General features: G+C 38.6%; 1 protein-coding gene and 1 pseudogene across 2 annotated transcripts; both read left to right on the top strand.

Annotated features, from left to right (window-relative positions):
* The first annotated feature begins 71,903 nt into the window (after positions 1–71,903).
* Positions 71,904–247,662, top strand: TBL1XR1 (TBL1X/Y related 1). Of its 2 annotated transcripts, none has more exons than XM_060099147.1 (16): positions 71,904–71,982; positions 157,638–157,712; positions 205,787–205,889; positions 218,251–218,396; positions 220,523–220,745; positions 221,462–221,594; positions 221,972–222,113; positions 224,990–225,053; positions 225,148–225,245; positions 226,479–226,539; positions 237,725–237,846; positions 237,990–238,064; positions 241,584–241,711; positions 242,303–242,468; positions 245,454–245,555; positions 246,427–247,662. In XM_060099147.1, exons 3-16 carry the CDS (start codon positions 205,832–205,834, stop codon positions 246,451–246,453), a joined length of 1,545 nt encoding a protein of 514 aa, XP_059955130.1. In that variant the 5' UTR covers positions 71,904–71,982; positions 157,638–157,712; positions 205,787–205,831; the 3' UTR covers positions 246,454–247,662. The 2 variants fall into 2 exon arrangements, with proteins under 2 accessions (XP_059955130.1, XP_059955131.1); XM_060099148.1 differs by lacking the exon at positions 71,904–71,982 and adding an exon at positions 87,498–87,516.
* On the top strand, positions 184,492–185,009 carry LOC132491194 (translationally-controlled tumor protein-like; annotated as a pseudogene).
* Positions 247,663–288,358: the final 40,696 nt, after the last annotated feature.

Raw genomic sequence — 288,358 nt, 5'->3', positions numbered from 1 at the left:
CATGCCGCGGAGCGGCTGGGCCCGTGAGCCATGGCCGCTGGGCCTGTGCGTCCGGAGCCTGTGCTCCGCAGCGGTAGAGGCCACAACAGTGAGAGGCCCGCGTACCGCAAAAAAAAAAAAAAAAAAAAAAAGAGGAGGTAGGTGAGAACCAAAGCAATTATACGGAGGCCAAGCATGTGTTTGTAGCTGTGGGCAGGCTCAGTCAAGTGGGATGTTCACCCCACCCCAGCAAGCGGGAGCTGCGGAAGCAGTGCTGTGGGACCCGCTCAGGGAAGAGGCAGGCCCGGTTCTTCCTTGGAGGCTCTAATTCCCTTTCCTTTCTGAGCAGGAGGGCTGCTCTGTGGCCACAGTAACCTTTCCCTCCACTTCCTCTTTTTTTTTTTTTCTGTTCCTTAACTTCATTTTTGTTGCCCTCTCCACTCATTCTCTTGATTTCCTCTTCCACGCTCCCCCTAATTTAGATGTAAGGGTTATTATTGTCTGTGTGCTGGGAGGTGGGGGGAGCTGGGAGGGACCAGGATCAAAAGTGTGTCAGCTCTTCATAGAGAAGGAAACAATTTCAGTTCCTTTCATTTCATGCCGTAAGATCTACATGGATGTGAACACAGTGGGGAAGGGAAAAATAATGTTCCACCACTTTTTTCCCCACTCTGTACTAACTGACATTGATGCCAGTGTTGGAAGTGGCTTTCGATATCATTGAGTTTTTGCGATTTTCAAGCTTTTGAAATTGAGAACTCTTTCAAATCAATTTATCAGGAACAAAGAACAGTAGCATTATTTTTAGTGTATAGATGTTACCACTGTGTTCAGTATTCAGGACCCAGGAGAGGTAACAGAAAATACTTTATTCCTTTCTCCTCACTGCCCCTGCATGCCAGTTCTCTGGGGCTGGTGTTCCCTGTCCTTTGGATGCAATTCAGTGCCAGCCTTTTCTGGTCATTCTCAGACTTAACCAAGAAAATAAGAAAGTCCTTTGCTCACTGTCCTCCTCCAGACAATTTCAGTTCAGTTATTAATCGGATGACTCCAGTGTAACCAAAACTCTGAGCTCCTTTCCAAGTTTATGCTTCTCCACTCCCCAGTGAAGACGGCTTTAAGCTGGGTCTGGCAAAGGGGCTTTGGGCTGGCTGATTCTTTAGCTTCCCACCTTCTTGTTCCACCTGCTTTGCCCCAGCTAATTAATGGAGTTTCTGACACCTCCAGAATTAAAGGGTCAGGAGAAAGAGGGGAGGCAAAGAGGCAAGGAAATTCTCGCTCATGTCATGGGTGACACAGATGTTCACTGGGTCTATTAACTGTTTAAAGTTGACTCTTTCCTCGGGTGTTGTTATAGTTCTTGGAAGATTCTCTCTCTATGATGGACTTAACACTTGCTGTTCCTGTGACAAAGGTAAGTGAATGTCTTCAAACTGGTTTCTAATGAGTCTTTCATCAGTCCCTACCTCCAGCCTTTTCTACTGAGGTCTCCTTCTCACCCTAGGGGGCTCTCTTAGGTGGAATCTAAGGCAACCCCAAGCTAGTTCTTTCTCTTTCCGAGCCTGCATCTGGTCCACAAGAAGCATGCACCTTTGGCCTTTCACTCAAAGGGAGTGCAGTTACTTCCTAAACCACAGTCTGCCATTCCAGGTGGAAGCCAGCCACTGGCTCTAGATCTCTCAAAGTGAAGTCAGATGCAGGTCCACAGGGTCTCTTCAAACTGCAGGGGGCACAAATCAAGTAGTCCAGGTGTCCTCCCTGAAGCCCTGCTCACGGGTCATGGGGTGAGTGAAAAGCACCTTCTTTCCCCTCTCCATGGGTAAAGGGTACTAACAGCATACTGACAACACTCTCTAAAGGAATCTTCCAATTCCCATCCATTCCTGATCTCTTCAAACTTAATCCTTTTTGATTCCAAAGTGGGTGAGGGGTTAAGATTGCAAAACTAGTTTCAACATCTCTTTGTTGGTTCTACATAGTGATCCGGTTTCTCCTATGATACAGTTTAAGTTCACATTTATAACATTTGAACTAAGATGCTATTTAAATGAACTCAGAAATTTGAAAACAAGAGTTAAGAATGGTCAAAGGTCAGCCTCCACCTCCATGAACTCAAGTAAACATTTGCAGAACCTTAGAAATGCATGCATGAAGCCATCCCCGCTGATAAACACTGGTCTGTCCCAGCTCTTCCTATTAGAAAGGAGGAAACTAAGGCCTACATGCGTTAAGAGATTACCATATGACCCAGCAATCCCACTACTTGGCATATACCCTGAGAAAACCATAATTCAAAAAGAGTCATGTACCAAAATGTTCATTGCAGCTCTATTTACAATAGCCAGGAGATGGAAACAACCTAAGTGTCCATCATTGGATGAATGGATAAAGAAGATGTGGCACATATATACAATGGAATATTACTCAGCCATAAAAAGAAACGAAATTGAGCTATTTGTAATGAGGTGGATGGACCTAGAGACTGTCATACAGAGTGAAGTAAGTCAGAAAGAGAAAGACAAATACCGTATGCTAACACATATATATGGAATTTAAGAAAAAAAATGTCATGAAGAACCTAGGGGTAAGACAGGAATAAAGATGCAGACCTACTAGAGAATGGACTTGAGGATATGGGGAGGGGGAAGGGTAAGCTGTGTCAAAGTAAGAGAGTGGCATGGACATATATACACTACCAAATGTAAAATAGATAGCTAGTGGGAAGCAGCTGCATGGCACAGGGAGATCAGCTCGGTGCTTTCTTACCACCTGGAGGTGTGGGATAGGGAGGGTGGGAGGGAGGAAGACGCAAGAGGGAAGGGATATGGGAACAGATGTATATGTATAGCTGATTCACTTTGTTATAAAGCAGAAACTAACACACCATTGTAAAGCAATTATACTCCAATAAAGATGTAAAAAAAAAAAAGATTTGCTCAGGATCACATAAGTACAGGCAGCAAAATGATAACCAAATCACAGTCCTTCCACCGACTCCAGTAAGTTTATCACCATGCAGTCTTGGCCAACTTCTCTGACTCTCGAGAAACAGGAAACTTGCATGGGTTGGGCAGCCTCTGTGGCTGTACAGTCAGAAGCCTGGCCTCAAATCCTGCCTCCTCACACACACCCCCTGAGTGAATCTGAGCAAACCTCTTGTCCTCTCTAAGCCTCAGGTTACTGTCTGTAAAACGACATTGATAACAGTAGGAAGAAAATCATGGGTAATTTATAGGAAAGTGCTTTCCAAACTGCTATACCTTGGGCAAATGTTATTTTCCATTATTATTATGATATGGGGGGAGGCGTGGTGACAGTTTGTTCAGGATAACCTTAGTCTTAAGATTATTATGAGATTTATTATAAGATCACTAATGTGTCATGGTGTTTGGTCATAAGAAATGCATGACCTAAACAAGTTTCAACATTTTTCATATAACTTTTCTGCAACTATAAGGCTATTACTCAGCCTATTAGAAATAAACATTTTAAAGAGTGGTACACATGTTATACTAATGGTACAGTGTTAAAGAGCAGAAAAGGACACATACATTTTGTCTATATCCAAGAGCTATAAAAACAGCTAGATAGGGCTTCCCTGGTGGCACAGTGGTTGAGAGTCCGCCTGCCGATGCAGGGGACGCGGGTTCGTGCCCTGGTCCGGGAAGATCCCACATGGTGCGGAGCGGCTGGGCCCGTGAGCCGTGGCCGCTGGGCCTGCGTGTCCGGAGCCTGTGCTCCGCAGCGGGAGAGGCCACAGCAGGGGGAGGCCCGCGTACCGCAAAAAAAAAAAAAAAAAAAAAACAGCTAGATAAACAAACGGAGACTAGAAAGTAGCATTGAACTAAGGCACAGGCGTTACCACAGGCCTGGCAAAACAGTGTCCAGAGCAAAAGGACTTTCACCCCCAAAGACTGTGGAAGAGGAAATGGCCTTTCTCCAAGGAAGCATTCGATAAGGGACCACGAGGCCCCCATTTCAACACCACGTGGTGCCTGAGAGCCTTTCTAACATGCAGAGGACAAATACACACCAGGTGTTTCCCCCAACAGGAGTGACTGGACCTAATTAAAGTCAAAAACACAGAGAATGTCAGGGGATGTCAAGGAGCATCTTACAGAGACTCACAGAAAAGGTTGCCGGCGTTGGAGGGCTCCTCCTGTAGGAAACTCTGCCCTGTATACTTGCTTGACCTCCTGGGATTGCAAAATATATGCCATGCTCTTCTCTGACCTATGAGCCCTTAAGAAAGAGGGAAATGGGGCAGGAGAGGAGTACTTAATAAGGGGAAAACTTTAATCTTCATTGTCATCGTTTTCTGAGAGAAGTGAGAGAGATCAAAGGAAAGGGTTTCAATTAGACTGGAAAACTCTAGTAGTTACCATCCAAATTCAGCCTTCCTGGGCTTCCCTGGTGGCGCAGTGGTTGAGAGTCCGCCTGCCGATGCAGGGGACGCGGGTTCGTGCCCCGGTCTGGGAAGATCCTACATGCCGCGGAGCGGCTGGGCCCGTGAGCCATGGCCGCTGGGCCTGTGCGTCCGGAGCCTGTGCTCCGCAACGGGAGAGGCCACAACAGTGGGAGGCCCACATACCGCAAAAAAAAAAAAAAAAAAAAATTCAAATTCAGCCTTCCTGTAAGACATTATATGGCCAAGCTTACATTTGTTTTTATTTGCATTTATTAAAAGCAAGAAAAGCAAGTTTGGAATTAACCGTGTGTAAGTAAAAGCACTGAGCTCAGTAATCAGTATGTGGGTGACTAATGCCTGGGTGGGATTGGTGCAATGTGACATAGGTAAACCAAGTGTCAGTTAACTTGCCAACAGGCTGCCCAGATCCATTTATTTCTGCTATTTCATTTTGCATATTTTCTCAGCATAATCATACATGTACGTAATAAATCACTTAAGTATTTTCTTCTACAGTTTAAAAGAACGTGTTCAATGGGAGGCACATTGACTTTTATTTTTTATTAAAAAGTTGTTTTCGGGCTTCCCTGGTGGCACAGTGGTTAGGAATCCGCCTGCCAGTGCAGGGGACATGGGTTCGAGCCCTGGTCCAGGAAGATCCCACATGCCGCACAGCAACTAAGCCCATGTGCCACAACTACTGAGCCTGCGCTCTAGAGCCCGTGTCCCACAACTACTGAAGCCTGCATGCCTAGAGCCTGTGCTCTGCAACAAGAGAAACCACCGCGATGAGGAGCCCCCGCTCGCGGCAACTAGAGAAGAAGCCCATGCACAGCAACGGAGACCCAACGCAGCCAAAAATAATAATTAATTAATTAATTTTTTTAAAAAAAGGTCATTTTCCCTTTAGCTCTAGGTTAAAGAGGCTCTGAGGACCATCACTCTACTAGTCTATGAGTCTAATCATTCTACTGTGAAAGGCCAAACTGGGCTCAGCCCTGAAGAGATACTGTGCAATTTATTCAAGACATTTGGGAGACTCTTGGGCATCCAGGCAAGATATGACTGAGTGTGGTTAAATGGGGAATGGGGAGAGCAATGAACATTCTGGAATGTGACCCTAAGATTAAAATCTCTTAAGATATGGGCCTCCCTGGTGGCGCAGTGGTTGAGAGTCCGCCTGCCGATGCAGGGGATACGGGTTCGTGCCCCGGTCTGGGAGGATCCCACATGCCGCAGAGCGGCTGGGCCCGTGAGCCATGGCCGCTGAGCCTGCGCGTCCGGAGCCTGTGCTCCACAATGGGAGAGGCCACAACAGTGAGAGGCCCGCGTACCGCAAAAAAAAAAAAAAAAAAAATCTCTTAAGATAACATCTGTGTTCAGTCAGCATTCATTTGCCAAGCTGGGGGCCAGCTCCGGATGCCCTCTGGATTTTTCAGACTTACTGAGCCACCATCTCTCTTCTGTGACTATGAGCCTCTCCACTGGGGAAATAGGGCCTTAACAATTTAGGTTCCCAGAGGAAGAAGCCTAATTCCTGGAATGTAACAGCGGTCCAACACTATTGAACTGTCATCAAACATCAAGCAAATCATCAAACCCTAAATGTATTTTTCATCTAACCATTCTCCTTCAGTTGCTTCTTTCTCCCACAGGGACTGGTGCTATACAGGCAGGAACTAGTGAGTGAATGAATGAATAAATGGATGTGTTAATAAATGCATATTGTCTCATTATATATAAAAGCATTTGTAGAGCTTGTGAATGTAATAGTGTTTTTTTCCCACTGTTATTTTCTCGAATATGGTGCCATTATTCATTATGATAAATGCACATTTATATAAGACTTTGTGCTATTTGCAAAATGCTTTCACATGCATCATCTTATTTAATTCTCACAGCAGTGCTGCAAAGTAGATATTATTATCCTCCACGTTAGATAAGAGGTGATTTATCCAAAGTACACTAAGTACAGAGCTGGACTTGAACCCAAGTTTTGCCACATATACTTAGCAGTCTTTCCTGGGTTGAAGGGTGAGTAGAAAGGCAAAGGTTATAAGCATTTTAAACAGGTGCTTGTTTCTGAAGATTTACTGGTGTGTAGTGTCCAGATAGAGGAAGTGGCATCTCTAAACGGCTGACAAGCTCTCCCACCAGTCACCTGGCTTGCCACTGGCTACATCTGCTTCTAAATGCATAGCTGGTCTTATGCCAGCTCACTCAATAGGACTTACAACATTTGATTATAGCTACTTGATACTAAAATAACTAGTGAAAAGAGGGAAAATTCAGACAACTAACCAGTTATTATTTTGTCTACACAATGACAAACAACCTCTGGGGTAGATTTTTGTCTTTGAGTTGAGTTGCTAAATTCATGGAGATACCACAATTATTTCCTCTCCAGTTAAATGTCAGCCCACAACAAGGAAGCCAGCAGGCTTGAACAGCAGGAGTCAATATTAAAAAAAAAAAAATTAGGCTTCAAAATGTGGCCTGCTTCCTAAGGCCCCTGGTGCCCTTTTCTGTGCTAATGATCTGTGTTGTTGGCATTGCAGCTGCAGACACACTTTATATCCTAGAGCTGAAAGGACCTTAGAAATCATTTAGTGTAGCAGTTTTCAAACTTTGGAAAAATGGTACTGAACAATTTATTTAAATGAACTCTAATATAGAAGCCCGATGAGCAAAGCAAATCCATGCAGATTTGCTTTGGTTGAAAAGGAGATTGTGATTAAGCCTGAGGGGGCCTTCCCAACAGGGCTCTAAAAATGGGGTAACCTATCGTTTTGCATGTGAGGAAATGAGACCCGGAAAGCAAAATGACTAAGGTCAAGAACCAGGAAATCCACTTAGTGGTTCTGCTACTTTTAGAATGTCTACGTTCCTCGTCTCAGTTTAGCTTTCATTTCTGCCTGGATTCCAGCCTCCTTTCATATCCCATCCTAAGTCCATAGACTTACACCTGCTTACCGCATCCAGAGCCACACTAGCATTCTAACCACTGCTTGGAGAACATCATATTTCCCAAATGTACCTGGTCAAGAATTCACAGAAGCCCTTGTTAAAAATGCAGATCCTTAGATTCCCTTCTTTGCAAATTCTGATTCAGTTGGTTTGGGATGAAACCCAGGTGATTAGTGAAGTTTCGGAAACCCTTGCTGGATAGAATGGGCCAAGGATGTCCTCTCACGGGGGCAGTAAAGAGTAAACCTAGGGACTTCCCTGGTGGTCCAGTGGCTAAGTCTCCGCACTCCCAATGCAGGGGGCCTGGGTTCGATCCCTGGTCAGGGAACTAGATCCCACATGCTGCAACTAAAATTCCCTCATGCCGCAACAAAGATCCCGCATGCCACAACTAAGACCCAGCAGAGCCAAATAAATAAATATTAAAAAAAAAAAAAAGAGTAAACCTATGTGGGCCATTCATCACCTATGCCAGAGAAGATCTCAATATTGTCAGGAAAGTTTTCTCTTTTCATCATAATCAAGGAATGTCAGTTCTCTGGCATAACGGAAAAACTTCAACCAAAAATTAAATTTCCATTCACTTTTGAGGCCACGAGGTTTTGAAGGTGCATTGATCTGTAATGTCATGTTTGACTAGCTGGGTAGGAAAGCACAGCCCACGACGTGATCTCTGCTCCCTCGCCGACTGTCAGCTTTTGCTCAGGCACTCCCATGCAACTTGCTCTTTGCCCACAGGGCCTCCTTCAGGTCCTTGTTTCCTTCCCTAACCATGGGTATGCTTCATACAATGTGCTGTTCCTCTCCAAATGGCCTGGACTCCAGGATCAGCTAGACCCACTTACTTATCCGCTCTAGACTTGCCAGCACATCCGTGTAACTATATGTGGAACGCACAGGTCTGCTCCCGGGAAGTATCCCAGCCCTCTACTCTGCTGGTACCACCCTTTCTTTTAACATTTACACTTATCCTCCCCACTTGTATATGAGATTTACCCCCCTTCCATTTTGTCTCAAAAAAAATTAAATATTTATCTTTCAAAATCTAGAGATTGTCTCCAGACAATCTCATGGTTTGTCTCATGACTTCCTTTCCAAAAGCTACGTAGCTGTAACCTGTCTCTCCACTTACTTGACTCCAAACCCCTCTGCCTTGGTCTCTGATTTCTTTTCTGCGGATCTTAGAACTAGAGGATCACTCTTTTCCTTTGGAATAATGCTGCTGTTGGTGATGCTGGCCTCAAAGGAAGGGGTCACCCAGAACACTGGGCTTCTCAGCACCTCATCATCCCTTAATTCCCTACATCACTATTAACACAGGCTACTATGTAAATAGACTGTATGAAGATCAGGGGATAATTAGAGGAAATAGATTTACAACTGGATGCCAAATATAAAAGTTGAAGGAAAGGGGATTTCAAACACAGGATAGGGGTTTCCTCATGGACAGATTCCGGTTCCTAGCCTTGGTTCTATCTCTCTTGAGGTCTTCAAAGAGAGCCCCTCCATGATCCTTCACTGTATGAATAAGAACCCTCCATGCCACAGATTAATTATATTTACCCTAGAGTATGTCTCAACCACACCCACGTTGCTCCCCAGCACACACACACACACACACACACACACACACACATGCATGCATGTACACAGCCTACATGCATGTACCTCAGGACAGTCCATAGGATACATGGTCTGTAGCAGCACTCTGAGAGTATCACCCACACTGGAGAGCAGGGGATATGAAGACAGTTTGGGGCAGATTCCAGACTTCCATATCCTATCTATTTCAGGGTCACTCTGCAAGTATAAGGTGAAGCTCCTTATTCTCTATCTCTATCTCTACTCCTGTTTGTCTCTGGGCCACTTTATTTGTGTATTTATTTTTACTGAGGTATATAGTTGATGTGCAATATTATATAAGTTTCAGGTGTACAACATAGTGATTCATAATTTTTTAAATCTCTGGGTCACTTTTAAAATATGCACACATGCACATACATGCACGCACTCTCAAGAAGAAACAAAAAGTCCCTTTCCTAAAGCCATCCTAACCTGCAAAATTTTCCCAGCCCAAGAGAAAAATACCCTTTTATACAATTATGCAGGGGAATTAGTGATCCCTTTAGCCCAATGTCCTTGTTGCAATCCATGCCTTCTTACCCACAGCAATCAGGCTGAGTGGATTGCTCACATAGCATTTTGGCGGCACCACAAAAATGGGATAAAGCCAGTCCTGTGCTTTGTGTATCTGGTTATGATTTTATACTCTCCCAAACACTGTGAGGTAGGTGGAGCAGATAAGGCATATTGCTAGTTATCTTTCGATGTCCACCCTCTCCTTCCATAGTAATAGAGTTTTACCTGTACACATAGCTACTTAGCTAAAGACCACTACCTTACCAAACCATTCCTGAAGCTAGAAGCAGTCATGTGACCACTGGTTCTGGCCAATGGAATGTGAGAAAGTGCTTTGTGCCATTTTTCTCAGTTTGCCCTGAAAAAGATTGATGTATGTTTCTGACCCTCTACTTCCTTCCTGATGGCTAAAGCATGGCTAGAACAAAAGCAGGCACCTTAAACCCAAAGGTGGACTACCTGTCTCTGGGCTTCTGCAGAGAAAGAGAGAAGCATCTACTTTGTGTAAGCCAACGTATGTTGGGTACCGTTTGTTACAGAAGCTTAGGTGGAGCCCTGTCGAGTACAGTGGCCATCCTCATAGATGACAAGTTTCTTGAAGGAAACATAATCAGTAAGAAGCAGGGCTGAGCCTTGCATCTAATGTTCTAACTATACAGCTCTCCTCATCCATCCTAAAGATGTCTTTGTCAGAACTTGAATACTTTATAAGAGAGTAGAGATATCACAATATGAAATGTGACATTTTATTTCATGTCCTTTTGTAGTTTCCTTCTTTAGAATAGTTACTAATTTCACTTCTGTTAAGGTAATGCTGTCTGTCCAATGATCATCAGCATCTACCACAACAGCAGCCTTCACTTAGCTTGGGAGCTTAAGAGCATAACACATTTTCTGGAAGCAATGATTTCTTTCTCTTCAGTAGGTTCAGAAGGGAATTTATAGTCCTGAAACTTAAAGGCAGAAATCTTTTAGAACCAACAAGGATAAAAGGGGCTTTACAAATAAGTAGAGGAAATGAGGGTCCAGATAATGAGAGCTCATTCTTATTGACTCAGTGAATGTAACTCCCTCTCTGAATCCTTCTCCAACAGTCCTGCTAAGCCCCGCAAGTGAATAAAAGTGAAATGACCTTATCATTGCCAACAAAAAAAACACTGGGTGGCAGAAATTTAATTTTAAATCACCATTCCTCATCCTTACCAGGAAGAATAAATCACCATTTGACAACCTAAGCTAACTCCATCCAAAGAATGGATGTTATTAACCCTATTTTTGGATTTACTTTAATAACGAATAATAGCAAACTCGTAGCATTTACTGTGTTCCAACACCATTCTGTGTGATTTTTACATATTAACTCTTCTAAAATTCTTACAACTATATGAATTAGGTACAATTGTTTTTTCCGTGTTACAGGCAAGGAAACTAAAGGCATAAATATATTTTACATGCTTGTTAGTAGACTAAATATATTTTAGTATGCATGAAAAATGCCACCGTCTAGAGATCTTTTTGCTGGTGGTATGCTGAATGATAATTAATGAAGTGTAAACATTCACATTTCACTCATCATTTCCCTCCCACCTGAAACTATACTCCACTGAAACTAACCTGCTTCCTCAGCAGGTAAAAATAAATTATCCAACTCTACTGGGCTTGTACCTAAAAGTCACATTATTTTCAGTTGTATCAAGTGTTCTGTTCAGGAAAGTGGTATGTTCATGTTTTATGAAGCACATCTCTGTGTTGAAAATTTTCATCATCTTGTTCATCTGTTTATTATCACTCCACAGTTTTTTTTTCCTTAAAACATCTGGTTTATTGCCATATAAATTTCCATAAGGACTGGAATACTAAGATTCATCCTTGTTTTAGAAAAAAGTGAATACTTATCTTTCAAAATATGTACTTAATGAGAATTAATAATTAACAAAGAACCCACAAAATTTGCATTGGATTTTGATCATTTCAGTTATGAGCCAGCTCTTCAAGTGGAATTTATTTATAACTCCCTGTTTTCTTAGAATAATTCCAAAGATTTTACAACTTTTTAGTGTCAAGACAATATTATCATGTTGTATTATCACATTGTTTTACAGTATCCAATTCTGCCATGCAAATGTTGAAATAGTGTTGTTGCTTGACAATTCAAAGTTGGACAGTCCAAATTGCTTTTCTTCCTTAAATAATACTAATTTTCCTCTATGTGGCAAAAATTCATAATTTTCTCCATTCTCACCTTTTTCTATTTGGGACAACAAAGTGATTGACTAATAAAAGCAAAAACTAACAAAATTTCTTAACACATAGAAGTGGCCATGTGTTCTGACCAATGAGGTATAAGTGGATGTCACTGGGTGAGACTTTTAAGAATCCTCTTTAAAAGCAGTCCAGGGCTTCCCTGGTGGCGCAGTGGTTGGGAGTCCGCCTGCCGATGCAGGGGACACGGGTTCGTGCCCCGATCCCGGAGGATCCCGCATGCCGCGGGGCGGCTGGGCCCGCGAGCCATGGCCGCGGAGCCTGTGTGTCCGGAGCCTGTGCTCCGCGGCGGGAGAGGCCACGGCAGTGAGAGGCCCGCGTACAGCAAAAAAAAAAAAAAAAAAAAAAAAAGCAGTCCAGACTCAGCTAAAAATATTTTCCCTTGCCCTTTCCTTCTTCCTTCCTGGAGAGTAGCTGTGATGCCAGGAGTTATGCCATAAGTTTGGGCTCATGAGGTAACAAGCATCCATTAAGGATAGCTGAATGAAAGCACAGAAGGAACCTAGATTGTACTGGTAGCAGGGAGCCACCATACCAGCCCTGTACTGTCTAGCTCCAGACATCACATAATGTGAAGAAAATAAAAGCCTTCATTTGTTTAAGCTTCTGTTTTTCTGGTTTCCATTACTCGCAGCCAAGTACAGTTTCTGACTTCTAAGTGATCAGAAGAGAGCAGCAGAGGATGTAAAGGTTTTCAACATCTCGAAGCTTAAAAATTGGGATAGGTCTACAAAGCATGGTTAAACATTCTGTTATACAGCCATTAGGTATTTTCAAATAATATTTGAAATCAAATCATCTGTTGGTGATTCAGATCAATCATTTGAAAATATGATCCAGTTATTAAGATGAAAATACTAATGCAACCATCCAGTCTCCATTTATTTCAGTAAAATAAGTTTGGACATAAAAAAGAAGACATGCACTATGATTTTCTTTTTCCTGTGGAAATTGACAAGAAGTACAAAAAGTCTGTGGATTTTCAGCATGAAGAATTCTTGTGCTCAGGAATATCTGTAGTATTGTCACACAAGTAAATGGACTTTTAGCTTTAACAATGGAAGCAATAGAAATCTCTAAATTATAGAATTGAAAAAAGTATGAAAAGTACTAATAATAATGAGTTTTTCCTATATGTATGTGACGATAGTGATAATCGCTACTATTGTTTTTTTCAGAGTACAACAACATTTAATGGTCAGAAACAGTTGTACAGTGTTACAGTCACAGAAGCTGTGCTGGATGACAGGAGCTGGCATATGGCTGGGCCCATGTCCTCATCCCTGTGGCCTGAGGGGAGACCACCATCTAATATGCCCCAGCTTCCACTACTCTTCAGAGGAGGAGTGTAAGCCCCACATGCAAGAAGAACCCCTTGCCCCCAGTGTCAAATGGGATGTGAGAGTTATGATTAAGGGGAAACCCTGTGTAAGGTGTTAATGGGGTTCAAAGGGGTAGGGATTACCCCTGTTCTCCACTTCCCAAAGGTGCTCACTTTTCCAGTTTCTTCATCCATTCATCAATGTTGGCAAAGTTCCCCCCAACTATGGACAGGTTTTCACACATCGTTATCTGCACCTGGGTCAAGAGGGTAACATTGTCCTTGAGGGAACAAGCAATCATCTGCTGTGTGGTATCCAAGTGTGTCAGAAGCTGACCAAACTGCATGGTTTGTTCATGCAATATAGCTACTATTTTTAATGGGCCGAGTTCTGTAGTAGGTCTTGGGACTTAGAAGCAGGCCTTTTGACTAACCTCAAAATCTAGGTTTTATTTCTCTAAATCATTAGAGCAGAAGGATCCTATGCCTGAAGAAGAGAGGTGTTCAGTGGATTTATTGATGGATTGCCAAGTTTATTCTTCTTTTGTAGAAAAGAATAAAGTAGAGGTTTGGAGAGGCATTTTATGTGATTAAAAATTCTCTCAGTGGTTGCTCCTAACCACAAGTGTATTCCTTTTCTATTGCTGTACAATAAATTATCACACACTAGTGACTTACGCAATACCCACTGTCACCGCACACGTTCGGTAGGTCAGAAGCCCAGTAAGCCATACTGGGTTATCAGCTCAGGCTCTCACAAGGTTGAAATCAAAGTCTCCGTCAAGCCACAGTCTCATCTGGAGCTTGGGACCCTCTTCCAAGCTCACTTGGATTGTCGGTAAAATCCAGCTCTTTGCAGTGTAGGTCCCCATGACTTGCTGGCTGTCAACCAGGGTCTTCAGGTTCTAGCCATGTGCCTCCTTCTCTCACAACCTGGCAGTTGGCTTGTCCTCAAACCGGCAGGAAAACGTTTTACTAATGCTTTACCTTCTTGTAAGGAACTCATTTGATAAGTCAGGCCCACCCGGTATAATCTCCCTTGTGAATAACTCAATGTCAGTTAGTAACCTAATCATAGGAGTGATATCCCATCATATTCACTGCTCCTATCCACACTCCGAGGGAGGGAATTTTAGAAGGTATGTGCACCAGGGGACAGAATCTTGGGGTCATCTCAGAATCCTTTCTGTCACAACAACCTAGAGCATTTTGTTGCTTAGAGAAGTGGTTATAATGCTTTGGGTTTTTTTTTAATTTATTATTTAATTTATTTATTTTTGGCTGCATTGGGTCTCTGTTGCTGTGCGCGGGTTTTCTCTCGTTGTGGCGAGTGGGGGCTACTCTTTGTGGTGGTGCATGAGCTTCTCATTGTTGTGGCTTCTCTTGTGGACAAGAAACCTTTCAGGAAACGAGAATGTGTGGCTGCTTATTCAATGTGGTCAGGTTAAAAGGCAACGAGAATCCATGGCAGCAGTGGAGAGAGTTACTTATATTATTATCACTTGGTCATGTGGAATGAGGAGCCGATCAATGCAAAACTTTCAGGGACCAAATAGTTGCAGTTTTGTTAGGGTAGAAAGGCATGTGGAAGAAAAGACTGAAGATAAGTCTAGATGCTTCTAATTATTATGGGAACAAAAAGGAAGTGTGATGGTTAATTTTATGTGTCAGGTAGGCTAGGTCATGGTACCCAGATATTTGGTCAATGTATGCATACATAACCACACACACACACACACACACACACACACACACAATCCTATTGCTTCTGTTTCTCTGGAGAACTCTGACTAATACAAATAGACTTAAAGTTTACCATGACCTGGATCAAGTTACAATGATAAAGCTACATATGCCCTAAAAAAATGCCTTATGTGGCCACAGTGCTGTTACAACTGAAAACGTAACACACAGTGTTATCCTATGGATTGTTGGATTACATCAGCTGGTTTCATAGTCTCATTCCTTCTCTTATATGAAAATGAAGCTATTGTTTAGGGAAGAGTGATATCACCCCACAGACCCCTAACAATTAGAATGAGACATACGGGAAGAGTCTGGTGGTTCACTGTACTCTAAGTTGACTAGTTTCACTGAGCATTCCCGTGCCAGCTGAAGCAGCCCTTCCTGAACTATCTGATGAGGATGCCCCTGTCTTTCATGAATTCCATGTATGTAATGGCCTAGACAGAGGCAATTCCTTTGTAAGGGAAATCTACTTCTCCTCATTCTCCTCCCCTGAAAATACTCATTGCCTACAGACTTATAATTAGAAATTTCCAGGGGCCAATTACAAAGTCAAACCAGGAAGGAAAAAGCATACATACATGAATGTATACGTGCATGCACACACACAAGTAAGCAAGATTTTGCTAATATATAACAGCAAAAATCTGAGGAATATATGTGGGAATGGGTTTTCAGCATGCTCGATGTAGATAGATTTTCCAGTGATGGCAGAACAATATCTTCCATTTCACATGCCCCTCTTTGACTCTTCTCCCATCAAGACTTTAGGTCTCTTTTCCTTCCTCTTGAATTTGAGTGGGCTTGTGGCAGAAGTGAAATTTTGTAAAGTTGTGTGACTTCGAGGCTGCATTATAAAAGGCAGTGGTTTCCACCTGGCTTTCTTTGGAATGCTCACCCTTAGGATCTAGACACCATGCTGTGTGGTAGGCCAAGCAACCACATGAGGAAGTCACATGCAGGGCTCTGGACCCATGGCCTCAGCTGAAATCCCGGGCAAAGTCTTGCATCAGTCACCCAACAGGTGAGTTAGTAGGCCTTTACTCAGCTCCCCACCACACTCCAGCTTCCAAATCTCTCCAGCTGAGGCCTCCAACATCATGGAGCAAAGCTGTCTTCACTATACCCTTTCTGAATTCCTGACTCTCAGAATCCATGAGCTTAACAAAAAAAAGTTTTATGGCACTGACTTTGGGATAGCTTGTTATACAGCATTGGTAGCTTAGACAGTATTTAGGCCAGTGAATGTAAATTAGATTGGTCTGAGTTATTGAAAAGAATGCACTTACTACAGATTCTGGAGTCAATATGCGAAGTCAAATATTTAGAAAGCCCAGAGATAAACCCACACACATATGGTCACCTTATTTTTCATAAAGGAGGCAAGGATATACAGTGGAGAAAAGGCAGCCTCTTCTATAAGTGGTGCTGGGAAAACTGGACAGCTACATGTAAAAGAATGAAATGAGAACACTACCTAACACCATACACAAAAATAAACTGAAAACGGATAAAAGACCTAAACGCAAGGCCAGACACTATAAAACTGTTAGAGGAAAACATAGGCAGAACACTCTTTGACATAAATCACAGCAAGGTCTTTTTTGACCCACCTCCTAGAGAAATGGAAATAAAAACATAAATAAACAAATGGTACATAATGAAACTTCAAAGCTTTTGCACAGCAAAGGAAACCATAAGACGAAAAGACAACCCTCAGAATGGGAGAAAATATTTGCAAATGAAGCAACTGACAAAAGGTTAACCTCCAAAATTTACAAGCAGCTCATGCAGCTAAATATCAAAAAAAAAAACCCAATCCAAAAATGAGCAGAAGATCTAAATAGACATTTCTCCAAAGAAGATATACAGATTGCCAACAAATACATGCAAGAATGCTCAACATCATTAATCATTAGAGAAATGCAAATCAAAACTACAATGAGGTATCACCTCACACCAGTCAGAATGGCCATCATCAAAAAATCTACAAACAGTTAATGCTGGAGAGGGTGTGGAGAAAAGGGAACCCTCTTGCACTGTTGGTGGGAATGTAAATTGATACAGTCACTATGGAGAACAGTATGGAAGTTCCTTAAAAAACTCAAAATAGAACTACCATATGACCCAGCAATCCAACTACTGGGCATATACCCTGAGAAAACCATAATTCAACAAGAGTCATGTACCACAATGTTCATTGAAACACTACTTACAATAGCCAGGACATGGAAGCAACCTAAGTGTCCAATGACAGATGAATGGATAAAGAAGATGTGCCACATATATACAATGGAATATTACTCAGCCATAAAAAGAAACGAAACTGAGTTATTTGTAGTGAGGTGGATGGACCTAGAGTCTGTCATACAGAGTGAACTAAGTCAGAAAGAGAAAAACAAATATCGTATGCTAACACATATATATGGAATCTAAAAAAAAAAAAAAAAGGTTCTGAAGAACCTAAGGGCAGGACAGGAATAAAGACGCAGATGTAGAGAATGGACTTGAGGACACGGGGAGGGGGAAGGGTAAGCTGGGACAAAGTGAGAGAGTGGCATGTATATATATATATATACACTACCAAATGTAAAACCGATAACTAGTGGGAAGCAGCCGCATAGCACAGGGAGATCAGCTTGGTGCTTTGCGACCACCTAGAGGGGTGGGATAGGGAGGGTGGGATGGAGGGAGACGCAAGAGGGAAGAGATAGGGGGATATATATATATGTATAGCTGATTCACTTTGTTATAAAGCAGAAACTAACACACCAATGTAAAGCAATTATACTCCAATAAAGATGTTTAAAAAAATTGTATAACAAAGTTTTTAAATTTTTTTAAAAGAAAAAAATAGAAAAGACCCTAGATGAGATCATGTGTAAGTGATGTATAACTCTTTCTTCTGGCCTTTCCCAATGGGATTTGCAACCATTTTGCAAGGATGACTGTGTACTACTAGAGAAAGGAAAACACTTTGGGGGATTACTGCATTGACTCTGAGTTACAATTAATCCATGGGAACCTAGGCTTGAACTATTAGCCACTATTCAGAATGTGAGCTAATGGGGCCAGGTGACATGTGAACTGTGTGGACCTACTCAGTCTTAAAGTGGACCCAGTGCTTCCACAAAACCATCTTGTTGATATTTTCCCAGTTCTCAAAATAGAGTTTGAATAAAAATACTCAGTAACTGGCAAAATCCCCATATTGGCTATTGATCCCTAGAATAAATGCTTAAATTATTGTAGAAATGATCAAATGTAAGTCCCTAGAGCTACCTGCCTTCCCAAAATGTTAAAGCAAATGCAGAACCATATTCCTGTCATAATCATGGAGACTTAAAAGACTTAAGAGATGCACAGCTGGTGATTATTATCATATTCTCATCTAATTTACCTATCTGACCATTGCAGAAGAGAGACAGGTCTTGCAGAATGACAAAGGATTATTTTACACTTAATTGGACTGTCACGTCATAAGGATGCTTAGTAGAGAAAATGAATCCAGCCCCTGCATTGTAGCTAGACTGTACCTTTTGGTCTGGACAATGCCTTTTTCTCTGTCCCAATAAATGAGAACACTGGATGTGGTTTGTTTCCACCTGGCAGGGACATATGCACACCTTCACTGGCTTCACTGCCAAAGAACAATAGGAACTCACTGACTGTGCTATAATTTAGTCCACAGAACATCATAGTGGTCTATAAACCAACGACTTTATGCTAGTGCAACCCAGTGCACAGGAAGAGTATGTACCCAGGTATGTTCATAAACATATACATATCAAAAGAAAAAAGATATGAAAAATAGAGACCTGTCAGTTGAGTGAAATTTCTGAAGACCATTGTTCTCAGACTTCTCAAAATGTCTCCTCCAGCATGAAAAAAAAAGTATTACACTATACATCCCCTGTCATAAGAGAGGCAAACAATGCTTGCTCAATTTTCGTAGTTTGTAGAAAATATATGTGACATTTGGCTATGCTTCTCCAAATAATTAACAGGTCACAGAAAGTCGTCTAGCTTTCAGTGTGCGCAAAGCAATAGAAGACTCTCTAGAAGATCTAGATGACAGTGCATAACTTCAAATTTCAAAGTACAGTATCTTTTTCAGTAAGTAGCTATGGTGTTCTCCGTTCGAGAAAGTCTTGCCTTGCTGCTGGATCCTGGCAGAGACTGAATGTCGAGAGCAGTACACCATGTGGCTATGGAAATTAACCATCCCACCATGAAGTGTATTTTATCTCATCTACTGAGCCATAAAGTCAGATATTCCTTGCAGCATCCATCATCCCTGGGAAATCATTTATATTTGAATTGGTTCAAGCAGGTCCTAAAAACACAAGTTGCAAAAGCAGATGACTCATACTCTGAGTGCATCTACTCCTGCCATGCTGCATTTGTTCTCTCAAACCACACCTCTAGCCTCATAAGAGATCTCTAGGACCAGGTGACTGAGAAAAAAATATTCCAGTTTACTGTTAGTTCCGCTGGAAATGACAATACTAAGAAGCACCCTCTAGGAACCTCGATGTTAGAGAAGAATTCTTTTGGTCCATGTCACATAGCAGTATTTCTTTGTCCCTTTTAATGCAGCTCAATCACCCCACCTATAGAAGTGGACTGCTACATCATGTAAATCCCACTCAGGGGTAACCTGACAGTTTGTGTAGAAAAATAAATATTCCCAATGGGCAGAGCTTCAAACAGGACATCTCATGATCCATTTATCTGGAAAGCAAGATAAGCTACAGGTCTCTGTTAATTTATAGGCAATAGCTAATATTTTCATTGGATAGTCAGGGATGTGGGAGGAATAAGATTGGAGGATTGGTGGTAAGGAAGACTAGAGCAAAGACCAATCTAGACTTTTAAACTCTTCTAGAGTTTTTTTAAAATAAATTATTTATTTATTTATTTATTTATTTATTTATTTATTTATTTAATGGCCGTGTTGGGTCTTCGTTGCTGCGCGCAGGCTTCCTCTAGTTGGGGCGAGCAGGGGCTACTCTTCGTTGCGGTGCATGGGCTTCTCATCATGGTGGCTTCTCTTGTTGCGGAGCACCAGCTCTAGGGTGAGTGGGCTTCAGTAGTTGTGGTCCGTGGGCTCAGTAGTTGTGGCTTGCAGGCTCCAGAGCTCAGGCTCAGTAGTTGTGGCACATGAGCTTAGTTGCTATGTGGCATGTGGGATCTTCCCAGACCAGGGATCGAACCCGTGTCCCCTGTATTGGCAGGCAGATCCTTAACCACTGTGCCACCAGGGAAGCCCCTTTTCTAGAGTTTGAGAACATTTGTGTCCCATGTGAATACGGAAAAAGACTGACACTATATAGAGCTTCAGTAGATGATTGGACAAGGTGACATACCATGTGGATTTGTTAACCTCTTTCCACAGTCACCCAGTAATTATTAAATGGTCTCATGAAAAAAAAAGTGATCATGGTTTCAGACAGAGTATGCATGGGCTTAACAACCTAGACTTCTTCTCCCCCAGATGTCTGGGTAATACTTCTGCTGAGTGTCCAGTCTGAAAGCAACAGTGAACAAACATGAGTCCTGCCATATGGTACCATACCCCAGAAGGAATAACCAGCCACCTGATGGCAGGTTAATTACATAGGGCTTCTTCCAACATGATGAGTGTTGGAATCTGTGCTCTATGAAATTGATATGTTCTAGACATGGATTTATCTATCTTGCCTACCAAGTTTCTGCGAGCAACGTCACCTGTGGACTCACCAAATGCCTCACTGGCTGTCACTGTAATTCACATAACATTGGTTCGACTAGAGATCTTATTTTACAGCAAAATGATTAGGACAACAGATTGATGCATTTAGGAGGCATTAAGATTTCTAACTAGAAGCTGTTGGCTGTATAAAGAAGTGAAATGACTTATTGAAGATTTAGTTTTGGTACCTACTGGAAGATACCTTATGAAATTAGGATGACATCTTGTAGAATACAGCCTATGCTATAAAATAGCATCCAATACACAGCGTTTTTTCAGCCATGCTGGAACATATGAGCTTTGGAACCAAGAAATGAAATGGGAGTGGCACTTCTCACTATTCCCTTAATGGCTCACTAATGTAAATTTTACTTCACATCCTTGCCACTTTCAACTGCTTTGGTTTAAGGATCTTGGTACTCAAAGGAGGAATACTTCCACCACGAGCACAACAGTGTCTCAAAGCACTTGACAGAGCAGACAAGGGGATTACTATGTTGGCTTTGGGATTGAGCATGATTAAAAAGGAATAATTACTGTTAAGCAATGTAAATATAGAAGAATATTTCTTTAACACAAGAATTCCAATAGGGTATTCCTCAGTATTTCCATGTCTACTAGTGAATACTAATGGGAAACTATAGCAACCTCATACAGTCAGAACCACGAGGGCTCAACTCCCAAAAAATGGAAGTTAGGGAGTTGGTAAATAATAGATAAAGAAATCCAGTTAACTGAGCCACTACTGACCTAAAGATAAGAGTAATATGGAATGGTTAGTTGTTGATGAAGAAAGTTATCCACATCAACTAAAGAACATTTGCAGAAAATGTAACTAATTTTCTGTTTTACCCTTGCTTTATTTAGTATGTTTTGATACTATTTACTTTATAATTTAGTCCACATATTAAAAAAACCAAGGTAGGATCGAGGAAACATAATCATCACTACATACATTAGACCTAGAAAAGATTGTATTAAAAGATTGTACTAAATAAAAAAAGATTATACTAAATAGTCTCCGCATCTGGGGAGAGAATGAGTTTATTTGTATCAGAGATAGTCACCTTATTAGGTGGGAATATAGTTTTTGTTGCTATTGTTGTTTTATGTTTAGAAAACGGATGTATGTCCAGATAAGGGGTGATGTCTCTCTCTTGCGGCTGCTCAAAATATTTTAAATACTCTTCTTGCTTTTGTTTCCTATTTTGTACATCGTGTTTTCCCCAGGTGGAATCCCCCAAACTACATCTTTACAGACTCTCTTACAAATAGTGCAAACAGCTTTCTGATTTCAGCCATGAGGGAAAATAGGATCTGCATGAGTCATTCATTTTTTGGTGGTGTGAATGGCACCAGAGGTAGAGGGAGGGATGGAGGCTTCCTCTCTAACCCATGACATATGGTTTTGGAGTTAGTGCCAGTGGCAGATCTGTGGAGTGGTTCTAGAGTCTGTGGTGGTGAAAAATGACAGCTCCCTCCTTAGTGCAGTTCTGTGTGTGCCTCAGGGTGTCGTTCCTGAAAGCTTTATCTGCCCTCCAACTCTCCCATTGATCCTGTATAGGGGATCATATAGTGTGCCATTTGAACTAAGACACATTTGGGAATAAAAGGGGATGCTATTGATAATGTCAAGGATAAACTAGAACTGTACTGAACAGATGGGACACATAGTAACTCTAATACTGTGATTTACTTAATACCTTTTGCTGCTTAAATTAGAATAGGCTTACTTGTTTTTTACTAAGAACGCTAACCAAAATACCATTATAATTTTAGGATTATAAAATTAGTTAACAATATAAGTAGACCCTTTGTACTATATGGTGCCTGTAACACAGGGGAGAATATTCTATTCTACAATTCTATTATAAAGAAAATTCAGATTAATTCAAATTCATAGAATCTATTATATCAATATTAGTTGACTTAATGTAGCCATATGCTTATTGCCTAAAGAGCCATGACTGACAATGATGTTACATGTGGTTAATGAAGCCTAGGGAATGGAAACAAAATACAGTCGCCCTTTGGTGTCTGCAAGGGATTGGTTCCAGGGACCCCCACAGGTACCAAATCCACAGATGCTCACGACCCTTATATAAAGTGGCTTAGGGTTTGCATATCACCTATGGCACGTCCTCCCATATACTTTAAATCATGGCTGGGTTACTTATTATAATACTTAATACAACGTAAGTACTGTGTAAATAGTTGTGTGCACACGGCTAATTCAATTTTTGCTTTTTGGAACTTCCCGGAAATTTTTTCCAAATATTTTCAATCCACGGTTGGTTGAATCCCCAGATGCCGAATCCAGGGATACAAAGAAATACAAAGGGCCAACTATATCTTGTCATGATGTTTTTATTATAAATAGTGATTCACTGACATACAAGAGAGTCAAGGTTGTTAAATGCACTATTACTAGGACAGAACATATACTTTAAAAACTCTAAGAAATTTAAGATTATACTTTAAGAAATCTTTAATGCATATAGCTATATGCATTTTGTTCCATGCTATAAATGTTTGCACTAAATGCTACTAAGGCCAGAAACCCAGGAAGAAACAAATACAGTCTCATTCATCATTCCAGTGTCTTCATTCAAACAGGTGGATCACTAAGTGAACAGTTACTGGCACTTTACTGATTCACTCAGCAATTCATATAGGCATTGGGTTGGTAGCTAAGAATACAGTGATGAGCAAAAAAGACGTGATCCGGGGGGCAGGCGTCTAGTAGTCTCAAAAAGGAAATGCAGTCATCAAACTGTACTACAAATAAATATGTGGTTACAAACCGTAGTGAGCACTATGCAGGAAATGCATATAGTATTCTGGGCCATAAGTTATGCAGTGAGTCAGGGGAGATTTATTGGATCAGGTGGAATTTGAAGGGACACCTGAAAATGACAAAACAATAACTAAGGGTGGGAGTTAGTGTAGGAGAAGAGGCTGTTCTAGACATAGAGAAAAGCGTGTAAAGGTCTATGAAGCAAAACTGGGCATGAATTTCAGTTCAAAGCACTGGAAGGAGACCTGTACAACTGGAGCTGACAGCAAGGAGAGTGAGACCACCATGGACTGTTGGAGGTAGCTCGCACTGCCCCAAGGCCCTGTGGACATGCATGGGAAGGAGGCCTTGCTGAGTCCTCTCCCCAACTCTGGAGAGCTGGCAGGTCAGTAACAACTTGCAACAGAATAACAAGAACAGAAATTGGGTTCTTAGACGATAGCTAGTGCAGAAAATCTACCTGAAACTGTAAAAAGCTAGGATATCAAGAGAGAAACCCAAGCCAAAGTCCTTGTGGGAAAGCCAAAAATTAGGAGTCCAGACACCAAATCATCAGCACCAAAGACAAGGGGGATGTTGAAAGAAAGACATCAGATTGAACACATACATTCACCTATCCTTTCTCTCCCAAATTCCATATAGCCTACCAAAAATTTTTTTTCAATTTTTACATGTAAAGAATAATTGTGCTGAAAAACAAACAAACAAAAAATGTACCATCACCTGACCAGAAATTTGAGGAAGAAACAAAGTGGATGGGAAATTGAAAGGAAATAAGAGACAACAAAATAAGAACACATAAAAACCCCACCCAGCCTAAAACACAAACAGGTGAAAAGTACTTGAGTAAATTCATATTTTATAAGCAAAAATTGTTTATAATCAAAATTACCATTGAAAGGGGCTATATTTTTACTGCACCCTTTTACATATTTATAATGTAGTGCATTATGCGTGTATTAGTTGAATAGTTTCAGGAGGCCAGGGTCTGCTAGCAGGGTAGGACACCTGGGCAAACAGCCCTGGGCAATTGATCTCCAATTCATCCATTCTTACAGTAAGCGCTCAGGAATGTGCCAGGGTGGTCATGAGTTAGTTTGCATCTGGTGAACATTAGAAACATAATCAAAATCTCCAGAACAGTTAAGAGTGATCAAGAGTGAGTAAAAACCTCTGAGCAATAGCAAGAAAGACTTCTTCAGAACACTTGAGTTCTCTCTGTCAACAGATGATGCTACCAGGCAAGAAACCCTTGTGGGAGATGACAGCCAGGTAAATTTCCCCTCCAACAGTGAGATTGCGATTGTGCCTTCTGCCCCGCAGAGCTGTCTGGATACAGCAGCTTACATCTTTTCTATTTCCATTTAAGGAAATTGTATTATATACCTGAAACTTTACTCTCTTCCAGTCAACACAAGCATCCTTATAAAAACTGTACAGCTACCTATTTCTTAAAAAGTGAATAAATAAGGGCTTCCCTGGTGGCGCAGTGGTTGAGGATCTGCCTACCGATGCAGGGGACACGGGTTTGTGCCCCGGTCCGGGAGGATCCCACATGCCGTGGAGCGGCTAAGCCCGTGAGCCATGGCCGCTGAGCCTGCTCGTCCGGAGCCTGTGCTCTGCAGCAGGAGAGGCCACAACAGTGAAAGGCCCGCGTACCGCAAAAAAAAAAAAAAAAAAAAAAGAACAAATAAAAATTATCCTTGAAAAGCCCTTGAGAAAAGGCCACATTTCAGACAATCAAAGTATCTCTTAAGCATCCAGCACAAGTGATTTTCCTAAACATTGGAAAAAACTAATATTTCTTTGGTTAAACACCTGAAAAAATGCTTGGCTTACGTTTAGAAACCATGCTATAAGGTACAAAGCTATATCTTTAATCATCGTTGTCATACTAAATGTGGTGAATGCTCTTACTACAAGAGGCACACGGATGCTAAGTGTGATGGGAAGAACAGCAGATTTACACCTCCCACCTGAGACTTGCTCCTTCTGGGACAAAACTGATTGAACAGAATGACAGGCAAAGTCATCTGCCATATTTAAACTTTCATTTTTCCTTACGTTTCCCCTATAATGCAATTGAATTATGGAAAATTAAGTGTGAATATAACATAACTCTACCATAAAAATAAGAGCCATTTCAGATATACTCTAAGGTTAAAGGCAACAAAAAGGAAAAGTAGAGTAGCCTTGGCACAGTTGTCAGAGTAATTCATTAAACTGTGATCTTTGGATAAGCTACATAAGTCAGAGCTTTTTCTCTTCCCCTGAAAGTAGTAAAGGGTAGCTACTGCTGTTTCCCCCCCAAAGCAAATAATCTGCTTGCAGTGTGAGTGTGATGAGTTTTTGAACTGGAGAAAGAAGAGCAGTGAGGTAACTACAAACCTCCATATTGATAGGAGAGAAAAGAAAAAAGCAAAGAAAAGAAATAAATCAGGCACTTGTATCCAGGGCAATTTTTAAGATATTGTTTTCTAAGGTGGGTTTTCTGACACAAGAAAATCTAATTGGGACCAGAAAAGCAGTGAAGAATGCCAGATAATTTAAGATCCAAAAGAATGATAGGGAACCCTGCCACCATATCCAAAATCAAGCTGTTCACAGACTTTTACCTAGTTACATGTCCTATTCAACCCCTAAAGAGCATTGAGAATCACTAAACATTTGTGAAAACAATTAGCAAAAATCAACCTAAGAAAAATTACTAATCAAACAAATAAGCAATCTTGTAAGTGAAAATATGTCTTTAGCAATGTTCCAGATATCTATTGCTGCATAACAAATCACCAACCTTGTAGCTAAACAGAACTATTTTACCATATTTCACCATTTTGGAGTCAAGGAATTGGATAGGTCTCAGTTGGGTGATTTTTCTATTTTATGCCATTGACTGAGGTCTCTTGGTTATACACAGCTGACAGATAAACTCATCTAGAGTTTGCAAGACAGACTGATTCACATGCTTGCTGCCTTGGTGGGGAAGCCTACAAGAATGGACTTAGTTGGAACTGCCAACCAGAGCACCTGTAAGTTGCCTCTAAACATGACAGTCTCAGGGTAGTCAAACTTCTTACCTGGTGGCTGGCTTCCCCAGAGCAAAGATTCCAAGAAACCCGAGTCGAAGCTGCAAGGAGTCTTAGGACCTAGTCTTGGAAATTCAAGAGTATCACTTCTGCCCATATTCTAATGATCAAGAAAAACTAGGGCAAAGCCTGACTCAAAGGTAGAGAATTAGATTCTCTCTCTCACTGGGAGGAATAGCAAAAATATTGTGATCACGTTGAATCTACCACAGATAGACAGTTTCCACTTATGAACATGATGGAATAACTAGTACCAGTAAACAACTAGAAAACTCCTGCAGTAAACAACTAGAAAACTGGGAAAATGTATGAAACAGCTGTTTTCAGGTATTGGACAAAAAGCATGAAAGAGTATGATCTCTGAGAAAAGAGAAATAAATGAAGTGACCTCAACTGTCACCTGGCTTGCTGCCTAGAGGCACTTCCCAGAAATCAGTTTGTGGAGAGAAAACCTTAGCAGAGCACAGTGATGTTGATGAGCTGAGTACACAGAGATTGAATTGCGGGAAGGCCAAGGTGACTGAAAATTGCAGAGCAAAGTACAAAAGAAAGGAGGAAACAATGCAGACAAATAGTCCCAGAAATATGCTTAAGGGCCCATTGAAACATTGGCTGAATCCTAACTTCAGAGGATAGGAATCCACCATAATGAACAAACTAAAATTATGAGAAAAGTACAACAACAGTAGGATAAACAACTACTGAGTGAGTACAAAGCAGAAAGGTCTTTGACCAGTTGCAAAAGAAAAATTTTAAGTACCCAAAGCAGTTGGTAGAGGTCCCTGGGAGGCCATGCCTTATGAGTAGGGTTAAATTAGCCTTACAGCAGTGGTTCTCAACTGGGGGTGATTTTGCCTGCCAGGGGACATTTAGTAATATATAGAGATAGTTTTGATTGTTAAACCATTGGGAGAGCTTGCATCCAGTGGAGAGAGGCCAAGGGTGCTACTAAAAATGATACAATGCACAGGACAATCTTATTAAAAAAGAAAAAAAAAAAGAACTATCTGTTTCCAAATGCCAATAGTCTTGATACTGAGAAACCCTGATTAGAGTAAGACTACTTTAGACCTGAACTAACAAAGTTTTAAAACAAGCTTCAAATTGGTGAAGCTGATATGGCATTAAATACTAATTGCAATATCAATTCTACCAATCAGAAAAAAGATCTCTAGAGTCTTTAAATGAAACAACGAAATTAAAGAAAAACAAGAAAATTCAGCCTATTTTTAAATGTAATCACAATGTCCAAATTCAACTAAAAATTTTCTAAACATGTAAGAAGCAAGAAAATGTAACCCATACAAATAGGAGGGGAATAGAGTCACTAGAAATGACAGACCCAGAAATTACAGAGATGATGGACAGAGAATTTAATGCAGATATTATAAATATCATAAATATTTTCAAGGACTTTAAGGAAAATATTAACATAATGAAGAGAGAAATGGAAACTATGAAAGAGAACGGAACTGAACTTCTGGGCAAAAATATATGTGACGGCCGGTAATGACCCTGAGCACCAAGGAGGGACGCCCAACGTAATGCCGCACGGGCTGAAAGAGCAGTCCCGCGGGAGAGTCGTGGAGGGGACAACCCAGCACCCACAGAGGACAGCTTCCTGCTGGGAGGACGGCAGTGAACCATCTACCTGGAGAAGAGTGATCCACCAGACAGTGAATGATGGGACCTCCATTTTCTTCAATAAATGATTTGGCAACTGTGGTCTGTGATGTATTTAAGAGGTAAAACAGTTCAGACTCATCACCAGTTCCTTTGTCACCTTGAAATCAATGGTCGGGCTGAGGGCGGATGGCAATTTCAAGTTGCCCAAGGGATGAATAATATGCACACTTCAGGGCTTCCCTGGTGGTGAGTGGTTAAGAATCTGCCTGCCGGGCTTCCCTGGTGGCGCAGTGGTTGAGTCCGCCTGCCGGTGCGGGGGACGCGGGTTCGTGCCCCGGTCCGGGAGGATCCCACATGCCGCGAAGCGGCTGGGCCCGTGAGCCGTGGCCACTGGGCCTGCGCGTTCGGAGCCTGTGCTCCGCAGTGGGAGAGGCCACAGCAGTGAGAGGCCCGCGTACCACAAAAAAAAAAAAAAAAAAGAATCTGCCTGCCAACGCAGGGGATATGGGTTCCAGCCCTGGTCCAGGAAGATCCCACATGCCGTGGACCAGCTAAGCCTGTGTGCCACAACTACTGAGCCAGCGCTCTAGAGCCCACGAGCCGCAACTACTGAGCCCACATGCCACAGCTACTGAAGCCCACGTGCCTAGAGCCCGTGCTCCATGATAAGAGAAGCCACCACAATGAGAAGCCTGTGCACTGCAATGAAGAGTAGCTCACCGCAACTAGAGAAAGCCCGCGCACAGCAACGAAGACCCAATGCAGCCAAAAATTAATTAATTAATTAATTTTAAAAATGCACACTTCACACCAAAAAAAAGTGAAAGTGCCACTGGATGAGCTTTTAAGATTAGAAACTGCAGAAGAAATTATACCTAAAAACTACAAAATATTCTTGAGACAAATTAAAGAGGACTTAAGTAAATGGAGAGATATAATGTGTTCATGGATTGATTCAAATTACAGAAAAGTCTATGCAATCTAAACATATTTATAGCTGGAGGAAGAAAATCGGTGGTTGCATGTGAACTGGAAGTAGTGGGAAGAAGGGATTTCAAAGGTGCACAAGGAATCCTTTATGAGTGATAGATATACTGACTTTCTTGATAGTGGTAATGGTTTCATGACTGTATACTTGTTGCAAAACTTATCAAACTGTACTCATAAGTATAGGCAGATTATTGAATGTTAATTATACCACAATTAAGACTATTAAAAATAAATTTTTAAAAATTTGGCCAAACCTTTTTTTCCACATTTGATGAAAACTATAAACCCTTATATCCAAAAAGCTCAATAAACACCAAACAGAATGACATACAGAAAATCACATCAAGTGTTTTACACATGGAAATACACCACTCAGGTCCACCTTCAAGGAAAGATTTGTTGTGCCAACTGTGAGAGTGCTGTCAGCAAACAGCATTTAGCTTTCAGCCCCTTCAGGGATTGCTTCAGCTGCAGAGAGCTGCCTCACCCCAGGTTACGTCCTTCAGCTGGAGGCCCATGTTTGATGATTGACCTAGGCGGAGGTGTCCAGAGCTCCTGGTGAGGAAAGCTGGGCATTCATCATAGCCTGATGTCCCTCTCTACCCAATTCCTACTTAACCTGCCATCCTTCCACAGGTGTGGAGCCCATGGGCACTCCCTCATAAACAGTCTGAATCCTAAAGGCTACCTCAGAATCTGCTTCCCAGAGAATCCAACCTGAAATGTCAAGGCACATCATAATCAAATGGCTATAATCCAAAGGTAAAGAAAAATTCCTAAAAGCAAACAGATAAAAGACACATTACATACATAATTTTTAAAAGTCTACTGACTTCTCACTAAAAAAAAATGCAAGCCATACAACTATCAAATCATTATGTTGTATACCTGAAACTAATATGTCAATTATATATTTTAAAAAAATGCCAGCCAGAAGACAAGGGAGCAACACCCTTAAAGTATTTAAAGAAAAAAAACTGTTCAAACTAAAATTCTATATGCAATGAAAATATCCTTCCAAAATTAAGGCAAAATAAAGACTTATTCAGAAAAACAGAAGATGAGGTACACCAGCAGACCTACACTGCAAAAAAAAAAAAAAAAAAAAAGACAAAAGAAGTTCTTTAAGTGGAAACAAGATAATACCAGATGGAAAGGCTTGAAGCGTGGGAGAAATGATAAATAAGAGGATAGATACTATGTAAAACTCTTGTTTTCTTCTTGTTTCTAGTTTATTTCTGTGATAACTGATTATTTAAAGGAAAAAGAATAACATTGTACTCTGGGTTTAAAACATGTAGAATGTTTGACAACAATAGCACAAAGGACAGGAGAGAAGCAATAGAAGTGTATGGTTATAAGATTTGTGTAATATGTGGCAGCCAGCTTCCAAGATGCCTCTCAGTTGTCTTCACCTTCTGATATTCATGTGATTGTGTGGCACCCTCTCACTCTGAACCAAGTGACCTGGGTGACCAATAATTTTGTGTCACTTTTGAAGTTAAATGATGGAAGGCATTGTGGTTTCCAGCTTGTTATACTTGTTCTGAGGGAAGGTTTCCCATAACATGGGACACTCAGTCAGCCATGTAGAGTAACCCCTCTGGAAAACAACTAAGTCTGCCCACAATGATCAACATCATCCTGCCAGCTATGTGAGTGAGTCACCATGGAAGCATCTTCTCCAGCCCTGAAACAGCCTTCAGAGACTGAGATGATATTTTGATTGCAGCCTCAGGAGAGGCCCCAAGGCAGAAATGCTCAGTTAAGTCACTTGCAGTTTCCTGACCCACAGAAACTGTGAGAGATTTTTCTTTTAATGTCTATTGTTGTTTTTAAGCTACAAAAATTCCCACTCATTTTATAAGTATTATGCTGATATCAAAACAAGATAAGAATATCACTCAAGGACTTCCCTGGTGGTGCAGTGGTTAAGGATCCAGCTGCCAATGCAGGGGACACAGGTTCCTATGCAATCTGTAACAAATTACCAATGGCATTTTTACAGAACTAGAACAAAAAATCTTAAAATTTGTATGGAGACACAAAGACCCCGAATAGCCAAAGCAGTCTTGAGGGAAAAAAAACGGAGCTGGAGGAATCAGACTCTCTGACTTCAGACTATACTACAAAGCGACAGTAATCAAGACAATATGGTACTGGCACAAAAACAGAAACATAGATCAATGGAACAAGATAGAAAGCACAGAGATAAACTCACGCACCTATGGTCAACTAATCTATGACAAAGGAAGCAAGGATATACAATGGAGAAAAGACAGTCTCTTCAATAAGTGGTGCTGGGAAAACTGGACAGCTATATGTAAAAGAATGAAATTAGAACACTCCCTAACACCATACAAAAAAATAAACTCAAAATGGATTAGAAACCTAAATGTAAGACCGGACACTATAAAACTCTTAGAGGAAAACACAGGAAGAACACTCTTGGACATAAATCACAGCAAGATCTTTTTTGATCCACCTCCTAGAGTAATGGAAATAAAAACAGAAATAAACACATGGGACCTAATGAAACTTTAAAGCTTTTGCACAGCAAAGGAAACCATAAACAAGATGAAAAGATAACCCTCAGAATTGGAGAAAATATTTGCAAACGAATCAACAGACAAAGGATTAATCTCCAAAATATATAAACAGCTCATGCAGCTCAATATTAAAAAAACAAAGAACCCAATCCAAAAATGGGCAGAAGACCTAAATAGACATTTCTCCAAAGAAGACATACAGATGGCCAAGAAGCACATGAAAAGCTGCTCCACATCACTAATTATTAGAGAAATGCAAATCAAAACTACAATGAGGTATCACCTCACACCTGTTAGAATGGGCATCATCAGAAAATCTGCAAACAACAGATGCTGGAGAAGGTGTGGAGAAAAGGGAACCCTCTTGCACTGTTAGTGGGAATGTAAATTGATACAGCCACCATGGAGAACAGTATGGAGGATCCTTAAAAAACTAAAAATAGAACTACCATATGACCCAGCAATCCCACTACTGGGCATATACCCAGAGAAAACCACAATTCAAAAAGACACATGCACCCCAATGTTCATTGCAGCACTATTTACAATAGCTAGATCATGGAAGCAACCTACATGTCCATAGACAGACGAATGGATAAAGAAGATGGTACATATATACAATGGAATATTACTCAGCCATAAAAAGGAACGAAATTGGGTCATTTGTTGAGACATGGGTGGATCTAGAGACTGTCATACAGAGTGAAGTAAGTCAGAAAGAGAAAAACAAATATAGTATATTAACGAATATATGTGGAACCTAGAATAATGGCACATACACATATGAACCAGTTTGCAAGGCAGAAATTGAGACACAGATGTAGAGAACAAATTTATGGACACCAAGGGGGGAAAGTGGCGGGGTGGTGGTGGTGGTGGTGTTGTGATGAATTGGGCGGTTGGGATTGACATGTATACACTGATGTGTATAAAATTGATGACTAATAAGAACCTGCTGTATAAAAAAATAAATAAAATAAAATTCAAAAATTCAAAAAAAAAAAAGAATCCACCTGCCAATGCAGGGGACATGGGTTCGATCCCTGGTCTGAGAAGATCCCACATGCTGAGAAGCAACTAAGCCTGTGCGCCACAACTACTGAGCCTGACCTCTAGAGCCCGCATGCCACAACTACTGAAACCCTCGCGCCTACAACCTGTGCTCCGCAACAAGAGAAGCCAGCACAGTGAGAAGCCTGTGCACCACAACGAAGACTAGCCCCTGCTTGCCACAACTAGAGGAAGCCCGTGCGCAGCAACGAAGATCCAATGCAGCCAATTTAAATAAATTAATTAATTAAAAAAAAAAGAATACCACTCAAAAAGAAAACAGACCGATATCCCTCATGAACATAGATACAAAACTCATAAAGAAGTACATTTCATAATTGCAAAGAAATACATGTGGAGTTTGTACCATGAATATGTTTAACAATTGAATATGTGATTACAAAATATCTGAGAAAAGCTGTATGATCATACCAATATATGCAAAAAAGAATTTGATAAAATCTAATACCTATTCATGATTTTAAAATAATAATTCAATAAACTAGAATTTAGAAGTTTAGAGAGAAGGAAACTTCCTCAATTTGCTAAGGATATTTATAAAAAGCTGCAGGCAGCATTATACTTAGTGACAAAAGATTTAATGTTGGGCGTCCCTGGTGGCACAGTGGTTAAGAATCTGCCTGCCAATGCAGGGACACGGGTTCGAGCCCTGGTCCGGGAAGATCCCACATGCCGTGGAACAACTAAGTCCGTGCACCACAACTACTGAGCCTGCACTCTAGAGCCCGTGAGCCACAACTACTGAGCCCACGTGCCACAACTACTGAAGCCTGCACACCTAGAGCCCATGCTCCACAACAAGAGAAGCCACTGCAATGAGAAGCCTACTCACCACAATGACGAGTAGCCCCTGCTCACCACAACTAGAGAAAGCCCACGCACAGCAACAAAGACCCGATGCAGCCATATGAAGGACTTGTGACCAGAAGGTCTACAAGTCAATAAGAAGACAAATGATTCCATTTAAAAATAGGTAAAAGGTATCCCAAGGAAGATATGTGAATGGCCCCAAAGTCCATGGAAAGATGCACAACACCATTACATATTAGGGAAATGCATATTAAATCCATAATTAAATACTACTATATACCCATTAGAAGGGCTAAAATGTAAGCCTGACAATAACAAATGTTGATGAGGGTATAGAGCAAATGGAACGCTCATACATTGCTGGTAAGAATGTAAAATAGTACATTTACTTCAGGGTACCATTTGGCAGGTTCTGATGAAGTTAATCATATATTTATCATAAACCACTCCTTGGTATTTACCTAAGAGACATAAAAGCATATGTCCACACAAAGACTTGCAAGTGAATGTTCATAGTAGCTTCATAGCCTCAAACAGGAAAGAACCCAAATGCCCATCAACTGGTAAGGCAATTAAACAAATTGTAACACACCCAAATAATGGAATACTACTCAAAAATAAAAAGAACAAACTATAGCCATATGTAACAACATGAATGAATCACACAAACATTATGGCTAACAGAAAAACTAAGTATAAAAGACCATATATTATATGATTCTATTTATGTGAAATTATAGAATATGCAAAACTAATCTACGGTGATAAATTTCAGACCAATGGTTGCCTGGTGTGAGGAAAATGGGGGGAGTATTGACAGCTCCAAGGCACAAGGAAATTTGGAGGTGATGAAAATGTTCTATATCTTGATTGTAATAGTATATATTCAATACACATGAGTATATGCATTTGTCAAAATCCATCTAACTACCCAAAATATGACTATTTTGTTGTATGTACATTATACCTCTAAATAAAATTCATTTTTAAAAAATAAAATCTGTATTTATAAATGAAAAAGCGTGTCTCTGAAATTAAGTTCAAAACGTGGGATAAATATGTAATATACTCAATTGAAGATCAAATCAGTGAGCTAAAATATCAAAAGCCATGTTTCTTAACCCAAAAGGACATGGCAATATTACGTATTATAGAATAGTTTGATATTTCAGATAATTAAAAAGTTCTAGCAATCATTAACAGGAGTTATATAAAGAGGAAATAGGAAGAATGGGGAATTTTCTAGAAGAAAAATACAATTTCCCAGAGCTGAAGAAAGTCAAAGGGCTTCACACTATGAGTACCACTGGCTGCAGAAAAATCAGGACAAATGAAAAAAAAATTGTTTTAATACCAACACAAATACTGGTAAAATTTTAGTATTCTCAGGAAAACAAGAAAATTCTAAAAATTTTAAATACAGAACAATCTACAAAGGAACAAGGATTGACTGGAATCAGATTTTTACATTGGAAACACCTATTGTTAGAAGGAAATATAGCACTGGCTTTCATATTCCGAGAAAAAAAGTGATGTATAGTCTAAACTTTTGAAGCAAGTCAAGCTAGCATTTACTTCTGAGGGTAGAATAAAGATATTTTCAGACGCACAAGAACTCAGAAAATTCATCCTCCTGAGACTTTTCCTGAAATACCTTGGATCTTTTCACTTCTTTCCATCTCAGCTTGGCTTACTTCTACCTCCTCTCTCTGCCTCTTGCCTTGCCCCATCCCATACCTGTTTCTTTTTGCAACTGGCGTGATGTTTAAAAGGCAGATCTCATCATTTACTCCTATCGTAAAGCCCTTCACTGAATTTCTTCTCCACACTCATCTCCAGCCACTTTCCTTTCCTTCCAGCTACTCCAGGTCTCCTGAGAGTCCTGCCTTCTCTCCCGTTTCTCCCTGGGCTAAAGTCTTGGGTCTCTAGAATGTACCATGTTCCTTCTGATTGCCTCTACTGAGAATGCTCTTCCCCTGGCTCATTCCTCATCTTCCTTCAGGTCTTTCTTAGTCTTGATATCATTTACTTAGAAAAGTGTTCCGTGGGGCCCCACTCCCATCCCTGTTCTTCCATCAGATTAGGTTTGACTCCTTCGTTATTGACCCTAACAGCACCTGTAATTTTACTTATAATTACAGTCATTGTATTATACAGCCATAACTTTGTATAATTATTTGTATAATTATTTTGTATAATCTGTATAATTATTTAATGTCTTTTTTTCCTAATAGACAGTCTCATTCCACCCACAGCTCGGTGAGTGAGAATGCTGTCTGTCCCTAATATTTGTTCTTCACTTCCCTAGTAACAGACAAGATTTTCCAGTCTCCCCTGGCTGTGTGGCTAAGTTCTGGCTACTGGGTATAAGCACAACTTGTGGGTTGTGCTCTTAAAGGAAACAGGTTTGATCGTCATGCCCTCATTTCACCTTTCTGCTTGCTCGTAAGCCATCATAAATCTTACTACAGTCAAAACCTTAGGGACAGAGGAACAATAAGGCACAAACAAGTATCCCTGACTCCAAGAGGGCCACCTCATACCAGTCCTGGAATAATGTTCTTAAAATGTCACATGAATGAAAAAAGAAAGATACTCCAGATTCAATTGTCAGACCCCAGCCTCCTTCCTGAGAAATCCTTCCGCCAAAGAAACAACTCTAAAATTGCCTCTTGTTTCACTTATGATTTCTTATATGCTTTTTCCTTTCACTCACAGGTGCCATAAATATTTATTATATTCAATGATCTACTTATATAATCTTTCAATTTTTTATTATCCAGTTATCTAGATGCCCTCTATAAGACCCACTGCTTCCACATTATCGATCTTAAATTATAATGGGGAAAGAAGATGTAACTGCAAAATACCTTCTTACGAGTTGTATTTGGAGTCCTAAAAGTGTCCTCACCTCAAGGAGAGATAGGATATCCATGCCGAAATAAGCAAAATTCAAGTCCATGTAGAAAGGTCTTATTGTATCTTGAGTTTCAAGGGCCATTGGCAAGGACAGCTCACACAGATGTGGCAGTCAGTTGTATAGGGGTAAATATCTGTGGACAACTGCAGTAGCCTCTTAATTGATCTACCTGCTTCCACTATGAACCCCTCAAATCTGTCTGCCAAAACAATCTGTCTACAATGAAAATCTGATATGTCACTCTCCCTGCTCAAAATCCTTCTTTGGATTTCCATTGGTCTTGGGATAAACACCAAAATCCCCACTGTGGCTTGCGAGCCTCTTCAGGATCCCCTGCTATGTTCTTCTCATGCCTCCCTCTCCCCTGCTCTCTGAGTGACAGCCACATTTGCCTTTCTTCAGTTCACTCCAAAGCCCTGCCTCCTTCCTTCTACTCTGGACATTCCTTTTGCTTGAAATATTCTTTCCCCCATCATGCCTCCCTCGACTTATTTAACTACTACTCAAATGTCACATTTTGGGGGAAGCAAACCTTGCCTGAATCTTCAGGCTTACATTCCCCATTCTATACATGTATACTCATCTACTTTTTCATAGAACTTATACAGTTGTAATTAATTTATCTATGTGTAAGTGTATTTGGCTTTTTGTTTCTCTGTTTGGTCGTGCCACGTGGCTTGCAGGATCCTAGTTCCCCGATCAGGGATCAGACCTGTGTCTCCTGCAATGGAAGCACAGAGTCCTAACCACTGGATGGCCAGGGAATTCCCTTAATTTTTATTTTTATTGAAATATAGTTGATTTACAATGCTATGTTAGTTTCAGATGCACAAATAAACATATTTGATTCAAGTATCTCTCCTTTATTGGCTACAAGATTCATGAGAGCAAGTACCATGTCTATTTGGCACACGGTTATATCTCATGACTTTTGAGGGGACTTAATAAATATTGGTTGAATAAAATGAATGAATGAATAGGATATGATTTGTAGGTAAGGGTAAAAGTCACTCCTGCCTGTCTTTTCTAACAGCTTGCTATTAGGGCCTGGAATTCTTTTTATTGCTTTAATCTAGCATGGATTAAGGGTTTATAGGATTTGATTGTTGAGCCTTAAATATATGCTTATCAGGCTCTATTTCTATCTATAACTACCAACCAGAAGCAGTGTGAAAGAACAATGCCCCTGTGGAAACGCCTACTGTGTACATAATGTTCTGGGGTTGCAAACTCAAGTGTGGAAAGGGGAGAGAGAGGCTTGCTGGAGGGGAGGTAGCATGGTGTGGTACTTAGGAGCTCAGACTTTCCAGCCCGAGTCTCTGGTTTTGAATCTCTGTCCCATCAGTTATGAGCTATTACTCATAGGCAGTTTTCTGTCCTCTCTGTGCCTCAGTTTTCTCATCTATAAAATGGAACTAAATATTGTGTGCCTCATAGGATTAAAAGGATTCAGTGAGTTAGTATTAATAAAGCACTTAGAAGAAGCAGGACAGAGGACAAGTGTTTGTATATGTGTTTGTAAGTAAAACATGTTACATGGGAGATACTGCTCCCAGATAGGTAAAAACAAGTCACTAGTCACAACAGTCAAGTATAAATAAATGCAACTTCAGAGGATATAGATCAGGTCTACCCCCTTCTCACCACCCTCAGCACACTGCTTTGGGTTAAGGAATTGTGCCCCTCAGGCATTTCTTGCTGTATACAGTTGTCATATATAAACAGGGAGCTATTTCACCACAGCCAGTCTTAGCAAGGTCCAAGTGCAAGGCCTGAGGTGATTCATTTTACTAAACAGAGGTGGGAGAGAAGTAGTTCATTTAAACTAGCGAATATTTACTGAGAATGGTGGAGGCTGGCCAGCTGTGCCCCTTTACGCATGCTCTCGGCCTCCTTGGTGCATGGCTAGTCTGCACGGTGCAGGCCCACTGCACCTAGAAAGTGACCGTGAAGAGGTCTCCTCAGTAGACTGTGGGCTGAGTGAGGGGCGGCACTTTTGCACCCTGGCAATAAAAGCAGGTGTTCCACTCTCCTGTACCCGCTCTCTGGGGATGTGCTGGAGTACTCAGACTTCCTGCGTGGGCCAGAGCACCGACCCTAATTCCAATCCAAGGTTTCTATTTGTGATGGGAGTTTAAATTGGAGCCTTAGTTATTTCAATGGGAGCTCATTACCGAGAAGCTTGATGAATGGCTTTATATTTAAAACTAGCCTTGCTATTGAAGCTATAGATTGCTATTAGACTGTTATGTGAGCAAAAAATAAACTTTTATTGTTTATTTTATTTATAAACCACTGAGACTTGGGGGCCGTTTGTTACAGCAGTTAGCCTACTCTGACCAACACCCAAAGACTGGGCCAGGCACTCTGATTATGTAACTCAATTTCGATTGAGATTTCCCCGTCCATTGTAATCCAGATATGCTGTTCAAGTGTATACAGTTGTCATATATAAACAGGGAGCTATTTCACCACAGCCCATCTTAGCAAGGTCCAAGTGCAAGGCCTGAGATGATTCATTTTAATAAACAGAGGTGGGAGAGAAGTAGTTCATTTATTTATTTTTTAATTTTTTTACGGTACGCGGGCCTCTCACTGTCGTGGCCTCTCCCGTTGCGGAGCACAGGCTCCGGACGCGCAGGCCAAGCCGCTCCGCGGCATGTGGGATCTTCCCGGACCGGGGCACGAACCCGTGTCCCTTGCATCGGCAGGCAGACTCTCAACCACTGCGCCACCAGGAAAGCCCGAGACGTAGTTCATTTAAACCAGCGAATATTTACTGAGAATGGTGGAGGCCTTCTTCCCTTGGGAATGGTGGGAACGGCCTTCCCCAAGATTACTGTAATGTCTGTGAAGTTGAATTGTTTTGCTCATCTCTGGCACTGATCTGTTGGTTCTGCAGAATTAGAAGACCGTACTCATGCTATTTCTCAAGCGCTTTCTTTATCCCCAGCAGCATCAACTAAATATGAAATGCAACCTTGGCTCAACTTCCACCTCCCTCCCCCTGCCAATTCCACGCTCACAGTACTTTTGTCATTCGGTTGACTTTACTGAAGGTGGGAGTACAGTGAGACAGGGCAGGCATTCACCTTGCACCTTCCACGGAAACTCAAAGAGAACAGCGGGCCTTCTTTCCTCAGTCTTTCAACGCTACTCCACCCCATAAAACTACAAGACAATCTTCCACCTCACTGCAATCCTTTTTTCTTCTCAACCCTCTGCCTTAGCCTGCCCCTAATTTGAGAACATCACATTTTTCTCCCCTGCGTATGTACTTCAGCAGTTTTGATTTAATGAAATTCACTTCTAAACCTTAACTTATTCCAGGCCCATCTTTGTGATGCCAAACCCATTAAGGTCATCTTCAGTGCAAAAGGGTGCTCCGTGTTTCAGGATCCTTTCACAGGGACACAAAAAATACACAATCGCTCCTACAGGAGATTTATAGTCTCGCGGAAAAGATAAGACAAATATACAAATGATTATAAATCAGAATATAATATTACACCTCACCAACCAGGCTACTTCGTTCACACCCCACAGGATTCTGGGGGAAAGGAGCAAATCTGGCATGGTTCCTCTCCACACTGTCACTAACAAACATCTCTCAGCTTTCGGGGAATTAAAATTTGTTTTCCCTCACGAAAGGGGAAAGACCTTTGGTCTACAGCTTTTTAGCTTCATGACAGTCTTCTCTCTCCTGTGGAGACAGAATTAAATCCTAACTCTCTGTGCTAACCCCTCAAATAGTAAATGGAGGCTACAAAGACGATTCTAATTCAAGGTTTCTTTTTGTTGTGTGAGCTTAAATTGGAGTCCTGGGGTTATTTTAATGATACTTTGTTGCTGAAGAATATTATGAACGGTTTTATATTTGATACTAGTCTTGTTATTGAAGCTATAGATAAATGACTCTCAGTAATAGTAAGCTTTGGTGCTTCAGTTCTGGGATATTACATTTTAAATAAAGTACAATGCAGAAAACAACTCAGCACCTTAAAGGTCTTCTGGAATAGTTTGATTTCATCATATTACTGATTCTGAGCCAAATGGTTTATTGTATCAAATGATATAAATAGGAGTGCAGAAGAAAATACTGAGTGATTATAATCATCCATTACAGGGCTGATGTTTGATAGAAAGCATTAATTCATTTTCATTGTTAAGTGTCCACTGAAAATGCTATCGTATCATAGTAGTATGAAATAGGTACTATCATAGTAGTATGATCCCTGAATAAAAGGCTGGTATTATTATTAGAATCTCATGGCTAAACCTGTCTTAACTGATAAAATAACAAAACTTTGTTCACTTAAGATAATACATTTTTAGGTCTCAAAACACTTGTTTTCTCTTTTGTTCTTTAAACATTAATAGATATAATTTTCATTTTACTATAGTCTTAAGGAAAAGTCAAATTCCATTAACTATTTACTTTTAAAATATAACATAGACTCTAAGTTTCTTCTCTGAATCACTGGCTTTATTCCTTTTATGCAGGAGATGTAAAACTTAATGAGAAATTGAGGTGAGTTAGAAATATTTTGTCTACATTTATTTAAGAATGAAAAATGAGGGAATTCCCTGGCAGTCCAGTGGTTAGGACTCCACATTCCCACTGCCAAGGGCCCAGGTTCGATCTCTGGTTGGGGAACTAAAGTCCCACAAGATGCAAGATGTAGCCAAAAAAAAAAAAAAAAAAAGAATGAAAAATGAAAATACTACATATGATTTCTAAGCCTTCCATATTAGCCCCATTGAATTGATATTCAAAAACAGGTCTTAGATGAACCCTGTGTTCTAAATTATTATTGGTCAACTGGCTGTACCTTTGAATCAGTATATTATGTTTTACTCTCCCAGAAACAGGCTGAATCTCAATAAAACTTTTATGTTAGCATGTTCCCCACAGAGATAGAGAGTTGGACCTGCCAACTGCGTGTATATTTATCTAGGATCTATAAGTCTATCTGAAATAAAATCATAGATTTTCAGAACCTCAAGTGACTTTGGACTCTTCAATTAGAATCTAAACAGCCCACTTGCCATTTGTCAGATGGCATCTGTTTGAACACCAAGAAAAATCTTAATTAGGCTTGGAAAAATAATAAAATCTTATTTTTCAAAATCAACATTTAAATAAATTGAATAAGAAGTGAGCTAATAAGGAGTAACAGAAGTGAGATTGGTTTTAATTTGCTTTTAAAAAATGACTCAAGAGCTTTGCTTATTTTAACTAACTTAAGCTTAACCTTGTGCTGTTACACACAAAACTCTTGGGCTGCAGTGAAAACTGCGTGGGGCCTGGGGTGATGAGAAGGGGGGCAAAAAGGATGAAGGAGAGAGGCCCTGAGAGATGATAACCCGGTCTAGTGGGTCCCAACCTGCAATGCATCAGAAGCTCTTAGGGAGTTTTTGAAAATGCAGATTCCCAAGTCTTGCCCTAGAGATCTAGATTCAGTAGTTATAAGTCAAGACCCAGAAATATACGTTAAATTTCTCAGGTATTTCAGGTGATCAGTTGACCTGTTGCATCTCATTTTAGTCTAGCTTCCCATTTTCGAGTATCTGAACGTGGCTTCCACAAGATTAACGAGTAATTAGAATTGAGATTTAAATCCAACTATCCATATCCCATGGATAATAAGTAATTATTCTAATCAGTAACCAGAATTGAGATTGGAATTCATATCCTATACATTCCCATATCCATGTTCCTTTCATATTACTGTGTTTGAGGAAGAGAAGAATGAAGGAACTATGGGCTGAACGCTGAGAATCAAAGGCCTGGCTACATGCTTTTTACCTTAGATAGTCCTGGTATCTGTTCAGATGAATTTGATTCAGCAGTTCCACTTAGACTAATTATGATAGTGGAAAATTAGAAACAACTTAATTGACCAACTATAAGATATTTGATACATAAATTATAGTAGATAGTTATGGTACAAGGGAAAATCTGTGGCCTTTAACAAAGGTGGTGTAGACATATACTTTGGACATGGAAATATATTCACAATATATATATATACACAGAAAAAAATTCTGAAGGATATACCTCAAAGTGTTAGTGGTTTTCTTAGTGAGTGGTTTTCTCACACAGTAGTAGTAAGATCATGGACATTTTTTCAAAAGTTTGCTAACCACATGTCACATATTTTGACAAGAATCACATATTGGTTGTAATCAACATATATGCACAAAACACTCACATACAAATCCAGAGGTTGTATGGCTTTGGAGGCAACATGTTATAGTTCAATGATTCTGTTGAACCAAAGTTCAGACCAGCTAGAGTAAAAATGAGAAGGTTGCAGGTTTTTTCCTTGAGACACTTTTCTCTGGGCTCTTTTTTTGTGTGTCCTATAAAACTGAAATAAAATTATGCATAATGTATATATTTAAATAAACTATTTGTTGATGGTCTGTGTTTGTGTTTAAGACTCTTCCATAGTTCCTAGCATATAAATGTTAGCATCACAATAAATGTTCATTTCCCTTTCCCTTAGGGATTTGATTGGTAGTTTAGAAGAGGCTATAATAATACATGTATAGCAGGTTTTTTATAGCAGGAAAGGAGTTAGATTCTGTAATTGACCTAATATTAGATCTACAGTTACACACCAAAGACCTTGCCTTCTACTGTGTTTATTAATAATTTAGCTATAGTGGTGTACAAAGGAAGTGGTGTGTATTTACAGAGAAAATATTGAAACCTCAGTTGAAGGTAAGGTTATATGGTCTGGCAATAAAAATGTGTGCATGTGTAATATATTACTACCTTTCCGTGTTGACTGCAGCTCTAGTGAGTCAAAGGTGGTTATTTCCTCTACAAGACAGGGTTGTTATGGAAAGAGCATTAGCTGATTTCATGATTCTAATCTTGTCTCTGCTACTGACTAGTGTGATCTTGGGTAACAGATAAATTAAGTTCAGGGTTCCAAACAAATCTGACACCCTCTATAGAATGTGCCCGACTTAAATGTGTCTATCTACACAATTGTAAGTATATGTTTATGTATGTGATATGTATCCATAAGCTATATATACAAAGTTATTATAATATAGTCTTAAGCTAAGAATTTCAGAGTCCATAAACTAGACTTATCACTCTTTTATAGACCATCTAAAAATAGATATCTTTTGTTAAGTCAGATGCCCTGGAACATTAAAAATTAAGCATTAAAAATAGAGGGATGGGGCTTCCCTGGTGGCGCAGTGGTTGAGAGTCCATCTGCCGATGCAGGGGACACGGGTTTGTGCCCCGGTCCGGGAAGATCCCACGTGCCGCGGAGCGGCTGGGCCCGTGAGCCATGGCCGCTGAGCCTGCGCGTCCGGAGCCTCGGGAGAGGCCACAACAGTGAGAGGCCCGCGTACCGCCAAAAAAAAAAAAAAAAAAAAAAAAAAACCCAGGGATGACAGCACAAGGTACTTTTCATAATCCCTGCTTCTTACTGCCTTAGGACTTTTCTGTTAGTTTTCTAGTGGTGAGTACATCATGCTGAGGCACAAGGCAAATGGCTGGCCTGGGAATATGATTTGGTTATGTTGGCTCCGTGTTTTGAGAGCATAGCTCTATATATCCTTAAGGTATCTGGTGTATTCCAGGCTCATGGTCCCAATAGTGGTAATAACTATTATTCATTCAGTGCTATTGTTTGTAAAAAATATTTTACATGCATTAACTCATTTACTCTTAATTTTATTGATGAGGAAATGAGGCACTGAAAGGTTAATTAACTTGCCTAAGTTTACTCAGCTAGTGAGAGGCAGAGCCAGGACTCAGACTTAAAATATTGATGCTAGAATCATACCCTTAATTCTCTGCACAGCCTCCTTGATAGGATGACTGCCAAGTTCCCTGAGGAGAGAGGCTAGGACTCTTGCATTTTTATTTTATTCACAGAATCTGGTTCTGGGTACGTATTAAATAAATATACCTAAATAATGAATAAATGATATTGGTATTCTTCAAATCAGTTGCAAGGTATTTTGCAAATGATTTGTTTTGAACGATAAAGTACCAAAACTTTGAAGTGTCAACTTAAAAAAAAAAAATAGAGCAGAATCAAGGTTGACTGGGAAGTGGTATCATTCTTTACTGATCTGCCTTTTTAAAAATTATTTATTTATTTAGTTAGTTATTTATTTGGCTGCGTTGGGTCTTTGTGGCATGTGAGCTCTTTCGTTGTGGTAAGCAGACTCTTCGTTGCGGTGCACAGGCTTCTCTCTAGTGTGTGACGTGCAGGCTCACTAGTTGCAGCATACGGGCTTAGTTGCCCTGCAGCATGTAGGATCTTAGTTCCCTGGCCAGGGATTGAACCCACGTCCCCTGCATTGGAAGGTAGATTCTTAACCACTGGACCACCAGGGAACTCCCTGATCTGACTTTTGATATTGTAATAAACAAGCTCAAATATCTCAGTGACCTAACTGCCTTTTGATATTATAATAAACTAGCCCAAATATCTCAGTGACCTAACACATTACAACATGTCCACTGTAGGCTGAGCAAGTTGCAGGGCATCTGTTCTCCATAGAATGCCTCAGTACACAGGCTGCTTCCATGTGCCCCACCATGCCAATGTAGGGCTCAGAAAAGAAGCTGCAAGTTCAAGCAGTATGCACCTCAGCCTGAAATGACATGTAAATGACCTGTCACTTCCACTCAGAACTTATTGGCCAAAACTAGTTACACAACCCCAACTAATCACATAGGATCTGATCAGTGTGTCTTCTGTGTTCCAAGCAGAGAACTGGATATAGGTAAGCCCTAGGAATGTCTTCCATAGAGAGAAAGGAGTGGGCATTTAGTAGGTGCTGGAATTTCTTATAACATTAGAAAGATCTGTTAAAATGTGCCTTACTGACCAGTTTTGCCTTAGGGGTAGGAGAGAAATAAGAAGTGTGATGGATTAAAAAGGCACAGGGAGGGACTTCCCTGGTGGCACAGTGGTTAAGAGCCTGCCTGCCAATGCAGGGGACACGGGTTCGAGCCCTGGTCCGGAAGATCCCATATGCCGCAGAGCAACTAAGCCCGTGCGCCACAACTACTGAGCCTGTGCTCTAGAGCCCCCAGCCTGCGCGCCTAGAGGTGGTGCTCCACAGCAAGAGAAGCCACCGCAATGAGAAGCCCGCGCACCGCAACGAAGAGTAGCCCTCACTCTCCGCAACTAGGGAAGGCCGGTGCACAGCAACAAAGACCCAACTCAGCCAAAAATTAATTAATTAATTAATTAATTTAAAAAGTTATTTTAAAAAGGCACAGGGAGAGGATGTTATCATGTCTCCTTTCTGCGCAGGAGTTGGAGAATTTGTACAGTTTGTCATATGCACATACAGAATGAAGAAAATTACCTAACCATATACAAACAAAACATTTTCAATGAGTTAGAGAGCTAAATGTTAAAAAAAAAATCTATAAACATATTTGCAAACATATAGGAGAGTGTCTTTACTTCCTTAGGCTAGAGAAGCCCATCTTAAGGAAGACAGTATAAAACCTATGGAGGAAAAAGACTGATTTTTAACTACAGGAAAACTAAAACTTCTCTTTGACAAAAGACGCTGCAAACCAAGTTGAAAGAAAGTCGACATAGTAGGAGAATATATTTTCAACCAGTCCAACAGGAAAAAGAATTAACAATCAAAATATAAAAGGAATACTAAACATAAAAAAACCCAAAAAACAAAAACAAAACAATGCATTGAAGAGGAAATGCCAGGTACCAATAATCTTTCGAAAAGATGCTTTCCTCACTAATAATCAAGAAAAAGCAAATTAAAACAGCAATGAGATACTTTTAACTCATGAGATTGGCAAAAATCAACATGATTAATAAGAGTCTCGGAAACATTGATAGAGTTATACCTTCCTTTATAATGTTAATGGGAATATAGATGGTGATACCTTTCTGAAGGCTATTTGGCAGTAGTTATTACAATACACATTCTGTTCAACCCAGCAATTCCACCTCTAGAATTTTATCCTACAGAAATTTGTATGTATGCAAAAATGCATGGGCAAGACATTTGTTAAAACATTATGCAGAGTAGGAAAAAAAAGAAAACAACTTAAATGTTCAACAATATTGGAGCATGAAGTAAATTATAGTGTATCTATGTCATAGACTATTACACTTCACAGTAAAAAGAGTAAGAGGAAAGTAATTAGAAACAGCAGGAAAAATAAAAGCAAAACTCCATAATAAAAGGTGTGATGTTAGTTTTTTTTTAATACAGCATGATTTTGAGCAATTAGTAGACTGGAATAGGGAGAATTCATTGTAATATTGACTATCAAGAGTGTGTGACGTTGGAATGGCAGAGGAAATACATCACATTGTTTATCTCTGCAGTGCACAATATTTACAGTCATGATAATGTAAGTGCTGTTTATTACTTTTCATCTTTTAGAATTAACCTAGAAAGCAAAAGACTTAATTAAGGTTATTAAAGATTCAAAAAGTTACCAAAAATTGTTACCAACCATAACAATGTTACAACAAAAGTTAACACTGGCATAATATGGTTGGTGGAAGGGGCAAGGAAGCATGATGGCAAGGGTCAGTGTGCTAACATCCCCCTTTTTAAAAAAATTTTTATTGGAGTATAGTTGATTTACAATGTTGTGTTAGTTTCAGGTGTACAGCAAAGTGAATCAGTTATATATATATACATATAACTGATATATATATATCCATTCTTTTTCAGATTCTTTTCCTATATAGGTTATTAAGTTGGTAACATCCTTATCTCTCAGAGGAGGGAGAAACACTGTCAGGGTGAGTTTTGCTTGGCCTGAATAGTTTCAAATTTTTGTAGTGTGAATATACTCATACATTCTTTGTGCACTTAATAAATTTAAATTTTTAATTCAATTTTATAAGAAAAAGAAAACAAAGTGTGAGAATAATTTTTTGAAAGCCCTCAAAGATCTAATTTAAATATCTAGATAGATCTGTGAGTATATTTTTTATCCAATTATCTGGGAAAATCTTTTTATTTTCCACTTTAGTGTGCAGAGTAGAATCATTCTTACAATTCAATACATTTTTTAAGTGTTTCCTAGTATATTCATAGAAGGAATTCAAAGTGTTCCTCTTTAATTTTCCCTTTCAGGTCAATGTGTATTAAATAACATATTTGAAATTTCTATTAATATTATAGTAATATAATACCAAATGAGAAAAATAGAGCAGAAACATCACCCTAAGATGATTTTAAAAGCATTTAATTATCCAATATAATTATTTCTTAAGCCCCAATTATAATACACTATTACGTTACTGAAATGCCAGCTGTCTTGGGTCATAGACAAAAGTGGTGGTATTAAGAAAAATGTACTCCTGGTCAACATCTGTTTACTGTTTAAAAACACCTTGCTTTCCTCCAATTTCCTGAGCTATGTAGCTTCCACTGTCATGTTAAAATGAACGGGGAAGTTGAGGCATAAAAGTGTGTTACTAAGAGCTATTTCTACTCTGACTTATTATTTGTTCCCTCTGTATCTTCCCTAATCAGCAGGATGGTGCCTGCCATATCCTTACACAAAGCATCAAAGAGCTTCTGCCTCCTAGAGTCTGGAGGCTGCTGGGACTCTGCTGACTTCAGAGTCTTGAGCCCCAGGGGGGTGAGATGACAAAGGCTGCCCATCACCATCAACAGAGGAAAAAGCCAATGATGGCTGCCTTCTCCCTTCTGCCTTCCAAATCTCTCACCAATGCATCTGATTGGCAGAGCCCAAATGGTATCTGAAACCCTGCTGGCAATGAAATATGAGAAATGCTGTTTTCAGGTTTCTAGACACTGCAAAACAGGAGAGATATGCATGTAAAGGGGCCAGATACTCATGGACAATATCTGACCCATTTGTGTATTACCACATTAATATGAGTAGCCATGTTTGAGTAGAAGAAGCATTAAATGTGTATAGAGAAGACTGATTACTGGTTGGAGAGAGTTGGACAGGAGGAAGGAAAAGGAGAGAAAGCTAGACCTAAAGATGGAATGGGGGGCTCCCCTGGTGGAGCAGTGGTTAAGAATCCACCTGCCAATGCAGGTGACACGGGTTCGAGCCCTGGTCCGGGAAGATCCCACATGCCGCAGAGCAACTAAGCCCGCGAGCCACAACTACTGAGCCTGAGCTCTGGAGCCCACAAGCCACAACTACTGAGCCCACGTGCCGCATCTACTAAAGCCCGCGTGCTCCAGAGCCTGTGCTCCGCAACAAGAGAAACCACGGCAATGAGAAGCCTGCTCACCACAACGAAGAGTAGCCCCTGCTCGCCGCAACTAGAAAGCCTGCATGCAGCAACGAAGACCCAACACAGCCAAAAATAATAAATAAATAAAAATAAATAAATTTATATTTAAAAAAAAAGATGGAATGGGTTAAAGTGATGTTTGCTAGAGATCTGCAGTGGTCCTTAACCAGGAAAGTTACATCATGAAAGCAGTCCTTTAGGGCGGTGATACTGCTGATATGCTAGAGAGGACTTTGTGTGTGTGTGTGTGTGTGGTGTGTGGGAGTGGAAAGAAAGGAAGGAGGGAGAAACTTGAAGTCAGGAAACCTTATTTGTCCTAAGGGGCACTTTGAAGAATCCACAAGTGAGAATACAGAGGCTACAGATTAGGATAAAAGTGGCAAGAATGGAGGCAAAAGGGCACATGTGCGAGACATGGTCCCTGTATCCAGAAAGAGAACCTTGTCCCCAAGAATATTCTAGTGTCCAGCAGCAGCAGCCCACCACGTGACTGGTCTATGCCTCCAACACCTGTCTCCTGGGGGACGGCCAGCCCGCAGCAACCTAACAGCCTCAGCAACCAGTGGATCAGCAGTCATCTTTTTCTAAGAAAGAATCCAGCTTTGCTTCTGCATTTTTATCTCCTTTTCGAATGCCTTTGGAGTAATTACACTAAATATAGAAATGAGGCAAGATGAGCTGAGGAGTTCCATCGTGTTCCCTCCCTCTCCCATCGCCTAAGGGAGAACTTGCCTCAAATCCATCATTCTTACAACTCATGAACTGTGCTTTCTACTCCAACCCCACTGGAACACTGCTTCTATCAGGCCGACCTGATCTGACCATTCCTTTATTCAGTCACGCACACGCGCTTCAGTCAGCAACTATTCATCGAGTAGCTACTCTGTGTCGGCCCTGCTGAGGATTTAAAAGTTAAAATAACAACAACAATAAAAATTCTTGCATTATGGAGCATACATCCTAGTAGCGAGAGGCAAACAAGAAGTATAGAGTATGTTAGAACCTAAGTGCAAAGAAGAGAAGTAGTGCAATGCCCACCATTATAGAATTCTTTTTTTTTTTTTTTTTGCTGCTGCCTTTCTAAACCCAGACTACTTTTCAAGATTCAAAGTAAATTTTCTTTCTACTCTGTGCCTTGCCTAACCCTTTCAGCCCACAACAGCCTCATCTTGTTCAATGCTTCTTATCATCTGCTCAAGTCTTTGGGTACTATTCATGCACACAACACTCCTCACTTTTGAAAGACATGTTCTAGGAAGAGATGTGGTTGCATGTAAACATAGGAGCTTGAGACTTTTTCTTTTAAATGTTCAGTGTGATCGCATGACTTCTGCAGAAAGATGATACTGTTTTATAAGAGACTAATTGATGCATCTGAAATAATGAAGCAAAACTTGGAAGAAAAAGACATACTGACCTGTGTCGGAAATTGGAGGTTAGGCAATAAAAGGGAGGGGTGGGGTCCAGGCTGGACTGGAATAGATTTACAAGAAATGAAGAGGTCTTTGTAGTGAAGCCATGGGACAGCAGAAGAAAAAGGGTAGAAGGAATTTTTCTGGCGTAGAACATTTTGAGAGGAACGCTATAAGAGAAATATGTAAGAGAAAAAATATGAGGACATGGAAAAAGAATAGGTAGGGACTTCCCTGGTGGTCCAGTGGTAAAGAATCCGCCTTACAATGCAGGGGATGCGGGTTCAATCCCTGGTGAGGGAACTAAGATCCCACATGCCGTGGGGCAACTAAGCCAGCGTGCCATGACTACTGAGCTCTCAAGCCTCAACTAGAGCCCGCGTGCTGCAAACTACAGAGCCCACGCACTCTGGAACCCACGCGCCACAACTAGAGAGAGAAAACCCTCATGCCACAGCTAGAAGTCCAAGCGTCACAGTGAAAGATCCTGCATGCTGCAACTAAGACCCGACGCAACCAAAAATAAATAAATAAAATAAATAAATAATAAATAAATCGTAAACAGAAAAAAAGAAAAAGAATAGGTGGAGCAGCATCTGAAGGAAAAATATGTGTTAATACAACTCTGTTCATGATAATGTCCTAAGAAGTTGAATGTTTATAACCAGAGCAAGGCTAATCAGAGATATCCTCTGGACCCATAATCTTCAAGTTTGTCTGATAAGAAAAGTCCTCTGCATGTTTTTCCAGATTATAAATTCCTAACTCTATCCCTAGATCAAATGAATTAGACTCTTTTAGGGAAATCACAAGGAATGTACATTTCTGTTTATTTTTATTTATTTATTTATTTATTTATTTATGGCTACATTGGGTCTTCGTCGTGCATGGGCTTTCTCTAGTTGCGGCGAGCGCGGGCTCCTCTTCGTTGTGGTGCGTGGGCTTCTCACTGCGGTGACTTCTCTTGTTGCGTAGCACAGGCTCTAGGCGCTCAAGCTTCAGTAGTTGTGGCGCACGGGCTTAGTTGCTCCATGGCATGTGGGATCTTCCTGGACCAGGGCTCGAACCTGTGTCCCCTGCATTGGCAGGTGGATTCCTGATCACTGCACCACCAGAGAAATCACTCTGTTTCTGTTTAATATGTATTCTAAGTGATTCATTTGATTTGGTAAGTTTGGAAAACATGGCTTGGCAAAGCCCGTGGCAGTGGGTATCAGATTTTACTATCTACAATATTTTTTGTTTGTCATTAGCTTTGAGAAGAACCATAACTAACAATGGCCTAGGCCTAGGATAACTCTGGCAAAGCTGGTATGCCAACTCTCTGCCAGTTTATACTGGAAAGCTGTGGTAGATACTGTTGATTGGCTGACCAAGAGTCGTTCTCAACTGCCCTGCCATTTTCACTATAAAGTCCAGAAAAGCAATGCACTTTCCCATGTACCCTTGCTACTAGGCAGGTCCATGTGGCTCATATTGGCCAATTAGATATAAGTTGAGGTTTCCTGGGGGCTTCTGAAAATGCTTTTGTTTTCTTGGTATAACAGGCAGACATGAGGTACCACCCCACACTTTCTTCCTGGTCAAATCCAGGTATGATGCCTCTGTAGCCATAGGAGCCATTTTGGGATTGAAAGGAATGAGCAGGAAGGACAAGAGAGACAATGACCCTAACATTGTGGGTCCAGATTGCTTGTCGTGGTAAAGAAGGAGGGGCGGAGAGAATTGCTATTTCTAAAAGCCATTTTTTGTTTGTTTGTTTTTTTTGTTTGTTTGTTTTTTGCAGTATGTGGGCCTCTCACTGCTGTGGCCTCTCCCGTTGTGGAGCACAGACTCCGGATGCGCAGGCTCAGCGGCCACGGCTCACGGGCCCAGCCACCCGCGGCACGTGGGATCCTCCCGGACCGGGTCACGAACCCGTGGCCTCTGCATCGGCAGGCGGATTCCCAACCACTGCGCCACCAGGGAAGCCCCGGGAAGCCCCTCTAAAAGCCATTTTAAAAGCTGGTTTTCTGTTGCTTGCAACTGAAAACATTCCTAACTAAATCAAAGGAGAAGTGGGGTAAGCCCAGGCCTGAGGCAAGAAAAGACCCCCTCATCTTTAGAAACACACGTGCATGAAAGGGTGGGCTCACCTTCTCATTAGGGGATAGATGAGGACAAGAGTACAAGGATTGAACCCTAGAATCTGAGTCTGAGGGAGAGTTCTAGAAGGGAATAGAACAGAGAAAGTTGATACGTCATGCTTGGGCTATCCTAATAATAGGATATTTGCCCAGGATTAGGCAAAACTAATTTGCCTTAAAAGGATATGTTGTAACTTCACATTCCCTCAACAAAATGCAAAATTGGCACAAGCAATGTACAGAGAGTAGTAAAAGGGGATTCAGCTATTAGGGCATCTGTCTCGTGCTAAAAACAATGCATCTGATCAATTGGTAACTTGTTTTTTCTGACAATTTCATCTGGTAAAGGGTAAAGGACACAACCAGAAGAACTGCTACTTTGTATTTAATTCTAACCAAAAAAAAAAAAAAGAGAAAGAGAGAGAACTGTTTGTGGAATGGATATGGAGTCTGAGGAGAAAGCACACAGGTCACCTTAGATGGTATGATACCCAGCAATGTCAAAAGTGCTCTTAGCCACCAGGAAATTAGATTTTAGGAAGTAGAAAGGAAAGATGAGTCAGATTCAATGCCTAAAACTCTGAAGGAAAGATTATTTTGAAAGTCTTTCAAAAATGAAAATTTTGGGCTTCCCTGGTGGCGCAGTGGTTGAGAGTCTGCCTGCCGATGCAGGGGACACGGGTTCGTGCCCTGGTCCGGGAAGATCCCACGTGCCGAGGAGCGGCTGGGCCCGTGAGCCATGGCCGTTCAGCCTGCGCGTCTGGAGCCTGTGCTCCGCAACGGGAGAGGCCACAACAGTGAGAGGCCCGCGTATCGCAAAAAAAAAAAAAAAAAAAAAAAATGAAATTTTCAAGTCAACAAATATTTAATGATCACCAGCAACATGGGACAATCTGTACCAGGAGCTATAAAATTCTTACTCTCAAGGAATTAATTGGCGGTGGAGGGAGGAAAAGGAGACAAGCACTCAAATGCACAGCTACCATTTACTGAACATCTACTGTGAAAAACAATATGATTAAAAATTTATATATAATATGTAAAATATTTACAAATGCTTTGCAAGATAGATATTATCCTCAGTTAACAAAGAGACTAAATGTTTAGAATGGTTGAATAAATTGCTCAAAGCCTCACAGCTCATGAGGAAATGAGCCCAGCCCCCCTCCTCTTGCATTTATTGGATCAGCTTGATCCCAGGGGCCTCGTAAAGCAAAAGGAGCAAAAGGACACTCTTTTCCCTTCTACTTTCTCCCATGTATCTTCAAGAACACCAAGAGTTCACTGGCATGGATTTGGCCCTTAAAAGTAGAAGCTTTTAGCAATTGACTGTAAAGGAATAAAATTAGTTCCATCTTTGAAACTGGAATATCTGCTAAACCCCTTGTGGGAGAATTCATTCCTTGAGCAAAGACTTACCATTATCAATCCTTCTATATTGAAAATCTTTCTCCTGAACTCTCAGGAGCATAGGTAAATCAGCACTTAAAAAACAACTGCTTAATGACAGAATATGTAAAAAAGATTTAGCATTCTAAGAGAAGTTATATATTAAAAAAAATAAATCGACTCTTTAATGTTGAAAATAACATATTGTGCAATGTGTTCAGAAGCCTAAAATGTTAAGATGTGGATAAAATTATAAGAGTTTTACTCTAAACATTTAATGAATTATATAATAAATCATCGTTGACTAAATAAAACTGAAGACTTGACCAGTTGTATGTTGATCAAATTTGGCATATACATGTATCTTTTTTTTTAATGTGAGTAAAACAAGCTAAACACTCACTTTCTTCATTTTAGCAGTTAATTCTTGACTGAATTATTGAAAAGTTAAATTTACACTCCTATTATTTAGCTATGGAAATTCAACTTACATGTTTTAATTAAAAAAAAATAAGAAAGCTAATGAGGCCACTAGATGTGAGAAGTCTAGGAATTATGTCTTCAGAGGTTCACTGACTCTGCTTAAGAGGACAGCAACAAGAGGAAGGTTCAGCCAAAGAACTTCACTGAAGTGAAAGAGCCACACAACTAACCACACCCCCTATTTCCTGTATATTCCCGGAAGGGGAAAATATCCAATAAACTGAACATGGAGATTACATTATAACACTTTTAGTGTACACAACACCAGCTTTCCTGATAGTTGGGGGAAAGTTGTCCACGTTTTTCTTTTAGTAGCCAAAAAGGACTATGTTTAGAAGTAAATAATGATGCAATTTGGTCCATTCACATCTCTCTATATGTAGAGAAATTAGAGAAAATCATTTAGCACATTTAATCAGTTATTTGCTTTGTACAGAGACATACATGTATAGAATTGTCAAAATCCCCTCATTGTTAGGTAAGGCCTGGAATAAAATGGCAAAATTGGGGCTTAGCATCCAACCTGCTCCCTCTGGCCACACCCTGGGCCCTGGCCAGTGGTAGGTCCCAGTGGAGGAAGGTGTATCTAGTTCTAATTGGTCCACCCAGAAGAGATACAAAGACCTGGGTTTGCTGGCTGAGGCCCTCGATGGCCCTGGTCTCATGAGTAAGAAGGACAAAGGAAGTAACCCAGAAAGAGACTTTCTCATGCGGGCATAGGAATAACTGTATCAACTGGCCCTCCTGAGCTCTGTGCATTCTGGACAGCACGGATCTGAGGCTGCAGAGTATAGGGCCACATACTTGGTGCTTTGCTAGAGGGAGTGGGATGGACCTATTCCTGCACAAAACATGCAATTCTTTGCCAGAAGGTGTTTATATGACTGGCCTGGCTCTCAAAGAATATCACCTTATTTGTCTGCTGAAAACCATAGACCCCTGGCCAATACTACTTTATGGCTCTAATGGGAAAAATACTCAATAACTTCCCACCTCCTCATAGTTGTTTTCTTCCCCCTTGACCCTAAGTACTCCTTGACCTAGAATCCCAGGGTGTTAGAAATTGAGAATCCTTTGAGACCAAACCCGGCCACCTCTTGCTTTCTGCATGATAGAACTGAAGCCACTTTGCCCTTTCTGCCCCCACTTAATTCTTCTGATATCCGCTCATATTTTATATCATTCACAGCTTTTGGAAAATATGAGTTAAAAAATTTGCTTACTGCAAATCTTGCTCTGCCTAGTCTCAACCCAAAACTAAGGAGTATGAGAAGAGCAAGAAAGAACATGAGAAACCTACATGTTTTGAAAATTTAAAGCATCGGTGACATTCATTATATTATTTGTATGCCATACAAACCTTTTATTTCCTTAGTTAAAAACTTCTTTGAGAGTAGGGGCTGTGTCTTTTACATGATCTTTTAATATATATGGATTCTAGCACAGCATCATGAATGCCTAGGAGTATAATAAGTGTTATTTGTTGACGATGAGCCACTCTATCCCCTGGCCTCCTAGGAGGGTCCCACATAATCATCCCAGACAGACAAGAATCCATCCTGCTTTGAAAGACCTACAGGGAGTGAGAATCTAAACCTTCTTCCATAACTCATTTCAGTGTCTAATAAAGCTTAGTGTCTGCTGGAAGATTCTTCCCAAGAAGGTGGCATTTGGGAATGTTGCAGAGTAAAAGCTGAACTTCTTCTAAGGCCTTGGAGCCAGTCACTTGAATGACTAAGAACTATCCTGGGGGAATGGGTGGGTGCTGGTGGGGAAGGTAGTCATATGAGGAAGAAAAAAGGCAGAGATTAGGTTTCTTTGCAGCTCAGAGGAAGTGGCATTATTCACACTTGCTAGTAGAACTGCCCAGTGTTAAGGATTTGGGATGGGTAGAAGTCAGGAAGCTGTGGAGCTGGGGAGAGCTCTATGATGGAGGAAGGCGAGTCTGCCACTGGCTACCCAGCTGTTTACATCCCTCCCTGGAGCTGACTATGATGATAAAATTGCCATTAGTATTCCCCATTAATATTCCATGGTCATCAGTGTTAATTCCTGTTAACAGGAAAGGAATACGCATACCCTAGCCATGCTACAAATGAGATGAATGCTTCCTTTGCAGTGTGTGTGTGTGTGTGCACACACACATGTGCAGATGAAAGGATTTGTGGAGGTGCAGACCTGGAGTGACAGGAGGTGAATAAAAGAAGGATTAGAAGGACGCTAGCAACCTCTCAGGCCAAAGCAGACTCAAGCAAGTGGTCCAAATCAGGGCTGAAAATCAAAGCAGATGCCCAAAGGAACTGCAAATTCAGTGGAAGCCTAGGACAGGAAGTGGGAGGGCAGACTTGGAGGCAGAATAAGGATTGAAGTGAGGAAGTGCAGGTCAGAGAAAGTAGGCCTGCTGAGATATCTGGCACTGGAAGGGATGAAACAGAACTGAGCCTCCAGGAAAATGGGTTGAAAGATGGAGTTGAGAAGTAAGTTTCAGCCCAATGGTTGGGATACATGGCAGGGCTTCCATCCACCCTGTGCCCGTGTCCTGGGCTAGTGGAAGGGCTCAGGAGTGCTGTGAACAGAGGACCTAGGCTGAAGGAAGGCATGTTGGTGGCCAGGCCTCCCTGCCAGGGGCCTGGGATGAAATGCAACCAGATGAAGTAGGTGCCACTGGTTAGATCTGAGAAAGTATTTGGACCGGGAAAAACCAAGACAGTTTTCAAATTCTGTTGTGCCCTGATTGTCTGGAAGAGAGAACAAGGCCTGCATCTAGCTAGAAGCTTGTTTTGCGGTAGCTGAGACCAGGCAAGGTTGGGGCACACAAGGCCTGTGGAGGGAACTGGTACCTCAACGACAACCAAGTAATCAGTCACTTAGAATCTTAGTCAGTTTGGGTGAAAAGCGCCCTGGTCCACCGTGCCTTAGACAGTCCTTCTCAGGGTCCCCACAAACAGAGAAGGCAGCTGATTGGAGAACAGTAGGAAGCAGTGGAATTAAAACCCTAGGATAACACAAGAAGCCCTAAGTGGTATTAAGAGCTTGGAGAGGAAGTGTGGGTGGAAGGGTAAGTCATAACTAGTGGCTTGTAAGCCTTCTAAGGACTGTCAACCCCTTGGAACAGAACAAAAGCTCCATTCACTTGTTCCAGCCCCTGTTTCTTGTTAGCTCCCACAAGTCATTTTCCATAGCCCTGCAGGAACCTGATGTTAGTTTGCTCAAATTGTAAATGATTTATTTTATGAATGCTGAATAACAGGACCATGGTTAAAGGAAATAATCTTCACATATAAGAATCCCTGATCTGCTCCCTAAACACTTCTTTTCTTCCCTCCCTTGTGTGTGTGTGTGTGTGTGTGTGTGTGTGTGTGTGTGTGTGGTGTGTTGATTGGAACATCTGTTCTAGATATCAGCATCATCTTTAAAGCACACATTTTGAGGAGCTTTCACGTCAAAAACTTGAATTCAAGTCCAAAACTGGCCAGAGCCCTAAATACCATTCCTGCTTTTCTTGGCACTTTCCAATTTCTTTGGCAAATATCTGTGAAAAATAATGGAATACCATTTATTAAACATTTTGGTTATAGTGGGCCTTTTGTACATTTTTGCTTATGTGTTATTATGTACCTCTTTTACATTAAATCAAGCGGGAGCATTTAACATATTTACCAAATGCAAACCCGATCTGAGACAATACTGGGATTTCTATAACACTTTATTAGCTCAAATATTTCCTCTATAAATCAGGGATATATTTATACCTATATATTATATGCTTTAGAAAACAATGTTTTACCACAAACTGATCTAGGCTTAAGAAATTGTGAGGGTGTGGGTATGGATCTTACTTATTACTATTATCCTGATCTCATATTTTTAAAAGATTAGAGAGAAAGGAATCCTTTTTCTATATTTTGGGTGCATTTTGTAATCCTCTTATTTAAGCACTTCTCAAAGTTCTCATCCTGCTACCCTTAATGGTAGAATGTGTGCCCCTGTAGGCTGACTGGGGTGAAGGATGGGGTTGGGGGAATCTGAGGGGGGGCCCTACATTTGCTGCCCACAGATCAAAAGGTCTTTAGAATGTCTTTTATTTGAAAACTCCATAATATCTCTTGGTTATGCTATAAAAATACACCCCCACACACAATACACCCATGAATAAACCAACCCTTCAGAACAGTATACTCTGTTTATCTAAAAGCATTGTTTCTTATGTTCCTACTAATTTATCAGATGGAATAGTTTGGCATCATGCTTATGCATAGGTTTGGTTTTCTTTTGTTTTGTTCCTAGTCAATTTTGTAAGTGGTAAACTTGTACACAGCGTTCTAAAAGACTCCAAATGAAAAGCTGATCTACTGTTCATATAGACGTATATAATAATAACAGCTCACCTTGAGTGCTTTCTCTGTGCCTTGTACATTAATAAATAAAACAAGCATAATCTTTGCCATTAAGAAGTTCATGGTTTAGGGAACCCTCCTACACTGTTGGTGGGAATATAAATTGGTACAGCTGCTATGGAGAACAGTACGGAGTCTCCTTAAAAACAACTAAAAATAGAGCTACCATATGACCCAGCAATCCCACTCCTAGGCATATATCCAGAGAAAACCATAATTCAAAAAGATACATGCACCCTGATGTTCACTGCAGCACATTTACAATAGCCAGGACATGGAAGCAACCTAAATGTCCATTGACAGAGGAATGGATAAAGAAGATGTGGTAGATATAGAAAATGAAATATTATTCAGCCATAAAAAATGAAAGTGACATTTGCAGAGATGTGGATGGACCTAGGGGCTGTCATACAGAGTGAAGTAAGAAAGAGAAAAACAAATATCGTATAATATTGCTTATATGTGAAATCTAGAAAAATGGTGGAGATGAACTTATTTGCAAAGCAGAAATAGAGGCACAGATATAGAGAACAAATTTATGGTTACCAAGGTGGGAAGGAGGGAGTGGGATGAATTGGGAGATTGGGACTGACATATGTACACTACTATGTATAAAATAGATAATTAATGAGAACCTACTGTATAGCACAGGGAACTCTACTCAGTGCTCTGTGGTGACCTAAATGTGAAGGAAATCGGAAAAAGCGTGGATATATGTATATGTATGACTGATTCACTTTGCTGTACAGTAAGAAACTAACATAACGTGAAGCAACTATACTCCAATAAAAATTAATAAAAAAAAGTTCATGGTCCAGTGGACGAGACAGACTGTAAATCAAATAATTAGACAAATGCACATGAAATGGCCACTGTGATAAGCACTGTGAAGGAGCAGAGACCTGTTATAAAGAGATCATATGAATAATGGGGACATTTGACCTTGTCAGCGGTCAGGAAAGTCTTCCCGAGGAAGTGATGCTTGAATTGAGACCAGGGGGTAGGAGTGAAAGTGCGGGGTTAACTAGGAAGAGGGAGGGTGCGGAGGTTAGCACGGGGAGAGCAGGTGGTCCACGCAGCTGTTACTGCAATGGCAAAGGCTTTGTGGTGGGAGGGAGCACAGTCCATGCACTGAACTGGAAAAACTCAGTGTGACCGCAACACAGCCCGGGGCAGAGGGGCACATGCAGGTGGGGCTTCAGAGAAGTTTGGGCATTAGAGGTTTTCAGCTGCTTCATGCAAACGTTTTGGAGGAAAGCCGGAAAGGAAGCAAAGACTAGGAGGTTATTGCAGATGAGAGCCACTGCTCCTTGGTCTAAGTATCAAATATATAGAGATATATATAATTCATAGGATATAAAGGGATCTCTAAGATAAAATGTATTTCAAAGCTTCCAAGTATTAATTTACCTAGACTACTCCAAGTAGATAATTATTTGTAATTTTAAACCTCCACAGAACATTTTCCTAAAATTTACTGTGGGGCAGTTCTCTTATTGCTGTTTCTTGGTTGATAGGCAGTCTAGTCGGCCTGCCTTGGTCAACACAGGAACCGTTGTCAGGGAGATTGCAATGGGCCACCCAGGCAAGGGGAAATGTAATGACTTCAGTAAGTGCTTCCTAGTGTTCCCTTTAAGCAGGTCCCAGGCAGGATTTGTGAACTAGGGGAAATTGTTTCTAAGACCTTTCTGCCCCAGCCAGTGGCCACTTTCAGACCTCTAAGCCATGGTGGACCAAAGCTTCTCAACTGGATGTTTCTCTTGAACCCTTCCCTGTCTCATTTTTTTCTTCCCAAACTTCATGTTCCTACTGAAAACTTTTCTGTCCTTTGCCCCATATCAATAACCTTTCCCTGTATTCCATTATACATAGTCTCTCTGACACTTTAAATTCATGTGAAGTGTATTGGAACATTCTAATAATTATTTGGATGCCATGATCTCCTGTAAATTTTTAGGTTAAAAAAAAAAGCATTATAAGTTCCCTCCCCTTTTCCCACCTCCCTGCCTTAAAACTATGCCTTTGTGTTAAGAATAGCTTTAGTAAATAGCAGTTCAAATTCAAGGTGGGAAGAGAAGGACTGTTTTGTGTCTAGCTATGAGACAGATAATTTGGGGCAGATGGTAGGACAATGAGCTGCCCCTCTAATAGCAAAATATGTAAAGCTGCTTTTTTTTTTTTTTTACCACTGAGCTTCCTTATTGCATATCTGGGCTCTTCAAAGGAGACATTATGAATGAAAGTCAAGTTTACTTAAAGGTACAGTTTCTTCCTGCTGAGGTCAGGCTCTTCTCAAAGACATTGGGACATTCCATTTTTGGGTACTGAGAGAAAAATTTGCTACTCCACTTTCCCTGAAATAGAGTAATACTGAGTATCATTGCTCTGCAATATTGTCTTGGGCATCAGTTCCCAAATGGAATGTGGCATGAAACATAAGTCTTGCAGAGTTGCTCATGTGTGCAACTGTGCATGGTATGATAATCCCCAGAGCAAACTTTCGGGTTGCCAAAAAGAGTTAATCCTGTAGCACCCCAGTGGAACATACCTCACTCAGATTTCAAGATGCATCACCAGGGTCAGAACATTACGCCCTTTTCCTCATCACAGTGATCCTCCAACTCCTTGGAGGGCCCTAGTTGGAGGTAAATGGCCAGTTTTGGAGAGGAGGGCAGGGTCCGACTCAGGTAAAATGGTGAGGTTTACCACTGATTTCTTTAGATCGGGAGTTGGCAAACTATAACCCGCAGACCAAATCCAGCAGCAGCCTGGAGCTAGGAATGGTTTATACTTTTTAAAAGGTTGGAGGTATAAAAACAAACAAACAAAACAAAGAAGAACATGGCCCGCAAAGCCTAAAATAGTTACTATCTAGCCCTTTACAGTAAAAGTTTACCCCCCAGCTTCCGAGCCCGCCATGTCCCTTTCTCTGCCCTCACCCCTCTGTAGCTCCTCTCTGACTCCTCGTTAGAAGGAAGCCTGGCCCAGCTCTCAGCTCCAGGGGTACTTACTCAAGAGAGCTAATCCTCCTGCCCAAAGGCAAACCCATTGACCTGGCCGCCTTTTCCCAGCTGGAGGGAGGACTGCAGTCTGCTTCTACTCCTCCTTTCCTCCTGCCCCCTTCCCCTGGCTTCCACCTCGTGCTATGGTCTGGAGCTACCCTTCCTCAGGCTGTGGGTGCCCCAGTTCTCAATGCCTGGGGCCAAGGGTTTCTGCCAGCCAGGAGCTTCTGGAGACCGAGGGTCTCATGCATCCCCCGCTAGAGTAGTGAAGAGGTCTGCTCCTTGAGACTTCCTTGGGTTCTAACACCTGCAGTCCTAAGAGAGGCCTCCCAGGACCTCCAGGCTGGCTTGTGACCCAGAATGCTCTCTGGCTGCAGCAGTTCCGTCCCCACCCCCGCCCCTGCCAGGCTGAGATCTGCTTGCTGTGTGGAGTAGTGGTTAAGGATATGAACTCACCTGCCTAGATGAAAATCCAGCTCTGACATTTATAGCTAGGGAACCTCAGGCAAGTCACTTAACCAGCCTGTGATTTGGTTTCCTCATCTGTGGACGGGGGATAATAATAGTTCCTCATTCACCTGGCGGTGGCGAGGATTAAATGTTAATCTGCATCAAATGGTTTTGAACAAAAGGCCTAACACATGGTAAGTACTCAATAACATGCTCGCTCTTACTACTATTTGATGTTCTGAGGTTAGCTGCGTCATGAGCTGGTCTTGGCCCAGGTCTCTACTTCCTCTGGCTGTTGTTCAAAGTGACTTCTGCTCTCAAGGTTAGTCAGGCCACCCTCGGGGGGGGGGGGGGGGGTAGGCAAGCCTTCCAAACAGGTGAAATGTGTTTAAGAGGCTTCCCATAGCTCTTATTCTTTATACCTTTTATTATGCAGAATAATGACTAAAAATACCTTGCTTTTGAAAGGAGATCGTGATCTGCTTTCACAAACATTATTTCGTCAGAGGCATGCGACAGCCCTGTGAAATAGCTGGCACATGGTAGTCACCGATAGACGTTGACTGAGTGATGGAGATGGGTTGTGAGCTTGCCAGTTACCAGGGTGATGTGGCGTGGCCATGCAGAACTGGCCACTTTGGAGCAATCTTGTTAATGTGCTCCCTACTTTATTCACGAGGAAGCTGAGTTTCTGAGCTGCCTGTTGCTTTGTCTAAGATTACACACAACTCGGATAGAGCTGCATCTAGAACCCAGTTCCTCTGACCTCTACACTAGCCCTGTGGTTGTTATACCTATCCCTAAATGTGTCTACAATCAAGTTAATTTTATTTGATTCAGTAATAACCTGGGTACTGGCCTACACAGTCTTTACTTTGTGTTGCTCAAGGAAGATCACAACATCAAAAGCTGTAGAAGGGGAGGGAGGTCCTGTGCCCCACGAGGAGTTCTCTGAGTCTCTGCAAAGGACAGTGACTTTCAAGTGTCGGAAGGAAGTGAGCACAGGTGCTCAGTGACTTCCCCTCTCTTATTGGAGGGGACTTGCCACGGGACACATAATTTCTCTCGCCCTTTGCCCCTGGGAGAGCAGTTTCCCCTGTGGGGAAGGGCTGTGACTATTCAGTTCTGTTTGTGGCTGGGTGGGATAAGTTTAGGGGAAGGGAAGTATTAGGAAGCCCATTTAGTTGTATATCTAAGCTTTGATCTCCAAAAAGTAGAAAAATAAAAGATCAAGAATGAAAATAAAGACATTTTACCAAATTTGAACACAATTTACCAAATGCGTTCCACAGAATGCTAGCTTTGCAAGATTTTGAAAGGTACGTCTTTAAAAAGGGGATTCAAAGGGTTTATAAGATTTTCATACTGCAAGGTTTCTCAGTCTTTAACATGCTAACGAACGTTGCAAATCTCTAGAAGGTGGATTTAACATGTGAGATATCCCAGACTTCTTTAATGTTGAACCTTTTACTCCCCAAAGTGCAGGCTATATGCCCATGATGAGTGGAACACAATTTAAGAAATCTTAACATAAGGGCATTTGGCGTATTCTTATAAAGTGAAGTCTGCTCACTTTCTAGTGGCCATAATAAGGGTGTGTGTGTGTGTGTGTGTGTGTGTGTGTGTTCAGAACTGCAGAGCCAGCCACAGACATGAGAATGTGCAGTTAATTTCTGTAAGAACTGTAGTCCCATCAGAGAAGAAAAAAACACAAACAATTCAGAATAAAATGAAATAATTTATAAATTGGTTGAATTCATCTATGTGTGTCAGCAATCTAGCAGTAGGGGTACAAATACCAATCACTTGGAAGAAGTAGGTTCAGCCAGAATCTGTGAGCAGGAACGGTGGCAAGACCACTACCCACCTGAAGGCAAGAATTTGGGGTTCCCTTTGGCAGCATTAAGGAAGGTTCAGTATGTCTTATCAGCTGTGAGAAATACTACTCCGATGTCTGCATCTCCAGCCAGACCTCTCAGGACAATTAGCCACTTACCCTAACTCACCTGGGCCAGTAGAATTTTTTATTTAAAGCATGTTTCTTTTAGCCTCAGTAAAGCATAAAGTTAAATAAAGAGATAAGTATATCAATACTTACTTAAAGCTTATGTACTTAAACTTTTTAAGTCTACTAAAGTAAATTTTTTATTCTATGCTTAGAAATAACCTGTGCATATTTGTATTTGATGTTTTAAACATTTGTAATGTTTAAGATAATTTGATGTTTTAGAATGCCTGACAGGTTGTCCTTGTGGTGCCAATTTAAACCATTTATGTGAGCTCTGTAATTGATTTAGATTTGTGATTTCCAGTGAAAAGATATGAGAATTTTATTAAATCTGTATTTTTGTTATATTCAAAAGAACTTAAGATTCATCATATTTTATAATTAGTTTATCATATTTATGAGCATTACTTGTGATTCTTTTGTTTGTTGAGCAATGAAGTATTTTATCATTTATTTTATTTTATTTATTTATATTTTTTGTCTGCATTGGGTCTTTGTTGCTGTGCGCCAGCTTTCTCTAGGTACCACGAACGGGGGCTACTCTTTGTTGCAGTGCGTGGGCTTCTCACTGCAGTGGCTTCTCTTGTGGCTCGTGGGCTGTAGAGCACAGGCTCCATAGTTGTGGTGCACGGGCTTAGTTGCTCCACGGCATGTGGGATCTTCCTGGACCAGGGATCGAATCCATGTTCCCTGCATTGGCAGGTGGCTTCTTAACCACTGCGCCACCAGGGAAGTCCAATGAAGTATTTTAAAAAGAAGATTGAATACATTAAATGTACAAATGAACTTTAATAATTCAAAGGAATTTAATTAACCAGATTGTAAGCATTCACTTAAAAGAGAGATATGGAGCTTGAAACCTTAAAGGAAAACTAGGTTTTCAAATTTGTAATAAATAAAACTGAATTACAACATATTGCCTTCTTTGCCCACAAAACCTGTCTTCGAGAACACGCCACACCCAAATTGCCATGTGGGAGCACTGGAGGCGGTGAGAGGTAGGGAGTGAGTAGGGCAAAGGTCTTCCTTGTGTAATCGTTTCTTCCTTGTGTAGATGCACTAATACCTCAGAGTGCAAGTGACTGAATGCAGCTGGTTGATTATAACCACTGCATTCAATAAGCATTTTTTGAGATTCTGATCTAGCAGATGTGGGTCATATAAATGAGATTAAGATGTGGTTCTTCCCCTGAAGCAGTTTCTCCTTTTCTCTACTTTGCATTTCTCTCCTCCGTTCATGGAAGGACTTTGCAGCAAACACTTGCACTTTCTTGCCTTGACCTGCTTAGTTGCACTCAGTGGGAAAGCAGACAAGGCTCTCAGACAGCCTCAAGTGCAAATTCTTGTTTTGCCATTTGCCATGTGAACTTAGATAAGCTATTTGGTCTTGTTACTTTAGTTCCTCATGAGTCAAACTGAGATAACAGTATTATTTACCTCTACAGGTTTTTGAGAAAATTAGGGACAGCAAAGATAAAAGTGCTTGGTAACAAGCAACAAGCTTCAATAACTGGTAGCCATTAATATGACCTATGGTTTTTTTCCATCAATGTCCTTGCACAGATAGAATGTCACCTTATATCCATCTGTGATAAAATATGTTTAGGCTTCTGAGCCCATCAAGAGCAGGGGAGACATTTTGGGCAGGAGACAGCTGAAGGTGATAGGGAACTCTTCTTTACCTACACTCACTCTCTAGCCACTTGTATCCAGATCTGTGATTTCAAATATCCTTACTTAACTGCTGAGTCCCAACGTTATATTTTCAGCTCTGGTACCTCCTCTGAACACTAGATATGTATATCTGGCTCCCTATTTGACATCTTCACAGGGATGTCTGATTGTCACATCAAATTCTAAAACAAAACTCTCGATTTTTCCCTCATAAACTTTCTCCTCTCCCAGACTCTCCCATCTTGATAAATGGACATTCCATTCTTCTACTTGCTTGGTCTAAAATCTCAGAATCACCTTTGAGTCTTGTGTTTCTCTCGCATGCCACAAATATATTTCCTGATCCTTGTTTAAAATGTACACAGAGTTTAGCTTCTTTTAACCAGCTCTTGCCACCATCCTCCATGCTGCCAACCTCTCATTGGGATTTCTGCACTAGCCCCTAACTGGTTGTCCCCTTTCCACTGTTGCACTATTGCACTTAACACTCTGCATAGTAGAACAGAAGTCGCGTCAAGTCACTTCTCCACTCGAAACCTTTCAATGGCTTTCCATCTCATGAAAAGAAAAAGGCCTTCACATGTGGTCCCTGGCTCCCTCTCCCACCACTCCTTGGCTGACTTTGTGCCAGTCAACTGGCATCATTTTTATTCCTAGAATACAGCACGCTTGCTTTTGCCTCTGTTCTTTTGTATTTGACATTCCCTCTGCCTTCTTCTGATATTTGCCACTCATCCCCCAACTTCATTTCGTTTCCTGCTCACAGGTCACCTTAACTGAGCAGCCTCTTCTAAAAGCCCTGTCTAAACTAACATATGCTCCCAACCCTCTCCCCACCTTATTTTACTTAAGCTTGGTACCTGTTATTTTCCTGACTTACTAGCAGCTAGGTATGGTCATATGCCCAAGTTCTGGCCAGTTAAGTACGAGTAGATGTGATAAGAACAACTGCCAGGACAAGTCCTGAAAGAGAAGACAGAAGTCCTCTATTTCTCCTTCTTTCTGGCCCGGTGGCTGGAATTTGAATGTGATTGTGGGAGCTAGAAAAGCCACCTTAGACCACTAGGTAGGAGATACGTGTCGAGCTAGTAGAACAATCTGGGTCCTTGATACCTTATCCGTTCTGGAATGCTTACATTTGAATGGCCATGTTAGAGAATAAGCTTTTATTTTGTTTAAGCCATTTTTTATATTGTCTTTGTTACAGAAGTCAAACGATAGCCTAATGCAGACATATTTTTTGAAAGTCTGTCTGTCCTCCTAACCCCCACCTGACTGGACTAGACCATAAATTCCATGCGAGTAGGGACTGTGTTTGGTTTACTGTAAACAGCTTCTTGAACAGTATGCTAAGCATTCAGGAAGTTTGTTGAATGAATTAACAGCAAAACCATCAACATAATGTGAGGCCTTGAGCACTGCCTGAGGAAGAACATGGCTGGTCAGTATAAGTAAGTGATTGGTACAGCAGTACGCTCTGTGTGTGGCTGGTTTTCTATTCTGACTAATCACAAAGGCAGGATACAACCTGCTATTTCCATTATCTGAGAGGCATAAATACTTGCAAGATGGTTGTGTGTTGCTTTTGTAATTTAAATGAAGACTCCCAAGTAAAGTTCATTGTTGTAATGAAATAGGGTCACAGAGTCATGGAAAACTGTGACAAGGTTCACGCTGATGAGGAAAGGTCACACATCGCATGCTAAGCACAGATGGAGAAAAGGAGCTTGTGTGCTGAGATCGAGATGTGTGGCTGAGATGTGTATCAGTGTGGATGGCAAAAGCTGATGGCTGGAAGAACCACAAAGAACTGCACAAACGGAGTCAAAATGAAACAGAAACATGTCACAGGGTGCCAGCAAGAAGCTTGGGGGTAAATGCTGCAGACATAAAGCCACTGATTTCATGGGTGAGTAACAATACGAAAAAGAGTTACAGTGCCAAGATAATATTTTTGGTATCAAATACCATTTTCATGCTATTAAGTTTGTTTTGAATATTTGAATTACATAGATCAGCTAATATATACAACTTAAAACATCATGGTGACATTAAAAATATAGTAATGAGATCCTGAGGTCTGGGATTAAACCACCTTAATTTTAAAGTGTTCTATTTCCTAAGTGATAAAAGTTGCAAAGGTATAGGCTATCTTGCCATACCACATAACCTGGGTGTAATATTACTGAAATAAAACAAGTCAAGATTTGTTTAGTCATTTTATAATACACATGTAACTTCTGGTAACAGTTACTGGTAAGAAGTTTCTCTTCCTTGAGAAGTTAGCTAGAAAGAAGAGAACTTTCTTCATAATGTGCCTCTTTGCTTTAAAATTTCTTAGTAACAGTAATTTCTCCTTTCTAGAAACATATTAACATTTATATTCAAAACATAAGGACGGCTTTTAGATTAGGACAAAGTACTGGAAATTGGTTGTTACCTCACTCTTGTGCCTAATTATTGCTTGCATTTTGGTGAGACCTCTGATCTGGTATACTGGATGTGTTGGAATGACTAGTGGGTGGAGTAACAATACATGCGACCTTTGTATGGTGGCTCTTTTATCTGAGTATTTCATGTTGAAGCCACAATGTCTTATCAGATAGGTTCTGGAATATAGAAATCCAAGTGATCAAAATATGGCCTCCTTTAAAACCCCTTCGCTGAGAGAATCAAGGCTTTTCCACATTTGGTACTGTTTTTGTCCAAAGGGTGCTTCAAGTCTGTCTTCAGTGAACATAGTGGAGGAAGTTCACTTTACTGGAACAAGCTTATGGCACAGGTCCCCTTAGGTGACTTTTATTATGATATTCAAATAAAGTCAATTATGCACAGAAATACCTTGTAAACAAATGCATGGATTATTATTATCATTGTGATAATAACGATTTAGGAATTTCTGTTAGGAAAGGAGGCAGCTTGGTGTAGGGTATAAGAATTTCAGGCTAGAAGCCCGGGACCCCATGAACCTGAGGGAGGGAATGAGGTCATTTTGAAGGAAGATAAGTCTGAGGTCCCAGGTTTGGAGATGACCCTATTAAGGAACGGTGTAGTTGGGAAGTCCTCATTCACTGGATGAGTGGTTTGATTTTATAGTAGCTGCTGCCTGGACAGGACCCACGCACAGTGGTGGCACAATGTGAAACTTCAAAAACAAGCTAGGCCAGTAGATATGTTTCATTGGGTGGCTCAGATAATGAACCCTAGCTGTATTGAGATAGCTTAATAATTGAAGAGAGGATTATGCTTAGTGACATACATACATATGTTACTAAAAATATTGGAAAAAAAAGAAGATATATTCTCAGTGCTTCTGGAAAGCATCTTTGCAAAGGTACTAGTTCTCTAGTAAATAAGCCTAAGCTTTAGAATCTTACTGCAGTGCAAAACTAGCTCTCTTTGTGCTGTTTCCCTGTACACTCAACACAAGTGTTTTGGAAACCTGCAGTTATCTGAATTCCCATCAGGTGACATTGTTAAATCTAACATTCCCTCTTTCATATATGAAAATAGCTCTAAGGACAAACCACCGAGATGCTTTGAACTCTCTTTCTGGTGGTTCAGAGGGAGTTTCCAATCTCACTCCTTTTCCTCTGATGATTTTCCTGCCCCTCCTGCCCCGCTCCCCGCCCCACCACCACAAAGGTCTGGAAAGGCCGTCAGCTGCTCCTCCTGACCCTCCTCCAAGAGCTCATCAGGGGCAAGAGCCTTTGACCTTGGCCAAAAAAAGCACCTGTCTCATCACTGAGCTTATTAGGCCACCCGGAGTCCAGACGTGTAAAAGTTACTTCTAATGAACTTTTTTTTTTGGTGTGAAAATTTAGGTCTCTAATATTGAGAGGAAAAGGCTATTGCTTCAAAATAATGACTACACCGATTTCCAAATATTGTTATAAAAGTACGAAAGTAAGAAAGCAGAACCCCTTACCTAAAAAGGCTGCAAAAAATGTTATTTTACTTTGAAAACAGCAATAACTGAAAATAACAACAAAAAGGTTTCTCCGAGGCCAAATCTTAAAATTAAAAGGGTAAGCTGCTTTCTTTACCCTAGGCTTATACAAAGGTCTGAGAAGGCTCCAAGATCTGCTTTTTGAGGACCTTAGATGAACACATTTGTTTCAAAAACTGTGAGGTGCCTTCCTTTTTAAAAACAACCCGCTGCACTCATCATATTGTCACATTATCACTCATCTAAGTTGTACTCTATAAACCGCCTTGATGTGCTACACACATGCAAGAAGTACACAAAGTGGATATACTTCTACTGTCTTTGCTGCTGTAGAGGTATACATGTTTAGTAAACATTTAGTTACATTATTTTTGTGAAACGCGAACTGATCGACCAAACCTTTCAAACAGACCCACCAGACGATAAATACCACCATATGTTTAATTCACAGTACATTTGGGCATAAACACTTCAATTACAGCTTTGTGTTTAGTATCAAAACCCTTTTCTTGTGAGTGTGTTTTCTCCACAGATCCCGTGCTCTGGATTACATTTTGAATATCGCTTATTACAGATAAAGCACCTTTCCAGGTACACTTCCGAGAAACATATGTATTTACGCACACAAAGGTGTGTGCAGATCTTTTCACAAACGTCCATATGATGCTTGCGCCGCGCTCCCCTCACATGCTCACCGCGTGCGTGTGGCCCACCGGCCACGCCGCGCAGCCCGGGTGCCCGATGGGCCAGGCCGTCCCCGAACACGCGGGAGCCCCGCCGGCCTACCCAGAAAAGCTAACCAGCGTTTCCCAACCGAGGCGACACAAGCCTTCCCGCCCCCACCGGGCCGGGGACCGCGCAGCCAACACCCAGGCTGCCCCGCACCCGGCCGCGCAAGGCGGTGGGGGCGGGGCGGCCGGGGGCCGGGCAACACCTCTGAGCGCCTGCGGGTCTGTCTTTCTTTTTAAAAGCCTGCGCCGCGCCCACCCAGCCCCCAGCGCCGCCGCGGCGGGCGGGAGGGAGAGGAGCGGGGCCGGCAGTGCCCCCCCATCCCCCCGCCGCGCCGCCGCCACCTCCTCCCCGCGTCCGCGGCGCCCCTCCCCCGCCGGCCCCTCCCCCGCGCACCCGCCCGCCCGCCCGGCGCAGGCCGCTTGGGTTTGTTTTGCTGCGCGGCCGCCGCCGCCGCCGCCGCCGCGGGCCTCGCGAGCTCATTTGTGCCTGGCTGGTCCCCATTCCTCTCTCCCCAGTGTTGAGTGTCTGAGCCGTTGGCTGCTCCGAACCGTTTGGCTCTTTCCCTTAGTAACAGCTTTTACCTTCTGCCTCAATTCCTCTCCCCGCTCGCGCCCTTCCCCCGCGCGCCGCCTCCCCCCGCCGCCGGCCGCGTGCGCCCCCGCCCCTCCCCCCGCGGCGGGAGCACCTCCGCTCGCCACCTGGGGACCCGCGCCGCGCTCCCCGCCCCCGCCCGCCCGGCGCCCATCCCCCGCGCCCTCCGCTCGCCGGGGTTATAATTGCCTCTCACCCCCCGGAGGGGTTATTTTGGGGGTGGTTGGAGGTGGCGGCGGCGGCGAGGAGGGGAATTTCCTTGTGTCTCCATTCCCGGGAGGGGGGAGCGGCGTCGGAGACCACGGTTTCCAGGTAAGCGCCGGGGGCCGGACCCCGGGGTGGGGGCGGCCGCGGGCCCGGGCGGGGGGCGCGGGCGGAGGCGGCCGGGGGGCGCCGGGCCGCCGGGGGGGGATGGGCGCAAGTGGAACATGCATTTTTCAACTTGGCCCTTCGGGGAGCTGGGGGTTTGGCGGGGGAGGGGAGGGAAGGCATTTAGGGTGCCCCATCCCCCCTTTTTGCTCTCAGGCTTCTTTGAAATGCTCACGTGCCTGCCCACCCCCTACCCTTTCCTGGGGGATCCTCACCCTTATTATGTTGTCCCCGAAAATGTGCACCTCGGCCTTCTCCCCCCTTCCACCCTTCGTGCATTTACACCCCCATTGTGTGTGTGTGTGTGTGTGTGTGTGTATGTATGTGCGGGAGGCTTTCAGGAAAGAATTTGCAGCAAATTGAATCAAGGAGCCATCATGAGGCCGACTCCTTTATAGCCTATTTTTAGCAGGGGAGAGGGATCTCTTCGGTGCACGTTATTTTGTTAAACCTCAGGCAGCAATGGAAATCCGCTCCCCTCCCGCGGCGCGGCCCCGGGCCCGGCGCGGCGACCCTGGCCGGCGTGCTGGGGCTGCGGGCGGCTGTTGGGGCCGCGCGTCCCGGGCGGGGGCGGGGGCGCGGGCGGGGGAGGGGCGCGCGGCCGAGCTCCGGGACGTGTTTATTTGTAACTTAGTGCTTTTTATCGTCTTGAGGAGGTATTTGATAGAGCCTCTTTGAAGTTGGGTTCAGAAGTGTAGAATTGGCAAAGTTATTGCCAGCTTCCTGGTAAGTTTTGGGTGGCTCAGAGTCACATTATCTTCTGACAGTGTAAAGGCCACGTTGTGAGAGTGGTTTATCGGTAACTTCCTCTTTGCAACCGATGTCATTTTTTGAACAGAAGCAGACTTTTATAAGTGAAATATTAATCTGAAATGGCAGCTCGAGGGAAGACATGCGTGTGTTAGCGTGTTCAGTATTTTTGGAAGTTCCTAATTTGCTGGAACAGGCAGCACTTTGCAGTGGCAACCGAAAATAAATTTAGGTTGTGAAAATGGTGTGTTTCATGTAAAATTTGGGTTGTAGTGGCTCTTAAAAGACGCTCCCGTTGTTAGGTTATCTAATAATATTCTCAAAAATAATTTGGTGATTACAAATGATAAAAGTGTTGGAACCTAGTTACAAACTAGGTTTTTCCCTCATTGTCTGGAGTTTACTTAAAACCGTGGACTCTGTGGGCACCAAGGTGAAGAGTTTTAGTACTTATGTGATTATAGTTGACAGAGGGAAGTTGACTTTTGGCTTTCTTGTTTTCTAAACAAGACCCTTATGCTGATCTCAACAAGCTTGTTAATAAAATTTGGTGGGTGAAATGTGGGTTATTTTTAGTCTGAATGGTTTGATTCTCCCTCCCCCATATAATTAAGTAATCGTTTCTCTTTCCCCCCCTTTTTTTTCCCTAAAGACATCTTTATCAGGTTGAATAATGTAAGGCCCTGGTGGTGTTTTCATCTACTTACCTTAAAAAAAATTGTAATAAATATCCTGGTTACACGTTGAAGATAGAGTGAGTGACTTTTTGGTTTTCCCAGTGTGGTTTATTTTCATTTTTTGTTAAATAAGACCCATGCTGCATTGGTGTATTTTAGTAATCTTGACTTCCTGGAACTGTATGTTCTCACCATTTTAATAAGTTTGTAGTCTAGGGAAATAGGGCACCTTTGTCTCCATGAAAACAGTGTGTGTGCTGAGTTGTATCATGGGAATTCATGGCAAGCAAGCCTCAGAAATTATCCTTGAGTGCGTTCTAGAAATAGTTAGCGTTTACCTGTGGAGGAGGAACAGCAGAAAGAAAATATGCCTGAAAGTGGTTAGGCGAGTGATTCGTGTTTATACTTTTTGCTCTTAAATCGAGGTTTTCCTGCTTCTTTGGAATATGAATTTTTTCTCCCAGTTCTGCTGTTATGCACCATGTGATATATGTAATCACAACCATTAAGTCTATAAGTAACTACTATTTTTTGTCACTTGAGTTGTTATAATCAGACCTAGAGGGCAAAATACTAAACTGTATAGGGGATGAAAACAATATGTATGTGGAGAAAGTTTTTCTTACTGTTAAGGAACTTAATTAAGGTACTTGTTAATGGCATAAAAATTGTTGCAGAGCTCACCATCAGTTTCTAAGATGTTTTTATTTCAACGTGTACCAGCTTTGGTTATTAACATGGGAGATACCCGTGGTAAATGGAATGGCCCTTTGTGAAGGTTGTATTTTTTCACTGGTTGCTTCAAAGAGGCAAATATTTTAATACGTTTTTACGCGTGTTTAGGAATCTTTGTTACCTGGTGTTCACACCATAAGATTTATCATGATTACCATGATACATGCCTATCAAGAACGAGAAGTAACTGCTTCCTTTGTACTGGGAGAGTTTCAAGCTAATATGCAGAAAGGGCAGGAGCTTACTATAAACATAGGGGTTACTGATAAATAGAGATGTGACTAATGGACCTTTTAAATGACAACCTGTTGAACGAATACATCTGTTCATATATAACAATGAAACATAAGTACGACCTTGTCAAATGAGTAGCTAATAAAGGAGTTCTTCTCCAATATACTACAGCAGTTACTACTACAAACAATTTCTGACTTGACACATTTTGATGAAGAAATAATTTGTTGGGTTTGTTCATTTTCTGTGTTATTTGTATAAAAAGAATGGAGAAGAATGTGAATAGTAGTAAGTCGGGGAGAGAGAGTGGCAGAAATATTGGCACTGTTTGGGACTTTGTATTTTTCTAGTACATGGAATTTGACTCATTTCAAATGATGTTTATGGTATAAGTCATTGACATGCAAAAAGAGAAAGCAGCTAACATTGAGACATTATACATCCCCATAGTACAGAAGGGCTAGGACCCCAGGGCTGTGTAGTAAAGAATTGGTAAGAGTATAGGCTGGTTTGGAGACCCCATGGTGGGATCTCCTGCTCTATCACCAATAGATACTTGAATTAAAAAAAAAACCTGTGTGAGAGAGCTTATGCTGGAGAAGTTTGCTGTTCACCTCCTCTGGGATTGGACTCCCTAAGTACAGTTAACTGCCCTGTTTGCAGGAGTCCAAGGAAGGGGACTCTGCTTGGGCTATACTATAGGAAAGGTGTGAGGTGCTTTCTACGTCATTATATCCCAGGCTAATCCTGAGGTGGGTAGTATTGGGCTCTTTTTGTGGATGATAAAACAGCAAGGTCAAGATAAGTTAATTCACTTGTTCAGGGCCACAAAAGGATCAAATGATGCACTAGGATTTAAACCTTGGTCTGTCTGAGCCCTAGTCTGTGTTCTTTCTAGATGACTGTAGCTGTGCCAAAGTTTCAGCTGTTTCGTCAGTCTTTAGATATCCTTGCAAAAACTAGTGTTTCCAATCAAGTTTATAATTATGTACTTGGGAGCTGGGATCTCTACTAACTGGGTCAAGTGATTGCATGGATAAATGAAATTCATAGGGCTCAAATACCATTGGCTTAACTCTCTAGAACTGTTTAATAAGATGCCATCTTCTTGTCAACTGCTGTATTTCCTACCTTTAGATTCACAGCGGTGACGTAGCCTCTCCACATACTGCCAGCAGAAATAAGGAAATGTGGTTCCATACCTACAATTAATTAAGAAGGAAAAGCAAATAAGAGAATCTCATGTATTTCTGAAAACTTGTGTAAGAAAAATCATAAAAGTCTTTTTGTGCAGCATACTGATTCTGTCAGGGGTTCTCAAGATGAACTGCCCAGCTTCAAACTCAGGCACCATCCCTTACTAATTATGTCACCTTGGGGGAGTAACTCCGCTATGTCTCAGTTTTCTCCTCTGTGTAATGGGACGGTCAACTTCAAAGAGTTGAGAGGATTGAGAGAGTTGTGTGTGTGATGCAGCTGGAGATTATCATACTAAGTGAAGTAAGTCAAAGAAAAAGACAAGTACCATATGATATCACTTATGTGTGGAATCTGAAATGCAGTACAAATGAACCTATCTACAAAACAAAGAGACTCACAGGCATGGAGAACAGACTTGTGGTTGCCAAGGTGGTGCGGGAGAGGGAGAGGGATGGACTGGGAGTTTGGGGTTGGTAGATGCAAACTATTAGATTTAGAATGGGTAAACAGCAAGGTCCTAATGTATAGCACAGGGAACTATAGCCAATCCCCTGGGGGTAAACCATAATGGAAAAAAATATATATAAAAAGAATATATATATGTATAACTGAGTCACTTGCTGTACAGCAGAAATTATTAGCACAATGCTGTAAATCAAACTATAATGAAAACCGTATGTGTAAGTTGCTGAGAACAGTAGCTGACAAACAAGCATCATGAAAATGTAAGTTGTTGAGGATGATAATGGGTTTGGATTTGAAGTTTGTTTCTTTGTATTACATTTTATTTGCTTGTTTTTTAAGTAGGGGCATAATGTCATAGAAAGTATTTGGCAGTTTTGTTTCCTGAATTTTTGGGCAAAATAGTCGAAATAAGCTTGGCAAAATTTATTTACTCCTGAAGTTGTGATTTAAGGCTTACTTGAAGAATTAGGTTGGGTTTTATTTCATTTTATTTAAAAAATTTATTTATTTTTGGCTGCATTGGGTCTTCGTTGCTGCGCGTGGGCTTTCTCTAGTTGTGGAGAGCGGGGGTAACTCTTCGTTGTGGTGTGTGGGTTTCTCATCGTAGTGGCTTGTCTTGTTGCGGAGCATGGGCTCTAAGCACGCAGGCTTCAGTAGTTGTGGCATGTTGGCTCAGTAGTTGTGGCTGACGGGCTTAGTTGCTCTGCGGCATGTGGGATCTTCCCGGACCAGGGCTCGAACCCGTGTCCCCAGCATTGGCAGGCGGATTCTTAACCACTGTGCCACCAGGAAAGCCCTAGGTTGGATTTTAACACTAAGTGGAAACAATACCAAGTTCCATGGTTGGTGTAGGTAGTGGTGGGTCTTTTGTGTGTCTTTGTTGCCGTTCTTCTGTCACTTGGGCTTGGACTTTTTAAATCTGTTTGCAGCATTTGAAACATTTTCTAACTTTTTTTTTTTTTTGCGGTACGCGGGTCTCTCACTGTTGTGGCCTCTCCCGTTGCGGAGCACAGGCTCCGGACGCGCAGGCTCAGCGGCCATGGCTCACGGGCCTGGCTGCTCCGCGGCACGTGGGATCTTCCCGGACCGGGGCACAAACCTGTGTCCCCTGCATCGGCAGGCAGACTCTCAACCACTGGGCCACCAGGGAAGCCCTTTCTAACTCTTTTTAAATAAAAAGTGATTTTGTTGTTCGAGGCTGGATCTGGCAGTACCTAGGATCTGCTTTTTAAAATTGGAGTGATTACTTTTTAAGTAGGTTATTGTTTTCTCCAGCCTCAACCCTTCATCTGTGTTCTTGTTCTACATTTTCAGCTGCTGTCAAGACAGTTCTGCTTGGAGGTGTGTTCCTCTGAAATATCTTTGAATCTTGTTTTATTTCCCTTCCCATTTTTTATCGTTTTTAATTCAGCAGCAATGTTAACGACTACTAGAGTTCTGTGTGTCAGGATTACGAAGTTTGCTTTGACAGGTACTTGTGACAATCTAAGCGACTGGTATCCTGATTACTAACAGTGTGGAGACCAAGTCTCAGGTAGTAAGGGGTGCAGAGAGGGGTTTAGGTCCAGTGTGTCTGGCTTCTAGGCCAGTGTTCTTATTTATTTAAATTTTTATTTGACTGCATTGGGTCTTATTTGTGGCATGCGGGCTCTTGTGTTGCGGCGCACAGGCTTCTCTCTACTTGTGGCACGCGCAGGCTCTAGAGCGCGTGCATGCACGCACGAGGGCTTAGTTGCCCCTCGGCATGTGGGATCTTAGTTCCCCGACCAGGGATCGAACCCACGTGCCGTGCATTGGAAGGAGGATTGTTAACCACTGGACCGCCAGGGAAGTCCCTAGGCCAGTGTTCTTAACTAGCAGTCTGTTTTCTCAGTGAGTGAAGGAGAAAATGAATGAATGGTTTTAGGTTTCTGGGTTATTGCATTACTTTTCAAGTAGGTTGCTCGATATCTTCTTCTCCATTCTATCTTCTCTAATCACCAACAGTGTAATTTATTTAAATATTGGTTTCATGACGTCAGTTCGCCTGCTGAAGAACCCATAATGGCTTCCCTTTGCCAACTGGATGTAGTTCACATGCTTCAAGTCTGGCTTTTAAGGCTCCATTCTAACCTATTCAGCTGTATTTCCCACTCTTCTCCACCTGAGATTCTTGCCTGCCTATCAAATACTGCAGTTTTGGCATACTCATTACTCCTCTGCCTTTGTGCATGCTTTTCCTTCCCTTCATCCTTTTAATAGCCTAGTTTCAGTCCCACTTTCGTGAAGTTTTTTCTGGCCGTCCTGACTCAGGATATTTCTTTGAGATTTCATCTCATTTAATGAGTATCACAAACTCCATAATTATTTATTGTTTTGTGAGTATGTGTCACATCGCCTCAACCAAATGTTACATTTCTTGAAGGAAAGGGCCACTTTCCTTATAGTACGTAGCAAAACTCTTGAGTTTTGTATTATACTATCTTCGTAATAAAATGGATTGCTTCTACAAGGGCCCATGTTAAAATAAGAACAGTGGCAGTCCTGTTTCACTCTTGTTGATGTGGCAGAAGCTTCTTTTTGAGTTAGACCTTCAAAGTTTAGTTGTACTATAGGCACATTTAACCATTAATTTGAATTTTCATGTTGGCAGTGTTGACAAGGAAGGGGAAAAAAATGTCTAGTCAACTTTTAGAGTGAAATGGAAATGGATAGTTTTATCCTCTTAATCCTGGAATAGTAGCCACAGTCCTGGTGAAAAACCTAGTCTAGTTGGGAATCATGTTTCACTAAGTTGGCTTTATCTGGTTATATTTGTGTTAGTTGTTATGAAACTTAAGATTTTGGATTTTATTTTTTTAATCTTCAGGCTTTTTTTGCTTGTTATTTTCTTAGTAGTATGTCTAAATAAGATAATGTTTTTAGCTCTGAATATGTGTGACAGCATTCTGACCACATTGGAGTCCCATTTGAGCCATTACTATGAATGTATTAACATGTATCTATCATATAGTGTCACTGGGTTTACTCTACCAGAAGAATGCTGTTGTAACCATCTCTCTTCAATAGTTTGTTTTTTTTTGGGGGGGGGCACGTGGCACGGGGGATCTTAGTTCCCTGAGCAGGGATCGAACCTGTGCCACCTGCAGTGGAAGTGGGGAGTCTTAACCACTGGACCACCAGGGAAGTCCCTCTTTAATAGTTTTCTGTGGTAAAGATGTGCCAAAGAACCTTGGTAATTTATTCTAAAGGCAGCTATTTTGGTATTATGTCCTTTTGAAATTTTTAATATTTAGAGTTTAAAATATGAGGGTTTCAGTGTCAAACAAAATGAGTTGGATGTTACCCTGCTTTTTGAGAGCTTAGATTCATAACTCAGAAATAATACAATCAAACTATAAGGGTCATGCTGAAAGATCAAAAATTAAATTTCAGTAAGCATAAAGAGTGTCCAGATTAAGTAAGATATTTATGCGAAATGAACAGTTTGAGGAATGAATGAGGAAGCATAAGTATTGAATGTTTAAACTGGGAAGTTTGCCACCTGTTTTCCTTTTATCTATTGGAAGTTTCTTTAAGGAGGTAGAATTTAAAATACAGAAAACATGGGGGCCAAGGGTCAGAGATGGTCATTTGGTGTCTTTTTTTTTTTTTTTTTTTTTTTGCGGTATGCGGGCCTCTCACTGTTGTGGCCTCCCCCGTTGCGGAGCACAGGCTCCGGACGCGCAGGCCCAGCGGCCATGGCTCACGGGCCCAGCCGCTCCGCGGCATATGGGATCCTCCCAGACCGGGGCACGAACCCGTATCCCCTGCATCGGCAGGCGGACTCTCAACCACTTGCGCCACCAGGGAGGCCCTGGTGTCTTTTTTATATTCTTCTTTATGTGAAATTGTACTCTGGACTCTCAAACTTTTTTTTTAAACAAAGGAGATGTTTTAAATTTTTAACTACTTAGAGTGAAGAATTTTTACTTTCTAAGAACTAGATATCAACTTACATCTTGGTATCTTTATTTTGTCTGAGATCAAAGTTGGTACCAGTGCTTTCCTCTCTTCCCTCCCTCCCTCCTTCCCTCCCTCCCTCCCTCCCACATTGTGTCTTTTTTAGCATACTGAATGATAGGCATCATAACTAGGTGATCAGCGACTTGATTGGTTTTTTTTTTTTTTAATTTTATTTTTTTATACAGCAGGTTCTTATTAGTTATCCATTTTGTACACATCAGTGTGTACACGTCAATCCCAATCTCCCAATTCATCACACCCCCACCCCCACCCCCCACCACTTTCCCCCCTTGGTGTCCATACATTTGTTCTCTGCATCTGTGTCTCAATTTCTGCCCTGCAAACTGGTTCATCTGTACCATTTTTCTAGATTCCACACATATGCGTTAATATATGATATTTTTCTCTTCCTGACTTACTTCACTCTATGACAGTCTCTAGATCCATCCATGTCTCTACAAATGACCCAATTTCGTTCCTTTTTATGGCTGAGTAATAATCCATTGTACATATGTACCACATCTTCTTTATCCCTTTCTCTGTCGATGGGCATTTAGGTTGCTTCCATGACCTGGCTATTGTAAATAGTGCTGCAGTGAACATCGGGGCACATGTGTCTTTTTGAATTGTGGTTTTCTCTGGGTATATGCCCAGTAGTGGGATTGCTGGGTCATATGGTAATTCTATTTTTAGTTTCTTAAGGAACCTCTATACTGTTCTCCATGATGGCTGTATCAATTTACATTCCCACCAACAGTGCAAGAGGGTTCCCTTTTCTTCACACCTTCTCCAGCATTTGTTGTTTGTAGATTTTCTGATGATGCCCATTCTAAGTGGTGTGAGATGATACCTCATTGTAGTTTTGATTTGTATTTCTCTAATAATTAGTGATGTTGAGCAGCTTTTCATGCGCCTCTTGGCCATCTGTATGTCTTCTTGGAAGAAATGTCTATTTAGGTCTTCTGCCCAGTTTTGGATTGGGTTGTTTGGTTTTTTGATATTGAGCTGCATGAGCTGTTTATATATTTTGGAGATTAATCCTTTGTCCGTTGATTCATTTGCAAATATTTTCTCCCATTCTGAGGGTTGTCTTTTTGTCTTGTTTGTAGTTTCCCTTGCTGTGCAAAAACTTTTAAGTTTCATTAGGTCCCATGTGTTTATTTTTGTTTTTATTTCCATTACTCTAGGAAGTGGATCAAAAGAGATTTTGCTGTGATTTACGTCCAAGAGCGTTCTTCCTATGTTTTTCTCTAAGAGTTTTAAAGAGTCTGGTCTGTAATCCATTTTGAGTTTATTTTTGTGTATGGTGTTAGGGAGTGTTCTAATTTCATCCTTTTTAGCTGTCCAGTTCTCCCAGCACCACTTATTGAAGAGACTTGTCTTTTCTCCATTGTATATCCTTGCCTCTTTTGTCATAGATTAGTTGACCATAGGTGAGTGGGCAACGACTTGATTGTTAAGTGGATGTTTGTGTTTTTGTTCTTACTGCTTATCTACTTGAATGGTGACTAGCATTTTAACGTGAATTCAGTATTAAGGAAATGAATTTTTGCCATGTTTTGCAAAGCCATAGTTACATGGGTAAGTCATTTAGCTTCTAGAAATGTGTAAGAGGATCAGATGAAATGCTACTTAAGGTTTGCTCTTTCATTCTACCAGTACTTATACAGTCAGTTCCTGTATTAAAATTCTGAGATTTTTGTCATTTAATTTTGTGATTTGTTGTTTTTTTTTTTGGAGAGAGAGTTCTAAATTTTCTTAGCGTTTTTAAGGCCTGAAAATCTACACCTTATAGAATAATAGTCAGGAACTACTTGACATTAGCGTGAGCAAACACCTAGTCAGAAAAGTTTAGTTAATAGCATATTTTGGTGGTTACCTTCAACTGTTAATAGAACACAGCTTATGGGTTAGGAAGAAGTGTTTTATGCTTTCCCCTTAATTTAAAAGGGCTAATTGGGTAGACTGCATACTAATTTTGTTCTATTTCTGTTTTGTGGCTATCAGATGTCATTAACTGACAGTGTAAGGCAATTGGGTCATCTGCTTTGGGTTTCTGAAGTAAGGTAATGGGAATAGATAATGAATTTCCTTAATATTTAATAGAATTTCCTTAATATTTTTTCTTTTTCCATTTAATTCTTTTATGGGATAAAATTTATCCTACGTGTGTGAATTTTTAGATGCTGTTTGTAGTTATAGCAGTTTTTTGGGGCATCTTTATTTTAAAATGTAATACCCCTATGTACTTAAAATTTTTTCACCCACTAAAGTGATGGATTTTCCTTAAATCACCTTTCTGTTTTCCTTAGTAAGCAATATACATTTGTGAGATCCTAGACTGGGGTTAGGAGTGAAGTCTGTTTCTGTATCAGGGAAATAGTTTTTTATTCTTGTGCAAAAACTCATAGACCCTCAAGGGGATTACTTCTTAGCCCTTGGACTTCCATATGTCCTGCCAGCAGAGGTCACCAGTTTTAACATCTGGTGAAAGATGTTTTGTGTGAATTGTTTCTTTACAGGTTTTGTTTAGATTTGATGTTTATGACTTTCTTGTTAGTATTTATAGGATCTTCTCAAAGGTACATTTAAATGAAAAAAATGGAGGCAGAAGATCTTATATAGTCTTCTGTCATTTTAGCGCAAAAAGAGGGGGAGGAATGGAAAGGAGGACACAGGGGATGGAGTGTGTGTGTATGTTTAGGTGTGTTTATGTGTTCAAGGTGACTCCAGGAAGATACACAGGAGACCAGTAACAGTGGTTTGGGGGGTGGGGTTGAGGTGGGGAGATCCTGTGGCCAGATGTGGGAAAAATTTATTTTCCTGTATAATCTTTGGAACTGTTTGAATCTTACTATGTTAGTATTACCATTTCAAAAAAAGTAATGATTGTGAAAGAACAATCATTAAGAATTCTTAATCTTTCTAGTTCTTTTGATTTGGATAGTCAAAAGAAGAGAGAAAACTATGTAAATTTCTCCCCTGCTTTCCAGCCAGTTCTTAAAGATCTGGCACTGTGTATGTTTTTGCAAACACTTATTTTTATTTCTCAGATTTGTTGGCAGAATTAGAACCACTGAATATGATTAAAATGTGTTGTTTCTGTGTCATGAGTGGGTCATCAGACCAGTGGAATTATTTAGTGATAGTGAACTGATGATTTTCGAGTTCTATCCAAGGTTGATAATTAGAAATTAACTCGATGCAAACTTTAAAAAGTGATGTTGGTTGTTCAGAAGTAAATAGGTATTGCCTGATTTCAAAAGTGTTGTTTTGCCAAGGGTTTGGAAATTGGGTGAAAATGGGGGTTCTCATAGTTTAGTAGTTAATTTCAATAATTATGGTAGTCTTTGGTATAATGGGATTCGTGGAACTGTAGATTCTGATATTGCATGCATCCTAACATGACTTGTGAATTTGGATGTATGTGTTACTGACTTCAAGGAGACATATATTAGATTTTGATTCCATTTTGGGTTGCAATTGGTGTCACTTGTAATTGTGTCACTTGTAACTTAAGTTTTCAACTTAAGCTAGAACAGCCTCCGGGAGAGAGAGCGCCTGTTTCTGTGCTTCCAATTCTGCTGCACAGACCTGACGCTAGCCTTTCCTGAGGGCAGTGCCTCTTTCTTCAGTGATTAGAGGGCTAAGTAGGGTCTGTGTTTGACCTTTGGCAGTAAAGTCTTCCTGTAGGGTGTTACTGTGGCAAAGAGCTCTGGAGCCAGGCATACCTAATTTGAATCCTGTCCCCCCAGCTTATCAGTTGTATGGCTTTGGGAAATTGTGTAACCACTCCAGTTGGTTTCCACTCTGACAAATGGGAATTTTTCTCTGTAGAGCAGTTGTGAGGATTGAAATGTGAATGCATGTAAGGCAGTTGTCATAGGGCCAGCACATAGGAAGTACTCAATAAATGCTAGTACTTGGTGCTTTTGTTAGCTGCAACAGCAACAGCTGAGGAGAGAGGCAGAAAAGTGACACTGCTCCTGCAAACTATCATGGCTTTCTGTGGCAACTGCAGAGAATGGGATGGTTAACATTCCCAATTCAGAGGGCTACAACTGCATTTGATGACTGAGCTTTTGTTGCTCACTCTAAAATTCAAAATTGTACTGTGTACTATGGAGCTTTGCTGTGTCTCTGATACATATGTTGTTTTACAGTGATGTTTTGTGTTGAATTTGGTCACATCTTGATGTTTCAAGAAAAAAAAGTTACTACCTTTGAAAAAAAGAAAAGTCTTTTTGCTTTTTGGAATGGAATCGCTCTTCCTTTTCTGCAGTTTCTGGGAGATCCAGCACTGTTCTGGCTCTCAGTGGACACTGCTTGGATGACCATTGCAAATACACATTCTGAAAATTTTGAATTGTACTTTCACTAAGAAATACATATTACATAACACAGGGTATGTATATGTGTAAAAATACTGAAGTAAGTTTTCAGGAAATTATGCTTATTTTAATATGTGGTACACATTCATTTTCTATACTCTTTTATTTATAAACATGCTTCTATAAACTTGTAAACTGATTCTGTTATTTTACAGGTAATAATGATTTCATTATTCACTGGATTTAGAAAAGACTGGTTCAGAGGAGTGTGGTCTTTATGGATTTAGAATTAGTACTCAAAATTAAAAACAAAGTATTATTCTGAATGATAGAGTATAGGTAAGTTACATTTATTGGTGCTAATGTCTTTAGGTAGTATTCTGAGGCTCTGTTAGGATTCTGAAGTTCTAATGCCCCAGATTTTGTAAAGTATATGTACAAAGGATAAGGAATTTGGTTGCTAATAAATTTGAATATAAATGACTTTTTTTGGAGGGGTAATTTGCAAACAGCTCTTGATTAAGAACCTTGGATGTCTTTCATAAAGAGCAGTAATTATTAACAAAGGAATAACCATCATACTAAGTTTCTTATATCTCATTAGGAAAGAAATTTGGATAGTTGTTTTGTACTATTTAAGAACTAACATACATATCTTAACATATTGGCTGCCTGAAGTTACACGATTTGATTGAATATTAAGCATCTTTATACGACATCTTTAAATTAACATCCTATGTCCACTGGTCATCTGTTTCTAGCACAGACCTCTACTTGATTGTTATTTGTTGACTCCGTCTCAATAGGCAGGGCCTTCCTTGAGGACAGTTGCATTTCACCCATCTCTATCCTCAGCATCTGGTTCAATTCCTGGCACGCTGTAGACTTTGCATTCATATTGAGTTGAATCCTTGAGGCTCTCTGAATGAGGTACAGCTTTCCTAGTATAGACCCTTACTTCTTTGAGGTGATTCAAATATACAAAAGTAGAAAAGGGATCCCTCCATTTTCACAAATTCATTGACCCTTGGATTCATCTTCTTACTGTAAGACTTGTGAGGGTCTGCTTGATAACCTAGCATTCTGTTTTTGGTGTCTGTAGAGACAATATGTTCAAAACCTGGGTTAAAAGAAACAAAGACCTTGTCCTGACGTTAGCAATTAAACTTGATTTTGGGGTGTTGTGTGGACTTGTCCGTGTGTTTCTGATACTCATGCACTTCTTCTAGTGTATTCCCCCTTTTGGTCTTTTTTTTTTTCCTAATTACCTGATACTGATAATGCCCTGGTTCTTGATCTTAGCATGTGTGTTCAGTCTGTGCATCTACTGGAGCTCTTCCCTTTGACCGTGGCCTTCCCTTAGGGCTTAGAGGAGATGCACACTCCATGCCCTTTGTCTCTTTAAACCAGCCATTGCGGTACAAGTGATTCTGTGGCCCAGATTGGGTCTTAATTCTGACCTCCTCTTTTCCTGATCTGTAGCTACCCCCATTTTAGCATAGGGATATCCTATACTTTCTGAGTTTCTGCTATTGAGTGTAGGCTGGTAGTGGCGTTACATTTTCATTTAATGATATTGAGTCATGATGAGACAGAGGTGGAAGATAGAGGAGGGTCAGAGCTGAGGCAACATCCTCTACTTCTAGCTACTGTTGAAAATATCCAGGATAATCTGAGATATTGGGTGTTTGGAGTGGAGGTTGGAGATAAGTGGTCCTAGTAGCTGTGATTCTGTTATCATTTGGAGCCTTCCAAAGTGACCCCCCCCTTCCTCCCCCACCCCCAGCTTTATTGAGGTATAAAAGATGATCCTTTTGTCAGAAGGAGATAGTTGAGTTGCTTTCTGGAAACCAGGGAAGATAAGATTTTCAGTTTTAAACTTTGAACTACAGTGGTGTTTCAAGAAATATTTGTAGTCAATACGTAAAAGTTTAAAATTCATCAGCAGATTTAAAAAATCACTAAGGATAGTACATTTAAAAGATTAACATTTTCACTTTCCTCTGAACGTTGTTGAAACTGGCAAGGTACTATTAAATGGAATGAACAGATAATTTATCATAGAATAAGCTTTTGCGGTTTTTTACCCTTTGCTTACTTGTCTGCCTGAGAGTACTTTTGTTTAAATAGATAACTAATCTTTCATATCCCTATGCTCTTTGCTTGTTGTATTAAGTATGTTTTCTAATTTCTTGCTTCTCTACTTGGTTTGTTCCTTTTTTGGGATCATATACTCTTGTGAATAACTGGCTGCCTTATTTTATCTAGTCTCATTTGCCTTTCTTGCATTTTCTTCATGCATGTTTTGCTAGTAGATAACATTGGTTGGTTGGTTCATTTGGTCTGACAAATAAATGTAGAAGTGACTTCCTATAAGTGAGAACTGGTAGTAACAAGAAAAGGGTTTTTTTTTTTTTTTTTTGAGTTTGTGCATAACAGCATACTAATGATCTTTTGATAAATATTGTGATAAATACACATGGTATAATTTACAGGAATGCATATATGGTATTATAGAATGCATGGCAGAAACATTTGTACATACTATTTTGTAGGCATATGTAAAAAGTGTTAGTTTCCTTCCCTTTTCTCTTTGGGTTTTCTATCACACTCAGTATAAAATACAAATGTTTTTCCTTACCCTGTGAGGGTCCCACCACCACTCTGCCCTTTGGCCACCTCACAAATCGTATCCTATTTCACGGCACCCTTCCCCTTATTCACTGTGCCCAGCCATACAAGCTCCACACCCACAGAACAAGCTTGTTTCTGTCTCAGTGCCTTAATTGCTTTGCTCTTTGCCTCAGGCTTTGCCCTGCGATTGTCATATGGCTAATTCTTTTATGTCATTCAGATTTCATTTCCAATGCCACCACCTCAGAGAGGTCACATAGAGGGGTCACAGTGAAGTAGCTGCCCAGTCTCTAGCCATTTTCTGTCACATAGCACTTATCTCTCTCTCTGATAGCCTTAATTGTTGATTTTTTTTTTTTTTTTTAAGTCACCTCTGTAATTTAAACTCCCTGAGAACAGGGATGGGCTCTGTCTTGTCACTCTGGACCTAAAACAGGACCTGGTACGTGTTCAGTAAATATTTGAGTGAATTGTTTTCTCAGGAATGTTTTCATGACCAGCTGATAGGCTTAAGTTAGTTTGTCCTTAGTAGAATACTGGAAATAATTCATTAAAAGGTCAGCATTTAGAGGAGTGTTGGAAGAGGCTTTACTATTGATACCTTGGTTATCTACGTTTGGAAGCCCAGGGACATATGTGAGTGCTGTCCACTTTTCTTGGAGGAACATACTTAAAGATGGTGTTTGAATCAGGAAAAAAAAATGTAGATGGATAATTGAGGAACCAATTTGAGTATGTGCATGTGTTAATAATAAATGTTAGATTTAAGTAGGTTAGTACTTCACTTTAACATACATATTTCATTCAAGAAAAATGATGAGGGCTAGATACCCCCGTTTAAGTTTTGTGCAGGTTCAGGAGATTTTGTAATTTACCTTTAGTTACATTTACCTGTGATTTTCTGTCTTGAGTGATCATGGTCAGCTTCCCAAGGTTGGTAGATGACTCAGAGCTCTTTTAGTTATACGATAGATACACAGTTCAGACTAGCTTAAGCCAAAAAGGGAGATTTATTGGTATATGGAATCCAAAATGGATTGAATAACTCAATTATAAGGAAAAACATTGAGCCAGCCGGGCTTTAGGGGACAGACCCATTTGAAAGCTACCAGAAATCTTTGCTAACAACCTTGGTTTTTTTGTTTGTTTGTAGATTCGTTTCATTTTCTCATAGCAGATTTGCTTTCTTTACCAGGAGGAAAATACAACGTGCCATTGCCAGTGTTTATCCTGTTTTCTCCTGCTGTAGAGTAAGGACTACCTCGTTCTCTTTTTCATTTGGAAAATTCTTGAAGCACTGGCGAGTTTGATTTGGGAAGGGGCCCACCATGGCCATTGGCCATATAAAAACTACGGCTGTCCCACGTACTCGGTGGAAGTGGGGGGAATGAGAATTGAGTGAAGATGGGAGTTCTGGGCAGCCTCTGCCCCTCCTGCCTCCCCCGCCTGTTTCACCCCTCACAAAATGTGTGTCCATTTATAGTTGGGGAGGTTGTGCCTTTAATCCACCATGGATTGTCAGATGAAATTTTCCTTTAACCAGAACTGGCACTTTTTTGGGTTTTTTTGCTCTGTGGTTTCCAACCTTTTCAAATACAGATCCATTTTTTTTTAACGAAAAATTGAGGTCCCTCATGTGGTAGCAATTGTAATTTTATGAACTCTGTCTCTGGCTAATATCGGTATTTAAATGAATTTGTTTTCTCAAAATGAGTTACATAGTAAACAACTTGATGCTGTTTATGTTGGCTTTGTTTTTAACATTACTTCTGCTAATTTAACAGCTAATAGAAGCCAATATTTGAGGGCAGCTGTTAGAAAATTATCAACAGGTTAATTATACATATTTAGGGGATATTTTAATTTCTGAGGAAGATAACCACCTTCCTCCTAATCAGTAGTTAAATAATTTTAGCGTGTAACAACATTAACAAGTTACATGTTCCCAACAATTATTTTGGGCAATATTTCAGCAGTTCACTAAAATAAGAAAATGGTTAGCCATGTAGGAAAAGCCTTTTGTGACCCAAAAGATAGTAGTCTTCCTGGACTTCAGTTGCTTCATCTTTAAAACATTGAACCAGGTCTCTGAGGTCTCTTCTGGAGTTAATGCTCTTTGACCCTGTGATTGCACATATAATTTAAAAATTAGGTCTGTGTTCAGCCAAATTAAATGGAAAATGTACAATACTGATCTCTTCAGGTTAATCATTACCTGAACAATTTTTGCTAAAGAAAATACTTGCATTTCTCTGACACCTTCTCAATTTTGAAAAAGTTAGCTATAAAGAAAATATTTTTTAGACGTCTGAAGAAGAAACTTCTGTTGTTTAGTCCAGTAGTCTTTGAGTTCAGGTGCATTTGTTACATCCGATTTCACGGTAGAGTAAATTAAAAGAAATAGCACCAAACACATTTTTGAGAATGATTTTTCTTTAATGCCCTTAATTGTGTGATTGCTGACTGTCAAAGCCAATAATTTTTCAGGAGTTCAGGTTTTACTTTGTGTACTACACATTTTAGAAGTTGTACCAAAAGTATATGTCTTAAGTACTATGAGAAAATGCTGTTCACATTCATAATTTTTTAAATACTAAAAAATAAGTTTCAAGTGTTGCCCATATTAACTACTAACTGAGAATCTATGTATATTAAAATAATTTACAATGAAAATAGATATGTGAGTGATATAACAAAAGGGGAGGACATATGTTAGGGCATAAAGATGCCAAACATGTTGATCTTTTCTCGCAAACAGTTTGGTTTATGTGTAGCACATGATTTGAAAGCTGGAGAGTGATGAGAATGCACAGGATAGGTAAGTAGGGATCATATCATGAAATGACTTCTTTGCTGTGATAAGTATTTTGGACATTCTTCTGTGACAGGAAACTAGTGAAGGACTTTAAGCAGAACTGCAGGATTATATTTTATCCCTGGATATAGTGCATGAACGATAACATGATGGTTTCAGTGGGAAAGGGGCCTAGCTCTGGACTGAAGTGAGAAAGTTGAGCTGGTAGTGTTATTGGTGAGAGTGACACCACATATTTTTGAGAGTCTTGCAAACTCGTCCACATTTCTGAATTCTGGAAAAAAAAAAGGCAATTGGAAATTCAGGAGAGAATGGAGCATCCAGGTTTTCTTCTCTTTGGCTTGTTACTGCTCTTCTTTTTGTGGGGAACAGGGGTATGAAGACTAGGGGCTTGTGGGGATGGGGGATTAATTAGATATCCAAACGGTTAATGGACAAAATAGGGACAATGCAAGGAGGGGGAAATTGCCCTTGTCATCATGATATCTTAACTGAGGGATAACTAAATTAGGTACTTATTTGAGAATAGTCACAAAAAAATAAATTGGTATAGTACTGCTAGTTCATGAAGAGTCTAGTGGGTGTAATTTTTATTGAATTCTAGGTTAGTGACATTTTCATATATTTTCAAAGCTTTTAAAAAGAGTTTATATTAGTATAAAAGTCATTAGACTCTCAGTTTGATAACTAGAAGTTAATCTGAATTAAGTACTGTTTAACATTACATAAATGTTGTGTTTTAAAAAACTTATTATTTTGAAATAGTTTTGGATGCACAGAAGAGTACAGGGCTGAGGTTATGGATACTTAGGGAAGAATACCACAGAGGTGATGTACCTGTCTTATATCAGGGGTACATGTCAGTGTTTACATACAATAATACTATCAACTGTTATAGGTGATGTAACCACGATCACTTGGTTAAGGTAATTATTACTGGTGATGTTAACCTTGATCACTTGGTCAAGACCGTTAACCTTTTATCTAGAATTGTTTAGACTGGCACTATCCAATTACATACACTGTGTACCACACATAATTTAAAGTTTTTAGTAACCACGTTGAAAAAAGTGATAAGAAACAAATGAAATTAATTTTTAACAAATATGTTTTATTAAACCTAATATAACTACATTATTATCATTTCAGCAGGTTTATTCATTATGAAATTACTGTTTTTCTGCTTTCCATACTCCATTCATTAGAAGTAAGTCAGTAAGTTCAGTCCTCATTTGAAGTGTGAAGGACATTAAGTTCCACCTGCTAGAGGGGAAGGTATCAAAGAATTTGTGGACATGTGTTGAAGTTACTACAGTTATTAAGAAATATTTTGGGGAGGTACTCTGAGGATTTTTCTGTACAAACGTGTTCCTTTTCCCTCATGTATTTTTTCAATCGAGTATGTGCATGTGGATCCGTAGATATTTATTTCGTTATTTGGGTTATAAATTAATATCATTTCTCCTTAATTTGTTGCTCAGCTTGTTCCAGCTTTGGCCACTGGGAACTCGTCCAGGCTGCCTCCTGCACCCTTTCAACATGACCCATCCTTTGTTTTTTTAATCACTTGCTTCCTGACATACAAGATGCTCCAGGTTCATCTTGTATTTTCCCTTTCCTAGCCCTGGAATCAGCCATTTTTCCAAGAAACCCTGGCTACCTTTTATTGGAATCACAACAAAATTTTATTCTAATTCTGGAAGTAATGTCTTTATACGGATCTTACAGAGTGTCAGTATTGGCTTGTGATTCTACAACAGATTTTTCTTATGGTTTCTGAACCACGTTTATTCACTCAGCAAACTTTTAAAAAGTGTTTATGTGCCAGTATTCTTACTGGGGATCCAGGGTCAAATAAGACATGGACATTGATCCCAAGGAGTCTAGATACGAGAAAGCAGATCTTTTTTTTTCTTCTAACATATTTTATTGAGTGCCTCTTATGTGCCAGATACTGTGCTACAAGTGAACAGGAAATACTAAGAACTGGAGGATAGTGTAGGTTTCTTTTAGGAACACATGGGAGGGATTCTTAACCCAGTGTTGGGCCAGGTGGAATGTGGAACAAGTCTTGAAAAATGACTAGATATTAGCCAAATGTGGAATTGAGTGGAGAAGTAGGGCAAGGGAAGCTATTCCAAGAGGAGGAAGAGCAGTGCCAAGACCACTGGGGATGATGGTACGTGAGGTAGGTCTAGAGATCTCTGTGTGGGATGGTGGTGTTGGAGAAGATGGGAGCAAGTGGTGGCAGGATCCTGATCATGAAGGTCTTGTGGGTAAGCCAGGCTTTGGAAAGTTGAGGGACCTTTTCAAGGAGTTTGAGTTGGAGGGTAATGTGATCAGATCGTCCTGCTGGCACCTTGGAGGGTATGTTGGCTTTCTTGAGGGTCTTGCCATGGTAGAGGTGTGAGGTGAAAGTCTTAACTGAGAACTGTGTTGGTAGTTCTCAGACTTCAGTGTGGATCACCTGGAGAACTTGTTAAAACATGTTTTAACATCTCTCAGCCCCACCCGCAGTTTCTGATTCAGTAGGTCTGGGATGGGGCTGAGAATTCACATTTCCTTGGACAAAGTAGTACTGATTATTTTCTGTTCAATTGTAATAAGTTCAGTTCAGACTCTTGATAGTTCTTAAGGATTAAAAATAAAACAAAACTTTAAACCAGACTTATTTAGGGGGAATCTGAGACCATTATGTATTTTATGTGTTTATACAAGTATATCTCTGTGTGTATAGGAAATGAAGCTGATAACTGCTTTGAAAGTGATTTGACTAGGTAATTTATTCACCTTGTTCAAAATTCAAAAGTGTTCTTTCTCCTGTGCTTCTCCAGTCCTCCAAGCCACCAGTTACTTTCCTGAAACCAAGCAGTGTTATCAGTTTCCTCTGTATCCTTCCAGAGAAATATCATATATATAAAAGCCAATAAGTGCATAATTTACATTCTCTTCAGTATTGTTTTAAACACAAATGATAGGATACTAGTCACTTTACTGTATTTTACTTTTTTCACTAATGTATTTTAGATCTCTCATCAACACCTGAAGAGCTCCCCTCCTCTTTTTTAATGGTGGTAAGGCGTTTTATTGTATGAATATACCTTAATTTATTTAACTTGTTCCCACAGTTGATGGATATTTAGGTTGCTTCAGTCTGCTGCTATTACAAACAATGTTGCAGTAAATAACCTTGCTGTATCTGTCTTATGTATGTGAGGATATCTGTGTGATGCATTACTTGAACTGGAACTGCTGGGTCAGAGGATATGCGTGTTTGCGAGTGCTGTTGCTATTGCCAGACTTACTCCAGAGGCTGCCTCAGTTCACACCGGTGCTCCCAATGTGAGTCTCTTTGCCCACACTCTTGTCAACATAGTGTTAACCAAATAAAACAGTTTTGCTTTTTGCTAATATGATAGTAAAGATGGTATTTAATGTCCTTCTAATTTGTTTTTTATTTTGATTGAGGTTGAGCATCTTTTCATATATCTGGGTCATTTCTTTTGATGAACTGTTGTATTTTGGACTCTTCATTTTTTTATTGTGGTAGAACTTGCATAAGGTAGAGTACACACATTTTAAACTCAGTAAACTTTGTTTCAGTTGAGGTATAATTTCCTGTAAAATGAACAGATCTTAAATGTACAGTTTTGATGAGTTCTGACAGCTTTATATGACCATATAACCAACCCATCCTAGATTTAGAGCATTTCCATCACCCAGAAAAAAGTTCCTTCAGGCTTCCTTTCCATTCAGTTTTCCTTTCTCCCTACCTCAGGCAGTCACTTTCTAATTTCTCTTACCATCAAATTAGTTGTGTCCATTAATTTTTAACATGTTATAAACCCATGTGACTACTAGGATCAAGATAGAGAACATTTCCTGCCATCCAGCAGGTTCCCTTGTACTCCCCCTGTAGTCAGTTATCTCTCCCACCAAAGGGAACCACTACACTGACCTGTGTCCACTCTAGATTCATTTAGTAAATCTGTGAGTCACCACTGTGTCGTGTCAGTGTTTTTGGTTTTTTCCTCATTGCTATGTATGGGAATATAACACTATTATTAATTTTATTTTGGATGGACAGATATTTGGTTTTTTCAACTTTGGGCTATTTGAATAAAACTGCGGTGAATATTCACAAATATGTATTTTGGCAGATCTAAGTACTTAGGTTTTCTTGGTATATTAGAAATGTAATAGGTGGGCTATAAGTTAGTTATAGATATATGTCTATTTAACTTTAGTAGATACTGTCAAACAGCTCCTCAAAATGGTTGTACATTTACATTTCCAGTAGCAATGTCTGAGAGTTCTGGTTGCCTGTATCTTTGCTAAAACTTAATATTTGTCCTTTTAGTTTCGGTCATTCCAGTGCTATCTTATTGTGATTATAATCTGAATTTCCATGGTGACAAATGATGTTGAGTGTCTTTTCATGTGCTTATTGTTGACACATGTTTTTTAACTGGGTGATGGGTCTTGGAATGACTTGTAGGAGTATTTTTTTTTTTAATTTTACTTATTTATTTTTGGCTGCGTTGGGTCTTCTTTGCTGCGCGCAGGCTTTCTCTAGTTGCGGTGAGCGGGGGCTACCCTTCGTTGCAGTGCGCGGGCTTCTGTTGTTGCGGAGCATGGGCTCTAGGTGCACGGGCTCAGTAGTTGTGGCTCGCAGGCTCTAGAGCGCAGGCTCAGTAGTTGTGGCGCACCCGCTTAGCTGCTCTGCGGCATGTGGGATCTTCCTGGACCAGGGCTCAAACCCGTGTCCCCTGCGTTGGCAGGCGGATTCTTAACCCCTGTGCCACCAGGGAAGCCCAGGAGTTTTGTATATAGTGTGATAAGCCCATTGTGTTGAGTTTGGAAATACATTTTTTTGTTAGTTTGTAATGAGTCTTTTACTTTTGCTTGCCTGGCAGAAATCACAGGGGGCAGACTTTAAATAAAGCAGACTTTATCTTGACCAAAATTTTCATTGTTTCAAAATTGCTTCTCTAAAAAAAAAAAAAAATTGCCTCTCAGTTTTGTGGTATACTTTTGAAAGGCTTTCTTCATTCTGAAGTTACCATATTTTAATGATTTTAATGTGTCATCAGATGTATGATATTTTGTTATTTTGCATATCCCCATAAAATAGGAAAATTGCTGTTAAACTAAAATTTTTTTCTTTACCTCTTAGAATCTGTATCTTATAGTGTTTTTTTGTTATATACTACTCTTCCAGTTAAATGAGAGGAAAATATACATGAAATAAATTGATTAGAGTATTTCCCCTAATTTTTCACTTTTACAGTAGGACTTCCAAGTCACTTTTTGACTTACTAATGTTTCTCCATTGTCTTCAGTGCCACGAAGAGTGTTGGTGGGGGTGGTGGTAGGAGCACTTCTTAAAAGAATCCAGAAAAGAACTAAAAACCATTAGTGCTTTGCTCTTAAGCTGACTTTGCAATTAGGTAGACCTAGTTTATTTTTTTATTTTAGCTTTAGGAACTGTTGTAAACATTTCTTATTATTCTCCAGCTCCTGCACCTCTTCACCTTAGCTCTGATATGTGGGGTTTAAAAGAGTGGTCAACTATTGTTTCAGCTTCCCAAGTTGCTGACCTCCATTCTGCAAACGTTGATGCTGGTTGCGTAATTACAAGCAAGGACAGATATGACGTGATGCTAGCTGGCCAGCACTAATTGTAAGAAAATCCTTATTTTAGACTCCAAGTCTTACATTTAATGAGTACAGCATGAAATCAAAGAAATACATTTTTTCTAGATTGATCAGTTTGAATTATTATTTCCCTAAGTTAAAGAAATAAGAATGTTTGTTACTGAACTAATCAAAATTAGTTCAGTAACTAATTTTTTGTGTATATACGTGAATATATAAAATTTAGTTCATGGAAGGCCAAAAAACCCACCAAACACCCTACTATATATGCTGCTGAACTATTTACTGCCTTCTGAATATTCACAGCCTTGGCCAGTGCTGCTTGGGGGAATCAGTCTGGTGCTGATGGTCATTTTACAACGATTACCTTTTATGTAGGATTATACATGTTTAGTGCTGAGGTCAGAGTCTCTGACTTGCATTTTACTAATTGAAAATGGAATTTACCTAAGTGGTTCATAAGGTACATAAAAATGTGAGGTAGCTGCAGGAAATCATCTGTTTACCTACTGCTTATAGAAATCTTTCTTTAATAAGGGTTTTGGGAAAAAGAAAACTTAAAGGGCACATAGACCAGCTAAAATAACCACATGAAAAGTGAGAAAGGCCAAGAACTGGCTTGGGTATCTGAGATAGTAGGTGGCAGAACTATCAGAAAAGTAGCAAAGCATAACTTAGTAACAGAAATGGAAAATTATGGTGTTAAACATTTATCAAAGTTTAAAACCCAGTGTGTTTGTGCACATTTATGTATATGATTGTTGTTTAACTGGGTTTGATTGTTTAGTACTTAATTGTACATTTATAATTTTTTAAGCTTCTAGAGTGTTATAGACTAGGTTTGTTTTATGATTTAGGACTGAGCTTAAAATTACAAAACCCAATAACTGGGAGCTTGATGAAAAAGGAGAATTTATTGGAAAGTATCTCATGAAATTTGGTGTGGGGATATATTGTGGAATTGGGAACAGAGTGAGAAAGACTCAGTGGACATTCTGGACATGTGATTCTTTCTTTCTGCAAACTAGCTACTTATCTGGTCCACAAATCAGCAAAACAAAGCTTCCAGTAGCTCTTTAATTTATATTATTTGGCTAAGCTAGAGAAAAGCACTCCTACTTTTGTTCCTTCCCAATCCTTTTTTCTTTCTTAGATTAAGTAATGTTCTTGGATCACATGGAAATCTGACTCTAGCCATGCTCTTAACCACTACTTGATGTTATTAAGTTAAATTAGATATAAATTCTGAGGTTAGATACATGAACATGCTGGTATCAGTGACCGTGACCCATTGATTACACTTCTGAAAAAATTATTTAAATTGAAGTATAGTTGATTTACAATATTGTGTTAATTTCTGCTGTACAGCAAAGTGACTCAGTTGAAAAATTTAAACATGGTAAATTTAGCATGTTAAAATTAAAACATGCGAAATTTTACTGAAATAAAATGTTGAGTCCTTGTGAAGATGTGTAACTAGTGTCTTTGAAACTCAGCAGCATAGCCACCTGGGTTTGGGGCTAGCATAGCTTGTCTTAAAAACATGAATGGTCATCATCAGTCTTTACCAAGCCCCATGTACCAGGTGGCTGCAGTAATGTTATTTGCTTAGAGAGGGCTTTCTTGGTGTCATAGAAATACTTCTCTTAGTATTTACTCCTGATTGTAATTATACATTTATTTGGGTGACTTTTTCCCTTCCATCTGTTTCCCACTAGAATGTTAAGGACTGACACACCTTTAGTGCTTGGAAGGGGTATTATAAATGCTTATATTAAGAAAGAAGAGAGACTGGATATAAACTCATGCTACTAAAAATGTGATGAGGATTTTTTGTCCTCGTGTTTTCAAGTAATTTTGATTAGACTTGTCATTTATGTTTGTGTAAATTATATACATTGACTTTTACATAGTTTTTCTTTTTAATAACACATGCAATTCTCATAACAGTGTCAAATGTGCTCTGTTTTCAAGTATAGGGTTTTTGTTTTCAAAAGTGATGCTTTAAATTGCGCTGTAAGTGGTAATTTACTTACCATTTTTGAAGGAATCTTTTTAGCATTAGAGAATTGATATAATTTCAAGAAGCTTGTTCATGCAGTTCCTTAGCAGCAGGAATCAGGCCCAATGTTTTAAATCCATGATGGAAATGGATTTCTTCTTTTTTCCCATTGAGAAAATTCATCTGGTGCCACATAAGTAAAAAATACTCTTGTCACTACAGGAATTTAAAAAGAATTCTTCCTGTTCTATTTACATTTTAGAACTGGAAGTCTAAAATTCTAACAGGATATCTCTACACTGAGGCTATTTGTTTTTTTTCCAACTTTTTTTTTTTTTTTTTTGCTATCAGACACTTTTATCGGAAACATTATATGTCCAAAAAGTCAACATTAGATTTAATGTTTTTAAGCAAACTTTTCATTTAACTACAACATGCATATGGAAAAGTACACAAGATTTATATTTGTTCTAAAACAATTACATCCTTGCAATTATAACCTAAATTTTAGTAAATATTGGATAAATGTTTTCTTCCACAATATTTTGTTTCATTTGTCACCATACAGTGCCAGTAACACCCTTTTACTTTTTGCATGAAATTTTGCCTTCCCCTAAGTGGATTCACTTCAGAGTGTTTTTTCCTTTTTCCCTTGTACACTTGTTCTTTTTTTTTTTATGAATATCTAATTTATTTATTCTTAACATCTTTATTGGAGTATAATTGCTTTACAGTGGTGTGTTAATTTCTGCTTTATAACAAAGTGAATTAGCTATACATATACATATATATATACCCATATCCCCTCTCTCTAGCATCTCCCACCTGCCCTATCCCACCCCTCTATACATTGAGGCTTTTTGAATGCTAATGATTTAAAAATTTTTTTATACCTTTAGTTTTGCAGGTGAGGAGAGATGTCCTCTTAGTGGCCTCAGTAGTTTAAATGTGGCCTATAGGATGGACGTTCCTGTTTCTTGACTTACTGTATGTGTGTAGAAGAATATTTGTTTAGTATTACTGCAGGGAAGTGAGGTTAATTTTCTGGGTTTATATAACCTTAATGTTGTTAGTGGTTGCCCAGTGGTACCACAGATGATTCCCCAGTCACAGCCACACCCAGGTCTGTTGGGTTCTTAGCTCCTCTTAGTTACTGCTTCTGAACTTCTTCTAGAAGCAACACCACAGCAACATGCAGGATTTTCATTTCTTAATACACAATATGGAATTTAGGAATGTACCACTGCTAGAGTTGTAACTTGTTCTAAATTCCTATACTTGAACTGGAATTTGCATCAGGTTTTTCTTTAGAAATAATGTTATAAAAAGTGTTTATAGTTCTGCAATGGTAAATATTATTTACTCCCTAGCCATATAAATCGTTTTACTGAAAACTGCCATAGTGGGAACTTAAAGTATATGAGAAAGATAGGTTGGAGTATTGAGGTTATGAGCCAACTAGAACAAAATACCAAGTAAAGATAGTATTTATGACTTTTACAATAAACAGTTGAGGCATACTTTAGATATAATAAAAGGTATCCATTTGAAGTATTTATATAGCTCACTGAATTTTGACAAATAAGTATACCTGTATAACCACCACAATTCAGGCCAAGGCTCATGTTCATTACAGAGTTCCCAACTGCAGTCAGTCCTACTCTTCACTCTGATCTGCTTTCTAACACTACAGATTACTTTTGCTTTTAAAATTTTATATAAATGGAATTCCATTCTGTTTCCTGGTAGGCATAATAAAAGATGTCCATACTTTAATCCACAGAACCTATGTATTTTTTACCTTACATAGCAAAAGGGATTTTGCAGATATAATTAAGGGCCTTGAGAAGCAGAGATTATCCTGGATTATATAGGTGAGTATAATCTAATTACTTGAGTCCTTAAAAACTAGTCTGAGAGATGACTACTGAAGAATGGTCACAGAGATACAATTTAGCAAAGTAGGCTTTGAAGATTGAGAAAGGGGGCCCTTGAACCAAGGAATGTGGGCTGCCTCTGGAAGCTAGAAAGGTCAAAGAAATAAATCTCCCCCTATAAGCCTCCATAGAGGAATGTGGCCCTACTCTTACATCTTAATTTGAGCCCACTGAGACCTGTGTCAGATTTCTAACCTACAGAACTATAAGGTAATACTTATGTGTTGTTTTAAGCTACTAAATTTGGGGTAATTTGTTACAGCAGCAATAGAAAGTGGTACATACACTTTTCTTTTGTGCCTGCTTTTTTTTTTTTTTTTTTCTTCTGTTTTAAGATTCATCATGTTGGGACTTCCCTGGTGGTCCAGTGGTTAAGAATCTGCTTCCACTGCAGGGGGCACGGGTTTGATCCCTGGTCAGGGAACTAAGATCCCGCATGCCGCGTGGCGTGGCCAGGAAAGAAAACAAAGATTCATAGTGCTAATTGTCTCTATCAGTAATTAGTTCCTTTTTATTTCTTAGTACCATTCCATTCTATGGATGAACCACAATTTTTTATCCATTCACCTGTTGATGAACGTTTATATTGTTTCCAGTTTTGAACTATTAAAAGTAAAACTACTGTGAATGAATATTTGTGGGACAGGTCTTTAGACATAATGTTTTTTTCACTTCTTTCCACCTAGGAGTGGGATTGCTAGGTCAAGTTGTAAGTGTATGTTTAATTTTATAAAAAACTGCCGAATTGTTTTCTATAGTCGTTCCAGTTCACATTCCTGCCAGTAGTTTCTCCACCTTGGAAGTTTTAGCCTTTTTAATCTTAGCCATTCTATTGGATGTTTTGTAGTATCTCCTTGTGTTTTAGTTTTCATTTCATTGATGACATTCATATATCTTTTATGAACTGTTTAAATATTTTGCTCATTATTTATTTGGGCTGTATGTCTTAACATAATTGTTAAAGTTTTTTTTTCTTTTTTTCCCTTTTTGCGGTATGCGGGCCTCTCGCTGTTGTGGCCTCTCCCGTTGCGGAGCACAGGCTCCGGACACGCAGGCTCAGCGGCCATGGCTCACGGGCCCAGCCCCTCCGCGGCATGTGGGAACTTCCCCAACCGGGGCACAAACCTGTGTCCCCTGCATCGGCAGGCGGACTCTCAACCACTGCGCCACCAACGAAGCCCGTTAAAGTTTTTTTAATATGTTCTGGATATAAGTCCTTTGTCAGAATTACATAGAATACTTTTTTCCAGTATATGGCTTGCTTTTTCATTCCTTTCATGTTTTTTTTTTTTTTTTTTTTTGCGGTACACGGGCCTCTCACTGTTGTGGCCTCTCCGTCGCGGAGCACGGGCTCCGGACGCGCAGGCTCAGCGGCCATGGCTCACGGGCCCAGCCGCTCTGCGGCATGTGGGATCCTCCCGGACCGGGGCACGAGCCCGCGTCCCTTGTATCGGCAGGCGGACTGTCAACCACTGCGCCACCAGGGAAGCCCCTATCCTTCATTTTTGAAGGGTATTTTCACTGGATATAGAATTATGTGTTGTCACTGTTGTAGCTGAGTACCTAAAAAAAGAAGTCCATCCATTATCTTCTTCCTTGCATTATTTCTGATTTCTGATGGGCAGTCTACAGTTCTTTGTTCCTATGTATTTAATTTGTTATTTTTTTCTGGCTGCTTTTATGATTTTTCTTTTTAGCACTGATTTTTTAGCAGTTTGATTATAATATGTTCAAATTTCTGTTTATTATTGTGTAGTTTTTAAATTTTGCTTGGATTCTGCTGAGCTTCTTAGATTTCTAGATTTATACTTTAATAGAATTCAGAAAAACTTAAGATTTTTTTCTTTCCCACCTTACTTCTGCAACTTCAGTTATACCTTTGTTTGACTGCTTGCTATTGTCACACAGATTACTATGGCTTTCCTTTTTTTTAATGAAAAAAAAAAACCCTTAAATTTTTTTAAAAACTCAATTTAAATCTTACAGGATAGTTGTGGCTTCGGATAGATGCTGGGTATTACTGTTTTCTCCTCAAATTTAAAAGCTTTTATATTGCACCTGTGAATTCATTCTGGCACTCTAGGGTGCCTCAGTGACCTGTTTGGGAACTGTAGGCCTGTGGCTATCTTCACAAGTTCTGTGAAGGTCTTGAGATACACTACTCATGTATATTAAGGGCCTGTTACTCTAGAATGTTTTATTATTGAAGACGCTCTTCATTATATACCAATGTCCTTTTCATGAGGACTTATGATAGAAATATCTTTGTGGTGTCAGTAACAGGGACTGATACACAGTCTTTTTTTAAAATTTAAATTACAGTTGTGAATTTTTTTTAGCAGTTTTATGTTCTTTTTTTTCTTTTTCATTTGCTTCTAGAAACCTGGATTTTCTGTGGTAAAATGCACTGAATATAAAATTTACCATTTTAACCAATCTTAAGTGTAGAATTCAGTGGCATGAAGTATATTCACAGTGTTGTGAATCATCACCCTTATCCATTTCTAGAGCTTCATTATCCCAAACAGAAACTCTGTACCCATTAAACAATACCTCCTCATTCCCCTCTTCTCCCAGCACCTGGTAACCTTTATTCTACTATCTGTCTCTAAGAATTTGCCTATTCTAGGTATCTCATGTAAATTCGATCACAGAATATTTCTTCTTTTGTGTCTGGCTTATTTCACTTAGTATAATGTTAAGCATTCCAGCATATATCAGAATTTCACTTCTTTAAAAAAAAATTCTCCCGCAGTTTTATTGAAATATAATTCACAGAGAACATTGTATAAACTTAAGGTATGTAACATAATGATTTGGTATATGTATCTATTGTGAAATGATTACTACAGTAAATTTAGTTAACATTTGTCTCCTCATACAATGTTACTTTTCTTTTCCTCGTGATGAGAACTTTTTAAGATTTACCCCTTAGCAGCTTTTAAATATGGAATATGGTGTTGTTGACTGTAGTCATCATGTTCTATGTTATATCCCCAGAATTAATTTATCTTAGAACTGGAAGCTTGTACCTTTGACTATCAGTAAAAAAGAATTTTATTTCTTTTTATGGCTGAATAATATTCAGTTGTTTATGTATATACCGTAATTTGTTTATCCACTCATTTGTTGATGAACACTTGGGTTGCTTTCTTTTGTTGGTTATTGTGAATATTGTATACAGTTCTGTGAACATTGGTATACAAATATCTTGAGTCACTGATTTCAATTCCTTTTGAGTAGATACCCAGAATTGCTGGATCAAGTGGTAATTCTATGTTTAATATTTTGAGGAACTCTGTATTGTTTCCTCCGTGGCTGTACCATTTTACATTCTCAATGTACAAGTGTTCTAATTCATACAAATCCTTTCCAACACTTGTTAGTTTTTGTCTTTTTAAACTTTTAATATTTTTAATTGTGGCAAGGCACAACAAAAAATTTACTGTCTTAACCATCTTATGTATACTTTTTGGTCATGCTGAGTACATTCACGTGGTTGTGCAGTCAGTTTCCAGAACTCTTTTCATCCTGTGAAACTTAACGTCTGTACTCATTGAACAACTCACTAATCCCCCCTCCTCCTCCAGTCCCTCACATCCACTTGTTGTCTTTATGAACTTGACTACTCTAGATACCTCATAAATGGCATCATATGGTATTTGTCTTTTTGAGACTGGCTTCTTTCATTTAGCATAATGTTCCTCAAGGTTAAAGTGTTTAATAGTATGTATCAGAATTTCCTTCCTTTCTAAGGTTGACTATTACTCCATTGTATGTATAGACCACAGTTTGTTTATCCATTCATCCATTGATGGACACTTGGGTTGCTTCCACCTTTTGGCTGTTGTGAATTATGCTGTTAGGAACATGGATGTGCAGCTGTCTCTTCCAGACCCTGCTTTCAGGTTTTTTGGGTATATACCCAGAAGTGGAATTGCAGGGTCATATAGTAATTCAATTTTAATTTTTTGAGGAACTGCCATACTGTTTTCCATAGAAGCTGCACCATTTTACATACTCTCCAACAGTGCATAAAGGTCTCAATTTTTCCATCTCCTTGCCAACACATATTTTCTATGGGTGTGGGTTTTTTAATAATAACCATACTAATGGATGTGAGATGATATCATTGTTTTGATTTGCAGTTCCCTAGTGATCAGTGATGTTGAACATCTTTTCATATGCTTTGGTCTTTTGTACATCTTGTTTGGAGTAATGTCTATTCAAATCCTTTGCTTATTTTAAAATCAGTTGTTTTTTTTTTACTGTTGAACTGTAGGAGTTTTTATATAGTATAGATATTAATCTCTTAACAGATACATAACTTGCAGATGTTTTCTTCCGTTCCCTAGGTTGCCTTTTTTTTTTTTTTTTTTTTTTTTTGAGGAACAATTTCTCTATTTTATTATTTTTTTCTCTAGGCTACCTTTTAACTGTTGATTGTGTGCTTTGATGCACAGATTTGTTTTCTGTTTATTTGGTAATAGCTATCCTAATGGGCATGTGGTGGTATCTCACTGTGGTTTTGACTTGGAATTGCCTAATACCTAATGATGTTAAGCATCTTTTCATGTGCTTATTGGTCATTTGTATATTGTCTTTGGGAAAGCTTAAGAATTTTACAAGTGTTTTTGTGCAATAGCTTCATTACTGCTTCCATTTATTTTTCTGTTATTATTTGTATCATGCATTAGTGTTAAATTAAAAATTTTTTTTTACATTGTTCTCTTCATTTTTCTATGGCCCTCTTTTTTTTTTTTTTTTTTTTTTTTTGTGGCCACACCACGCATCATGTAGGATCTTAGTTCTCCGACCAGGGATAGAACCCACGTCCCCAGCATTGGAAGTGCGAGTCGTAACCACTGCACTGCCAGGGAAGTCCCCTGAATTATTTTTGAAACAATGTTTGATAAAATTCTGGGTAAGGTGTATGCTTGGTTGGTGAACAGTTTCTCTATTGTATTAAATCTTGACCTTGCCATTATTCAGATACAAGGTACTGGGCAGATCAGTTTACCTTCTCTGGGTCCATAGCAGGTAGTAGTGTTACATGTGTTGGTTGTAAACCAGTCTTCAAGCGGGGGTAGCATCAGCTGAATAGGAATGTGAGAGCAGGAATTGTGAAGAGCAAGAGCTAAATAAACTTTGAGGAGAGCTGTGTGGAAAATGGAAAAAGAGCAGGGGGAAATGGAAGCAGTATTAGTTCATTTAGGGAGCAAAGTAAATGGGATATCAAACTGAGGAGGTTCTATGAATGAGGACTAGAGAGATCTACATAGAAAAAAAGTAGAAATACGTAGAACTTGGGGCCAACTTTGCCTGAGTAGGTGAGGGAAATAAATATGGAGTAGAGTGGGGCTCAAATTAGTCAATCCTTTGGCTCTGGAGAAACCTGAAAGAGAAGGATAGTGGTCTGGGAGTGAAAAGTAAGATGCATAATCCAGAGTAAGATGCCTAATCCAGAGTGAGTATAGCAATTTAAAAGTCTGACTGCTGGGAGTATTTTTGGAAGAAGTTTTGCAATGCAGCCAGGCCAATTTGAGTAATCTAACAAAATTTTTAATTTGCTATAATTGTATTTAATTTATTTCTGAAATTCCCTTACAGTTATCCATTTGAATCAACTTGGAACAAATTGTATTTAGTGGTATTTAGGACGAAAGAGTATCTAGGACTACATATAGTGGGAAAACTCCCTTTACTCTTGGGTGGTGAAAAATTATTCTGAGATTTCACCATAGATGAGGCAGGGAGTATACCACAGGTGTTCTGGAGTGCAGCTGGTTTCTCACTCAACCTATTTACTACTTTACTATGTGAAACAACACCAACTAATACAGTTTAATGCAAATGTTTTTTAAATATTGCTTCTGATACATACTGATAAAGTTACACCATATTGGGATGTATATACATTAAAAAAATACTTGATGTGTAGAGATGGTGAAATCTGAAAACATATGGCTTTAATGAGTCATAGATCTGGCTCTCTTACCAGTTTTGATTTTATATGTACCACGGTGACACTGGGCAAGTGACCCAATTTTCTCTTCACCAGAGCTGTGATATCTGTAAAATAAAGGAGTTGAACAACATCTTTAGTCAGCATTATATCTGATTCTGTGATCCTTTTTTTGGGAGGGTGGTTATTAGTTTTCCTGAGCTATCTTAGAGACAAGTATAATACATTATATATAACCTTATTCACTGGAGAGAATAGTTCTGAACAACCAACTCACGTTCCAAACCTTTTATCAATGGTAGAATTGTATTTTATTGTATATGGTGAGGTCATATCTCATGGATTCTCAGAAGTTGCTCCAACTTGTGTCTTAATTTTTAAATGAAGGTAAAGTATGAAACTTTGTGACTGTTTCTCCTTATTTAGAAGTAATTCCCTGTACTTTATTCTGAGCCTATTTGGATTATGTCACAGAATCCTTAGATAACTGATTTCTGTTAGTTGCCTTCCGAACGCATATGAATAAAGGCTTACATGACTTATTCCACACAGTAACATTATTTTGGGGCCTGGAGATAGTTAGATAGAGCTAGAAATACTACCAACAGATGGGAAATATTTTTTTTTTCTAAAACGTTATTAAACTACATGACGGGAAAAGTGTTTGAATCTGAGTACTTCAAAGGGACAAATGATTTTTTTTTGCTAGGTAACTCAGTTCGTAGACGCTGAAAGAGGAAAAAAGAATCAGGGATGGGTACTGATCTGGTGACTTTTGGGGTCTGGATTTTGGCATGCACAGAAGGCACCCTGTTATGAGCATTTTTTAGCAGCTGCATGTTCCAGTCATGGAGTCCTGTTTGGGCTCATTTTGCTTAGTTTTAGGAATTGAGGACTTTTTATCCCCTGCAAAGCATCAACCCTTTGGACACTACACTTATTTGCTCCTTTTCTGTAATCTTGAATCCTGTTCTCCCCGCTCCTCCCCATAAAAACCTTAATGCCAGTTATTTTTTTTAAAAAAGCTCCCTTACTGCTGGCTTTCTCAGTTTCTACAGAAAATGAATAGTCAGGTACATTTGGCTCTTGGTGACTTGGTATTGTCCTGGAAATAACGTTCTTTGACACTATCTTTTAATTTGATGTGTTTGCCCTTGCTGTAGAAGCAGGTAAGTGACAGAAAAAAAAATTGGACTTCGTGGTTCAGCTTTAACTATGAGTTAAATTGTGCAGTGTTCCATGTCTTATGTTCTCAAAGTAGGTAATCAAGGATGATAGAAATACACATATATCTACTTTAACATTAGTTTACATTGGCATTTCCTCAGTTATTTTAGAAGAATTTTAGAGCAGAGGTCGGCATACTGTTTCTGTAAAGAGCCAGGGAGTAAATATTTTAGGTAGCTACTCAAGTCTGCTTGTTGTACTGGGAAGGCAGCCATAGACAATATGTAAATGAATGGGCATGGCCTGTGTTCCAATAAAATTTTATTTATGATAGACACTGAAATTTGAAATTCGTGTAATTTTTAATATTCTCCCCCACCCCCATTTAAAAATGTAAAAACTATTCTTAGCTTGTGGATTGTACTAAAGCAGGTTGGATTTGGCCCATTAGCCATAGCTTGCCAACTCCTGCTTTAGAAGAATGATGATAAATTTGTTTCAGTCACTGTCCTGTAGTATTTAAGTAATTAATTGTAGAATTTGTATAATATAAAAGAGCAAAGTCTCAGCTTTCAAATCTGAGAAACCAGATATCAGCAGATTATCTAACAATCTAATCTTTCAGTTTTCTTATGTGTGAAATAGGAATAATACAAATACTGTAAATCATAGTTCTTTATAATAAACACAACTCACTCTGGCTATTGTAAGCAGAACAGGGAATTATTAAAGAATATTGGGTAGCTCACAGAATAAGGAATTATTAAAGAATATTGGGGAGTGCTAGAGATACGGACTTTAGTCCAAGCCTCTGGGAACATTTCCCAAAACCATACTGCAGAACTAGGTTTGAGAAAGCTACTGTTGCTGACCACTAAGTGCCACGTACTTAACTTGATTGCAGATGGTACTACTGTTGGCTATGGTGCTTCTTCAGTGACAGGAACTCTATATTGTAACCACTGGAAAATGGCTGCCACCACCATCAAAAGTCAAATGTATCTGTTGCCTTGGGCTTGAGCAAAACTGGAAGTTCTACTCGTTGTTTACTTCCAAATCAGAGTCTCTTGGAGGTTTATGTAATACAGAATAATGTGCGATGTCCTTAGCTGTAAAGCAGGCTGGAAATTTTAACTTCTATTTTCTACATTAGAGATTATATCAGCAAATTAGAAATTACATTAATATATTAGGCAGTAGATCATAAAATTTGTAGAAATACCCACAAATTAAAGCCTGTTGAAATTTTTAGTAGTGATGAATATGATGGGTGTCCACAATAGTAGATACGTAACTGTCCCTATTAGTATATATACCTCCTTTTTGTACTTAGACATCAAACAACTATAATAAGCTCTCACCTAAAAACTATAATTTATGAAAGATTTGTGTTCTGAGTTGGTATGTGAATTGGTTTTCTAGAACCTAAAACGGATTCTCCCTTCAAAATAAGAAGGTAATAAATAATGGACTTGTTTCCAGGGTAGTCAGCATAAGGTTGTTTACAAAAGCCAAGTGTCTATTTCACAGAGATAAGTTCCTTCATGATGGAAAGATCCTGAGTGTTATCAGCTTGCTACCAGGTGGCTCTTTGTCCACAGTGAAATATGGTACTGTTTGGTGTGGACGTGAGAGGGACTCAGTTGCTGCTCATGGTAGATTGTATTATTCTAAACAATTTGATTCCCTTCTTTACTGGGCTTCTCTCTGCGGGGTCCCTACCTATGGGAGGAGTACTTCTTTCTTTCCATTGACATCAAGCTTGGCCATGGGACTTGACCAAAGTCAATGGAAGATGAGAAGTGATACAGGTCATGTTTAAGAAGAAGCTTTGGAAGCCATTGCATGAATTTATTTTGCTCATTTTCCTCTGCCACAAGAAAAACAGGTGCCAGATAAAGGCTTTTTCTTCTGCCAGGATTCCAGAATGAAGAAGATACCTGTAACCAACCCAAAGTCAACATAACAAAAATGAGAAATAGGGCCTCCCTGGTGGCGCAAGTGGTTGAGAGTCCGCCTGCCGATGCAGGGGATACGGGTTCGTGCCCCGGTCTGGGAGGATCCCATATGCCGCGGAGCGGCTGGGCCCGTGAGCCATGGCCGCTGAGCCTGCGCGTCCGGAGCCTGCGCGTCCGGAGCCTGTGCTCCGCAGCGGGGGAGGCCACAACAGTGAGAGGCCCGTGTACAGCAAAAAAAAAAAAAAAAAGAAAAAAAAAAATGAGAAATATATTTTTGTTCTAGTAAAACAGTAGTGCTGAAAGTGCTATCTGTTGAGCCCAAGACCCTTTAAGGGTTAAAACTATTTTAATAATAATACTGAGTTCCTTTTTCATTGTGTTGACAATTACACTATGGTTCATAAGCTGTGGTGGAGAAAACTGCTGGTGCCTTAGGAAAAATCAGTGCAGTTACTTTAAACTGTGCTCTTTGTCACCATATATTTATAGTAAACAAAAAATATTATACCTGAGAATGTACTTGATGAAGCAGTGAAACTTACTAATTTAAAAAAATCTTGATCTTGAGTACGCATCTTTTTTTTTTTTGCGGTACGCGGGCCTCTCACTGTTGTGGTCTCTCCCGTTGCGGAGCACAGGCTCCGGACGTGCAGGCTCAGCGGCCATGGCTCACGGGCCCAGCCGCTCCGTGGCATGTGGGATCCTCCCGGACTGGGGCACGAACCCATGTCCCCTGCATCGGCAGGCGAACTCTCAACCACTGTGCCACCCGGGAAGCGTGAGTACGCATCTTTTTACAGGTCTTTTTACATGAAGCAGGAAGTGTTGATGAAGCACTTCTGCATGCTGAAATATGGTTGTTGTCACATGGAAAAGCACTTGTGATTATTTGAGTTATGAGCTGAACTAGCCTCTTTATGGAATATAATTTTCGCTTGAAACAGTGATTCACTAGGGTTATTTTGACATGAGCATTTGACAGACATTTTGTCAGTTGAAGTGAGCCTTTACTTCAAGAAAAGCAACTGGCAGTATTTGTTGCCAGTGATAAAATCTGAGGTTTCAAATGTAAATTAAAATTTTAGAAAATTGTCAGGCAGTGTGTGCTTGACAGCTTCCCAGTACTTAGGCTTTTTCTGCTGAGCTTGGTAGTGATAGTAGTGAATGCAATTTTTTTAAAAAATTCGATGTTGTATAATGAAATGCCAACATTTGGGAGCTATACCAAACTCAGTGGACCAGTATTTATGATTGATTGATGAATGATGTTGCAAAATTATACATGGACAAAAGATTGATTCATGTTGCCAGACTGATGGATTTTAATGCAACAGTATGAAAGTTAATTGATAAGATTCTATATTTCAATGAACCTTTAAAAAATATTTTTTAATTGACATTGTTGATTTATAATGTGTTAGTTTCTTCAGTGAACCTTTAAGACACTATTACTTGTTGAGTTTTGATATAGAATCAAAGAATAATATTCATAGATATTCAAAAGAACCATCAAATATTCCTCCCTTTTCCAAATACACATCGGTGAATTTGTATTTTTTTTCATGTATTTCAACCAAAACAACATATTGCAGCTAACTGGATGCAGAGGCAGATATGGTAATCTGATGTCTTCTGTTAAGGCAGACCTTAAAGAGATTTTTAAAAATACAACACTTCTTAAAACTTTATTGTTTCTTTTTTTTTTTTTTTTGCGGTATGCAGGCCTCTCACTGCTGTGGCCTCTCCCATTGTAGAGCACAGGCTCCGGATGCGCAGGCTCAGCGGCCATGGCTCACGGGCCCAGCCGCTCTGCGGCATGTGGGATCCTCCGGGACCGGGGCACAAACCCGTGTTCCCTGCATTGGCTGGCGGACCTCAACCACTGCGCCACCAGGGAAGCCCTGTTTCATTTTTTTTGAAAATGTAGTTTATTTTAAAATAATTTTATTTGTGTTAACATGTAGTTGGTTTATTATTTTAAAATTAATTTATAAATACACATTTTAAAGATTGTTTAATTTCTAATGTAGTAAATATTGTTAAAGCTCATGTAAACAGAAGTTCGAGAGCCTCGTTTTTTTTTTTAATTAATTTTTATTGGAGTATGGTTGCTTTACAATGTTGTTAGTCTCCACTGTACAACAAAATGAATCAGGCATACACATACAGTCCCTGTGCTATACAGTATGTTCCCATCAGTTGTCTATTTTATACATAGTATCAATAATATATGTGTCAATCCCAGTCTCCCAATTCCTCCCACCCTACCTCTTTCCCCCTTGGTATCCATATATTTGTTCTCTACGTCTGTGTCTCCATTTCTGCTTTGCATATAAGATCACCTATACCATTTTTCTAGATTCCACATATATGCATTATTATATGATACTTGCTTTTCTCTTTCTGACTTACTTCACTCTGTATGACAGATAGCCTCGATTTTTAAGAGTATAAAGAGGTTATCAGCCCCAAATATTTAAGAACCACTGTTGTAAACTATTAAGGGTTTTAGGATTGTTTGTTACTACATCATAACCTAGTGAAAGATGGTACATTGGCAGGGTAGCTAAGTCAACCTTTTTGTGACGTGCAAGTTGGTACAATTTCTTGAGCCTCTTTTATGACGGTGGCTGTTTTTTGTGAGGCCATTGACTAGGCATTGAAGTTGCTGGTGAAAGTTGACTGACTTCCAAGGAATGGATTATCTTGCCTCATGATTCCACATGTTTATGGAAGTCTCCACCACAGCTGGGACTTTTGGTGAGCCTTTGCATGGGACAGAAATACTTTCACACTTTGTTAATCCTAAGAGGTCCATCTATGTATCTCTTCCTTAAATCATTGTCCATACCTGTGTCTTTTGAGGACCTGAGCTTGGTAGTGATAGTAGTGAATGCAATTCACTACTAGCAACATGATTGCTCCCCTTTTAAGAATGGATATGAACCTCACTCTGTTTCCCTTTATTGACAGTGTGGATCATGAGATGTACTGCCCAGTGGGAGGATTTCTCTTTCTAACTTTCCTTAACAGTTACTCCAGATGGAGCAGTAGGATAGAAATAATCAATTTCTGGGTGATACCAGCATGTCGTGCAGAGTCATGTAATCCAGGGTCATATATTTTCTTTCTCAACTAGCTAGTCTTGGAGGATCCTCCATGTCGTGATAGGCCTTGTGTGAGGAGGAAGTTGCAATGCATCAGGAATGGGCACACCGAAAATGTGAGCTATATGCTCGTGCTTCACAACCAGCCTGAATCCTGCTCTGCATGTATCATAACCGCTTGATGATGGAGTGTTTCTGTCACATCAGCTTTGACTTGGTAGATCAGATGATGACAGTTCCCAACGGGCAACTCAGGTTTTATAGTTACCTGTGGCCATGTGTTCATTCTCTACCAGTACAAAAGGTACAAGAATTATTTTCAAAAGAGAGTCTTAGTTTGATAAAGAAAGTATGACTTTGCCCTAAGAACTCTTAGGAGTCTTTGCTGTGATTTTCCTAGAGGGATTTGCCAATAGTTCCTTATGGCATTGATACGTTGACCCTTGGAATACCATTGCAGTCAGAGGGTCATTATGGTCAAGTGACAGAGCTACTTGAACTGCAACCTGGATTGGCTAGGACATTTTCTCTTCCTCTGGGATAAACTTAAAACTGCTGGATCTCAGGTCATTCAGTAAATAGAGCAGCACACACAAATTGGTATATGTTGTTTTCGATATCCAAAGCGGGCCCAGCAAGCGTTCTGCTTCTTTCTTTGTTATAGGAGGTACAAGATAATGACTTGCTTTTTATTTTGAGGGAATATCCAGAGTTGCCACTCTCCACTGGCTCCTAGAACTCCATAATGGTGGCAGGACACCGTATTTTCTTGGGACTTATTTTCTGCCTTCTGGCATACCTGTCTTTTTAAGGCATATAGAGTATTGCTATTTCTTCCTCACAAGGTCCTTTTGGCTTCAAGTTTATCAGTGTCGTGGACCAGTGTGATGCCGAATGGTGTCATTAGATAACTAAGGTCATGTGAAAGTAAAAACTTGACTTAACCTGAGGCAATATAGTGAATATGTACTGCTGTCCAAGCGAAGTGAAAGCAAATTGTAGAGACAGAGACACCATTTGCCAGAACTCTAGCATTATACCAGGTACTGCACTAAAGAGATCAAATTTGGATTACCAGCTTTGCTTGTAGTCATTAAGTTTAAAATACTGTTCTTCTCTAAGAACATTTGTGTGTTCTGCATTAGCCGAACAGTTGTACTAAGTGAATATCTGCTAGGGATTCCAACCCTTGTTGCTTTTGATTCTTGGATAATTCCCCCAGGAATGCAGTTTTTGATTGGTGGGAGAGCTCCAGGGGTCTCTCTCTGACTTTTCCTGATATGATACTACCCCACTGCTCCACCTGTTCTGGCATAAGTGTGGGCTTTTGTCAGTTGGTAGTCAGCTGAGACTACCCTTTTCAGCTGTATGTTCAATACCTGGAGAAATAAGCATAAGATGGGAGGATTGATCCATTCTCTGATAAATGGACTTGGGCCAAAACTTCATATATTATTTGGCTACTGTAATCCTTCATTCTGACACGTATGTCACGATGGTGCTATCTGGGTACTCAGGATTAGTTTAAGAGTTAGATTTTATAGTCCCGTAAAGGTTGGGGTATTTCTCTTTCCCAAGTGTATGGCTACTCTGATAAGTGGCTTTGATCTTTTGTGGAAAGCCAAGAGAAAAATCACAGTGCTCGTGATGCAGTCATAGAGCCTTTTTTGAAGGGTACTTTGCCTTACCCTTATTCGAGAGGCTCTGGGTCTGGGAACTTTGAGTGGCTGTGGTTTATGTTCCCTTGGTCAAGCCTAGCTGTATGCTGTGTCTAGAGTTGTTTGTATAGATTAGGGATCAGCAAACCTTTTCTGTAGGGGGCCACATACTAAGTATCTTAGGCTTTGTATGCTGGACAGTCTGTGAAAAAACTACCTAACACAGCTATTGTAGTGCTAAAGCAGTCTTAGATAATACATAAGTAAATGGATGTGTCTGTGTTCCCAGAAAACTTTACTTACAAAAGCACTGTGGGTCAAATTTGGACTGTAGCTTGTAGTTTCTGTACCTCTGGTACAAATGATATAGGATTATGGTGGGATTTCCTAATATCATGATCTTAGGGACTTTCCAAGATTCTTGCAGATAAATCAGTTTGATAACCACTACGTTCCTGTTTCTTTAACGTTGCTTGATGTTATAATTAGGCAGTTAACAAAATCAGACTATGCATTTTGGTCTTGCAAGATCTAGGAGCAGGGGTTGGCAGACTGTGGTCTGCAGGTCATGTGGCCTACACTTGTTTTTGTATGACCCACAGCTAAAAATGTTTTTCACATTTTAAAGTAATTGGGAAAAAAATCAAAAGAGTGATACTATTTCATGACAAGTGAAAATTATATGAAATTCAAAATTTCATATATAAGGATTTATTGGAACACAGCCACATTAATTTATGTATAGTTTCCGGCTGCTCTCACTTCACAACAGTAGTTTGGTAGTTGTGACAGAGACCTTCCATGACCTTAAAAAAATGACTCTTTGGCTCTTTATTGAAAATGTTTGCTGATTGCTGCTCTAGAGTTTGGAGAAGAATTCTTTTATGTTGTACTTAGTAACTGCCTTATTTTTTGTCAGTGCTTTGAGTCAAGAATTTACACTGTGAATGTCACTTTCTTTTTTTTTGAACTCTCCAACGCTTATTAGAAGCAATAGTCCGACTTCGTTTTCCTTGTATGTCTACCTCATCCCCTTCATAGTTTTGTACTACAGCTTCCACTTAGGCCCCAAAGCCTTCTTCGTTACAGACGACCACAGTTGATAATTTAATTTTGTTATAGCCTGAATGAACTATCAGAGACAGTCTTATATAGTTGTGTGTACACTGCATTCAGACCCAGCCAGATTAGATAACATTCTCAGATTCCCATCACCTTGAAGGTTTGCTCATATACCTACCTCACAGAGTGATTATAGGAATTTAATGCTATAAATAATATTAGGCAATATTTTATTGAATTTTTACCATGTGCAAGGTTATCCGTGAGTAGTAAAGTACTTAATTAACTGTGTGCTATGTAAGCATTCAATAAAGGTTGGCTGATACATATATATATTTAAAATATTTATTTATTTCGGCTGTGCTGGGCCTTAGTTGTGGCACACGGGATCTTCGTTGCTGCATGCGAGCTCTTAGTTTTGGCATGCACGCGCATGTGGGATCTAGTTCCCTGACCAGGGATTGAACCCGGGTTCCCTGCATTGGGAGCGCAGAGTCTTACCCACTGGACCACCAGGGAAGTCCCGAGCTGATATTTATTTTTAATTAGAAATAAATTACCCCCCCTCCATACTTCATGTATTATAAGAAACTTCATTAACCATTAAAATATTTTTATAAATCACATTAAGTTTAAGTTGGAGTGATTGACCTAACTTAATTTTTTGGCTTATAATATTGCTCCTTAAAAAAAAAACAAACTTGTAGATAAATACAATCAGTTCTCATTATTCACAGTAGTTAAGTTTATAAAGTTGCTGTGAACACTGAATTAGCAAATATTGAACTGTTGCTTCCTAAGGGAAATACAGAGTTAGGTTCCTGTGAGCCTCTGGTCACAGCAGTTTTGTCAGTGGATCAATAATAACTTTGTTTTGTGTTTAAAAGACACCTTACTGAATATATATTGTTGATTCATTAGCATTCACTCATGGGCAACAGCACTGTAACTCCTGCATGAATGAAGACCGTCTGTCACATGTTTTCTCCATAAGGCACATCAGGCCGCCTTGTGCTTAGGAACACTAGACAGCTTTTCAGCACTATGCTGGGGATATTTTAAATAGCAAAATCACCAACAAAAAGCACCAAAATACAAATATGTGGCACTAAATGGACCACACAGAGGACATTTGTTTACAGAATGAGAGCTGAAACAATAAGGCAGAGTGCTGGGCACGTGAACTATAGGCAACTCAAATTTTTTGCTCTTCTATACATGTCTGAAGATTGCAGAAGTGTCACAGGTATTAATTTGGGGGTTGTATATAACTTTTAGCAAGTAGGCAGATCTCACAAATATGAAATCAGTGAATAATGAGGATTGACTGTATCTCCCCAGATGCCACAATTTATCTTTTATTTGTTTTAATTTTGGGTTTTTATCATTTGCTTTTGAACCTTATTTATTTATTTATCTATCTATTTATTTATTTATTTTTGGCTGTGTTGGGTCTTCCTTTCTGTCTGAGGGCTTTCTTTAGTTGCGGCAAGCGGGGGCCACTGTTCATCGTGGTGCGCGGGCCTCTCACTGTTGGCAGCCTCTCTTGTTGCGGAGCACCGGCTCCAGATGCGCAGGCTCAGTAGTTGTGGCTCACGGGCCTAGTTGCTCCACAGCATGTGGGATCTTCCCAGACCAGGGCTTGAACCCATGCCCCCTGCATTGGCAGGCAGATTCTCAACCACTGCGCCACCAGGGAAGCCCATGAACCTTATTTATTTTTTAATTGTGCTATAATACACATAACGTAATAGTTTGATTGCACTTGAAGATACTTAACTAATCTCCAGCACGCTTTTCATTTTTATACCCATTAAACAACAGCTCCCTATCCTTCTACTTTCTGTTTCTATGTGTTTACACTAGATACCTCTCCTAAGTGGCACTATATGATATTTGTCTTTTTGTGACTGGCTTCTTTCACTTTTAGCAAAATGTCTTCAAGGTTCATTCATGTTGTAGTATGTGTCAGAATTTTCTTCCTTTTTAAGGCTGAATAATATTCCATTTTATGTATGTAGAACACATTTTGATTATCCATTCATTCGTCAGCACACACTTTGATTGCTTCCATCTTTTGGCTGTTGTGAATAATGCTGCTATGAACATGGGTGTGCATGTATCTCTTTAAGACCCTGTTTTTTTTTTTTTTTTTTTTGTGGTACGCGGGCCTCTCACTGCTGTGGCCTCTCCCGCTGCGGAGCACAGGCTCCGGACACACAGGCCCAGCGGCCATGGCTCATGGGCCCAGCCGCTCCGCGGCATGTGGGATCTTCCCGGACCGGGGCACGAACCCGTGTCCCCTGCATCAGCAGGCGGACTCCCAACCACTGCGCCACCAGGGAAGCCCAAGACCCTGCTTTTTAAAACGAGTTTATCTTTGATATATCATGCATACGTATGAAAATGAGTGAACCAGATAAACAGAACAGATGTATATTATAAAGTGACAGGTAAAAGTTCTCAGTTTGATCTCATTTTATTCACTAGAGACAGCTAAAGAGTTTGGTGTGTATTCTTGCAAATGTGTTTTTGTGCACAGTTAAGGACTATTTTATATATATATATATAAATTGATATATGTATCATCTATATGTATATATAATTGAGAAAAATATTTACTATGACTCATTTACATACAGTTTAGTAGCAGTTGGGATGATAATGCATACTGTTCTGTTGACTGGATAACCTAATATTTTTAGAGTAAAAATTGCAGTTTGAAACTACTTAGTTCTGTGCATCCTTTTTTCCTATAAGATCATTTTAGAAATTGAAAGAGAATTACAAATTGTTTAACTGTTTTTTACTATGTAATATTTATGAGGAGGAAGATACAAATACTGTCTTATTAAACGTTTGCTGTTAAAGGAGAATCTCCCACTGTCAGTGATAAACACATCCTCTTTTATTTTCTTATTCATTTATTGTTTCTAGATCATACTCAGCTGCACTGTTTCTTCCATCTCATGTTGTGTTTTATTGGATTCCTTTTTTGCTTTGGTGCTGTATCTTTTGATTTTTTTCATAAGTAAAATTTAAGTTCTTGAATGTCTGAAAATGTCTTTATTTTGACTCTTGATGGAGAACCTGACTTGTGAGAGCGGTGCTTTCCAACTTTTTTCATACCATAATATGTATATAGAAAATGATAATATTTGTATGGTGAGTGAAATTGTTTGCAGCAGAGGCCTCTGGCTGTGCAGGCTACCTGGTAACCCATTTATTTGTAACACACATGTTGGTAAAGGTCTATAGGAATCTGGTTTCAAAATATCTTTCCCTTAGAATTTGGAGGATACTGCTCTGTTATCTTCTAGCATCCTGTATTTTTGATGAGAAGATGAATGTTAGAATGATTCTAGTTTCTGGACGCTTTCTTAGCATTCTGAAATTTTTCCAGCATGATCCTGGATATGGGTCTTTTTTCTTTTTCTTTCCTTTTGTTTTTTTTTTAACACTTATTTTTGTTGTGTTGTATGTCTTTTCAGTTTGATTACCAAATCTTTCTTTAGTTCTTGGAAAGTTTAATATGTCCCCCTTTTTGGATTAATTTCCCTCCACTTTTAGATGTCTTATGTAAGTGGATGTTGGGCCCCTTAGATCTCTTTTTTTAAAATAAATTTATTTCTTTATTGGCTGCGTTGGGTCTTTGTTGCTGCGTGTGGGCTTTCTCTAGTTGCGGTGAGCAAGGGCTACTCTTCGTTGTGATGCGCGGGCTTCTCATTGTGGTGGCTTCTCTCGTTGCAGAGCATGGAGGGCTCTAGGCACACGGGCTTCAGTAGTTGTGGCACGCGGGCTCAGGAGTTGTGGCTCGTGGGCTTTAGAGCGCAGGCTTAGTAGTTGTGGCGCATGGGCTTAGTTGCTCCAAGGCACGTTGGGATCTTCCTGGACCAGGGCTCGAACCCGTGTCCCCTGCATTAGCAGGCAGATTCTTAACCACTGAACCACCAGGAAGTCCCACCGGGCCCCTTACATCTTAATTCACATTTTCTTTTTTCTTACAGTTTCCATCTTTGTGTGTGTGTGTGTGTGTGTCTTTCTGTCTGTGTCTGTGTGTGTGTGTCTGTATCTGTGTTTCTGTTTACCTTGAAAATAAGGTAAATTTCCCTTCCCTTTAAGGGAAAATCACTTCAACCTTATAGTATAGGTAAATAATTTGATGTTTAGTCATTCCTGTCCGTGTGTACCCTGACCCCCGCATTTTTGTTCTCTCTGTTCATCTTCCTCTTTTATGCTGTTAGGTTTCCCCAAGTGTTTGATGGATCATGGTTAATATTGGCAGTTGAATTGTGTCTGCCTCAGTGTGTAGTTCTTTCTCTACCAGGCCTCTATCTTGAATGGTAGTTTTGGTATGATGGATTCTTAGGTATGGACCAGCAGACCAGACCTCCTGTGGAGGGTGGTGGGTGAGGAGTGGGTGAGGCAGTGCCCTTCTCACCTGGGTAACTGCGGTGTCCTTAAGTACTGCAGGGGGGGTAGTACTCTGACAGATGTCACTCAAATGGTATTGAGATTGCTCCCTCTCCCCCTTCTTTTCCTCACTTTTTCCCTCCCTCCCTCTTTATTTCTCTCTTTGTGTTAGAAGTTTGATGTTCCCTCCATCTTTCTGCTTTCCTTTTCTCTCAGGTCTGGCTGCTCTCATAGGAAGCCTAATCCAGGCAGAAATTCCTGCTTTATAGAGATCAGCTCCCTGGCTTTATCTTAAAGGCAGAAGCTGCCACCACCTGTATCTCTGTTCATAAAGTGAAGGGGGGAAGGGGGATCGTGTGTCTAGAGTAAGGTAATGCAGCACCCTGCTGAAGCACCCTAATTGTTTCCTCCTCTTTGGCGTTGCGATTAATTTGATTATAACTTGAACTTCTCTAGCGTGTCCTTGAAAAGACTTTGGTGTCTTACATGTGGTTTCATCCTTTTTTCCTTTTTTAATCCAGTCTTTCTACTTTCTATCCCCCCAGAATTCTTTAAAATTTATGATTATCGAGTGACGTCTTTTCTTGTTCTACAACAGTGCTATCATTTCATTTTAATTTAAATCTTTTTCCTGCCATTTCAATGGGACCTTGGGATGGAGGAAAGAGAGATGGATACGTTTATTCAGTCCACTGCCTTGTATTGTAATTGACTAATTTATGACTGATTTTTAAAAGATAGGTAAGTTCTTAAACACATGTCTCTCTTAATGTGCATGACTACTTTTGTGCCTTAGAAGATTAACTAAATCATCTTTTTCCCCCAGTAATAAAGGACATTTTAATTTTCAGTCTAAGTCATAACGTTCATTGCTGTTCTTTGGGCATATGGCCTCTTGTAGAAGAAAACATGCATAGCCATAGTGACATTGCTGGCCATCACCTTCTGAATGCTTGTGTGTGTGTGTGTGTGTGTGTGTGTGTGAGTGAAGTCATCATCTTTTTTAAAGAAACAATATAAATTGGAGAATATCCAGTTACTCATGAAAATGGTCAGAAAACTGATAAAATTATGTTGTTACCTCTAGTGAAGCATAGCAAAGCAGGGAAACGTTTTTGAAAATGATTTAGTAAAAATCTAGGGGAAGAGAGTAAAAGAATAACTAGAACATTTTTGTTCTTTGCCATCTTGTATGGATGTGCAGTGTAGTTTAGCATACACTTTGCTGGAGGGGGAAAATATGGTACTTGTGTCCCAAATACTACCTTTTCACTTAACACCTTGTAACCCTACCCCACCCTCCCTTTTTTTGGTAGTGTCTAGGATATTGGGTGACGGATTTTACTGCCCAAATGTTTTTAAACATCAGGCTTTTGATGAAAAATTGAGAAGATATGTCAGTGCATACAACTGTAATAAAGACAATACTTATGCCCACGGCTTTCAGAATTTTTTGGTCTGTGGTCCACAATAAGACATACATTTACATTGCTGCCTTGTATGTGTGTGTAACATTGGAATTAGAGTTTCATTAAACAGTATTTACCCTTGATGTGATGTACTCATATTGTCTATTTCATTAACAAAAAGAGTATGACCCATTAACTTTATTTCATGATCTACTAATGGTTGTGACCTGCAGTTGGATAAACACCTGATTTAGATCCTGGTCTGTAGGAATAGTGAGAAACTGGAGGGATTTGGATTCAGGTAAACCTAGGGGGTTCTAGCTTAATGGTTTTGGGTAATTTCCTTCCTTGAATCCGTTTTTGCAACTGTAAATGGGAATAATAGTATCTTGTTACGTTGATTGTGAGAATTAGAAATAAATGCAAAGTGCCTGGCAGTGCTAGGAATGATGTAGATAGTTAATAATTGGAAGGTTTGTTATTATCTTTGTTATTTTTATTGCATGCCATCTGTCTTATTAAGTAGGCACTGAGATTCAAACGTTCTTGCTTTTAGGGAGATAGATAACATTTTATCGATATAGAGACCTAACCGTCCTACAGGGTGAGAAGGATGTTACTAGGGCTTCCCTGGTGGCGCAGTGGTTAAGATTCCGCCTGCCAATGCAGGGGACACGGGTTTGGGCCCTGGTCTGGGAGGATCCCACGTACCGCGTAATAACTAAGCCCGTGCGCCACAACTACTGAGCCTGCGCTCTAGAGCCCACGAACCATGACTACTGAACCCACGTGCCCGCGCGCCTAGAGCCCGTGCTCCTCAACAAGAGAAGCCACCGCAGTGAGAAGCCTGTGCACCGCAACAAAAAGTAGCCCCCGCTCGCCACAACTAGAGAAAGACTGCATGCAGCAATGAAGACCCAATGCATCCATAAATAAATAGATAGATAGATAGATAAGTCGATAGATAGATAAATACATAAATAAACAAACCTTAGAAAAAAAAGAGGTATAGTAAACAAAAGGACGAAGTCAATGTTGGGAAATTACAGGCATGCCTCCCCACCCACCACCACCCCTTTTCCCCCAAGGAACAGGGTCTCTCAAATTAGTTCCAGGTAAATGGGGTTTTTTACTTCAAGGATACGTAAGGGAGGTAAGGAAAAACAGTCGTTCTAAAGCTGCAAAGCCAGGTGTTTCAGAGACTTGCAGTGCTGTTTTGACCATAATGGATTATTTTCATTTTCTAACTTCATGGATAATTGGCACATCTTCTAGAATATAACAGTCTTAGGGACTGAATTCTCATGTTTCCCTACAGTAGCAGCAACCTTGGGCCTCCAAGTCCAGTATTGTACCATTATGACTCAGTTTTGTCTCCCACTAGATCAGCTTCTCCTCTACTGTTCTTTACGATTTCTGCTGTGGTGTGACTTCTGACCTTTTTCACACTCTTGGTTTCTTGACTCCTGTTTTTTTTTTTTTTTTTTTTTTTTTTGGTTGTAAGCAACAGAAATAGATTTTAGATAATTGAAGCAAAAAAGAGGAAAGATATGTGGTAGTTGAATGAAGCAAAGAAAAACTGAAGAGCAAGAGATCTAGGTCATAGGAATCAATGAGCTGGCTTGGCAGTAATTAGTGAGCTGCAGTTATTTTCTATGTAGTTTTTCTCTCTTCACATTCAGAGATCTAGGAGAGAATCTGATTTACCTACCTTAAGTTGTTTCCATTCTTTGGCCAGGGGAGGAGAAGATGCGCTGAATGAAAATCCAACCAAGACTCCGTGTAGTAGAAGATGTATTGTGTTTTAAAAGCAAAATTGGAGTGTTGTTCCAGAAGGAAACTGGACGTTGGCAGTCAAAAACAACAGATGTCCAATACAGCGTTACTGTGTGTGTGTGTTTGTGGAGGGATATATATATATATATATGCCTGCAGAGAGAAGTTGTGTCCAGTTCTTAATCATTATCCTATATGGAGTATGTTTACTGGGCATGCTGTGTGGTTTGAAAAAATGAACAGAACTTTGGGAAAGTAGGTGACTCGGCCTTAGGGCATATATTTTGAAACTGTGTGATACGAGAGGAGAGAGAATAAGCAAGATAATGTCATCCCCAGGATTGCAGATTCATTTATTTTAAGCTGTCAAATTATATGATTCTATTTACCTTTTAGAAAGTTTACTCTGGAGGCCTTGTAAAGGTTGGAGTGAGGGCGAAGGGCTGTCTAAACAGATAGAGGTAGCAAGACCAGTGAGAAAGCTGTCTGGTTAGTTGAAATGCACATTTATAAGGCCCTCTGTGATCTGATTTAATTTTCCACCATTTATCCCTTGCTTACCACTGTCTAGCCATACTTTTGCTCAAATCAAACTTGTTCTCACCTCAGAGCCTGTACACTTTATTGGAATTCTCTCACCTTTGGTTAGCACTTGCTTGGATTCAGCTTGTATTTCCCTTCCTCCTCTCCTGGCTATAGTCTCTAATCTTGACACCCCTTATGGCATTTCACTATCAGATTATTCTGTTTTATTTTTTTCATCACAGTTATTACATTCTGTTACTTTCTTTCTTTTTTTTTTTTTTTTAACCTGTTCGGCTAATAGTGGCAGTTAGTCAAGGTTTGATTGCTAAAGAAGACTCAAGGGACCTGAAATGATGGTGCTAATCTGTGGTTTATTGCTGAAAAAGGATGTAGTACAGCAACTGCATTGGAGTAAGGTTATGCATCACAACCACAGCTTGCCTCACAGTAATGGAGCTGAAGAGGCTGAGTGTGAACTGCAAGTGTCCTGCCTCTGTAGCATCATACCGGACATGCTTTCGCTCTCAGCTCAGGATCACTGAGGTGTGCATGAAATACCCTGCAACCAGGGAGCCCACGATGGAGTCTTAGCTGGGACTTCTTATCTCCTGCTGGCAACAAAGGCGTGTCTGTGCTACGTAACCCCAATGGCAGAGCTCTCTGGAGGTCTCACCAAAACCACGTGTAAACCATCAGTCTCACTGTTAACAATAAACATTGCTGACCAGCTGGTACAAATAGTCCAAAGCTCATTGGACCCATAGTTTCAAATCAGCACTATTAATCAGTATGTTTTATGCTTTGACCAGGCATGGGTGCCATGTAAGAGACTTATTTGAGGAATATACTCAGGCCAGTTCCAGGCCTGCTGGAATTAACCCTCAGAATGCTTTTTGTTTATATGTTTACTTATCTTTTTCTTCCACTAGAATATAAAGGCCAGTAGAGCAGGAATCTGTGTTCGAAGATGTCAGTGATTTCCTTCAAGTGTTTAAGATTTGACAGTGGATATTCAGAATGACCAAAAGTATCTTTTCCATTTAGTTTTTTTTTTTTTTTCCTTAAACTTTTAAATTTGGGACCTTAGTGTTTTGACAAGGACCAGGCACTTTATGCAGTGTTGAGGTCAGGAAGCAGTGAGTGATAAGAAGGAATGGGTATAGAAGTGAGTGTGATTGTCTTCCCCTTCTGTTACTCCTTCATCTTTCCCTAACCATATGCCCTTAAGGGTCTTCATGTCTAAGCAATAAGGTAGTTTCCCTTCTTTGTTTGTTGCTATGTGTCTTAGAGAGTTAGATACAAAAAATTTGAACTGTCTCCTATAAAAAGAATTACAGTATATTTACAGGCAGGGGAGGCAATAATAAATAGGTGCCTTTTTCTTGGGGGTGGGGGAATGCCTTTTATTCACCAGACATTGTACCAAGGTTTGTTGTTGTTTGATTTTTTTTTAAAACATTCATTATCTCTAATCTTTATGAGAATACTACAACGTGGGTAGTAATATCCCTATTTTATAAGGCTCAAAAGTTAAGTACTGTGCTCAAGGCTGTTCTTGGTAATTACTTGGCAGAGATAGATTTGGACCTAGATCATTGGGGCTCCAAAACCAGAGTTCTTCTCATTGTATGATGTAGTAGGAAGTAGAAGATAGCAAGAACCTTATAGTGAATGCTTACTACCATAACCTTTCAACATATGCTGGGGATATAGATCTTTAAAAATTCAAAGTTCTGCCCCTTTCAGCTTGCTGATTCCATATTAAACATAATTTCCGGGGGCTCTATCATCTGTTTCTGTTTCCTTTTATAGTTACGTATTTAGAACTGTCTTATCTATCTTATTTGGATTCATGTCAGGTATGTTGGGGTTGGACATCTCTGATTTGCTAAGTTCTCTTTATCATATTCTCTGAAACATAGTTTCCCATTGCTACTGTATCACTGACCTCGCAATAAGCTACAGTAATTTGATTTCCCAGTACATCTAAATCCAAAATATTGTGACCTTTTCTTTTTAAAACATTTCTAGATAGTCCTTCTCTGAGAAGTGATGAATAATTGTTTTAATCTAGACTCTGATAATCTCTTTATGGGTTCCTATTTTTGCTTCCCTTTCAGGTAATTATTTCTTAGCTTCATCGTTCTGAACATTTAAACATTTTATACATGGCTCAAAGTTTAAAATTTACAGAAGTATATACATGGAAAGATCTTTCCTCAACCACTTGGTTCTCCTCCCTGGAGCAGCCAGTGTTATTTTCTTATACGTCTTTCCAGAGATGATGTTATATACAAACAAATAATATGCTTTCTCTCAACTTTTTTTCCCCTAAAATATTGTGTATTACACACACTGTTTTGCCTTTTTTCCCCCTTCCTCTTTTTTGCCTAACAGTATATCCTGGTGATCAGGACCTTATCAGTACCTGAGGAGTTTCTTCATTCTCTTTTTTTGACTGAATAATATTTCAGTATTACCAAGCTCCTATTGATGGACAGTAGGTTGTTTCATTTCTTTTGCTAATTCTGCAGTGAGTAACTTTGTACATAGGTTATTTTGCATATATGCAAGCATATTTTGAATGATAAATTCTCCACAGTGGGGTGTCAAAGGATATGTGCATTTTTAAGTTTCACTGCCACATTGTCTTCATGGAGGTAGTAGTGGGCACTACTACCAGCATTGTTTACGTGTAAAGCTACAAAAGTGTTACAGCCCTTTTTATCTTTACCAAACTGGTAGCTGAATAGTACTGTCTTGTATTTTTTTTAAAGATATGCTTCTTATTATAAAATACATAATAAAAGGACACAAAATATAGCTTGCTGAATTTCACAAATTGGGCACACTCATGTAACCACTAACCCCAGTCATTGCTCCATCCCCAGCCCCTGGAAAGGTAAACATTATCCTGATTAATATTAATTCATTATTTTGATACTTCATTTAAATCATACAGTATGTGTCCTTATTTATGGTTTGCTCAGCATTGTATCTGAGGTTTAACCAGGTTGTATCAGAAGTTCTTGGTGAACTCTTAATTACATTTCTCTTACAAGAAGAGAATCTTTTCATGTTTCAAGCTTTAAATTTTTACGAGCATCTTTTCATGTTTTAGGCTTTAAAGTTTTTATTTTCTGTAAGCTATTTATTTCCTGTATCCTGAATGGAGGATCATTTTCTTATGGATGACTTTATAGGTAAAGGAAGTTAATTCTTTATCTGGGATATGAGTTGTAACTGTTTCCTTCAGTTAGTCATGCCTTTTGATTTTGCATATGATGGTTTCTGCGTGAAGATTTTTAAAAATTATGTAACTGAATTAATTTTTGTTGCCATTAAACTTTTCCCTCCATAATATTCCTTACTTGTTTTCTTCAGTAAGCGTACTCACTGTTATTTGAACATCACAGAACTTTTCTTAAGCCACATCTTAATATTAATAAAAATGAAAGTGTAATAAGGAAATGAAAAGTGATAACTCTGAAAGTGATATTTGAATCAGATGTAAATGGAGTTACTGAAGAATAGAATGTTGACACTGTTCAGGAGACTCTAGATTTGCAGTCAGAGGAACTTAATGAAAGCAAACTTATGTATAAATGAGGAAAGTGGTTGTGCTGAAATGGGTGATGTCCAGAGGAAGTGATGCTGGCAAAAACTTCACACTGATGGGACTCTTTTGACATTGAAAGTGCAATGGATAAAATGTTAGAAGCTGGTCAAAATTTAGAAAGGAATATGACAATTACCCAAGATGTATAAAAGATGCTCCCTCTGTACTGTAAGTTATACCATTAGATGAGACAAGTGCTCTTCAAACTACTGGATAAGTTTATTTATAAGCAAATAAAGCACTTTAGTTCACAGTGGTTCTCATTTCTTAAATTACAGTGTACTAAATGAATATTAGTTTTACTATATTTTTATCTTCTTATACATTTGTAACTGACAGTTTTTAAGGTCATGGAACAATTTCCCCCATTAAGTTTTACTTGGCTTGGTTTCATCTAACATGGTCATTTTTATGGTCCCACACCACTGTACAAAATGAGGACTGCCTGTGTGTGGGGTTTTGAAAAATTAATTATTTATGCATTTATTTATTTTTGGCTGCGTTGGGTCTTCATTGCTGCGTGCGGCCTTTCTCTGGTTGTGGAGAGTGGGGGCTACTTCTTGTTGCGGTGAGCGGGCTTCTCATTGTGGTGGCTTCTCTTTTTTTTTTTTTTTTTCTTTTTGCGGTATGCGGGCCTCTCACTGTTGTGGCCTCTCCCGTTGCGGAGCACAGGCTCCGGATGCGCAGGCCCAGAGGCCATGGCTCACGGGCCCAGCCGCTCCGCGGCATATGGGATCCTCCCAGACCGGGGCACGAACCCGTATCCCCTGCATCGGCAGGCGGACTCTCAACCACTGCGCCACCAGGGAGGCCCGTGGCTTCTCTTTTTTTAAAATAAATTTATTTATTTATTTTTGGCTGTGTTGGGTTTTCGTTGCTGAGCGTGGGCTTTCTTTAGTTGTGGCGAGCGGGGGCTGCTCTTCATTGCGGTGCGCGGGCTTCTCATTGCAGTGGCTTCTCTTGTTGTGGCGCATGGGCTCTAGGCGGGCGGGCTTCAGTAGTTGTGGCACGTGGGCTCAGTAGTTGTGGCTCACAGGCTCTAGAGCTCAGGCTCAGTAGTCGTGGCGCACGGGTTTAGTTGCTCCGCGGCATGTGGGATCTTCCCGGACCAGGGCTCAAACCCGTGTCCCCTGCATTGGCAGGCAGATTCTTAACCACTGTGCCACCACCATGGAATCCTCTTCTGTGTGTGTTTAAACAAAGCTTCTTCCTCTCCCTCTAAAACTCCTTAAATTGACCTGATATTTTTCAGAAAGTGATCCCTTCATTGTCTGTTCTGACCTGGGAGTCCATCATAGATTAAATAGGATTCCAAATATGGTATGTTAGTTTTTCTTGCACTTAGGACTTGAGTTGTTGAAGCTGCTCTGGATCGCATTTCTTCTCTAAATTGCCAAATGTAGATACTAATAGTCTTATGCACTTATATGAAGAAGAGTATGTGAGATCATGAAAGACACAGTGGTTTTGTGTATTTCTTGAGCACCTGTCATTTACTAGGTTCTGTGTTAGTTATTGGGGTATGAATAAAGTTCGGTTCTCTTTTTTTCTTGAAGGAACTCATAGTCTACTAAAGTGGGGTAACAGATGAAGGATAATATAATGGAGTTATGTAGAAAGGTAGGAGAATTATAGTTCATGATACTGAAAATTCAGATAACAGAACATTTAAAAAGTGTTGCTGAGGGCTTCCCTGGTGGCGCAGTGGTTGAGAGTCCGCCTGCCGATGCAGGGGACACGGGTTCGTGCCCCGGTCTGGGAAGATCCCACATGCCACAGAGCAGCTGGGCCCGTGAGCCATAGCTGCTGAGCCTGCGCGTCCGGAGCCTGTGCTCCGCAGCGGGAGAGGCCACAACAGTGAGAGGCCCGCGTACCGCAAAAAAAAAAAAAAAAAAAAAAAAAGTGTTGCTGAATTCTTTGCTGTGTTCTGTGTTGTTCTCTGATGTTGGAGATACCACAAGGACGATTCTTGTTTGCCAGGAAATTGGTGGGAACTGTGTATACAAGTTGAGCCTCTTTATATAGGTCGGGTGGTGGCATATCTAGTATATGCTGTAACTGATGTATTTTTTATATAAATAATATAGAAATACTTGTACTTGGACAGCAGGTACATACTGATTGTAATCTATCTTTGGCATATTAATCTTGAAAGCAAATATCCTGATTTTGGATTGTGCATGCATTTTATGAGCAGAGTAGGTTAACTGACCAACTCGAGGGTTATATTGTAAGTTTCTGTTGGAGCTAGGTTTTGAGCCTCCGGTCCACTGTTCTTATTCCTACTCTTGTGCCTAAGTTGTTAAGTATTATAATTTAGCATTATGTATAGTCATTTGAAAAGTGTTTGGTTCTCAATTCCTTACTCCGTAAAAGCTTGACCTACTGTACCTTCCTTTTTTTTCCAGAGATGAAATCAAAGATACAGATTCTGATTATTTACTGAACACATTTTTATTCAGGATTTTTGGAGAGCCTGTGCTAAGAACTGAGGGATATGAAAATGTCTAGCTGTTGGCTACCATGAATTTTAGTTTAATTGATGACATAAGTCTTGAATACAAATAGCTAAACCAAATAATATAATACAGGCTGGCAGTCATTATCTTATGGGTGGTACAGGTGAGGACTTGGGTTCAAAGGAGTAAGCAGTTATTTACAGCCAGGGGAATCAAAGACTTCATGGATGCAGAATAGTTGATCAAAGACTTCAAAGATACTTCATGGGCATGTTAATAGAAGCATGTACCAATTGTTTGGTAAATGATGTTTGACAAATGATCATCAGATCATAAATATTACCAATTTTTGTTCTCAGTAGAATATTGTTAATATGATTCAGGATCATGTAGTATAGTAGGTCTCAAAGTATGGTCCCTGGCAGCATCAACATCTTCTGATAACTTGTTATAAATGTAAATCCTTGGTCCCATCCTAGACCTAGCAGAAAGTTGGGGGTGAGGAAGGGGGAACCAGCAGTCTGTGCTTTAACAGTATTTTCTTGTTTTGAGAGAACCAGGCATTTATAGTTCATTATTATCTTTGGAAAAATGCAGTATCTGTATCAGCTTTATTTGATAGAGCTTACTTTTTTGTACATGATCTTCCTTTAGAAGCTATTAATGATGATTAATCACCCATTCTGTAACTTTGATTAAAAATCATTGCTCTCGGGCTTCCCTGGTGGCGCAGTGGTTGAGAGTCCGCCTGCCGATGCAGGGGACACGGGTTCGTGCCCCGGTCCGGGAAGATCCCACATGCCGCGGAGCGGCTAGGCCCGTGAGCCATGGCTGCTGAGCCTGTGCGTCCGGAGCCTGTGCTCCGCAACGGGAGAGGCCACAACAGTGAGAGGCCCGCGTACCGCAAAAAAAAAAAAAAAAAAAAAATCATTGCTCTCCAGGGACTTCCCTGGTGACTCAGTGGAAGAATCCGCCTGCCAGTGCAGGGGATACGGGTGCGAGCCCTGGTCCGGGAAGAGCCCACATGCCGCGGAGCAAATAAGCCTGTGTGCCACAACTACTGAGCCTGTGTCCCACAACTACTGAAGCCTGCACACTGCACGCTTAGAGCCTGTGCTCTGTAACAAGAGAAGCCACCGCCGTGAGAAGCCCGCGCACCGCAAGGAAGAGTAGCCCCCGCTTGCTGCAACTAGAGAAAGCCTGTGCCCAGCAACGAAGACCCAACGCAGCCAAGATTAAATAAATAAATAGATTTTTTTAAAAAAGTCATTGCTCTCCAACTTAACTATTTGATTTTAAAATCTGTCACTTTGAAGGGTAATTTTTTTTCTTAAAAAATTGAAAATCTAGAAATTGAAGAAGTTAGCTGTTTTAATTGTCTGTCAGTGGTAAGTATAAAGAAAATTGCCAGCACATCTCGGCATATCAAGATATACTGGCTGCTTTATTCCCATCTAGAATTTAAAAATGATTTATTGTAGTCATTGGTAAAACATATAGAAACATGTCCTGATACAAGTTTTTCATTTTTATGAAATCTTTTAATGACACCTGTCAGTTTTACACTAAATAATTTTTTGAAATTTTCTAATAATTCATTTTTTCAAATGAAATGGTAACAATTGAGGAACTGCCAGAATTTTTCTAAAGTGGCTGCATTTTACATTCCCACCAGCAGTGTATGAGGGTTACTGTTTCTCCACATCCTCAATAACCATTATTGTTTTTTTGTTGATGTTGATAAGCATCCTAGTGGGTGTAAAGTGGTATCTCACTGTGATTTTGATTTGCATTTCCGTGATGGCTAATGATGTTGAACATATTTTCATTAGCCATTTGTATACCTTCTTTGGTGGAATATCTATTCAGATACTTTGCCTGTTTTTTTTGTTTGTTGTTGTTGTTGTTGTTGTTTTTGCGGTACGCGGGCCTCTCACTGTTGTGGCGTCTCCCGTTGCGGAGCACAGGCTCCGGACGCACAGGCTCAGCGGCCATGGCTCACGGGCCCAGCAGCTCCGTGGCATGTGGGATCCTCCCGGACCGGGGCACGAACCCGTGTCCCCTGCATCGGCAGGTGGACTCCCAACCACTGCGCCACCAGGGAAGCTCTCTCATCCATTTTTAAGTAATCTTTTATATGGTATGAAGTAGGGTTTCAACTTCATTCTTTTGCATGTAGATATTCAGTTGTCCCAGCACCCATTTGTTACAATGACAGATTTTTATGAATTTAAAAAACTTTTTATTTTATATTGGAGTATAGTTGATAAACAATGTTGTGTTAATTTCAGGTGTACAGCAGAGTGATTCAGTTATACATATACATGTATCTATTCTTATTCAAATTCTTTTCCCATTTAGGTTATTACAGAATATTGAGCAGATTTTTGTGAATTTTTATCTATACTTCCTGGATCTTATTAGCAGTTGAAGAGATTTTTACTATTCCCACCCTGTTGTCTAAAATAAGAATAATTTTACTAAGTATTAAGGAAAAAATGGTGTGAATAAAAGAACTGTGTTCCATCTTAGGAGTCATATTTTTAGAAGGACACAAACTGGAGCAGCTTTTGTAATTGTTAGGTCACAATGTTTTAAAATGGGAAATAACAACGTTTGGCAATGAGACTGAGAGAAAGTCCTTCCATTCAGTACCTAAAGATTTTCATTTGGAGCAGTTAAGATTGTTTTATGTAGCTCTACAGGCCCTAAGTAGAAGTTACAAGTAGATACATTTGAATGCTAGAGAGGAAAGAGCTTTGAAACAATTAGATCTGTCTAATAACATAGTAAAATGGACACCTAGGAGCTCAAGCAGAGGTTGAGTCATTTTGTCATTAAATTGACAGAGTGGATTTCTGCACGGAACAAAGGTTGTTGAAGGGTTTCCATTTTTCTATTCTACTTTGCTTTCATATTTGTGAAGGGTTTTTCTCTTCAGGGTTCATCCTCTTCCAGACTTCTGTCACATAGCAAAATGAGAGTGAGTTAAAATAGGAGGTTAATGTTTTGAAGGATTAAATGACAGAAGCATTGTACTCCAGTTTTTGATTGGCTGATATTATGCATTATCCTGAAAACTGGTCTCCTTCTTGAGCTAATTCTTTTCTTTTTTGGCTTCTCCAATCCTGTTGGAAAACACAATGAACAGTGGGGATGAGGCACTGTAGCAAGAGGAAAAAGTTGGTGAGAACTAAAAATTAAAGCATTAGTCTAACATCACATTTGTGAATAGTTGTGATTTGTCAACTGTTGGTTGAAGAAAGTTTGCACGGATTTCAGGAAACTGTAAATTGTGATAGTGTAAATGGAATTTCATTGTTATCCTTTCAGGAAAGTCTAAAAGCTACCTTTCCTGATTGAGGAATTTATGCTGTTATTTTGTAAATGATCCATTAGAAGAGAATATAGTTAAAAGGAGAACATGTACTAGTACCTATTGTACTTTTGTGATAGGTGTATTTGAATCCTATGTTTTAAGGTGTGGAAGAAACCTGATCGTTATATAAGCTGATTGACGCAAATGAATTTAAATACCTGGCTTTTAGGCAGAATGATTTAAGGACCTTTCAGTGATAAAACTCTCAAACTGTGTTACTCAAAATAGAACTAGGAACTTGAAAAAATTAGGTGTCTTTATTTCTTTGAAGTGAGATTTTTGGAAGGGTTTTTTAAATAGGGGAAAACTTTTGAGCTTTGCCTGTTCCATGTTTTAAACACTTATCTTGTTTGCTCATTTTATAGGCTCTTCCGTATTTGAAAGACTATGCCAAAATCTCATTTTGAGCACAGCGTGGATCTTGGTAACAATTGGCTTAAAATAAAAGCTTTCTTTCTGTGATGTTGGTACACGTATGCCTCAATGCAAAGTAAAGATTTTATATGACTAACTTTTTAAGACTTAAATTAAAAATTTTTGTTAATTGTGTATTCTTTTATGCTTAAGAAAGTAAGAATACTGTTTTTAATATATATGAGTTTTCTCCTGAACTACTTACACATTAAAAAAAAAAAAACCTGTTAAAATATACTGTCAAGATTTTCATTTCCTTTGCCTGCTTTTGAATGGACCACCTAAAGGTTCCTACTGTTCACAGGTCTCTCTCTGTGACCCCACCAGAAGTTAGTAAAAGCCTTCACTTTTTCTCAGTTAATAGATATAAGACATATATGTGCAATACAGGATAGAATGTGGAGGAAGTGTTACACAACGTGATGTTTTCCTGTGGTTGCCTTTTGCTTGTAATGTTTAACAGCCCTATTAGCTAAATTTATTAGAGAGGGATTCACTGTATTAAAGAGTACCCTGCATCCAAGTAGAATTAGCTGTATTGCAATTTAAGAAACACTGTTGGAATTGGAAGATGAAGACATTGTGGATGCTGATTATTTGGTATTTGCAAAAGAGCTTGAAAAGACTGATACCTGACCACCAGTGTTTTCTGCATGTATGTGATCTGTGCTTTGATTCAAGCTACCACCACTTACTTAAAGAGCCTCTTGCTCTTTGCAACAGCCTATTTAGCTCTGTTAGACAGGAGCCATTGATCCAAAAGCTCTGCTTTTCCTCAAACTCGACTGTAATAGCGATATGAAAGCTAGCCCAGCAAAATTGAATTTCCAACAATGCGGCTTCACTGTTGGTGGACTTGCAGTATTTTAGGTTCTAACATTTCAGCTCAGTCTTTTAGGTTCTAATATTTCAGGTCATGTCTTCTTCAAGTGCACAAGAGTTCAAATTAGAATGTGTAGAGCCAAATTTGACGTCTGTGTTAGAGGCTGATCTCATGACAGTATTAAGGGATTTGGATTAGTACTTAGAGCTTTTCAAGGGATATGCTGAACTTTTTGATGTTCTTCTCTCCATTCTGTCATCTCACCTCTTCTTTTGCTCCAACTTGGAGTGATACTCTTATCTACAGTTGTAGGTGCTTTGACACAAGCTTACAGTGTTCACCACATGTCTTGTATAGCAGTTATGTCTTCATGTGTCTTATTTTAGAGGAGGAAATTTTTGAATTGTTGTATACCCTGTATCACCTAATAGAATCTACTTTACTTAATAGACACAATATTGTGGAATACGTAAATTTGACCGTAGTGCTCAGAAGCAGAATTTGGGTGAATATGTCAACATTGTATAGATATATTGTGATTTACATGTATCTTCTCTTAATATAATAAAAGTTCACTTATTAACACTACTGTAGTTTTTCAACACGCTTCATGGTTTTGACTTCACATTGATTAATTAGGATGCTGGAATTAACCTCATTTCTTCATCTGTGGGATAGGGGATGAGGGTGGTTCTTGTAATTACTTAAAACCCTATCTTATTCTAGGTTTCTATTAATCTGTGCTTCTTAATTAGTTGCAACTTCCATTGATTTTACTTCTTTAGCTAAGAAAAATGTTGCAAAATCTAACAGTAGTCCCATATGAAGGCCTCTGTACCAAAACCAGGCTTGCCTTCCTTACACCTCACAGAAACAGGTTCAGTGAGGTTGTGAAGGTTTCCTCTCCCATGTACCAAAGAGAGACCTGAGTTCAGAGCCAGTGATGAAAGGTGCTACATCATCCTTTTAGGCCATGAAATTTATGTGAATCACCAGATAAGACCCTTTTTATCAAGGAGTTTAGAATTTAAAGAGAAAATTAATGCATCAGATTGTGACGTTTTTCTGGAGGAGGTAGACTGTAGAGGGAAGGAAGAGATTGACATATGGGAAGATTTCTCAGTGAAGGGCTTTGTTTTTAAACTTTTATTATGAAAAATGTCAAAATACATAAGAGACTAATGGCCAGTCTTTTGCATCTGTATCAGGGGTCAGCAAACTAAGGCCAGCTTTTTGTAAATAAAGTTTTGTTGGAACATAACCAAGCCCATTTGTTTTTATTATTGTCTGTAGGCTGTCTTTGTGTTACAATGGCAGCATTGAGTAGTTGCGACAGAGACTGTATGGCCTCCAAAGCCTAAAATATGTGTTATTTGGTCCTTCACAGAAAATGTTTGAATATGCCTACCCATTCCTCTCTCAATAATATCTTTTTTCAACTTTTCTGTAAATTTGAACTGTCGCATACCTTCCAAATAGATTTACCAGTTTTAGACATTTTTTGCACATTTGTTTTATATTATTATTCATCATCTCTTTTATCATTTTTATTTATCTCATTATTCTTATTTTAGCTGAGCCATTTGAGAATAAGTCCTAAATACCATGATTTTTTACTTCTCAATACTTGTGTGTATCTCTTTTTTGAAAAATAAACAAATTTATTTATTTAATTTATTTATTTATGGCTGCGTTGGGTCTTCGTTGCTGCGCCGGCTTTCTCTAGTTGCGGGGACTGGGAGCTGCTCTTGGTTGTAGTGTGCAGCCTTCTCATTGCGGTGGCTTCTATTGTTGTAGAGCACGTGCTCTAGGCGCACGGGCTGCAGTAGTTGTGACACGCGGGCCCAGTAGTTGTGGCACGCAGGCTCACTAGTTATGGTGCATGGGCCTAGTTGCTCCACGGCATGTGGGATCCTCCTGGACCAGGGCTGAAACCCGTGTCCCCTGCATTGGCAGGTGGATTCTTAACCACTGCGCCAGCAGGGAAACCCTTGTGTGTATCTCTTAAGAACAAGGACATTCTCTTGTTATAAGTAACCTCAGTGTGGTGATCTAATTTAGGGATATTGATGCAGTATTCATATAGTACTATTATTTAATGTATTTCATATTCAAATTTTGCTAATTGTCCCAATGATCTTGCTAACAATTGTTTTTCCCCGATGTAGGATCCAATCCAAGAGCACACATTGACTAATCTTTAATCTGGCCTCAGGCTTTCTTTGTGTCTTACTACATTGACATTGACAGTTTGAAGAATGTTCCTCAGTTTGAGTTTGCTTCCTCAGGAACAGGATCAGGTTATGTTAACTGTGGTTTTAAAGAAAAGGATGGAATCCTATAAGAAGAAAAAGCTATAGATTATAATTGCAAGAATTCTGGACCAAAAACCAAGAATGAGCCTGAGTTCTAGTTACAAAGAAAATTGCTTATCCGTTGTGTGTGTGTGTGTCGGGGAGGGGGGTGAGAAGGAAAAAAAAAAGAATTGAAGTATACTATATTTGAAGAGCATATACTTTGGAGTGGTGACATAGTTCTTAATAGCAGCTGTTTGTGGAGTAACTATTATGAATAATTGTTTGAATGTAAGCAAATTACTTAACATCTTAGGACCATTTGTAAAATGTGGCAAATATATTCCTGCCTTTTCAAGTTGTTTTGGGGAGTAAATGAGATAACACATGGAAAGTAAAAAGGTGCTACATTGTGTGATACTGATTTAAATGTAGTAGGTTTGGAAAAGAGGGAAATTAATATGAGTTAGAGCTGTCAAAAAGAAACTTGAATAGAGAAGATTGCACTTGAACTGTGATCTGAAGGATGGGTTGACTTTGGATAAAATATCATGGAGAATCCATTGGAAAATTTTAAAGGTAAAGCAGTATGGTCAGATTAGTGTGGGAAATAAGATTAGAGAGATGAGATTGCAAGAACAGATAAACCTTGATTTTTAAAAAAAATTAATTTATTTTCAGCTGTGTTGGGTCATCGTTGCCGTGTGTGGGTTTTCTCTGGTTGTGTTGAGCAGGGGCTCCTCTGTTGCGGTGCGCAGGCTTCTCATTGCAGTGGCTTCTCTTGTTGCGGAGCACAGGCTCTAGGCACACGGGCTTCAGTGGTTACAGCATGTGGGCTCAGTAGTTGTGGCTCGCCGGCTCTAGAGTACAGGCTCAGTAGTCGTGGGGCACGGGCTTAGTTGCTCCGCGGCATGTGGGATCTTCCCGGACCAGGGCTCGAACCCGTGTCCCCTGCGTTGGCGGGCAGATTCTTAACCGCTGCGCCACCAGGTAAGTCCAAACATTGAATTTTGAGTATGAAGATCTGGATTATATTCCAGCCTTTGTCATTGGCTAGTTGTTTGAATTGGGGTAAATTACTTAAGCTCTCTGGACTGTATTTTCCAGTCCTATAACATGAATTGTAAATTGCCAGAGTTCTGCAGAGAGGAGAAACATCACTGGTAGGTTGGAGTATTAAGGAAAGATTTTCAGCAGGAAGGAACTGAGCTTAGTCTCAGAAAATGGTTAGGCTCTGGATAGAATGAGAAGGAAAGGGAAAACCATTAGAATAAACATACTAAAGAAGGCACCGTTGAAATTAAACCTACTCTATCACAGGTTAAGAAAGGATGCATGTTGGACAGTAGTGAGAAACTAAGGTTCAATTCTAGGCTCTATAAGTGGGATCTTTATAATTATGTGTAGCATTTAGAGTTGTGGAGTAGGAAAATGGCCCTCTCAGTTATTTGAATAAAGTTTGGTGAGACACGTATTGCAATATAACTAGATATAACTATAACTTTATGCAGCATTTTGGAATGATGGTTTGTGGATAGTTTGATGAGGGAGCCTGAGGGCTTTTTGTTGGAGAGGAGGATACCTCAACTCTCTTCTTCCAGAAATTTGGTGTTGGAGATACCAAGATTTAGAGGAAGGAAAGGGCAACGACAGCACTGCAAATAAAATGACCTTGAAGAAAATGCAGGACATTGAAATATAGGCCTAAGTAGTTTTTGGAGTGTTTCTGCATATCAGTTGATTTTGGAGCTTCTGTTGATCTTTCAGGAACAATGAATGGTTTTCGAAGTATAGCCGATTAACAATGTTGTGATAGTTTCAGGTGCACAGCAAAGGTTTTCGTCCATACATACACATGTATCCATTCCCCCGCAAACTCCCCTCTCATCCAGGCTGCCACATAACATTGAGCAGCGCTCCCTGTGTTATACAGTAGGTCCTTGTTGGTTATCTGTTTTAAATACAGCAGTGTGGACGTGTGGATCCCAGTCCCCGTATATTATAGTGTACTCATTTTGTGTGTATGTTCTCTTCTACTAGAATATAAACTGCAGGGAGTTTTCTTTACTGCTCTGTACTTATCATTTGAAATGATGCCTGGCATATAGTAGGCACTCAATACATAGTAATCAAATGAATGAAGAAATATGGTATTTCACAGCATAATGTGTAATTAATCCTAATAATAATTATGAATTAAGCCCCAAAAATGAGAATTCACAAAAGGATTCTTTTAAAGTTTCCCTAAAGTCCTTCTACTTACTCCCTTTTTTGTTCCCTCTTTGTTTATGGGCTTTGCTTTGGTCAGTGAAAGGGGAATATGACAGGTCACATTTTAATTTCATCTAGGAATCCAGTCATGCCTTTGGATAAAAATATGTTGGCCAGATTTTTAGCCTTAATTGGAAAGGACACTTAACATCCTTTAATAGAGTAAAGCCAGCAATTTAAAAGTTTATATTTATACTAGTGATCATCTAAAATTTAAAACATATTTGGTAAAACTCCATACTTGAAGTTTTTTACCTAAAAATTATATTAAATCTCGTTAAATTACCAAATTACCAGTGATCGGGGTGTGCGAAAGGCAAGAGTAGTTAATGTTTGTTATTTGCATAAAGGAAGTTTTATTTCCTGTCTTTGGATGACCTAGAAAATCGGAAATTTCAGTGCTTTTTTTAAAAAAAAGAATACCGTGGAAGTAATGAATGCATGTAATAAAATAAAAAATAAAAGGGGGAGAGGACTTCTTTATTAGCGCTCTCCTCAGGAGACAACGATGTTAAGAACTTTTGTTTTGGTTCTTTTGCTGGTTGCCATTATTCATTCATTCATTCATTTTTTTTTGCGGTACGCGGACCTCTCACTGTTGTGGCCTCTCCCGCTGCGGAGCACAGGCTCTGGACGCGCAGGCTCAGCGGCCATGGCTCACGGGCCCAGCCGCTCCGCGGCATGTGGGATCTTCCCGGACCGGGGCACGAGCCCGTGTCCCCTGCATCGGCAGGCGGACTGCGCCACCAGGGAAGCCCCTATACATTTATTTTTGTTTTTCTTGATCTGTGAGCTTTATATGCAATTTATTGTCTTCAACTTTTAAATGAAATGTCCTTGATAACGTTGTAGTGAAATGTGTTCTTTGAATAATGCCTTGGGGAGAGAAAGTTGTTGTAGACTGACATAAAGAAAACATGAGAATGTACAATAATAAGAGGTTTATCAGGCAGGAGAAATATTGGGAACTGTCGAGGAAAAGCATTACTGTGGTTTTCTTTCCTCACACACACAATACTTCTGACACTGCTGATCACCAAACGTGATCACCACACCAGTTCTCTGCAACACCAGCTGAGTGTCCTACAATTCATTTTAGTTCTGACACTGTGTACCTGGAGTTAGCATCATCTCACAAGTTAAGGGGTCAGTCCCACAGACTGCCCCCATTTCAGACGCCAGACACAAGTCCTAGGTTGTTGCTTCTGACGAACTGGCTATAAATTGGGGTTCCCATGACCCCCTTCCTGGGTTTGATAATTTGCTAGAATGGCTCATAGAATTTAGGAAACCACTTATTGACGTTTACCGGTGTATTATAAAAGGATTTGACAGAGGATACAGATGAACATCCAGATGGAAGAGATGCATAGGGCAAGGTATGGGGGAAGAGGTGAAGAGCTTCCATGCCCTCTACAGGTGCACCACCTTCCTAGTACCTTCATGCATTCAGCAGTCCAGTAGCTCTCTGAATCCCATCCTTTTGAGGATTTTATGGGGGCTTCATCATGCAGGCATGGTCAGTCCTTAACTCAGTCACCAGTCTCTCTCCCCTTGCTGGAGGATGACAGGGTGGAGTGGAAAGTTCCAAGCTTCTAATCATGGCTTGGTCTTTTTCCTGACCAGCCCCATCCTGAAGTTATCTGGGAGCTCACCAAGAGTCTCCTCATTAGAACAAAAGACATTCCTATCACCCAGCAAATTCCCAGGAATTTAGGACCTCTGTCAGAAATCAAGATCTAACATCAAATATTAGAACAAAAGACATTCCCAGTGCTCTTACCATTAGGAAATTACAAGGGTTTTAGGAGTTCTGTGCCAGGAACTGAGGGCAGATATATGTATGTATTTTTTTCTATTATTTCACAGTATCAAATGGATCAAATTAGCTGTAAGGTCATTCTAGATATACTTTGAACGAAAGTCTGGTGTTTCTCTGTGTTCTCTTTGTATACTTAATGCCAGTCTAAGAATACGTATCTGGGTGTAATTGGACTTCAGGGAGATGCAGTGTCTGCCAAGTCATTCTTTGTGCACAGAATTCCTTGGGGACTTGGAGTTTGAAGCAGTTCTAGAAGTTTACTTTTGCATGTGTAGTATGGTTATAACTAGCCTGTTCTTTCACCCTTTACAATGTAAAGTCTATGGTGCTTAAATAGGCTCTGAATAAATGAATGAATGTTGAAGGACATTGAGAGTTTGAAGAGATAAGTGATTTTGAAAGAATAGATGTTTTATATTGGCTTGGAATGGAAAACGTTTCTTAGAATGTGGCTTAATGGTAGTCATGGCCTGAGTATTCAGCATGTGCTGAATTTCTGACCAAGAACAATGGATAAAGTAAGTGAGGAAATGAAAAAAAAAAGTCAAAATTTATATACCTTTAAGAGATGTATAAAAGGCCATTGGTCCTAGACGACTTATTTTTTTAAAATTTATTTTATTGAAGTATAGTTGATTACAGTGTTTTGTTTATTTCTGCTATATAGCAAAGTAGACTTTGTTTACTACCTTGCATGGTCTAAAAAAGCAAATTGATGGGGTCATCATGTTCAGTGGTTCTTGGTTGACATTCATCTTATACTAGCGAACCCATTCTGCTCTTCAGTTCTGCTTTTCTGTCCTTTGAACAAAATAGCCAGCTTTGCTCTATATATCTCCCAATCATTGACATGGAAATCAAGCAGAATTTATTAAAGCTCCAAGTGGGATTTGCTGACTTCTTTCAATTTAGAAAATTAGTCTCTTACTAGTGGCGTTCGAAGTTAGAGTGAATCATACTGTTAACATCATTATTACTATACTAGAGAAGATGCATATAAATGGAATTTATAGAGCACATTAAATTGGCCAGGGTAGCAGACATCAGGAAAACTGAGAGCTTACACTGCCTGTAGGGAACTTCCTGGAATGGGAAACTACAAGTTATTTCCTATTCATGTTTGTAAATTATTACTGATGTTATATCTAGAAAGAAAGTTTAGACTTCACAGATATTCAGTAATCTATATGACATTCAAAAACAAAATAAAGGTACTATTTTAAAATACTGTTTAATTATGGAGAAGGCTTAATGGAAGCCTTATTAAACTTACCCATTATTTGCTATCACTGAAAGTTGTAATTACCTGGAATTAAGTGTTGCTGTTTTAGGTAGTAGCCTCATTGCTTCTCAGCTACTGTTTGGAAGCCAGGGAGCAGGAATAAAAATGTTAGACGGATATTTCTTTAAAATGTGGACATTTGATTAATCCAATACCCACTGTAGATAATTGATAATGATGTTAATTAAAAATGGGTATTGTTTCTTAGGGGCCAAAATCTTGACCACCCCTGCTTCATTGTTTGATAATCCTCTTTTTTTCTCTCATTTTATATCCAATATTTAATCCAGAAGTGATACCCCATTTTCAGAATGCCAATAGCAGTCTGTTTAAAAAAAAAAAAAGAGTTCCATTTTTGTTTTTATAAAATAAACTGTGCATAGCATTCATGAAAGCACGAAGTTTTCTGCATAATTAGGTTGAGTGTATTGATTGATAGTTTATTCCAGCAAATATCTTCTATTAAAGGACAGCTCAGTGTGTTTCATCACACACAAAGTCTAGTCAAGTAACAGTGCTGTCATTAATTAAGTGCTTTTTATATCTCAGGTACTATTACATGCCTGATACGCATTCTCTTTTTTAGTTCTCATAACGACACCCCTATGTAGTTTTACAGGTGAGAAGACAGATTTAGAGAGGTTGAATAACCAGCCTAATGTATCATACTCAGTAAGTGGTAGAGTCACAGTGTTTTTGCAGTTCTATTCTAGTTCTGTGGGTAGTTTCTTTTGTCTTAAATCCAAGAATTTGGTGAAGAATGGGTGAAGCTGTGAAATAGAAGACAGTGTGAATATTTATTGAACGAATGCACTAATGTAATTGAGTAATGGTAAAGAACTAGACATTTGTTTTTTATAATCGTGTATTGTAAAGAAATGGCTTGGCATGGGGTTATTAAATAATACATCTGGGAAGGAGTAGGGAATTTGGTGTGGTTAGAAGAGAGCAAGGACATAAAATATTCAAATCACTCTGAGAGGGGAAAGCAAGAAATAAAAATGATAGGTATGAGATACGGATATAATTTCATAGTGGCCACGAATAAACCTAGAAGTTCTGAAAATGCCTAGACAGCTTCATTATAGTAAACACGTAAAGAACATCCATATTCTTTCAGATTTTATTTCCTCCAATGTTAGAATGCCAGTAGAGCAAATTTGTCTACCTTCCTTGTCTCTCTTTCCAGGATCTTGGGGTTAGAAACTGATGATGAAAGGAGTCCCTGCCTATTCTGTCCAGTTTTTGTCTGTAGAACAATGAAGGGAAAAATAGCAAACCTTAGACCTTTGTCAGCGATTCATTCACTTTAAGCTGTTGATAATTCTTTCTTTTTATGCAGTTGTCTTTTGCCCTCCCAGTTCCTCTAATCTGGCCTAAAGTGATCAACGGGATCAAAATCAAACCGTGAACCCTGAAAAGAACAAAACTAGGAAATTCCTTTTAAGAGTAGCCATTATATTTTAAAATTTGCATCTGCATTTGTAGCAGAGTGGCACTGCATTGAAAGGGTTTTACTAAGTTGTGATAGTTATGATCATGTGTTTGAGTAATACAGTATTTTAGAGCAAAGTGTGGTTGTTAAATAAGTGGTCATAGTTCTTATTTTTTAGCCTTGGAACAAAAATTATACTTCCAGGATTCTGAATTTCACATACGGTTTTCATTAGAATAACATTTGACTTCATTCTTCCTGAAATTGATTTTGTGAGGGAGTGAAAAACAATACAGTGATGTTATTGTCATAGATTATGGTACCTATGCAGATAAGGTCTTCATTTTAATCACCAACCCCCTTTTGTGAGAGGGGTACATTTTACCATATTTGCCATGCTTTGTTCTAGGCATTTTTCAAGATAACATACCCTATATGGAAAGGAGACAGGCATATAAAATAAGTATCCACAGTGGTGGCGGAGCTTAGGTGGGATGTAGGTGATCGAAAATTTAGCTAGAGGATACAGCATGTCCAAAGTCATGAGGGTGTGGGAGGTTTGGGGAACTGAAAGCATATTTGTGAAGTAACACCCTAGAGATAGAAAGTAATGGTGTTTGCTGATTGGTTAAGCTGTAGGAGATGAAGGAGGAGGAGGAGCCATATTTCTACCTTGAGTGACTGGAGGATGGAGCCATACACAGAGGTAGAGAATATAAGAAGAGTAACAAGTTTGGGGTGGGAGATGAATTAAGTTTATATATAGTAAGTTTGAAATGCTTTGGGGACATCTAGGGAAAGAGTGATGTCCAGTTGGTTTCAAGTAACTGAAAGTACTATTTTAAACAAATTTTTAAAAAATAGAGAGGCAAGAAGTTGCTATTTTTTTATCCCATTGTCCTTAGTGGAAGGAATTTCATCAGGCTCATTGCCTCAGTTGAAAAATGGCTACTGCTTCAGGAGGCATTCTGTTAAATAATAAAGCAGAAGGAAGTGCTGCATCTGTTGTTTATTTTCAGGAAAGCAAACGCTTCCCTAGCCTCTTCCCTTGCCTTGATGGCTGCCCTCCCCAACCTCTGTTTTTTAACTTTTAAATACACATAGCATTTCAAGAACTAGTTAGTTGTATGAAATACTCTAGGTCAAAAGTATTTGGAAGCTGGGTAGGTGTGGGTGGCAAAAAAGTTGTATTTATTGGTGGGTGGACTTACACTGTCCCATGGTGGGGGTACCTGAGGTCCATACTGTACTTGACTCCATCCTACCTGCAGCAATAAGAATTTGGATATAGATCTCTTCCTCCTAAGTAAAGTGATACTTTCATTACAAATTATTTGTCGTGTTGGAGTAAGAAAACTCTTTTTGGAAACAAATGTTTTGAAAATGGACTCCGGACACCTAGAGGAGGAGAGTGCTAAGAGTTTATTAACCCCTCATCTGATGTCCCTTATTCTTCCGTTTATTAGTGTCGCGATCTTGGTCTAATAACTTCTTTGAGCCCCAGTTAGCTTGTTTCTGAAACAGAGATAGTAATACCTGCTGTACAAGTTGGTTATGAGATTTAAATGATACTGAGTGCATAAGCAGTGCAGAGTTAAGTATTCATTTTGTTACTTCTGGTAAGAAATATTGAACCTCTGGGCCTCAATTTCTTTATAAACTAGACTGCTTTACTTTCTTTAACCTTCATATCATCAAAACAAATGCTCTATGCTATTTATAAGATACTTTTAATTTTTTTGGCTGCACCATGAAGCTTATGGGATCTTAGTTTCCTGTCCTGGCCTGTGGTAGTGAAAGCGCCGAGTCCTAACTACTTGTCCTCCAGGGAATTCCCTATTCCCTGGGAATTTGGTTAGTTTGTTTAGTTTGGTTTTATGTCTGTGTTGCCTTTATTTTTCAGAAATCAGAGAGCCTGTTTTTTTGTGAGCCTAGTTCTTACTTTTTAAAAGACATCAAAGGATTTCACAGTTCAACCCAGTCATTGCTTATATAGGAGCTGAATTAGTCCCATAGAAGCTTTAAGTTACAGGTCCAAGACCACTGACATCCTAGAGGCAGAGTAGGGATAAGGACCCAGGTGTGTTGTGAGGAAAGGGTTCACCGAACCTTTCTCTTTCTGTGGACAAATGACCTTGGTTTAATTTTTAGCTGTGTTTCATGTGACACGTAAAGGTGGAATGTCAGCAATATTACCAGCCAATGTGGAGCATGGCAAAATGGTCCCTGACTTGTGAGTTGCATCTGGAGTGGGAGTGAATACCTGGTAGGAGGACGTGGTACATTCTTCTAACTGAGCATATCCCTTGATGGGTTGGGTCCCCTGGAAGCTATACCCATGAGACTCTTAAAAGATGGTATTGGTTCCTCTGTGGAGCTTAAGGTTTCCAAGCCAGGGTGGCTTCCACACCCCTCTATGAATTCTTGCACCCTTTTACCTGAGCAGTCACGTGGCGGTGGTAGGAGGGAGGAGTGCAAAGACAGCAGCTCCTGGATTGCATGTTCTGCTGTCTGATACCCTCATAGGCTTTCCTGTCCTACAGCCTTCTGAGTGAACAGGTTACAGCTGTGGCCGGCTTAGGTCTTGTGAATTCCTCTAGTCGGAATCATCAGGGTAGTTCTTTTCATCTGATTGTTTACCCTTGACTTGAGATCAAGAGGCCGTGAACAATCACAACAGATTTTCATCCTCTTTGATTTTCCTCAAAATATTCTTTAAACAATTTCTGGCTTATTTCCCTTCTTACCAGGAAGAGGTAAGATCTTGTTTGCACTCCACAAATCTTACCAGCACTACCACCCCCGTCACTGGAATCTAGAATTACATTTTCGGTATGATAGTGGGTACGAGCTATAGAGATACTCTTATTTTTTCCAGGATTTTACAGTTGAAATTATTGTTGTTCTACTAAAGAATATGGAACACAGTGGGAGGAGGGTGAACAAGACCAGAGACCCTTAAGCATTTGAGGATACCTTGGTTTACATCCACAGTTGTGTTTAGTTCTTTTTCTCTAGTTAAGTATTTTAAGGTGATGATGGGTAGGTAAGTGTATGAAGTACTAGGCACAATATAAGCATTTGGTGGATATTAAAAAATTGAGTCTTTTTTCTAAACTGTAGTAGGACTTAAGTGACCAGGCATTCCGTTTCAGTGACATTTTTCTGTTTTTCAGTATCCTGTGCCTTGAAAAAGTTTGAAGCTCTTTGATGTTAACTTTGTAAGAATGCTTGTATGAAAAATAATTTGACTGAACAGACTCTGGGCAACAGTTAACGAAGGTTCTCTAATTTAGCGTATCTTTTCTTTTGCATTTGATAACTTTTATGATGGCCTCCATAATATTATAATGCTAAATATTTAAATAAACCTGTCACTTATAATGCCTAATATCTATCCTAGGAATTATAGCTTCATAATACATAGTAGATGTAGGTAAGAACAGACATTTCAGAGAAAAAATTAGAGTAATTGAAATATAAATGACCTATTTTGTGAATATGGAGGTTCTGTTTCCAGCACTAAGCTGACAGCATCAAGATAAGGCACATCTTCATACTTGATTGCCTGAATACAAAACATAGAACGTACAATAGCTTCCTGAGGATCTCGCCACCTCTCTATTGAAATACAAACCATTTCTGACCATCCTACTGCTACTGCAGTATGGGCACCAGCTCCTCCTTCCCCCAGAAGACTCCTAATTCTCTTCACCCTATTTGGACTTTTTCATTTTTTTAAAAATGTGTTTTGTGTTTTTTTGTTGTTTGCTTTTTGTTTTTTATTTATTTTATATATTTTTAAATTTTTTTTGCTGTGCCATGGCATGCGGGATCTTAGTTCCCCAACCAGGGATGGAACCCGTGCCCCCTGCAGTGGGAGCGTAGAGTCCTAACCTCTGGACCACCAGGGAATTCCCTTTTTCATTTTTCATAGCATTTATCACCTTTTACGTAACAATTTTAAATTCTGCTGGAATTTGAACTTTGTGAGGGCAAGGATCTTTATTTACTGATGTATTGTAGTAATTTTGTTCCATTGTTAATATTATGGATATCTAGTAGAGATGTTAATATTAATGTCAACAATATCTGGTAGAGATGTTAATAAAACTTTTCTTCCCCATCTTTCTCCCCTCCCCCTCCCTTTTCCATTCTCTCCACAGTTCTGTTGTCTATTGCAGGATACATCTTAGAGTCAGCTTAAAAAAAAAAAACAACAAAAAACCCCAAAACCTACTGTTTAACTTGGTTTAGAGATAAACATGGGTTTTAAATTACATTGCATCCTGGTCTCCTGAAGGAGAATCTGGCTTTCTTCTCAGTTTGCCTTTCCTTGAGTAACTGATGCATCTCTAATGGAGAGAGTTCATTTATAGCATGCGGATCCTTTGTTGTTGATGGAACTTTTAGTTGCTTTGATATTAGAGAAGTGGGAGTAGATAAGAAAATTGACATTTTGTTTTAAATATAATTCTGTCTATAGATAATTGTATGAACTTGTTTCTAAAAAAATAATTACAAATACACAATTTACTTGTTTCTTTCCCAGATTTATCTGTGAATTATATTATGATTTAGGAGTGTTAGAAAATGTGAAAACATCTTTTGCAGTAACTGTTTATTTCACATTATAGAAGTGATTTTTGGTGTCCACTTATCACTAACCATGTCAAAAAAGTAAAATACAAGATCATTTTCTCTTAATTAAAAATATGCAAAATAATTCTTCTTACTCACTACTTGGTGAACATTAGCTAGTATTGGCAAAACTTATGGCCAACATTTTTTCTTGCTTCCATTTGCTCTGGCAAAGAGAGTTCATTTCCAGGACCACTTTGATATCTCTATGCCTTCATTGTTCTCTTTCTTTGTTGTTGTTTTTTTAAAAATACTTCCCATTGCTATTTTTATCTCATGGTAAGTCATAAAAGTCATAAAGTTTTTTTATTTAGAACCTAAATTTTTAATCTTTCAGTACTATTCTTAACCCTTTTATACTCTTACACTCTACAAGCAGTTATAAGTAGCTGATATTTATTAGTATTATTTCTGTGTGAAAACATCTTTAGAGATTTAATAGGATTGGTGCTCTCTTGTTTTTAATTCATAGTTGTTTTTTTTTTTTTCTTACAAAAACCCAAACTATATGTTCATACTTGCTGTGAAGCTCTCTAGTGCTCACACAGTCTTAGCAGAGTGTAGTCTTGTAGAATAGCCTCATTCTGCAGACGAGGACACTGAGGACTTGCTCATGGTTGTAAGGGTGTGACGTGAAGGACTTGTGTTTTTAAGCAGCAAGAGTAGAAATCTTTTGTTCTTTCCATTCTGCCTCCACTGCCTTTTAAGTCTGAAGATGGCAGAGAAATACTAGAGTTTTAATACTCTTCCTTTCTGATTGAACTTCATTATTATGTATAGTGCCATATAAGATAATATGTTTGAATGCATTGGAAAATTACCTTCCCATAGAATGGTTACATAGTTTTAGTGGAGAATGCTTGAGTAATTTATTTTTGCTTGGTCTGTTTACTTTATTTGATTAAAAAAATTTTTTTTTTAATTTTGTTTAACCTAAAAGTGTTATGCTCTGTCCTCGATCAGTAGAATTTTGGATGGTCTTGGGCATTACTTGAGGGGCAAAAAGTGTTGCCTGTAGCCCTTTTTTTTGTATGTGTGTTTTGAGTAAAGTTTTGTGTAAACAGAAATACTCATTCATTTCTGTATTGCCCGTGACTGCTTTGCGCTGTAATAGCAGAGTTGAGTGGTTGTGAGAGACTGTGTGGTCCGCAAAACCAAAAATATTTACTTTCTGGCCATAGTGTCAACCTCTATACCATTGCATGACAGTGACTGGAAAGTGAGGTGGCACCTTTGTAGTATTCATATAGTCTCCATTAGTGCTTTATTGTAATTTGGGTGGTGGGCAGGGAGAGGAGTAGTGTTTTGCATTGAAGTAAATAAATTGAATTACCTAAGAAAGGTGGTCTTCTTTTCATGACCCCCTGGAGAGAGTGAGTGTGAAAAGTGTATATGTGTGTCCCTATTCCTGTGTTTGTGTGTCCTGAGTGGATCAGGCAGACAACACAGTGTATTTGCTGGTTTAAATGTTTCATTTTAAATTTGGTGAAATTGAAAGCAGTTTGGCAAACCAACATCAGATGAGAATAAGGCATATTTTAGGATTATGAATATGTAATTTATTTTATAATATACTCGGAATGAATTATGTTAAAAGACAGCCCTGATTTCTTAAAGGAGTGTATTTCTGACAGCCATTCTGATAGAAACATGGTAGTTAAATGAGCAATTTGTTTTAACTTACTGAAGGCAAAACATTTGTTGGTACTGTCTAGATTATACCTTAAGCTATATGTAAGGAAATACTCTTAAGACACAGAAGAGTGCCTCTTCTGAATCTGAGAAGAGATAGAAATGTAACATTTTAAAATTCTGACGCTAACATCTAATTTAATGTAAATATATTTTTTCTTTTTGTGTCTAGAGTACTTCAGAATGACAGTTTCATTTCAGTAACTATCTGCTGGCATGTTCTTAATTTTTAAAAAGAGTTAAGAAGCATATTCCTTTGTATTACAAACTGAAAGTTGAAGACTTAGTTTTGAAGAGGCTCTGCTTCAGTGTGTGTTCATTGTCACTCCGTGTGGTCACACTGGTTAAGATAACTGTCATGTTCATGCACACCGCAAATCTGTTGTAATTTAAGACTTTTATCCATCATTACTCTTTTTTGTGTGTGCATATAGTAATGCTCTTATATCAGCTCACAGAAGACAAAGCTGGACTCTACAGTCATATAGCACACAGTATAGTGGAATATGAATGGGCAGTTGGTGTCCTGCACAGAAGTTCGCAGCCAAGGGGACAAGTGGGTGCTGACATTCAGGCCACACTCTGTCAGCCAAGCCATTTCCCTGGTATTGGGACTGTGTCTTCTCAGAGGAAAGGCCTCTTTACTTATATGTATTATTTTTAAATGATTTGACTTCTGTGCGAGGCACTGTTTAGCATTTTATAAATATTAAGTTTTTCAACTCTCATAACAGTTTATTTTACAGATGAGGAAACTGAGGCACTGAGAGGTTAAGTACCTTGTCTTAGATCATCTAGCTGTAATTTCAGAGCTGTGTGATTCCACAGTTCAGGCTCTTAACTCTCTGTACTGTAATATGCCTTCTCTTTTTTTCTTATTTGTCCTGCTGGTGTCTAATTTGCACAAAGGTGCTGCAGAGGTTATTGGTGGCTCTGATAGCATACTTGAATGAGTTGGAAGGAATTGGACAGGGCACACATACAACCCCGTATCATATCCCACTGTAATAACTTCCTTGCTGAGTAATAATCCAGGTTTTGTTTAAAAATTTCCATTGATTTGTAGAACAGTTTTTCATTAGAGCGAGCAGAAAAAAAATCTTTCTATAACCTCTATCTACTACTTAGCATTTTGTGACACAAAGCTGAGTCTCATTTGGTCTTTCTTGTGTCTTTATCTAAATGTAGGTATCAGCAATGTTCCTTTTGTGCCTTGTTAAAAGATAATTCCTGTTTTGTGGTCTGTCTGGCTCTCTTTCTGTTTGAGATGTCCTCATTATTATTGCCCTTCCTTTCCTAATTCATTTTTGGGGAGAAGGATTGAGTTTATCATTTATCTTTTGTTTCTTTTGTTAATCTTAAAATCAAATTAATAAAACTTATACTCAGTGTTGTATGTTTCCCACTCTAGTTCTGAGAATGAGAGGACTCACTTTGCAATGCTAATGTTATTGAAAGAAGTGATCCCTCTGTGCTTTCTCCCTCCCACCCCCAGCCCCATAGATTAATAATTAGACTCTGACTAGTAAAACTCCCCATCCTGCCCTTTCCTGCCACGTAGTCCAGTGGTTCTCTACCCCATTGGAATCATCTATGGGAGCTTTTAAATTCAACGAATGTGCAGATTCTACCTTAGACCAACTAAATCCAAGTGAAGGACCCACTATGTCACAGGTTAGAATCTGGAAAGGTATTTCTGTAGGACAGATAATCAAAGACCCAACATCCCTGACAAAGCTGTTCTCGTTTCTTCTGGGAATGGATTGTTCAGCAGAATTTTTGTGTTGTCTTAGCCTAATTAACTATTCAAATTTTTTGGTATCTTGAATCAATTATTCAACCCTTGGGAAGAGTAAGTAATCTAATAAGATTTGGAATTATGTCAATTTTTTCTTCTAACTTGTTAAGTGCCAAGGTACCTACCTGTGTGGTCTTAGGCAAATTTGGAATACGGAAAGTTTAGTTTTTTTTTTTCAGTCCCATTATTTCTTAAATCCTTATGCTATTTCTATTGCCTCCTTTTACCTTTTAATTGTTTCTTCCTCCCAAACTACTTAAAAAAAAAAAAAAAGATTTAGCTCCTATCAGCTTTGCCTTAAGAAGAAAACAATGTCAGATCTGTCATATTTCTAAGGCATCTGAAATTATAAGTTGCACCATTAATTTAGTAACAGTTTTTTGGGGGGGAAGGAAAAAAGAAATTAGTCACAGTTACACAATGTTGATGTTCTCGCCTTTTAAAAAAGTAAATGACAATAATATATTTATTCATACATCTAAAAAATTTTTTTAAATTGGAGTATAGTTGCTTTACAATGTTGTGTTAGTTTCTGCTGTACAACAAAGTAAATCAGCTATATGTATACGTATACCCCCTCCCTCTTGAACCTCCCCCCGACCCCACCATCCTCACCCATCTAGGTCATCACAGAGCACCGAGCTGAGCTCCCTGTGCTATACAGCACGTTCCCACTAGCTATCTGTTTTACACATGGTAGTGTATATATGTCAATCCTAATCTCCCAGTTTGTCCCACCTTCCCCTTCCCCCACTGTGTCAACATGTCTGTTCTCTACATCTGCGTCTCTATTTTTGCCCTGCTAATAGGTTCATCTGTACCATTTTTCTAGATTCCACATGTATGTGTTAATATACGATATTTGTTTTTCTCTTTCTGACTTCACTCTGTATGACAGACTCTAGGTCCATCCACATCTCTACAAATGATCCAATTTCATTCCTTTTTATGGCTGAGTAATATTCCATTTCATACATTTTTATATCACCTTTCTAGCATCACAACTTAAATTTGAGTCTGAGCCTTTTCTCATATTCAAGTTCTCTACCATTGAAAGTTAGTGAACTGGAAGCCTTTGATGGGTGGTTGTTAGTGCCTAAAAATAAATTTTACTTTTAATAACACTTGAAACTGCCCAAACCAACCTTTAATTTAAAAATCTCTGTGGCTTTGTATGAGAGAGTTTATTGTTTTTATTGTTTTTAATTGTATTGCTTACTTCCTGACAGGCAAATTTTGGGGTCCTTGATAGTTTTTTGTCTTTTTCTGCACAATAGTGTTTTTTTGGTATAAATTTAATATAAAATTCAACCACATGTGATACTACCAGTGAAACTAACTCAACTGAAGTAATAATTGGATGACTAGACACCAGTGCATGTTTAAATTTTTCTTTGGGGCCTCCCTGGTGGCGCAGTGGTTGAGAGTCCGCCTGCCGATGCAGGGGATACGGGTTCGTGCCCCGGTCTGGGAGGATCCCATATGCCGCGGAGCGGCTGGGCCCGTGAGCCATGGCCGCTGGGCCTGCGCATCCGGAGCCTGTGCTCCGCAACGGGAGAGGCCACAACAGTGAGAGGCCCACATACCGCAAAAAAAAAAAAAAAAAAAAAGAAAAAAAAATTTTTTTCTTTGTGTGTGTTTGTGATCCTGTGTATTTTTTAGTTTTAGAAAATTCGGGATCATAATATACAACTTTTTAATTCGTTTTCTCGAAATCACTTAAATAACAAAGCGAAGTGAAAATCAGAGTCAGTGATGGCAGAGCTGTGTTTGACTTGACTGTTCTGCCTCTGAGCCTGATCTCAGGGTCAGTTTTCTTAAGATAACCCTCTGTCCCAACTCCTTCCCCCTTTTCACTCACCTCATCTTTTGGCTGCCCAGAATATTATCTGTGTATATGATTCCGTGGGAAATGAGAATAGGGTGAGGAGAGTGCAGGATATAATGCTTTAGAGCTTTGATGAATGTGTAGTATGTTACTTGAGATTGCCATGTTGTAGAAGGCAACTAGCAAAGTCATTCTTTGTGAAATGGATCAGTGGAATTGAGAAGATTCAGTTGAAACTTTGATTTACAAACATATTCTTTTTAAAAAAGTTCCAGTTGGAGGTAATCACCATTTATTTATTGTGCTTTGAATCTTGTGCTAAGCAATTTAATTTGAACTTTATCTGTGACTTTTCTTTTGCCCATAAGTTCACTTAACAAACACCTTTCTAAGCAGGTTAATTATGATAGCATTGTTATGTTTTTCTCTTAATTCTTGAGATGATTTCCCCCAATTTTCCAAATTTAAAAAATTCATTTGTAACTTCTGTTCCTTAGGGATACCAGGTACACATTCTTGACTTTGATACTGACCAATAGGTTCTAGATTAGATTATGTCACTACTATAAATTATAAGCAAATTTTTTTTGTTTGTACTTTTTTCTAGGGAATGGGCTCATAATCCATTAGCTTTTTTTTTTCTCTTGAATTTTATTTTATTTTTTTATACAGCAGGTTCTTATTAGGTATCTATTTTATACATATTAATGTATACCCATCAATCCCAATCTCCCAATTCATCCCACCAACACCCCCCCCACCCGCTTTTCCCCTTGGTGTCCATACGTTTGTTCTCTACATCTGTGTGTCTATTTCTGCCTTGCAAACTGGTTTGTCTGTACCATTTTTCTAGATTCCACATATATGTGTTAATATACAATATTTGTTTTTCTCTTTCTGACTTAATTCACTCTGTATGACAGTCTCTAGGTCCATCCACGTCTCTACAGGTGACCCAATTTCGTTCCTTTTTACGGCTGAGTAATATTCCATTGTATATATGTACCACATCTTCTTTATCCATTCGTCTGTCGATGGACATTTAGGTTGCTTCCATGACCTGGCTATTGTAAATAGTGCTGCAGTGAACATTGGGCTGCATGTGTCTTTTTGAATTATGGTTTTCTCTGGGTATATGCCCAGTAGTGGGATTGATGGGCCATAGGGTGATTCTATTTTTAATTTTTTAATGAAACTCCATACCGTTCTCCATAGTGGCTGGATCAATTTACATTCCGACCAAGAGTGCAAGAGGGTTCCCTTTTCTCCACACCCTCTCCAGCATTTGTTGTTTGTAGATTTTCTGATGATGCCCATTCTAAGTGGTGTGAGGTGATACCTCACTGTAGTTTTGATTTGCGTTCGTCTAATAATTAATGATGTTGAGCATCTTTTCATGTGCCTCTTGGCCATCTGTATGTCTTCTTTGGATAAATGTCTGTTTAGGTCTTCTGCCCATTTTTTGATTGGGTTGTTTGTTTTTTTAATATTGAGCTGCATGAGCTGTTTATATATTTTAGAGATTAATCCTTTGTCCACTGATTCGTTTGCAAACATTTTCTCCCATTCTGAGGGTTGTCTTTTCGTCTTGTTTATAGTTTCCTTTGCTGTGCAAAAGCTTTGAAGTTTCATTAGGTCCCATTTGTTTATTTTTGTTTTTATTTCCATTACTCTAGGAGGTGGGTCAAGAAAGATCTTGCTGCGATTTACATCAAAGAGTGTTCTTCCTGTGTTTTCCTCTAAGAGTTTTATTGTGTCCAGTCTTATGTTTAGGTCTTTAATCCATTTTGAGTTTATTTTTGTGTATGGTGTTAGGGAGTGTTCTAATTTCATTCTTGTCCATGTAGCTGTCCAGTTTTCCCAGCACCACTTATTGAAGAGACTGTCTTTTCTCCATTGTATATCCTTGTCTCTTTTGTCATAGATTAGTTGATCATAGGTGCATGGGGTTATCTCTGGGCTTTCTGTGTCTGGGCTTTCTGTCTTTTCCTTTGATCTACATTTCTGTTTTTGTGTCAGTACCATATTGTCTTGATTACTGTAGCTTTGTAGTGTAGTCTGAAGTCAGGGCGTCTGATTCCTCCAGCTCTGCTTTTTTTCCCTCAGGATTGCTTTGGCTATTCGGGGTCTTTTGTGTCTCCATACAAATTTTAAGATTTTTTTGTTCTAATTCTGTAAAAAACGCCATTGGTAATTTGATAGGGATTGCATTGAATCTGTAGATTGCTTTGGGTAGTATAGTCATTTTCACAATATTGATTCTTCCAGTCCAATCCATTAGCTTTTAAAAGAGATCTATAAATCAAATAAATTTGCCTTTGGAGACTGCAGGGTAGGATGTTTGAAGATCAGTCAAAATATACTGTTATGCTGTTTTATAGGATTTTTGCATCTTAAAAAATCCTAATTATGTATAGGTGGTAGATTTAAGATGATGTCTGCTGAGATAGCAGTGTCAGTTTCTTTACTGAAAGATTAATACTTCATTTATTTTAGGTAAAATGTTCTGAAATACAGATTCTAAAAGCAAAGCTTTTTGTTTGGAGACAGAACCAAAGCCTACAAACATCTATTTCATCACAAGAAGTAAAGCACATGGGTTTAGTTTATGTAGTACACCAAGTAGTTGGTCGCTGTACACATTTTATAATGTGACTTATCATAGAGTTTTTTTTTTTAATGGCAAAAGATCAACCTTTATTGGCCACTTTCTGGAAGTGATACTAAAATTATTGGTATAGCCACGCTCTCCTAAGTATTTTAAAAAAACAAAACAAGATTCACTGTTGAGTTCCTCCTTATCATTGTGATTTATTTGTGTTGTAATTCAGTATCTACTGTGTTTTATTCTCGAGTATGTATGTACCTATTCCCACACATTTAGATACTATATCATTTTATCAACAAATGCATCTCAAGAACTGTGTATGCTCAGGGCACTATTCTTCTGTGGTGAGACAGCAAGATGAGCAGATTAGCCCCTGGCCTGGGAGGTCTGATAGGGAAGGCATGGTGAGAGAATAAGGCATTGCAGAGCTGTGGTAAGAGAGACTGGTGTTTCTCTCTCAGTGGGTAAGTAATCCAGGGAGGAAGCTGATTGGGGCTGAACCTTGAAAGAGGAGGTGGACTGGGTTTGTGGGTGGAGCCACAGTAGAAGTACATTTCTGGCAGAGGAATGAGCAGTGTCATGGCAGCCTAAGAGTGCAGAGAACAGAGAGGGTGATACGCTGCAGTGGGCGTACAGGAAGTTGAGCAAGTGAGATTATAAAGGCATTTGTTAAGGATACACATGGTTTTGGTTTTTGGACAATTTGATTCACTTTAGTACAAATAGCTTTAATATATATTCTATTGGATTATCTTAAATCACTTTAGATTTTTATAATTCCTTTGTAGAATATATAATTTTATCTTTTAAAATTCATATACTCATTTTATAAAGCTGAAGAATTGTGGTGTATGCTTTAGAAATGCACTGCACAATGGCCAGGGCATAGGTAAATGGGTCGACTAGGAAAACATTAATACAGGAACCGAAATACAGCCCTGCATACGTTTTTTAAAGTTTCCTGGGAATTCCCTGGCGGTCCAGTGGTTAGGACTCCACGTTTCCACTGCAGGGGGGGCATGGCTTCGATCCTTGGTTGGGGAACTAAGATCTGCAAGCCACATGGTGTGGCGGGGGGGAGAAATTCTCAGTTTTTCAGATTTTATTGTATGTGCAAATGGGCAGACCTGTTGATACCCCATTTTCCACAGATTTATTCACCCTTCAGATCCTAGAATCAGATATTTAACCCCTTCAATATTTATTAAATCACCTTTGTGGCCTTTTCCCATAAGGAGCTGTAGTCTAATAGGAAAAGCTGAATGAGTGAATGAATGAATGAGGAAAAGAAGGGAAGAGAAACTAAGTTTAGAGAAAACTGAGATTAGAGACCTCTGTGAGAGTGATGAGAGAAGAACTCACCACAAAAAAGTAAGAGGAGAGAACCAGGGAGAGGAGGTAAAAGAAAGACTAGAAACTGGAATGATCTGATTTAGTATTTCCCTAAGGTACATGTGTGTAAGTTTGTGTGTGTTGTGTGTGTACACACAACAATAGTAGTGAAAACAAATATCCATTGAGATACAGTGCGCAGTTACTCCATATACGTTCATTTGAGATTTTAAAAATTAAATATAATTAGTATTTAATATTGCGGTTAATTTGCACCTTCATTTGGCTGTGATGTCAGAGAGTCATGTATAACATGTGGTACATAACGGTATTCAAAAGAGTTGGGGGTTCCGCAGGGCAACAGTGGCATTCCCATTCATTCATTCCATTTCTGGGAATTGCCATGCATATGAGCTTATTAATGTATGTTAGCTTGTGTTTGATGATACAGATTTGTGGATTATATTATCCAGTTTTACCCAAACCCCACAAAACAGACTAATAATGTAAAGATTCCTGCAAAGAAACTGAATATAAGAAACATGAATAAGAACAGAAAACAAGAAAATGGTAGAGCTGATACTTAAACTATTAGAATAAGCTTTTCATCTGCCATGATCTAATTATTTTAGAAGATGGCTGAAAAAAATGGAGATTCTCAAGAAAGGTATTTGACAGACAGGCATACGTTCACTATTAGTACTGATGAACCTTACTCTAAGACTAAATTGTGTCTTGTGATAGTAGTTAATAATGATATAAAACCATCATGATTAAGAAGACATTTAAAAGTTAAGGACCTAGAATGTTATAAACAAGATTGTATCACTGTAAATATGTAAATAATTTATCTTTATTTTTTACTTCGGTTTTGTGTGTTTTAAAATGTATGAAATTCAGTAGCATATGTTAATTATTTATAAATAATTTGAATGTATGCCAAACTACATAGCTTAGAGCTCAAAAATTCATGAAGAGTTTATAGTAAAATAATGGATGTTCATAACAAATGACCCTGAGTTAGACAGAGCCTGGCAGTAATCTAGTTTTTATTTGAACTCAATCATGATGTCTATAGGACATTTCCCCAATAGGTGCTGGAAAATATCTACTAACTAGCTCACAAATGTTTTGTGCCAGAAAGCCTTGGGGCTCACTTACCTGTCTTGAACCCCAAAAGGCTGGTGGAATATCGTATGTTTATAGCTGTCTATAATTCCAGTTAAAAGTGTGTGGTGTGTTTAATAAATATTATTTTAATTCCTAAGAATTAAAATTGGAATTATTTTAATTCCTGTTACTTTAATTTCTACAGCTCAACTATCTGAAAGTTACATAGAAGCACTGAAGTTATTTAGTGTGGCCTTGGAGTTGGTAATGAGCACAAATGAGGGTTCCAGTCAATTAAAGATAAAATCAGAGAGGAGCAAATTTCAAGGGATTAAATTCTTTCTGTATTTATTCAGTGTATTTGCTTAGTTATCTTTTTAGTGTTACTGACTTAATTCACCTTTTTGGTGTACGAAGAAGAGCTCTTGCATTTCTTTGTTTGGCATCAGCCTGTACTCCTGCAGAAAAGTGCACTCTGCTCTTGCACACGGCGGGAGCTGCCCTGGTCAGTGTTCCACCTGAGAGTCGCCACTCTGACAGCGTTGTGAAAAACCACTTGTATATTTGCAAAAAAGGTTCTTGGAAAATAATGTGCTGTGACTCAGCAATTGAGAAGACTGGGTAAACTCCTTAGAATATAAATTCTGAAGAGATAAGGTTTAATAAGTTTTGATTGAAATTGTTTCAAAACCAATTAGGTATTTCTCTGTATTGTATTAAACAGTATATAGCATATACATTTATACCATTCTTTACAGCTCCTGATGATAGATTATGAACCTGCTATACTGGGCCCTATTGCAGTAGTATTTGCATGAGTTGAGTTGAATGGGAGTGAGTGCCTCCTTTATGCAAATTCATCTCTTGAGTCTCATTCTGTTCATTGTGTCAACCTTTTAGGAATGTTGTAAAGATTCAGTGCCTGCCACGTACTACACGCTCAAAAGTTGCTGCTGTTTATGACAGCAGTTGTTTAGGAGGAGAAAGATACTCACTGGTTGGGACCTTAAAGACGTAAATAGTATTTCATACATGTAAAAGTTGGTATGGGAAATCTTTTAAACTGGATTTGTTTTAAGACACACTGAATATTTTACTTTCCTTTTTCTTAGCATCAGCAACAGCAATTTGTGATTGGCAGTACCAGACATTCAGTTGTACATCCCCACATCAATGCACTGCCAATGGTAAGAATTCCTCCTACTCTTTTTGTCAGAGCTTGTTTTAATTTGTTTTTATTATTCTCTTATTTTTAAGAATCTGTTAAGAATTTTGGAAGTTTTTCACAATTTGACAAAATACATGTGTTCTCAAACTGAAGAAATGTTTTTGAAAATACGTAAGTTTTAAGGTACCTCAAATAATGTTTGATTATTTGGTTTTTTTTTAAAAAGGCAAAACCTCTAATTTGAAGATTTCTATGATCTTGGCTATGGTTATCAGAATGAAGTGTTACTATACAGTTAAGATCTTATATTTTAACATGTGGACTATATTTTGTGAATAGAATTTTCTCATTAAACTTAAGTTAGAGTGACAGTAATGGCTCTTGTGTTTCTGTCCATCATCTTTTACTAAAATAATCATATTGGATTTCTCCTAATATGTATAGTTAATGGGCAGTTAAATGGCTAAAATTCTACCTGTCTTTAGTTAGTGGATAATTTTCAGGAGAACCATTCTTATTTATTTAACAAGGTCATTTAGAATCCTTTCTCTGTGGAATGAAAATGTCCACCATGTTATACAGCAGCAAGACCACTGGACTCTGTGGGAATTGGGAGTTGCTTTCTGCTGCGTATGTCTTGGATGACTTTTGGCAAGTACGCTTGTAAAATTTGGTGATAAAATTGGACTAAATTTCTGATGTTTATTCTAGCTGTAGGCTAAGTGATCTCATCACTGTTCATTAGAATTCAGAATGGTTTTTTACCTTACAAAAAATAATTCCTTATATAGATGGTATGGCCCTGTATTTGGGGCATCAATAAATAGCAGGAGAATGAATTTTAATTTCTTTTGTTTTTTTAAAGAATTAATTGCTTAACAACTGTTTTCTATAGTGCATTGTCAAAACTTTTAATTATTTTTACTTAAATTTTTATTTTAAATATTAAATCAGGGAGCTATAGAAACTGATTAAGGTTTATAGAATTTGGTGGGAAACTACAGATGCATCAGTCTGAAATAAAAAGTAGTAAAAATTAACCAGAACGAGGATGAGTGAGTGAGATGTGAAAGTTATCTGTGAAAATATTCCTAGGTAATGTTTCATTTTTAAGATGAACTTGTCAGTATGTCAATAAGATTTCCTCTGCCTAAACTATCTTCTGAATTCTTACTGCTGAAAAGAAGACGACCTCTCCCCCTCTCCAACCTCCCTTTCTTCTCCCTTCCTCCTTTCCTCCAGTAGTTAATGGGGAATGTTGGGGAAAATAAGGATTTTTGTTCTGGCTTTACCTAGCACGAAGGATGACACCGTTCTTCATTAATATATGAAAATACTTGCTGGGTTCTTTATGGTACCTGGGTGACTCATTAACCATCATTAAATCTGCTGTTTCTTCTGGAGCACTACACTTTCTCACGTAAGCAGCTCATCTTAGGCATTTTGAGTATCTGGCTTTTTTGAAGTTCACATTTGAAACCTGTGCATTTTTCTTGGTTGTTGGAGTCTTAGCTATTTGTGGCACATTTCCCCTGAGAAGTGAGTTGCACAGGCCTGTTGGGTGTCTGAGAGCCAAGTGCCATGCCACTGGCTCTCTCTTCTAAGTGCCTGTCCTCAGGTGACTTTGTAATGTGCCACTCACATAGCCGGCGTGTCGTTTTGTTTGGGGAGCAGCTTGTAGACTGTATTTTAAATCAGATTTCAGATTATCTCAAACACATTTGCCATCACAAATGTTTATGTTAGTGTTAATCCTGTATATGTGTTAGGGTGAAAGATGAAGAAGGTCAGGATTACACAGATTCGCTTATAGTCTAGCTGTGGACATCAAAGCCATTTCTACACATTTGTAAGATGTGCTAGTAAGTTTACAGATATTGGGTTCATAATGGTGGTTTTCCCATGAGCCTGAGCAATGTAGTAGTGTTCGGGGTTAAATCTGTGCTGTGTGCTATCTCACGTGGTTTTCTCTGGAAATGCCATAAAGGAATGCTTTGTGAAAAGTCGCCTGTGCCACCCCCACACCCACTTCAACTTTGTTTTTCATATAAGAACCATGAATATTCTTTTTTTGCCTCACTCTTCATTTGCCTAAGTGCAAGCTATTTTAACTCTCTTTGCACCTTAAGTCACCATGATTTACAGCTACTTTTCAGTATAAATGCTTCATGCTACTTTCTGTAATTATCTTATTGCATTAGTAGAACCCAGTGACTAAGTAGGTGTATATTATTAGTTAGTGTGAGAAATTTTAGATGTACACTAGAGAGAATGGCATGATGCACTCTCACCCAGCTGCAGCATCACCAGCTTTGTGTCCTGTAACCGCTTTGCTCCCATGTTGTTATGCCTCGTTCTTCCCCACCCCCACCCCCATTTATTTTGGAGCCAATACATATGTCACGTGATTACATTAATAAATATTTCAGTAGGTATTGATGGAAGATGTGGGCTTTTTAAAAGTATAAACTACAGTACCATTATCCCACTTTAAAAATTGACAGTCATTTTTTTATTTGAAAAGGCATTTAAGTATACTTTAAAAAATTATAGTAAAAAACACATAATGTAAAATTTACCATCTTAACCATTTTTAAGTGTACAGCTAGTACACTTAAGTGTAGTGTTAACTATATTCACGTTGTACAACAGATCTCTAAAAATTTTTTATCTTGCAAAACTGACTGTCGTCTTTGAACAAAATCTCCTATTTCTTCCTCTCCCCAGCGGCTGTCAACAATCATTTTACATTTTGTTTTCATGAGTTTGACGTCTTTAAGTATCTTATATAAGTGGAATTATACAGTATTTGTCTTTTGTGACTGGCTTATTTAATTTAACGTTCTCTAGGTTTGTCTATGTTGTAGCTTATGACAGGATTTTCTACTTTTTAAAAGGTGGAACTTTTGTATGTATATATCATTTTCTTTATTCATCTGTCAAAGAACATTTGGGTTACCTCCAACTTTGGCTATGGTGACGAATGCTGCAGTGAACATGAAAGTGCAGATATCTCTTTAAGATCCTGCTTTCAATTCTTTTGTATAAATATCTAGACGTGAGATTGCTGGGTCATATGATAATTCTAGTTTTAATTTTTTGAGGAAGCTCCATATGCTTTTCCAAAGTGGCTGCACCATTTTACATTCCCAACACTAATGCTCAGGGTTCTGATTTCTCTACATCCTTGCCAGTACCTGTTATTTTCTGTGAGAGTTTTTGGCTGTTGTGAGGGTTGGAGGGTTGGTTTGTTTCATTTTGGGGTAGTGAACACTCTAATAATGGGTGTGGGGTGATGGCAGTAATTTCTTAATATCACCATATATCCTTTTAGTTTGAGCTTTTACAGATTGACAACAAAATCCATACATTACATTTGGTTGCTACGTACAGCTTATGCTTTACCTCTTTATTATATTTTCCTTTTTATTTGTCTTGCAGGGTTTCCTCGTTCTGTATTTTGTTAATTGCATCCCTGTAGTAAAATGCCTCTCTTTCCCTTGAATTTTTTAATTTAAAAGATTAATGTAATTCAGGTGGGGTTTTTTTTGCGTTATTTTGGGGTGGGGGTAGGATGGCAGAATATTTTGTAGGTGGTACTAAGTAATTCTATGAAGAGGCATATAATATTTGCTTGTCTCTGTTTGTGATATTAGGTGACCATTGATGATCATTGCCTAGATCATCTCATTATTTATTATCTGTAATATTTCTATAAAGAGAAACTTCCCTCATCAGATATTTGGTTACTCTGTGGCACAGTTTGCACAGGAAAGGCATACCAAATTCTTGATTCTTCCCTTTATTTACCAATTTTCTACATCTGTAACTCTATTTCTGTTTCGTAGATAAGTTTATTTTCCAATTTTCAAAGTGCTCAGTTGTTTCCTAGAATGCTGGGAAAAGTAGACCAACAAAGACTTTTTAAAAAGTGTCTCTGTGAGCTTGGGGATTTAAATATTTGATATGTTATTGCATTGTAGTTTTTTTTCTTATTCTTAGGATACTCAGATTGTCTTGGCCAAAGGAGCCTTTTTAAATTGACTTCTGAATGTTTTTGACACAACTCTAGTAGTCTCTGATAGCTTCCTTGCTTTTTGACATAACAAGATGTTCCTGAGCTCATCTTGCACATGTTCTTCCTCAGTCCCCAAATCAGCTGTGTCTCCAGAAAGTCCAGTTCCTTTTAGTGAAAGCAGTATGTAGAGCCACAGTCTAGTGCTAAGGGTATTCGTTGTTTCTGGACGTCTGGTATGTCTGTGATATATCTGATAAAAATGTTGGATTTTAATTTTTCAAACTTAAATTCTTTGATTTCAATATTTCTATCCTTTCTCATGCTGAAAAATCTCTTTTTCTAATGGTATTTACATAAACTTGTTTCTTTTGTATATTTATATTATGTATAATGTTATATATACTTAACATATAAATGTATAAAACAATATATTATTTAAAGGTATAAAGTACAGAATATGTAAGATATAAATATGTAAATATATAAAATAAATATGAAATCATTGTACATAATATAACTTGTATCTTTATAAATATATTTTTATATATTTAAACCAGTACCACCAATATGATTACTGAAAACTGCTTTTTCTTTGGCCCATGACCCACTGGGGGTTTACATTCACAGTATTTTGAAGTACTCAAAGTAAATCCACTTGTATGATTTTTCTACCAACTTGGTACAGAATCAGGTCCATTTGTTTCATTTTTAATTTTTAGGATTTTAAGATATTGATTTAATCTTATCATTTTATAGAAAACATTGATATTACTTCAAAGTGAAGTATGTACTTAGTTTCTTCTTCCCCTTATAGGTAACCAAGTTTAACTAGGTTGCTATTTTTAAAAATAAGCAAACCTATGTGTATATATATACTGAACATTTTGGAGATCACCTTATAGTAGTGTATAGAGTTAGTCCTCATTCTTTTTAATAGCTGTGGAGTAGTCCATTACATAGATGTAGCTTAGCTGTTTCACGAATGGCAGTTTTAGGTAGGAGCATAAATGTTCATGTAATTTTGAGGCAGTTTGCCATATTCTTTTCTGTAGGTTTTATGCCATCTTATATTTTTTCCAGTAATGTAGGAGGGTGTCTGTTTTCCCACTTGTAAACAGTGTATAGTCAGAACTTTTTGGATATATACATATTTAATCTGATAGTTGAGAAATGGTGTCTTGATGTAGCTCTAATTTGCATCTTATGTGTTTTAGAACAATTTGTATGTTTTTTTTCTTTAAACTGTTCCAAAGATAGATTCTCATTTTCAAGAAATGTCTGTCAACTTTGTTGACCAATCCCTTTAGGCCTCCTCTTTTCTCTTGTTCTAATTCTACAGTTATCCCACAGCTTCTAAAACTTAATTTGGTTTAACAACAAGATTTTCCTGCTAAGAATAGAACCTCGCTGACCAGTTGTTTTAGGTTTGATTTCCGTGGAATCAGACCCTCGATTATAACCGTTTTATTTGAAAGCTGAACCCAGGAAGTTCCTGTGGGGAAATGAGAAAAGGAAGATAAGGAGGCCAGTACAAGATGCCTTTGAGTAAGTTAATATTTTAGGCTGTTGGGACTCACATCTTGTGGGGACCTCTGGGAGCCAGTATGTAGAACATGCCTCTCAGCTGTTCCACTCATTGGTCAAGAAAGCTGGGGTACTTTGTCCGCCAACTCCATTCCTTATTGGTGGAGTTATGCTTTGGGAAGGGCAGGGCACCAGCTCCTTAGAACTTCCCCTCTGACCTAACTGTGGCCAGAGATGACCCTCAGGTGTTTGCAGTAAGAAGCTGCCTAGTTCCTAGGGAAAACTGAGTGATCAGGGGTTATGGGCTGGGCACTGCCAGCCTCTGTTGCATCGATGAATATTCTAGTCTGCTGGCAAGTATATTTCTCAGTGTAAATTAGTAAATCATTCTTCTCATTCATAAATTGCTCTAGTGTATTTTGTTAACATCTGTTCTCCTAGAACTTGATTATCCCAAGAGAACAGATAAAAGTAAATTATGGCTTGCCAGACTGAGGATAAGACCCCAGAGTTGTAACCCTACCAAGAGGTAACTCCCAGGAAGCAGTGTGGTGTGTACTGAGGAGCTAGTGATCTGTTCCCTTTTACTCTCCACTTCTCAAGCGTGTCATCTGTAAAATAATTTGTTCTGTTCACTGTAGAGAAGTTCATTGTCATTATTTATCATCTGTCTTTCACTGTCCTGTACTTTTGAAGTGTTATTACTAAATGTGAAGCATGAATGGCACTGCCATATAGACAAGATTGTGTGAAGTATTTATTTTATTTTGGTTGAGAATTTATGCCTCTGGAGAACTAATTTTCAAGTCAATAGTAAGAGGGTTACATTGAAAAGCTCTCTTAGTTTTGGGGATTTTTTTTTTTTCCTTTTAATGGATGGAGTTGAAAATAGCTACAGGCTGAATTTCTTTCAGAGGGGTCTATGCCTTTGCTTATGTCTGAGCAAGTATCCCTTTGAAAATGTATGGTTTATTTTCTATTAAAAACAAAACAAATGATAAGCTGAAAAGAGCGGAGCACACGCACGCTGGAGTTGTAGTTGACTGAATGCCTTCATCTTTTCCACTGGACATTTGTTGTGTGATGTGAGGCTGATACAACTGTCTAAAATGGAACCTGAATGACTGTGGTTTCATTCGGAAGGCAAAGAAGGTTTGGATTCTTTCATGAATTTAATCCTTAAATTAAATGTGATAGTAGAACTTGTTATGGTGAGTTGATGTTGCTATTTAAAAATTGATCTTCATGCTTCAGATAACTTGGTGTCTGTTCTACAGATTCTTAGTATAGGCACCATGCAACCAGAAATAAAATGTACCTCTCTTTTTGTCTCAGGGAACCCAAAATAAAGTGAGCAAGAACTTCCACCTGCATAGAGGGATGAATATTTAATGGAACAATGTTAAAACAAAAGGTGTCCTGTCATTGATTATTTTCTGGCTTTATTTTTTAAAGTTTTTGCAAGTTCTCACACTGACCTCACTCTGTTAAATTCAGTCTTAGTAGGGTCTGACATATTTAGGATTGAGCTGCCTTGTCTAATATTAGCAGTGTAGCCAGATTTGAAACTACAGGCCATATTTCATAGGTGTATTGAAGCCATTTGGGGTCTTCTGCCCCTTGCTTTCTTTCATCAATCCATCCATCCTTCCAGGGGATAGTATTGCTTTTTTAAAAAAATTGAGTTTTAAGTTTTTGCTCCAAAGAAAAACTAACATACTGAAGTTTGGTATGTAAAAGACAGGAGTTTCCAAATTTAACAGATACTGTTTGTTTGCTTCTTCGTGTTCTGTCCTCTTCTGTAAGCCAGTTCATTTCAGTCATATCTTTTGATTTTTCTCTTGGTTCTTTTTAACAGAGTCCCTTCATAATGCCTATTTTTCCTCCTACGCTACGATTACTATTTCCTCCTGTAAGGAGGATCTTTTTTAAAAAAAATGCTAACGTTCTTATTTTTCTACATATTATATATATATATATATATATGTATATATATATATATACGTGTATATATATATATAATACACGTATATATATATATGTATATATATATATATATATATATATCTACGTATATATATATATATATATATATATATATAAAGGACCATCTTGATTTGACATTCATTTCCAGTCAGATTTTAATGGAATCATCTTGAGTTCATTGTAATCTGATATTTTAAAAAAATGATTTAGAGCGTAAGGGTTTATGAGTTTAGAACAGAGTACATAGAAACATATTAAATGTGTAGGAGACACCAAGAGACATTTTGATTAGTTTAAAGTTTTTTGATATATGAAAAAGTAAATTAAAATCAGACCCAAAATGGAAAGATGAGTGAGTGTTCTGAGAGAGAGAGTAGATGTCTTATTTAAATGTCTCTGTAACTCTGTGAGGCTGTTAATATTTCTGTCTTATAGATGAGACCATCATTCTTGTTTATAATCACCTAGATAATAAATTGTAGAGTCTGAAGTCTGAATCAGGTCTGTCTCCACAGTTCTGTCCTCTCTTCTGAGAATGTGTATGTATTTCTGTTCTAATATGGAAATGATAGGAACTGTGATATGTTGGAACTGGGGTGGGACTCTGGGTTCTTACAGAGATTGGTTATTGCCCAAATGATAGGAACTGTGACATGATGGAACTGGGGTGGGACTCTGGGTTCTTACAGAGATTGGTTATTGCCCTTTGTTTTACCTGAGGAACAATTAAGGAATAAAACTGTTGTAGAGTCCATTTAAAAAAAATTATATCCATGGAAAATAAAATAGGGGTTTCGGTATTTGCAGATTTACTTAAGCTTTTTGTTATTTTCATTCAGAAGAGGGATTCAGTATTTTGGCTGAAATTTCAGAAGCTAAATAAGTCACAGCAAAGCATCTAAATTGAATATTGTGTACTTTAAAAATATATTTTGTGTATCCTTCACCAGTCTTTTTTTTTTTTTTTTGTGGTACGCGGGCCTCCCACTGTTGTGGCCTCTTCCGCTGCGGAGCACAGGCTCCGGACGCGCAGGCTCAGCGCCATGGCTCACGGGCCCAGCCGCTCCGCCGCACGTGGGATCTTCCCAGACCGGGGCACGAACCCGTGTCCCCTGCGTCGGCAGGCGGACTCTCAACCACTGCGCCACCAGCGAAGCCCCTTTCACCAGTCTTTTAATTCATTTGATTGAGAAATGTATTTGTTTTATAAAGTCTTCTAATGTATTTCTTACATACTTTCCCCTCAGTTGTGGATAGGATAGAATAAACATTGGCTTTCATAAAAATAAATGTTCAGTACTTGTTAATTCATTTATTTTGAAAGATACATAAGCCATTTTTTTTCTTTTAATTCAGTTTCTACCCATAGTAGAGATGGAACTTTATTTCAAAACCAGGCTTTCTCTGATTTGTCCTCCTGCCTGTACCATGGCAGATCTCATGACCATCAGTGGCATACAGGTTTTGTGTGTGTATATATAAGGCAGATAAGCCATCGAGACACCTTGGGCCTTGTTTGCCTTTGCCTCGCTTTCCCCTCCCCTCCCACCCCACATCTGCACCTGCACTGGGTAGTGTGGTGGCCACTCTATGTGTAGCTGTTGAGCACTTGAAATAACGACTGGTTATAACTCAGATGTATTGTAAATATAAAATGCATGCTGGATTTTGAAGACAGTTTTTTAAAAAAGTGAAATCTCAATCTTATACGGATTTCAAGAAATGATAATATTTGGATATATTGGATTAAATAAAAATACATTATTAGAATCAGTTGCCACCTGTTTCTTTTTAAGTTTTTCATGTGGCTACTAGAAACTTAAAACTAAATATGTGGTTTGCATTGTGGCTTGCATTGTATGTCTGTCAACAGTGTTGTTCTATACCTTGCTGGTCATAGCTACCAGACCTAAAGATTCTCCTTGTCTGCCAGAAACAAGTAATTAGAGCAGTGAAGAACTTAAGATCTGGGGAAACTGGACTGACCCTCAGAGTTCCTAAAATAGATCATGGGACTACATTACAAAGCTAAGTAGGTTGTCATTATTTATAAAATGAGAACCCAAGGCTTAGAGAAGTGATGCCAGATCACGTACTTTGTTATAGTGGAGCACCAGGACTTGAACCAGACCCCCTAATTTGTAGTCCAGCTTTCTTTTAAATTCTGTGTTATACAGACTGTATAGAATTGGAATATTCTTCAAAGATGAATCATGCGTGCTTTCACAGGACCTCAAGAGGAGACAGAATAATAAGGATTAAGGCATCTTGGCTAGAGATCTCTAGGTTTTTTTTCCCACTATAGTTAAGAGTTAAAGGTACAAACTGTGAGGAAATTCTTCTTTTATTAAAATTAGATTTTTATTCTCATCTGTTTGTGTTAATTTCTTATTCAGGAAGATCAGGTATTCAATGTTTGCTCTCCTTTGTCCATACTTATTTTCTTGTCAAATCACTTTTCCCCTAGATTTTTCAGTTATACAGTTTTCGTTTGGTTTACTTCTGAGAAGTTCTGTCTTCACCATCATTTTAAGTGCCTACCTTTAGCCCATGGAGGATGGATAAAATAGCTGCCTTAACGTCTTTGTTTGATATTTCTCACATCTAGATCATCTCAAGATTGGCATCTGTTATTGTCTTTTTCTTTGAGAATTAGATTTTCTTGATTCTTTGTATGTTGAGTAATTTTTTATTGTATCCTCTCAGGAGATGATGATGATGATGATTTTTTTGTCTGTTTGAAAACAGACAGGTTCATTGGAAGTTGTGTTTGTGTCATGGACAGTGGTTCCACTGTGAGTTCAGTGTTCACAGCCTTTGCTCCACTGCTTTGGGTGTACTCCTCACGTGCACCCCTCGGTGTTAGTGTGGGATGCTGCCGGTGGCTCATATCTTCAGTTCTCAAAGCCTTTGCCTTTTTGAGTGTGTTCTGCATCCACATCCTGGGATGAACTTGGGACCTGGGTTGATGCGTATACAGAATTACAGGATCCAGCTCCCAGAGGCCTCTTTTTCCTGGTTTAGTTTGTCTCTTTTGAATCAGGGGGACTGGCTCAATCAGGGTCTCGGGGGGAAAAAACATGAGAAAGGAGGTATGTCAATTACAGTCTTGAATAAGTGTGTTCTTAAGAATAGTAGGGGGTTGGGCTTCCCTGGTGGCGCAGTGGTTGAGAGTCCGCCTGCCGATGCAGGGGACACGGGTTCGTGCCCCGGTCCGGGAAGGTCCCACATGCCGCGGAGCGGCTGGGCCCGTGAGCCATGGCCGCTGAGCCTGCGCGTCTGGAGCCTGTGCTCCGCAACGAGAGAGGCCACAACAGCGAGAGGCCCGTGTACCACAAAAAAAAAAAAAAAAAAAAAAAGAATAGTAAGGGGTTATAATTTAGGGTAGTGGCTCCTGTAGGACAAATCCTCCCACAAATAGTGACTGCAATCTCTGGACAACATATGAAAAAAAAAAAGTGTGAGGACACTGTAGAGCAAACGGAAACAAGAAGAAACTGGTCTGGAGTGGTATCTTAAAAGAAGGGAATGGCTTTGGGTGAGCTTCCCATTGCGATGGTGTTTTGTCAGAGGGCAGGCTCCTGTGGGCTGGTTTTCAGTCTTACTTAAAGCCACACTGTTCAGAACTACCACAGTGGCTGCAGAGCAGTGGAGCCCAACAGGAGGAAGAGGGGGGAAGCCTAAGAAAGGAAAGAACCACAGAGGTCGAGTACCAAATTCTGTGTATAAACTGTCAAATAGGGGGGCTGACCCCTAAACTGGAAACAGTCCGGGTGTCTATCAACAAGAGAACAGATACACAAGCTGTGCTGTATTTGTGTCACAGAGTACTACTGATCAGTAGAAAGGAGCAAACTATTGGTACCTGAAGCAATTCTGACTAATCTCTGAGACATTATGCTGAATGAATGTAGCCTTACATAAAACAGGACATAATGTATGATTCCGTTTATAAGATGTACTAAAAAACAGGCAAATATCTATTGTGTATTGGGGTGGAGGGTGCAAAGCTAGTTGATGTTGGGGGGCAAAGTCATTGGCAGGGTTTAGAAATGGAGGAATGGGTGCTGGGGACAAGGATTACGTAGGAAAAGACGTGTGGGAACTTTCTAGGGTGATGGTAGTATCCTATGTCCTGTTAGGGATTAGAGTTACTTGAGTTTACGCATTTGTCAAAACTCATTGAATGGTACACCTTGTAAGTATCCATTGTATTTTGTTTGCATGAAATTTTTTCTTTAAGAGAAAAACCATACTAAATACTTTATTATAGTTAATGATAGGCAATAATGAAGTTATATATGGGGGAAGCTTACTGATATCTGTAACTTTTTTTGAAATGCTTAAAAAATTAAGATTAATTAATAGATGTGGTAAAACAAGTAGAAGGAAGTGTTAATTTTAAAGTCTTGGTGATAGCTATGTGAATATTTGTACAGTTCTTTCAGTTTTTCTGAATGTGTGAAATTTGCATAATGAAACATTATATTGAATAAAAGATACTACTAGGCAGTATATCTCTAAACTAGTTTCCTGTTGTTAGTACGTTGTTTTTAGTGGCTTTCATAAAAATTGATATTTCTTTGAATTTCAAAAATAGGTTAAAGAGTTTATCATTGACATTTTTCTGCCTATGCACTAAGCTCTGAACTGTTTAGGAAGTAGAAAAATATAGAAGTAGAAATAAACAACTAAAGTGGGAAGACAAACATATCCACACAATAATTTGATTACTTCAGAGTGATATAGCAAAATCTCACTAAGATCATTTATAATACATAAATTCTGAGGGAATGGATACATAATTAGAGTGTGATCAGAGTTAAATGTAATTAGTGGGAGATGGAATCCCTGGGGTTGCTTATTTTGAACAAGTTTTGAAAATGCTATTAGAGGAAATTATTAGATTCCCTTTCCATTCTTTTAATTGGCCAATTGTGGTTTATAAGGTATGGTTTAGGACACATTTTTTACTGTGTTATATTCATCCTTCAGAAGAGGAATGCTACATCATTTTTATGCTAAAATTGTTAGATTGAATGATGAGAATTTATTTTTAAAAATAATCTGTATTTTAGGAATATGGTAATTGTATGTTAATAAGCTGTTCTATTAAAAAGCAAATGATCATTGTTCCAGAATTTTGTAATTCTTTTATAAAGTTTTGAGAGATAAGTATAGTGCTATTAAAAAATATTGACATAATATCTAGTATTAAGTATAACCATTCTAAAATACTGTTTCATTTTTTATCCTCAGTTTACTCTTCAGAAATCTATTCTGATAGACTGAATTTTTAGATGTATATATCAGAATAAATTATAAGTGGATAAAGATGAGAGAAAACTGAAATATTAAACTATAAATTGTAATTATGAAATGTGAGATTTTTTTAGCCATTAATTTGATTATCTCAATTTCTTTTTATTGGCAGTTTTTTCTTCCCCAATCCTGAAATGAGAACTTTGAACAAAACTAGGCAGTTATTAAATACATTTTAGAAAATAAAAAGTTATATGTAATTAATTGATGTTTAAATGGCTTGATAATTTCTAGTGAGCAGAAATTAGTCAGGTTTGGACTTATTTTTGGTCTTTTGTGTGTTTATTTTTCCAATTATATTGCAATAATAAAAAGAATGACCATTTCTATTAAAACTTTCTCAAAGCAAATGTGCTGCAAAAACCCTCCCAAACAAACAAAAAGCAAATGTGCTGCTGTTTTGTGTGCAGCATCTAGCCACTTATAACTGTTTCTACAATTTTGTATTATTGATCTCTAAATGAGGCGTTTTGGTCTTTGGGAAAATTTTACTGTATGCTGACTTATGTAAGTGGTAGGAAGAATAACAAATGTGCTTATGTTCTACAAATTGAAATTTAGTGAGGAACAATCCAGTGGGCTTCTTGACACATACCAACTAGTTATTTAAACATCAAATTCTCCTTTAACTGCTAATCTTGGTACCAACGCCTTCCCAAAGGAGAATAATACTTTACCCAGTACAGTCATCCAGTCCTGAATTTTTGAGGAGCTGGTTTACATCTGTTTGATATTGGCTAAAAACTATACTGCTTATAGTAATCATTAGTAATAGTATTTTTATTAGTAAATAAGCATAATGTTTAAGTGTCTCTGAAAAAGTCATGGGGGGAGGGGGAAGTGAGGTAGTTGGAGTAATTGCTGAAAACAGCTTAGGCTCAAAATAGCATCCTAAAGTATGCTTCACATATCATACTGATTTCTGCTGTGTGCAGCTAAGTGTAAGGTTATTTTAATCAACTCATTAGGGCTGTAAATCAAAATACTCAGATTAAAATCGAAAATATATTTCATGTGAGGGAAAATTTTGTTTCACAGATTTTCTGTCTCAGAGATACATGGATATCACAACTATTTTAAGACTAGCCAAGAACAAATTTCATTACCATCAAGACTGCTTTATTTTTGCCTTTGTTTCTACCAGACAGAGAGAAATTTTATTAGTGATTCTGAATAACATATTAGGTATTATATTGCCAGGGTGAAATGTTCAAGTGAATAATTAATGGAATTGTGTGTATGCCAATTTATTTTATAATCACTATGTAATTTGCATAAAGTAAGCTTTAAAAACAAGTTTTTTTATTGACTGTTTCATTTTATCTTTAAATCCTTTAAAAGATATAGATTACATCCTTTAAAAGAAGAGATTTTTGATAGATTCTTGATTGTAGAGATATGTTTATTGGTTCTCATATACCTAGAGTTTTAAAAATCTGCCAGGTGAAAATCATAGCATTCACATAAATTAAAAAATAAAGTATAACATCAGCTGATCTATGAACTTAAAACTGAATTTATTAGACCCTGGATGATTAGCTAGGACCAATCAGTTAATTACTTATATTTAGGAAATTGCAGTTAGGAAACCACAAGTTTTTGAGGCACCAGAGCCTTTCTATTATTTGTTACTTGTAGAAGCTTGATTTCTTTCAGTATAGAAAACTTAAACAAAAGATACTCTTCTCTTTTTATATTTCTGTGTGTCACCAGTGGAAAAAAATGTCATTTATTTCAAATTACCTTGTTGTCAGAAGAAGCCAGGTTCTATTTTGAGAGCTAACCAGGAAAGAAATTATTATGCATAGGGAAAATACTCTCATTAACAAAAAAGGATATCATAGCATAATTATTGTTTTATTGCAACTAAAAGTAATTGTTTAATTTACTCTAATCATTTTTTTGTGTCATTTTACTCTTTGTTCAGTTACTTAATTGTGGAAAGTTATGAGGCATTTTATCACCTTAAGTAATTACTAGCCCAAAGGTGTTCCTGTACTGTTTCCAAGATTTACTTGGGCATTCTGGCTGGTGAATAGGTTTTTTGAGGTCATAATTTGGTCACTCACTGCTAATCTAGTTTAGATGATAATGTTACTTACTAAGGCTGGTATATTGTAAAAACCTTTCTGGTAGTTAAAAGTTATGAAATAATTGCTTTCTGCAGTTCAATATTTGTGAACATTGTTTTCATCCCTGTTCCACCTGCTGTTTGTAATGTTAACTTTACTGTTAACAAAAATCCTGCATTTTATTGCTTCTTCCTAAATTCATCTGTAGAATCCCTCAATGTTAAAGCTAGAGGAGCCCTTTCAGATTATCTAATTCAGCACCCTCATTTTACAGATGAGGAAACTGAGGCCTTGGACTAGAACAGAGGTCTCCTGACTCAGTCCAGGACTCTTTCTATTACATCATGCTGCCTGATGTTTGTTTATGGAACTCGGCAACATCACATACAGGGTGAGCTTTTTTTTTTTCCCCCCCCAAATGAACGCACAAAGTAATCAGCTGCTGTTCATCATTCTTAACTTTCATTTTCCTTTTTTACCCATACCTATTTTAATCCATAATATAGCCCAATTACTCATGACTTTATTTTGCTGCTACTTCTTCTTGGCATTTAACCATTATTTTTAAGAGCTAAACTCTTGATAACAAGGTTTCTTATCAGTAACCACGGTAGCCTTACCAGGCACTATAGCAACAGTAGATTAAAATTCATAACAGGAACGATTTATGGAATCTTAGGTTTAGATTTTAAAAGTGAATTATAAGTAGGTAAGTACAAGAGTGTGTATATGAGATCTAAGAGCAGATGTGATACCAAATATGAAAGCAATTTTTTGGTGAAATAACAAAATGCCAAGAAATATTAGCCAGCAGTGTGGCATGGTTGCAGTAAAATGCCTTGTCCTGTGAACTCATGGATTTAAACACAATTGGGTTTTAGATTATTGAATTATTTTCTGTATTGATGTGCATATTGTCCCATTTTTGGCTAGTGAGAGCCTCTTCAGGTTGGTTCCTTTGTCCTTTAGATAAGACCTTGGTTTTAGGTAGCTGTCTTGCTTTTTGGTTTGACAAGGTATTACAGGTTTGTATGGTTTTCAAAGGTAACTCAAGGACTTCTAAGTTCTTATAGTTAAGTTCAAGATTTATAAGTTTCTTTAGGACCAAAGTATCATTCCACTCCTCCATTTTTAAAAAAAGTTTTTTTTTTTTTTTTTTTTTTTTGCTTGCGGTACACGGGCCTCTCACTGTTGTGGCCTCTCCCGTCGCGGAGCACAGGCTCCGGACGCGCAGGCTCAGCGGCCATGGCCCACGGGCCCAGCCGCTCCGCGGCATGCGGGATCCTCCCAGACCGGGGCACGAACCCGCATCCCCCGCACCGGCAGGCGGACTCTCAACCACTGCGCCACCAGGGAAGCCCCTAAAAAAAGTTTTTTATAAACACTGTCCATCATTAATTTTGCTTTTTATGAAATTAGGAAAAGACAAAATCTTTCAGCCTAGACAAAATTAACATGCTTCTCTTGTATATATTTTTAAAAATCTCATTTCATGTCACTGAAATAACCATAATGTTAACCTCTAGAATTTTAGGGTAGACTAAAGCACTAATGCTCAACTATGAATGCTGGATAAGTTTGTTGGATTGGTAGAATACTGACATCATAGTCACACCTTAATCACTTAAGTATGTATTATATATATGTGTTACTGGAATTCTTTGACTGTTTAGCTATTTATCAGCCATTTTAAAGGGTTCCTACCCACCTGCCAGTTAACTAATTGTGTTTTGTGTTTCAGGTGAACTAAATCAGAGGTCCAGAAATATTATGTGACAGTAGTTTTTCTGAAAAGATATCTGTGGGAAGAAGGATTGTAGGATGTTTTACTTTGACAAAGTCATAGAACATCAGTTGTGCTTTGATTATACTTCTTACGCATGAGAGCTATATTTTATGTCTTATGAAGATGTATATATATATATATATATATATTATATAGCTATTATGTGTTGAGTGCTAGAATATAAAGTACAGGCTGCCTCTTTTTTTTTTTTTTTTTTTTTTTTTTTTTACGGTACGCGGGCCTCTCACTGTTGTGGCCTCTCCCGTTGCGGAGCACAGGCTCTGGACGTGCAGGCTCAGCAGTCATGGCTCACAGCCCTAGTTGCTCCGCGGCATGTGGGAAAAACTATGCTTTGGGGTACAGGTGGAAAGGAGGAAGCATCTTTTTCAAGGTTGGCGTTTGAATAGGCTTCATAAGGAGATGACATTTGAAGAACAGAAAAATTTGAACACTTGTAGTTGGAACAAAGAGCTTAAAAAGCAGAAATGTGGGAATTGGGGGGATGTTAGAATGATACAAATATATTCACCTGAAGGTAGAGTACATTCAAGGAAGGTGCTGTACAGGTAGATGGATACTTTGAGACCATATGGAGAAGGAGAACTTAAATGCTTTGATAAACAATTTAGAGTGAATGTGGAAGCTAACAGATAGCGATGAATACATATGACATAATCAGGGTTATGTTTTATGCATAGATGTTAGAAGACATTATGAAAAAACCTAGGAGACATTGAAGTTATTGTAGTAATACAGGTGGTAGGTACTGCAGAAAGGTAGGCATGGATGAAAGTGGTGTTGTATAGGTAAGAGAAGATGGAATCCAAAGGATTGCAGGTAAAAGCTGAGATAGAAAATTGAATCCAAAATAATACTAAAATTTAAAGTGTTGATGAATGATGGAATTAGTGATAGTTACAGGCAAGAGGAGAAACACGTTTGGGAGTATAGGGCATAAGTTGCCGCCAGTAATGCTGAGCGATGATATCTGAAAGGACATAGATATTTGCACATCAGTCAGCTGGAACTGGAATGTTTGGAATGGGAAAGATGAGGGGATGTGTTAGAGAGTGGCACGCAATGGGAGAGATGGTGGTTTTGTAATTCTTCAGAGTGGATGAGATCCTTAGTTGGGGTAGTAGAGTGAAGATCAGAGGGCTAAAAAAGAAGTCAGCTGTACACATGTTAGGGCAGGAAGAAAAATCAGTAAAAGAGATAGAAGAGGACAGAATCAGAAAGTCAAATGTTGGAAGTTTAAAGATTTTTTATTTCAGTCTTCTCAAGTGCTGGAAATGGCAAGGAGTGTGAAGTAATGAAAGAGTATGAAGACCTGTTGAATTTCGAGTTGATTAGTAACAAAGTTGTTTAGAGTCCATAAAATTTTAACAATAACAAATGTTTTTCTTCTTTATATGTGTACATGTATTCTTTTACTTAAATGTGTGGATATGCTTATACTTCTTGTTGTGTACTTTTTTCTTTTGCTCCCTCCTCCATCAGTTTATTGTTTTTTGATGACTTTATAATCCATGAATATTATGAATGTACCACGATCTTGTCTTGATACTCCCCTTTAATGGGCATTCACTGTATTTCCCCCCCCCCAACTTTTGCCACTAAAAAAGTGTTCTTAAAATAAACATCCTTAGGAACTTGTGCTTTTATTTCTCTATGTTGTAGAGTATATGTATTAGTTGAACTACGTGACATTGCAACTGTGTGATCGTTGTAACAAACAAACAAAAAAAGGGAAATTCTTATGTTCCAGTCTAGTGTTTTTACTTTTACTAAAAAGTTGCCAGATTGTTTTCCAAAGGGATTTTTTTCACATTTCCTCTTGCATTATGTGACCTATCCCCACATTCCTGCCAGAAATAAACATTCTAGATCTTTTAAATTTTTACCAATTTTAATGAGTATAATTTTACTCCATGTTACTTTGATATGTATTTTCTTGATATCTAATGGATCTTTATGTACTCAGATATAGCTGTCTTTTCTTGTATAGTATTTGAGTTTCCAGTCTTGGTTAAAAAGATTTTTTTCTTGCTCTCTAGATTGGACATGTAGCCTCGATGTTTCATTAAGATGTGTTGATATATGTGAAGTATCTGTGTATATTTACACACATACACATATATACACAAACATACACATTTATGTGCTTTAAATATTTTGGAATTAAGTTTTGTCTAGAGTAAAACATGTGGGCCCACTTTTATTTCCTTTCAAATGCATAGTTACTTGTGACAGCTCAAGTCTGCACAATAATGCAGCCTTTTCCTTTGTTCAGATCTTTGTATTTTTCAATTGAATATTATGTTTGGTCACATAAATCTGTGCCTTTCTTGTTAGTTTCTTTTGTAAATATTTAATAGTTTTTTGCTCTTATAAGTGGAATATTTATTTTCTCATTTGTATTTATAGGTGCTTACTACTGGAGCAGAGAAAAGCTATTGTTTTTGTTAGCCACTGTATTAAATTCCTTTACAAAGGGCTAGTGATTTTACTAATTATATAGTATATGTAGGAGACCCAACAAATTACAGATTCAATGTTAGAGACTATTTTTTCTCTTTTGTATCTTTTTCTACTACTTCCTCAGAGAGGTAGCACAAGATAATAGGATGAATAAAAATAAAGATTTTTGAGCAAAAAATCAAGGAAGTTCTAATAACTTTTACCAAAGAAGTAAAGCCACCTGAGATTGAGGGGCTTTTAGTGAGCTAGGGTCCCTAAGAGAAGTTAAAATTTTTGAAAATCCATGATGGCAAATCTGATAAGGAAGTTAAAAACCTAATAAAATGATTGCCAAATAGCTCAGAGGTTGCAGAATGGTTTTAGACACAACATGGTTTGGGATTTACATAAGTTACATTGCTTGAGTTGGAATTGGTAAGACTACGTGAGTTAAATGTCACAGTTCTTGAAATGTCTGATCAGTAGGTTTGCATGAAAATGGAGGGAATGCAGATACAGTTCAGGAGGATGATATAGGATTGGAGGACACTGAGAAGCATGAGTAATGTTACGTTATCTTGAAAATCTGTTCAATTAGAAACTGAGTAGAGAAGGCAGGCAGCAGAAGCAAGAAGAACTACAGTTCTTTGGCCTCTGGAAGGAAAACCACATTCACAGAAAGATAGACAAAATGAAAAGGCAGAGGACTTTGTACCAGATGAAGGAACAAGGTAAAACCCCAGAAAAACAACTAAATGAAGTGGACATAGAAAAAGAATTCAGAATAATGATAGGGAAGATGATCCAAGACCTCTGAAAAAGAGTGGAGGCAAAGATGGAGAAGATGCAAGAAATGTTTTACAAAGACCTAGAAGAATTAAGGAACAAACACCTAGAAGAATTAAAGAACAAACAGAGATGAACAATACAATAATTGAAATGAAAACTACACTACAAGGAATCAATAGCAGAATAACTGAGGCAGTAGAATGGATAAGTGACCTGGAAGACACAGTGGTGGAATTCACTGTCGTGGAACAGAGTAAAGAAAAAAGAATGAAAAGAAATGAAGACAGCCTAAGAGACCTCTAGGACAACATTAAATGCAACAACATTCACATTATAGGGGTCCCAGAAGGAAAAGAGAGAGAGGAAGGACCCGAGAAAATATTTGAAGAGATTAGAGTTGAAAACTTCCCTAAAATGGGAAAGCAAATAGCCACCCAAGTCCAGGAAGCACAGAGAGTCCCAGGCAGGATAAACCCAAGGAGAAACACGCCGAGACACATAATAATCAAATTGACAAAAATTAAAGACAAATTATTGAAAGCAACAAGGGAAAAATGACAAATAACAGACAAGGGGACTCCCATAGGTTAACAGCTGATTTCTCAGCAGAAACTCTACAAGCCAGAAGGGAGTGGCACGATATATTTAAAGTGATGAAAGGGAAGAACCTAACACCAAGATTACTCTACCCAGCAAGGATCACATTCAGATTCAACTGAGAAATCAAAAGCTTTACAGACAAGCAAAAGCTAAGAGAATTCAGCCCCACCAAACCAGCTCTGCAACAAATGCTAAAGGAACTTCTCTAAGTGTGAAACACAAGAGAAGAAAAGGACCTACAAAAACAAACCCAAAACAATCAAGAAAATGGTAATAGGAACATACATATCGATCATTGCCTTAAATGTGAATGGATTAAATGCTCCAACCAAAAGATACAGGCTCACAGAATGGATACAAAGACAAGACCCATATATATGCTGTCTACAAGAGACCCATTTCAGACCTAGGGAGACATAAAGACTGAAAGGGGATGGAAAAAGATATTCCACGCAAATGGAAATCAAAAGAAAGCTGGAGTAGCAATACTCGTATCAGATAAGATAGACTTTAAAATAAAGAATGTTACAAGAGACAAGGAAGGACACTACATAATGATCAAGGGATCAATCCGAGAAGAAGATATAACAATTATAAATATATATGCACCTGACATAGGAGCACCTCAATACATAAGGCAACTGCTAACAGTTATAAAAGAGGAAATCGACAGTAACACAGTAATAGTGAGGGACTTAAACACCTCACACCAATGGACAGATCATCCAGACAGTAAATTAATAAGGAAACACAAGCTTTAAATGACGCAACAGACCAGATAGATTTAATTGATACTTATAGGGTATTCCATACGAAAACAGCGGATTACACTTTCTTCTCAAATGCACATGGAACGTTCTCCATGATTGATCACATCTTGGGTTACAAATCAAGCCTCAGTAAATTTAGGAAAATTAAAATCAAATCAAGCATCTTTTCTGACCAAAACACCATGAGATTAGAAATCAATTACAGGGGAAAAAAACGTAAAAAACATAAACACATGGAGGCTAAACAACATGTTACTAAATAACCAAGAGATCACTGAAGAAATCAAAGAGGAAATCAAAAAATACCTAGAGACAAATGACAGTGAAAACACGATGATCCAAAACATATGGGATGCAGCAAAAACAGTTCTAAGAGGGAAGTTTATAGCAATACAAGCCATCTCAAGAAACAAGAAAAATCTCAAATAAACAATCTAACCCTACACCTAAAGGAACTAGAGAAAGAAGAACAAACAAAACCCAAAGTTAGTAGAAGGAAAGAAATCCTAAAAATCAGAGCAGAAATAAATGGAATAGAAACAAAACAATAGCAAAGATCAATGAAAATAAAACCTGGTTCTTTGAGAAGATAAACAAAATTGATGAATCATTAGCCAGAATCATCAAGAAAAAGAGGGGAGAGGACTCAAATCAATAAAATTAGAAATGAAAAAGGAGAAGTAACAACTGACACTGCAGAAATACAAAAGATCATGAGAGATTACTATAAGCAACTCTATGCCAATAAAATGGACAACCTGGAAGAAATGGACAAATTCTTAGAAATGCATAACCTGCCAAGACTGAATCAGGAAGAAATAGAAAATATGAACAGACCAATCACAAGTACTGAAATTGAAACTGTGATTAAAAATCTTCCAACATACAAAAGCCCAGTACCAGATGGCTTCACAGGTGAATTCTGTCAAACATTTAGAGAAGAGCTAACATGCATCCTTCTCAAACTCTTTCAAAAAATTTCAGAGGAAAGAACACTCCCAAACTCATTCTATGAGGCCGCCATCACCCTGATACCAAAATCAGACACAGATACTACAAAAAAAGAAAATTACAGACCACTATCATTGATGAATATAGATTCAGAAATCCTCCACAAAATACTAGCAAACAGAATCCAACAACACATTAAAAGGATCATACACCGTGATCAAGTGGGGTTTAACCCAGGGATGCAAGGATTCTTCAATGTATGCAAATCATTCAGTGTGATACACCGTATTAACAAATAGAAGAATAAAAACCATATGATCATCTCAATAGATGCAGGAAAAGCTTTTGACAAAATTCATCACCCATTTATGATAAAAACTCTCCAGAAAGTGGGCATAGAGGGGACCTACCTCAACATAATAAAGGTCATATACAGCAAACCCACAATAAACATCATTCTCAGTGGTGAAAAACTGAAAGCATTTCCTCTAAGATCAAAAACAAGACAAGGATGTCCACTCTTGCCACTATTATTCAATGTAGTTTTGGAAGTCCTAGCTTCGGCAATCAGAGAAGAAAAAGAAAAGGAATACATATTTGAAAAGAAGAAGTAAAACGGTCACTGTTTGCAGATGACATGATACTATACATGGAGAATCCTAAAGATGTGACCAGAAAACTACTAGAGCTAATCAGTGAGTTTGGTAAAGTCGCAGGATACAAAATTAATTCACGGAAATCTCTTGCATTCCTATACACTAACAACAAAAGATCAGAAAGAGAAATTAAGGAAACAATCCCATTCACCACTGCAACTAAAAGAAGAAAATATCTCAGAATAAACCTACCTAAGAAGATAAAAGACCTGTACTCAGAAAACTATAAGACACTGATGAAAGAAATCAAAGATGACACAAACAGATGGAGAGATATACCATGTTCTTGGGTTAGAAGAATCGATATTGTAAAAATGACTATACTACCCAAAGCATTCTATAGATTCAGTGCAATCCCTGTCAAATTATGAGTGGCATTTTTTATAGAACTGGAACAAAAAAATCTTAAAATTTGTATGGAGCCACAAAAGACCTGAAATAGCCAAAGCAGTCTTGAGGGAAAAAAACAGAGCTGGAGGAATCAGTCTCCCTGACTTCGGACTATACTACAAAGCTACAGTAATCAAGACAATATGGTACTGGCACAAAAACAGAAATATAGATCAATGGAACAGGATAGAAGGCCCAGAGATAAACCCATGCACCTATGGTCTACTAATCTATGACAAAGGAGGCAAGGGTATACAGTGGAGAAAAGACAGTCTCTTCAGTAAGTGGTGCTGGGAAAACTGCACAGCTACATGTAAAAGGATGAAATGAGAACATTCCCTAACACCATACACAAAAATAAACTCAAAATGGATTAAAGACCTAAATGTAAGACCAGACACTATAAAACTGTTAGAGGAAAACATAGGAAGAACACTCTTTGACATAAATCACAGCAAGATCTTTTTTGATCCACCTCCTAGAGTAATGGAAATTAAAACAAAATAAACAATTGAGACCTAATGAAACTTAAAAGCTTTTGCAAAGCAAAGGAAACTACAAACAAGACAAAAAGGCAACCCTCAGAATGGGAGAAAATATTTGCAAATGAATTAATGGACAAAGTATTAATCTGCAAAATATATAAACAGCTCATGCAGCTGAACATTAAATAACAAACAGCTCAATCCAAAACTGGGCAGAAGACCTAAATAGACATTTCTCCAAAGAAGATATACAGATGGCCAAGAAGCACATGAAAAGCTGTTCAGCATCACTAATTATTAGAGAAATGCAAATCAAAACTACAATGAGGTATCACCTCACACCAGTTAGAATGGGCATCATCAGAAAATCTACAAACAAATGCTGGAGAGGGTGTGGAGAATAGGGAACCCTCTTGCACTGTTTGTGGGAATGCAAATTGATACAGAGCCACTGTGGAGAACAGTATGGAGGTTTCTTAAAAAACTAAGAATAGAGATCCAGCAATCCCACTACTGGGCATATACCCAGAGAAAACCATGATTCAAAAAGACACATGCACCCCAGTGTTCATTGCAGCACTATTTACAATAGCCGGGTCATGGAAGCAACCTAAATGTCCACTGACATTTGAATGGATAAAGATGTGGTACATATATACAATGGAGTATTACTTAGCCATAAAAAGGACCTAAATTGGGTCTTTTGTAGAGATGTGGATGGATCTAGAGACTGTCGTACAGAGTGAAGTAAGTCAGAAAGAGAAAAACAAATATTGTATATTAACGCATATATGTTGAACCTGGAAAAATGGTACAAATGAACCAGTTTGCAGGACAGAAATAGAGACACAGATGTAGAGAAGAAACGTATGGACACCATGGGGGAAACGTGGCGGGGGTTGGTGGTGGTGGGATGAATTGGGAGATTGGGATAGACATGTACATACTGATATGTGTAAAATAGATAACTAATAAGAATTTTAAAAAATTCAAAAAAAATAAGTAAAAAAAATTAGTAGATCAAAGATATAAGGAGTTAACAGTGAAAAAGAGGGTGTGTGTGTTCTGTTTTGTTTACAGTTACAGGATTTAAAGATAAAGACGTTTTTGAAGTGTGTAGTGTGATGCCGGCATGGTTTGTATGACCTGAGGAACTTGTTAAGATCGACACGCCTGGGCTGTACTTCTGACTTGCTGACACTTAATTCTTTTCCGAGTTGTCACAAAGTTTATGACATTACTTTGAAGAAGCTGCCACAGGTGATTTTGATATACCACACTAAGCAAGAGTCACTAGTGGGCTAGAAACTGGAATGTGGCCTTTTTCTTTTTTCCACCCCTTTATCCAAAAAAAAAAAAAAAAAAATGGAGATACAAGTTATTGAAGTTGAGAGGGTAATAGAGATCAATATAGGAGTGGATGAGAAGGAACATTGAGTTGTAGTCATCACTGAAGATTATTTTTTGGTCTTTTTAAATACTACTGACTAGTGGGGGAAAAAACGTTATTCATTTATTTTCAACATAATAATTGGGTGCCTCTTATGAATCGGGCTATATTTCAGGCATAATTAGTGAATGTTAAGGGTTAAGTGTGTCCTTTCCCATAGCTTGTATTTTTTTAGCTTTCATTTTTAGATAAACATGAATAAGCTGTCATTCCTAGAGTATTTAATTGCGTCACCACAGTGTTTGAAATATCTAACCTATTCCACACATTGTATGATCCAGTCTGGTTTCTTTAGCATAGTGGTCTATGTAAATAAAAAATTAATTTTGTAATGAATGTTTTCACTTGCTGCTGTTCCCTCTAACTGCTTTTTTATTGTTGTAAGTATTGCCCTGAAAGTTTCCTTTACCACTAATATAAAGAGGGACAGAAAAAAGAAGTGAACCCATTTCCATTACATAATGGAAAGGAGGAGCATTCTTTCAGTTCTGGCAGTCTTGAGCTTCCCCACAGTATGCTTCTTAAATACAGAACAATTGAAAGGAAAATAATTCTGGACTCTTACCTACTGGCTGTGAATAGGTTGAAAACCTTTCCTATATTAGATAACCCTGTGATAACTGATTGAGTAACCAGAAACTGAGAAAAGTGATGGAGGTTCTTCTTTGTTTCATCTTCTCACTCTTCCTCTCCAAACCCAAATCTCTGTATAAGTTTTGATAATAGCAGATGCTTTGTGCTCATGTCTGTTTTGCAATCACTATTTTCATGGGTTCAGTTTTGCATACTGCTCATATCTAGTACTATAGCCATCCATTTTAGGTTTTTTTAAACCAGTTTTTTAAGGAGAAAATGACTATATTTACATGTAAATGTTTTGAGGTTTTAATTAATAGGGGCAACCTAAAGCAGGAGGAGAAAAAAATCTCTTGTTCCCTTCAGCTCTAAAGCCTATGATTCTTAATATTTTATATATTATAGGTTGTATCAGTTAGCAGTTATTTTATACCAGCAGGCCCCAAAAAATAGTACTATTTTCCTGATTTGTATTATATTTATTATAATTTATATTTGGGGCTTTTAGGTCAGTAGAGTACTTATAAAATGCTGAGAAACCTTTCAGTAGAGTGAAAATAGGTATGATTTGTGGGAACAATTTTATTCTTAAAAATTTATATGACAGTTCAAATGCTTATTGTTTCTAACTTATGTATTCATTTTCATTATAACATTTTATATGTAACATTTTTATCATAACAATTACTCTTTTTATAACTATATAGGTATTTTAATTGAGGTTGAGTGTTTTTAGATCAGTGGCCTAAACAGAACGTCATATTTTTTTGAAAGAATGTTTCTTTTTCCTTTTGTTCAGAGAATTGTATAAGAAAATTCTGCTCCAAAAAGCAGTTTTTAGTTACATAATTGAGATTAAAAACAAAGATTAACTTTTCCACTGTCCCCGAAGCACACCATGCTCACTCTGAGCTCCAGGCTCCTACTAAGCTAGTGCCGCTGTCATCTCCACCAGTCCCCATCATGATTATCTACCAGGACCTCACGAGCCGTCATGAGATGTTCTCTGACATCTACAAGATCCGGGAGGTTGCTGACAGGCTGTGTATGGAGGTGGAGGGGGATGATGGTCAGTAGGACAGAGGGTGACATTGATGACTCGCTTATTGGTGGAAATGCCTCTGCCGAAGGACCCAGGGGCGAAGGTACTGAACACAGTAATCACTGGTGTCCATATTGTCATGAACCATCACTTGCAGAAAACCAGCTTCAAAAAGGAAGCCTACAAGGAGTACATCAAAGATTACATGAAGTCAGCCAAAGGGAAACTTGGAGAACAGAGACCAGAAAGAGTATAACCTTTTATGACAGGGGCTGCAGAACAAATCAAACACATCCTTGCTAATTTCAAAAACTGTCATTTCTTTATTGGTGAAAACGTGAATCTAGATGGCATGGTAGCTCTGCTGGACTATTGTGAGGATGCTGTGACCCCACATACGGTTTTCTTTAAGGATGGTCTAGAAATGAAAAAATGTTAACAAATTTGGCAGTTACTTTGGATCTGTCACCTGTCATCATAACTGGCTGGCTGCTGCTTTTTATCCACACAACACCAGGACTTAGACAAATGGGACTGATGTCATCTTGAGCTCTTCGTTTGTTTTGATGGTGATTTATTTGGAGCTGAGGCATTGCTTTTGAGAAAAATACGTCATGTAGTTTGTCTAAAAATAAAATGCATTTAAACTAAAAAAAAAAGGATTAAATATCTGATGGTAATCAAGAGGTTTTACTATACTAGTAAGAAAACTTACTACTAATTCCTTGATGTTTTTGAAGTAAACTGATTCTGAAGTTGATGTCTCTGGGTGTAGACAGTATTCTTTTTTCCCTGAATGTGTTTCCTTCTCCAAAAAAGAGATGAGGTTGAGAGCAATAAGAAAAGCACTTTCACTCTCTCAGTTCTGTTTTGTGTGTGTGTGTGTGCAGTTTTTTTTAAACTATTTATTGAGCACCTAGCATGCCTTTGCATCATATTGAAGGAAAAAGGCTATTCTAATACCTGTACTTGAGAAGCAGAAAATTGATCAGCAATTTGATAGTCTGGTGGAAACCCTTGGAATATGTCTAGATGAATTTATACCAAGTCATCTTATCTGGAGTTGTTTACTATCCAGAGAAAGAGTCAAGCCCAGGATTTCATATTCAAATCAGGATCAGAAAACTAGGATACATGTTGAGTATGAAATAAGTCATTGTATTGTCTCTGCACTCACTACCCTCATCCTTATAGATTTCCTTATCCTTCCCATTCATTACTGTGGAGAAAAGGCTAGGCTTCATATGTTACAGTGGTCTAGAAAAGATGAAAGGCTTATGAGAAACTGGAAGAGGTAAAGAGAATTAAAATTTTTCTTTTGCCTTCCAAATGACATTTTCAGATGGTTACTTTTAAACAGAATCCAAACAAGGTCTGCACACTGCTTTTGGTTGCTAAATTTCAGTCTCTTCCACCTGTTGGTAGAAAAAAAATTGTCCTGTCAAATTCCCCACATTCTGGATTTGGCTAATCACATCCTTGTGGTATTACTAATACATTCTACTGTCCTCCTGTAACTTCTGTAAAGTGCTAGTTGAGGTATGATTAAATTCACTTTAAATTCTTTGATCACGAAGTCTTCTTTTTTCTTCCTTCTGCCTCACACCATGGGGCATACACCATCTGGTTGTATCAGTTTCGGTGGTGTTGATGTTGATTAGTGGATTCAGTTGTTGTTAGTCTGATCTATCCATTATAAAGTTCCACATCAGATATTCCCCTGGTGGTCTTAGTGGCCATTAATGATTGTTGCCTAGATTCTTTATTTTCTTAGGGATAGAAAATTGTTGTTTTAATTATATCATTGTTTTTGCATTGATTAGCTGGAATTTTGTGAAGAAGGACTCTTCCTTGTCAAGTATTGGGATACTGAAATAGAACTTGCACAGCAAAAGCAGGGCATGTGCTTGAGTTGTTTTAGTTGTCAGTTTTTAGACTGATGAGTTGGTGGTGCCCTCTCAAGGTGACCAGTGATGTGAAGTTTATTTTTAATTTTTATAATCTCATGGATTAAGAACTATTTTTGAGGTGTTTTAATCCATTGCGGTTCCTGTCTCCTTTTGACATGACACACGTAGCCTTCGGTTGTTTCCTTGCTTTCTTGCACGGCAAGATATTCCAGGTTTTCTGCTTCAGCCCTGAAATTGGTCTTTTCTCCAAAGCATTCCTATTTTTATGAGAAGTGTTTATTTAGAGACTACAATGAAAGCATAGAGTGCTTTTTACTAATAGGTTGCCATTAATTGCTGCTAGGCCTTTTTAGAACAAGGAAATGTGTATTTAGTAAGAGAAATAAATCACAAATTTCTGCTTATATTTCAATTCAAATTTAAGATTACTATAAGGTTTTAAAGCTTGATTTGTGAATTTTATTGAAAATACATCTGTATTTTCATTAAACATGAAAATAATTTTAATTTTTTGTATGCAGTTCTATCAGATAAGAGATTTTTATAAAAGTAAAATGGCCAAACTTATTTATTATCAAGAAAAATTGTTCCTTGGGATAATGTGACACATTCATCCTCTGCCTTCTCATCCTGCCTAGCATATTGCTATATATCTTTCAGGTGTAGCCAGCTTGAGGAGTACAGACAGTACTATACCATGAAGAGAAGATGAAAAGATTTTTACTGCTTCTCTATTTGTATATATTTTTTTTCTTTCTGAAAATTTTGATTTGTAATGGATTTAACATAATTTATTTGTTTTATATATATTTATAAAAATATTCAAATTAGTAATGCTAAAGAATTACTATAATAAGACTACAGAAAGAAGTTTAAACTTTCTTTGTGATTCTTTTTTGTCCCTAGGTTGTATCCTCTAGGGGTATATGAAGTCAAAATACTACTTTAAAGTATATTAGTTTTCTTTATGATTATAAATAATTTCACTGGTTTACAAAAATAAAGATTTATTTTCCAAATATTTTGCATGTAGATAATGTGGGTTGGCTGTGCCTCTGTTCTGTGTCTTCTCATTTGGGGATCCAGGCTTTCGGAGCAGGCCCCATGTAGAACATGCTCATTCATGTGGCAGAAGAAAAGAGTAAGAGCACTGGCAGATACTTTTTTTTTTTTTAAGATTGTTTTGATGTGGACCATTTTTAAAGTCTTTATTGAATTTGTTACAATATTGTTTCTGTTTTGCTGTTTTGACCATGAGGCATGTGGGATCTTAGCTCCCCAACCAGGGATCGAACCCGCACCTCCTGCATTGGAAGGCAGAGTCTTAACCACTGAACTGCCAGGGAAGTCCCTGGCAGATACTTTTAATACCTCTTAAAGCTGTGAGTGGACAGCTCATTTACTCAGTTTCCATTGGCCAAGTTATGTCACATAGCCAGGGTCCAAGGGTACGGTGGGGATGAATAACTATTGCAGGAAAAGAGAAGAGTGATTAAATTCTGAACAGTAATACATTTGATGACATAAAGTTACTTAAATTATTCCATGCATGTTGATGCCATCATAGTTAACATAATTAGTGTTGGTCTGAATTTTGTTTTAAAGGGATTTTATCTGATAGCCAAGCTAGAGAGATAACTGAAGGTCAGGGGAAAAGGCTTTTGTTAGCCTTTGTTTACAGCTGCCATCTACACTTTTGGAGGGGTAAAATAATAGCATCTGTGTTTCCTAATCCTGGGGTTTCTCTGCTTAATGACATAGGTTGAATTGTGTCTTATGAAATTCATTAGTTGAAGTGCAAACCCCCAGTACCTCAGACTATAACCGTATTTGGAAATAGGGTCTTTACAGAGATAATTACGTTAAAATGAGGTTATTAGAGTAGGCTCTAATCCAATAGACTGTTGTCCTTATAAAAATAGGAAATTTGGACACAGACACACAGGAAAAACAGTGTGAAGAGCCACAGGGAGATATGGCAAGGTGGCTAGAGTAATGCATCCAGGAGCCAAGGAAGCTAGGAGCGATCCTTACTCAGCACCTTCAGAAGGAGCCCTGCCAACACCTTGATGTTTGGACTTCTGACTTCCAAAACTGAAAGGCAATAAATTTCTGCTGTACGCCACCTTATCTGTGGTACTTTGTTATGGCAGCGCTAGGAAACTAGTACAGTGATGTAGTTTGACAATGCTGTCCAGTTTGGCTTGATTGTAAGGGATTGGAAGAAATATAAGCTATACCTTTAGGTTACTATATCAGAAGGGACTTTATTGTCAGGCTAAAGAATTTTGGACTTTGCTAAAGGTGTGCCTTAAAATAGAAGTTTGGCAGTCAAGGCTAGAAGAAACTAGCTTGAGGGTAGTTTATTATTTTAACCTTTATAGTTTAATAATGGAGTAATTTGCTGCTGAGGAGATGAAAGGATGGATGCTCTGTTTAAAGTACCTTCAAATCTGTTGTCCTTTCAAGCTCTGAAAAGGTGCAACATAGTTGAGTTAGTTCTCTCTAAGCTGGAGTTCTTTGTTTAACTGCATAGCACTAAATTTTATAGTTGATTTGTTAGGGAAGTTTTGAAAGTTAAGTGTATGAGTTGAATTATGTCCCCTCAAAGATATGTTGAAGTTGTAACCCCTGGTACTTGTGAATGTGACCTTATCTGGAAATAAGGTTTTTGCAGATGTAATTAAGATGAGGTCATTAGGGTGGGTCCTTTTCCCACTGTGACTGGTGTTCTTATAAAAAGAGGGAAATTTGAACATGCACCTAGGAGAAGGGCGTGTGGTATGTGAAGACACAGACACAGTGGGAAGATGGCCATGCAAAGATGGAGACAGGGATTGGGTTGCCACAGGTCAAGGAATGGCTGGGGCTACTACCCAAAACTGGAAGAGGCAAGGGAATATCTTCCTCTAGAGGCACTGGAGAGTGCATGGCCCTGCCAACAGCTTAATTTCACACTTCTAGCCTCTACAACTAAGACAATAAATTTCTGTTGTTTTAAGCTACCCAGTTTGTGGCACTTTGTTATGGCCGCCCTGGGAAACTCATACAGAAGGACACATGGATTTTGAAAGTACTTTGTGTGTGGTCTGAAGATCTGCTTCTCTTAAGTCATCACATTTTGCACAAATTATCAGAGTGCTTTCAGTTGGGTAAACAAGGACTTCCCAAACTTTGCTCTGCCCTGTATTCACCTGGAAATCTTTAAAAAATATTGCTATCTGGCTCCCACCTCCAGAGATTGTGGTTTAATTAGTATGGGATGCTACATGGACAGCAGTCTTTTTAAAAGTTCCCCAGATGATTTAATGTGCAGCAAATTTTGAAGAACCATGGGGCTAAACCTTTTAGCTTAGTCAGATATTCTCCCAGGTCCCTCTACACATGCAGTTTTGTGTTCATTTAGTTTTGATTAGCCTCTAAGTAATACACTTCCCCCTCCCCCCACCAAATTTGTTTGTGCCTTGGCCTGTCATGATTTTTTTTTTAGTGTTGTATTCTATTCTGTTCTTGCCAGCTGGTTAGGCATGTGATTATATTCATCTTCATATATGATGAATTATTTATAAAGTTGTTCTAAGATGTCTATTTGTATTAAAACACCAAATACATTTAAAAAATTTCTAAGTCATATATGTATATCTGCTTTTGAAGGTTGAATTATATTAGTGTTACATAAGTTGCAAGTAAATGAAAAACTAACTTAAATTTGTGTTGAAATAGACTTGCATTTCATGAATTATATAAGTAGTATAATTATTCAAATTATTATTGACCATTTCCTACAAGATTATATTAGGAATGATAAATTGAAGGACCTGAAAACATCTACCTTCTCGAACATTTCTTTTTGTTTTCAGGTCTCCCACTTTATATCATTTTTTTTCACGTTGCTAGATCACAAAGTGAGTAACATCCAACATCTATAGATATATTCTGGGTTAGTAATTTCTCCATGAGAAATTAAAAAAATTTTTGTCCATGTGGTAGTCTAAAAATAAAATAATATACATAACACATTTTAGATCATCTGGGTGGCCACTTTGTAACAAAGTAAGACCATTCGTGTTTATTTTAATCTTGTAGTAGACATTGTACATAAAGTACCTTGGTATTTTATTTTTTTTAATTTTCTTTTTTAATTTTGGCTCAGTTGGGTCTTTGTTGCTGTGCATGGGCTTTCTCTAGTTGCAGTGAGTGGGGGGCTACTCTTCGTTGCCATGCTCAGGCTTCTCATTGCAGTGGCTTCTTTAGTTGCAGAGCACGGGCTCTAGGTGCGCGGGCTTCAGTAGTTGTGGCTCACGGGCTCTAGAGCGCAGGCGCTCAGTGGTTGTGGTGCATGGGCTTAGTTGCTCTGCGGCATGTGGGATCTTCCCAGACCCCAGGGCTTGAATGTGTGTCCCCTGTATTGGCAGGCAGATTCTTAACCACTGCGCCACCAGGGAAGCCCAGTACCTTGGTATTGATAGGTAGTTTTTTTTTTCATTTTATAGTTGGAAGTGCCTTCAAGATGAGGACCATGCCTAGTGTTTTTATTTATATTTATATGTTAGTAACATAATAAAATATACAAACCAACTCTTGGGACTAGTGTGTTACTTTGTTTTCTTATAGAAGGTACTTGGTATTACTCAAATTTGAGAAACACTGAGTTAAGGTAATGTAATTTATGCATTTGTTATAAGTTCCTTGGAAAGCAGGACATCAAGCCATTATTATTCATTAACATTTTGTTACATCAGATTGTTAAGGTTGTCATCTACCTGACTTTAAGGGATGAAATGTATTTGTTGGCTGTGTTGGTTGGGGACGTAGTGTAAAAAACCTAGAGTACAACTACCAACTGAGGAGGGCAGGGGCTCAGCTGGTTTTAGATTGTAGGGGGTCAGAGGTGGGGCTCAGGGGGAAGCTGGAGGGAGTTGTCAAGGCAGAGTTTCATTGGTAGAGTAGTGCTAAGTATTAGAGTGCTCGGAAAGGAGACTAGTCTGGGGAAAGGATGATGGGAGATCCTGGGGACAGCTGTGTTTACCCAGCAATTCTGCCTGGGCCTAGGTTTCCCTACCTGGCAAAAGGGTGGTAATGGCTTATATACAATTTCAGAAAGAAGGGAAACCCGATTAGCTTAGGCTTGAATTTTTTCTAATATATCCATGGCAGTTATTGATATGGTTTGGAGTAGCAAAATGTGTGGAATAGTTACTTGCCATTATTAAACACAGATGTGCCTCTGTTCCCTGGATCTCCACTCCCCACATCTCCTCTACATCTTTCTTTTGTGTCCTCACAGTGCAGAGGGGCAGGTATGGAATTTGTACCATGTATAGCCTGGAAATCTGACTATAAAGAATTGCAAATTTGTTGCTCAGCTAGCTGTCTCCTCTTATTTCTCATGTAGCTAACAGATTGAGTATATGATTTAATTGATTCTGTAGTGCCAAGGCCCTGCATTATTTGTTTCCATGTATATGGTGAAGAAGGCTGCCATTGTTTGCAGTGTTGAATGTATTCTCTTTAGGAAACAAAGGCTGCAAGACAGAGACCACCTTCATGTTTCAGTTGTTGGGGAAGGGATTGAAGCCCTTTGGAACCTACCACTTAACACAGATGTGAGGCTGGGCGGACATGCAGGATAGTGGGAATCCACACCATTGGAGGAGAAACTGTCACGGGGGCAGTGCTCCTTTACCACATCCTCCACACCGTTTCACAGCGTTTTGTGAAGGAATTTGATAAAAATATGGGATGCAGCCTGGAATTTGGCTGTGAAGACTATTCTGTACAATATCATTCTTTGTATTAATAGATTTCTGTATTATTGCAGCATTCAGGGCGTAGAACAGTGCCAGGCTTATATTAGCACTCAGTAAATGTTTGTTGAATGAAGGAGAGAGAAACTGAATTTCAGTCAAATTATTGAAATTTACACACAAGCGGGTGTTTCTGGAAAGAAGTTCACTTAGAGGTGTAGTCTCAGAAAATGTATAATTCTCACTCCTCCATATTTTAGTTAATAGATTCCATATGTTTTATCAAAACTAGAACTTTAACATGAAGATGTTTATGGCTTTTAAGTACCTTTTTTGTTTATTAGGTATAAATTTACAGGATACCTAATGTAATTCCAATATGAACATAACAGAAATCATACCAGTCATGATTTAGGTCACATTATAGTATGAACAATATTGTGGCATAAGAGGTCTCTTTCCCCAGGGAAACTCTTGAATTTTTCCAGAAAACATTAGCACCAATATTGCCAAGATGGAATCAGTTTTTATACTAGCAGGTCTAAAACATTTTAGACATAGTACCTCATTACATTCTTAATTTATTAATGACTCTAGAAAAATTTTCTTTAAATGGGTTATAGCTGTCAATATATACTGCATCAGAAATTAACACTGTGAAGTTTTATAGTACTAATGCATTTTAACATAACAGTAACAAACCCATCTATAACATGTTAACACACATAATACGTTTTATGGAAAATAATTTCCAAGACAAAAAATTTCCATGAGAAGAGTGGCGTTGTTTTAAATTTTTGAAAGTCCCTGTTTAATCTCTGGTTTAATAGAAGACATCTGGGTTCTCACATCTGCTTCTGCATTCACATGTTGAGATACATTGTTACAGTGGAAACTTATGGGAAAAATGACCTTTCAAGGATAGATAGATGTAAATTTTTTAAATCAAAATAAAAATTCATTTTTCCAATAAATGTGGATGTTCTTTGCTACTACACCAAATCTCAACAAGTGGATAGTTTCTTAAGGGTTAGTTGCAGTGCAAGTTCTGAAATTGTATCAATGAACTTTTTGTATTCTGTTATATTAAAATCCATTAGTCTCTCTTGAACTTTGAATGGATTGTTTTCATCATGCATAATCTTATGCTAGTCATTGGGAAAATATTTGTTCACTGAGTTATACAGATCTTCCAAATGTTCATTACACAATAGAAAAAACCAGAGTCATTAACATCCCCACTGATTTCATCACAGAAATTTTGGAGTAGTATCAGGAAGCTCTCAAGCTCATGGTGGCTGATAAATTTTCCAAATCCTAATTATCTCTTAAAAGCTTAAGTTTTATTCTTGCCAACAAATATTGTTAGTTGTTTTCTTAAAAGTGACAGTTTCACTTTGTTTATTTGCAAGAAAATGTCTGCCAAATTCTCAATCTGAAAAACCATACTTTGTGAGTTGTTTGAAGTAAAAATGGTGTTCCATGAAAAAAGTAGCTAGTTCAGCTTGCAATTCAAACATTTTCACAGTGCTTTTCTTTGAGACAACCATCATTTTAGTATGCAACAGAAATCCTGTATGTGTACTTTTTGTTACAGAGGATACTGAAAAGGTGTATTTCAGGGTTAAGATTTTAATAAAGTGTTTTTCCTCCTTCATGAAGGAACCTCTCAGTGAAGAATTTTTGTGAGTTTTTTTTTAAGTGCCTAGTGGTGAATAGTATAATGACTACTAATACTGTAAGGTGTTAGTGCCTTGATTCGTACTAAGGTGTGAGCAGTTTTACCAACTATTGGTTTGTAATATCAGTGTAAATATCAATTCAATGAAAAAGGCATATTATTTTATAACAGTATTTTATATTACTGTAAAAATAATTTTGATCTTTAGGACCTCTTAAAAAGTCTTGGGACCTCAGGGGTCTACGGACCTCATTTCTGTACTAAATAAAATAATCAAACTTTGTCATGGGCATGACAAAGATAATGAATCTGGGTTTTAGTTTTGAGCACTTTGAATAGTGTTAGCCATTGAAGTACGTGTACTATGAAACAGAAAGAAGCATCTTTTAATGAGATACTATTAAAAGTCTGTCTTTGCAGTTAGGAAGTCTATATAACCTGACTAGGTAGAGTACTTACAAAGGATGGACACGGGGGACCCTTCTCCCCGTGTGGTTATGGAGTGATGTACTTGATTTGTTTCTCTGTTGTGTTTTTTTGTCTGTCTGTTTTTTAAACAGAAAATCTTACAGGATAGTTCTACTATTTTCTCTTACCCTGTGAAATTGACCTATGAGGTTTTCATGGTGGAATCCCTTCTCACTCCACCTTTTTCAAGAAAACTTTGGAAGCCTACCTCAATTCATATATATCAGCAATTTCTACTCCATTTTTCTTTTGCCTTTTGTCTTCAAGATTTACTCATAGCTGGGTTGTGTGTGTGTTGTGGGGGGTGCGTGTGTATCAGTCTCCTGAGTTTTAAACTTGGTTTTACATCATCTTCTCTTGATTTGAACAAGCATGTATTGCCCATTGGGATGAATGTGATCTCTTTACGTCTTTTTCCCATACTTGGACACCTGATCTATATTAATCATACATCTCTGCTACCAGAACAGTCTTCTGCACATTTTTACTACCGCTCTCCCAAAGAATTTACCACGTATCAGTATAACCAGTCCGTGGACACTTGTTTTGATTCACTTAGGGCTTAGTAGTCTTAGTTTTTATCTACTTAGTCTTTTTTTCTTTTGAGGAACCAAAGACTATCTATTCCTTATTCAATAAATTGTTTCATAAATACTGTTATAGGTAATATTTGTTTACATCTCCATGAGTTTGTTACACCTGGTACCTTATTCTGTTTATTTCGCCTGCGATATCTCAGTTTTAAGCCAAGTATCCATTCATTCAGGTGACTGTCGTCTTAAAGTTTTAGCTGCATTCCAGTCTTACCGGTCCTTATAACATTTCTGCTCCAAAGCCAGAATAGTAAGTTTTTAAGCTGAGAAAATCCTTTTACCATTCTTATATTGGTTCCCATTCCCACAAACTCAGAGCTTTTCTTGCTAGTGGGAGGGGACTAGGGTCTTGATTTTTATTTTCTTACCTGACTTTCATTTCCAGACTTTTCCTTCCCAGACTGACTGGGAATGACTAATTACTGCTCAATAGTTGAAAAAGATAGACCAGAACTATGGCCTATCTTCTGTTTCCTTGGTGTTTTAATTTCTTGTCCTTCTTTATTCCCCTGTCAGCATACCTTGACTATAATTTATTCAATCATTTAACACATGTTTATTGAGTCCATCCTTGAATCATATAGTTTTATATTTTAAAGGGATTTTTGAATACATCTGTGTGAACAACCACTTTTTTATATGTTTGGGAAGTTGAAATCCACACTTGTGGACTATGAAGCAGCTCATCAGAGGCTTTTTGGGTATAAAAAGAAAGAGAGCTGTAGCGAATGTCGGTTGAACTTTAAAGTTGACTCATCACATAATGCATGCTAGTTTACTCTTCTCAGTCTAGAGAGCTTCGCTGAGGCTCTTAAAATTGCTTAATTGGGATTCAAAGTTAGTGTTCCCTGTCATCAAATCAACGATACATGTTCTGTAAAAACAGTTCATTGTTTTGTGAAAACCACAAGGTATTGTGGGCTAAACAAAAATGGGTGATGGGTTGGAATTTACACACAGGCCAAAGTTCGTAAACCCCTGGTATAGATCACAGCTGAATCAAATGATTGACATTAGAAGTCTCAGTTGCTAATGAAAAATTGGTTTGATATACCATTTGCCTATGCTTTTATATGTCAGTATTTATAAAGGATAGCTGGTCCTAATAAGCATTATGCATAATAAGTTCTTAAATATTTCTTAATGAGGTGGACTCATTTATTTTCCCTTTTCCTAATTCCTGGAGATGTCCATCTGAGGTCTGACAGTTTTAAAAATCCTCTCATGCACTTGTAAGCCTATTAAAAAATGCTCTATTAAAAATCACTACGTGATCTGGTACTCTCTTAGCCTGCAAGATTTACATGTAATACTCTGTGTACTTGTACTGACTCAAATCATTGAAGTTTAAAAGTGAAAGAGACTACCATCTGCTTCACTTTCCTCATTTTCTAGATGAGGAAACAGGCCCAGAAGATTTGTCTAAAATCATACAGGATACCTGAGATCTTATTTCTTTCTCATGTTATCTTTAATTTACACGAGAGCTCTGGATTCCAATGGAAGAGGAAAGGAAAAGCAATTTAGAAGTTTATCCCTTCTCAGTTATGCTTTAAATTCTTAAGATTCACCAACTTTGTTGACCATTAATCTGGTAACAAAACAAACAAAGCAACAACAACCAAAAGAAAAAATTCTAACAGCACAAAAATTGTCTACAACTACAGCCATACTTCAGAGATACTGCAGGTTCTGTCAGACCACTACAATAAAACAAGTCACATGAATTTTTTGGTTTCCCAGTGCATATAAAAGTTACCTTTATACAATACCTTAGTCCATTAAGTGTGTGATAATAGCATTATGTCTTAACAGATATATACCTTAATTTAAAAAATACTTTATTGCTAATAAATACCGTCATTTTGACAATGCGGGGTTGCCACAAACCTTCCATTTGTTAAAAAAAAAAAAAAGAAAAAAAACACTTAAGGACAATAAAACAAGGTATGACTGTGTTAAAAAAAATAAGAAATCAACATTTATGTAAAATATACATATTGCCAGGTACACTCTTAGTAAAATTATCTGAAAGATGCTCATGTGCCAAAATTGGACGGTAAAAGTCAGTGCTAGTGCTTGCTAGTTTCCCTTCACCAAACTATCTTGTCTACCTTTTTTTTTTTAATTGTATTTGTTTCTCTTGGGTGGGGGTGGGTACTATAGACTTTTTCACTAGGACATTATATTCTAATTATTAAAGATACCCTTAAAAAACTTACATAAAAAATGAGATACAGAGCTAATTATTTTAAAAGGATATTTTCTCTTTTTTAATAGTATGAGTAAAAATTATCTCATAAGATTGGGTCTTTAAAAATATAGTTTAGGGCTTCCCTGGTGGCGCAATGGTTGAGAGTGTGCCTGCCGATGCAGGGGAGAAAGGTTCGTTCCCCGGTTCGGGGAGATCCCACATGCCGCGGAGCTGCTGGGCCCGTGAGCCATGGCCGCTGAGCCTGCGCATCCGGAGCCTGTGCTCCACAGCGGGAGAGGCCACAACAGTGAGAGGGCCTGTGTACCGCAAAAAAAAAAAATATATATATATATATACATATATATATACATACATATATAGTTTAAATTTAGCATTTATCCTAATGTCAAGAGTGGTAGAATTTTTGTTTGTTTTAAGGAAATGCACTACTGTGCTTCTCTTTGGGCTTAATGTTACAGACATCCATGAAAAGACATCCTTAAAATGTCTGACAAATAAACCATGGTTGTAGTCCAGGGCTAATGCTCTATAAAATGTATGTCTGCTGCTGTTGTCATTAATGCTTTAAGAAATCAGTCAAATAATTTGGTTTTATTGTACTGGGTTTTATATTTTGTTTTAAATTTGGGTAGTATTAAAATATGCTGAAATACATATTTCAATTAGAGCTTAATGTTTTTTTCTTGAGATTATGTGTTTCTAAATCCTGATTTGTTGCATTTTATAATTTACAAAAGTAAGTTTTGTAAACATGATTTCATTTAGTCTAATATAATTTTGTGAAATCTTTTTAAATTTAACATTGCAAAAGTTCAGAATGTACTTTATACACATTTTAAGCTATATTGCCAAAGACTTCAGAACTAAGTCTCAGAATACACCTTCCTTCATTGTACCATATGTTATGTACACAAAAGTGTTATTACCTAACATTAGTAGGATTTTAATTACTGTTTTTAATGTAGTGGGACATTAAGCATAATGCATTTTTTTGGTGCTGTTCATGAGAGTGTTGCATGGGGAGTGGAGGAGACAAGCGGGTACTGTGGGGAAGAGGATTATGAAGTGTTAATGCATCCTGTTAATGTCGTCGTCTTTGACAATTACAGGACAGGATAGGTTCCTAAAGACAGGCAAATTTTCAGAAAGGCAGAGCCTAGCAATCGTGAACTTAACATTGGTAGTTTTAAAGTTCTCCAATGAATAATCAGAGTTTTACAGAATTTGTGATGATGGGTATGTATCAGTTTACTAGGGCTACCATAACACAATACCCCAGACTGGGTGGCTTATAAAACAACAGAATTTTATTTCCTCGCAGTTCTGGAAGGTGGGCGTCCAAGATCAAGGTGCCGGCAGGTTTGGTGTCTCCTGAAGCCTCTCCTTGACTTGCAGGCGGCCGCCTTCTCCTTGCCTCCTCACAGGGCCTTTCCTCGGTGCACATGCATTCCTCATGTCTCTTCCTCCTCTTAAAAGGACACCAGTCACGTTGAGTTATATTCGCATTATTAAAAGTTTACCCTAATGGCTTCATTTTAACATAATCACCTCTTAAAAGACCCCATCTCCAAATAAAGTCACGTTCTAAGATACTGGAGGTTGGCCTTCAACGTATGAATTCTAGAGGGGTACAGTTCAGACGTGAGATGGTAATAACCACCAATGACTTAGCTAATGGATAAATTGATTTAATTTCTTTCCTCACTCTATTTCATTTCCCTTCCATACACTTTGTTTTGTTGTTGTTAGTTGTCCTAGTTTGGTATTTTTGCAGTGTGTCCTGGTTTTAACAAGACAATTTGACAATTTCCTATGATGACCCATTGAGATAGCATGGCAGTGGATGAACTGTAACTTTACTTCACAGGCAGATTGAGAATTTATATCCAACAAATTTTGATACATGATTCTTTGTGAGTTTAGAAGCTGTTATTTAGCAGGGTATTATAAGCAGTTTGTTTGTGACTGTAGTGGTGGCTGACCATTTAGGACTGCCAGTCATAGCAAGGTGCATGTAAGCTGTGTAGTGATAACCTGTGCTGTACATTATCCTTGGCAACATATGTCATGGCTTGGAATTAGCAACTTCCTAGGACCTCCTAGTGCTAAGAATTTTGATTCTTTTTATAGTTATTACATTCTTTTACATTATACATTCCATACGTTTTTTTTCCTTCTCTGAGGAGAGTCAGTATAGTATTTGAGTAACATTTCTGAATGCCCAGATCTGTGTATAGACATGTAATTCTCATGTGTCGGTGCTCTTGCGTTAAAATGAGGAAGATAATACTGAAGAGGAAATTATATAATGTGTGTGTGACCTAGCCCCATACATAGCATGTAGCAGCTACTCAATAAATGCAAATAGTCTCCTGTTTCATTTTCCTTATCAAATTAATGAGAAGCAGTGTACACACAGATGGGAGCAAAGGCAACTTGGTGTGCTCCAGACATTTTGAATTAAAAGGAAAATTAGTTCTTCCAACACTGTGCCTATTACAGAAACCTGTAAGCCACCCACATTTTACATCCTTCACCTGTCTGCACCCCCAGCCTCAGGGTGTATGCTTTCATAATTTTCTGTATTTTTTCTTATCTAAGTTGGAGTTAATTGTTCTCTATCTCCCCAGCAAGATCTGGTCCTGGCATTGGGTAGCCATGTCTCTAGCACCTGTCATAGTGCCTTACACATTGGAAGTGCTCATCCAGTTTTAAACGAGTGAATAAAATAAATCTGTCAGAAAAGTAGTGCTTTAGTGCATTTTCCCCCCATAGGCTTTGTTAATTCATCACCATTGTAGTGTTTACTTTTCACTTGTCATTGCCCCATCCTCACAAATGTATCTAGTCAGCATTTGTTTGGGTTGGTTTGTCACCCCAAAGTAATATAAGTAACTGGAAGTTTGACCTTCCTGTATGAAGGGAACAGAACCAGAGGTACCGCTTTCCATGAGCAGTGAATTGTAATATTATACTCTGGAGCATTTCTGCTGGGGTGTCCTCTTTTACCTCTAGTTTAACACATATAAATTGTGACTCCCCAGAGGCCTGTGCTCTCTAGGCAGCCCATTTCTATAGGTAAGTCTCTCTACTTTCTAGTCTGGAAACAGCTGGGAATTTTTGGATTCCACCCCCCTCTCCACTCCTTATCTCTCCAAATATAGTCTATCACTGACTTTAGTCACTTTCTTGTTTTAAAACATTTCTTGGGTTGTCTGCTCTCTTTAGGTTGCAACTGACAAATCTTCACTGGATTATACAATAAAATTCATTTTTCACTTCTTCAAAATACTGTGGTAAATTAACTTCAGATAGTATTTGATCCAGTTGCACAATAGATATTTAATGTCATCAAGGACACAGTTTCTCTTGTCTCTGCTCTGCCCTCCTTCTGTTTCTCTCTGATAGCTCTGTTCTAACCCCAGTGATGCACACTCATCCCAGGCTTCACAGAGTGCCCTTGTTGCCTGCCCACTCCTGTGAAAGGAGTAGGTTGACTTTCATAGAAACCAGCACACGTCTTCTAATGTTTCACTTACTGGGAGTGATTGAGTTGGGACACGTGGGGTATGGTGTGAGTCTGTGGAGGAGGAATGTCAGCCCTAAACCAAAGATATGATTTGCTGGTTGGCTTAAGCAAATAAATGCCTTCCTTTGGACCAGGAGGTCCATCCCATTTAAACCACAGGGCTGAGAATGGAATAGGTCTCCAAATGGAAGGCAGTAGTGGTAAAGTAGTACTGTCTTTCGCAGATAGTGTCAGTGAATGCTACAAGAGGCAAGCCACAGTTTTCTTCATCTTGCTAATTATGGTCACCCCATGTCTCAGCTGCTGAGTTCCAGAGAAGCCTGAGTCATTCTTTCTGCTAGATGGACTCCCAACATATCAGTCACCTTGGGGCCCTGTGGGTCATTAATGTTTATTAGGAAGGGTATCCCAACATGTCCAGGGTTACATTGTTCGATAATTATTTGTCAATATTCAAACAACTGTTATTTTAACATCAGAGTTCTTTTAACAGCTTTTAATATTGTTGCTCTTTTTTTCAACTATTAAACAGTTATGGCCAGTAGTTGTAGATACTGTATTTAAAGATACAGTTTCTCTTTTGTCACCAATCTTGATAATATTGAGTATTATTTTTATGTTTGTTTGTTTGTTTTCTGCGGTACGCGGGCCTCTCACTGCCGTGGCCTCTCCCGTTGCGGAGCACAGGCTCCAGACGCGCAGGCTCAGCGGCCACGGCTCACGGGCCCAGCCGCTCCGCGGCACGTGGGATCCTCTCAGACCGGAGCACAAACCCGTGTCCCCTGCATCAGCAGGCGGACTCTCAACCACTGCGCCACCAGGGAAGCCCTTGAGTATTATTTTTAAATGTTTGCTGATGTTATGGCCAACATGTTTTTGTTGTTGCTGTTGTTTATTATTGGTTAAGTTGAACATTTTCCTAATGTTTCAGCTTGAGGGGTCCTGAATTGGTTGTCTTTTGAGTGGATCTAATTTGTTGGTATTCATTAAGAATCACAATAGCTATTTAGCTATACCCTTTGTCCAGTAATTTACTTGTAGGGACTTTTCCTGATCTTGAGGACTGTTCATAAATGCACACCTACCAAGAAGAAATGGAAGAAAAAAACAACTTTAGGCATAAATATTCTTATATGAGTCTTAGAATAATGAAAATTTAGAATCATCTGAATGTTGAACAAAGCAAAACTGAAACTAATGTGTCTGTTATGGGATACTATGCCACCACTGTACATTTTCGACTAAATTATTTTTGTAAGATAAAGAAATTTTGATCGTACATTTGATTTTGGATAATGCAAAGAGTTTTCAGACCTCTAAATAGTGTGTTGTAAGCAGGAGATTTAAGAATATCTTTATTTTTTTTTTTTCTCTCTGTCCATAAGTTTTACTGTTTTTTCAATCTTGTAAATTTAAAATAATGTGATTTAGGATCATAGTTGGGCCCTGGTATGCTCCAGAAATGGTATCAGAAAAGAATATGGTATGTGTCCTATTTGAGGCCAAAGGCAGAAATACAGTGCTAGATATATAGAAGAACAAATGAGGAGATGGTTAATATTTGGAGCAGTTATTATCCAGTTTGTGAATGCTGAACTCAGTTTTGTGGTGCTGAAAATGCCATACATATTCAGTTGAAGGAATCATATCTGAATTGCATCAGCAGTCCTGTTTTTGTAATATTTGCTAGATTGTTGTCTATAAAGTCTTGAAGTAAAATATTTCATACTAAACATTTAAAATATTAAGCGTGCTTTTAAATATAAACACTTGGCTAAATATTGGTTAAGATTGTAATTTTTGGTTTTACTTCTGGCTACTTTAATATAGCTGTGGGTCTTGAATTAAGTAATTGATTGCCTGTAACTGATGGAAGTTTTGAATAAAAGCTTTTATGATTTTACAAGCTGTTTCTGAGACTTAGGAAAGTACAAAGGTATTTAATTTTTTTTTTTTTTTTTTTTAGAACTCAGTCATTTACTATTTAAGGATGAATAGGTATGATCCAGCAGAATATACAAATAAAATGCTGTGTGATTTTAGGACGTGTTGGTTTATTTTGGATATCTTGTTTAAGAGTCCATCAGCTCCTTGAGGGCAGGACTTATTTTACACATAGTAACCTCTACCAGGCGTGACATTGAGGCCTGGACTTCTTTGGTATAGGGTAAAGATTGGATGAGTGTCTCACTGTTGTTTTGTGACCTTGTTTAAGGGTAGTTGTTCTGAAAGATACCACGATGGAGGAAGTACAGTGCTAAGGTTTTTATGTGCACCTTGAAAATCGGTGATAGCTGGTATGAGTATCTGGTCTTCACCTGAGGCAGATGAAGGCTACATCATATTATAGATGTATAAACAAACAAATCAAAATGGACCAGCTCTGCAAAGCTATAGTGAGTCCATTAATGAAAGTGGTGGCATTTTCTCTAATTTTGTTCTCTGGCATACAGGTTTTTAAGGTGTTTTGAAAGTGAATACTGAAGTTTTCAAGCAGGGAATGTCTTAATGTTTGTTTATTTGTTCAGTGGAGTATAATTGCTTTTTACAGGGTTGTGTTAGTTTCTGAAATGTTGTCTAATTTCCTGTTCTTTTCAGGTGACCTTTTGATGTTAGAATTTAAATAGACCAGTTTCATACGAAAGCATATTCTAGAATTAAATGTCTTTGAAAGTGGATAAACTCAGGTCTTTACAGAGTCTATGTAATTTTATTGCTACTGTGACTGAAACTTTTAATGCAGGATTGCATTGACTTTGCTGGTTTTTTTTTTTTTCTTTTCAAGGATACATTTGTTTGTATGTTTCTCTTCACTGAAAAACTGTCAATTCTGCAAGGCTTGGGACAACTTTATTTCGTCTATCCCTAGCTCTTAGCACAGTGCTTTGTCCATCCTAGGGATATACTTGGTATAAGGGAAAACAATAATGTTCTTTCTCTCCGGGAATATAAGAGCTAGCTGAAGTAGGACTAGAGCTAGAATAACCCTTGAACAATTTACCCTTTTCCCTTTAAAAAAAATTTGGTTCTGTAATTTTTGGTTACAGAAACTAATCTGGTACCATGATCAATGTAATAAACCCATTCATAGCAATTTGAACAGATAAGAACTTTCCTGTTCTTCATGTTTAGTGTTTCTTGTTGACTTTAAAAAATATACCACCAATAATATGTATTTATTATGGGAATTTTTATAGATAATAATCTATATCATTTTGACTTGTGTTTTTCTTTGCCCTGGAATATATTAGGTGATGCAGAAACACCCATGATCACTGCTTTAAGTTGGAACATTTTGGGACCTTTGCTTATTGGAACCAGGCATTGTTGAAAATTTTTACATAGGTACTTCAGTGCCATTATTCTTTATTTGAATATTGGACTGAATGATATATTAGAGAAAAAGAATACTTACTCTGTTTTCGTTACCAGTCTTGTACTAGAATTCCACCTAACCAATCTCATTTTGTGAAATCCTCTTCATCAAGCAGTGACTCATTGTTCCCCTGACAGACAGATACCTATGATTGGTCAAGTTGTGATTTAATTTCTTATAATGATAATATGGGTGGTGTGGTTTTATTTTTTAAATCATTCAGTCAACAGGCTTTCAAAATTGACTATTGAGTACCTACTACATGTGCTAAGCACATTATTACACATTACTGTGGGTCAGGATAGAATTGAGCAAGATATCCTCCAGAGCACAAATCATCTGCTGTGCCACAGGGACATCTAGACAAGGAGTCTTGAGCCACAATTATCATAGGAGTATTTACCTTTATCATTCTGTTAAGTGTGATGTATGTGTGTGTCACATTCAGGTGATTAATTGTAGTATTTGAGTTAAATCGGGGCGGGGGTGAGGTGCTTTTTTCTTCACATGAAGGTGGTCATTACTTTTCCTCCATGGTTTCTCATCTCAGTAAATGAAGTACTACTCATCCAGATGTCCTAAAAGAGTCTTCCCTTTTCCTGAACTCTGTGTCCAGTCAATCACCCTTGAGTCTGCTTCCTAAATATCTTTGGAATCCTAGCATTTCTCTTCAGCTCTAATGCCACAGTCCAGGTTTTTAGTCTTCTCCTAGGTTACTCCAGCACCTTCCTAACTTGGCTACCTTTCCTTCTAGTCTGTTCTGCGTATTAGAATGCTGGATGATCTTTTTAAAACGTAAATGTGGTCATTCCCCCTCCCTGCTTAAAACCTTTTAGGGCATTAATTTTCTCTTAAGTGATGGTTTCAAGGCCCCTCTCGAGCCTTACTTCATGTTTTCTTTCTTTTTCTTTGCCCAGCCCTTCCACCGACTGTTGCTGCTCACTGGATTGCTTCTGTTCCTTGCCTTCCTCCCCAAATATTCATGTTCTCAGTCTCCTCCCATCTATCCTTTAGGTCTACTGTTGGGCTCTGAACAGGAAAAGTTTGCTGACCTTTGCTTTAAATCCTTTCTGTGACATGAGAACGGATAAATATAATAAGGACATATTTAAGTTATGTCTCCGTTTCCTTCTTTCCCTCCTTCTGAGAATATCATTTGAGTTTTCAGAACTGTACTCTAACTCTAACCTCTCTGCCTTATACATTCCTAGAGCTTTTTTAAACTTGAACATTGCAGATTAGATGTTGAGAAGTTAAAGACTTCAAATTCTACTGAATTACGTAGACAAAACCAGCATGGGTGGCTCATCCCTCATCCAGTAGTCTAAAATCAGTCTTTTCCTAAATAATATTCTGATTCTTAAAATATACTGTTCTTTTACAGTTAAGGAGAAAAAAGGAATGACTTTTTTATGCTATTTGATATAATCATTAAAATATGATGCCAAAGGCCCTTTTGTAAATTTTGAATCATTTTTGCCAATATGTTGCAGAAAAAGAGACTCAGCCATATTTTGGTTGTATAATCTATTACTAATTATTGGAAGTAACTTTATTTGTTAGGGTTTATTAATAGGCAATATCTAACCTTCATTTTACATTATTTAATAAAATAAAATGGTTTTTACAACATTGTTTACATTTTGTTTAAAATATTTTATTGAGAAAATACTTAATTAACTTTGTTTTATTTTTAGGGTTATATCCTGTGTTGTGACCTCATGGTTTAAGTGGGAATAAAGATGAGTATAAGCAGTGATGAGGTCAACTTCTTGGTATATAGATACTTGCAAGAGTCAGGTGAGTACTTTCATAAAGTAAATAGGCCTCAAATTATTTTAATATTCTCAAAATAACTTTTTATGCATTTGAAATTTGTACCAGTCCAAACTGTTGAACTTTGTATGTTTCCTTAATGTCTGGACTGCCATTTTAAAGCTATGTGTTACTGCATGGTTTAACTCTCTGACTCTTTCAAATATGTTGGAATCATCTCAGGCAAATATTTGTAACAAGTGGTTTGGCTTTCACTGTTCAAAGACCATTTTTATAATTTGTAATGAAGTGAGATTATTGCACACGGTTGGTAGGAACATACAAATTCTCAGATACGATCAATTTGATAATGTATATTCAGAATCCTCAGCTTAATGTTACTGGTCCTAATTGCAGTTAGCATTTCAAAAGGTAAATTAGCCATACTTTTTTGTAATGCTTTCATAAATGTCATCCCAATTGATTAAATGTGTCTTTGACCTGAATTTTACTAATGTATTTCATTGGGGGGTGATTAGTAAATATAAGTCATTGAAAGTCATTTGTAATCAATATTAAGTCAGTGATCTCCAAGTTTTCTAGATAGATTAAGAGGTGTTGTCATAAAACAGAAGGAAAACTACTAGGGAAGATGTGGGATGGATTAGGGGAAAAAATGTAAAAGTAGAAGAGGGTAAAACTTGGGTTGGATGGGATATAGGATGGTGGAAAAGATTGACTGCAGTGGTAAGTTAGGTTGTTAACATGAGATTGAATCATTTGGTGGTTGAAAAAATGCTGGAGAGGTGGAATTTTAGAAATTATAGTTTAAGGTTATTGAGATGTTTAGTAAGGTATGGTTTGGTATAAAAAGATAATTTTGGTAGTCACTTTTTTTTTTTTTTTTTTTTTTTTCGGTACGCGGGCCTCTCACTGTTATGGCCTCTCCTGTTGCGGAGCACAGGCTCCGGACATGCGGGCTTAGCGGCCATGGCTCACGGGCCTAGCCGCTCTGCGGCATGTGGGATCTTCCCGGGCCGGGGCACGAACCCGTGTCCCCTGCATCGGCAGGCAGACTCTCAACCACTGTGCCATCAAGGAAGCCCTGGTAGTCACTTTTGAGAGGGGATGGAAGGAATAGAGTAGAATGTTGAGCCTTCAATTTTGGTTTGAAACTCTAGTTATTCTTCCTATAGGGCTTAGTTAGTTGTTCTTTCTTTTGCAGGGAATGTAAACAAGGCCTTAGATCTTAGATTCTCTGCTTGTTGAGATGTTCCCAGCTGCACTCCAGTTCTGAGCTTTTCTCTTGGGCATGGGGTTTTCTATTCCCAAGCACCATCACTTCTCTCTGGCTTGGAACAGCTGAGAAAATTATGTCCAACAATGGCAGGGACAGAAAAAGGGAGAAGAAAGTAAAGTGACCAAGAATGCAGAATAACTTGTTATGAAGCTTTGAAATGAATAGATCTTATTTTGTTTTGTTTTATTTTCAATTGGTATACTGGTATTGAAGGCATATCCAAAGAGGACATCCATAGACTATTTTGCATAAGATATAATGATTAATAAAGTGGAAAAGGTAGTGATTTAATGACTGTTACATATGTAACATGTATGCTCATGTTTGGATATTGTTATATAGTACTTTGGACCATTTGGAAAGAATTTGTTGGGTCAAAACGAACTCTGGTTTTTCTGCCTTTGAATCTGACCACCAGTTAAGCTAGAGCTTTGAGGCCTTAGACACTAAAGCAAAAAACAGTGTGAAACATTAGTGCATGGGAAGTATATTGTAATGGCTTGTAGATGTGTTGTAGAGGCAGCTATTTAGGTTCAACTGTATGAAGCTACTGTTTCTGGAGATGAGAAGCAGTTGTAATGCTCAGCAGCATCCTGTGGTTCAGCCTACGCTGAGGTGAAGTAGGAGAAGGTGAAGTTAGAGATATGAATGAACGCTCAAATCTTATTTCCAAACAGAAACCCACAGATTGATGTTTTATGTCACTATAAGAAAATACAGCAAGTGAAAGGGACAGTAAAATAATACTCTGGATTAATTTCTGAAAGAGTGTCATCCAGTGATTAAATATTATCAAAAGTCTTAAAGTTGCTTATGTTCTCAGAGGACATCTTTCTAAATTTCATGTTTTAAGGTATTTTATATTGCAGTAAACATAAAGCAAGAATAATATTTTTTTTTACAAAAAACTTTGTATGGTAGACTGATATTTATCTTATTAAGTCTGTGTAATTGTGAACTGTGTTCCTAGTTGTGCTTTGTGTATTCTTTAGAAAACTTTATACTTTACAGTCGTACTGGTGATGAAGTATGATGTTAAGCCACATCTCTAAAAATGTGAACACCAGTCCCTTTATAAAATTGGTAACTTCCTGTTTACATTATGTTTTATAGGGGAAAATCAGACTACACTGATGACATTTTTTTTAATACAGAAGTGACTTTATTATGGGTTTACATTGTAAAATAACATTGTCTTCCAGCAAATTAAAATATAAAACAACTTGATAATAGTACATGGTTGCTAATTATTTACAAACTCACTTTAAAAACTCAAAATCGAAGATTGTGCCATTTTCCCCTAAATCTAATTCTGGTTCTTGAAATCTTTGATTATGTTGAAATTGTTTTCTCCTGCATGAACTATTAATACAAAGTTTTCTCATTCAAATATAACTTTTTAAATAATTTTTTATAGGCAAGGTCACAACATAAATTTGCTTTATAAGCTTGAATATATAGTACACACATTTGAAAAGTACATGTTTGTTATTCTCAACACTCAGAACTTTGTATTAGGCAGTGGTTTCCATCATATTTGCTCTGGCAGTTGTTTCTTAAAAGTCTTTAATTTTTTTGTTTTCTCCACACAGAGGGAGAAATGACACCCCTACCCCCTCATATCTCTGCTTCAGAAAGACTCTGAAACTGCAACAACCAAAATGATAAACTACTGAGGAAAAAAGCCCACTCAAATTGATAGGTTCCAAATTCCTTAACTCAGCTATTTCAGACTAATTTTAGGTGTGAATAGCTCATAAGTGGTATTCTTTCATGCCAGATATGTCCGATTTATGATTTTTTAAAACATAATTGCTGTAAACGTGGGCAGTACGCAGCCTTCGTATAGGTTCTGATAGGAATAATTGAGTAAATTTCCCACTTTGCCTTATTAAATTACACATTATCTTATACTGCGTAATGTGGTGAATCTGGTGCTCATTTGAAAAGGAAGGAGGTACTTTTCAGAGGAGCTTGTGTTTTGAAGACTGTTGGGGAACGGAATGAGAAGTCAGCATAGTAGTACTTCCAGTTTCCTTTTCTGGCCCTGTCACAGAAAGGATGGACGCAGTAAGAAGGTCAGAGATAGAGGGTGTGTTCCAGGGAGAGGGAAGGGGACCTGGTAGCACTGATGACATTTTGACTTTGCTCCACTGGTGGGTTGACATGCTCCAGGTGGTTCTTAGGCTCTATTAAGTTTGAAAGCCACTGGTCTGTGTTAGTTGTAGGACAGTTAGAACTTGACAAGAAAGTGTTGCATGTCCACAATATCTTTTTTTTTTTTTTTTTTAAAGAAGATGTTGGGGGTAGGAGTTTATTTATTTATTTATTTATTTTTGCTGTGTTGGGTCTTCGTTTCTATGCCAGGGCTTTCTCTAGTTGTGGCAAGCGGGGAGGCCACTCTTCATTGCGGTGCTCGGGCCTCTCACTATCGCGGCCTCTCTTGTTGAGGAGCACAGGCTCCAGACACGCAGGCTCAGTAGTTGTGGCACACGGGCCTAGTTGCTCCGCGGCATGTAGGATCTTCCCAGACCAGGGTTCGAACCTGTGTCCCCTGAATTAGCAGGCAGATTCTCAACCACTGGGCCACCAGGGAAGCCCTGTCCACAATATCTTGAAAGAAAAATTATATTTAGTAAGTATATGAACTAAAGTAGAAAGCCTGAAATGTACATATTGAGGTTTGGAGTGTGAGAATATCTCCTAAAGAGGGAGGTGCCCCTAAAGTGGTGTATTTTTATTTGTAGGCAAGGTTTAGCAAGAATGATGAGGCATGTTTATGACATAAAGGATACCATGAGACATTCATTTGAAATTAATTCCAGAGATAAGAGGAAAGAGTTTAAGAAACATCCGTCAACTCAGGACAGGTTTCAGATAGAGCTCGGAATCTAACCCATCTTAACACTTGCCACTTATGATTCTGATCTCTAATTATACATAAAAATGGCCACTTTTGTAGTGGATTGTAGTTTTTGGAATCACCTAGTCCAGTAATTCCTTCTCTGGGTTGTTTTGGGGATTCAGTATTTATTTATCACTGTAACTTAAAAGAATTTCATACTCTTACGGAGAATTAGTTGTTAAATAACTAAGAAAAAATGATGTAAATTACTTTCAGGCCATAGTTATTTCACTTGAAAGATTTAAAACAATGCAGAAGAAAGTAGAATCTTAATATTGCTACCTTCCCTCTAAAAGAGGCTGAATCGGATTAGGAGATAGGAAGAAAAGAAGTATTTACAGCAAGAAAGTATCTGTGCCAAGACATTCAAAGGGCTTGTTTGTAAAGACCTGCCACAAAGGAAAATAAAATTTCCTTCCTGCTTGTCTCATTATCTGAAAAGTTCTCAGAAAGTCTAAAAACACCTTATGAGGGGCTTCCCTGGTGGCGCAGTGGTTGAGAGTCCGCCTGCCGATGCAGGGGACGCGGGTTCGTGTCCCGGTCCAGGAAGATCCCACATGCCACGGAGCGGCTGGGCCCGTGAGCCATGGCCGCTGAGCCTGCGCATCCGGAGCCTGTGCTCCGCAACGGGTGAGGACACAACAGTGAGAGGCCCATGTATGACAAAAAAAAAAAAAAAAACACCTTATGAAAGTGTTGTTCTTTTTTGATAAATGTGTGATTTAGAAATAATGTTTCCAGTAAGAGCGTCTCATATTCTCTGCAGTGTTTAATGTTGACTGGACTGTGGTATCCATCTACAGAAGAAATAAAATCACTTAAATTGTTTTAATCTTAAATACTTTATACTGTGTACTAAATCTTCTATTACGAATATTATCAGCACTAGAAAATATTACCTGTTAAAGGTACCCCCCCGCCCCCAGATACATAACTTCTCAGAGCTCCCCATTTTCTCATTCATAAAATTTGTTACTTGTTGGAAAAGGACTATAGTGTGATAGCCTCAAATGTTTTATAAACTTCTCTTTGAAATAAGCCATCCTTCCCTATTCATTAAAATTAATTAAGAGGAAACTTTATTTATTGTGGGATGGTTTTACTGTATTGGAACTTTTGTCTTTCTTATTTTTATCTCTAGAAAGTCACCCTAAACATATTACTTTGGTTATCATCATCATTTTGCACTATTATGAATTAGACTTTTCATATTTAATACATATTTCCTGGGGAATAAAATTTGTTATTCTTTTTTTCTTTTGAGATAACTTGGAAATTGAGTGTATTTGACATGTAGTACTGTAAGTAATGATGGATTTGATTCAGTATGCTCCCTTTAATTAGCATTCACCCAAGGCCATTAATAATTTGATTGCCCTAACAACTCCTGTCTAGCAACCATATGCAGAATAAGTACTAAGTGGTACATACTATAGATAGTTGTATATAACAGAACCTGATGCAGTGTTAATTTTAGAAGAGCTAAGCTGGTTTGCATCTGTTAAATTTTCCTTCCCCCCATCTGCTCCCCCCTTTGTGTCACTTGACTCTCCTGTAGTTATTCACAGGTTTTTTTTTTCCTAAAGAAACTGTTCCTGGCAATTATTTGTGAACTTTGTGGCACCCGTCTTTCTTGTTACTTTGTTTAAGATGAAATTTTATTTTGCTTAAATTATGTATTTGGTTTAGGGGAGAATTCTGGATTCTAGATTTAACTGTCATCTGTTACATGTTTAGGAACTCAGTAACATATTTATGGTGAACTTGAATGTTGAATGCTATGAAACGGTTGCATCTTATGATTGAAAACTAACTGGAAAATGCAAAAACAACATGTGCTTGTTACTGAGTAATTTTCTAGATTGTGATTCTGAGTACTGTTATTTTTTAAAATCCTCATGTTTTTAGAACTAAGATTCATCTTGCCATGTAGTCTCCATTTATGAGAAGGTGATGATATATGTAGGCTTAAAGCATTTGCTTCATGAAAGATCATCTTGTCTCTACTGCACCCCACTTCTCTCCACTGTTTCCTAATCATTTCAAAGGGATATTGTGTCTCCTAGGAAATAGGCCTTGTACCACACCACTTCTTCTGACATGATGCTTACTTAAAATGTTATATTTGTTTTTAAGATCACACATCAAACACACACTTAATTTGGAAATCTAAACATGATCATAGTGGGCACAAACTAATCTGAATGTTTATGTATAACATTAAGGTTCTGATTTATAACACCAGAGAGCCCATTCATTTGTCTTTTTCATTTAGTGGCTTTGTATTAACCCAGACAACGGACAGTAAAATATCAGCAATAAAATGACAGTGTAGTTTCTCTTGACTCAGAACTGGGCTAGATAAACATTCCTTCCTACATAAGCCCTGCTGGTGCCATTTATAAACAGATTTTTACAGCAGGCTGGATGGAGTTAGGTTAAACTGGCTATCAGTAATGTGCCTCTAGCCGTGAAGAATGGGAGTGGGGGGAGCTCAGCATCTGGTATGTCCACCGTGAGTCTTTCTTTCAGTTTTTATGAGTAGATGGTCAGTTACAAAAGTGTAAGTAGGTATATAGTTTTGCTTTATAATAAAATAAAATATGCAGTAACATTGATTTGACACACAGAGTTGTTTTATACATGACTCCTTAGCAACAAACAGCAAGCAGTTGTCATAAATGCTGGTAATTACTATAATTTTATACTTCCAAATCAGTTTTTCTCTTCTTTTTGTAAGCTGACTATTTTTTGCTGATAAAGGAAATTCCTATTACACATTCCTACTGACATACTTGTTAAAAGACAAAAGTGCTTTAATAGTTGCCAAACAGAGAACTTGTTCAATCTTAATAGTAATCTTTTTGTTTTTTTAGGAATAGCCAGCGTAGCAAGGGTATAAGGAAACATAAATTGCTGATGGCATTATAAATTTGTACAATTTTTTGGAAAAGGAATTTGGCAATCATGAACTTCCTTTAAAATGCTGATGTCCCCTTCTACTTTTGAGGGACTCCATCCTAAGGAGAAAAAGATATATGTGTGTATATATATATATATATATATATATATATATGGCAAAAGCCTATACACCTAGATATTTGAGGTAAGAGTCTTTTTCAGTAGTGAATATTGGGAAAGTCCAAATGTCCAGCCATAGGATGAATAATTTACTAGCTAAGTTCATTTATTGGCTGAATATTATGATAATAAAATTATTTCAGAAAATATAATTCATATCAAATGTTCATAGTTATATAGATATATATTTTTTAAGGGCACAAAACTGTATAGCCAGTGTATTGTGCTGGAAAGAAGGAAATAAAAACTTTTTTTTTTTTTTTTTTTTTTTTTTGCGGTACGCGGGCCTCTCACTGTTGCGGCCTCTCCCGTTGCAGAGCACAGGCTCCGGACGCACAGGCTCAGTGGCCATGGCTCACGGGCCCAGTCACTCCGCGGCATGTGGGATCTTCCCGGAGCAGGGCACGAACCTGTGTCCCGTGTATCGGCAGGCAGACTCTCAACCACTGCGCCACCAGGGAAGCCCGGAAATAAAAACTTTTTAACAGTTGTATTTGGGTTTTGGTATTGTAATTTTTTTCTTCTTCTTCTTCTTTTTTTTTTTTTTTAAGTGCTAGGTCTAACTCTTCAACATATGAGGTCCCCTATAGCATTTTTTCCTCTACTTCTTTTTACCTTTTCTAAAACCTCTTTAAGCATTTAAGTAGGGAACTTTTTATAGTAAACAAAGCTCTGGGTCTGTAGGACAGAATTGGAAACAGATTTGGGGGCAAGGGAGTGTTGTGGTGATGGAAGCAGGGATATAACTTTCTGGGCTTTTCTGACCTGAAGCTTAAAAAGGACCTTGGATAAATCAGATTTTGCTTCCAGACCAGGGCACTGTGCTGTGATAGTAGTTAAGCTTTGCATTTCCCCGCCCCCCCAGACACCCACTTGTTCAGACACCCTATGCCATAACCGTGTTCAGGGCCCCTTTTCATGGTCCTGTATTCTCAATTTGCAAAGTAGACAGGCTCTAGAGGACTTGACTTCCCTTTGAGAATATAATCCCTGTCATCCCAAGGGAAAGCACTCCTGAAACAAGCAATATGTAGAAAATGGTTGTCTTGTGACCTCATTTCTTACATGGGAACAGTGCATGGTCTCAAGGGTAACTCCACATAGACCCCCTACCACTGCTGGTCTTTATCACTGAATGTCACTGAAGTACTGTATACTGAGCTTTGTGGTTTTCAGCCTTACTCCTCTCTGGAATTCCTTTTCTACCTCCCAAATCTTAATCACTCTAGTGAATGTGTAGAATATTTGATTACAAAATCTTTATACAGAGTATTATTTATATCAGATTTGCTTCTACCCCTGGAAAGAAGGGATGCTGTATTAGGCAAGCAGGCTAGACTTCAGCATTTCACAGATTTAAGTTGATCCTTTTTGCCTTTTACCATGTAGATCAAAAGTTGTCCCTGAAAAAGTATTGCCTGCATATATATTTACAGATAAATGCAAATAAATATATTTTGGCATAACCCTGGTTCAGGTTTTAGTTTCTCAAGGGAGATTTAAGTCGTATGTTTTTTCTGGATGCATAGATTTCCTGATGTGCTAAGATAAATTATAGTAGAATTGCATTCTGACTTAACAAATGTTTTTTGAGCGCTAGTATAATTAGGTGACATCTAGTTTCCCAGAATTGAAAGATTACTAGACATAAACCCCATCCTCAGGCAGCCCAGTCTCTTAGTCATATACATACACACAACCCGTAGACGCTATACATATACAAGTTATAGGATTAGCATAGAAGAGAATGATCAATCCTGGAGCAGCAGAAGGAAGGACTTCACCTCTATTCACATAGGAGGAAAGAGCACAGGAACCCATAAGTCCCAAAGGCATGAGATAGCACAATATATTCTGGGTGTTACCTTGTAGTTGGCAGTCACTTGAATTTAATGTGCATTGGGAAGAGTGGGAGGGTGGAATTGGGGAGATGAGCCTGGAGAGATGGGTAGGGTCAAGATTACAAAAGTAACTGTGTGCCACACTTAGGAGTTTGGCCTTGATTATGAAGGCCAAAAGGATCATTGAAAGTACTCAGGAAAGGAGTGGTATGATCAGTTTTTTTGGTTTGTTTTTAAACATACTTTGTTTTTTAAAATCTATTTATTTTATTTATTTATTTTTGGCTGCATTGGGCCTTCGTTGCAGCGCGCAGGCTTTCTCTAGTTACGGCGAGTGGGGTCTACTCTTCTTTGCGGTGCGTGGGCTTCTCATTGCGGTGGCTTCTCTTGTTGCAGAGCATGGGCTCTAGGCACGCGGGCTTCAGTAGTTGTGGCTCGCAGGCTCTAGAGCGCAGGCTCAGTAGTTGTGGTGCACGGGCTTAGTTGCTCCGTGGCATGTGGGATCTTCACGGACCACGGATCGAACCCATGTCTCCTTCATTGGCAGGTGGATTCTTAACCACTGCTCCACCAGGGAAGCCCAGCATGATCAGTTTTTGTTTTGCAAGTAGTAGTCTGGCTATAGTGTAGCAAGCGTACTGGACTGGGGAAGAGAGGAAAGGAACTTATGACAGCAGTAGTCCAGGCAGAGGATGATAGGGGACTAAATTCCACATTCTGGAACAAAAGGAAAGCTGATGACAGGGACCAGAGAGGGAGGATTGATAGGATTTGGCAAAATGGTGGAATGCCAGGGGCTGAGGTGGAAGTTTAGGATGACCTTCAGGTATAGCAAAGTGTAAGGTGAGAAATTTCTAAGGAAAAAGAAGTTCTAGGGAGGGAAAGAAGAAGAGTAGTTTTGAACATAATGATTTTAAGCAGTTGTGTAATGCTGTAACTAGAAATAAAAAGTTATAGTGGAGTTCAGCATGTATTTAAGCAGAGCATTTAAGTATGGACCTTCTTTAGGGTAAACATTAGCAATAAGTGCCAAAACAGTGCTAATGACTGCTTTAGGGTTATTTTCTTGCTATTTGAGAACATTCTAAGCACATACGTAATAACTTGAGATGGCAGTGAGCACCTGATCTCACAAAACAAATTTGGGATATAGGCAACATTCCAGCCAAAAATTGACATCGTTCTACCTGCAACTCTTAGGATATTCTTTGACATAAGTTTGAACTCTACCATCTAATTAAACAGGGTTAAATGTAATTAATGATTATTTAAATTGTACTTAGGAGTTGGAGTATAGAAATCACAGACACTGTTACAATTTAGAAGGCTTATGAAGATCAAAATAACTTGCTAATAAAGTGTCTTACTGTTTCATGCACTACCGATGCCACTTTCTAATACCCTGAGATGAAACAAGAACAATGATGCAGTCTTTTATTTTTTGTTAATAAACAGGAGCTCACTCTGCCTTAACTTTATCCTTGACCATATTCTAACTGTTCAGTAGGACTGGAGAACGCCGTGGTGACGGCCATGGTCCCTGAATGAGTCCTTATTGTCTATGTGACTGTTTTCACATCTGCTAATTCAGATAATAAAGTAATAAAAGTATATGTGTGTGCATGGTATAGGCCCTCTATAAGTGGTATCATCTATCTTGAAGTCTTTTTAAATCCCTAAGCCACTTGGCTGTTTAGCTTTATTTTTCTATTTATGATCTACTGCAGAATTTATTTGGGGAGGGATATGAAATTGAGAACAGGAGTCTCCAACCTCACTGCTCATGGATTTCACTGCTGTATCTCTCACCCTTTCTCCCCATCCTTCCCAGTCTTTTTTCTCAGCTTCCTATCCTGGTGATCTGGAGTCTACTCACGCTCAAGTAGTTGTGGGTTTCCTGACAGGGACAATGCAAAATGGTGCATTTTTTATTTGTATGTTTCTTAGCCTTCCTTGTGAGCTCAGGTTAAGTTGCAGACTGTACATGCGTTTAATAATGATCTTGTCTGTGGGCGAAATCAAGAAGTCAAAATTCAAGTCTTAAAGGTAACATCTTTTTACTTCTCACTATGGGTATTTACAGGAATGGTTAGGTGTCCCAAAGAGGTAAGGAGCACCCCTAAGGAAAATCAACCTTGATGTACTTTGGCTCTCTATTAACCAATTAAAGTTTCTCCTAACCACATGCTATTTGTGAGCCCACAGTATTTTATTATAGACTGTTCGTAAGTGCCACAAGGAGCCTGAGAGTGGGAGCACAAACTGGAAAAAGACACGGACTAAGCACTAAACAGCTAGGCTAGACAGGCTAGATAACACATTATATGGATTAAATTAGTTTAACCAAGACCCAAATAAGCCCATGTTCATTTACTTTATTTAGTATGAAAGTTTCTTAACATTCTGTACAGATGTAGAATTGAATTATTTAAAATACATTAATGACAGTTACTATTTAATGATAAGCTCTGCAGAGGATGATAATGTTGGTAAAGAAAATAACCACCCTTGGGTCTATCAGTTTACTAGAATTTTACTTTTGAATTTGGACTTGACTTTAGTTAAAAAAAATCAAGGCCAACGTAAAGAGATTTTTGTTATGTGAATGTTTTGGTTTAAGTATTTCAAATTAAAATTAAAGAATTGTTGTTGGACAATCACATTGGATTTTCACTGGCCAACTCTTCATTTTCTAAAGCTTTCATTTAGATGGGTTATTACTAAGTAGCAAAGAATTAGTAACATTTTTTTAACACTTAATCATACATACAATGAAATTTAAGCATACAAATTTGTTTTCATTATTAAATTTCAGTTTTCATTCCTTATAGTAGTTTGCTTTTAATTTCCTACATAGTTTTTAAAAATAACCTGCAAAATACTGAATTTATAAGGTGTGTGATGATTTGTATGTAGAAATTTAAATATACTACAGAAATATTAAATGTCAGTATACCTTGGGCTAAATTATCTTGAGTGAAGCAGTTGAGTCACATGGTCTACAAAGGCCTTTTTCCAGTTTTAAAGTTTGATACTATTTGTTGAGGAAAATTATGTGCCACCATTATGTAATTAAGGTGAAAAGGAAAATACATAAAGGTAAACTTGTTTGGATTTTGATACTTACTTTGTTTAAAAACATATTTGACCTTAGCTAACAGTCTGGGATTTCAGATGGGTGGAATGTGATTCTGAAAGACTGTAGAGGTCTTTCATTTGTGTCACATAGCATGTTGCCACTTGGAGAATAAATTGTTATACCTTTTCTTTTGCTTTCAGGATTTTCTCATTCAGCGTTCACCTTTGGTATAGAAAGCCATATCAGTCAGTCTAACATAAATGGTGCCCTCGTCCCGCCTGCTGCATTGATTTCTATCATCCAGAAAGGTCTACAGTATGTAGAAGCAGAAGTTAGTATTAATGAGGTAAGGAAGACTTAGTTCAAATACTGATTCTTACTCCTAAATGTTTCCTTCAGTATCTGATATCTTGCTTACTCATTCATTATCTGACTTCAGCTTCACCAGGTAAACAAGATTGAAGGGCATTATTCCTAATGTGGTGGTCAGGTCATACAGCCAAGGCATGTTGGCTCCCAACTGTAAGAGCCATTATCTTACTTCTCTTTACATGGTTTTTATAAGTATACAGTAAGAAATAATTTTCTTTAAAATAAGAAAATTGTGCTGTGGCATACTGAGAGCATAATTGATTGAGAAATTAGAAATTCTCAGGTTATTTGGTTATAACTGATTTTGGAAGGAAGTTTATAATTAAAGACAACTCTTGATACTATTACCTAGGTCTGTATGGTATAGGCAGTTTAACTCATGCGTCAGCCAACTATGACCCATGAGCCTAATCCTGTCTTGCTCGTTTCTGTAAAGTTTGCCTGGGACGCAGCCATGCTTCTTCATTTTCGTAGTATCTGGCTGCTTTTGTGCCACAGTGGCAGCATTGAGCGGTTGTGACAGAGACCTTACGGTCTGCAAAGCTCAGAATATTTACTCTCTAGTCTTATACAGAAAGAGTTTGCAAACCCTGGTGTAGCTGAAAATTTTCATATGTGGTCAGGATTTATGATAAGTGGAGCTTTTTTTTAGCTTATTTTCATTTCAGAGATTAACATATCCCCCTTTCCTTATGCAGGTATTTTAAAAACTGAAGCATCCATGGTTTCTACATCACTATTTATTACTATAATTATATAGTCTGTTAAATTGATTATTTTTTCGTTTCCTCATCTCTATAACTGAAAAATCCACTAATACTAAATTAAAAGTGTCCTCATTGTCTTTTAGCACTTCTCTCCCAACAGTATCCTTTATTGCAGAGGATGATAAACAATTTGTACCAGTGGCCAGAGATGAAGTCTCATTTTTTCTGAAAATTTTTTTGTAGATTTAATATAGTACTCCACAATGTAGCTGTATTGGTTTTAATATTTTTAAGTTACTTATAAGTTTAAGTACTTTCTCCTACTCCTCAAATACTCCATTACAATTGGCAGTTCAGAAAGATGTGCTGTGTTTTGTAACTCGGAGCACCCCATCACACTGCTGTAGATTATCAATAGTGCATGTTCACTAGCTTAAGTGAGCCAGGCTTCACATGTGCATATTCCTATCTAATATGCACTGTTTCTATTTCTGACTTGCTCTGTATCTGTGTCTCTTCTTGTGCTTGCTGAAGAACTCATTTTGAACTTCCGAATATCAGTGAGAGGAGCTTTGGAAAATTATAGCAACTTGATAAAATTAAAGAGCATTAGCCTGTGAGTTATGGCGGTACTTCTCAAATGTTAGTGTGCATAATACTCCCCCAGAGAGCTTGTTAAAACAGGGATTCCTGAGCCCTTCAGAGATTTTGATTCTGTAGGTTTGAATCTACATTTATAACAAGTTACCAGGCGATGGTGGGAGTGTTGGTCTTTTGATTGTACTTTCAATAGCACCAGTTAACAGATTCCAGCTGCCGTTGACTAGCTGTGGAACTGCAAGTCTTTAACCTTGTGGTGCTCATATTTCAACATTAGTAAAATGAGATGCTTGTATAACGTAATATCTGATGTATATTTCTGTTTTAATATTTTAATCAAATGACAAGAAACTTTTGAGTTCAACGAAGCTATTTTAAAAGTTTTTAGTTTTAAAGAAGTATTGAATATTACTAAAATGTGGCACCAAATCTCTTATCATTGTATGAACTATTCCATATTGCTTTTGACTAAAAGAACTTTGGAATATAATTAATAAGCCTTTTTTTTATCATACACGCCTACTTTTTTATTTCTTTGAAAATTTCAGCTTTAATCTGTGCAGCATTTAACAATATGAACTCTGTGAGGAGGATTTAAGCAGCTGTTTGTGGTGCATCTTGTAGGTTCCTTCTTCCCTCCTGATTCCTTTCCTTCTTACATGCATTCAGAAAATTATCTGAAAGTATTTTTTCTTGGAATGAAGATTTCCATTTCTGCTGTTGACTTCTATGAATACAAATTACTCTAAATGTGTTACCTTTGATTTTTCTTCTCACAATTTTTCAAATCCAGGATGGTACCTTGTTTGATGGTCGACCAATAGAGTCTCTGTCACTGATAGATGCCGTAATGCCTGATGTAGTACAAACAAGACAACAAGCTTACAGAGATAAACTTGCACAGCAACAAGCAGCAGCTGCTGCAGCTGCCGCAGCTGCAACAAACCAACAAGGATCTGCAAAAAATGGAGAAAACACGGCAAATGGGGAGGAGAATGGAGCACATACTATAGCAAGTGAGCTGAGAGAAGAATTTTTTTAAGTTCCTTTGCAGAAAAAATATTTGCCTTATGGGGATGCCTCATTTTAGCTGAAATAACATTATCTATTTCATTTTTGCAACTTGTTCCCCTAACTTTGTATCACACAATTCAGATTTTTAATGCCTAAAGCTCCATAAGGCTGGATTTACTTTCATGAATTTTATTTTCTTTTTAAAATATTTAGAAACCATTTTTCTATTGTTAAGTGAATGTCATATCTGCATTTCATTTCTAAGTATAATCTGTAACACTAGTCATTAACAAAAACAATGAAGCTTTGACATGGAGATATAAAGGCAACTGTGATGTTATATGAATGATACCAGCAACCCCTACTGGCAGAAACTCAGAGTAGTGTTGGCATAACATTTTCTCATTTTAGCTATGTTTGGGTCTAACCTTTCACAGTCTTCCTCTACTCCTGCTCCCTGCAAACCCCATCTCTGAACACACACTTAGATGCACATCTCTTTTTGAAAAAAGTATGTTCATACTTAACTAAAGATAGGAATTTATTTTTCATGTGATAAATACTGTGTAGTCATTTTCACCATTACCTGACATAGTGGAAGAAAAAAAGTTACACTGTATTATGAAGGAGATATTTGCTAGTTAAGAATTCTTTTTTTTTCTCCAGTATGTTGTAATATTACCTAACTGGAATTTTCCATTTATTTCTCATGATGCAGATAATCATACTGATATGATGGAAGTGGATGGGGATGTTGAAATCCCTCCTAATAAAGCAGTTGTGTTACGGGGCCATGAATCTGAAGTTTTCATCTGTGCCTGGAACCCCGTTAGTGATCTCTTGGCATCAGGGTACGTTTCTCAAAGTGAAACTAAAATGGATTTCTAAAAGTATCTTACTGAAATATTGCATATTTTATAAATACATTACGTACATTTTCAGGTTTTTGTTGTTGCTTATTTGTGGTCATTTTGCCTCTGTAAACCTTTATTCCTTCATAAAGTAATCTTAGAAGTTTTAATCTTAAAAGTTACTACCTCAGGAGTGTTTGGGCCACCCCCCCCACCCCCCGCCAAAATGGAGACTGAGAAAAACACTGGAAATGGAAATCCATCCCTGAAAGTCTAGTTTTTATTTGCCTTATTAATATAGAATGTAAATTTGTTGCCTTGATTCTGGAATACTTGAGAATATCATGAGGATTTAAAATATGTTGCATACTTTATAGGTCTGGAGACTCAACAGCAAGAATATGGAATCTTAGTGAAAATAGCACTAGTGGCTCCACACAGTTAGTACTTAGACATTGTATACGAGAAGGAGGGCAAGATGTCCCAAGCAACAAGGATGTGACATCTCTAGATTGGAATGTGAGTATCACTGTACTGTCCATGATGGATGTAGTTACTAATATACTTAACCTCTCTGAGCCTCAGACTAATCGCAGGGCATGTCAGTTTGTTCAGATATTTTTGGATTTCACCAATAAGAACAACAGACTAGACGTCCCCACCCCCAAATGTGTTAAAAACAAAGACTGGCCCTTGAGCACTCAGACCAAGGTTCATCTTCCAGCTCCTAGTTTATCTAGCTGTAGAACCTTTGTATAACTGGTGGTCGGTCACTCTGTACTTCATTTTCATCACATGTAAAGTAGAAGTGTAATGGTCCTATGTAAATGAAGTAATAGATAAAAATCAATAACAGGCACATACTGAGTTCTTAACTACTAAGTCCTTTGTTGGGGGTATAAGAGAAATCTATATAATAAAAACATTCTTGTTTTCTTTTTTTTTTTTTTTTTTTTTTTGCGGTATGCGGGCCTCTCACTGTTGTGGCCTCCCCCGTTGCGGAGCACAGGCTCCGGACGCGCAGGCTCCGGACGCGCAGGCTCAACGGCCATGGCTCACGGGCCCAGCCGCTCCGCGGCATATGGGATCCTCCCAGACCGGGGCACGAACCCGTATCCCCTGCATCGGCAGGCGGACTCTCAACCACTTGCGCCACCAGGGAGGCCCCATTCTTGTTTTCTTATTTTGCTGTGAACTGATGAAAACTTCATCGCCAGCTGCCTTTTAGGAACCATTTGTCTAGATTACAAGCTTTATCCTAGCTGTAGGAATCTTATAATTCTCTGATTCTATATATGATTCAACATCTTTGACTACTCTGACTTACCAGGAAGTTTGATTTCATTATTGATAAAGCTTTACCCTTTCAGTTTCAAATACATGATTAACAGCTTTGTTTGTTTCCATTCCCATGATTACTTTGTGGAAAATTAGCATTTTTAAAGTTTCTATACCTTTTCCTTTATTCCATGTTGCCTTTTTTCTTCCTTATAACTTTGTACCCATTTTTTAATAACCCCCCACTGCACCACCTACCACCCCCCCAATTCTAAGAAGCCTCTTAGACTATATCAGTGTTACCAAGAATTTTAGGGGTCAGCTGTCCTTTCCTGCGCAAGTGGACATCCTTTCCTTCTCTGGCCTCTGTTTAACAACTTTTTGTGGGGCTTTCCAAAGAATCTTGCAAGTCTCATTCCAGGAAATGAGATCTATCTTTAAAAATGATTACACTAGCTAAAGTTCTCAGTTTCTATGAAATTTTTCCAGACTTCATAGGTAAGGATTTTTAGTGTTCTTAGTTCTAAATTTCCAGCGATGTATTTATCCTTCCCCTCCTATAAAGTTGAGAATTCTAAAAATGAAAAGAGGTTTAGCACATTTCAGTATTATTTGATTGTAGGGTCAGAGCTAAGAATTATCTTCTTAATATGGGACCTTACTGTATCGTAGGTCAAAGGCGTTACAGCCTTCTTAAGCTGTTTGGCTCAGAGACCATGTTAATTTAATGAAATTTATAGTTTTACACTGAAAAGGATGGTTAACAAATGGTTTGTTGAGCTTGGTGGTTCTGAACTGCAAGTTAAAGTTTTTAAAAGTGTGGACTTTTCAAAGATTTATTATTCACTGTGAACTTAAATCTTCTGCTAAAAGGGGAAAATGTTACTATTGATTAATGGCTCATTTCCATGAATAAAGCAAAAGCCTGTGAGATACCTGATCTTCAAAGTATTCTTTTCCTACCTTAGTGGTCCGTGATGTAAAACATTTGGGGACCATTAGTTGAAAGGAAACTTTCCATCGTGCAGAGTCTGGAAATAAGCTTTTGCTGTTGGCTTCGACATTGCTCCCTCTTCCTGAGATAGAACCAGAGGGGATTTCCAAATCCTAGCAAAACTGAGTCTACAACCCCTAGAACTAGCATTTGTTTGTCACTTACTTGTATAGCTAGATGGCTTGAGAGGTCTGAAAAAGGTGATCTTGTTTTCAGTGCCCTACCAAAAAGCATCAAAAAGTACTGAGTAAGGCAGGATTTCATTCTGTCTGTCCAGTAGTGTTTAATTATCCCAGCAGTAGTCTGTGTAATGAACTCTGTAACTTGCATTTCCATAGAATAAGTTGGATCTTATCAAGTCCTTCTGTTGTACCATTATTCAAAGCACAGTAGAGGAATATAAGGTTAGAGAAAATGGTATGGATTTCTTCTCATAGTAGAGTAGTTCCTGACAGTTGGTACTCACTTCATTAACTGTAAAGTCAGCCTACACTCTTTTCTGGCTGTTTTTCTTGTGTTGCTATTTTTATTGGTAAGGATTTCATATTGGGAAAGAATTAACAAAAGAAACATTTAGTGATACTTAAGAATCTGATCATCTGAAACAACAATATTGTTTGGAACATACATTTACACACACACATACACAGTTTAGACAGTAAAAGATTTAGAGGGAGAATCATATAAAAACTTCTAATCGTAATGAAATATTTAGGAAGATTTTGCTTTTTACTTTTATAAAATCGTCATAAGATTATGATTTTGATGTCCTTCCCAATCCACCCCCCCACCCCCATCTTTAGTCATGTGCATCTATGAGAATGCAGCAGACCTTAGCATACATAACAGTGATGTTGATTCTGCTCCAGAGCAGTTCCTGCCATTCTTGAGATTTGGGTATGAGGCTTGCACACTGACTGAATGCTGCCAAAGTACTAGCTTCACAGCAATGAAGGGTGTTTTGTAGGCCTTTTATGGCACTTCCAAATAGACAAAGCTGAAGATTCTGAAGCGGAGAATGTCACGGATCTGCTGTACTTAGGATTTAAACATAATATATTTTAATAAAAATTAAACACCCTTTCTGGATTATATAATTGAAAGAAATGTGTTTCTCTGACAGAGTGAAGGTACACTTCTAGCAACTGGTTCCTATGATGGGTTTGCCAGAATATGGACTAAAGATGGTAAATGAAGCTTTTTTTTCTTTTTTTTGTTGTTATTGTTGATCTAAGTTATAAAGCTTAAAGTAATTTTAATGTTTTTCCTTTTGAATATTAGGTAACCTTGCTAGCACCTTGGGGCAGCATAAAGGCCCTATATTTGCATTAAAATGGAATAAGAAAGGAAATTTCATCCTAAGTGCTGGAGTAGACAAGGTAAAAAGAATATTTAACTTCTGTAAAGGTTAATTTGTTAAAGAGTATAATTGAAAATAATGTTTTCCTCTACTAATCACATAAACAAGAAAACATTCATATTTGGTAAATTCATATATAAATTTATGATAGGAATAGTAATGCTTTCTTAGATTTTCTGTCAGCTCATTCCCGAATCTACTCATTCAGATGCCCTTTATTCTTTATCTGTGTGACCACTCCTCATTTTTTGGGAATTTGAGCCATAATGAATGTCATACATCCTATACTTTTTGCGTCCCTTCTGCAGTTTCTAGTTAATCTCATCAGTGATTATGGCTCTGGAGAGATTTCATGGGAAATCTTAGAGCCAGTCTGTTAGCTGAACTCTTAATGTTTAATTGAAAATGTAAGAAATGCTGGATCTTTCCAGCTCTTTTCACCTAACAAGACTGGTAAATATGGATAGGTTGAAATCATGGCCTTCTTTCTCCTTCATTTTCTTAAGTTACTGCCTTTACCACACCTCCCAAAATGAATACAGATTTAAGATTATTTTAATACAGGAAAGTACACACTCAAAGTTAACTGTATATTGTCAAAAAGGGAAGTAGAAAAAAAAGGAAGAAAAATGAAGGAGGCCAGGAATGGAAAGGAAGCACCCTATTAATAGTTACTGCCATTCTACAATATTTTATGACCCCAAAGTTATAAAATTAGTGATGGGAGGGTATTAAAGGAATTGTGAATATATCTATTCAGATTTATGTGTCATACTTTGATGTAATATAAAAGACATTGTTTTACTTATTATCAGAATTCAAGCTGCCTTTACAGGTAAATGTGAGTGTTAAAAATCTTAATATTGGAAATTAACTGATTACTTTATTAACCAAAAATTTGCCTCCTTATAGCTAAGCAGCTATAAAAATCTTACATTAAATACACTATTGCAATGGAGTTTCTTAAGCAGTCTAATATAATGTCTGGTACTTTCTAGACAACAGTTATTGTTATTTGAAGTAAGTTGACTGATAAAAAGTCACCAGGGAAAAATTAAACAGCTTAATAGTCATCTCTCTCCTCCCCTTCCCCCGAAGTGGAATATAGCCTCGTTGTACTAAAGGTAAATGTTATTAAATTAAATGCACTCTGACATTTCATATTGCTTTAATATAATTAGGCATCTGATTTATGCATCTGTGATAAATGCTTTCTAGCTTCTTAGCAGTATATTTTTCTCTTCTGTCTCAGACTACAATTATTTGGGATGCACATACTGGTGAAGCCAAACAACAATTTCCTTTTCATTCAGGTAAATCTTCATAATTTACATGAGAATTAGAACTTTCTTCTGTTTTTCTAATTAAACTTTTAATAGCATATAATTCATCTAAAACCTTAAAATATCCAATATTAGTCTTGTTACTAGTCCTTTGAGGAGTTGATGTTCTTTGACTTTCAGATAGTTAATTGTCAGAGGATCATCAAACGTTTTCTGTGAAATGTACCATAAAAAAGCATTTGCAGGGCCTCCCTGGTGGCGCAAGTGGTTGAGAGTCCGCCTGCCGATGCAGGGGATACGGGTTCGTGCCCCGGTCTGGGAGGATCCCATATGCCGCGGAGCGGCTGGGCCCGTGAGCCATGGCCGCTGGGCCTGCGCATCCGGAGCCTGTGCTCCGCAACGGGAGGGGCCACAACAGTGAGAGGCCCACATACCGCAAAAAGAAAAAAAAAAAAAAAAAAAAAGCATTTGCAGCCTGGTGCAATTAGAGTTGGTAATATTTAATGGTAAGAAAATAGATTTTTGAGTCAGGAGGTCTAAGTGTGAATGTCGATTCCACGCCACTTAACAAGCTTTAAGATTGAGCAAGTCATTGAACCTTTCTGAGCCTTACTTTCTCTATCTGTAAATGAGGGATAAAAATAATACCATTTGTTAAGAGCATAAGACATATATATGAAAATACTGCATAAACTCCTACAAATTTAGATAGTCATTTTTCATTTTGAATTTATGTATCTAAATCAGTCCACCTGCTTACCTAAAATAAAAATTATTAGGCTTTCCTGGTAGTGTTGGAACTTCGGTGCTTTAGATGTTTTTCTCTTTTAAGAAGTAATTTGATACTTAAACCAAATAAATATGATCCCCAAAATAGTGTGCTTCTTTCTCCATGATATACGGCCATGCAACAGGGCATCATACATCCTGATGTGTAGCGACACCTAGATTTTAGTACCTACACTCTTGTGCAGCCTAGAACTGTTGTGCCTACTTTCAGGGAGGTTCCTGAGGACAGGAACTGATGTTGAACTGGAACAAGATGCTTAATAACTATTAGAACAGTAGTTTTTTAGTACTGCCTGATTTAATTGCATTTTGCAAGATTTTGTTGTGGTTGGGTAGAGTTTTGCATTGGAGGCTGACTTAAGTAACTCTGGTTATTTTCAAATCTTTGGTACCATACTTTTTACAAACAGCCAATGGCACAGTGTTACCATTAAAATCGAAATATATAGCTTCTGGCATTTTGCTTTTTTGTATTTCTCTATTTAGTGTGATTAAGCAAGCCAAATAAGGTACAAAAATGATTTTTCAGTAGTATCTGAGTAACATAATTTTGCAAGTATTATGTTAAACATTTCAGCTTGATTAACACTTACCACATTAATAAGCATTTACACGTCAGTTTTTGTTTACCTGTTTTAATCCCGTTTTACCTTTGCCTCTAGTCCTCACCCAGACGGAATTCTCTTAGCCCTCTGGCTGTTCTGCCTAAAGTTTCTCCTACATCCTAGGAGTGATGGAAAATTGAAATAAGTGTGTGTGTGGCACTGTTACTAGCTGCTATATAATGTGTACCACCTTTGTGTTGGAGATGATGCTCTTTATATACACAATCCCGTTTAGTCTTGGCTACAGCCCAATGAGGTAGATGGTGTTGAAGTCATTTTACAAATAAATAACCTTTTTACCCATGGTATTCTTTCCTGTCATGCTTTTTTGGTTTTTTAAACGGCTTTATTGAGGTATAATTGGTGTCAAATCATCTATACATATTTACATTGCACAGTGTGGTATATTTTGACATATATACACACACACACACACACACACACACGCACACCACTGAAACCATCACCACACTCAAGACAGTACATCTGTTAGCTTCAGAAGTTTCCTCCTACCCCCTTGAAATCATTCCCTTCCCCTTCCCCAGGTAGCCACTGATAGTCTTAACTGTCACCAGAAACTAGTTTACATTATATAAATAGAATCACGCAGTATGTATTCTTTTTGTGTCTGGTTTCTTTCACTCTGCATAATTATTTTGCATTTCTTTTGATTTATGAGTAGTATTGTATTATGTTGATATACCAGTTTGTTTATCCATTTACCTGTTGAAGCAAATTTGAGCTGTTTCCAGGTTTTAGCTATTACAAATAAAACTGCTATCAACATTCATGTGCTTATCTTTTTATGAACTTGTGTTTTCATTTCTCTGTGTAAAGACCTAGGAAAGTTATGGCTAGATATATGGTAGGTCTGTGTTTAACTTGTTAATGCCCAACTGTTTTCCAAAGTTTATGTTTTCCAAACTGGTTTACATTCTCAACAGCAGTGGGTATTCCAGTCCCTCCATTTCCTTGCCAGCACTTGGTATGTGGTCAGTCTTTTTAATTGTAGCCACCCTAACAAGCGTGTAGTCGTATCTCACTATGGTTTTCATTTTCATTTCCTAATGACTAATGATGTTGAGCATCTTGTCATGGTTTAATTTACCATCTGTATGTCTCCTTTGGTGAAGTATCTGTTCAAATCTTTGGATTTTTTTTTTTTTTTTTTTTTTTTGAGGTACGTGGGCCTCTCACTGTTGTGGCCTCTCCCGTTGCGGAGCACAGGCTCTGGACGCACAGGCTCAGTGGCCATGACTCACGGGCCTAGCTGCTCCACGGCAGACCAGGGCACGAACCTGCGTCCCCTGCATCGGCAGGCGGACTCTCAGCCACTGCGCCACCAGGGAAGCCCAAATCTTTGGATTTTTAATTAAACTTTGTTGTTTTCTTATTGAGTCTTATGAACTCTTTATATATTCTGGATACTTATAAATACTTGTAAATACTTATCAAGTATTTACAAATATTGTCTCATAGTCTGTGGATTGTCTCTGCATTGTTTTGACAGTGTGCCTCAAAGATCAGATATTATCAATGTTGATGAATTCCTTAATTTATTAATTTGTTCTTTTATGTATCGTGCTTTCAGTATCAATCTAATATGCTCTTTTTCTTTTTGCTTGATGTAGAAGTTGGGGTCACTGATTTGAGACCTTTCTGCTTTTCTAATGGGGATATTCAGTGCTATAAATTACTTCTAACTACTACTTAGTGACATCTCACAAATTTTCAAATGTGTTTTCATTCAGTTCAAAATACTTTCTGGAGTAATTTTGATTCCTTCTTTGACCCATGGGTTATTTAGAAGTGTGTTAATTTCTGAGTATTTGGAAAAATTTTAAAGATCTTTGAAATATTGCTTTCTAATTTAATTCCATTGTTCTCATAAATGTCATTTAGGTCAAGTTGTTTGATAATGTTCAAATCTTTTATGGCCTTTACTGATTATTCTGTGTACTTAGACCATCTGTTACTGAGAGAGGGGTATTGAAATCATTAACAATAACTGGAAAATACAATAATTTCTATTTTCTTTGAAGCTCTGTCAATTTTTGCTTTATGTGTTTTGAAACAATGTTATTAGGGGCATGAATGTTTAGGAATGTTGCAACCTCATGTTGAATTGACCCCTTTATCATTTTGTTAGCGACCCTCTTATATTTTTCCATTTTATTTTTTGTGCTCTGAAATCTACTTTGTCTCATATTAATGTATCCCTTCCAGTTTTCTTTTGGTTAGTGTTGGCATGGTATATATTTCTCCATGCTTTTACTTTTAATCTATTAATTTTGTTATATTTGATGTATATTTTATATAGGCATCATATATTGCTTGTTCATTCAGTATCAGCCTCTGCCTTTTAATAGCAATATTTAGGCTGTTTACATTTAATGTGATTATTGATAATGACTGCATTTAAATTAATCATATTTCTATTTATCTCATCTTGTTTTGCTATTTTTCCACTTCCAATTGGATTCATTGAATATTTGTGTGATTACATTTTTCCTCCTTTGGTGGGTTATTAACTGTAAATCTTTTATTTTAATGGTTGCCTTGGGATTTATAGTACACATCTTTAACTTACCACCATCTACCTTCAAGTGATATTTTAAAGGGGTTAGATAATAAAATTTTTTACCCGTAGTTACCATTTCCAACTCTTCATTCCTTTGCACAGATACGTAGTTTCATCTGGTATCATTTATTTCCTGCCTGAACTGCTTTAACATTCCTTATAGTGTAAATCTTATGTTGATGAATTCTTTTTGTAGGTATTAAGAAGTCTTCATTTCACCTTCATTACTGAAAGATATTTTTGTTGAGTATAGAATTCTGGGGTTGACAGGGTTTTTTTCTTTCAGTACTTTAAAGAAAATGTTGCTCTGTTGCTCTGTCCTCTTCTTATTTACACTATTTTCAATTTGAACTTGCTACCATTTTTATCCTTATTATTCTTGTCTTGTTTTCTCTGGCTGCTTTTAAGATTTTTCTCCTTATAACTGATTTTGTGCAATTTGCATATGTTGTGCCTTGGTTTAGTTTTCTTTATGTTTTTTCTCCTTGGAGCTTCTTGGATTTGTTCGTTCATAGTTTTCTTCAAATTTTTGACCATTATTCTTTAAAAAATATTCTACCTCCTCCCCACATTTTGTTTAACTTGAAGTTCTGATTATGTTTATTAGTCTGCTTGGTGTCCTGTAATACACTGATGTGCTGTTCATTTTTTTATCCAGTCTTTTTTGTTTTTCATAATCTCTGCTGTTTTCAAGTTCACACATCTTTTCTTCTGCAGCATCTTATCTACAGTTTATTTCATCCAGTATGTTTTTTATCTCACATGTTTCAGTTTTAATCTCTAGAAGCTTGATTAAGGTCTTTTTTACATCTTCCATGTTGCTCCTTAACTGTTTGAACAAATCATATATAGTTGCAAGTGCTTTAATGTCTAGGTCAGTTTTTATGATTTGATTTTTCTCTTCATTTTGGTCATATTTTCCTGCATCTTCGCATGCCTTTTACTTTTGATTGGAAGTGAGGCATTTTGAATTTTATGTCGTTGGTTGCTGGATATTTCTGTATTCTTATAAGTATTTGTGAATTAATTCTGGGACATAGTTAAATTACTTGGAAATGGTTTGATCCTTTTGGGTCATGCTTGTAAGATATGTTAAATGGCAGTGAAACAGTGCTCGGCGTAAGGCTATTTATTTTCTGGTAATGAGGCAAGAACCTAGATGTAGTCTAACCAGTGTTGCATGAATCAAAAGGTTTTCTAGTCTAGTGGATTTAGACACTGTTCCCAGTCTTGAGTATCAGGCATTGTTTCTTCTAATTCTTTTGAGTGGTTCTTTCCCAGGTCTCAGCTAGTATCTTCAGATACTTGTGCTGATTCGTACTCAGCTAATTGTGTGGATAGGGCCCACTTCAGGTCTTTAGAATTCTTTCTCTGTCTGCATAGCTCTGTCCCTTCTAGTATTGTGAATCCTAGCTGCCTTCAGTTTTCCAGATTTTGAGCTTTATCTCTTCCGCTCAGGAATTTCATTAATCTCTTCCTAGGGAGATTCCTCTTCCCTGTGCCAAAATCTAGACATTTTTCCAGATCATATGTTTGAGCAGTTATAGAGGCACATTGTTGGTTGATTTCCCTTCTCTCAGGAACCACGGTCCTTTATTGCCTGGTGCCCAGAGTTCTGAACTATTCTTTCATATATTTTGTAATTTTTTGGGTTGTTTTGGGCAGGAGGTAAATTTGGTCCCTGTTACTCCATCTTGATCAGGAATGAAAGTCTACCATGCTTTTTAAATTACCATATTTTAATTCCTGTACTGTATTTTTGTCCATATACACTCTTACATAAAGCATAAATCATGATTATAGATGAGTTAACCACTTCATATTCATTAGGATGGCTATAAAACATAACAGTGTTCACGATGATGTGGAGAAATTAGAATCCTTGCACTTTGCTAGTAGGTAGGTAAAATAGTACAGTCATTGTGGAAAACAGTATGACAGTTCTGCAGAAAGTTAAATAGAGTTACCACATGACCCAGCAATTCTACTCCTAGGTAATTGAATTGAACGCTGGGACTTGAACGAATTCATGTCTGTCAATGTTCATAGCAGCATTTTTCACAGTAGCCAAAGGGTAGGAACAACCCACTATCCATTAGCAGATTAGTGGAAAAACAGAATGGGTCTCTATATACAATGGATTATTATTCAGTCATAAAAAGGAATGAAGTTCTGATACATGGTACAACACCAGAGAATTTGTACATGTTATGCTAAGTGAAATAAACCAGACATAAAAGGACAAAGAGTATGATTCTAAATGAGTAGAATCTAGAATCATTCTAGAGTATGATTCTAGATATTTCACGAGTATGAAATGTCTAGAACAGGCACATTCATAGAGACAAACGTAAAGATTCAAGGTTACAGAGGCTGGGAGGAGGGGGAAATGGAGAGTTACAGAGTTAATGGTTAATGGTTACAGAGTTTCTGTTTGGGGTGATGAACTTTTGAAAATAGTGGTGATGACTGTACAACATTGTGAATGTAATTGATACAACTGAATTGTACAGTTAATTAAATGACAAGTTTTATGTATGACCATAATATTTAAAAATTATTAATGTAATGTACTAAAAACCATTGAATTGTACACTTTAAATGGATGAAATTTATGGTATATGAATTATATCTCAATGAAGCTTTTTTTAAAAAAAAAAAGCAAATGAATATTAAATGCCTTTTTTCCCTTCCCTCATAGGTTTGTTACCTCTCTAAATTGTGAAGGATGCATAGGTTAACCAAAAAATAAATCAGAATTGGAGGACACAGAAATGGAATCTTAGCTCCAGGAATTTTTTTCTCTTTTTTTTTTGCTGCACTGCACGGCTTGTGGGATCCTTGTTCCCCAGTCAGGGATCGAACCGTGCCCCTTGCAGTGGAAGCATGGAGTCCTAACCACTGAACCGCCAGGGAATTCCAGCTCCAGGAATTTAAAAGATTTTGTAACCCTAGGCAAATTAACTTTTCTTAGCCTCTTTCATCATGTGTAAAATGAGACTAGTAATAGTAAACACACCTCTCACATATTACCTACATAAAAATACATTTTACGTTAAAGATGTGTTTTTATCCTAAAGAACTTGTATTACCTAGACTCACTCACTCACTCACTCACTCATTTATTTATTTATTTATTTATTTATGCATGCGGTACGCGGGCCTCTCACTGTTGTGGCCTCTCCCGTGTGGAGCACAGGCTCTGGACATGCAGGCTCAGCGGCCATGGCTCACGTGCCTAGCTGCTCCACAGCATGTGGTATCTTCCCAGGCCGGGGCACAAACCCGTGTCCCCTGCATCAGCAGGCGGACTCTCAACCACTGCACCACCAGGGAAGCCCATTTTAATTTATTTTTTGAATTTTATTTTTTTTTAATAAGCAGGTTCTTATTATTTATTTTACACATAGTAATGTATACATGTCAATCCCATTCTCCCAATTCATCACACCACCACCACCCCGCCCCGCCCCCCTGCGCTTTTCCCCCCTTGGTGTCCATACATTTGGTCTCTACATCTGCATCTCTATTTCTGCCTTGCAAACCGGTTCATTTGTACCATTTTTATAGATTCCACATACATGCATTAAATATATTTATTTTTCTCTTTCTGACTTACTTCACTCTGTATGACAGTATCTAGGTCCATCCACGTATCTACAAATGACCCAATTTCATTCCTTTTTATGGCTGAGTAATATTCCATTGTATATATGTACCACATCTTCTTTATCCATTTGTCTGTCAATGGGCATTTAGGTTGCTTCCATGTCCTGGCTATTGTAAATAGTGCTGCAGTGAACATTGGTGTGCATGTGTCTTTTTGAATTATGGTTTTCTGTGGGTATATGCCCAGTAGTGGGATTGCTGGGTCATATGGTAAATTCTATTTTTAGTTTTTTAAGGAACCTCCATACTGTTTTCCATAGTGGCAGTATCAGTTTACATTCCCACCAACAGTGCAAGAAGGCTCTCTTTTCTCCACATCCTCTCCAGCATTTGTTGTTTGTAGATTTTTTGATGATGCCCATTCTAACTGGTGTGAGGTGATACCTCATTTTTAAATTTTAGGAATAAATATAAAGTAAGGGAGGTATGGGTTCTTAGATTATACCAATCTGTTATCATTGTATCTTATGAGCCAGGCATATCACAGAAGTATTAATCACATAACTCATATGGCACCATTCCCCAGCTTCCTCCACTTATCTTTACCTGGTTATACAGTTTGTTTTTGTTTTGTTCTGAACCTATTGGTATATTTGTTTGAATGCTGTTTCAAATTTTCTCAGCCTCCTATTTAACATTTTGCAGATGACTCTACCAAATTAACACCCTGGTGGAGCATGACAGATACTTGGCTTTCTTCATAGCATTTTGTTATACTTTTAATTGTTCTTTAAATTAGTTAGATTTTCAGGCCTTCCCCCCACCCCCCACTTCTTAACACTATAACAAAGTATTTACCAAAGGAACATTTTGTTAAAATTGTTTTTTTTTAATTACATCTTAATGCTTTTTTTTTTTTTTGCGTGGCACGCGGGCCTCTCACTGTTGTGGCCTCTCCCGTTGCGGAGCACAGGCTCCGGATGTGCAGGCTCAGTGGCCATGGCTCACGGGCCCAGCCGCTCCGCGGCATGTGGTATCTTCCCGGACTGGGGCACGAACCTGTGTCCCCTACATCGGCAGGCGGACTCTCAACCACTGCACCACAAGGGAAGCCCTTAATGCATTTTTGACCAGGGATGTATTACAGCCACAGCATAGTTAGATTTTCAGGCCTTTCCCCCCCGACTTCTTTTTTTTTTTTTTTTTTTTTTTTTGCGGTATGCGGGCCTCTCACCGTTGTGGCCTCCCCCGTCGCGGAGCACAGGCTCCGGACGCGCAGGCTCCGGACGCGCAGGCTCAGCGGCCATGGCTCACGGGCCCAGCTGCTCCGCGGCATATGGGATCCTCCCAGACCGGGGCACGAACCCGTATCCCCTGCATCGGCAGGCGGACTCCCAACCACTTGCGCCACCAGGGAGGCCCCCCCCCGACTTCTTAACACTATAACAAAGTATTTACCAAAGGAACATTTTGTTTAAATTGTTTTTTTTTAAATTATATCTTAATGCATTTTTGACCAGAGATGTATTACAGCCACAGGCGTTAGTTTCTACAAAAGTCCCCTGGTCAGTAATGTGTTAAGTAGGATTTACTGTGAAAATGAAGGTGTTGTCACTGAATCCAATTCCAAGGCACAAAAACAAAATCTAAACCAGGTAATCCAAGAAAGGGAGCATAATACAAGGAAACAGTTGCAGAAGTACTGGAAGAGTGAAAAATAGAGGAGGATGAGGTAACTCAGAGTTTAACAACTGCAGTAAACCTAAGACTGTAGAGAAGAAGATAGGATCCAACTACCCAGTGGGGATGGGAACCTCAAAGGAGAGGCTGCCTGGCAAGAATAGGTACTGTGGAGCAATCATAGTCACTGCCAAAGACCCAGTCTAAAAAGAGAGAGGACCACAGAAATTACCTGTCTACCTTCTTTCTCCTGACCTTGAACTCTCGACAGTGTCTTCCACTGAATGAGCCCATCTGCAACCTGAAGGCACAGAGGCCTGGGATATGTAATTTGCAAGAGTCAGCCCCCTGCGTGCAGAGCATAGCAGGGCAAAGCGTGGTGAGAATGGACTGAAGATAAGCTGATAGGATGGTCGTCTACATTGCTCTAAGAAGTAGTGATGCACACAAACAGCAGCAAATCAAACATAGTGCTGATCACAGGGGGCCTGTATTTTTGTTCACTGACTGATTTAGTTGGGATTCTCCCAGAAGCAGGATAGGAAAGAGGGAAGGAGCCGAGAGAGGGAGCAGTTGCTGGTGAAGAAGGTTCAGGCTCAACCTGATCCAGACAGGGCTCTGGAATGTTTGTTGCACCTCAGGGTTTTCCTCATCTTGAGCCAAGGGTGCTTGGTTTTTGAATCTCACCTTTCCCCCCAACTACCTACTGCCTACTCTAAATCCAGTGTTTTTGATATGCTTCTGTTGCTTAACCCAGTTACTTGCTACATTACCTTAATCTGCCTTGCTAATTATAGAGAGGCTTTGCACTTTGCACCAGGGGAAAATGAAAGAATCTTTAATCATATCAGAGCTAAAATAAATATTAAATGCCAGCCAGCTTTTGGGCCTCTGAGGTTTTAAATTCAATGATGTAGATTTTAAGAGGTATTTGACAAGAATCACTTAGAAGAAAAATGTATTTGCAGATCATGCAATATTCCATTTATCAGTTGAGTAGACAGTGGAAATGATACTTATTCAGTGTAACCTTTGTCTGACTTGTAATTTACAAAGTATTTTCCATACACATAATCTCACTTGATTTTCACAATATCCTTGGGTACTAAGCTTAAAGGTTTTATCCCCATTTTAAAATTATTTTTTAATTTTTATTTATTTATTTATTATTTATGGCTGTGTTGGGTCTTCGTTGCTGCACATGGGCTTTTTTTTTTTTTTTTCTAGTTGTGGCGAGCGGGGGCTACTCTTTGATGTGGTGCGCGGGCTTCTCATTGCGGTGGCTTCTCTTGTTACAGAGCACAGGCTCTAGGCGCACGGGCTCAGTAGTTGTGGCTCACAGGCTCTAGAGCTCAGGCTCAGTAGTTGTGGCGCAAGGGCTTAGTTGCTACGTGGCATGTGGGATCTCCCCAGACGGGATCAAACCCCTGTCCCCTGCCTTGGCAGGCAGATTCTTAACCACTGTGCCACCAGGGAAGTCCCCCCATTTTTTTTAGAAGAGAAAAATAGCATGCGAGGTGACTTGCTTAGGGCCCACTATTTAGGGAGTAGCAAAACAAGGCTTCTTATCCATTGAACACTCACAGAATTTCAGAAACAAAAGGAAGTGTAGCATCACATTTAATTTTATCATTTTGCAAATGAGGAACCAAGAATCCAGTGCTAGTAATTTACAGGGCAAGCTCTCAGGAACCCTCATCTCCTGGTGACCAGGCCAGTGTACTTTCTATTAGTCTGTGTCTCACATGGAGACAACCAAACGGAATGTATTAATATTTGTAATATTTAAGTACCATAATTTTAAAAATTCTATTAATACCATAAAAAGTATAAAATAAAATATTTTAAGTTCCTATTAGCATACTTCATGTCTAACCATGGTTTAAAATTAAAGCTCCTAGATTTCAGTACATGTGGAATGAATGCAAACCTTGCCTGTTTTTCTTTTCAGCGCCAGCATTGGATGTTGATTGGCAGAGTAACAACACCTTTGCTTCTTGTAGTACAGATATGTGCATTCATGTCTGTAAGTTAGGACAAGACAGACCTATTAAAACATTCCAGGGACACACGGTGAGAAACCTTTTTTTCCCTCCTTTAAAGTGATTATGATGAATAAGTAATGTTTCAGAGTGGTTTTGAAGTATGCATGTTTAATACCCAAAGAACAACCAAGTCTATGAAATGAAAATGTGAATGTTCACTGTTACTTTTAGAATGAAGTAAATGCTATCAAATGGGACCCAACTGGCAATCTCTTGGCATCCTGTTCTGATGACATGACTTTAAAGGTAATTCAGATAATGGGGAGAAATGGGGTTGAGGAGTTACACAGTGTGGCTGCTCTGGCTGTTTTAAGACTGTTTAGAATGTCTCTCTTATAGTTGGGAATTATGATACTGAGGTTTGTGCTATTATAAATTGTCTTCACTATTAGGGAGTCATATATTGGTACAATTAAAGGTTATTTGCACATGTAAGGATCTGACTCATAGGTAGCAAAGATCTTTGTAGGATTCATGGATTTGACTGAAATTCTGAGAATTGTGTTAATTGGATTTTGCTGTGGTGTGAGTATATATCACCCTTTCTGGGAAACTGATATATAGTAGATATATAGCTTAATCGGTGAGTGAGTATAGTTGACATGTCAGTATTCACATCTCAATATGAATTTATGTTTTTCTTGTTGCATAACTAAAAGCAAAAACTAACACCTAGCACCTGCACGTATGACATACCAAAATTAAAGAAGAAAGGCATTTTGAGACAAAGAACAACATAATACTAATCTTCAGAATTAATGAAGCTTGCACCCTATGCTTCACCATGTTAACTGTATGAAAATCATTTATCTTTGACTTTACAGTGCCAGTGACTGCAGACGTGATGACCCTTATAGATAGGATAATCATGAAGGAAAACTGCTTTTCCTCTTCCCATGAACAGACTAAATGTAACCTTGGTAACCTGGTGGTTTTTTTCCTTAAATACCTGCTGTGTTTTTAGTTAGATAGTTTTTTCAAGCCTGGACTCCTTTGTAAACGTTGCTGGTAAAAATGCTTTTCTTCACGCTCTTGTTTGTGAGATTACTTTGCGTGCACATGCATTATGCTTATAAAATGAAAAACTTCTTCTGGAACAGAGTATGGCACATACGACGAAATGAAAGAAGGCTGATGGCTATAGAGAGCCTACTGTCAGGGACTGAGTTGCAGCTAGAGAGAGAAGTTTAAATTAGAAAGTGTTAGAGAGCTTTTTTTAGTTCTAAGAATAATAAAAGGTCATGGAATTTTAAAGCAGAAGCTAGAAGGCTGGATAATGTCTAGTGAAGCCATTTTTGAGAACAAGGAACAGCAGATGAGTGAGAAGATTATGTCCAGCTTGGACAGTGCCTTTGAGTCCTGCAAGTGGCGGTGCCAGGTCGGTCTGATGCTCAGAGAACAATTCTAAGCCTGACATAAAAAATTTGGGAATTCTCAATAGGCGGGTAGTCATTCAAAGCCATGGGCATGGACAAAATTGTGTAGGTAGAAATGTACAGAGTAAAAGAAGAGGAAAGCTTAAAAAAGTCTTAAGAAACTCTAGCATTTAGCAGCTCAAGAGGAATGAGACTCCAAAAGGAAATTGGAATGACCTCAGTGGAAACAGTGTGTAAAGAGAAGAGTACTTCAAGGGAGGTGTTGGATGAGAGTGGTCAGTGTTATCAGTGCTATCGAAAGCTCACATGAAATATCAATATGTTTTGGAAACATACCTTTTGGATTTATTTACATGGAGTTATATATACCTAGGTTACAAAAACATGATGTTATTGCTTCATTATCTCATTAGTTTCATTGCAGAAGTGTGAATGAAACACAGCTAATTTTTGTTTCTTTGTTGGTACTTGGGTTTGGTGTATGTGTGTTTGTATTTGGCAAGGTTTCCCCCCATGTCTTTACGGAATGATTTAGTTAGAAATAATGTTGGTGTAGGTTTCTCTTAATTTTTGCTCAGAAATAATATGAATTATTTTTTAACCTGTATACATAGGCATGTTTTCAACTCTAGAAAGGCGTATTCTCTACTCACCATTTTAACTTTACTGCTTTGTTACTTTTCACGGTTTCTTGTATGTGAATCATTTACAATTTCTGAATTTTATATGGGAAGAATACTTGACATGAGATCTACTCTTAACAGATTTTTAAGTGCACAAAACAAGTGTTATTGTCCATAAGCACAATGCAGTGAGGCAGATCTCCAGAGCTGAGATTTTATGCTTGTTGATTAGCAGCCCCCCCGCCTGTGACCCCACCACCTCTGGCAACTACCATTCTTTTTTTTTCTTTTCCATTATGTTTTTTTTTTCTTTTTTACACCAATAATTTATTTTTTAAACATCTTTATTGGAGTATAATTGCTTTATGATGAATGGTGTGTTAGTTTCTGTCCTTTATGGTTTATTATAGGATACTGAATACAGTTTCCTGTGCTATACTATAGGACCTTGCTGTTTATCCCCACCATTCTTTTCTTTGCTTTTATGAGTTGGACTCTTAGATACATCATGTAAATGGAATCATGCAAAATTCGTCCTTAAAATTTATCCATGTTGTCACATATTGCAGGATTTCCCCATATGTTAAGGCTGAATAATACTCCATTGTATATATATGCATTTTCTTCATCCATTGATGGGCACTTAGGATGTTTCCATATCTTGGCTTTTATGAATAATGCTGCAGTGAACAAGGGCATACAGATGCCTCCTCAAGATCCTGACTTCGATTTTTTTTTGATAAATATCCAGAAGTAGAATTGCTGGATCATATATAGTGGTAGTTGTTAAAATTTGGGGGAGCACCTCCATACTGTTTTTCATAGTGGCTACACCATTTTGCATTCATTTATCAACAGTTTACAAGGTTTCCAATTTCTCCACAACCTTGACAACATTTTTGAAATTTTTAATAGCCATCCTAACAGTTGTGAAGTAGTATCTCATAGTTTTGATTTTCATTTCCCTGATGATCAGTGACATAGGGCATCTCTTCATACACCACCTATTGGCCATTTGTGTATCTTCTCTGGAGAAATGTCTATTCAAGTCCTTTGTCCATTTCTAAATTGGGTTATTGGGTTTTTTGCTGTTGAGTTGTAGGGTTTCCTTACATATTTTGGAAGTTAACTCCTTATTGGATATATGGTTTGCAGTATTTTCTCTCATTCCTTAGTTTGCCTTTTTACTTTATTGATTGTTTCCTTTGCTGTGCAGAAACTTTTTAATTGTATGTAGTACCGCTTGCTTTTTTTTTTTTTTTTTTTGCTTTGCTTTCGTTGCCTATGCTTTGGTGTCAACATGAATCATATTATATTTATCTGTATGTTGCTTATCTATTTTCTCTTCCTGATGGCAAAATAGTTCCTGATTCTAAATTCTAAGAGGAATTTATAATGTAGATCTTTTATTTTAAAGGACAGCATAAAAACTAATGCCTTAAACATTGTAGGATCATGAACTGAGGAACTTACTGAATGTTGAAGTTTGTACCATCTGAAGCTATCAAAAGTAATCTTAGAACTACAGTTAATTGAATCCTGAAGCCTCACAATGGTGAATATTTAGAAAGGACTTGAAGCTAATTTGTCATTTTTAAAAGATAAATATTAAATATTTTCTACATTTTAATTTATTTGTATGTATTCTCTTGATCTCTATAATTATTGTTCTGGTTACACCGCTATATTTTGGATTGGCAAGATAATATTATAAAAGTACCCTTTGTATGGAAAAATAATTACATACCTTTTTCCTTTTTGCTTAGATATGGAGTATGAAACAAGACAACTGTGTCCATGATTTGCAAGCACATAATAAAGAAATTTATACTATCAAGTGGAGTCCAACAGGGCCAGGGACAAATAATCCAAATGCCAACCTCATGTTAGCAAGGTAACATTTCTGTTTTGCTTTTCCTTTATGAGTCTCTTACAAAGAAAACCTCTTATAAATATGACAGAAAATTAGGAAAAATTCTATGAAATGGGAATGTATCCTACAAGGAATGTATTTTTTTAATGGGAACCTTTAGACACAGAGTTTTATTATTATTTCAGGTCATAGTGGATGTTTGTATCTGGAGATAGCAAATAATTTACTGATAATATCAAATATTGATTAAAACCCAAGTAATTGAGGCATAATGCAATAAAGTTTTTTCAGCATTAAAAAAAATAAGTTAAAAACATATTTAATGTAGCATTTCAAAACCGTGGGTCAATATAAAGGAGTTATTTAAAGAGTAAAGGAATACAGTGAATTAGCTCATTTATGTTTTCCAGTTTACAGACTTGGAGATGCCCTTAATGAAGCTGCCATTTCTCCGATTAGCTTTGTTTCCAGAACACTTTCTTCCTAACAGCACAGTCTGCTTCTCATGAGGAATTTGTGGCTAGCTATTAGGAATGGCTGAATATTGTAGATTGGGGGTGGGGCTGAGAGTATTTCATTACTTATAAAATCTTTTTTTTTCTCCCTTGTTAGTGCATCCTTTGATTCTACTGTTAGATTATGGGATGTAGACCGAGGAATTTGCATCCATACTCTGACAAAACACCAAGAGCCTGTGTACAGTGTAGCTTTCAGTCCTGATGGCAGGTATCTGGCAAGTGGTTCTTTTGACAAATGTGTGCACATCTGGAACACTCAGGTATGTCCAAGTTATTTAAATAGTCAAGTATTCTTATATACGAATATAAGAAGCATTTGTCTAAACAAAAGTTTTTTTTTTTAGTTTTGGTTGTCATTCCTTTTGTGTCATTAATTCAGTTCTTCGTTTTTATATGAGCACTTTTTTGGGGGAGTTTACAGCTAAGTAAAGATTGAAACCAGCTGAAGTGAGATTTTCATAATATGGACCAAAATTTAGAGTCTCTGTTTTATTTTTTCAAACAGTTTTGCAGACATGAAATGTGAGAGTTTAAGATGCATTTATTTAGATAAATGATACCATTTCTTTATTTTCTAAAAGAATTGTCTTCAGAGAAGGTATATATGAGCAGTTAAAAAAATGTGTTAAAGGACAAGGTTTTATGATTGATCACATAATTTATCAGAAATAAACTTAAAACTAAGTACCACCTTTTTAGGGACAAAGCTACAGAAATCCTTTCTTAAAAATGGAGAAAACAGTTTTGTTGCTTTCATTACTTTAATCTTTTCAGTGTTTTAGTTTTTACATACCAAATACTTTTTCTTTAATATCAGACACGTGACTCTCCCTGCCCCACCCCCTGTTCGAAAATCGGATCTTTGCTGCTTGTATTATATGCACAATAAGTTATTGTGGATTGTTTGTTGCTGACCACCATAGTTGGTCAGCCTATTTTGCACAAATCATCATTTTCCCGTATTATTTTTGATTAAGTTATACATTCAAATGGTCTCCAACACCCTCCCCCCATTATAAAAAGGTAAACACTTGAGAAGTTTTGCTCCCATTTTTTTCTTGATCCTCTACAGATAACTATTTTTATCAGTTTCTCTTTCATTCTTCTTGAGGTTTTTTGTAAATAAAAGCATTATGATTCTTTCATTTTATACTCCCACTGTTTTATTTTTTCATTTATATTATTCTCCCTTAGAATTGGTTTTTATATATGGTGTGAGGTATAGTTCTAATTCTGTCTTTTTTAATGGATCGCCAGTTTACTTGGCACTATTTACTGTCCCTTCAGTTTCAGAATGTCACTTCTTTCATATACTACGTTCTTGTATGTTTTGTTCATAGATTCTCTTGTATTCCATTGATTGATATATTTGTATGTACCTGCATTGTTAGTTTAATTTTAATGACTGTAACTTTGTTATTCCCCCTCAAGTTTTTTTCTTTTTCCTTCAGTAGAGTTTTATAATTTCTTCATAAAGATCTTCTTTTTTACAAAATGTATTCTGAGATGCCTTATGGATTTTATTGTTACCATGTATAGCATGTTTTAAAAAATAATATTCCTTTTACTTACTGGTGGTTGCTCATGTTTGGAACATTATGAATTTTGGCATGTTGATGTTGACTCCATCAAACCTGCTGAGCTCTCTCATTACTTCTAATTACTTCCCAGCTTGCAGGATCTTAGTTCCCTGACCAGGGATTGAACCCATGCCCCCTGTAGTGGAAGCACAGAGTCCTAACCACTGGGCCATCAGGGAATTCCCAATCCTTCTGTTTTGATTGAATAGCAGAGGCTTTATAGATAATCTGCCGGTTGTATACATTTTCCATCACTCATTCACTCCATTTTGAGTAAATTAACTTAAAGTAAAATTCAGATAGAACTGTAGAGTTCTAAGGGAAGATACTGCTAGACTTCTAAGGGCATTTGAGTAACCATACTGTTTTGTTGTATCACTATTGTGTATCAAAATGTCATTTTACTTTTTTTCTTTTAAGTTTGAAAATAGCAAAATGCATCTTGTGAGTTTTCAGTGCAGGAGAAAGTAATTGTCTTTTTGTCAATATGTACATCTATTTTTTTCTTTCATTACTTGGATGATATGTTATCTAAGCATTTGACAGTTAAATTGTTACAGTCTGGTCAGAACACAGGTTTGAGTAGATGCTGAGGATCCTTTGGCTTTTGTTAATGTGATAGCTCTGGCTTGTTGACCGTGCTGTTGCGGTTCAATTATAGCCTGATTCAAGCTTAGAAATTGGTAAGTACTGTTGAAAGACAGTGTCGGTTTTTAACCCCAAAGTTGACAATCCTGTAGATTTTACTCTCTGTACAACAGCCTATCTTAGATCTCATTGGCACCACTCCATTCTCTTCTAATTAACTGTAGATAATTAAGGCCTCCTGTACTCGTGCTTGTTCATTAATCTCTTAAATTGTGAGAAATTTTAGGTAGGAGGGAAAGAACAGTTGAGACTTCCCATTGTGATCTTCTAGCTTAGTGATTAGCTTAGGGCTGGCTGTCTCAGGAGGTTATGTCTTGGTGCCATGTTGTGTTTAGGTAGTTCTGCTACTTCCAGTTTGAGTTTTTTAGTTCACCATGAAGCTGAGAGATACTTTTCTGGTTTGTCAGGACAGAACACCAGAAGCATATTTTTTCATTATTTTTCATTTCTCACAGCAGAACCTCTGACCTTTGCCCTGTTTAATAACTGGTTTCCTAGGAGAATACATTTTTGTACTAAGTTTCAGTTATTGAATGGCAGCTGAATGATTTTGGTTTCCATTGCCGAAGGAATAATATAATTGAGTTACATTTATGAGTCGGCTAAACTGATGATGAAATTGGTAGTGTTCCTGGTTGTACTTTGTTTTCTTTTAACTTAAAAACATCTTTCAATAATAATGTACATATGCTCTTTTAGCTTCTTTGATAGTTCTCCTAGCTTAGGGGCACTTCTAGGGTCAAAGAGACCAAAGATACCTTAGCTAAGAAGCCGTGTGTGTGTGTGTGTGTGTGTGTGTGTGTGTGTGTGTGTGTGTGATCTGTTGAGAGCAGACTAGTGCTGTCTGTTTAAAAGGATCATCATTTTACGTTTCTGGTATTTCAGAATTTGTTTATTTTGAAGTTGAAGCTAAATCCTACATTGGATTGCTAGAAATCCATATAATATTTTTACCTCAGTATTTGAACATATATAATAATATATTATTTTTTAAGATTCCACTTCTCATTATTTTAGACAGGTGCTCTAGTTCACAGCTATAGGGGAACAGGTGGAATTTTTGAAGTTTGTTGGAATGCAGCAGGAGACAAGGTTGGAGCCAGTGCATCAGATGGTTCAGTAAGTATATAATGAAGTGTTTCCAAAGGGTGTGTGTGTGTGTGTGTGTGTGTGTGTGTGGAAGAAAGAGAGAAAGCATAGTGAATAAATGTGGCTTGTTGTGGTAGTGACTACAAAAGTGTTCTTTTTAAAAAATAAATTTTATGATATGGGTATTGACCTTTTTTACTGAAGGCTCTATACTTTTCATGTTCATTTCATTCAGATAATGTAAACAGAATTTAGGCTATCTTTGCCAGAAGAGTACCTTCATAATCAAGAAATGGACAGTTATTTTTAGTGTAAAACTTCATCACTGAAATTAAGTGTGAGAGAGACTTGAATTTTTAATGCCTATTTTTGCCTTCTCTTCCTTGCAGAAGAGTGTTGGCGGCCCAGGGAAGGGGAAATAGAGGCAGTTGGGTCTGCTTTGAGGAATGTGTGATACCAAGAGACTTTCAGGATGAGGTTGGCCATGTATTCACAGAAATACTACTTATGGCTTCTAAAGTTCTGAAAGCAAAGGGAAGATGGAAAGGGGATAGCTATTAGCTGTTTACTGAAGCAATAGCTTAATGTAATCTGTAGTATCTTTCATTAAGGTCCAAGAGATAGAAAATGGTCTATTTTGAGTATATTTTTTCTACTTTTTAATTAACAGAGAGTAAATCTTCAGCATGTTAGCCATGGTTCTTCCTTTGTAGTATTAACCCATGGTTGTTAACTCCATCTACTTTCAGACAATTTATCTGATTTCTGTTGGTGCCCATTGCTATAATTACTTTTGTTTTACCGGTTTCGTGAACTTGGAACTAAGAAATAGATTCCAAACTGTATAAAAATGTACAATGAAATTCTTTACACACTGGTTGATTATTTTAATTTCTTACAGGTTTGTGTATTAGACCTTCGGAAATAGCGCTACTAGTTGGAAGCCATGGACCGACTATGAATGTGTATATAGCCAAAATGACTGTCCCTGACCCAAGTACTGCTATAGTCCCACTTGAACCATGGCCAGTCCACTACAGCCAAATCTAAGAGAAATATATACATATAGTGTATATAAACAAAATTGCACCCTGAAGATGACAGAATTTTGTCACAGCTTGTGAATTCTGTTCACCAAGTGCTGGAATCTAATCTGCTGTGCTCCTAAAATAGCATTTAGAAGTTTTGGATATGAAAAACAGAAGAGAGAAAAAAATAAGCGTTATAAAAGCAGCCCATACATGTACGAGTTTTTGGATACTAATGACAGCCTTGTTTCTCCCCTTTGAATCAGCAGACACCATGGATTATATTCTTTTTTCCCTTCAGTAGTTTAGCAGTTTGTATGTACAGAGAAAACGGACTTACAAAAACTTGCAGCAGTAGTTTGTTCTTGCTTTTAAACTTTGTTTTTGGTTTAGTTTATGGATGCATGAAGTAAGGGAGTGAATCAGTTTCTTGTTTATATTTTTTTCACCTTTTAAACAAAAAGTTCTTAAAAATATTTTACTGCATTCTTTTGAAGAGATAGATGTTTGGTACATTTATGGCTCCCAGAGCATATATTCGATTGGTGCATGTTGTAGAAGGGGGAATTGGAAATTAAATGGAACTATATGACTTTGGTCATGTCAATCTGTAAGACACATCAGTAAAAGGGTATTATGCTCTGTTTTTTGTTTTTGCTTTTGCTTTGTTTTTTTGTTGTGAGGGGTTTTTTGTTTTGTTTTGTTTTCTCTTTGGTTTTTTTGTTTTGTTTTTTGGTGATGTGGCTTAAATGCAATAGTTTCTTTTTTGGGACATATTTCTGCCAATTAAAGACTAGAAGGGCACAAACTTTTTTTAATACCATAGAGAAGATGCATAAAAAAAAATCTTCTGATGTCTTGTAGCCATAACTAAATTATGGTTAAAATGTGCACTATTGTGAAAAGGAGCAAAGTAGGTTTGAGGTTTTTTTTGTTGTTTGTTTATTTGTTTCTTTTGCTTTGTTTTTTAAGAGATTAAAATGTTTCTGGATAAGGATTAGCTTCTCAAAGTGTCCATCATTCTGTGTAGAAGCTTAAATATGTAATGTAACCAAACTCCAGTATTAAAAATCTCTCGTTATTTTTCTTTTTACAAAGCAAGATAACAACATATAACACTGCCATTACATGGCAAAATGTTTGCTACCTTAGTTTAAAAACAATCTTTAAAACAAAAGACTTGCTTCAAGGTGTTTTCACATAGCAGTGATTCAAATTTTTTTAAAAAGGTATAATTGCACTAACCTCCCTACTGCTCTAATTCTGCATTTGTGGTACTTGTGACTACATTTTTTCAAATAATAGATAGATTTAAGCTGCTATGTTTTGTTTTTTCAGTAATCACTACTATATCATGTCTTTTACTCTGTTTATAATATCACGTATTTTCTTAAAGGTATAGGTATCAGATCAAAAACCTCCTGTGCTCATGCAACTAAAAGCTAAAATATACAGAATCTACAAATGATAGCATGGGGCTGTGTTTATATGTGTGATTAACAGGGTTTGTCATGATTAATGTAATAATCCAGAAGTGTCGATTTTGAAGAGAATAGTTGTCAAATTTATGTCTCAAAGATTTTAATTAAGGAATATCATTTATTATCAAGCTTGGCAAATTTATAACACTGTCACTAATTATTTTGAAGCTTTTACTGCTAAAATTTTAACCTATGTTTTAAGTTTAAGTAGAAACTGATTTAACCCAAGTAATGCAGCTTTGATTTTCAGCATTTGTTGTTTTGCTATTTTTACAAAACAGCATTGATTGAAGCAAGTCTTGGTTTTACTAAGGTAGGATAGCATTTGCTATTGGTAAAGAGAATAAATACACTTAATTTCACAATACATTGTTATGTGTACCCCAGTTGTTGTTAGTGGGGACTATGATACTGTAATAATATTTTTTAAAATTTACATCCAGAGAGGCAGTCATTCACGATGGTTTTGTGCCAGCTGTTTTTAGGGTTTTCGATCACATTATAGATATTTAGAACTATTACCCTGTGACTTACGTAGGAAACCTAATACGCTGAGTATCTGGCACTTGAAATCCTGCTTTTATTGCTGGAGGTCCACACCTATGGTTGACCTCTGTTGTTGTTTTAAAAAAGTAAATAAAATTTTAAAAATCTGTGCAATAATTTTTAAATGTGCTCCCAGGAATAGACACAAATGTTTTGAGTATGTTTAAGCTGCATTTTCCTTTAGCGATGCATTTGTCAATTGCACTGAATTTAAATCTGAAAGTCAGAGGTGATTATTGATAGTACTTTTTGTATTTTGATATGGACAGTTTATTCATTTGCATACAGTTATTGACTTTTTTTCCCCAGCTGATTAAAAGATAGTCATGAAGTTCTGCAGTATAGCTGCCAAAATAGACAGCTACATGTTTATGGTGTTGTCATCTTCTCTGTTTTTTGGGGTTTTTTTTTTTGTTGTTTGTTTGTTTTTTTATCTTTAGCTATTTTACTTAAGCATAATAGCCACAATAGGACATATAAAAGATTATAAATACAGAGCTTTATTATCCTGAAGTCTTGGGTCTTTTAAGTATAAACTATCAGAAAGGTATCCATTTTGTAGGCTTGGGTTCTTTGTGAGCATACAGTTATTTCTTTTTGCTGCTGTTCTCACCATCATCATTGCCTGCTGATGTGCCACGATGCTGCTCCAGTAGACATAAGATTGCCTCTAATTTGAGCAGTAACATGATTATAAGAGACCAAGTTTCACAGCCTGTAAAGTTCTATTTTTGAGGTTCTTGCTTATTTTTCCTTCCTTTTTTTTTCTCTCTAAGAACTTATCTGAAGATCTACTGATTCCAGTAGATTTTCTGTGGTATTCATTATATATCATTGTTGTATAGGCTACTGTAAGAAACTTATAAGGAAAAATAGAAAGGAAAACTTGAATGAATAGAATACTCATTGATTAAAATAGAATAAGGAAAGAACAGCTGTCACTCTTAAACATCGTAAAGGAATATCTTTTTTCTTCTCCATGTAGGAAGTCCCCTAAGTTCTTATATTTGTTCCATTCCCAATTTCCTGTCATTGATCAGGTACCATCATTGACTTTCAAGTGACTTTTAGAAGTGGTTAACTTTTAATTTCCTAATAGGTCTTAGAGTGTATTGAATTCTGTTTTAATTAATTACTCTCTAGGTAAGTATGTTTTAGGATTAAACACCTTTTACAGATACTGAAAGTGCCTCCTTTTGTGGTGTAAAAAACAAATTATGGTGCAAAAAGTAATCATTAGATTGAATTACATGAAGGTTTTTTGCTTTTTGACATATAAAAATGTCAAGAGAAAGGCCAAAGATTTGTACTTTTTCACTTAACTTATAAAGCACTCCTTTTTTCCTTAAACTTATTTCTGTCAAATTAGATTTAATGAGAGAGTACTATTTTTAAGGAGCTATCTGTTTATGTAGAATGATTTTGTTAAGAGTAATGTAAACTATTATTGAGTAGAGGCCTGAAGAGGAGTATGCATTTTTGCTGTTTAAAGGAATCACAAATGACCATTCTTATGTCAGCAAAAATGTTGTTTTACTAGATAAGTAGAAAAAATAAATCTCAAATGCAGTGCTATTTACTCTTTTCAAACAGTTTTCATTTTCTTAAGCACATTGTACATTTCTATAGAACCCGCATTTATTCTCACATGCTAAGGACGGTACTTGCATTTGGTGAATTACTATTGACAGTTTCCACAGAAATCCTATTTCAGTGGACCAACATTGTGGCATGGCAGCAAATGCCAACATTTTGGGGAATAGCAGCAAATCTACAAGAGACCCTGGTTGGTTTTTTGTTTGTTGTTTGTTTGTTTTCTTCTGAATCAGCAGGGATGGAAGGGGAGTTAGGGAAGTTATGAATAACTCCTTCCTGTCATAGCTCTGACGTGTCACATTCAATATCAGTTTTTTTTTAAAAAACGTGATTCGAACTAAATGTAGAAGAGAGAGCAAAAAAAAAAAAGAGAAAGTGTTCACTTTTTTAATACACTGATTTAGAAATTTGATGTCTTATATCAGTAGTTCTGAAGTATTAATAGCATTCTTTATTTCCGCCTTTACGTTGACAGTGTTGAAGCAGGGTGAATAACTAGGGCATATTTTTTTTCTAGTAAGCTGTTTCATGATGTTTTCTTTGGAGTTTCTGGATAAGTTCAAGAAAACATTCTGCATGTTGTATCTAGTCTAATGTACTTTTCCATCTCATTAAAAACAAAAACAGGCAGACTGCATTCTGTAGCTCTGTAATCCCTAAATACAGAAGTAATTTTCTTCTTTCCTGACTTTGACATTGTAGTTATAATGTTCTAATTTTGATTTTTACAAATCCTTTGGGTCTAATTCTGTGAGCCTACTTATAGCACTGGATTAAAATGTCTGCATCATTTCTTTAGTTATCCAGTTAACTTTAAAACTGTTGTACAAGTGTAAACCAGCCCATGACAGTTTTTTGTACATGTTAAAGAACTTTATTGTTCAGTTTTCATGATTATTGTGTAAGGAAGACTGATATAGATGTTCTATGCTGTCCTGGACCATGTTAATTACACTTATGATGTATTTTGGTTCCACATCACAATGATTTGTCCCCAATGACCCTTTTCTCCTTTCTAGGCACATTTTTTGTTGTTGTTGTTGTTGCAGTTTCCCTTTGCATTGTATTGCTTTGACAACTGTAATTTGAATCAGATCTGAAAGAGGTCCAGAATAAAATATATTTTGATATTATGTTGGCTGTGTACATATATAAAACCTTTGATATCTATGTAGTTTGTATAGACTATTTACTAGTCAAGTAAAGGGAGAGGGATGCTATTTCTTGTTTACAATTTCTTGTTTACATTTTATTGCAATTACTCCTCCAGTGTTCTTTTGTAGAATAAACTCTTTTGCTCTGACTTAGCCTTCATAACATATAGCGTGTCTATTCTCCCATACTGGTGTTACCAGTTGTAACAACTGCCATCAGAACCCAAACCTCTGTAGTTCATAAATATATTGTTTTACAAGATAGACACTTTAAAGTAAGCCCATAGATAAAATTACAAATTTTACTATTTTATTACTTCTCATAGGAGATAAGATTTTTTAAATGAAGGGATTACTTACTATTTTTATTAAAGACTAGTAGAGCATTTAATCAGCTAAGGAATAACAATTACTTTTGAATTATTTTAAGAAATCAATGTTGTACTTAGAAGACATTGTTTCACATAAACAGAGACAGATTCATTTGCTTAGAGTCCATTTGAGCACAAAACAATGTGTACGTGGCGTTGAAGATTTTTAGGACAGGGTGCTCAACATCCTTAATGCCCTTTTTTCTTCATAGAAACCTATTATAATTTAAAATTTTTTTTCCTTAGCTAGCGGCTTATGTTGCTAACAAACCTTATAATCTGTGAGGAAAGATACTAGGCACCTTCCAGTTTTAATTAATCCCAACTCCTTTAGAGTTACCTAGAGACTTTTTTAAAGAATCATTGGGCATATTTTTTTGTTTTCTTTTGTTTTTTTAAAAAACTTGTATTCTCCAGATCTTCTACATTTCCCTATACCTTAAGTATAAACTACTTACGGGCATATAGCCTTGTCATGTTTTATTAAATGATAAGCTACTGCAGTTACTAGAACTTACTGACAGCCTTTCATTTTCAAAGGGTTAACTTTTATTGCATGGCATAGATTGTTAGTACTGTTCTGCATTTTACACTTTTTCCAAAAGTGTTGGACAACTAAGGATTATAGGCTGTATAAGTTTGAGGTAAAACAAGTGCAGAAGGGGTTATTTGAAATTTCCTAGTTCTTACACTTTACAGTAGATCAGATTTCTTACCTATTATAATACATAGCAGGTCAAATTAAAGTTTACTGTTTCCCTAGTATATACGCTTGCAAATGCAGTGGAGGAAAAGACACTATGGACAGTAGTTTTACGGTGCTTTTCTCTGCTGTACCAAAGCTCTGTCAACAATGAAATGTTAACCCTATGCTACTTTTTCTGCATGTTTCTTCTCTTCAAATGTCATATATCTCAATGCTTACTTGTCCTAACTTGTAATATTTTTGTATTAAATTTTTTTAGGAGTTCCTTGTAATTTCTTTATAATTTAAAATATATTAAACACAAAGTGTTTAGTAAAGTAAGAAGACAATTATTAACGTTTCTTGGTTGTTGGGTTTGTATGATCAATTGGGCAAACAATTCACACTTCAAAACTAGGACCAGTGGGGTGTAATCTACACAGAAAAATATACCACAATTCTATTAAAAAACAAGCCATCTTAATAAGTTATACAATCCAGTGGCAGATTGGGCTGCTTTAAGAGATACTGCACTACCAGAAATACCAAAATCATAGGTCGGAGGGCTCCTGGACTGCTGTGGAGGGATTTAAACACTGCATGGATACCTCAAGTAGTCAACTCTTCTTATATTAAAAATCCGGTCACACTGAACTCAGTCTGAGATCAGACATTTGAAAACATCAGCTTCCAGAATCTCACACATTCAGATTTAGGGGATTTTGAAAAGTCTGCATATTGTCAGGTCCTTCTCCACATAAGCTTTTACTGACTTAATTTATATACACTACTTGACCAGGTGAATTATCTGTTTTCCAACTTGGGTACCTGAGGAACAGAATACCTCAGGACCAGGAATGGCGACCTACACGTCTGGCGTGGGTAGTATCATACTGAAGGCCCAGAGTCATCAGATAACTCGAGTTTAATATGACATAAAACTATAGCTGTGTGGTATGTTTTTAAATGTCTCCAGTGAAATGGTTGAAATAAACTTAAGTTTGAAGTTGGACAAGTGTGTTGAAATAAGTGAAGTCTCACTATAATCAAGACTAAATTAGAGGTAAGTAAATTTTACTTTTTTAAAAACAATGTTGACTTAGAATCCCTTAAAACCCTTTTTAAAGTAATATGCCTGGCCCTACCTTAACCTACTTGCTAATATGATAGCGCTAGGGATGTGTGCCTTTTTTTAATGTTTGTGTGCCATAGATGACATTCATAAGTACACACTCATAAAGAAATTGAAAAATTCCCATTTCCAAATATCCAACCAGTTCTTCTGTGGTTACACAGTTACCGCTTTGCTATGTGTCCTTCCAAACATTTTTAATACATGCGTAAAGAAAAAGACAGGGTTGTAATATTCACGGATTTGAGAAACTAGCTTTTTCGCTGAACTGGTCAGGGCCTTTTGTGCCATCAGTGTACATAGGCCCCTCTACTGTAGATGTGGAGTCTACCATAGAGATTTAGGGCATAAATTCTGCCTGACTGTCTGCGTTGAATCCCAGCTCCACTCTTAAGTTGTTTGACCTAAGGAGTTACTGTCCTGGCTTTCCCATGTGTATAATGGGGCTAGCAATAGTACCTACCTCATAGATTGGTTATGAGGATTAAAATTGTTAACGTATATAAGGCCCTTAGAGAATCATGCCTGCTTGTATAAAGCATACTATATGCTACCTTTATTTTGATTGATTTATTTATTTTTTTTTTTGCGGTATGCGGGCCTCTCACTGTTGTGGCCTCCCCCGTTGCGGAGCACAGGCTCCGGACGCGCAGGCTCCGGACGCGCAGGCTCAGCGGCCATGGCTCACGGGCCCAGCCGCTCCGCGGCATATGGGATCCTCCCAGACCGGGGCACGAACCCGTATCCCCTGCATCGGCAGGCGGACTCTCAACCACTTGCGCCACCAGGGAGGCCCCCTTTATTTTGATTTTTAATGGTTGTATTGTATACCATAATTTAATTAGCCCCCTATAATGTATATTTACTTTTTCACTGTTTCCTATTAAAACAGTGGTGCAGTAAACAAATCAGTAGGGCAAACTCAACAGTTGATTCTGATGTACACTCCTGGTTAATAGGCATTTTCAAAGAATCTAAAAAACTTGCTACCCACCCATTTTCTGGCATTAACTGAATATGTTATTTTGAAAAGAGTCACTTGGGAATTTGTGGAAGGGAGATTTCTTGGGGAAAATGCTCTGGATATTTACTCAATGTACATACAGGAACAAGAGAGAAAATAATTTAGACCAATAAAGGACAATCATGTGGCAGGAGTTAGCAGAAAACCACTAATGTTTTAAGCCTATGTTACTAGTCATTAAATGTTCAAGATATGAATAAGATTTTGTTTAAACATGGAAGAATATTTCTGCCACGGAGCAAGATACATAGGTTAAATGCAATTATAAAGTTACAGAACTACCCGAATATTTAGTGACATATACTAATAATGCTGGGAGCCAAATTCCTAGTCCACGTGCTAGAATAGCAGACATTTCTTTTTTTATAGGACTTAAAAAAATTCTATCGTTACACATTTTACCTTCTCGAGTCGTGGGTCTTCTTTTGTTACTTTTTCAGCACATATTTATTTGTTGAAAATCTAGTATGTCCCAGGAAGTGCCTTTCCTACTACAACAGTAGTACAATGGTGAGCAGGAAAAGATAGGCTCTGCCTTGGTGAAGTATTGTAATTGAATGCTGTAATAGGGAATTAGGTTGAAGCTGTTTTTCTAAGTCAAAAACTACTAAACACTGGAAATTTTAAAAGGTTCAGCTTAATTTGAGGTACTGTTTCTAAATGGCAAGGGGTTTCTAACAGTTTGGGTTGTTGACCCCTTAGACTAGGTGAGCTCATCTGGCTATATATGTCCCAGTACGGCCCTCTCTGTGTTGCACATGTAATTACTTGTTTTGTGTCAGTCTTCTAATGCTATTAAAATTTTAAATAATATGTATTTACCTCATTTATTACTTAAAACAGTGTCCATTGATTCCTTACCTGGAAAGCCAGAGAAATTAAGCACTTCATCTCTTCTCACCTCAAGAGCTCTGTTATGATTTTCACTCATTAAAGGTGATAGGCCTATTTTTGCTGTTACAGTCAGGAACTCATAAATGTTGGAAATGTGTGCCAATCTGTGTCTCAAACTTCACCCCTACCAGGTTTCCAAAGGCAGTTACACATAAACAGTATATGAGTCAAAGTACCTCTTTTTTAATAGCTACAGGAGCTATACTTGTATTAACCCATTCAGCTCTAGAGGGAGGCTGCTTTGAGGTTTGTGGTTTAGGGTTTTGCTACTCAAAACTGGAGCCCATAGGCCTCACCTGGAAACTTGTTAGAAGTCATCCCAAGTCCCACCCCAGGACCTAATGAATCTGAAGCTGCAATGTAACAATATTCCCCCCCCACACACACACGCAAGTAAATTGCATGCACATGAAGGTTTGAGAATTACTGTAGGGTCCGAAGTCAAACTAGAGGATCTTGTACCACTTTCCCCCTCCCCATGCCTATCCTGAAGTCCTTGAGACTAGCAACATATGTTGGGACACCATAACAGTTGCTGTTCATGATAGGGGTAGAGGTCCCCAAAGGGACTCTAAAACACAGCTTACTGATAAGACATGGAGTGGTAAAATTTTAGGGTATTAAAGGGTTCTCAAACAGTACTCCTACTCAACTTAATAATATCCCAGTATCTCAGGCTCTGACCAATCAACTGGGAGACCATGGGCAAGATACCCTGTCTCTGCCTATGTCCTTACCTGTAAACGAATATGACAGTCACCTGTCTTGGTTGTAAGGATTAAACGAGATGATGCATATAGTTTTGAGTACCATGCCCAGGTCATAGTTAGGCATGAGGAAAAGTACAACCATTGTTCTCTGGTGGTGGTGCTAATGGAGGGTGCTAGGATGATGCAAGGAGCAGAAGCACCTATACCTTTATGTTGAGATGTATGTGATTTGCATTGTCTTCTGTATACACATCTGTTTATATTCAGTTTTATATTGCAGTAAGTTCAGTACTCACTTTGAGACTGTCTTCTTTGTTCCTGAGTTTATTTGGACCCAGTTTTTAGTTGTATGGATTTCATCTTCGTGTGGTCCTAGTGAGTTCTGTCTTCCTTGAATCCTTGTGCATTTGAGGCTCTTGCTGCGCTGTCCTACACAAAAATGAATACTTGATAGAGTATATTATTCTTGCATCACATTTTCTTAAATCTCAGTTGATCAGCATTAAAGTGGAAGTCAAGAACTCCCAACGTGAGAATAAGTGGTATTTCACCCAGGACCTGCTGAATCAGATTGCATGCAGAGTGAGGATCCTCAATCTGTGTTTTATGAGGATCCCCAGTCTGTGTTTCCAGAAGTTTCTAATGCACAGGAAACCTAGAGAACCACACTGTGCTACTGGCCTGTCTTCTGGCAATCACCGCTGCTGTGCTGAAGTGCGAGACCACCGTGACTTTTGTCTCAGGTAATTATTTTCTCCTGGATTCCTAAGGATTCCTTGTCCTTGAAATTCTGTAACTTCTCAGGATATGCCTAGGTCTTGCTGCCTTCTGAATCTGTTCTGGAACCCAGCAAAACCTAGTAAACAGTAAGTCCACAGTCACGTTTTTCTTTACTTCCAAAAACCTTATTAAAATGTTGAATCTGTTTTTCCTTTTCATGGTATTTTGCTGAGCCTTGCGGCAGTCCCAGCTGAAGTTAGCAATCATGACTATCCAGTGCCACCAGTCTACACACCCTTGTGTGCTTTTTCTCCATGGTGCTCAACAGGCCTGGGGAAGAGGATGTCTTAGGTGGTGATTAAGACTAGCAGGGTCAAGGAGCTTTCAACAGTTCACACCTGGCCAGAGGGTTAGCACTCCCAAGTACTTCCAGGACACGGGGCCCTCTAGTCAGGATATGCCTGGGACAGAGTGAGTAGCACTTGTGAGAAACCTCAGGTTTCTGGAGACTGGAAAGGTTTCCATGTGTCTGGAAGGAACCGTCATGACCCAGCTTAAAGGCACAGGTGATAACTGGCTTAAGTATGCCTGGCGTTCATGCTTCCTGGGAGATAGTGGAAGTTCTGCCGCCATGAAAGAGCTTGTCCGATGGGTTAGAAGGTTATGGTTGCTCAGAGCTGTCAATGAGAATACGCGACAATGCCTGGGAAGGGGACTGTGGAACAGAGGCTAAGTGTGGGGCGGGGCAGGGGAGCAGGGTCGGTTTAGCAACGTGAAGTTAGGTGGCTGAGGCAGCTTTGTCTCTTGGATTCCGTCACATTCTTACCTAGCTATACTGAAATAGATGCACCTCCTGTAAGGTTTCTTCTCCCCTATAGTCATGTAATTCCTGTACCTGGAATGCCTTCTCCCTTGCCTAATTCCTAATTATCAGGTTCAGTCAAGCCAAGTGCTTCCGTTGCCTACTGCCTGCCTTCTGCCTCTGCTGCTGCTCTCGGGTCGGTGCCCCTGCCACTCTCAGTGCCCTGTCCACAGCTCTGGTGGTAGAATGGCTTCCCAGGCTGCCCCTACTAAACAGTTCCCGAAGGGCAAAGCCTGTCTATTGTATTTCTCTCTGGATTCCCAGAACCTAGGATAGTGCCTGGGGGAAATAGCTGTTTGGTTGATTAATTCGAGAGAGAAGGGGTGGAAGGCACTCGTGGAGAGTAAATTGTGAAAATGAGAAGCTCACATACTATAGTGAAGAAAAGCATTACCTTTTTCCTATGGATGTGAGCTGGAACAAGTTTCTTTATATGTGAGCATCAATTTCTTATGTCTGAGAGATATCTATGTAAGGTATCTTGCTTTCAAGGTAGTTTTAAGGATTAGCAGTCTTGTAACTTGTTTAGCACAGTGGCTGGCATAAATTACGCTTTTATACGTGGCATGATTATTATTGTTGCTATTTTTACGGTTATAAACATGCCAGAGAAAACATTTGTTTGACAGGATCATTTGTTGAAAATAATTAGTGGTAATTAGATTTACAAAAGCACTGTTATGGACATGAATGTGGAAGTAGTTATTGAACAAGCTGTTATTTACAGTTGCATTTTGTTATGATGGTACATTTTTAAATATGTAATTGTTTTTTATATGCAACCTAGTTGCATGATGATGATGATGGCTGTGTGTCTGTGTAATCAGTTCCCTTGTGTTACTTCACCTGTGTTTTTTTCTGTCTTGCCCTTAGTCTCCACTAAATTTTTTTTGGGGGGGGCATTGTCAAAAATTTGAGAATGCACTTTTAAACGCAACTCTGTGCCAAACATCTGTTTTGTGATCTATTATTTATAGAAAAACATCAGAAATGGCATCAATATTAAGAACCAAGGTTCTAAAGGAGTAGCATTTCACATTTCGCTTTCTTTTGCCTTGATTTCAATTATCTCACTTAGACTTCAATTTCGAAACATTAATCAAGGTCAAAATAGCCCTCTACTTCTGTGTGTTTGGTCACCTTCATTTTTCAGACATAGACCATTTGATCTACATAATTGTTTTCTTCCTTATGGTAGTAATGTGTGCTCATTTTAGAAAATCTTTTAAGAAAAAGTGTTGAGGTATATGTGTAAATAAAGAGAAAAATCACAAGTGTAAATTTTATCTAGCTTTGAGCAGGATGCTTAGGTACTGCTAAATATAGGCCTTTCTGCCATTTCAGTGAAGAATAGGGCGTCCTGCTGACCTCCATGGGATGCATAACATGAGTAAGAAAGATTAATTGTTATTTCAGGTTACTGAGATTTTGGAGTTGTTTGTTATTGTAGCATACTACTCACCCCTACCTCTGACCCACCTGGGCATTCTCTCCTATAGTAGCCTCTGTTAGGTATGTAATATTCTACACACTTTGCTACGTGTTTATAAACATAAACCAATGGTTTGTTTTAACATAAAGGGGATTATGCTGTACTTGTTTTTCTGTGGCTTGATTTTATTTCATTTAGTATATTAAAACATCTTTCCATGTCCTTTTTCTTTTTTTTTTTCTTTTTTTTTTTTTTTTTGCAGTACACGGGCCTCTCACTGTTGTGGCCTCTCCCGTTGTGGAGCACAGGCTCCAGACACGCAGGCTCAGCGGCCATGGCTCACGGGCCCAGCCGCTCCGCGGCATGTGGGATCTTCCCGGACCAGGGCATGAACCTGTGTCCCCTGCATCAGCAGGCGGACTCTCAACCACTGCGCCACCAGGGAAGCCCTCCATGTCCTTTTTCAAAACAGCTTTATCGAGCTCTAATTGACATAAAGTACATATTTATTTATTTGTTTATTTTTAAAGATTTAATTTTATTTTTGGCTGCGTTGAGTCTTTGTTGCTGCATGCGGGCTTTCTTTAGTTGCAGCGAGCAGGGGCTACTCTTCGTGGCTGTGCATGGGCTTCTCCTTGTGGTGGCTTCTCTTGTTGCGGAACATGGGCTCTAGGCGCGCGGGCTTCAGTAGATGTGGCTCATGGGCTTAGCTGCTCTGTGGCATGTGGGACCTTTCTGGAACAGGGATTGAATCCGTGTCCCCTGCATTGGCAGGCAGATTCTTATCCACTGCACCACCAGGGAAGTCCCAAAGTACATATTTAAATTGTACAGGTTTATGTGTTTCTACCTATGTATATACCTGTGACATAATCACACTTAAAAAATGGACCTATCTATCCCCTTCAAAGTTTGCTTTTGCCCCTTGGGAATCCCTCTCTCTCAGCCATCCTGTCCTGACCCCAACCATTCTCAGGTTATCTTCTCCCAGCAAAGATGTGTGGCAACATGCATGGAGTATCGCCAACCAGGAAAACTTGTCCAAGCCTTGGTGTTAATGCCGAAAACTCGGCCTCTGTGCACTGGTGCCGAATTGGATCTTGGAGACGAGTTTGGGGGTGAAGTAGAGAAGAATAGTTTTATTGCTTTGCTGGACAAAGGGGGACACAGCAGGCTCGTGCCCTCAAAAACTGTGTCCCAACCCGGGAGGATTTGGTGAGGAGTTTTATAGCCATGGTTCAAGGGCGGGGTTGCTGATAAGGATCAGGGTGCGTGCAGGGCCTACACCCCTTTAATCTGGCCTCAGGTGGTCTCCTGATGATCAGCTTCTCTGCAATGAAGAATGCTAACATCTTCCATTTGTTGGGGAGTTTCATGCTGCACAAGAGCTCAAAGATATTATCATGTGTATCCCTTGAGGCAGAACCAGGATCCTGCCCCAAGCCTGCGCTTGACTGCTCCTTCCTTGCCTCCGCATCCCCTCCCTTCCCTGATTAACAACCCTCTGAACCTGCCTCTTAGAGCTCAGGGAAGGTCATGGAGGCTGAAGCCTGTTACCTACAAACCAGAGACGGGGAACAGAAAGGCTTCCATGCCCAGGAGTCCCACAGGGTCCTGCTTGATTTCAGTGGTCCAGATCTTCCTGAGGGCTGGGTCACAAACACGTAGTTGACCACCCATGTGGTTGACCTTAGTTTCCAGCCCCTTTGAAGGCTGAGCTGATAACTGTCTGGCCCAAGCCCCTCCCCCCACCCTAACCATAAATCACATTGTTACCATAGATTATCTGGCATGGCCCAATGCCTCCAGGTAAACAAAGGCATCTTATCAGGCAGGACACTGAAGAGCTTATAAATCACCTCCCAGGAGCTAGAGGCAAAGGCCAAATCTCTTTAGGCAAGGTTAATCCTTTACTGCTCAACTGGTATTGACTTGCAAATATTTATTTTATTCTTCAGGTTAGAATCCAATGCTGTCATCATCTATTTTGATGATCACATCAGTCCTTATTTGGCCATTGAGAGGTCTTTCAGGTTGGCTTCTGTGCTCTTTCAACATGCCCCAGCACTTTTTTTTTTTATAAGTACTTTATTACTTTTTGACACTTAAGTTTGTTCCAGGTTCATCTAGTATTTTCCCTGCCCCCACCATAGAAAAAGCCATTTCTTCAAAGAGCTCCATTTTCTTTTACTGGAGAATGGTATTTAGGCTGTAGGTGTTTTCATTGTTACTGTCCCTGCTTCTAAGTCCCCCTCAGAGCTAGTACACAAATACATGGATGTATATTAACCCATGTATACTTGTATATCTTGATTTATTTCTCTAGCTTTACTTGTATTAAAATAAATGTGAGTTTATACTGACATCTGACTTTCTTCTAGTACCACTTGGGTTCCTTCTAGTGTTTCCCCCTTGCCTACATGTCACTTCACTCTTGTAACCTGCCTCTCATTATCTATAATGTATTTGCATATTGATTTAACCCTAGTATACATATAGTTTCAGAATTACTAAACCGTGCCCCTGTGTAAAAAAAAATTTATGAGCCATAATACAATGTTGTTTTGTACAATTCTTTACATTTACAGTGTCTAGTCAAAGCAGTGTTATCCAAAGTTAGGTAAGTTCCTTTTTTTCCCACCCCTTCAGTGAAGTTATGCATTTGTAATATAATTGAATTTATTTTTCAGCCTGGATTTCAGACTGACATCCTACTTGAACTATTTCTTAATTCGCATGCAGTAAAATTCACTTTTATGGTATAAAATATGGGTTTTGTTAAATGCATAGTCGTTTATATACCAACCACCAAAATACCACAGAGAAACAGTTCCATTACCCTGAAACTTCCCTGGGCAGCTACTTTGTAGTCAGCTGCCCTCCCCTCCCTCAGCCTTCAAGCAATCACTGATCTGTTTTCCATACCTGTAGTTTTGGCCTTTTTCAGAATGTGATATAAATGCAGTAATATATGTAGCCTTTTAAGGCTGCCCTCTTTCAAATTTTTAAATGCATATGTGATTCATCCATTTTGTTAGATGAATCAATAGTTTATTCCTTTCTATTGCTGACTAATGTTCCATTGTATGGATGTACCACAGTTTTTTAATTCATTCACCCATTGGACATTTTGGTTGTTTTCAGTTTTTGGTGATTATGGCTTAAAGATGCAATAAACACTTACATACAGGTTTTAGTGTAAACAGAAGTTTTCAAATCACTTGGGTAAATGCATAGAAGTGGGAAGAAACCGTCAACTGTTTTTGCAAAGTGGCTGTACCATTTTTTTATTCCCACCACAACTGAATGAGTTCTTGTTGTTCCACATCCATGTCAGCATTTGTAAACATTAAGCTTTTTTAAAAAGCTATTCTAATAATTGTGTAATGGTATCTCAATGTGGTTTTTTTTTAAACAAGTTTATTTTCTTTTTTTAAAATTAATTAATTAATTTATTTTTGGCTGTGTTGGGTCTTCGTTTCTGTGCTAGGGCTTTCTCTAGTTGCGGCGAGCGGGGTCCACTCTTCATCGCAGTGTGCGGGCCTCTCACTGTCGCGGCCTCTCTTTGTTGTGGAGCACAAGCTCCAGACGTGCAGGCTCAGTAGTTGTGGCTCATGGGCCTAGTTGCTCCACGGCATGTGGGACCCTCCCAGACCAGGGCTTGAACCCCAAATTCTCAACCACTGCACCACCAGGGAAGCCCTCTCAATGTGGTTTTAACTTGCATTTTCCTAATGACTATCTTTTCATGTGCTTATTTGCCAGACATATATCTTCTATGGCAGTGTCTGTTCAAAGCTGGCCCATTTTTTAATTGGGATGCTTGTTTCCTTTTTTATTGAGATTTGATAGTTTTTCATATCCTGGATATGAGTCTTTTATCAGATGCTTTTTTTTTCTTTTAACAGTGTCTTTCTAAATGCACATATTCTTAATTTTGATGGTGTCTACTGTATCATTTTTTAAGCAGTCATTATTTGGTGTTGTATCTAAGAATGTCATATGGTTGGAATCATATGGTATGTAGTAGCCTTTTCACATAGTCTTCTTTCACTTAGTAATATGTATTTAAGTTTCCTCCGTATCTTTTCATGGCCTTATAACTCATTTCTTTTTAGTGGTAAAATTGCATTGTATTGATGTACCACAGATTTTTTTTAATTAATTTATTTTTATATTTGGCTGCGTTGGGTCTTTGTTGTGGTGTGCAGGCTTTCTCTAGTTGCAGTGAACGGGGGCTACTCTTTATTGCAGTGCACGGGCTTCTCATTGCGGTGGCTTCTCTTGTTGTAGAGCACGGGCTCTAGGCGTGTGGACTTCAGTAGCTGCAGCACATGGACTCAGTAGTTGTGGCTCGTGGGCTCTAAAGCGTAGGCTTTAGAGCGTAGGTTGACAAAGTCTTTATTTCTACTTCACTTTTGAAAAATTATTTTGCAGGGTACAGAATTCTAGGGTCTTTTTTGTTCTTTCAGCACGAAATATTTCAATCCACTTTCTTCTTGTTTGTGTAGTTTCTGAGAAGTTGCATTTAATTCTTGCCTTTCTTCCTATGTAGGTAAGGTGTGATTTTCCTCTGGCTTCTCCCAGGATTTTTTCTTTATCTTTGATTTTCTGTTGTTTGAAAATTATATACCTAGATGTAGGATTTTTTCAGTTTTGATTTTGGTTTTGTTTTGTTTTATTTGTATTTATTATGCTTCATGTTTTCTGAGTTTCCTGAGTCTGTGGTTTGGTGTCTGATATTAATTTGAGGAGCTCTCAGTCATTATTGGTTCAAATATTTCTTCTATTTCTTTCTACCTTTCTTCCTTGGATGCTCCCATTACATGTATGTTACACTTTTTGTGGTTGTCCTACAGTCCTTGGATATTCTGTTTTTTTCAGTCTTTGTTCTCTTTGCTTTTCAGTTTGGTAGGTTTTTACTTTTACTGAGATACCTTCAAGCTCAGAGACTCTTTCCTCAGGCATGTCCAGTCTACTAAGCCTGTCAAAGACATTCTTTATTTCTGTTACAGTGTTTTAGATCTCCAGCATTTCTTTCTATTTCTTTTTGAGAATCTCTGTCATCTCTCCTTATATTACCTATCTGTTCTTGCATATTGTCTACTTTATCTATTAGACTCCTTACCATTTTAATCAGTTACTTTAAATTCTCAAGTCTGACAGTTCCAAAATCCCTCCATGTCTGAATGTGATGCTTGCTCTATCTCTTCAGATAGTGTTTTTCGCCTTTTAGTATGCCTTGAAATTTTTTCTTCATAGCCAGACATGATGTGCTGGGTGAAAGGAACTGCTGTAAACAGGCCTTTAGTAATGTGGGTGAAGTGTGGGAGGAGAGGAAATGTTCTATAACCCTATGATTAGGTCTCAGACTTCTAATGAGCATGTCCCTCTGGACTCTGAACTTCACGAGCGTTTTTCAGTTTTTTCCTCCCCACTTAGGTGGGACAGGTTGGCTAGAGCTGACTTGAGTTGGGTATTTTCCCTCCCCCAGAAGGTTAGGCTCTGGTTAACTAGTTTCTCCTGAGGGCAGGCCTTGTTAAGAAGCACAGAGTGCTCTGGCGTATTTCAAAATGGTTCCTTTTCCCCTCCCACTGACAGAAGCACAAGGGAGTTTTTCTCAGATTTTTACTGTGAGAACCTAGTTGAGCTCCTTCAGATGAAACACAGAAGTGTGGGGGGTCCCCTATGACTGGGTCCCCCTGGAGTTTTTAAACCTCAAACTTACCCTCACTGAGTCTCCAGCAATTCATCAATTACAGTTCAGGTTTTCCTACCCTGGCACTGGATCCCCTGGCTGTTTCTGTTTCTTTGTGTCTGCTTCCGTAAGCTGTGATGACCTTATTCATCCAATCTGTCTCTCCATCTTGGAGGGAAACATTTTACCTGTCTCCTCATCTCTCTTATGGGCCCAAGAAGAGCTGTTTTTTCAGTCTGTTCAGCTTTTTACTTGTTAGGACAGAGCAGTAACTTCCGAACTCCTTACACATGGGACTGGAAACCAGAAGTTTTATCTACCACTTTTAAAGGACCCTTTATTTACATTGGGTATACTTGAAAAATCCAGGGTAATCTCTCTATTTTAAAATCAGCTGATAAGCAACTTTGATTCTGTCTGCAACCTTAATTCCTCTTTGCCATGTGGCATACTGTCATCACTGGTTCTGGGGATTTGGATGTGGACATGTTTTGGGTGTCATTACTCTGCCTACCACACCCCACTGTATCTCTTTAAAATATTTTAACAAAGATGAAATGTTGAATAGAGGGTTAGAAATCACTCTTACTACTGCTAAGCAGCTATTGTTATTTTTGGATAATATTTAGACGTACTGAGCTATGTCCACCTCTTTCTTTGATTCCAGCAGGCAGCTAGCTCTGTGTTCATTGCCTCAGGGAAAGTATACGGCAGTGCAGAAAAATTTTCTCCAAGTCTTTCTGAGTTAGGAGAACTTAGTGGATTTGGAGTCATAGTAAGAGTATGACCAGGAACCATGAAGAAAGATTTTCTCCAGACTTCATGGCTAGTGGCAGGGGGCTGGGGAGCATATGGGGGCAGAGAGAAAGAGATGAAAAGAATGAAAGGTCTGTGTGTTCCAAGAGCAGAGAAGACCATTTCCTGCTTCCAGACAACACTACTGTGTGGTCCACGTTATCCTGAGAGGAACGGCACTAAGCTATGTCTAGGCACATGGGATCTGTGTGGCCAAGCAGATTTCCATCTTCTGTCCAAGAAGAGCCTAGAAGGAGCAGAGAATCTCTAGGTCTAAAGAGACTATAAACTTCAGGAAAAGTGCTCATCTTTTGCTCCAACAAAGGATTATCTGAAAATCACATCTCTCCCCATGCTTTGGCATATCCGAGGGGCCTGGAACTGTAGTACCACCCAGAGGAGGAGGGTGGTGAGAACTTCATAAAGTACTAGGGTACTTTTTTCTTTGACCCTGTGGCATGGGGTAGACTGGAGGGTGGCTCAGAGTCAGAAATTAAGTTTTGTTTTATAAAAATTCTACTTTTTTATAATTTTGTCGAATGGCATTCCTGCCTGGTGCTTTGTAGTTAATTTACCTGAAAGTCATTTATTCTGCCTGAGTTCACATAGTAAACTGTTTCCGCGTTCAGCTGTGTTGAGAAAGAGTAAAAATGAGTTGTCTTTTTTTTTTAATGTGTATCTCTCTTAGCAATCCTAGGACAAATGAAGCTTACTTAAAAATCTTCAACTGCACAATATCATAAAAGTCCAAATGTAATTTATACTGTGGCAATCAGTTGGTTTTGACATTTTCGGTGAACAGTTGTAGTCAGAAAGATCCAGGGAGGTTTTAATCTCACCTAGCTTAAAAATTTCTGCTCTAAAAAAAAAAATAAATAAAAATTTCTGCTCTAAAGTCTCTCGAAATTTGATAACATTTTTACAAATTCCTTACTTTCCCTTAAAAGAAATTCTTTAAAATTGCTTCTTGACAGGTTATGACAGCATTTTAGACAAATAGCCTGAAATGATGTTGCTTCACCTTCAATACTGTGTTCCCAAATGAAATTAGAGTTCTTTAGCATGAAGATTACTTCTTGAATACTCAGATTTAACTGAGGGAAAATAGAAAACATCTCAGTAAATCTGAATGGAATGATTTGAGCATCCTTGCATCATCATCACTCTGTACTAAGGAAGTAAGTTCATGAAGAAGGTGCTCCCTGGGGACAGGTGCTTCTTAGTGAAACATTTGAATGCTGGCCCATTATATAACAGTAGTCTGATGACTGTGGAAACAGCCATTATAAAAACCACAAGCTCCTCCCTACCAAGGACCATTCTTTTTCATTTTATATTTCCAGAACCTACCACATGTTTTGAATGAATGACTGCCCGAATAATTGAAAAAATCAGTCATTTGGGCTAAGTTTGTATCAGTTACATACAGGAGAGGATGTGGCACGTGGTTGGTACTCAAAACTCTTTAGTTGCATGAAGGAAAGAACAAATAAATAAATGAAATAAACATGGCAACTCATGATTAGTCATTAGTAAGATCTAATGTTTGCTATTTTCACGCAGTAGAGATTTCCTGTCTGATCAATCAGCTGTTCACACTTGCACCAACTAAGGGCCTAGGCTCGGCCAACTCTCGGCTAGTTTACAGGGCTGCGGTCTTTGAATGGAGCAGACAGGAAGGAGAGTCTGGGTGTGAGTGAGTGGAGCCTTGTGCATTTCACCTAACCTCTCAAAAACCGCTCCCTCATTTGCAACATGAGAACCACAGTGCGGATTTAACAGGGTTGCTCTGAGGATTAACCAAAAATCATACAAAGTTTTGGCACACTCTGCAGATGTTAAATATTGTTATTTATCAGGGGAAGACAAAGGTTCTGGGATTATAGCAGTGCTTACCTTTTTTAAAAAATGTATGTGCGTACCTAATGGTTTTGTTTCTGAAACTAATGTTTAATTAATTTGGATCAGTTAATTTATTCACTATACTTTCTACGGGTTACTGTTATGCAAATTCAGTAGAATTGTGTGTTCCTATCAAACTTTGTTATTGTCAGTCTCCCTTTATTACCCCTAGCTTTCACTTATTCAAAGTCATTTAGCCAACTTCTTAAAAACTTTGATAATGGGAAAAAAATGAAGCATGGTTATCATCAAGATAGGTTAACCTAATTACTTCTGGGACTTCAAACCAGTCTCCATTAGTAGCTTCTCTGCGCATTTACTAAGACATTGAGAACAGTAAATTACAAAATAATGACAATACATTAAGGATGAAATTGAAAATACATTTTGCATAAATATTTGAACCTACATGGAATGTCAAGATTGAGTTTAAAGACCTAAGAAGAGTTAGTGTTAAAAAATTAGAAGTGTTTTGTTGAGAAGATTAAGATGACAGATTATACTCTATCTTGACACAGGAATTTCAGAATTCAGAAGGAATATAGAGATAACCTTTAAACTTAACTGCTGTTTTTTTTTGTTTTTGTTTTTTTTAATAGATGGAAAGACTGAGGCCAGGAGAGGGTAAGCGGCCTATCCAAAGTTTAACAGGGGAAAGTAAATAAATATATAACAGCTGTTAATAAACATCGAGGTAATGATACAAGACAGAACATGAATTCTAGAGAGTAGGGGCTAGACCTGTGGTATATGTAGTAATGTTTTGTTGCTTCATAAGTTGAGTCAGTGAAAAAGAGCCACATAGTAATATTTGGTCCTGGTTAATATTTCCTCCAATTAATTATTCCCTGAGACTGTGGTGGTATAGTAGAAATCTGGTTCTGAAAGTAATGATTTGAATAACCTCAGGCAAATCTTGTGGTCTTTAAAATTCTGTGTTGTTGCTTTTTTTTTCTTTTAATCTATATAGTGGAAATAATCTGCATCACCTATCTGGTTATGTACAGAACCACTTAGGAAAGAAGAACTGACTCATGTCCAAATGAAATTTTTCCATTAACAACACCCTGCCTCTAAGGGTGCTCAGGTGTTGGGCCAAGTGACCATGACCTTAATGGACTGACACATGTTAGGAGGCATCTTAACATTTGGTCTTATGATGAGTTAATGTGGTGGTGGTAGTCGTCGTGACACGGGGACAGCTGTCTGAGGTCCTTCCCCCTGTACCCTATAGCTCCCTGTTGTTGGGACACTGTTAGCATTTCCTTTCCCTGGGGTCACCCCAAAAAGCCTGCACAACAATGGTGAATTTACAGTGACAGTTCAGTATCCACAAAGATGGAGGTCAGCGCCAGTTGAATGATTATAAGGAAGATCTATTTAAAAACATACTGATTCTGATACTTGAGCAGCAATCAACTCAGAATCTTTTCCTCTGTGTCCTTTTCATTTTTACTGGAGTGGGTTTCAAGAGGAGGAGCTCTTGTACTGTCCCCTGGAGACGCTGGGGAAAAGATGGGGTGTTGTCACAGTGACTGGGTGACACTATGTGTGTTACTGCTGACATCCTATAACGCACCAGAAAGCCTTACACAGGAAGGAATGGCCCCACCCGCAGAGAGGAGCAGCTGCACCTTTCTCTGAAGAAGAACCCTCATAGCAGCCCTGAATCTAAAGACCAGGGCTCTTCTGAGTTCCGCTCTACGGAGACAATGTACTTCAGTGCAAGAGTCTGCATTTTGCTTTTACGTTACCTCTGGTTTTGCAGCGCAGATAACCTCTTCCCAGCTGTGTAACTTCAGCAAGTTCCTTCATTTGTTGAATGCTCCCTTTTCTCCCACGTATAATGTTGGGATAATAATACTGACCTTTTAGGGCCTGCTGTAAGGATTCAACAGCATGACGTATATATGAAGTGCTTAATGCCCACAGGAGCAGCTTGATAAATGTTTGTTTCCTTCTTTCCATAAAAGAGATGCCTGCTTTAGAAGAGAATGGAAAAGTGAATCAGCTGTTTGTTTAAAACTGCAGAGATTCAATTACAGTTCCTACTGGGCCTCCTTGGTCCTTCCATGGCAGACTGGCTGAAACCCCACTGGCTGTTTTTGGGAAAGGAGGGCAGGATCAAGCCTTCCTAAAGCGAAGTGGTCCCCCTGGGTGTGTATGACGGCGATTTGAAAGGGTCCCCCTCCCCAGCCTGTGGGCAGTGAGTGCTGTAACCTGTGTGGGGCTCCTGGGCTTCCCTTTTGTGGGGGGTGCCAGTGTCTTCCCAAGAGTAGTGAGGTTAGAGACCAGAGCAAGTGGAAGGTGCCCTCAGCTGGGGCTGGGCTGGGGTACAGGGGCAGGAGTGGGGTGGGATGGGGAGGGGAGGGGAGGGCGGGCCCGAGGCTGCGAGCTCAGGCCAAGCTGGGGGCCATGAGGTCAGAGCCAGGCTATAGGTCACCCTCACGTCCCAGCCAAGGTGAGGGTGGGGCCCATGTTCTGAAATGTCCCTGAAATGTGGGCCAGCAGAGGTTTAGCACAGGCGCAGAGCTCATTGCTGGCCTCAGGATAATATCCATATTCTTTCCAATGGCTTTTCATTGCCTTATGGGGATCTGGCCAGAGTTCACAACTCCAGGGTCACCCCCTTTCCCATATAGATTATGCTTCAGCCACAGTGAAAGGAGTTCTGTCCTTTTATCTCAAGGCTTGTTCTTTGGTCCTTTGTTCTGTTTTTTCTCCTTTGGATGTCATCTTCACCCCCACTTCTGCCTTCAGCAGCTTGCAGGCTACCTCTTGACATCAATTTCTAGGAAAGCCACACTCCTCTCTGGATGTCTCTCCCATGTGCTTTCACTGTAGTAATTAAATAATTGATTAATCATTGTTTAGGTCTCATTATGTAGTAAGTATGAATATTGTCCCCCAACTAAGGTACACTAAGACTTTATTTTCTAATACTCAACTTCATCTCTGGCTTCACGCTCCATATCCACCAAACTAGAGGAAAAATTTAACCTCAGAACTTTCCTCCAGAATCTGTCCCCCACCCAGGGTTGAGCTACAGTTCCAGGATTCAAAGCATGAGGAGGGCCATGCAGTCCTTGGTACTTGGTGCTCACAGGCTGTTCTTGAGTTGCTTACTGTGCCTGCCTCTCTGGTCCCTTCTGGTCCAGCTTCTCCCTGCTCCTCACATGCTCCTCAAGGACATGGGAGCCTTGCAAGGCTGACATGGTCTTCCTGGCCTTGACATTCCACACTGCTGACTCCGCCTGCATCACCGAGGAACAGGGCAAGGGTTTCTGCTCCAGTCACCAAGGAACTCTCTATCTCTTCACCTCCAGCCCAGGATGGGCTCCTGCAGATCTGGAGGGATGTCCTATCCTCCTTCCTCACTCTTTCTCCAACACCAGTGATTTAAGCTTGGACATTCTGTTTTACTTTTTCTCCTTAGCAAACTCTGGAAATTCTCTGACAGATTTAAGTCTTTTGGAAAACAAAGGCTCCTCCTCTGAGGCAATGAGTACACACCTGACTACCTATCTGAAGGTTGAATGCAGAGAAAAAAACAGGGGAGAAAAAGCCCTTAATATCCCCAAATATTACCCAGCCACAGCTGTATGCCATTCACTGCTGAGCATAGAGACATAGGCTAAGTCAATGTACAACTAAAACATACCCTATACTTACCCCAATCCTAGAATTTATCACACACTAACAATTATTTCACTACTTCTACTCCAGCATTTATTTTGGGGCTGCTCATGTCCCTTGTTACCTTCTCCAAGATCCTCTAAATATCCCCACACCAGACTAATCTATTTGGACAAAGCATATATCCAAATTGGGGTATTAAAAATAATGGAGAGAAGGAAACCAAGCCAAAACTCTCTTCCTAAAGACTATGCATATGTTGATTTACCTTTTCTGTAAAAAAATTAAAAATGTCCCCATTACAAATCAAGATATGGAATAATTTCAATTTGTATTAGGGGAAAAGTGTATTTTTTCCACACATTCTTTTTTTAGTATCATTATTTTACTGTTTTCCAGAAAGGAAAAAAATAAACAGCAATAAATACATGAATTAAAAGTTTTTATTTCTTCTTAAATTATACGTTTTGTTGTTTTTAATTATCAAGTTCAATATTACAGCATACAAAGTTTTTTTTTTTTTTTAGAAAATATTATAATCACTTAATGTAGCTCATTTGTCTGTTCATATATGCAGTCTCGCTCTGGCAGCTGTCTGAGGCATGGCACTTCCTGGGGAGGCACTTGTATCGTGTTTATGTGCATATTAATGAAACTCTACAACTTTCCTATTTTAACTTAAACACTTCGCTGCCACTTCAGCTGATTATGGCTTTGGATAATTGCCACAGTGAATCTTGTATTTAGTGGAAACAAAATACATTGATGACAAACATGTTTCCTATCAAAAGCCAGAAAGATGGATCTGAATTCAGATTGTGCAGTAAAAAGAAGTATGTAAACTCATTAGACAGACAAGATTCAAATTTACAAAGCCTGAGAAAAATGTTGAGGACAGCTTCAAATCTGTGGGAAGAGGTAGCGTCAGGCCTCATAACTGTAAAAGCTTGGCTATAAAATAGAGTTTTCAGGGCATGCTTGTGTGGAGGTGAATATTAAATTATCAAGTCCCCTGCGTGGTAAAAGAGTGAGAGCCCAGTGACTGTGGTGGAGCAGCTTAAGGGGCCGGAATGACTGTGATCATGATTGTCACTCCTTGTGTTTGCTTTGTGGTCCTGCCTAAGCAGAGGATTGAACCAATAATTTAAGCCCATGAGTTTCCTTTTTATACTGGCTAGGTGGCTATCTTAGTCTGTTCCAGGTGCTATAGCAAAAATACCATAGACAGGGTGACTTAAACAACATTTTTCTCACAGTTTTGGAGGCTGAGATATCCAAAGTCAGGATGCTGGCAGACCCAGTGTCTTGTGAGGGCCTGCTTCCTGGTTCACAGATGGCCGTCTTCTGGCTGTGTCCACCCATGGTGGAAGCTGCAAGAGAGTTGTATGGAGTCTCTTTTATAAGGGCACTAATCCCATTCATGAGGATTCTACCTTCATGACCTAATCACCTCCCAAAGGTCCCACCTCCAAATACCATCACATTGGGGATTAGGTTTCAACATACGCATTTTGGGAGACACAAACGTTTTGTTTAAAGCAGTGGATTTACAAGTTTTCACATACTATGCACCTAACCTCAGTTAAATGTTCTGTAAATATAGGTGTCTTAACTCAAACCAAGCCTCTAGGACTACTATGAGAGAGGGAGAGAGAGAGAGAGGCTAAATTTTAATTATCTTTGAAGCCCTACCAGAAAAGCACCTTATGTGGTAGGCCAAAAAATGACTCCCCAAAAGACATCCATGTCCTAACCCTTGGTACCTGTGGACGTTACCTTATATGACAAGAACACAGAACTTTGCAGATATGATTAAGGATGCTGAGATGGGAAGATGATCCTGGATCATCCAGGTGTGTACAAAATGCCAATACATGTATCCTTATAAGTGGTAGGCAGAAGGGAGATTGGATACAGAAGAGGGGAAGGCAATGCGACTATGGAGGGGGAGGATGGAGTGATGTGACCACAGGCCAAGGATTGCTGGCAGCCACCACAAGCTGGGAGAAGCAGGGAAGGGGTTTTCCCTTAGAGGCTCTAGAGGGAATGCAGTGCTACTGACACCTTGATTTCAGCCCAGTGAGCCTGATTACGGACTTCTGGCCTCTGGAACTGTGAGAGAATACATTTTTGTGTTTTCAGCCACCCGGTTTGTAGTGATTGGTTTTCATGGTGATGTAGACATATCCAGCTTCCTTCAGACAACTTCTCTGACCTCTCAGTTGGGGATGGATGCCCTTGTATACGTTTGGCAGTACACAGTACTTGGTGTGTCATGGTACTAATGGCCCTGCTAATGATTTCTTCTGTCAGGGTCTTTTGCCTGCTGGGTGGAAGCTCTCTCAGTGTAGGGGCCCCAGTAGTCTTGTTTTTACTTCCCCAGAGCCCAACATTGTGCTTGGCACCTGGTATTTTTTAACTGAGAAATTTTAATTTGCTGACATCGTATTACTTAAACTTCCAATATTTATTTACTTTTAATTGAAGTATAGTTGATTTACAATGTGTTAATTACTACTGTACAGTTAAGTGATTGTTATATATATATATATATATATATATATATATATATATATAAAAGACTGTAAAAAAAAGACTAAAAAATGACTGTAAAAAAAAAGAATGTATATATGTATATATATATACATTCTTTCTTTTTACAGTCTTTTTCCTGACTTCCAATATTTAAAATTGGGCATCTTAGTTTTCTAGAAGGTGTCTGTGTGTCTCATATTAATTGTAAAGGACCAAATCCCAGAGTTCCTCCAGAAAGTTGCAGCATAAAAACAAAAACCCTACTGTTGGAAATTTGCCTATGTTTACAGAAGAACTGACATTTGGGAAATAATTTTGTATTATAAAATCCTGAGCAACCTTCAAGATGGCAGAGGAGTAAGCTGTGGAGATCACCTTTCTCCCCACAAATACATCAGAAATACATCTACATGTGGAACAACTCCTACAGAACAACTACTGAATGCTGGCAGAAGACCTCAGACCTCCCAAAAGGCAAGAAACTCCCCACGTACCTGGGTAGGGCAAAAGAAAAAAGCAAAAACAGAGACAAAAGAATAGGGATGGGACCTGCACCAGTGTGGGGGAGCCGTGAAGGAGGAAAGGTTTCCACACACTAGGCAGCCCCTTTGTGGGCGGAGACTGCTGGTGGCGGAAGTGGGGAGCTTCAGAGCCACAGAGGAGAGCGCAGCAACAGGGGTGCGGAGGGCAAAGTGGAGAGATTCCCACACAGAGGATTGATGCCGACCAGCACTAACCAGCCCGAGAGGCATGTCTGCTCACCCGCCAGGGTGAGCGGGGCTGGGAGCTGAGGCTCGGGCTTCGGAGGTCAGATCCCAGGGAGAAGACTGGAGTTGGCTGCGTGAACACAGCCTGAAGGGGGCTAGTGAGCCACAGCTAACCTGGAGGGAGTCCTGGAAAAAGTCTGGAACTGCCTAAGAGTCAAGACACCATTGTTTCGTGGTGCATGAGGAGAGGAGATTCAGAGCACCGCCTAAACGAGCTTCAGAGATGGGCTCAAGCTGTGGCTATCAGAGTGAACACCAGAGACAGGCATGAAACGCTAAGGCTGCTGGTGCAGCCACCAAGAAGCCTGTGTACAAGCACAGGTCACTATCCACACCTCCCCTCCTGGGAGCCTGTGCAGCCCGCCACTGCCAGGGTTCCGTGATCCAGGGAGAACTTCCCCAGGAGAACGCACGGCGTGCCTCAGACTGGTGCAAGGTCATGCCAACCTCTGCCGTTGCAGGCTCGCCCCGCATTCCATACCCATCCCTCCCCCCAAGCCTGAGTGAGCCAGAGCCCCCTAATCAGCTGCTCCTTTAACCCCGTCCTGTCTGAGCAGGAACAGACGCCCTCAGGCAACCTACACGCAGAGGCGGGTCCAAATCCAAACCTGAACCCCAGGAGCTGAGCGAACAAAGAAGAGAAAGGGAAATCTCTCCCAGCAGCCTCAGGAGCAATGGATTAAATCTCCACAATCAACTTGATGTACCCTGCATCCAAGGAACAACTGAATAGACAATGAATCATCCCAAAATTGAGACAGTGGACTTTAGGGGCAACTGTAGACTTGGGGTTTGCTTTCTGCACCTAATTTGTTTCTGGCTTTATGTTTATCTTAGTTTAGTATTCATAGCTTATTATCATTGGTAAATTTGTTTATTGGTTTGGTTGCTCTCTTCCTTTTTTTTTCATATATAGATATATTTTCTCTTTTTGTGAGTGTGTATGTATATGCTTCTTTGTGTGATTTTTGTCTTTATAGCTTTGCTTTTACCATTTCTCCAGGGTTCTGTCTGTCCATTTGTTTTTTTTTTTTAATTTAATTTTTAGTGCTTGTTATTCTTGGTGGATTTGTTTTTTGGTTTGGTTGCTCTCTTCTTTCTTTCATTTTTATTACTTTAAAATTTTTTAAATAATATTTTTTAATTTTAATAACTTTATTTTACTTATTAACTTTATTTTATTTTATTTATTTTCTTTCTTTCTCACCCTTTTCTTCTAAGCCGTGTGGCTGACAGAGTCTTGGTTCTCTGACTGGGTGTCAGGCCTGAGCCTCTGAGGTGGGAGAGCCGAGTTCAGGACACTGGTCCACCAGAGACCTCCAGGCTCCACGTAATACCAAACAGTGAAATCTCAGAGATCTCCATCTCAATGCTAAGACCCAGGTCCACGCAACAACCAGCAAGCTACAGTGCTGGAAACCCTATGCCAAACAACTAGCAGGACAGGAACACAACACCACCCATTAGCAGAGAGGCTGCCTAAGATCAGAGTAAGTTCACAGACACCCCAAAACACACCACTGGATGCGGTTCTGCCCACCAAAAAGACAAGATCCAGCCTCAAACATCAGAACACAGGCACCAGTCCCCTCCACCAGGAAGACAACACAACCCACTGAACCAACATTACCCACTGGGGGCAGACACCAAAAACAATGGGAACTACGAACCTGCAGCCTGCAAAAAGGAGACCCCAAACACAGTAAGTTAAAAAAAAAAATGAGAAAACAGAGAAATACACAACAGATGAAGGAGCAAGGCAAAAATCCACCAGACCAAAAAATGAAGAGAATATAGGCAGTCTACCTGAAAAAGAATTCAGAGTAATGATAGTAAAGATGATCCAAAATCTTGGAAATAGAATGGAGAAAATACAAGGAACGTTTAACAAGGACCTAGAAGAACTAAAGAGCAAACAAACAATGATGAACAACACAATAAATGAAATTAAAAATTCGCTAGAAGGAATCAATAGCAGAATAACTGAGGCAGAAGAACAGATAAGCGACCTGGAAGATAAAATAGTGAAAATAACTACCACAGAGCAGAATAAAGAAAAAAGAATAAAAAGACTTGAGGACAGTCTCAGAGACCTCTGGGACAACATTAAATACACCAACATTCGAATTATAGGGATCCCAGAAGACGAAGAGGGATAAAAAAGGACTGAAAATATTTGAAGAGATTATAGTTGAAAACTTCCCTAATATGGGAAAGGAAATAGTCAATCAAGGCCAGGAAGTGCAGAGAGTCCCACACAGGATAAATCCAAGGAGAAATACACCAAGACACATTAATCAAACTATCAAAAATTAAATACAAAGAAAAAATATTAAAAGCTGCAAGGGAAAAGCAACAAATAACATACAAGGGAATCCCCATGAGGTTAACAGCTGATCTTTCAGCAGAAACTCTGCAAGCCAGAAGGGAGTGACAGGACATATTTAAAGTGATGAAAGGGAAAAACCTACAACCAAGATTACTCTACCCAGCAAGGATCTCATTCAGATTTGATGGAGAAATTAAAAGCTTTACAGACAAGCAAAAGCTAAGAGAATTCAGCACACCACAAAACCAGCTTTACAATAAATGCTAAAGGAACTTCTCTAGGCAGGAAACACAAGAGAAGGAAAAGACCTACAAAAACAAACCTAAAACAATTAATAAAATGGCAGTAGGAACCTACATACTGATAACTACCTTAAATGTAAATGGATTAAATGCTCCAACCAAAAGACATAGACTGGCTGAATGGACACAAAAACAGGACCTGTATATATGCTGTCTACAAAAGACCCACTTCAGACCTAGGGATACATACAGACTGAGAGTGAGGGGATGGAAAATGATATTCCATGCAAATGGAAATCAAAAGAAAGGTGGAGTAGCAATTCTCATATCAGAGAAAATAGACTTTAAAACAAAGACTATTACAAGAGACAAAGAAGGACACTACATAATGATCAAGGGATCAATCCAAGAAGAAGATATAAAAATTGCAAATATTTATGCACCCAAAATAGGAGCACCTCATATATAAGACAAATGCTAACAGCCATAAAAGGGGAAATCAACAGTAACACAATATAGTAGGGGACTCTAACACCCCAATTTCACCAATGGACAGATCATCCAAAATGAAAAAATAAGGAAACACAAGCTTTAAATAATACATTAAACTAGATGGACTTAACTGATATTTATAGGACACTCCATCCAAAAACAACAGAATACACTTTCTTCTCAAGTGCTCATGGAACTTTCTCCAGGATAGATCATATCTTGGGTCACAAATCAAGCCTCAGTAAATTTAAGAAAATTGAAATCATATCAAGTATCTTTTCCGACCACAACGCTATGAGACTAGATATCAATTACAGGAAAAAACCTGTAGAAAATAGAAACACATGGAGACTAAACAATACACTACTAAATAACCAAGAGGTCATTGAAGAAATCAAAGAGGAAATAAAAAAATACACAGAAATAAATGACAATGAAAACACGACAACACAAAACCTATGGGATGCTGCAAAAGCAGTTCTAAGAGGGAAGTTTATAGCAATACAGTCCTACCTTAAGAAACAAGAAACATCTCAAATAAACAACCTAACCTTACACCTAAAGCAATTAGAGAAAGAAGAACAAAAAAAACCCCAAAGTTAGCAGAAGGAAAGAACTCATAAAGATCAGATCAGAAATTAATGAGAAAGAAATGAAGGAAATGATAGCAAAGATCAATAAAACTAAAAGCTGGTTCTTTGAGAAGGTAAACAAAATTGATAAACCATTAGCCAGACTCATCAAGAAAAACGGGGAGAACACTCAAATCAATAGAATTAGAAATGAAAAAGGAGAAGTAACAACTGACACTGCAGAAATACAAAGGATCATGAGAGATTACTACAAACAACTATATGTCAAAAAAATGGACAACCTGGAAGAAATGGACAAATTCTTAGAAAAGCACAACCTTCCGAGACTGAACCCGGAAAAAAGAGAAAATATAAACAGACCAATCACAAGGACTGAAATTCAGACCATGATTAAAACTCTTCCAACAAACAAGAGCCCAGGACCAGATGGCTTCAGGGGGAATTCTATCAAACATTTAGAGAAGAGCTAACACCTATCCTTCTCAAACTCTTCTAAAATATAGCAGAGGGAGGACACTCCCAAACTCATTCTACAAGGCCACCATCACCCTGATACCAAAACCAGATAAAGATGGCACAAAAAGAGAAAACTACAGGCCAACATCACTGATGAACATAGATGCAAAATCCTCACAAAAATACTAGCAAACAGAATCCAAAGCACATTAAAAGGATCATACACCATGATCAAATGCGGTTTATCCCAGGAATGCAAGGATTCTTCAAAATACGCAAATCAATCAATGTGATAAACCATATTAACAAACTGAAGGATAAAACCATATGATCATCTCAATCGATGCAGAAAAGGCTTTTTTTTTTTTTGCGGTATGTGGGCCTCTCACTGTTGTGGCCTCTCCCGTTGCGGAGCACAGGCTCCGGATGCGCAGGCCCAGCGGCCATGGCTCACGGGCCCAGCTGCTCCGCGGCATATGGGATCCTCCCAGACCGGGGCACGAACCCGTATCCCCTGCATCGGCAGGCGGACTCTTAACCACTGCGCCACCAGGGAGGCCCCCAGAAAAGGCTTTTGACAAAATTCAATACCCATTTATGATTAAAAAAAACCCCAGAAAGTAGGCATAGAGGGAACTTACTTCAACATAATAAAGCTCATACATGACAGACCCACAGCCAACATCATTTTCAATGGTGAGAAACTGAAACCATTTCCACTAAGATGAGGAAGAAGACAAAATTGTCCACTCTCACCACTATTATTCAACATAGTTCTGGAAGCTTTAGCCACAGCAATCAGAGAAGAAAAAGAAATAAAATGAATCCAAATCGGAAAAGAAGTACAACTGTCACTGTTTGCAGATGACATGATACCATACATAGAGAATCCCAAAGATGCTCCCAGAAAACTACTAGAGCTAATTAATGAATTTGGTAAAGTAGCAGAATACAAAATTCATGCAAAGAAATCTCTTGCATTCCTATACACTAATGATGAAGAATCTGAATGAGAATTTAAGGAAACACTCCCTTTTACCACTGTAACAAAAAGACTAAAATACCTAGGAATAAACCTACCTAAGGAGACAAAAGACCTGTATGCAGCACACTATAAGACACTGATGAAAGGAATTAAAGATGATATAAACAGATGGAGAGATATACCATGTTCTTGGATTGGAAGAATCAACATTGTAAAAGTGACTATACTACCCAAAGCAATCTACAGATTCAATGCAATCCCTATCAAACTATCAATGGCATTTTTCACATAACTAGAACAAAAAATTGCACAATTTGTATGGAAACACAAAAGACCCCAAATAGTCAAAGCAATCTTGAGAAAGAAAAGCAGAGCTGGAGGAAACAGGCTCCCTGACTTTAGAGTATACTACAAAGCTATAGTAATCAAGACAATATGGTACCAGCACAAAAACAGAAATATAGATCAATGGAACAGGATAGAAAGCCCAGAGATAAACTCATGCACATATAGTCACCTTATCTTTTTTTTTTTTTTTTTTTTTTTTTTTCGGTATGCGGGCCTCTCACTGTTGTGGCCTCTCCCGTTGCGGAGCACAGGCTCCGGACGCGCAGGCTCCGGACGCGCAGGCTCAGCGGCCATGGCTCACGGGCCCAGCCGCTCCGCGGCATATGGGATCCTCCCAGACCGGGGCACGAACCCGTATCCCCTGCATTGGCAGGCGGACTCTCAACCACTGCGCCACCAGGGAGGCCCTCACCTTATCTTTGATAAAGGAGGCAAGAATATACAATGGAGAAAAGACAACCTCTTTAATAAGTGGCGCTGGATAAACTGGACAGCTACATGTAAAAGAATGAAATTAGAACACTCCCTAACACCATACACAAAAATAAACTCAAAATGGATTAAAGAACTAAATGTTAAGTCACACACTATAAAACTCTTAGAGGAAAAGATAGGCAGAACACTCTATGACATAAATCACAGCAAGATCCTTTTTGACCCACCTCCTAGAGAAAGGGAAATAAAAACAAAAATAAACAAATGGGACATAATGAAACTTAAAAGCTTTAGCACAGCAAAGGAAACCATAAACAAGATGAAAAGACAACCCTCAGAATGGGATAAAATATTTGCAAATGAAGCAACTGACAAAGGATTAATCTCCAAAATATACAAGCAGCTCATGCAGCTCAATATTAAAAAAACAGACAACCCAACCCAAAAATCGACAGAAGATCTAAACAGACATTTCTCTAAAGAAGATATACAGAGTTAACACACGAAAGGATGCTCAACACCAGTAATCATTAGAGAAATGCAAATCAAAACTACAATGAGGTATCACCTCACACCAGTCAGAATGGCCACCATCAAAGAATCTACAAACAATAAATGCTAGAGTGGGTGTGGAGAAAAGGGAACCCTCTTGCACTGTTGGTGGGAATGTAAATTGATACAGCCACTATGGAGAACAGTATGGAGGTTCCTTAAAAAACTAAAAATAGAATTACCATATGACCTAACAATCCCACTCCTGGGCATATACCCTGAGAAAACCATAATTCAAAAAGAGTCATGTACCACAATGTTCATTGCAGGTCTATTTACAATAGCCAGGACATGGAAGCAACCTAAGTGTCCATCGACAGATGAATGGATAAAGAAGATGTGGCACATGTATACAATGGAACATTACTCAGCCATAAGAAGAAACGCAACTGAGTTGTTTGTAGTGAGGTGGATGGACATAGAGACTGTTGTACACAGTGAAGTAAGTCAGAAAGAGAAAAACAAATACCACATGCTAACACATATATATGGAATCTAAAAAAAAAAAAGGTTCTGAAGAACCTAGGGGCAGGACAGGAATAAAGACCCAGATGTAGAGAATGGACTTGAGGACATGGGGAGGGGGAAGCGTAAGCTGGGATGAAGTGAGAGAGTGGCATGGACACATATACACTACCAATGTAAAATAGATAGCTAGTGGGAAGCAGTCGCATAGCACAGGGAGATCAGCTCGGTGCTTTGTGTCCACCTAGAGGGGTGGGATAGGGAGGGTGGGAGGGAGGCACAAGAGGGAGGGGATATGAGGATATATGTATATGTATAGCTGATTCACTTTGTTATAAAGCAGAAACTAACACACCATTGTAAAGCAATTATACTCCAATAAAGATATTAAAAAAAAATCCTGACAGTATCGACATGGTTCAGAATGTGCTACACCAAATTTTGGTACCTTGGCATTTGAAGTTTCAAGCTGAAGGGATTTGAGAAATGGGAGGTGCTGGAAGGACTCTGACCTCCCTTGTCTCCCCTGAAACAGGTCAGAAGACCCTCACTGGAGAGGCACACTCACTGTACCTGCAGGGAAAAAGCATTCTATCTCCAAGATGAGGGATGCCCAGAGGAACCTGAATGAACAGGCCTTGCTATTTCCCCCAGTTTATCATCCTTAGCTCATAGCCTTTTGTCCCAACACATTTTCCCACAGCTTTCCACTCTTCATTAAACCAAACATAACAACACAGGTGTAGCTGCTTCTTCAGGTCTTCATTTCCTTATGAAGATTCTCCTGTTACCTAAAACTTACATTAAACACATCTGTGTGCTTTTCTCTTGTTAATCTGTCTTTGGTTAGACAACTCAGCCCAGAACCCTCCTCAAAAGGTTAGAAGGAAAAAGAGCAGTTTTTCACCCCTAGAGTGTAAGGAAGTACCTCTAAGTTTGAGTAGGACAACTATACATCTACTCGTATTATTTAAAGTGTCTTATGTTTGGTTTTCTAACTGGTCTCTGTCTCCCTCTGCCTTTCCTGTCCCATCACCATAGGGGTAGTGTTCAAACTTGATAGAGGTGCGATCATTCCAGAGCCTGGCCCCATCTGCTTTCATAGCCTCATTTCCCACTGCTCACTGATATATAACTTCTCTGCTGCAAACCAAAATCATGTCATCCCCGGGGTGCAACATGGTGTCTTGTTTTGTTTTGCTCCTCCTGGTATTCTCCACAAGTTAATTTCTCTACATTTGGGGCTGTTTTCTCTCATCTCTGCTTCCCCAAACCCCTATCCTTCTAGAACCTGATCAAATGTCACTCTTCTGAAGCTTCCCCACCACAGTGTTGAATGACTCATTAGAAATCTGATTGCGCTTAGCTTTATCTCATATTTTTATTTCACTAAATGGCAGGAATCTTTCCCTGTATGGATTCTGTGTCTTCTCATCTGGCCTAGAAATGGAAGTAGAAGGTGTTCTATTATACTGCTTACAATAGACATTCAACAAATATTGTATAATAGATGAGTAACATCCAGCAACTCCTTGAACAGCCTCACATTATTTACTGAGGGCTCAATAGATAGCTAAAGAAGCATGTTGTACAGTGGTATCATTTGACTGAAATGTTGAGCAGCTGATCTCATAGGATGCAGCATCCACCTCATAAGTCAATGAAATTTCCTTTACTTAATGCTTTCCCCCTCCCCTCAGTCTGGCACTGAGCTTACTTAATAAAATGCTTTTGTGACAAAATGACCATGTACATGATAAAATATCTCAGAGTTTGAGAAATGTACCAAATGTCAGGCTGTGGTTTTGTCTTTATCATGTTGTGGCTCTGGGTTCCAGACTGCAACCTGTGGCGACAACTGAATGGATGTTGTCCCTATTGGTTATTGTGGGAAGAGGTAAATCCTAAGACAGTGAGAGGTGGACCGTGGTGAGGAAGGACTTCTTACTCCCTGGGACTGGGAGGGAGCTGGACCCAACCTCCCAGGCCTGAAGAAGCCTAAATGGTTTTAGGAGGGGACTGAGCTGCTGCTGGCGATCTGAAGGTGAGCGGAGGACATCAGCCAGAGCGAGCCTTTGCTTTTCGGCGGCACTAACACTGTGGATAGGGCAGATGCTTGTCAGCTTCTGGGAGTGAGGTTAGTCATCAGTTAGATGCATTTCACCTTTAACTTGCCCTCACCGATCATACATAATAAGATGTTTGCCCAAGTTGTTTTCTAGGAACTTGGAGTCAGCTGTGTCCAGTTTGAGCTCCAGCTGGTTAAGACTTGTTAAGACCACCAACCATCCAACTGAGCATGTGCGAGTGGCCGCTGGGTGACCTTTTGACGTCAGAGGGCCCAAACTCCACCCTCGGTTCGTGTTAACTTCTGTTTTATGAGCACGTATCCCATGGAGGGCCGTGGAAGCTTAGTTGCATCTGCGCAGGATGGTGATGACCTCACCTTTCTCCTCTCTCCAATTACCTTTCCTCGTGCTCCCCACACCTGGGCTTTATCCCACAAGCGCCTTGCGCCCTGCGCTTCAGGCAGTCAGAGCTCTGCGCTGGGCTGGGAACCTTGGCGTCTTGGCGTTTGGCTTGCTGTGTGGCCACTGAACCTCGTTTGTTAGCACTTCTAACAAAGCCAGGACCTGGGGAAACGCTGGGGAAGTCTTCCGGTCGCAGGAAGGTATGTTTGATTTTTGGCTTCATCAGTAACGGTAAGAATAAGTTGGGGTGTGCATGAAGAGCTGTGGGGATTTTTGGACATGGGGGAAGGGAGCTTGGGAATGACCAAACTTTCTGCTTGTCTGGTATACGAGGTCTTAAAGTTGGCACACTTTGAGAACAGATTTTTTTATCCTAAGCCAGTAAAGGTGGCTTTTTGGACCAATGTAATCGGTTGGGTTGTTCAGGTTTCCTACTAGGTTTAGTCAAATTTCCAAACTCTTTTCCCTGGTACCAGTAGCCAGATGATACCTCCTAGTATTTTCTCTTCCTCTCCCATCACTCATACAATGGTTATTTAGTGGCCATATGGTGAAATTTGTGCCAGTGGGCCTTAAGTAGGATTGATATTTATATCTTCTAAGTACTCTTTCTAAAAAAGAAGCTGCTATCCTTGGACTTTGTCGCCCCTCCATCGGCTGGTATATGGATGTAGTGTTGACTCCGCTTCAACCGTGAAGAGCAATGCCCTAGGGTAACGCAGAACAACAAGATGGAAGGAATGTGAGCTCCTGGAGAAGAGCTCTAGCGTAGACCTCCCAGGCTGTTTCATGAGAGAGAAATAGAAGTCAGTCTTGTTGAAGTCACTTGCTTTTGGAGTCTCGTTTTTTGCAGTGTCATTCTTCTTCTAATTAATACAGATATTGGTGCTTATCATTATAAAAACCTTAAATATGTGGTGTTGCCCTAGATGTTAGACTGTGGGCAGTGAAAAAACAGGAATTTCAGATACTGGGAAGATGATGAACTTTGTGCTGTCAAGGCAACATTTGGTAAGATTGTCTTCAGTTTTTAGAAGAAAAACCTCATGTGTGTATAATCATTAGTCCTAGAGAAAGCAGTTGGAAGTAACCAGATTATTTGTACCTGGGCTGCTCTTTGCAGCTTTCCACAGGTGGTTATTAGAAAGAAATGAGCCCAGGGAAGAATTGGCCAACTGGCGGGAAGAGTGGGAAGATAATAGAACCCCATGGGGTTGGAAAAATCAACTGTTATTAATCCCACAAAGGCAGAAAACTGTTACGAAGGGTGCTCTTCAAAGTCCTCCCATTAAAAGATTCTCAACTGAACAAAGGTAGTCCTAGCAACAAAGATCACATTAAGTCTACTGTGTCAAATGGCCTCAAGGGAGTAGCCTTTTAAGGGAGGAAAGAGTCATGGCTAAACTCAGATGCTAGAAAATAAGGCGGGCTTAAGAAATAATGCCCAGTAAAAATTCTGGGTGGGTACTGACATGTTAAATCAGAACAGAATCAAATAGACCAGAAATCTACCATTGATTGAAGCAAACTTTGTTGCCAAATGAACCCCTGGGTTGTGAATGTTCAATCCTAATGTAATCCTCAGGCTCACTGCACTGGTAGGAAGCAGTGTAAAAAGTGAGCATCCTTGAAAGAGGGCTCATGAAAGAAATGTCTGCAAACTCTGATGTGGCCATGAGGGACAATGGGCAAGGAAGAACCACCGAGGCAAAGCCACAGGCTCCGGGGACAATGGACAAGGGAATGCCCCCAGAAACAGAAACCAAGATCTAACCATGAAAATATTCCACTGCCCGGGCAGGTCCCTTTATAATTACTGCCCAGCGCGACACCATAATTGCTAAGGACCAGTGGCTGCTGTGTGTTTTGCTTCTTCTCTTTTCTGAGAAGAAATGTCTATTGTGCATGTCTTGTCTTACCTACCATTGTTTACTGAGTTTGTTGTGGGTACAGGGATGGGTAGGTGGGACATGGGGGAGGGAATGAGCTCGTAACTTCTTGGCTAGGAGACACATCCAGATGTGGTAGAAGAGACTGCATGTTGTCCACATATCTTGGACTTGAAGCTGTGTGCCATAGCAGGTTGGGACCTGTCTGTTTTAGGGTAGGGGTAATGTATTCTGTGTGAGGGCGGAAAAGGGCATGCATGAATATTTGGGTGATCAGAGAGGTGGGCTTTGGGAAATTGCTATGTATCCCCATGTTCTCTTTCCAGCTGGGTGCGGACATGCGACTAATTTTTGGCAAATAGAAAGTGAGCTGAAGTGGTATGTGTAATTGGGATATAATTTGCCACTTAAAGACAATCATGTTTCTCTGGATTTTGGCTTTCTCCCCCTTCTTATAGGCTGTAATATGGATGTTGGGGCAACCTAGCTGTGACGGTATAGATGAGCATGCTGGGGAGGAAAACATTTTCCTCTACCCATCTAGGTTCTTATGGCTGGTCTAAGAATTAAATTGACATGAGACAGATGAACAGAGAAAATCAAACAAAAGTTTAATAACATGTATACGTGAGAGACACCCAGGAAAACTGAGTAACTCGCCAAAATGGTCAAAACCCTCACCTTCAATAACATCTTCAGCTAAAGTTAACAAAAGAGGATGTTAGGGGTAATGGTTTGGGACTTCGAAGGGGAGGAAAACAATTCACATGAAAATGGAAAAGCATATTTTTGGTAAAAACAAATGTTTGCTGGGCCATGCAGAGAGGATGGGACACAGAGGACTCTGATCTCTAGGTCTTGTTGAGTCTCCCCTGACACACCTGGTCCATATTCTCTGCAGAGACCTCAGGTGGTAGCTGTATTGTGGGAACAAGCCCATTATGTGAATGCTTTTAGGCAGTTAAGGGAGAGGTAACAAGAAAAACTGAGTCTTCAGTTTCTTAAACATAATGAGCCTATTCTTTTCTATCATCGCTTATCACAGAATATTGAATATAGTTCCCTGTGCTATACACTAGACTATAAAATACATATGTGTAATTGAATCATTTTGCTGTACTGCAGAAATTAACACAACTTCGTAAGTCAACTATATTTCAATAAAGAAAGAATAATTTTTAAAAATCAGCCTAAATTGATCGCCATGCCACAGAGACAGTTTGGGGTGGCAAGTGTTGCTCCCCTACAGCTTCCTGTGTAACTGTCTACTGAATGGACACAGGAAAACTGTTCTGGATTATACATGGCTGGTTTCTAAAGTTAGAGGTCTGGGGACTTCCCTGGTGGCTCAGTGGTTGGGAATCCGCCTGCCAATGCAGGGGACACGGGTTCGATCCCTGGTCTGGTAAGATCCCACATGCTGTGCAGCAACTAAGCCCGTGTGCCACAACTCCTGAGCCTGTGCTCTAGAGCTCGTGAGCCACAACTACTGAGCCCACACGCCACAACTGCTGAGGTCCGCGTGCCTAGAGTCCACGCTCCACAACGGGAGAGGCCACTGCAGTGAGAATCCTGTGCACTGAAGTGAGGGGTGGCCCCCGCTCGCTGCAACTAGAGAAAGCCCGCGCACAGCAACGAAGACCCAACGCAGCCAAAAATAAATAAATAAATAAATAAATAAATAATAAACTTAGAGGTCTAGATTGCTTAAGACCTGGGACCTTCCTCACAGTGTTACCTGAGTGGCCATTGCCACAGACCAGAGGAAATAGGTGTCAGTCTGTTCAGGCTGCTGTAACAGAATACAACAGAATGAGTAGCTTATAAACAACAGAAATTTATTCCTCATAGTTCTGGAAGCTGCAAGTCTGAGATGAAGGGTTCCAGCCAACAAGGTCGAATAAGGGCCTCTTCCAGGTTGCAGAGGCTGGTTGTGTCCTCCCATGGCAGAAGGGCCCAGGGAGCTGTGTGGTCCTTTTGTATGAGGGCACTAGTCCCAGTCATGAGGGCAAGAGGCGTCACCTTGAAGTTAGGTTTCCGATGTGAATTTTGGGGGGACACAAACATGAAGACCAGAGCAGTAGGTGATTGTTCTCAGACATGATTCTGAAAGCCCATCTGGGGGGAATGTTAGGACAAAACAGAATGTTGAAGAGGAAAAGCCTTCTGTAGTTCTCCTTGCCATGGTTCTCATGCATTGCCATTTCTGCAGCGTTTACAACCTTGACTTTTTCCTTTCAGAGATCTTAATTTAGTCCCTAGGGATTCCTCCAGCACGTCTAAGTAATTTGCAAACACAATGGAACAAATCAGTGTGAGATCCCCTGTAGGTCCCAAACCCTCCAAAATGTATCAGACGTTAGTGAGAAGACATCACTTAAAGTCCTGCTTGTACTGGCTCCCTCTGCTTTAAATCCTCTCATAAACGTTTTCCCGTGGAAGCTCCACAATTCCGGTATGGTGATATCTGTAAACTGAATCACAGAGAAGTCAGTAGGTTACAGTCTAAAAATATTTATTTAAAATTTTGTACACGGGCTTCCCTGGTGGCGCAGTGGTTGAGAGTCCGCCTGCCGATGCAGGGGACATGGGTTCGTGCCCCGGTCCG

This window comes from Mesoplodon densirostris, chromosome 5, assembly GCF_025265405.1.
Source record: "Mesoplodon densirostris isolate mMesDen1 chromosome 5, mMesDen1 primary haplotype, whole genome shotgun sequence".
NCBI lineage: Eukaryota > Metazoa > Chordata > Mammalia > Artiodactyla > Ziphiidae > Mesoplodon > Mesoplodon densirostris.
Note: the sequence above shows the minus strand (reverse complement) of the source record. Positions and strands in the feature narration are given on the sequence as shown.

Coding starts and splice junctions, on each gene's coding strand:
- TBL1XR1 (XM_060099147.1), top strand. CDS start 205,832: ATGAGTATAAGCAGTGATGAGGTCAACTTCTTGGTATATAGATACTTG. Junction 218,397..220,522: donor CAGAAGTTAGTATTAATGAG/GTAAGGAAGACT, acceptor TTTCAAATCCAG/GATGGTACCTTGTTTGATGG. Junction 242,469..245,453: donor TGCACATCTGGAACACTCAG/GTATGTCCAAGT, acceptor TCATTATTTTAG/ACAGGTGCTCTAGTTCACAG.